The 261,895-nt window shown below is 31.9% G+C and overlaps 9 protein-coding genes and 1 long non-coding RNA gene across 12 annotated transcripts; 8 read left to right on the top strand and 2 right to left on the bottom strand.

Annotated features, from left to right (window-relative positions):
* The first annotated feature begins 5,636 nt into the window (after nucleotides 1-5,636).
* LOC134708406 (speckle targeted PIP5K1A-regulated poly(A) polymerase-like) lies at nucleotides 5,637-31,974 on the top strand. Its single transcript, XM_063568905.1, has 11 exons — nucleotides 5,637-5,817; nucleotides 17,365-17,564; nucleotides 17,864-18,299; nucleotides 20,946-21,346; nucleotides 21,832-21,946; nucleotides 23,915-24,024; nucleotides 24,287-24,525; nucleotides 25,310-25,539; nucleotides 26,874-26,957; nucleotides 27,592-27,713; nucleotides 30,668-31,974. Exons 1-11 carry the CDS (start codon nucleotides 5,745-5,747, stop codon nucleotides 31,610-31,612), a joined length of 2,955 nt encoding a protein of 984 aa, XP_063424975.1. The 5' UTR covers nucleotides 5,637-5,744; the 3' UTR covers nucleotides 31,613-31,974.
* A 7,597-nt stretch (nucleotides 31,975-39,571) lies between these two features.
* LOC134706106 (E3 ubiquitin-protein ligase TRIM39-like) lies at nucleotides 39,572-41,278 on the top strand. The gene has a single exon (XM_063564815.1). The coding sequence runs from the start codon at nucleotides 39,572-39,574 to the stop codon at nucleotides 41,276-41,278; it is 1,707 nt and encodes a 568-aa protein (XP_063420885.1).
* Nucleotides 41,279-45,680: 4,402 nt separating this feature from the next.
* LOC134706105 (uncharacterized) lies at nucleotides 45,681-78,374 on the top strand. Its single transcript, XM_063564814.1, has 14 exons — nucleotides 45,681-45,836; nucleotides 49,205-49,410; nucleotides 50,444-50,587; nucleotides 51,804-52,065; nucleotides 54,170-54,375; nucleotides 57,505-57,648; nucleotides 58,700-58,991; nucleotides 61,038-61,246; nucleotides 63,135-63,278; nucleotides 64,931-65,398; nucleotides 67,190-67,324; nucleotides 68,288-68,432; nucleotides 71,928-76,790; nucleotides 78,349-78,374. The coding sequence occupies exons 1-14, from the start codon at nucleotides 45,734-45,736 to the stop codon at nucleotides 78,372-78,374; spliced, it is 7,347 nt and encodes a 2,448-aa protein (XP_063420884.1). The 5' UTR covers nucleotides 45,681-45,733.
* Nucleotides 78,375-88,250: 9,876 nt separating this feature from the next.
* LOC134705540 (rhodopsin, G0-coupled-like) lies at nucleotides 88,251-105,924 on the top strand. 2 transcript variants are annotated; one of them, XM_063564256.1, is made up of 6 exons: nucleotides 88,251-88,312; nucleotides 101,925-102,015; nucleotides 102,881-103,046; nucleotides 103,898-104,025; nucleotides 104,801-105,174; nucleotides 105,636-105,924. In XM_063564256.1, exons 2-6 carry the CDS (start codon nucleotides 101,928-101,930, stop codon nucleotides 105,915-105,917), a joined length of 1,038 nt encoding a protein of 345 aa, XP_063420326.1. In that variant the 5' UTR covers nucleotides 88,251-88,312; nucleotides 101,925-101,927; the 3' UTR covers nucleotides 105,918-105,924. The 2 variants fall into 2 exon arrangements, with proteins under 2 accessions (XP_063420326.1, XP_063420325.1); XM_063564255.1 differs by having other exon boundaries at nucleotides 88,292-88,414.
* Nucleotides 105,925-124,143: 18,219 nt separating this feature from the next.
* LOC134706104 (sushi domain-containing protein 2-like) lies at nucleotides 124,144-143,423 on the top strand. The gene is made up of 12 exons (XM_063564812.1): nucleotides 124,144-124,338; nucleotides 128,070-128,345; nucleotides 130,847-130,984; nucleotides 132,609-132,771; nucleotides 135,498-135,735; nucleotides 138,029-138,292; nucleotides 138,748-139,034; nucleotides 139,493-139,630; nucleotides 140,590-140,739; nucleotides 140,983-141,120; nucleotides 142,294-142,419; nucleotides 143,170-143,423. The coding sequence occupies exons 1-12, from the start codon at nucleotides 124,144-124,146 to the stop codon at nucleotides 143,421-143,423; spliced, it is 2,367 nt and encodes a 788-aa protein (XP_063420882.1).
* Nucleotides 143,424-145,247: 1,824 nt separating this feature from the next.
* On the top strand, nucleotides 145,248-156,017 carry LOC134705539 (uncharacterized). The gene is made up of 4 exons (XR_010105590.1): nucleotides 145,248-145,368; nucleotides 146,093-146,272; nucleotides 154,577-154,747; nucleotides 155,949-156,017. It is a non-coding gene; the product is annotated as an uncharacterized LOC134705539 (long non-coding RNA).
* LOC134708632 (uncharacterized) lies at nucleotides 153,255-154,418 on the bottom strand. The gene has a single exon (XM_063569278.1). The coding sequence runs from the start codon at nucleotides 154,251-154,253 to the stop codon at nucleotides 153,255-153,257; it is 999 nt and encodes a 332-aa protein (XP_063425348.1). The 5' UTR covers nucleotides 154,254-154,418.
* Nucleotides 156,018-160,925: 4,908 nt separating the features above from the next.
* Nucleotides 160,926-187,832, bottom strand: LOC134708404 (annexin A6-like). 2 transcript variants are annotated; one of them, XM_063568901.1, is made up of 26 exons: nucleotides 187,708-187,832; nucleotides 186,747-186,884; nucleotides 183,980-184,133; nucleotides 183,287-183,485; nucleotides 182,530-182,641; nucleotides 181,812-182,011; nucleotides 180,947-181,124; nucleotides 180,183-180,286; nucleotides 179,549-179,624; nucleotides 177,372-177,517; nucleotides 176,393-176,474; nucleotides 175,058-175,152; nucleotides 174,254-174,367; nucleotides 173,827-173,917; nucleotides 172,458-172,784; nucleotides 171,916-172,097; nucleotides 171,169-171,247; nucleotides 169,641-169,726; nucleotides 168,726-168,807; nucleotides 168,452-168,546; nucleotides 167,534-167,647; nucleotides 165,708-165,798; nucleotides 164,747-165,073; nucleotides 164,057-164,238; nucleotides 162,887-162,971; nucleotides 160,927-162,476 (listed from the first exon to the last, which is right to left on the bottom strand). In XM_063568901.1, exons 2-26 carry the CDS (start codon nucleotides 186,856-186,858, stop codon nucleotides 162,463-162,465), a joined length of 3,327 nt encoding a protein of 1,108 aa, XP_063424971.1. In that variant the 5' UTR covers nucleotides 186,859-186,884; nucleotides 187,708-187,832; the 3' UTR covers nucleotides 160,927-162,462. The 2 variants fall into 2 exon arrangements, with proteins under 2 accessions (XP_063424972.1, XP_063424971.1); XM_063568902.1 differs by lacking the exons at nucleotides 186,747-186,884; nucleotides 187,708-187,832 and adding an exon at nucleotides 185,678-185,834 and having other exon boundaries at nucleotides 160,926-162,476.
* On the top strand, nucleotides 187,792-198,916 carry LOC134708405 (nascent polypeptide-associated complex subunit alpha-like). The gene is made up of 7 exons (XM_063568904.1): nucleotides 187,792-187,897; nucleotides 189,167-189,311; nucleotides 190,575-190,668; nucleotides 191,828-191,958; nucleotides 192,396-192,533; nucleotides 197,661-197,783; nucleotides 198,816-198,916. Exons 2-7 carry the CDS (start codon nucleotides 189,171-189,173, stop codon nucleotides 198,828-198,830), a joined length of 642 nt encoding a protein of 213 aa, XP_063424974.1. The 5' UTR covers nucleotides 187,792-187,897; nucleotides 189,167-189,170; the 3' UTR covers nucleotides 198,831-198,916.
* Nucleotides 198,917-206,887: 7,971 nt separating this feature from the next.
* Nucleotides 206,888-208,072, top strand: LOC134706103 (acetylcholine receptor subunit delta-like). Its single transcript, XM_063564811.1, has one exon. The coding sequence runs from the start codon at nucleotides 206,888-206,890 to the stop codon at nucleotides 208,070-208,072; it is 1,185 nt and encodes a 394-aa protein (XP_063420881.1).
* The last annotated feature ends 53,823 nt before the right edge of the window (nucleotides 208,073-261,895 follow it).

Below are 261,895 nucleotides of genomic sequence, written 5' to 3'. Positions count from 1 at the left end.
CTGAAGGGACCTGAAAATCTATGGTCGGAATAATTCTATCTTCAATAACTTTTTTAATATACTGTGGATATCTTTCAACTTTTGTTTTTGTGAAACAAAAAGTTCAATATAATGATAATATAAAAAAATACATGAAAAATATCGTTTGGGTGTCAAAACTCGGACCTGAACGTAAATTCAAAAATCTAAATGTGCCTAAAATTCTTTTTTTTAAAAAGAAAATAATAAACAGAAACGAAAAATATGGTTGTTATCATTTCATGTTCGGTGTCATTTGTTCTCTTTTGGAAAACTGTCTCATTGGGATCACACTTTCTTTCGGTCACCCTTCTTTCTAATTTTTATTGACGGAAGATACTAATATGATACGCAAAACTGATACAAAAAAGACGGGAGATACCAAAGAATAATCAAAACTCACATGTCAAAACTCATAAGTCAAAGAGACATGATATACCATAGAAATAAATAATTAAGAAAAAGATTTGGTGTCTTTAAACTATGATAACCCCATCACAATCGTTGTGTGTGTGTCCCAAGTCTGGAACCTGCACTTTGTGACAAATGTCGGACCTGCTGGATGAAAAATAAAGTCCTGAATGAACCTGTGCATATATAGTTAATTCAACGTAGCTTATAAAACATTTGCATTTTCATTCAACAAGAGTCAAAAGCAACTTAAATTGTGATAAAAATATTTAATTTTAACGATAATCCAATTAAAAGATTAAAGTGAAATGTTTATTTAGATTAATGATCCAATTATCACCTAATATCAATACAAGGTGTAAATTACAACTGGCACACGTGATGTAATTCAAAATTCCAATGGACGAACACACGTCTTTTAATTACATATTTGGTTCATGGGGTAGCAATACTAATATTTTTATTTTATAAATATCACAGTTTAAGATATATATATTAATGCAGTATAAGCAAGTTGAATTAGTTTGAATAATTTCACCGGGCAATCTTCTTTTTCTCTTTAGGTTTAGGATTCATCATCAACAAGGTATTTTGTATTCAAATATGTTCCTGTATAAATATAAAGTCATTCTTTCTCTTCAATGGACACTTGTCTAAAATTAAAACAAATAGAAAAGACAATGCTGTGCGAGTTTAAATACATCTACCCCTTTGATCCTGTTATTCATGTCTTTTATTTCCCCGACAAGGTCCGAATTTTGTAGCTCAACCATTATAGTTTCGATAAAATTCTTTATCATTTTAATGATAAATTATACCTTTCCTATAACAAAATTCATACTTCAAGGAGATTGATTGAAAACAGTTAAAGATTTTGAATAAATTTGACCACAGTCTTTTCAAGCAAATTTATGTTATTTAATTTTCCGTTCAGGTCCGAGTTTTCACACCCCAACGATATTTTTCATATCTTTTTTTTTAATTTTATCATTATACTGAATTTTTAGTTTCACAAAATCTAAAGTTGAAAGATAACCATTCAATATTTAAAAAGTTATTGAAGTTAGAATTAGTCCGAACATAGATTTTCAGGTCCCTTCAGGTCTTTTCATTTCTCCCTTCAGGTCCAACTTTTGGCATCAAAATTTTGTTTTTAATTTAAAAACTTTAAATTTTAATGAAATGTGGATATTGACAATTAATAAAATTCCAACTTGAAGAAATTCCATCCAATAACAAAAAAGTTGTTGCAATTTGAATAATTTTAGTCGTATACTTTCAGGTCTTTTCAGGTCCACTTTCAGGTCTTTAGTGTAACCCCTAGGCCGCACCATTGAAAGAATTTCAGAACCATAAATTGAAGTTTAAACAACAACGCACACACGTAATTCCAAAATAATTCCGAAATAAGATAGCACCACGCAGCAGAGAAGAACACTTTATTCCTTGGAATGAATTGAGTCTGTGCGCTCAACAGAGAGTTATATAGGAGGGTTTGGATGGGGTTAAATGAATAATTGGTGTCTGAACAAAAGGATGGTTATAAATCCCTCAAAAACTACTTCTATCCTAGATATGTTAATTGGAACAAATAAGAACCGGATTTTTGCTAGGAAATGATATGAATATATGTATACAAGATAGCCCAACCACACACGTTGAAATACAGAAACGTTTGGGTGTATATAATAATATTGACAAAATTTGGACTGGAAATTTCTAATTGACTATGTATATAAAAACTTGTTATCCAATTTCTCGTATCTCACTGCTATCTAGAATCAAGGAATTGTATATTTAATTAAATATACAATTCCTTGCTAGAATTAAGAATTTTTTTTTGATATAAGTAGCAGAAAGCTGTTTTATAATGCTTATGTTCTGCCCATATTTGATTTTTGTTGCTCAATATGGGGAAATTGCTATGAGGATTGATATAAAACAATATCTTTAAAAAATGCAGAAAAAAGCTGCAAGGATTATACTTGATGTGTAACGGTTTATTTCTTCCTCTGTGATATTTTATCCTGGGGATAATTTTTCACGGTAAATTTTTTCCAGACATGGTATTTCACAGGTAGATTTTCTCCAGAGGAGTGCAAATCTATCTGTGTTGTGCGGATATTATGTACCGGTATATATTTGCCGTACTATATTTCACAGAACCTTGTGAAAAAGAGTCCCATTACCTTCTACATGTATGTAAGTTACTCCTAATCAATATATATCTGACTATAATTATAAAATGTTTCACAAAGGTAGAACTCATTTGCATAATTTCTCAAAGGGAGGTAATTATGAGCAATTTATATTTAAAGAAATTTGAAACAACAAAATATTCCTGAATCTATTTCATAGTGAAAGGTTTCCTTGAATCTTACTTTTTTTATTCATTTATATAAAAAGATGACTTACAATATGATTTAATAAGACAGTTAACATTTCACAGATAAATACTCCAGCTGTTAAAATTGCTTTTAATCCAATATATTGTTATGCTATGATTTATCTGATTTCCATATAATCAACAACTACTGCTTGGTCCCCATACAAAACTATTTTTATAGTTAAAAATATCATAATAATCAAATTTTTCCATTATTGTTACAGTAGTAATGCAACTATATTTCTACCTTTACTTTTAAAGTTATATTTGTACTGAGATCTGAAAACAACTCACTTTTAATGTATTTCACTTACCTTATTCAAATAATCATGATATTATTTTGATAATAACGATTTTTGAACTTACATCTGGTTTTCTTTCTTATGTTTCATGATAATTTTCTTTTCAAAAGAATGATATTTACTTGAATATTTCACGAATTTTTTTAAATGATAATTTGTGAAATTATTTCCCATCATAATACATTTTTGTTTAACAATTTAACTTTAATTCAAACAAACTATTTTTATTTCAAATTATTTGTAAAGGATAAGTTTCTTTTAATAACTATTCAATAAGTTAACTACCCAGATAGAATTTCACGATGAAGGAAAAAATATCACCGGGAAATATTTTCCTCCGGATATAAAAATATCAACAACTACTGTGACATTTTTTTCCTCAGGATCAAATCTAACCCGGATATAATTTTGCTTTACATATGCACCTGAATACTAACATCTAGTATATATTCATTTAAAGAGCTAAAATGGTTGAATTTCAAATCTAGAATTTTATATCATGAACTTATTCTTTCTTGTTCATGAAATTCTAAATGATAAAGCACCTGATTACTTAAAGGAACTCTGTTGTCCAATTGTTAACTTTAACCCCGCCACATTACTTATGTATGTGTCTGTCCTAAGTCAGGAGCCTGTACATTCAGTGGTTGTCGTTTGTTTATGTGTAACATATTTGTGTTTCGTTCATTTTTTTTTTTTACATAAATAAGGCCGTTAGTTTTATCGTTTGAATTGTTTTACATTGTCTTATCGAGGCCTTTTATAGCTGTCTATAAGGTATGGGCTTTGCTCATTGTTGAAGGCCGTACGGTGACCTATAGTTGTTAATGTCTGTGTCATTTTGGTCTTTTGTTGATAGTTGTCTCATTGGCACATATTTAATGAAGAAATCTTTTGCATATAGCTCATTTATACTTTGGAATAAACTACCAAATGAAATAAAGTGTTCTGAGAAACTGGACACTTTTAAACAAAATGTGTTGAGTTCTTGACTCTAAATGATTTATAACAACTTACTCGAATATCTGATTTGTATTTTATGTATAATATATACATATATAACATTGTTGGGTTGATGTTTATACGAATTGTATATACATTATGTCGCAGCCATGTATCACCGTCATTGATGGCGATCCGATGGATACATCTGTTGTAGGGTTGTCACTGACTCAGACGTACTTATGAATATAATTATTTTCTGTGACTGTATCTTACATTAATTTGTAGGATCCTTTACTATAGATAATTTAGCTGATCTGTAACAATAACATCTTCATGCCTTATATATCATGTACTGTAGTACGCCGCTAAATTAAAACTGACGTGGAAAGGTAACACATGCCCACCGAGGGCTCTCTTTTTGAGAGCCCAGGTGGTCGTGTGGTCTAGCGGGACGGCTGCAGTGCAGGCGATTTGGTGTCATGATATCACAGTAGCATGGGTTCGAATCTCGGCGAGGGAAGAACCAAAAATTTGCGAAAGCAAATTTACAGATCTAACATTGTTGGGTTGATGTCTAACTTATCTGTATCCAACAATGTATACACGAAACTAGAAGATTTTTATGATATGTTATGTGATAATATAACTGTTTAGAAATCAATGTATTTATATTTTATTTTATATTTTGTATTAGTAATCATATTTTCAAAAAAAATCAAGATGTTAATAGTCTTCTCTTGTAATAAGATGGTATACTAAATTACTTGTATAAGCAATCAGATAAGGGCCAACAATTCTTCTGTTGTTGTTTGTTTCTTTTGTCGGGTTGTTGCCTCTTTGACACATTTCCATTCTCAATTTTATTGTTATTCAAATAAATAGAACAACTTTGCTGCAGTGTGTTTGTGAATTTGAATAAAAATATCACTTAAACGATCTACTGTCTTCTCCTACCAACACTTAGTAATGTGGTATAAAATTCCACACTACTTTCAGTTGATTTTGCAATGACTTTGTTCAAATAGTTTTCTTTTATATACAATGAAATATTTGAAGAAGTGAGAGGATTGCCCCCCCTAACTCACTTTAACAACGTATGATAGATTTATGAATTTATCAGAAATTATATATTTTCACATGTTATTCAATCCATCTTGTATGGGAAATGATTTGTATAGGCACTGTCTTTTGTCAAATCCCTTTGTGTAAATGTTCATTTTATAGGTCTATTTGTGAATTTAAAATCTGTCAGAGCTTTTAAGTATTTCCTTAACTACTATATATATATAAAAAAAATTCTTGTCATTTTGTATATATTTCAGTCATATCTAGGTCTTTCGGGTCTACGGTCATTGATGCGTATTTACAAAACGGTCTTTTGACATATCTAAAATGGTTTTGACGGGGTATAAACCATAGAAGTTTTGTACATTTACGACTAAAATATAGAGTTTTTTTTTAGTTCGAATGCAAATTTCTTTATATTATTACAAAATTTAATCAACTTTCATAAGAAAATTTAATGGTTTTTTTATTTAGAAAAAAATACTTTGGATTTGAGATTAAGAATTTATTTCCGGTCGAAAGCGAAAGCACGCCGGCAACAAACCAGTCTTCTCGATCGATAAAAGGGCCTCCAAGTCCGAAATTGTTGCACTTTTGTAGGTGCATAACACTTGAAAATGCCTGCACGAGGTAGAAGCCGTGGCAGTATGTTCGTCATCTGCGACGTGTGTACCTCAACAATATCATCAGGTATTAAAGGAAATTTATCGGTGACCCAAAAAAATGTAAACACTAAAACAGTCCACAGGCACTTGTCTCCAAAAACCAAAAAAAAATGTCCTATATACCTTAATATAACACAAGGTACTTAACTAAATTTTTGAATAATGACACCCAGTCCCAAATTCCCGTTATTTTTTTCATTTCTCGGTTGTCAAACCTACTTAAACTTAATATGCCGTAAATTTAAATTGATTTATCTACACAATGGTATATGACACGACTATCATTGGTGTCGGGATCATTAGTAGCAGGCCTCAGAAGTCGGTCAACGGGATGTTTTTTGCATTCGTCTCAATTTTTGGCAACACCCAGCCCGCAGTGATTGAATTATTATAAAAAAATATTAAAATAAAAACTGTCAGCTTCCCTCTGACTATGAATTATTACCTTTATTGTAAATTCTTTACAGATTATGTGGAACAAACCCAAATAAGTTTGTTATGAAACACACGTGTACACAAAACACTAATCATGCTAATGTAGAGTTATAAATTGACCAAAATTTCCCACATTTATTTTTAGCCAGACGAATGACCAATGAGAAACCAGTATAAAATTACATGCGTACTGGGTGTTGCCAAAAATTGAGACGAATGCAAAAAAAACATCCCGTTGACCAACTTCTGAGGCCTGCTACTAATGATCCCGACAACAATGATAGTCGTGTCATATACCATTGTGTAGATAAATCAATTTAGATTTACGGCATATTAAGTTTAAGTAGATTTGACAACCGAGAAATAAAAAAAATAACGGGAATTTGGGACTGGGTGTCATTATTCTAAAATTTAGTTAAGTACCTTGTGTTATATTAAGGTATATAGGAAAAAAAAATTTTGAGACAAGTGCCTGTGAAACAGTCCTACTAATAATGACGCCATGCATATCTATTTTGTTTATTTTGCTTTGACGACTTTATATAAGAAGGCTATTGCCTATTAAAAACATATCTACAGGCCAGCAGAATAACTAAAAAATTTCAAAAACTTAGCATCGGGCCTGTAGATTTAATAGTTCATCCTGAAGACTTCAATGGTAGTGAAGACGGTCTGACAGATAAACACTAGAAGGCATACCTGACAACTGACCCGTATTCTGCGGGTGTCACCCAAGATTTTCACAATTCTGAGGAATCACCCGGGACACCCGCAGCGCCGGGTCATTTCAAGGAATTCCGAAAATGACCCGATTTCACCCGTATTTCTTAGCCTTCAGATTGATTTCATAAGTAATATTTCTTTGAAATACCAGCAAATTCATAATTCTTCCATGAACAGGAAGATCATCTAGCTATTTAAACTGTCAAATTTAATGACCCATTAAGTGCATGGCTTCACTCGACAGCTTTGGTGTCAAACACACTGTTAATTAACACCAATTACCTTAGCTTTAGGTCGTAAATAAATTGCACTATTCAGTATCCATTTACAAACATATTTCTACTAGACAGTTACTTCCCCTTATTTGTCACCATTCAAAATTATTCCTTATATTTACGTTTTATGGGTAAAAAAGGTAAGGCCAAAAATAAATAATTGTTTGTTTCCCCAAACCCGACCTTATCAAGTCAGGTGAGGGTAGGTAGGTAGGTAAATTATTTTATTTTTTGGTAATTTTTTTTTGTACTTGTAAATAGGAAATTACAAACCATCATGTATAGGGCTGTATTTTAAATTCTAGGGTGTATTAAGCTATCAGTTTCCTCATGTCAGATTTATTAAATAAAACTCGATGTATAATTTGAAATATTTTATTTAAATGGGTTTCTTTTGGGTGGTAATTTTCCAATAATGACACAGTCAGGGTTTCCCCTGGGTCAATTATTTTTTTCGCCACCTCTTTCGCCAAAACAATATATTTTTCGCCACTTTAATATTTTTTCGCCAAGTAACACAAATATATTTTTCTTTTAAAATTTTCCTTTTTTTCCAGCCCCCCTCCTAAATAAGAAGTGGTTTTTACAACAAAACGAAGCATTTTATCACTTGGAATTGATCCCTCATGTAAGGTGTAGTCATTAAATATAAGGGTTACTCTCATGCCAACCTTTTGAATAGGTTTCTTCATAACGACAGTTTTCTTTTCTAGACCATCGTAAATAAGTAAAACTATATGCTTGAAACATGTGTGTCACTGAAACGATCTGAAGTACCCACTCAAATCAATGGTCTAAATGAAAGTTAAATGATAAAGTTTTAAATCAGAGACCTTTCTTGCTTTTGATCATATTTCGTCAAAACAACAATTTTCTTTTCTGGACTTTCATTATAAGAAGGAGAAAAAGCGTAAAAATTTTGCTTCAAACACGTGCGTCGCAAAGTGGTTCATAAATCCCTTTTGTGACATGTGAGAGAAGCCATTTAACCATATCATTTTGTCATATCATATAATCAACGCCTTTATTAATTAGTCCTTTGATGTCGATAGCTATGAATGCAATCAGCTGATTATTGATTATCTGTCAAAATCTTAACGAGTTCAAGGTGAATTCCGAGTATTGTCTGATCGGTAAAGTCAGAGAAACCCGAAAAAAAGTAAATAAACAAGATGGCTGAAAATAAATCGTTGTAGATATTGTTTCGCCAAATTCTTTCGCCAATGACGAATTTTAATCGCCACAATTATTATTTTTTCGCAAATTGCGAAAATGGCGACCGCCAGCGGAAACCCTGGACACAGTCTTTGTTGCCCCCACAGCTGCACAGAAGGCACATATATGGGGCTGTGCCACAGTAGAGTCATAATACGTGAATTTAACATGTGTTCGTCAGTCTATCTGTAGGTGCACATTCAACACGCCTTCAACAGCATCACCTGAAATAAAGAACAACAGAGATCTTTAATAAATAAAAACAATAATATCCTAGAGTACTTTGTATATACATATATTGGGAATTTTCAATGAAGAAAATGTCTAAAATACTGAGCCTTCTGTTTATAATATTAAGCAGTATAATCTGTCAGAAATCTGTCCAAGTTCAACGTCAGAGTGTACTAGTAGAATGAAGATTATACCGTTCATTGAAGTACAATGTATGCAATTTTCCACTGAAAAAGGATTTGAACATTGAACCCATATCAAACACTGAATAACTCAATGGAACATGCATTGTACTATCTTATGAAATTGTTCTCTGTTGTTTATTGTGTGTCACAATGTAAATATGTTTGTGTTGCTATAGCATGTAACTACTGCTTTGCAAATAAAGAATTCATTCATTCATTCATTCATGCATATAAAATATAATCAACTGAGAGTGAATGTTAGATGTGGAAATTTCATTCAATGTTGGGTAACAAAATCATGCTATGCAAGACCATGTTATTATATATTAAAAATGATAAGAAAATCTTTTGGGAATACTGAAAAAGCATTCCTTCAGGTGTGATAACAAATCAACAACTTGGTTAGCAGTCTGTCAAATGCTCTGGATTCTCGAACAGCTACCATTGTGGCAGCCTTCTATTTAGAGAAGTATGCATGGGCTGTCTGCTTTAACAAGACTAGTGTGGAGTGATCTGCTTTTATTAGGGACCAAATGATTAATTTAAATCAATTGCTTTCAGGCCTCGGGTTAAATTAGTAAGGGCATAAGGAAATCATAAGGGAATTTAGGTAAAGGGTTTGAAAATTTGCAAGAAAAAGAATGCAAACAAAGGTGGGGAGACTCTCCTTATCCTAAAAAAGTCTACCTTTGCTTGCAAGAAATAGATGTTGGGACGGTCACTTTAATATTATGCATACCTGTTAACTTGTTAAAAGCTTCTTCTTTTCCCTTAGAAAGTTTGTTGACAGCTTGACTGGCTCCCATCATTTTGTCAAAGGTGTTGACAACATTTGAGGAGGAGGCTTCTTTTTCTTTAGAAGTCCCATCAATATTAATGTTAATTCAAAATTTCAAAAACTTAAATATGTATAGGAAGATGTGGTATGAGTGTCAATGAGGCAACTCTCTATCCAAATAACAATTTATAAAGGTAAACAATTATAGGTCAAGGTACGGCCTTCAACACGGAACCTTGGCTCACACCTAGCAAGCTATATATATAAAGGCTTGTATAAAAAGTAAAAACACAAAAATACTGAACTCCGAGGATAAATTCAAAAAGGAAAATCCAAAAAACAAAAGTCCAAACACATCAAACGAATATTGAATTGTTGAATAAAGGGCCCCAAAATTACAAGTGTAAAACCATTCTAATCTATATAAAAAACGAGAAACATGTAAAAACTACATAAACAAAAAGTCTTTATTAAAGTCTATCTAGTGCCAGTGTCATGTCATCATCGTAGTGTGGACTATTAAATATTTCTGTAGAACCACTTTTTTAGATACACGGATTGTCGGATGTGTTTTTTGTCACGAGCATCCTCCTCCTCTTCAGTTAATTTTAAATCGACTATCACGTCCTCACATATGTCTCCGAACATTTCCAAAATCGAAAATTTGCGCAATACATTTGTAACCAAGTCTTTCTTAAAGTTTCCAGCCGAATAAACGGCGTCCATGTAAATGTATAAACAGTCTAGAGAATATTGTTCTGAATATCGTAAAGACCCGAGACCACGTGGAAGAAGAAAGCCAAATCGCGTCATCAAGGCGTTTTCAACAATGCCGATTTCAAAGGCGATTTGAAGAACAGCGTCTCCTTCTTATGTCTTATGTTTTGATTTTTCCATTGCATAGGAGCACCGCACCACCACATGAATTTGGATAAAAAAAGATTCTTCACAAAATCGGCAATAAAATTATTCCGGTCGCGGCGATTTTTCCGGGTCGGTCGGGATTGGGGAAACAAACAATATTTTATTTTAGGCCTAAAATCACAAAAATAAAATTCAAATACATATTGAAAAATAATTTTTCATTATTTTTATACCTTTATACAATTTAATCATCTGTAATGACTGAGACGTGACTGATGGCTGAAATGAATGAACAAAAAATAAAGAACAAGACTGTGTTTCACAAATTTATAAAAATCCTTAAAAGTGCAATGAAATAATAATTAATAGGATTTAAAATGACTTAACCAAGTGAACATGCATTGATGGTGTTTTTTGTATCGTTGATATACATTATAAGAAAATGTACCATAAATACTGAAATTCAGCTTAAAAAAGTTTGTACACATAATGACCTGAGATTTGATTCTTCAATGCAGGTCATGACCTGCATTTTCATCGTCACAGGTTGACAGGTATGCTAGAAGGTCCTTGTTCTTGGTAGTGAAGATACAGATTGATACCAGATCTTTATTTTAAATGGTATTGAAGAAATAGAATTACACAAGGTCTTCTTTACACTGTTGTGAAAATCCATGGATGGTACCAGGGGGATTCAAACCAGGTCTACAACACTTTTCCCCCTTTTCTTTTTTCGGGCTTTGTACCATCCATCCGAGCAACTAACAGGTCCACTACTGTACAACCCGAGACTTCTACTCGGAAACCCTCTGGCCAGTTCCCTAGATGCCACCAAGAATTTCCATGGTATCCTTTGACCGGCTGGTCAAACCTCATGACTAATGCTAACATCTCACTGCCAGGCAATATTCTATATACAATTTTTGTACCAGTAGCAGATGCTCACAGCGCCATTGTTGTGAAAATCTATGGATGGTACCAGCGGGATTCGAACCCTCAATCTCGGGATTTAATGGCAGCACTCTAACCAATTGAGCCAAAGAAGATCTTCCCTAACTCAACTAGTTAGACTACCTTTATATCTCCAGGTCTACAACAACACAATTCAATCTTTATCTTTCAAGCAAGCTTATTACATATACATGTACAAGTGAATTGTTCATTAGACATTTTAGCTTGTTCAGTTTTAATGTTTCTTGTTGTACATAATATATATGTACAGGTGACAAGCTCTGAATTGTTGCACCTATCAAGTTTCAACTTCAGAGAACACTGACCTAATATACACAACACAAATAGACAAAGAATTTTGAATAAGATTTTTAAAAAAGAGGAAAAAAGAAAATAAACTCATTAAATCATAAAATAATGAAAGTTTAATTAGTTTTTCAACAGTCATGGCAGAACATCATACATTGTATATAATACTTCCTACTCTTTTTTTCTCGTATATGGGCAGGAATTCACTAATGCTACTTTAGTGTGACATTGTAAGAAAAAAATAAAAATCATTATAAGCTTCTAAATTTTTTACAAATTATTGCTACAAATGGTGTCCTTCTATTTGTAACCAAAAAATCATTTTCAAACTTGCATCAGTTTGGATTACCAATGCAAATAATGAATTTGGAGCATGTAACATGGACACTTTTTCCAAATTGAGATTAATGATTCCTTAACTTATTCAACATTCAATATCATATATATTGATCACAAAACATTGTCTATCATCAAAACTCTAAAATGTATATTTTCATTTCTTTCAGAAATTTTGTGAAAACAAGTTTCCTCTACTTTTCTGTCAATGTTACATGCAATGTTTAAGAGATAAATACAGTAAGAATCATTTTCTTTCTGAACATGTAAAGGCTCTTTTTCATTGTGTTACCCTCACATTAAAAAATTGTATTAATATTTTTGCAATTATCTCATTTCTGTCATAAAATAGTGACTTAAATGTTGCATGTAACGTGGACACAAAATATATGAATAATGAACCATGCCAGAATTGACCTTAAAAGATATAAAAAGCCTCCAAACAACCATCTGAATGTAAATTATACAATTATACTGCCACATTTCTCATATATGATATTATTTAAATAGTGATTAATACCAAAACCATTCACCTAAATTTCAGACAGCAGACATATTTTTTAACTATACCAGTAGTTATGCTTGTTCATGGTGGTACACTATGGAAGGCTAAATTAAAAGATATTCAAATGTCAAAATAACCAGAAAAATCAAATTAAGACCAAAGATAGATCAATTGATGAAGGAGTCATCCAAAATTTCCACAACATGAAACATTTTTATATCAGTAAGTTTAAGCAACCCGTTTTTTTATGCACAGGGATGAGATTGATAAGAAGACAACCACACAACCATCAGCATCCACAAGTTTCTCACTCAATAACTAATACTGACAAAGTAAGGGTACAAAATGATTACATGTATCCCTCATTCATGTGACACAGTTACACTTAAAATTAATAGTATGAAAAACCAAGACAAAATATGGACAAATCTACGAGAGGTTGATACAGCTGCATTTATTGAGAATCTTATTTTCAATCATTTACATAACTTCTATAAAGAACAATTTGGGTTTCATCTTTGAGGTTGTTGTCTGATAGACATATTACCCAATATCTCGTTTTATTTCTGCTGGTAAATCTTACATTTATGATAACTTTTTAAGGTTTAAACAATAAATTTTATTTCAAACATTCAAAACAAGTTTCTTGTTTCTTGTTTTCTGTTTCCAACATTTTCAACTATCTATCTGAAAAAAACCCACAAAAGAAACCAATTAATCTACCCTTAATCAGAACCAAAATCCATGCATAGATTATAAAATTTACAATAATATAGAAACTCTCAAATATCTTGTTTCGATTTTTCAATGCCATTTCATCTTGAAAACTTGTTACCTAAACTACAGGAAGCCACAATTTAAAGGGCCCCATAATGACCAGTGTAAAACAATTCAGAAGAGAAAACCAACACCCACTAGACCATAGTCCTGTTTTCAACTTTATTTGGCCTTCTTTTACTTTGTTGTTTTATAATTAGTGTCACTGAACAGTCTTTTGTAAACGAAAAGCGTTTCTGGCCTACAAAATTTCAATTCTGGTATCCATGATGAGTTTATTATTATTATTTTGAAATCAGAAGGAGCCTGAACCTCTTATAATGCAAAAGATATTCTGGAATGTCAATTATTGGCATAACAATTAAAAAAAATATGTTACAAATGGAATTTCTCATGATTTATATAATGAGCATCAGTAAATACACATGATACATGTGTTGACTGGTGATTGAAAAGGGATAAATAAACAAGATTTTGAAATAACTATCTTCTACACTGCTGTAGAATGGTCAAATTGGAGATCACTAGTATGTCTGCATACACAGTCACCATCATCTGGTTTTCTGACACAGACAAACACTACTATCTGACTGGCTTAAAGGACCGTCACCACCTGACTCACTAATAGGGACCTTATCAGACTGGCTAACACAGACATCATAATCTGCCAGGCTGATAGCTAGGGTTATCACCATTTGACAGGCTGAAAGGGATATCACCATCTGACTGGCTGACAGGGACATCACCATCTGACTGGCTGACAGGGACATCACCATCTGACTGGCTGACAGGGACATCACCATCTGACTGGCTGACAGGAACATCACCAACTGACTGACTAATATGAACATCCCCATCTGCCAGGCTGACTAGGACATCACCATCTGTTGGCTGACAGGGACATTACCCTCTGACTGGATTACAAGAACATCACAGACTGACTGACTGACAGGAACATCACCAACTAACTGATTGACTGATATTTACATCACTATCTTCCAGGCTGACAGGGACATCACCATCTGTCTGGCTGCCAGGGACATCACCATCTGACTGGTTGACAGGGACAGTATCTTTTTGCAGCATCTTCCTGAGAGTTTTCTTCATCACATTTATTGCTGATCAACTTTTTCCTTTTTAGGTTTATATTGCCTGTATATTTTTTTTATTAAAAATTGCATGTAAATTTTCAAGACCGACACCAATTTTGTTGTCAATGAAGAAAATACACTTCTAAAAAGAATGTCTAAATTTAGAAATAAAGATGAAGTTTGATGGTGGTAAAACAAGTTAAATTATCAATAATCTCTTAATAGAGCAAAGGAGTTAGTAAATGTTATCAGTTCTGTTCATGCATGTAACATTGACAGAAAGTAAAAGGTTGTATGTCAATGTTACATACATGAAGACCAGAAGATGAAAGTGGTGTGCTTAATAGTCAACTTTGGAGAAATAATATAATTGCTGCCCAGTAATATCTAATTAATCATTTAGGTTATAAAATGTTATATAAATGTCTGACTTTAAGGAAGTAATACCTTTGCATGTAACATAAAAAAATCTGGACACAAAATATTGTTGTCAATGTTACTAACTAGTGTTAAAAGACAAATTAAACAGGAAAACATAAAAACGCTTTAATTTTGTAAAATAAAAAATAAGATAATAGCTCCATATGGCAGTAAGTTTTGTTTACGCATGTAACACTGGCCTGAACATGTGAAAGTCTAAATAATAGACTCTGTCAATGTTACATACACAATTTCTTAATGAAAAAAAGTTTAATTTGGGTTTACTTTATACATTATTTTTTAAAATAAGTATCATAATAATAACTTTGAATATTAAAAATTAGATTAACTGTTGATTTCAACACAGTAAAATCTTCTCATGTAACACAAAAAAGACCTGATACAAAAATCGTAGTCCATGTTACTCATAAAGTTATCATAGGAGCATCAAAGAAATTGTGTGATGACAATATTTCAGATGTTAGTCATTTATAAACTCAGATAAACTCATTTTAAAGCTCATAACAGAGGTTTGGAAATCAATGCTTTTAAAACATTATAATTCTGGGTTATGTATGTAACATTGACAGGAACACCAACAAATGATGAGGAAAAATTGCTAGTCAATCAGGAAAAAAATAAACACAAATAATTAAAACTCATTTATTTCTTTAATATCATTTTAATGAAGCAAATTTTAAATTTCAACAAGATTTTATTGATTGAATAATTGTATGCACATTTATTAGGTTGTAGCATGTAACCTGGACGCAGAAGATGTGTCAATGTTACATGCCTTTAAACGATAAGAATTACAAGTAAATATTGATAAGTCTAGAAATCAAGAAAGATCAACAACTTCTCTGTTAAAAATTCTGCATAAATTTACATTTGATTTAATATTATGCACTGGCCAGTTATGCTTTAAGTGTAATAAAGTAATATTGTTTTTATTCTGGTGTCAATGTTACATTTTATGTTTTCAAATTAAGTGGCCAGTTATCTTTATAATGCTGAGAATGAATACAAGTACTAGTTAATCAAATTGGCAATTAATCTGTGGTATTTCATGTAAAAAATTAGATTGATAAGGCAAACCTTACAAAAAAAAGCTTTTGCATGTATCATAGACACCTTTCCTTGGTAAATATTTTCGTGTCAATGTTATGTACAGAAATCTCTCCAGCAATAAAATGAATATCGTAAGGGTCAAACCTGTTTAAATACAAGATAAACTTATATTTTTTGACAAAATTGCAAAGCAAGTCACACATCATTATCAAAGAACCTAATTTACACAAAAAGTGCATGTAACACTTCATTGTGAGGTAAAAATTAACCTGGTCCCACTCTCTTATCATTTGCTTGATCACTGGTAGATGCCAAGTGTGAAAGATGACAAAGCCACATTTTAATGTAATTATCAGTGGGTTGAAATTTGAAAAAAATAGTTATGTTAATGCTTACTATAAAAAGTATACAACTGTTATAATAAGATGAGTATTATTGGGCAGTATTGACACGAAAATGAAATAAATTTTCTTACCTTCTATATTTTTCAAACTTTAGTTGATTGATAAAAATCATGAAATCCAAATTGTAACCATTGTTGACACCTTTCAAAATTTGCCATGCTGGACCAATAACTTGCTTCCAAAGCTAATCAGCTAATGAAAAGGTGCATGTAACATTTGTTGACCCGAAAAGTTACATGCACTTGTCCATTTTCAAACGTATTTTATTTGCAGCAATAATCGGATTCTGTACAAAATGGGGTTTCTAAATGATAGACCGATCATTTTGCAGTTGATTTTCAACTATTATAGTAGAACAATTCTTCAGGCATATTCTAAATATGACTAGGGGTTTTGCCACTGCAGAAATGTCACACTTTTTGTCTACAGTTTTCAACTGCCAGCACATAACAAGTGCTGATTTTTTTATTTTTTTTTAATTGGATCCATTTTTTTTGCATGTGGCAATAAAGACTAACCCACTTTGCTATTTAAACAATGTTTATTCTCCATATTTGCATGATTTCTTTATTTTTTAATTGGATAAACACTATTGACCCTAAAATTTCACTAGTGAATTCCTGCCCATATATATTTATTTTTTTGTCTTGGAATTGGGTTTTACTGTTATCACTGTATAGTTACATCTTAAAAAAAAAATAAGCACATAATATACATTTGTAGTGATATAATTATGTATATATTAAATATAAAATTATAAACTATTTATATAATAAATCAAAAATATTTGAAAAAGAGCCATCTGTAAAAGGTTTATTTTCTCAGATTGTGTCACATGCATGACTTTTAGCTTGTACCGGTAAATTGGCATTAAATTCGTCTTCTCATCTTAAGTATATACAAGTCATTGCAAGTGTACCTGTATATCATGTATATATGTTATATTTACTTTTTAAAGTAATATAAATGTACAATGCATATATATTTTTTTTCTTTTTTTAGCTGAAGAATATGATAGACACATGGCTGGTAAGAAGCATAATGAAAAGTTACAGGCGTATTTGGAGAAGAAAAGAGTGGCTGAATGCAGTATATTTGTAAAAGGTTTTCCTCCCCGGACAGAAGAAAATGAATTAGTTTTGTATTTTCAAAACTTTGGACCAATCAATAAAATTGTGATGGAGACACATGAGAAAAAGAAGGTACATGTATTTGTCATTTTTGCATCCATTATCAATCTTTGCCTTCATATCAATGAAGATAGAAGCTGCAACAAGAAAAAACACTTTCAGACAATAATAGAATAATGCTATTAGTTTTCATCATAAATAAACTAACAAGGCATAATAAAAAAGAACTGTTCAGCTGATTTTTATTATGGGATTAACACCTACATTTGTAAGAAAGTTCAGAGTTCTTTGAAACATAAGAAATATATATATATATCATTGTTGGTTTCTGTTTTGTTGCTGTTTTATAATCTATGCTTTCTTTTTATTAGTTGCCAGCCAGATTCTGCATAATAGAGTTTGGTTCTAAAGAAGGTGCTACAAAAGCTGTAGAATATGAACCACACATTTTGAACAGCTCTCGGCTGACCGTTCGTCCTAGAAGCTTTAGGGAGCTCAAACTTCAACCTTACTTCCCTTGGGAGAAGGAGAAAGAAGAGAAAGAAAGCAGATTGTTGCCCTGGAACAGAGGAGAGGAGGATGAAGATGTTAATGAGATGGGAGCTGGTCCTGGATTTGGAGGGCCACCACCGTTACCTAGTTTACTAGGGGCTGGGCCTGGTCCATTTAGAGGGGGCCATCCAGGGGATGAACAGTTCTACATGGATGACAATTTTGACCAGGGTGGAGGCTTTGGAGGAGGAGGAGGAGGAGGAGGAGGGCAATGGATTGAAGGAGGAGGAAGAGGAGGTGGATTTGGTGGACGAGGTTTGTTATAAAATTCCCCATTAGTCATGTTAGTTTGCCTTACAAGACCAATACTGTCAAGTGCGCTATTCTCATCACTGTTTTTTGTCTGTTAACTTTTACAAAAATCATTTCCTTTGAAACTATTGGGCCAATTGGAACCAAAATTATCATTGTGATGTCTAGTTTCAAAATTGTGTTCCCAGATCCTTCCTGCAAACCAACAGTAGTTATTAATGGCCATGTGCCCAACAGTATGAACAGTGATGAAAATTTAATTGTCTAATTTATTTAGTATGTCCAAACAGTACATTTCTGTTTGATTGAGCTCTGGAGATGGCATTTGTAACAATTTTATAGTTTCTTGATGTCTATCTTTTAATACAATTGAGAGCAGTCATTGCTTTAATAGTGACATATTGGATGATACATCAAGTATTTCATTATGGATTGTAAAATATTCATGCAGGTAAAAAAAAAACATTTGAAAAATGTTTGACCAGTATGTGCTCCATTGGTTTTATTAGCTCACCTGGCCCAAAGGGCCAAGTGAGCTTTTCTCATCACTTTGCGTCCGTTGTCCGTTGTCGTCTGGCGTTAGCTTTTACAAAAATCTTCTCCTCTGAAACTACTAGGCCAAATTGAACCAAACTTGGCCACAATCATCATTGGGGTATCTAGTTTAAAAAATGTGTGGCGTGACCCGGTCAACCAACCAAGATGGCCACCATGGCTAAAAATAGAACATAGGGGTAAAATGCAGTTTTTGGCTTATAACTAAAAAATTAAAGCATTCAGAGCAAATCTATCAATGGTGAAAAATGTTTATCAGGTCAAGATCTATCTGCCCTGAAATTTTCAGATGAATCGGTCAATCAGTTGTTGGGTTGCTGCCCCTGAATTGGTAATTTTGAGGAAATTTTGCTGCTTTTGGTTATTATCTTGAATATTATTATAGATAGGGATCAACTGTAAACAGCAATAATGTTCAGCAAAGTAAGATCTACAAATAAGTCAACATGACCAAAATGGTCAGTTGACCCGTTTGGGAGTTATTGCCCATTATAGTCAATTTTTAACCATTTTTCATAAATTAAAGTAATCTTTTACAAAAACCTTCTCCTCTGAAACGACTGGGCCAAATTAATCCAAACTTGGCCACAATCATCTTTGGGGTATCTTATTTAAAAAATGTGTGGCGTGACCTGGTCAACCAACTAAGATGGCCACCACGGCTAAAAATAGAACATAGGGGTAAAATCCAGTTTTTGGCTTATAACTCAAAAACCAAAGCATTTTGAGGAAATCTGACATGGGATAAAATTGTTTATCAGGTCAAGATCTATCTGCCCTGAAATTTTCAGTTGAATCAGTCATCCCGTTGTTGGGTTGCTGCCCCTGAATAAGTAATTTTGAGGAAATTTTACTGTTTTTGGTTATTATCTTGAATATTAATATAGATAGAGATAAACTGTAAACACCATAATGTTCAGCAAAGTTAGATTCACAAATAAGTCAACATGACTGAAATGGTCAGTTGACCCCTTTAGGAGTTATTGCCCGTTATAGTCAATTTTTAACCATTTTTGATAAATCTAAGTAATCTTTTACAAAATCTCCACTGAAACTACTAGGCCACAATCATCTTTGGGGTATCTAGTTTGAAAAATGTGTCTGATGACCTGGCCATTCAACCAAGATGGCCGCCACGGCTTAAAATAGAACATAGGGTTAAAATGTAGTTTTTGGCTTATAACTATGAAACCAAAGCATTTAGAGCAAATCTGACAAGAAGTTACATTGTTATTAATCAAGTCAATATCTATCTGCCCTGCATTTTTCTGATGAATTGGACAACTGGTTGTTGGGTTGCTACCCTCCAATTGGTAATTTTTAAAGAAATTTTGCAGTTTTTGGTTATCTTGAATACTATTATGGATAGCGATAAACTGTAAATAGCAATAATGTTCAGCAAAGTAAGATCTACAAATAAGTCAACATGACCTAAATGGTCAATTGACCCCTTAAGGAGTTATTGCCCTTTATAGTCAATTTTTAACAATTTTCATTAATTTGGTAAATTTATGTAAATTTTTACCAAATATAGTTCTCTGTTACTAATGGGCAAAGTTCATTTACATATAATTGTAAGAAGCAAAATCGATCAGTAAAGTAAGAACTTCAAACACATCACCATCACCAAAATACAATTTTGTCATGAATCCATTTGTGTCCTTTGTTTAATGTGCACATAGACCAAGGTGAGCGACACAGGCTCTTTAGAGCCTCTAGTTTAGAAGCTCTTAAAACTTGCTATCCTTGATCATAATATTTAATCTGCAAAATTGTGCTTCAATACACAACTTTTAATTTACATGCTTTTATCTGCCTTTTTTCAAAAGTTTTTGGTTGTTGTTTAGACAAGAACACCATTACAGTGTAAATTGGTCTAAATTCTGAGTACGTACCTTGTCACTGTTAGAAAGAGTATAGTGGTCATTTGTCGTAAATAACAAATTTAGTGTTCACAATATATAATGTGCACAGAAAAGTTATTTATTTACCATGCTGGGTCTGTTTGGTAATTTTTTTATGTTTTTGATATCTCTTTGACAGCAATTTCTTATGTTTAAATGTAACATCTTCATTGATCTTATTAATTCATAGGAAGATTTGGTGGAGGAAGAGGTGGACTGTTGGGAAATAGTCCAGGACCAGATTTTGGTGGAAGAGGGGGACCAGATTTTGGGGGAAGACGGGGACCAGATTTTGGTGGAAGAGGTGGTCCAGATTTTGGTGGAAGAGGAGGCCCCCCAGATGGCTATCCAGGACCTTCAGGTGGTAATTATGGAAATTTTGGACGAGACCCACCTACTCCTCTGGGACCACCAAAATCCATTTTTGATCTAAAAATTGGTGAGGGTACTAAAAGAATGAAAGGCATGCCATCTCTGCCAGGTATGGGGAAGAAAGCGAGGAAAGGAAAAGGAGCTGACGACCCACAGGATCCTCTGCCCGTAACAATTGTTGAATTAAAGAAGAAATGCAATGAAAATACTTGTATCACAGTGAGTAAACAAATAATAATCCTGATTAAATTAATCATATGCAGGTAGATGGAGGGACATTCTTTGGCAAACTTATTAACTTAAGCTTTGATCATCTATCTATTGATCATTTCTCATAATAACTAACAGACTTTCAACAAGTTTCTTTTTTATGGCATTTTCTATTCCCGATCTAGAGTTATTGGACTTGATAACATTTCTTTGATTTAAAAAGTTTACTCTGACATCAATCAATCAGTAAAAAGGTTATCAAGAACAAATTTAGATTTATTTAAATGCAAAGTGAAACAACCTCTGTGTACTATCATATTCAAATAATTGTTTGTTGTTGTTGAACACGGACTTAATAAGGGATACTGTAAATTTAGAATTTTTTTCTTGCATTTATTTTAGCAATTTTGTCATTTTAGACTTAAATGCGATTTATATTTTTGCAATATTGAGAAAAATCCTGTTTAATCAGACAGTTGATTTTGTTATTTTAGATTCAGTCACAGATGACATATTTAGTGGATCTGATACAAGCCAGCCCAGAAGAGTTACAACAGAGATACTACATATGTAAAGTCTTGGAACAAGCTCTTTCACCTTTCTTTCCTGGTTTGTATAAAATACTTCTAGAACTTATTGGGGTAAACTATTAGTTGTTGGACAGCTGAGAGGTATATATTCCTTTCAACTATTGATAAGTACAGTACATTCCGGTTATTTGCATAGCCTATTTGTCAGACGAAATTATGCAATAAAGCGGAGTATGCTTATATCCGAAATGACAAATTACGAGTCAAATAACATCGATAGTGCAGATCAGCAAAGAAGAAAGATGTACGTCCATAGTCCACTTACAACATAATGAATGCTTATTTATTCTAATAAAAGTTATTTGTCTACTGTCATACATTTTATTTCATTGTGTATTCTTTCAATAAAGTTTATAAACACATTTTGTTTTAGTTTATTTATGTACCGACTTTTCCTTTACCTGAGATACAAAAATAAAATTGTTCTAAAAATAGATTTGTTTCTATGACCCTGATGTACAAATTAAATTGTTACGCTTTGTTTAAAATAAACTGTTTAACAATACTACACAGTTTATAATCATTGTAAACAATAATTGTGCAATGAACTGCCTTTGATATGCAGTATTTACCAATTACACAGTGATGTTACACTGTTACTTTAACACCGATAGTTTCGTTTATGCAAAGCAGTTAACAGGTAATGGGGCCATGCACGGGTTATTTGCTGGACACGAGTGTTGAAAGTGAGAAAATATAATAATCAGAAGTTAATTTTCTTTTAGAAAAATATTAAAAAGGAAAGATTGATGTATAAAATTCTTCAACCATATATAAATGCCCTGTAATATTTAACATAAATGTAGATCACCCAAGCTGAATTACGAAATTACACATTGGATAATGATCGATAATTAGCAGGCGTTAATGTTTTAAAAATTCACCCAAAATATAATCTATGAACAATGTTTGAAATCCAATCAATAATTAACACCTTTTGAGATAGAAGATCATAGAATGGTTGTGTTTTTACAACAATCAGCTGATTGACATTTTTATGACCTCGATGCTTAAAATAGAATATATGGGAAACTTTACCTGTGTACACATCGAGGCCTTTTCTATAATCATATAAACACGAAAGATACTGTTTTAAAACTTTATTTGAATAACACACAAGTAAATGTGAAATAATAATGAAAATTATGATATGCATTCAACAAAAATATACTTACCAAATTGCCGTTTCCGGTCAAAAATCTCTTCAGTTTTAACTGAGCATATCTAGCTGACGATTATTTTCTATGCAATAAACCGAAATGCCACTTGTAAGGCTATGCATATAACCGGACAATTTAACATTAGGTGAATGGAAAATGGTTTTGTGCAGGAGAAAAGTATGCAATTAACCGAATTATGCTATTAAGCGGTATGCAATTAAGTGGAATCTACTGTATAGGTTATAACATGATCTTTTCCATATTGGCCCTGGTATCATCCCGAGACTCCCATATCGGCCTCTAGGCTTTAGCGGAGGCATGATACCCAGGTCAATATGGAAAAGACATATTATAATCTTTTGATCACATATTTAAGTTCTGCAAAAAAGAGAAAAAAGGTCAATTATAACAATTTTATGATTCATAAAAGGTAAAATCTTAAACAATTTATCACGAACCTGTCGTTAAGGATGTAATGAAGTCACGTCATTAGGAACAGGGCTCAATATCAATGTCTCTTTTTTGCCACGGTGAATTTTGAGGTTATTGCATATGCAAAACCTAAGGTATTCATAACAAATATGTGAAAAAGAAAAATAATACAAATTTTAAGAGAAACATAGTTCATTACACAGCAATATACCACAGGACACCATATATCAGATTGTTTTTCCAACAAAATTATATCCCTGGGTTAACCTTGAAAAAGAAGTAGAAAATTAGGAAGAAAACAGTCAATCCATACTGAATATTATTTTTTTCAAAATTATATACTGGACACATTCACATGACCAAAAGACAATGATTATATTGTATTTACTTTTTAGGGGTCACTGTGAACCAGTTTGGATCCTCTGTAAATGGATTTGGTTTAAAGGGATGTGACATGGATGTCTACTTAGGATTGGACAAAATAGGAATGTCTGTTCGAAGCACTGTAAGTATTGGATTGGAGTTCTGGTTAACATTGGTCTGATTGGAGTATTAGGGGAATTACTGGTTAAAAAGGGCCTGTTCGGAGTATTAGGGGGATTCCACATACATTTAACCTGACTGTTATTAAATTCTGATAACTGAAACATAGACCTTAAGTAGATTTTTTCATAGTCACAATAAATAACTCCTTTTTTGTCAGTTCATGAAAAATCACAATAATTTCTGAATTGACAGTACTTTAATATCATTTCTCTATTTATTAGAATATTGACTTGCCATACACCCGAGATGTACACTCTTTAAAAAAGACCAGCGGACCATTACAACAGGCAGATGTGGATGGTATGACAAATGGAGACAAGTGCAAATTAATTTCCCGTATACTTATTGAGCATGCTCCAGCCTGCAGTAACACACAGATAATTCCAAGTACACGCTGTCCAATCATCAGATTTAAACATGAATCATCTGGAATCAAATGTGACCTGTCCCTTGACAATCAGTGAGTAGTTTAATATGTTCAATGACAAAAGAAATCAGTCAAGCTTAATTTATTCAAAAACCAATTGAACAAAATGTGACAGAACTGTTAAAAACCAATATTCCAATACATACATTTTGGTTGCATAAATTTTCTTACTGGTTTATCAGAACAGAGGATGAGGTTATGATATATAGTTGCACCAAATGCCTGATTTGAATATCCAATTAAAGTATATTCTGTAGGATGCTGATTGCCTTAAAACTTCCAGTTGGTTCAGTGACTTTTAACAACAGAAATAGCTAATTAAAATAGAGCTCAAGTTATACTGAAATGTTAATAACTTACAAGTTTTTACTATTTAGATTTTTTTTAAGAGAGCTCCTGATATTAATCTGTCCAAAGTATTTTTCACCTGAAAATGTACAATGATTAGGTTTTTTTTTATAACCTAAAGCAGAGTCTTTATAATATTCACTTTCTCTCTCCACTATTCCCTGGGTGAAGAGTTGTACCGTCTAAGATCTTTTTAGATTCTAGAAATTTTCAATATATTGCATTGTTATCCATGCTCTTTTCAGGAAGAAAAATTAAAAGTATTCTGCTTACATTTTCCCTTAAAACTTATGAGTAGTCAGTACAAATTTTCTGAGGTATATTTGCCTGTTTATGAAAATAAACCAAATACATGTAATAAAATTGTTATGCAAAATCTATAGTTTAGAATTTTTTATTTATTATATTGCAGTTATTCTAGGCATATCTAATGGAATTGTTAAGTTTCTTATTTTATATTTCTTTCCAGGCTTGCCCTTCAAAACACCAGGCTTCTTCAGGCCCTTAGCCAGTATGATCCTCGCATAAAGCCCCTAGTTTATGCTATTCGCTACTGGGGAAGACTAAAACATCTGGCTGGTAATATCAAGACTGGACCCAGAATGAGTAACTATGCCTTGACTCTTATGATGGTCTACTATCTACAGAATACTAACCCAGTGACCTTACCTACCATCCAATCACTAGCTGATTTATCATGTAAGTAATTATGCTGATTTATCATGTAAGTAATTAAGGTACTTACACTATCATTCAGTCCCTTTTTGATTAACCATGTTAATTATGCAAATGATATAAGGACAGTATTTGCCCTTCCAACTCAGATTTTGTAAATTAACAGGGGTCAAATAAAATATATTATGTTTATAGTTTTCTTTAGATTGTATAAAAATAAAAAGTGAATCAAATTGAGGGGAAATGGTTTAATAGTAACTGGTGGACATTTACTTTACTTACATCTGTATAGTCTTTACCCTTAACTGATAATGCTACTTTCAATGACTTCATTCTTATATACCCATACATGTGAGATTGACAGTGTATAGTCATATCAGTTTATAGGAAATTCAATTTTTTTTTATTAAATGCTCAGTTGTTAGTATATTTTAATTATTACCTCCAATTTAATCGCTGTGTTTAACTTGCAGTTTGTTGGTTACAGAAGAAAAAAATATTCAACTCTTAATATTGTTGTTCTGACCAAAGGGAGATAAATCAGATTACAAATTTTAACAACATAATTATATATATATATTTAAAAAGTAATTGTCACAAATTCTTACTATCAAATTTCCTTAGTAAGTGACACAAATATCCTTGGTAGACTCTGTTATTTATAGTTTTAAATTTAACTTGCAAACAGACAAGAAAAGAAGACTAGAACTGGAAGGTAGAATTGAGTAGGCAAAGGAGTAGGTCCGGTAAGACACATTTTTGGCCCTGAAATATGGCAGTTTTACAAAATTGTTAAAATGTAAACTTCAATATATTTATTAGACAGTTGAATGCTTCTGCTACATAAATATGGGCTGTTTTTGACAATACAATGCACATATATCGGGTTGTAGCACCATTAAGTCATGCTAAATTACTGAAATCTTCAAAATTCTATCATTTTAGTTAAATTTTAGGCGGTTTCTGTGTAAAACGAAAGTGGCCACATTAGTGTTCATCCATAATATTGAAATGTAAGTTGTATTTTATAATAATACATAACATATATAAAGATTGTGGATGAACACGGATGCGGCCACTTTCATTTTTGACAAAAAACATCTGAAAAGTGACGTTTTCTGGCATATTTGAGAGATTTTTCATATTTGAGCTTGAATCAGATCGTTTTTATTGACTAAATTAGTTAAAATCTTTCACAAAAACTACTTGAATCAAGTGAAATAGACACTTAAGTGATTAAAAAGTGGACAAAATCTTTCGTCAGATGAAACTGAAATTTGAGGCCAAAATGAGTCCTTACCGGACCTACTCCTTTATGCAATGCATTAATAGTATGATTAAGTATTGATTTTTTTCAGCAACCAAGACTGTAATAGGACCATGGGATTGCTCTTTTGTTGGATCCAACTTTATCCCACCTACCCACAATGTACAGACATGTGGTAAATATCTTATATATGTTTAATTAGTTATTTTTTAATGCAGAGAAACAATTTTTTTAATAACATATAAGGATGTTTTTATCTCAGTTTCAAGCTGACTTGAAAAAAGCAATCACTTTAAATTATCAAAATTTATTCATTACTAATGATAAAATTATGATAGAATATTATTGAATTTAAAATGTATTTTAAATCGCAAATCCCATCAGTGCATCCTTGATAGTAATCCATTATTACTTACAGATTTAACAATGAGACAAAGAGACTATGATAACCATGATAACCATACCTGCCAACTGTCACTATTTGAAGGCTCCCAAATTGAAATTTTGAAAGAGCAATTTTGTCCACAATTTAAACAAAACAATTAATTAAACTGATTTTCGGTTTTGAAAGTATGAAGAAGCCAAAAAACAACTTTAAAATATAATTGCAGGCCCTCTTGAAGTTTTTTTAGGACTATGATGGCCATCTTGCATGCAAAACGCCCATGGGCTTTGCATGCAAAACCCCCATGGGCATTTTGAAAATTTGGCAGGTATGGATAACTTCATTGTAGTATTGAGAGGTTTACTATTGACGATGTACATAAGTAATTTGTATATACACCATACACTAACCATTTGTTTTACAGAGGAGCTGCTAGCCGGATTCTTCAAGTTCTTCTCACACTTTGATTTCAAGGCAAACGCATTATCAATCCGGACTGGTTCAGTTTTACCCGTAGCTAAGATTACTCTTGATAACACCATGAAGGTAAAAAAGGTCATGGCAAGTCCTTGAGAACATGTGCCATATGTGTACTATGGCACATGTTAAACATAACTAGGACTTTGATCAAAATGGCTTTTTTATTATTTTTGCTTGTTGTACACACCTCCTCTTTTTATCCTCTATATCCTGTCAGCATGGTGCAAAAGTGTACAGTTGCACATGCATTACAACAGGATTTTGGCATTAATAACTAAATTTGTACACAGATGGAATTTCCCTAATTTATTTTTGGCATATCTACCTGATGCATATGTAGAAAATGTGTGCTAACTACATATGCAAAATTAGGTATTTAGACTTTTTCAAAATTTGACTGCACACCTTCCCAAAGTCTTTTATTCACCTGACATGTGTAACATAGTGTACTTGTTACATATGTAAAAACAGGTATGCTTAATATGTAAACCTTATAGTACACTTCTAAAATACTTTTTTTGTGTGTCCTGAACATGTGTCTCTTAATTGTGTACAGAGATACATGTAAATCAGGCTATTGCTTTTTGTACACATATAAATATTGGGAATAAGGGAATGGGCTGCATATCATTGAACATGGTGTATGCTTATTGTATGCATATTGAGTCATACTTTGGTTTTATACTCAAATTGTAGCTCTGATTTTAAATGTTTAGATCTGGATATATAAAATGAAATAAACTATTAAAAATATTTGTTCAATAGAAATAATAAAAAGGGTTGTTTATTTGAGATTTTTTAACAGGTAAAATAGTTGGTTTTGTGTATTTAATATTTCGTATTAATTTCATCAACATTTTACCATAGTACAAACTTATAAAGTTATAATCATGATAAAAGAGTATTAGAATTGAGAATGGAAATGAGGAATGTGTCAAAGAGACAACAACCCGACCATATGAAAGACATAACAGCAGAAGGTCACCAAAAGATCTTCAATGCAGCGAGAAATTCCTGCACCCAGAGGTGTCCTTCAGCTTAACCTATTTATTTACTTGAGGACAATTTTCGAATTAAAGAAATTTTATTATTAAGATTGTATGATTGTCTTTTTAGCTCACCTAGCCCAAAGGGCCAAGTGAGCTTTTCCCATCACTTTGCGTCCGTCGTCGTTAACTTTTACAAAAATCTTTTCCTCTGAAACTACTGAACCAAATTTAACCAAACTTGGCCACAATCATCATTTGGGTACCTAGTTTAAAAATTGTGTCCGGTGACCGGCCCAATCAACCAAGATGGCCACCATGGCTAAAAATAGAACATAGGGGTAAAATGCAGTTTTTGGCTTACAACTCAAAAACCAAAGCATTTAGAGCAAATCTGACATGGGGGTAAAATTGATAATCAGGTCAAGATCATACTGCCCTGAAATTTTCAGATGAATCGGACAACCCATTGTTGGGTTGCTGCCCCTGAATTAGTAATTTTAAGGAAATTTTGCTGTTTTTTGGTTATTATCTTGAATATTATTATAGATAGAGATAAACTGTAAACAGCAATAATGTTCAGCAAAGTAAGATTTACAAATAAGTCAACATGACCGAAATGGTCAGTTGACCCGTTTAGGAGTTATTGCCCTTTATAGTCAATTTTTTACCATTTTTCGTAAATCTTAGTTATGTTTTACAAAAATCTTCTCCTCTGAAAGTGCTGGGCCAAATTAAACCAAACTTGGCCACAAACATCGTTGGGGTATCTAGTTTAAAAATTGTGTCCGGTGACCCCCCTAACCAACCAAGATGGCCGCCATGGCTAAAAATAGAACATAGGGGTAAAATGCAGTTTTTGGCTTATAACTCAAAAACAAAAGCATTTAGAGCAAATCTGACTCGGTGTTAAATTGTTCATCAGGTAAAGATCTATCTGCCCTGAAATTTTCAGATGAATTGGACAACCCATTGTTGGGTTGCTGCCCCTGAATTAGTAATTTTAAGGAAATTTTGCTGTTTTTGGTTATTATCTTGAATATTATTATAGATAGAGATAAACTGTAAACAGCAATAATGTTCAGCAAAGTAAGATTTACAAATAAGTCAACATGACCGAAATGGTCAGTTGACCCGATTAGGAGTTATTGCCCTTTATAGTCAATTTTTAACAATTTTTCGTAAATCTTAGTAATGTTTTACAAAAATCTTCTCCTCTGAAACTACTGGGCCAAGTTAATTATAGGTAGAGATAATTGTAAGCAGCTAGAATGTTCAGTAAATTAAGATGTACAAACACATCACCATCACCAAAACACAATTTTGTCATGAATCAATCTGCGTCCTTTGTTTAATATTCACATAGACCAAGGTGAGCGACACAGGCTCTTTAGAGCCTCTAGTTTATGTTCTCTGTATGTACATTTTGACTGCTGTAGCTTGAAAAACATTATACAAAACTAGACTTGAATGATATGCCAATATATAGTGTTGGCAAATCAGGGAGAAAAAGTGTAATTGATCTTTTAAATAGCTTGTGATGTATTAATTGCTTTGACTTCATTTTAAACTATTTGAAATATTATTTTAAAACATCTGGAAAAAAAAGAAGAAAAAATTTAGTTTTTATACACAAATTAATCATTTATGTTTATACTAGCATGACTAGTGTAAACATATGAGATGATGAAAACAAAAGAAAAATGTCCAAGGCACAAAAATATGAATTATTATTACTTCACGCTTACTCAATACATCAATTTTTGATTATTGAAAATATAATTTGTTATAAACATCCTTCTGCTTTTAAAGATAGAGAAAGTTAATTCTGATATTTTTGTGATCTTTTATCATTACCAAAACTATGATGGGTAGGTAACACAAAATTGAGAACTTGTATTTTTGATAAATGTTAATAAAATTATATGTACACAGAATTTCATGAAAACATGCATCAACTTTTGCTGTTTGAGGAAAGGTTATTGTTCTTCATTAACTTTCCTAAAAGCTGTGATGTTTTTTTATTTATTGCAGCTTGCACCAATCAACATCCAGGATCCCTTTGTTCTTGACCACAATGTCACACAGAACATGAACGAAACAATCCGTGAACTGATGATCAAAGAGTTCAACATTGCTGCATACAAGGCAGAAAGATGGCAGGCAATTGAGTTTGCCCAAACCAAGTCGCTTATTGACGTCCTAGATGACAGGGTACCAGAAGGGTTCGATGAAACTTTGGCGCTGTCAAGTATTCCTGGAATAAAGCTTGGAGAATACCAGTTCCTTGTAGAACTGAAAGCTCCTGCATTGTCTCCACAGCTCTTACGAACACTTGAGGCAGAAGGAAACATGTATCTGGCATGGTGTAAGAAAATGATGGGTTTCCTGTATACTGTTATAGAAAAGATTATGATGTTCAACTGTGAAACAGTGTCAACTAACATGCCAGATGTATGTATAAAGTCTAGGAAATATGATCACAGTGTCATGTCTGAGAAAAGCTTAAAGAGAGGTTTGAAGAGGCCTCATTCTGTTGTGGAGGAAGCTGGAGATGAGGAGTCATCCATGAAGGAAGAGGAAACCTCAGAAGAAGTACTGGTAGACCCAAGGACTGAGCTGTATAAGAATGCAGAATTTTACATTGATATAAATACTTACATCATGTGTAGAATCTGGGCAGAGCGCAAGAAGATTGGCAACATGCTGAAGGAACGTGGATTCACAGATAGTATGGAATTGGAACAGACCATTTCAGAAAGGCTATATTATGACAACCATTATGAGAACAAGTCCCCAATCATGGAGATGAGGATTATAATGAAATCCATTATCTTAAACAACCGAGCAGAGATTATGGTAGATGTATCAGGACCTCCAGGTCAAGGAGAGTTTCACTGTGTGTACCACTACCTCAAGAAGTTTACTCTCAAATTGGCGGAGAAATTTTTTGATGCACAGGAACTGCCACCTTTATAAAACCACAGACATTTTGTTTGTTTGTTTACTTACTGAACAGTTTACTAAAAAAGTAAGACTTTTGTTGTGGTACAAACAGATGGTTTTTGTTATGAATGTTTATTAGATATTTTTTGTTGTATTTACAGATATATAATTCATAAACAGTTGGACATATTGTTTTTGGATTTTGCATTGATTTCATTATACCATGTATTTTAAATGCATTTCACCTGAATTTTATAATATTTTTATATGGTCGTAAAAGAAAAAAACCTAGGTTCACATTTAAATTTTTTTTGTTGGGTATATTTTAGGAAAGTTTGTAGCTGAAAGAAAGAAGGCAGATTGTTTCCTATAAAAAAAAATATGGGGGGAAAAGGGGGGATTTAAGGAATTTATTTTATAATAGCCTATACAGAAACTACTGTTTCTTATATTTAAACATTATTGTTTTTTATATATCTGTTATAAACTTACTAGATGAAACTGATTTATTTACAAAGTTTGGTAGATAACTTTAAATTCTCATACTGAAGTACATGTTTATATGTAATTTCTGAATTTGATTAAATTTCCTTCTTTAATTTTTGGAATATAAATGATTAGAAATTTATTTATTTCTAAATGGATCAAACAAAGAAAGTGTATAAGTCATTTCAGATTTTGAAGGATTGTGGGTAGTTTTCATTGTTTATGACTTTGTTAGCCAATCACAACATTTTGTGAAATTGTTTTAAAATATTGTCCAGAAGTGCAGAAATCTTCAGAATCTGAAATGTTGTTTGAGTAACTTGGATAACTTTTTTGATAAACCCAAATAGATCATTTCATATTTTCACAGTTCATAAATCATGCAACATGTCCAGCCTCATCGCGATGATAGATATTAAAGTGTTTTTATTTGAAGACATAGCAAAGTAATCTGATGTTTAATGTCATCTATATTTGTTGATCATAATTATGATAAATATTGGCAATTCAAATCATGATACATTGTTATATACTTGGTTTTTTAAAATATTAAAAAATAAAATTCTTAAAGATTGGATTTTTTATTCTATGCAAAAAAAACACAGAAGTAACTTATTTGTGTATGTCTTAACCATCAAACAATACTATTGACTATCACTAAAATAAAATTGAGAATGGAAAAGGGGAATATGTCAAGAGAAAGAAAAGTTGTGACAATATCCTACAAGATCTAAAAATAGGTTTTTTCAGTCAGTTATTCCTTACAGGATTAATTGCCATCAAACAAAGAGTTTTCCCTTTTTTCATTGAATGCCAAAATTATAGACAATCGAGAGAAACTTTTTAAACAGAATAAAAAAAAATATCAGCAAGACACAATCACCAATAATGACATTTTAGTCATGAATAATATTTTCGTGTTCAATGTTGGGCCTCTGGGGTCAAGTGTTCTAAGTAGTACACAAGCTAGTCAACACTGAGGTTGTGAGTTCAAACCCACTTGACTTTAATCTTAATTGACTAGGATTGTCAGTTTTCCTATCGAAGGGGCACTTGACTTTAATCTTAATTGACTAGGATTGTCAGTTTTCCTATATAAGGGGCACTTGATTGTAATCTTATTGGACTAGGATTGTCAGTTTTTTTATCGAAGAGGCACTTGACTTTAATATTAATTGTCTAGGATTGTCAGTTTTCCTATCGAAGGGGTACTTGACTTTTATCTTAATTGTCCTTATTGACTAGGATTGTCAGTTTTCCTATCGAAGGTTGGTAGTCTAGTTTTCATAGGACATCGACTTCCTCCACCAATTAAAACTGGCCGTTGAAACATCCCAAAAGTGGCATTAAAAACGCAAACAATCAATTTTGGAGAGAAGCCATTGTTGAAGATGACCATATTTCCAGGTGATAGACACATGTCTTCTAGAGCCTCTAGTTACTATGTTCATGGATTATTGAAACAGAACCTATTTAACAATATTTATTAAACAAAAGTTTACAAGAAGTATTACACAAATATTACTGTCAACTTAACTGTCAAAATATCATAACACAAGCTATATATGGTTTTGTATTTTTAACCCCATTTATGGGCATAATGTTTTCTGGTCTATGCGTCCGTTCGTCTGTCCGTCTGTCCTGCTTCAGGTTAAAGTTTTTGGTCGAGGTAGGGTTTGATGAAGCTGAAGTCCAATCAACTTGAGACTTGGTACACATGTTCCCTATGCTATGATCTTTCTAATTTAATGCCAAATTAGAAATTTTACCCCATTTCTTGCAGTATAAAATATGGACAAATTGAGACAATTATCCACCAAAGTTCAAATTAAGTTGAAGTAAACAATTATAGGCAATCATACGTCCTTCAACAGTGTCCATTTTCAGACGATTATGACTATTTACCTAAGTACTCGATGAACATAATGATTAAATCGATTGATTGCTATTCAGGTTAAAGTTTTTGGTCGAGGTAGGGTTTGATGAAGCTGAAGTCCAATCAACTTGAGACTTGGTACACATGTTCCCTATGCTATGATCTTTCTAATTTAATGCCAAATTAGAAATTTTACCCATACTGTCCACTGAACATGGAAAATGGTAGTGCCGATGAGGCTTCTGTGTACTAGGGAAATATTCTTGTTTTTTATCAGTTGAATCAGAGCAACGGTGGAAAGTTTGAATTAAAATATTCCAACTTAGCTGAAATGAAAATTTTGTATTAAACCTTTTAATATATTGATCAAAGAAAAGTAATGGGGCCAATTAAACAACATAGTAGCATGGGTCAGATCACATGCATGAACTAACAACAATTAAATTTTGATATGCAAACTATAGGAAAACCAGGAAAAGATACTAAGCAATGATCTATAGCTAATTAATCCATGAATTTCATTTCAAATACATTCTAACCTCTGATATTTGACAAAAAGCGATCCTTTTCACTTAAAACTATCTTGCAGTATAAAATATGGACAAATTGAGACAATTATCCACCAAAGTTCAAATTAAGTTGAAGTAAACAATTATAGGCAATCATACGTCCTTCAACAGTGTCCATTTTCAGACGATTATGACTATTTACCTAAGTACTCGATGAACATAATGATTAAATCGATTGATTGCTATTTAAGAAAAAAACAAGTGAAACTGCGAGCTACTGTTCACTGATGATACCCCTGCCGCAAGTGGAAAAATTAATATTGTAAAAATATGCAAGTGTTTGGTAAACAGAAAGTTGTCCAGTGATGAATCTGTAAACGCATCACACGGTATAGCTGACTTATATAAATCCTGAAACCAGATTTCAGAAATCCTTGTATTGTAGTTCCTGAGAAAAATGTGACAAAAAATACTCATGGGACGGACGGACTGACAGGACAGAAAGAGGTAAAACAGTATACCCCCCCTTTTTAGCTCACCGGGCCCGAAGGGCCAAGTGAGCTTTTCTCATCACTTGGCGTCCGTCGTCTGTCGTCCGTTGTTAACCTTTTACAAAAATCTTCTCCTCTGAAACTACTCGTCCAAGGTAAACCAAACTTAGCCACAATCATCATTGATGTATCTAGTTTAAAAATTGTGTTTTTTGACCCGGCCAACCAACCAAGATGGCGGCCATGGCTAAAAATAGAACATAGGGGTAAAATGCAGTTTTTGGCTTATAACTCAAAAACCAAAGAATTTAGAGCAAATCTGAAGAGGGGTAAAAAAGTTTATCAGGTCAAGATCTATCTGCCCTGAAATTTTTAGATGAATCAGACAACCCATTCTTGGGTTGCTGCCCCCAAATTGGTAATTTTCAGGAAATTTTACTGTTTTTGGTTATTATCTTGAATATTATTATAGATGGAGATAAACTGTAAACAGCAATAATGCTCAGCAAAGTAAGATTTACAAATAAGTCAAAGGACCAAAATGGTCAGTTGACCCCTTTAGGAGTTATTGCCCTTTAAAGTCAATTTTTATCCATTTTTCGTAAATCTCCATGATCTTTTACAAAAATCTTCTCCTCTGAAACTACCTAGCCAAATTAATTCAAACTTGGCCACAATCATCATTGATGTATCTAGTTTAAAAATTGTGTTATTTGACCCGGCCAACCAATCAAGATGGCCGCAACATCTAAAAATAGAACATGGAGGTTAAATGTAGTTTTTGGTTATTACTCAAAAACCAAAGCATTTACAGCAAATCTGATAAGGTGTTAAATTGTTTATCTGGTCAAGATCTATCTGCCCTGAAATTTTAAGATGAATGGGACAACCCGTTGTTGGGTTGCTGCCCCTTAATTGGTAATTTTAAGGAAATTTTGCTATTTTTAGATATTATCTTGAATATTATTATGGATAGAGATAAACTGTAAACAGCAAAAATGTTCAGCAAAATAAGATTTACAATTGAGTCAACCGGACCAAAATTGTCAGTTGACCCCTTTAGGAGTTATTGCCCTTTATAGTCAATTTTTAACCATTTTTTGTAAATCTTAGTTAACTTTTACAAAAATCTTCTCCTCTGAAACTACTAGGCCAAATTTAACAAACATAGCCAGAATCATTATTAGGCTATCTAGTTTAAAAATTGAGTTTTGTGACCGGGCAAACCAACCAAGATGGCCGCTACGGCTAAAAATAGAACATAGGGGTAAAATGCAGTTTTTGGCTTATTACTCAAAAACCAAAGCATTTAGAGCAAATCTGACAAGGGGTAAATTTGTTTATCTGGTCAAGATCTTTCTGCCCTGAAATATTTAGATGCATCGGACAACTTGTTGTTAGGTTGCTGCCCCTAAATTGGTAATTTTAAGGAAATTTTGCTGTTTTGGTTATTATCTTGAATAATATTATAGATAGAGATAAACTGTAAACAGCAATAATGTACAGCAATTTTATACTAAAACATAAGTCAAAATGACCAAAATGGTCAATTGACCCCCTTAGAAGTTATTGTCCCTTATAATCATTTTTTATCAATTTTCATAAAATTTGTAAATTTTTACAAACATTTTCCACTGAAACTACACGGACAAGTTCATTATAGATAGAGATAATTGTAAGCAGCAAGAATGTTCAGTAAAGTAAGATGTACAAACACATCACAATCACCTAAACACAATTTTGTCATGAACTGTCTGCTTCCTTTGTTTAATGTAAATTATATGCCAAACTCCGCTATATAGTAATGCTGTATATGTATATGTTTATGTAAACTGTATAATTTGTGTATGTATTTAATCCTATGAGCTGTATATTTGCTTACGGAATAAAGAATTATTAAAAAGAATTATTATTATTAATTCACATATACCAAGGTGAGCGACACAGGCTCTTTTGAGCCTCTGGGTTTTTAAAGCGGGGGTATAATAAGAATATCCTGGACGAGAACAAATGTAATATTCTTTCTCTCTGCAAGTGTATGATGACTAGGATGAAGAATTGGTGGGTAATTTTTGCGGGCTGACATGTTGGATAGTGGCAGGCATTTAGTTTTCAACAGACCACCTATGGACACCCATCAAATATGTTATGAACTAGGTGGTCAAAGCCCAAATGATAAAGATAGCTGATGACACAATAATTGAACACATCTGTTCGTGTTGCCAATCGATATATTATAGTAACGTCTCTATTATATATAACATAGATAGACTGTGACATAAATTTAAAATGATATTTAGTTTCACTTTAAGTGTCTGTTATTTAGGTAACAGTCATTTTGATATCGCACACTACAATAGTATGTCGAGTCTTACTGTTAAGTGCACTACGACGACCTTGTTTTTTTAAAATTTAAAACCGAGTTGATCCAAGATAACAAATCAATAACAATATATCGTTAAAACTCGTAGACTACGGTATTCAAATAAGATTATCTTTGTCCTTTAGGTTTCGTTCCCACATGCTTAGGGCATGGACTTCTCTTTCTTTTTTTTATGGGCAAAATGTCTTCCCCTATCATTGTTTCATTTCGCAGTCGAAATTTATATATCTTAATTGCAGAACCTACCTGCTGCATTTATTGTCGAGCCTTCAACTTTATTCGAAAAAAGCGAGACTAAGCTATCCTACATTCCGTCGGCGTCGTCGGCGGCGGCGTCCACAACTATTCACTCTGGTTAAACATGTTAAATGTTTTGAAATTTTAATACCTTTCTTAACTATACTGGATTCCTAACAAATTTGGGCAGAAGCTTTTTATGATCATAAGATAGTATCCAGAAGTAAATTTTGTAAAAAAAAAAATCCCGTATTTTATTTATAAGGGACCTGTCAATATTAATTGGGGGGTTGGGACCGGTGCAATTCATATTTCTCCCTTGTAACAAATCAATGTCCCACCCTCTGAATAAACCAAAAAAAGTTTATGTCCTATATGAAATATCTATTAAATAAGTATATGTCCTATTTAATTTATGAATAAATCAAACAAACTTTAACTTCATTTTTATCAGATAAACAAAGATCATATTTTGTTTTAATAAAAAAAAAAAAAAAACTACATGCATATACTATACGTAAAATATTGCTGTCCTATCAGTGCTGAAAACTAAAAAACGTAGAAGTCCTACTAAAAATTAAGTGTGTCCTACTATGTTTTGCACCGGTCCCAACCCCCAATAAATATTGACCGGTACCTAAATGGACTTATTTTTTTTTTCTGCGGGGAAACATTTCTTCACTCTGTGGTTAAAGTTTTTCAAATTTAATAACTGTCTTATACTATTTTTTATTTTTACCAAACTTGGACATGCAGAAGCTTGTTAATGATCAAAAGCTAGTATTTAGAGGAAAATTTTGTTAATATTTTGTACCTGTGTATCTGTATTTTTTTATATTTTTTTTCAAATAATTTCTCGCCCTAAATAAACATGAAATAATTGCCGCTGGACGTTGAGTAAACAACAGTCAATTAAATTTTAAACATTATTTCTGTAATTATAAAATCGTTTTTTTTTCCCTTCAAATTTAAAACTTTTATATAAAATCTAAAAAAAATAATCCCAAACTAGTGTAGGAGACTGCGTGGACCTGTTGGTGTATTTATTGATATTACCTCGTTGGGTTGTTGTGTTATATTGAAGTTTTTCTTCTTTAAACCACAGATTGTTGATAAAATTTTGGCTCAGATGTTACAACTGAAGATAGTATTAAATCTCTTTCACAGTCTGAAGAAGCCGTAGTATAAGAGACGTCGAGTCAATGTTCTATTAAGAGATGACTAAAAACCAAGTTAAATCGATGTCAACGACCATGAAGACAACTTTAAATGTTATGACTTTGATCGTAATGTCTTTTGCCAGAGGAGCATATATATATATATATCTATATATATAGGTTTTTATATACAAAAGTGAGTGTTTGATCGAAGGCCTATAGTATCCTCACTCAATTTGTTGATTTTGTCCTTTGTGCTCTAGCAAGCGGACAAAGGAGTGACCTTTTATTGTTTGAAATGGTCAATAATGTTATTATAACATATGACGTTATGTATTTAAATTTGTTTTGGGTAACAACCTAAAGAAGCTTAACATGTGGCCATTAGAGGCGAATAAAGGGGTTTCTATTAGAAATTATTGAATAGTCATTGAGAAAAATAACCAAATATAATCAAATTAGTGTCACGATTAGTGATATGCTGTTTTCTGATAGAAACTAGTTATGATTTTTCTTAGGTTTCGATAAGACCGTATGATGCCACCTCTTCGTACCCAGTCGGTATAATGCCCGTCCAAGGGTAAACGACTCAAGGCTAACATTTCAGTATATATAAGGACTGTAGAAGAACTAAAATTAATCACTTGATCAACTAAATACGAATTGGATTAAGATTTAAAAATCGGAAAAACAAGATTAATTTATTTTCGTATAAAAGCATATAGTGCATGTTTTAAGAACATTGTTAAAAACTACAGCACAGAAGATCGGTATAATTTATATAAATCAGTTTGAATATACTGACGACAGTGATAAAAAAAAATTATACAAAAAGAAGGATATAATAATTAAAATGGCAGTTGCACATCCTAGCCGACTTGCCAAAAATATCACAGAAGACTATCTTACGTGCTCAATTTGTTTAAATCGTTTTCGGGAGCCAAAATCCTTGCCATGTGAACATTCGTTTTGTCTGCAATGTCTTGCCGAACACATTAAAGATACTCAAATAAATGGTACTTTCATGTGCCCAATGGATAGACTTGAAATTCAAATTCCAGAAAACACGCATGATTCATGGGAATGTGCATCTTCATTTGAAAGTGACACACTGCTTTCTGAACTGATACACGCTCTAAGCGAGAATGTACGCAAAAGCACAACTATCATACACAAGGAGACGGAAGAACAACTTGAATTTTTCTGTTTTGGATGCAATGAAATTGTGTCTGCGGAAAATGCAGTGGAAAAACACAGAAAATCGACTTGCGACTGTGTGAATCTTAAAAAAGCTTTTAAACGTGTCTTACCTAAAATAAGTGACTTAACAAAATCTATTGAGGGCATGATTGTGAAAACTAATAAATTGAAAGCTGAATCTCGCCAAAGATCAGAGTCTTCACCGAACAACGAGACACTAGAAGAAATTAAAAGTTTCGAGTCAAAACTTGACAGATTTTATTCTCGTTGCCAAGCTGATATTTTGTCACTTAAGAAGGAACTACTAAGTAACGACGAGCCAGAAGCAGACGACAAGTTGGAAGACCTCTCGCGCGTGGTACAAAGAAAGTATCAATCTTTTAACAATGCTATGGATGAAGAAAACACTGTGGTCGTTCTCGAACAGTATGTAGACATCAACAAAAGTCTCCCCGGTCTACAGAAACAAATCGACGAGATTCCTAAAACTTTTTTCCGCAGAAATAGTTCCAAATTTGTCCCGAATGAAAGTTTGTTGAGTGTTTTTGACAATCCCATTAACTGTGGACATATACACACGATCGAACTTTCAAATTTCAAGGCTAAATCTGAGCTACCTTTCAATTATTATGATGTTGCAATTACAGGAAAATATTTAATTGTCGTTGATGGCGAAAATGGGCTATTGAAACGGTATCTAAGTGACTGCACTTTTGTCGATAGTTTACGTCTTTCGAATGCCTGTAGGGTAACTGTTTTGTCAGATGATGACATTGCTGTTACTCGATTTGGAAAGAAGAAGATTACCCTGGTAACAGTTGGTCGAAAAATGTACGTTAAAGGTCACATACGTACAAAGAGGTCGTACATTGGTATAGCATGGCTGAATGATGGGGGTTATGCAGTTTCTTATTACGACGGCGAATCTCCTCCAGGCATTGAAATACTTGGTAAAGATGGAAAAGTACACAGAACAGTTCTTGGGCACCCTAGCCCCAACGGTAATACCCCTTTATTCGTGTGCCCCATGTTTATGACCACGACAACAAGTGGCGACATTGTTCTGTGTGATTATAGCGATACAAAAAACATTTTGTGTTTCACACAACACTTAGAACTTTTATGGTGTCATTCTCTATCCAGCATGCCTTGTAGTGTTTCCTGTGATCGTTATAGTCTTTACGTGACTTTACCGGAGGAAAACGAAGTTGTAGCTCTCTACCAAGAAAACGGAGAAAAGATGCGGACTATTATTAAACAAACTGATGGCTTAGAAAGGCCATATGCCATTAGTTGGTATGCCGGTGTTTTAGCTGTTACAGAGGACGAATCAGAAAACATTCATTTGATTCACTTATGAAAATGGCATAATTTCAGCATGATCTCATGATATTATCATTATTCATTGATATTGTTAAATATTTTTTAATATAAACTATTTGTTTTATTTATTTACATTGTAAATTGAAATGCATAAAAAACTTATATGTAAAAAATCTGTTCACACTTTTTACATTTTCATTATTTGCCTAGTGTCCAGCAGAAAATATTTCATACATACATGTATCTAAGACAAGAAAATATACTAAAACCTCTCTGCTATCAAAGATCAACGGACGCACGGACGTGAGAAGTTCATATGTCTCCATTAGTCAAACAAACATTAAACCGTAGTGGTCAACAAAAAAAAAGAAATGAAAACTGTAAATAGTTACTTTTATTTATGAATTTATTGTCATATATATGATAATAACATTTTTTTCTCCACCTAATTTACGAAATAAAGATAAGAAGATATGGTTTAATTGCCAAAGCCTGAGACAACTATAAACCAGCGACCAAATAAATAAAGTTCAACATACTGCCTTCTATAACCCCGCCACATTATTTATGTATGTGCCTGTCCCAAGTCAAGGGCCTGTAATTCAGTGGTTGTCGTTTGTTTATGCGTTACATATTTGTTTTTCGTTCATTTTATTACATAAATAAGGCCGTTAGTTTTCTCGCTTGAATTGTTTTACATTGTCTTATTAGGGCCTTTTATAGCTGACTATATGCGGTATGGGCTTTGCTCATTGTTGAAGGCCGTACGGTGACCTGTAATTGTTAATGTTTGTGTCATTTTGGTGTTTTTGTGGATAGTTGTCTCATTGGCAATCATACCACATCTTCTTTTTTATATAAACGTAAAATATATTGTCCAGATTGATCAAATGTAAAACAATTCCAACGGGAAAACCAACGAACTGACTGTATTCATTCATAAGCCAAAATATAACGAATAAAAAGCTATTATAGACAAAAAACTTAGATTACAAATTGGTGCAGGGACAAACAGAATGTGTCTGGATCAAGTATGATTGTATGAGCTCATTTTTTCCTTAACCGCGACAGTGGTGTAACAGCACAATATACGAACACACTGTAGAATCAGTTGAAATAGTCTCAACTCATCAGATTGATGCAAAGCAATACAAATAATGATCATGAGATAGCATTCCTCCGGTCGGTTATCAAATATTGGGTGCGGTTTATCTGTATTCCGTAAGCGTTTTGCTCATTGTTTACGACCATAAGGTGACAGTTGGTTGCTTATATTTACTTGGTCCCTAACACTGTGCTTAAACGGCCGTGGGTAACTTAAGTTACCCACAGCCCAAGATGGAGCCGCCTGTCATCGGTTAGGAAGTTTGCTCCTATATAATGACAATACCATGAATACAAAAGAAATGTTCAGTAATTAAAAAGTTATATAAATCTTTTAGGGAAACTCTGCAATGCCGGTAAAACGTGAGTTGTTACTACAAAATAAACGATTACAGCACGATTTTCCGAAACACTTATGATGTCCGTAACTTCAAAACAACTTGTCCGTAACTTTTTGCCTTATGTAAATAGGGATGTCCGTAACTTTAGCATGATGTCAGTAGCTTTCAACGAATTTTTATTCGTAGATGTAATTATAAAAAAAAGAAATGATAAATAACAGAAATACCGAAGTCATAGGAAAATTCAAACGGGAAGTCCTTTATGGAATGGCAAAGCCAAAAGCTCAATTTAACACACCAAACGAATGGAAAACAACAGTCATATTCCTGCCTTGCAAAAATACTGAACTCTGAAGAAAATTCAAAAAGGAAAGTCTCTTATTAAATGGAAAAATCCAAAGCTCAACCGAATGGATAACAACTGTCATTTTCCTGACATGGTACAGGCATTTTCTTATGTAGAAAATTGTACGGCAAAATTAACGTATCTTACCGGCATTCTACTGGCTTTATAGATTGTTAACTGCTTAAGTTTTAGATGACAAGTCATGACATGCAGGTTATAAATCTCACCATTTCCAACTCTAGAAATTACATTAATTGTGAACATATGAACATCACCTTAGGAGAACAAGATCGGAGGTCGATCCTTACTGCAGAAATACATAGATGAATCAGTCCAAACCTCTAACGAAGATATGTGATTTGATACCCGATCTTATTGAATCCCTGAGGTCAATGAAACTTTTAGAAGATTTTAAATCTACTTTTGTCGTTACATGTATGATAAACTGACACCTGTTCAACACTATAGCCTTTCATCTACTCCTAGATATTTGCATTTTTTTTTCTCACAATCAACAACACACCACACTAGATAAAGTGAAGAGACCATACATTTCAGTTTGGCTAACAATTCAGAAATTATTTAAAGGAAAGGATATCATTGTTTTCCAAGGCATCATCACAAGAATGTTAGATAATTTTTGCCATAACGTAAGATCCCGTTTTATCCCGGAAATAATTCTTAAAAATTAAACGGAAATTCGTGACACTCTGGCTTGCTTTTTTCTCTTGTTTAGTTTGAAGCATATCGTTATTGTATAAATCTATGTAATAGTTAAGGAGTTTGAAAGTGTTTATTGTCCTTTAAGTGTTGAAATTGTTAATCTTACAATTTTGAAAAAAAGTTACCCACATCCGAAAATAAAGATACGGACAGTCTGATTATTTTTGACTTATATGTTACGGACATCTTATGCATTTTTTAAAAGTTGGCCTTGCGCTAAAGTGAAGTCAAAATTAACAAATTTGTAGTGATGGTAAGTGTTTTCTTTATTCAAAACTCCTATCAATATTTACATTGATCATGAAAAACGTTGCAAAAAGTAGATTTCGTATCAATTATAATCTCAACGATTTTAGAGTCCGCCATCTTGGGCTGTGGGTAACTTAAGTTACCCACGGCCGTTTAAGCACAGTGCCTAATGGATAGTAATTAAGTCTTCTATGGACAGTTATCTCAAAGGCACTCATCATTAATTTCTTATTTTAATATTTGGTTGACATATTAAACATAGGTGATCATTTTTGAAAGCCGTATTGTGATCTATAGTTTTTTTTATTTTACGTCATTTAGTGGTTTGTGGTATTCAAAGTTCAAAGTTGTCGCATTGTCCTGATCAATCATACCACATCTTCTTATTTTTACATTCTCTCTGAAGAGGTTGAGTCAATTACCATTGAATTTATTTCGAACGAGCGTCATCTTCAAAAAATGATATTAATCTTAATTATAATTTATTGTGTAAATTTTGAGTGACCGATTGCTGTAAATATTGGCAAATATCGCCTGCAAATTAAGGACTAGTATATTGATGCGATATGAGAATCTTGTTTTGCACTAGAGCGATATTAAGTAGATTAACATCGTTCACGAGGAAAACACGTCAACATATATACCCTGCGATCCCGGTCTTTGGTCGTATTCCTTCATGTTCCTTGCTAATCAGAAAGGCAGAAAGTACTATACTGCATGGCATTGTGTCTTTGGTCGTATTCCTTCATGTTCCTTGCTAATCAGAAAGGCAGCAAGTACTATAATGCATGGCCTTGGGTTGGTCCAGCTTGGTTTCGGAACCACGACCCCGGTACACACCTGCGAACGAGCTATCACGAGACAACCTAGAAGTTTTTGTATAGCTTCAAGTCTAAAAATATGTAACTCAAATATGAATGTTTAAAATAAAGACGGGTGAACTGTGATCGATTTTGTTTAATTCCATCACCCAAGGAATCAATAAGAGGGTCACTGACTCAATATAAACTGGAAATTTGTAATATCTAATGATTTAGTGTAATTTTGTTTTAAAGCTATAAGTCTCAATATTACTATTTTTTTTAAAATTTCATTAACTTTCCTATTTTGATCCTTTACGTAGAACTATACAAAGTTTGTTTCTGTTTATATGTACCTCTTGGGTCGAATTTTTAATATGGATCTACTATTTCATTTGCATATGTATTACTGTGTATATGTGTTATAGGTTTACTGAGTTGTGGTATGGGTGCCAATGAGACAACTCTCATTCCAAGTCACAATTTGGAAATGTAAACCATCATAGATCAAAGTACGATATTCAACACGGAGCCTTGACTCACACCGAACAGAAGCTATAAGGGTCTCATAAATGACTAGTGTAAAATAAGTATGCATACATTGATTTCATGACGTTACATGTGCATATGCATGTACGTACAGAAAACAACAAATTAACCTTAAAATGTAAACTTCCATGTTTCGATTTACACAAGTGATACGAGTACATTTTTCATTTCGAAGTTCAAAAATCCATTAATCAAGTAAACTTATTAGCTTTTAAAACAAACAATGATGACAAGGCCTAAGATAAAAGCCATCTAAGGGTCCGTCAAGGAGTTAACCGGATATTTGAAATCCTAAAGATAATTTCTGATATTGGAGGAAGTATTACATTCAACTGAAAAAAAGATTAGTGCCATTTTTGTCACCATGTAGCATTCGGTTAATGCATAATAACTTGAAAGAAAAAACAAATATGTATTTTTTCAATAGGATTAAATTATTTTTCGTCTTTATTGAGTTTGTGTGCTATTCGATTGTATGTACAAGTGAGTATGGGAATTTATTTTCTATTTAAAAGCAATCTGAAACTTTTTAACATTGTTATAGGCCGCATTTCAAATGCAATTTTAAAACATATTACTTATGTTTAAAAAATAATAAACGCAGATGTCGAATTACATTTCTTTGAATAATGGAAATTGCCATAAACCACGAAAAAAGGACGGTTTTGCGTTTTCAAACAAGAGTTGGGATGCGAAAGAAGAAAATTATTTCAATATGTTTTTGGAACTTTTTCTATCGTAGATATTTTGAATATAATTATACAACATGTATATTTGATTTTTTCATTTTGATAAACAGTCAACAGTTACGTTGTTTTTTCTATTTTTGTTTGGTCCCTCTTTTCCTAGACAAAAAAAAACCAACCCAATTTTCTTAACTGCATGAAATTTTACAAAATTATGTTCATTAATCATGTTTTAAAATAGTGACATATAGTTGTTATTTCTATGTCTTTTTGTCTCTTGTGGAGAGTTGTCTTATAGACATTCATATCACATCTTCTTATTTTTTATAATTGATGTGCAAATGTAAAAAAAACAAAAAAAAAACACAAAAAACACAAATCTGTGCACGCACAACGCTACCACAACCCAATTGAACCATCGAAAAAACGAATTATTGTTTGAAATAATTTGTTAATAATTATAGCACTGTTCGACTTCTATGGAAGACTGGAAAGGTACACTAGGGTTTAGAAATATGATCAATTATATTAACCCCATCCGACACTAAGCATTTTATGAATTTAGGCGTTTATATTGCTCTGTATGGTATAAGTATAGACGCAGCCACGTTCAATCGGAATAGGTACGTCTAGAACATGAGAAGAGTATCAAGTTCTCCTAACGTTGAAGAACCGTGCTTCAACTCTGTTATGGGTCCCTGTAGATATCCTGTAGCATGAAGGCAAAATGTCTGCCTCTACCAAACAAACATACATTTTCCTGTATCAGTCAAAACTCTCGCCGTGGTCCACTTTATCTTCAAATTTCGACTCAAAGTTAAAATTATAACTTTTAACATGGATTTTTTTTTAATTTCATTTTTTGAAAAGTCAATATTTACCTGTTGTATCAAATGTTAGCAACGGAAAATGTACCTGTTTAAACCTATGACCATAGCAAACTCATATCTAGGTCTTCCAACTATATTTATGTCAAGGATGTCATAACAAATAACTAGAGCAAAAGATATAATTTTTATCAAACTATTGCACCGAGTGTGCAGAATAAGGTACTTCACGATAATCAAAACAAGTCAATTATACTTAAATTCAGAGTGATTTGTTTTCTCGGGAAAGGAAATCTAGTTACCCAAACTTTCCACCTATACTTAATAGTTAATTTGTGGTATCAACATACATGGATAGCCCATCCGCTGACACGAACCTTTGTCAAACAGTAATTGGTTTGAAGATGTTTGATTTGTTTTACTTATCAACGGCGAGTATATAGATGTTTATCTTAACACTTCCAGTAGAAATGTTTAGATTGTTTGGAGAAACATGCGATTTACAATTCCTTAGTTTCTACGCATTTATCGATGACCATTATGATTATATTGTCACCGGTATTGTCACTCAAATTATCAATATTTTTATAATATGTAACTACACTAGTATTTAAACAAAAATGTTTTTTTCTAAAACCCGTTTGATTTCAAATGTTTTCATTGATTAATTTAATATGTATGATAAATGTGACTAATATTCCAAGCATAATCCCGACCGTTACACATGCTTTAGTTAAGAACTCCAAATTACATTACCTATCTGGCTAAAGAGGAAATATTTCTCTAACTATTCGTGTCTTATTCACAGCATAAGACACATACTCACTACTTCTGCATACTCTCCCAATACTTTACAGCAAAGGAGACGATTAACCAGAATTAATAATTTTAAAGTCATAAGAAACCTCCAATCAAAAAAAATAATGCATAGGTTTTTTATAACTCAATGGATAGTTTTCATTATAAAACTTATGTACATATACTTTTTTTGAAGAAAATTCGTGAATTTATTCATATTTAAAAGAAGTTTACTTTATTGGAATTGCTGTCCAGGCTTCCAGGAAGCAATTCACTTGACATATTTTCTGTATTCAAAGTGACCTCAGTGAGACCCATCTCGTAAAAATTCGGTGATCACAATACGCATGAATGTCCTTAAAATAAACTATTATCCGAATTTACATGTTAAACACGTGCTCAATTTCCATGCTTTTTTGTTTTATTTTTCGTCAATTGTTGACAAACAGGTGACAATCGTTAAACTTTGGCTTCAAAAAACGAACTTTTATTACCTGCCATATTTTCACAACATAACTGACCGATTGAAAAAAAATGACGATTATACAGAATTTACACGAAAAAAATGATAATTTCGAGCACAGAAGACTAAGTTTATGATGTTTGTATGCATTGGTCCAAGAAGTGGAAGAACATTATTTTTCACCGGTAACTCGTTTCTTATGACTTTAACATTATTCGCAAAACAGATAGCCAAATAAAACCTTCTATTTTAAAACGAAATTATGGGAAAATGTCTATTTTGTCGTTTTCTCAGTGGTTTTGTCGTTTGATACACAATGATTTTTTATTCTATGATAAATATTACATTAACTTTTATGCTTAAATACATAAACTTTTCCGTCGAGTTAAATCCAGAATTGGTACCTTCGACGTAACGATACAATTACAGTAGCTAATGCAACAGCCACAACAACAAAAAATATCGAACACACAAAAATATTAATCAATGATTTACACAACACAGTGCTTGGTATACTATTCGTTTGTATCTTAAATGTTCTTTTTTTTTTGTAATTGAGCATAAGACTAAAACGAAATGATCACTGTTCGCGTCCATGCAAAATTATAAATCTAATTACACATCATTTTACATTATTTCATTAAAAAAAGAAAGAATTGTTATCATAGTTCACTACACATTCTTAAATAAAGTAATATACATGCATGTCCTGAAAATACGTGTATGTACACAGAAGAAAACATAGAAACTTATAAACCAGTTAAGTATGCCAAAAAGCTGGTAACTTTGTTGTTTATTTCCTTTTTAATATTCTACAGAAGCTACTTGTTTTATCTAGGCTGGGAGGATCGATGAGATTCAATGAAAAAATTTCAGGGCCGATTCAGCATTTTTTAAAAGGGGTTCTGAATCCAGCAGAAAAGGGGTTGTGGTGGTTTACCCTATGTCCTCATTCACATGCATAGATCGTCTAAAACAAAGGAAGAGTCCAACCCCTGGAACCCTTCCCTGGATCCGCCACTACATTTATTCTTTAGCATATGGCTAACAAATTGCACTTTGTATTTCATCTTTCAGATGCAGCATGTGATACCAAGATAATTTCAACATATACTGGTGACGTAGTTTTGTCAGCTTCGAGTGAATATGCTTCAAGAGTTTCTTCACAAGATCACAGTGCAAGTAGAGGAATACTGAATTTTACAGAGTACTCAGCACCAGATGGCAAGGTTTATCACGGAGCTTGGACAGCGGCAAAAAATGATAAACTACAGTATATTCAGGTTAAATATCGGTCAATTGATTTTATTTGTGACCATGGGGGAAATATAATCAGAAATTTAAAAATCATTTAAAGAAACACACCGTTGGTAGGTCATCAAGTTCAGTCGACAAAAATACTATAGATTGTACATGAAATGGGCCGTTATTTTCTTGTTTGAATTGTTTGACATTTGTCATTTCGAGGCCTTTTATGACTTTTATAGCTGACTATGCGGTATGGGCTTAGCTCATTTTTTTAAGGCTGTACAGTGACTTGTAGTTGGTAATTTCTGTGTCATTTGGTCTCTTGTGGAGAGTTGTCTCATAGGCAATCATACCACATCTTCTTTTTTATATAGATTTCATTGCTTTTGTACAACAGGTTGAGAGTTGTAGAATACATTGTCAAGAACGTGGTAACCTCGATTGTGAGAATCTTCCAATCAATAGCCGCGCTGGTCAAACAAAATCCTTTATAATATATGTTAACATTGTAGTGCTTTTTCTCCACTTAACACGGATAATTTGAGAGCTAGATCATCTCGGTGTCAGAAAAAAAGCAAGTAATATATGCTGACTTTGATGAAAGAAATTGGCAATACATACATCAATAAAAAAAAAAACACAACCGTAAAATAAGTGACGAAATGTACTAAGGCGGCATATAACTGCTTATCACCTTTTTCTTTTACCTTTGGTGGATATTTTTCTCACTGGCAACCATACCTCATCTCTTCATTTTTATATTTCCAAACACTGAGATCTATGTAATCTAATGGCATTATGCTTCGAAATGGTACATACTAAGTCTTTCTGATCCACGAGTGGTACTCGTTTTTGTGACAATTGGTAAAATCCGCACAGTTATAAGCTATGAAAAAGGAATCATATGTTACTCATCCACTTGCATAATTGCAACAACAAAAAATAGGAACATGCAGTACTGTCGTATTTGTTTCCATTTATATTTCTATATTATGAAGGTTTATTTGTTGTGTATTAATTCTAACATTTTTTTTTTTCAAATATGAATTAAATAATTGTCTATTACAGATTCAACTTAAAAGAGATTACAACATTACAGGAGTGATAACTCAGGGTAGGGATGGATGTTGTCCACAGTGGGTAACACAGTATAGGATATTGTATGGAAATGATTGTACACACTTAAAGGTTTTAGATAGTGGTAATGGCACTGTAAGTTCATGATTGTACACACTTAAAGGTTTTAGATAGTGGTAATGGCACTGTAAGTTCATCATTGTACACACTTAAAGGTTTTAGATAGTGGTAATGGCACTGTAAGTACATCATTGTACACACTTAAAGGTTTTAGATAGTGGTAATGGCACTGTAAGTTAATGATTGTACGCACTTAAAGGTTTTAGATAGTGGTAATGGCACTGTAAGTTCATGATTGTACACACTTAAAGGTTTTAGATAGTGGTAATGGCACTGTAAGTTAATGATTGTACGCACTTAAAGGTTTTAGATAGTGGTAATGGCACTGTAAGTTAATGATTGTACACACTTAAAGGTTTTAGATAGTGGTAATGGCACTGTAAGTTCATGATTGTACACACTTAAAGGTTTTAGATAGTGGTAATGGCACTGTAAGTTAATGATTGTACGCACTTAAAGGTTTTAGATAGTGGTAATGGCACTGTAAGTTAATGATTGTACACACTTAAAGGTTTTAGATAGTGGTAATGGCACTGTAAGTTAATGATTGTACGCACTTAAAGGTTTTAGATAGTGGTAATGGCACTGTAAGTTCATGATTGTACGCACTTAAAGGTTTTAGATAGTGGTAATGGCACTGTAAGTTCATCATTTTTAATATTGTTCAATCAAATGTAAATATGCAAATGATATCTCACATCTGGCTTGTCGATGTAACGGTCCGATATTATTGCCTAATAGTTGGTTAGGAAAATTTCTGTTCACAATCTATTTTTTTCATCTTCATTTATGCTGGGTTACTTAAAAAAATATATTACTGAATATTGGTATCTGTGCATCGAACAAGCAATAAGTTCAAATGTGAAATTCCCTATGCGAATTAATGGTGTCTCTAATTATGTTTTACAATAAGGTAAATAATTGATACTCGGCAAACATTTATTTTAACATATTAAACAAATTTGATTTATACCTATCTATATTTCCTAAATAATAATACATGTGTATGCACAAAGTTAAATTGTTGTTGAGTTGCCGAACTAAATAAAAATTCTGAAACATATCCATTCTTCCATAATTCCACGTATTAAAAACACTAAAACCTAAGGGCTATTATAATGATGTAGTATCTTGCAACAGTCACAATTTTTGTTAGTTTAAACAACAAATACATGTATGAATTTGTAACAGTATTTTACCGTTATCGTGATGAATGTCAACTTAATTTCAGGAATTCAGCGGTAATGCAGATCAAGATACCATGGTAACCAACATGTTTAAATTTCCTGTCGCAGCTAAATGCATTCATATTGCACCCACGGATTTCTATGGCCAGATTTCCATGCGAGTTGAAATCCTTGGTTGCCCCTTGATGACAACAGTGTCGCCATCTACTACTGCCAGCCTTAAAACAACAGCTTCTCCACCATCAACTTCAGGCAGCGTATACGTTGGCATGACAACTCCAGCACAACAAAAGAGTTTTTTGCCAGGTATGATTTTATTTATCTAAAATAGAGATATTAAGGTATTACAAGTGCGTACTATTTCGCGTTAAAAAAATGTGGGGTTTAATATTCTTTGAATCGTTAAAATTCAATGTTGCTAACCTGAGAAACCATGTCAGAAGGAGATGAATTTTTTTTTTAAATCATACAATATATATCATATTTCTGTAGCTTACCGCATTCAAACTTATCTTGCATTTTATATATTAAATTAAATACTGATTTTCCAACTCTCAGTAGGTCACGAACTGATTAAACAGACGAAAACCAGACAGCATCTATACTTTGAGAACTCTTGATCTGAACTCAATCAAATAGTATTAACAAAAACTTCGAACTTCAAGGTAAATTCGAAATGGGAAAATCCATAAAAACTTACAGAGATCAAACGATAGACTATAACAGCCAACGAAAAGAAAGGAAAAGAACTGTCAATTCACACGCAATTCCGCATGATTAAGCGTCTGGTGACAAATAAAAAATACATTATTTGGTCTTAATTATCTCTTTTACATTTTTTTATGATATGATTAGAAATAAAAAAAATCTTAATAAGGATACTGATAAATAATTTGTTTTCAATATTTTCCAATAGAACCTCTTTAACTATTTTCCTTTTATAATTTTGTTTTATCCGACATTGCTGTTGACATCTTCATCTCCGGCTTCATAAATGCTTATACAATATAACACGATATAATCTCAGGTCCACGAACAATGAATATTTTCCATTCCTGCACGAAAGGATATTACAGATAAAATTCACACTAATTAATTACCAAACATAACTGTAACATTATTGAAAGGATTTTTTTCTCTTATTTTTGGAATAAGCTCAACAGCGTTGCGTGTTTTTAGAAATGAAAAAAAGTAAACGGTTCTTGTCAATCAGTAATATCTGTAGAAGAGTGTTTGTAGCAATAATGTGCAACTGGTTAAAACGTGACTAGCCTCTTCATTACAATGACAAGGTTGTCTATGGTCTCTTTTAAACTTTGTTTGTTTTCTGAGGTATTAATTCTTGTCAAACCACTGGGTTTCGTATTTCATAATTTCTTCCTCTTCTCTTAACAAAATGAAATACTAAGCGATGCATATACCACAATTCTTCGAATTTCTAATCAGACTATTACGAAAAATATTCTGTGCTTTTAGTTCCCATAGTTACGTTTGTAGCAGTAAAGGACACCTACGGGTGTGCGAATTCTCGCTACATTGAAGACCCATTGGTGGCCTTCCTGCTCTATGGTCGGGTTGTTGTCGCTTTTGACACTTTCCCCATTTCCTTTCTCAATTTAATCTGGTAAACACGTGACTTAACTGAATGTTTTCTAGCTTCTTCATTCCAATGACAAGGTTGCTTAGCCTCCCTCTTTATCCATCTCTTTAAAATTTGTTTGTTTTCTGAGGTATTTGAGTAAAGCGCAAAGCGAAAACAACTTTCCCTGGCTGCTATATGTCCTAGATCTACTGTTTGTATTAAAGAATGCTTCTTGTTGTTTGAAAAGTGAATTTTGTATGTCATAATTTCTTGCCTTTCTCTTAACGAAAAACATCTCTAAAGCGATACATGTACCACAATGCGTTGAATTTCTAACCAGACTGGAAAATTGTCCGTGATATATCTAACAGACTGTTTCAATATCAACTACCTTTATTTGGTTGTAGCATAGAAGTATTATATTGAACCTATAAACTTCCAAATATAGACATCACAAAATAGGGCATTGGTGAACTATTTTTTAGTCATTTGTTTATTATAATTTAATTTTATCTCAAATTACTATATTTTTTAGAAAAAAAAAACCTTTTTTGTCGACTTTTATTTCAAAGTGTGACATAGCGATCAACGATAACGTCAACAAATTTATATGCAGTAATGTAAATTTGCAAGCCTATATATCGAAAAGATAGTATCCAGAATTGTTTTTTTGCATACAAAATATTGTTAAAAGATATTCCTACGCTTACCCGCTTAGACAAGAGACTTAATCCATGATTTTGTCTCGTGGCTGATCGCAATAACTGCTGATGGAGCCAATTTTTTTGAAACAATAGTATATGTATTAAACTAGTGATGCAATTACAGGTGCATGCAGCACAAATTTAATGACAACTAAAAGCAATTTGACCACAACGGTCACTTCGTCCAGTATAAAAGACAAAGGCAGTGTTCTGGTCAGTTATCAGCCAGACAGGGCAATTCTCAACTCGCAGGAAGAAACAAATAAAACAACTATAAGATATATGGGAGGATGGAGTCCAGCGATATCAGACACTAAGCAATATATTCAGGTAAGAATTTAGCGGGTGTTTTTATAATTTATTCTGCTTTATTACAGAATTACATACATCATGTACATTGTTATAAACATTTAAGTATATTGAAATACGTATTGTCGTCCTTAAAAAATATTCTTATGTTATTTTCACCATAGCCCAAAGACTGAAAAAGTATCAAATAAACTAATTGTAAATTTTTATAAAGAGCATCATTCTGTGCAATCTTACAGTGATTAAGTAAGAGACTAAAAAACCCACACCAAAGGGATAATGATTTTTTTTTTAAATGTATTGACTTCTGCAGAGCAATTCAAGATAGCGAATCGAAAAATGTATGTATAAAAAACGCGTTCCAAGAACATCAATGTCCTATGAATTATAACATTTTCACACTATTTCGTATTTCTGCATTTTCTGTGAAAATAAAAGAAGTATTTGGTAGAGCACATGGTTGTTAGATTAGGTAGATAGATATCAAATGTGAATTGATAAAGATCAAGTAAAAATTTAGACACACATCTATTGAATAAGTTTTACATAGGCAAACATCAAATCTTGCATGCTGTGTTGGAAATATTACATAAGTTTTACATCAAATCTAATAAAATCTCGCATGTTGTGTGAAATGGGAGATGTGGGCCTAAAATCAGTGTCAAGAGAGCGTGAGGAAAAACTTACATTTTTTAAAAACTTTTTATCATTTTGTACACTGATGATACTGTTTTGATTGCCAAATCAGAAACTAAACTCCAAAAACTTTTAGATTGTTTCCAAGATTACACAGATGTATGGAAGCTTAAAGTTAATGTTGATAAAACAAAAGTCGTGGTTTTTTTTTCACGGAGACGACCATCATGTAATTTTCAATATTTATTTAATGGCAAAAAACTGGATATTGTTGATGAATTTAACTACTTAGGAATAGTGAAGTATGGGGTATTGGCAATGGTTCCTCGAATGCCAACATTTTATATGGTTCCTATTCCTTGAATGCCAACAAAAATATTTCAATAGTTGTTTATATAATAACAATAGGTGTTTTTATAAGTATTTAACTATTAAAAATAATTAATGAACTTTATAGAAATGCAACATTTTAACACTTTCTCATAAGGAAAAATAGAAGATTTAAGGGGTAATATTATTATGAATTTTAAAGAAATATAGAAAATTAAAACGTTTTATTACTTTTTATCAAAATAATATGTGTTGAATGAATATATGTTAATAACATAAGAAATATTAAAAAGAGATTTGATTAGTTCCATATCAATTTAAATATTTCATTAGTTACAGCTGATTTCCTAATGCATGTAGAACAAAACTTTGGTTGGCTTACTTGCTCTGTTTGCATAACTGTTTATTCTAGCTTTGTAAATAAGATTGACATCTTTAAACAATTTATAAAGGCATAGTTTTACCCGTTTTTATCATATTTGAATTTAAATGGGTGTTATTCTAATGATTGTACAATATACAAACAAAGCAAGCAAGCTAACCAAAGTTTTGTTCTACATGCATTAGGAAATTAGCTGTAATATAAACTATATGAAGATTTCAGTTGTAAAAGTAATGAAATTAAAAAAAAATAATTAAGTTAATTTGCTAACTTCTAAGCGGACGGTCGTCTTCTTGCACCTATACCTTGGCAATAACGACATGATTGAAAGGGTACATCTAACATTTTGCAAATAGTTATTAAGTCTGAAAACATCTACAACTTTTATATGATTTATGGGGAGCTTGGGAGATATCCAATAGACTTGGACATAAAAAGTAGATTGATTTCATTTTGGGGGAAATCAAACTCTGGCAAAGAGACAAAACTATCATATGTTTTATATAAATTGTGTTATCACATGTCTAAGAATTTTTCATGGTTACACAGAATAAAGACTATTCTGAACGAATGTGGTATCCCAAATGTATTGCAAGTGGTTAGTTTCATTCTCAAACTAAGACTTAAAGATCAGTATGTACAATATATAAAAAGAAGATGTGGTATGAATGCCAATGAGACAACTATCCACAAAAGACCAAAATGACACAGACAGTAACAACTAAAGGTCACCGTAAGGCCTTCAACAATGAGCAAAGTCCGTACCGCATAGTCAGCCACACAAGGCCTCGATAAGACAATTTAAAACAATTCAAACGAGAGAACTGACGGCCTTATTTATGTAAAAAAAATAACGAAAAACAAATATGTAACACATCAACAAACGACAATCACTGAATTACAGGCTCCTGACTTGGTACAGGCACATACATCAATAATGTGGCGGGGTTAGACATGTTAGCGGAATCCCAAAAAGGCTTAACTCATCAGATGGACAAAAATACAAGTGGACGTGGCCGGGTACTTATACATCCCGACACATTAAAGACACAATGAACAGATCTGAGAGTACTCACAGTTATCTGACAGCTAGTTCAAAGCCCTTACAACTAATAAAAAAATTATGCATCTAAGACTAAACAAGTCTGGCATTCTTTACTTGAAAACTCGCAGAAAGCACTAAGTTACAAACGTTTTAAAGATTTTTTTGGAAAAGATGGTTATTTTGAAATTCTTTGGAACAAACTATCTATTGATTTGTGTAGATTTCGGACCACAAATCACAGGCTCCCTATTGAACAGGGTAGATGGAACATTATAGTTAGAAACAATAGCATTTGTCTTCTATGTAATAAAAATGATATTGGTGATGAATTGCATTATATATTAGAATGTAAATACTTTGAAGAAAACAGGAAACAAATGTCTGTCACATTATTATTTAAAAAATGCAAATATTGTCAAATACAATCAGATTATGTCTTCAACAAACAAATCATAATTGATTTAACTATGTAAATTCATAAAGATTATTAACACAGGTGTATGTGCTCCTGGCTAAAATGGACTTCATATATTGTCTTAGCAACTATTTTGTTTGTTCTGTCTTGTTGTAAATATTGTACATAGTTGTCTTCTCTTCTCTATACCTATGTATATGGTTTATTGAGAATAAAGATATATATATATACATATAATTTTTTATTAAGTTATTGAAAAGAATAGGACTGACAACATGACTGCCAGATAATAAATAACTTTCTTAAGGTCATCCTAGTAAACAAAAAGGCAATATTTTGTAGGTAGAATTTTCCGATCCGACCATTATTAGAGGATTAGTTACTCAAGGAAAAAATGGTTGCTGCAATAAATGGGTAACAAAGTACAAAATATCCTACAGTACAGACTGTAAAACGTGGAATGTTTCTGGTGGAAACTCTGGCCAGGTTTGTACTTGAAAAAAACACAACAACAAAAACTTATAACATTTCCCCCCAAAAAAAACAAAAAAAACCCACCTTTTTCATGTGCACAAGACACATGTTTCATTAAATCTTGTCAGCTACATCTACAAAACGATTTAAAAGTGTAAAACACTACTATTTGTAACATGTTAAAAGTATGAAATTACTTCATTGATTGATAGGTGATTGCTTTACACAGCATCAGAAAAAACGGCTTTATCGCGGTCATACAAAATTGAGGCTCAACAGATGAGCATCCAAACCAGACTTACATTAATTTATCTCAGGAGATTTGAAATTATGTCTCTCTAAATTACACTGGTATCTTTGATGAGTTTATTTACATGTATTTATTAATAAACTGAAAAATGCAGTCAAAATGTAAATATGCAATTTATTTCCTACCAGAAGCCATGAATAGCAACTGACAAAAATGTCGTAACGGAAATTCCGTCATTTAATTCTCATAGTGATAATAAATGTTGCAGAATTGCATATGATTGAATTTATCCGTGTGTGTCACAGGAAGGCAATTATATTTAACGACTTAATATAAATGTAGGAATTTTGTAGTAATAACCTCGACCAAGGCCAGGCCGTCTGGAAATTCCTATTTGTTATTAGTAATAGAAACACTATATGGACATACATAGTTTTTAGATATATTTTCATTAGAATTAACATGATAAAGATGCAAAACATCTGGAGTTATTGAATTTACATGCAGTTATAGTATATAAAACTGAAATGAAAATATTTAAGAAATTAAATCTGGTATATGAGTTCTACTTAAAAGTGATATAATAACCTTTAACAAGAATTAAATAACATTTAAAAAAAATCAGAGATATAAAACCTAATATGCTTGGAAAAAGACGAAATATGTACCACTCAGTACGATGCGAGGTATTATACTTCTCTTGATGATTGATGTTTATTTGTGAATTTCCGACTATCTTATTATGCCTCATACGTACATGTAGCCATCCCATATCTATTTATTTTGTATGCATTATTTACTTTGTTTTACTAGATTTTTAAAGCTAACACAGACAGAGATACACCTGTCACTAACATTTTACTATGTCCTACTGCTGTCAAATGTCTTAGAATACAACCAGAAGAATGGAATAATGCTATAGGGATGAGGTTTGAACTAATTGGATGTCAAATTCAAAATGGAGGCATTTCCGCCAGTAATGTTTCATCAGCTACAACGCTTGCCAATCAAGTGACAGTTCAATCCACTAGTCCATCAACTGTATCTTCACAGGCAACTAGTTTGGCAGTAAATAGTGTATCTGTGAATCAACAACCACTTTCAGGTTTACAAAACATATAAAATGTCTTTTGCAAATGTCATAAGAACATGTGGTAAAAATACAGATCATTTGTTGACGTTTTGCCTACAGAACAAAGCGAGGCACATTATCTGTCTGTATCATAATCATATAAAAAACAGAGTGAAAGACAATTGTCTGTTTTTCAAAGATTTTTTCTAGCGTCTCATCACACACTCAGTACTCAATACTGTATATTTTCCTGCTTTCTTTTACCTAAATCTTTTCTATACGATTGCAGGTCAAGAACCTTTCATAATGGGGGAACACTGACTGTCAATGTAGGGGGGGGGCTGCAATCATGTTTCAGTGATTCCCTATATCAACCAGATATTTTCCACAAAAAGGATGACGGTCGCATTAAATTCCAAACATTGTACATTATAGATGAAAATTTTTCGGATCAAAATAACGATAACAAATTAGGGATAATTTAGTTTTCTAAATGATATTGTAAGTTAATATTAGTGTGTATTTAGTCTTCGTGTTAAAGTTTGCTTAATTGATTGACGAACCACAAATTATTCTTTAGCTTTTCTGAATAATGAAACAATAGCATATAATAGTAATATAAAAAGTATTCTTATACAGAATAGGATCCCATTATGATTTACTAGTACTTAGTAGGAAGTACTAAATTTGTAGTTTAAAAATTTGTTTTAAAACTTTTTGTGATTATTGAATATTGATTTGGTGATTTTGCTTTTATCTATGGTGTGTTCATTTTAAAAGGCATTTTAGTTTATTGTTTCATGATATGATCATAGGTAGTTGGAAAATAAATGTTGACAAACTTGTAAGGGCAATTTTTGGATGTAAATAAAGGCAACAGTAGTATACCACTGTTCAAAACTCATAAATCCATGGACAAAAAACAAATCGGGGTAACAAACTAAGACCGAGGGAAACGCATTGTAAACAATCGCACACAAAGTTTGGCAAAGGATTTTCCCTTTCATACTCCAATTAACAACCCTTTAATTCACGTATATCAAATGAAAGTAGTCATTAGAAAATATAAAAATATCAATCTTTCCGTGGAGATTTAACTTACAAAAGACAGAAAGACACAAATCATATAATATTTATGTAGAGTTCATCCAAACTCCATAACAAATATATACAAAAAGTAAAATCACAAAAATACTGAACCTCGAGGAAAATTCTATACGAAACGAAAGTCCTCAATCAAATGGCAAAAACCAAAAGCTAAAATACATCAAACGAATAGATCATGATTTGGTACAAGCATTTTCTTCTGAAAATGGTGGATTGAACCTGGGTGTATTGCTAGCTAAACTTTTCAGTTGTATAAATTCGCATCAAATTTCAAACATTGCTTATTAAGATGAAAATTGAGCGGATCAAAATAACGATAACACATTAGAGATCATCTAGTTTATTACTCGTCGCGATATAGCATTTTTGTGCTATTCCACATAAAGCTACCAACATTCAATCAATGTAGTTTTCTGAATGATATTGTAAGCTTATATTAATGTGTAATTAGTCTTCGGGTTAAAATTTGCTTAATTGATAGACGAACCAAAAATTATTCTAAAGATATTCTGAATATAGAAACATATCGGTTATTCAAGCTCTACAGGCTAATGATAACATTTTTGTACTTTCAAAAGAAGTAAAGGAGATATACCAAAAGGTACATTCAAATTCATAAGTCGAAAAATAAAATGACAATATAAAAAAGAAGATGTGGTATGAATGCCAATGAGACAACTATCCACAAAAGACTAAAATGACACAAACATTAACAACTATAGGTCACCGTACGGCCTTCCACAATGAGCAAAAGCTTTTTATGGCAAAAACTAGACGAAAAAAAGACGAAAACACAAACAACACGAACCACAAAAATCAAAAGATTGATCCACACGTAGTCCACCATAGACCGAGTACCTTAATGAATACTGATTTCATTGTTCACCTAACACACGTGCAAATACAATTAACATAATTATAAGTTTTACACATTCATATAGATTAGCTGTAGCCATTAATCTTTTCTTACAGGACAGCACTGCAATTCATCCTTATTTTCAAATATGCCCTACAGAGGGAACATAACCATGACATCTAGTAGTGAATTGATGAAGGCCGATAAAACTAACGATTTTAGTGCAGATAGAGGACGTTTGCATGCTAAAGAAACTATGACAATTGGCGTTACACTACATGGCGGTTGGTCTGCAGCAGTCCAAGACACAAATCAGTTTATCAAAGTAAGGTTTGAATAAATGATCAAGGACAATTTATATTTATCCAATTAGGAAGAAGATATTTCCTCTGGATTGTTGCTGAATAAATAAATTAAAGATAATTCCATTCGTAATAATGTTAAGCCACCTGCTATTTTGTACGAAGTCTATAATTTGTCTTGACACACAGATGATACTACCACAAAAACATTATTTTTGTGTTTTATATTACATTGAACCTATTGATTTATGCATTTCGTATAAGAATAAAATACTAAGTACTCCTTTTCGTAATTTTATTGCGATTCAAAAGTGTTGACCGAAACACGTGTGCTGAAAATGTTAACAATCCAATAAAATTACAAAAGGAAACATAAAAATTTAAAATTGAGAATGGAAATAGGGAATGTGTCAAAAAGAATACAACCCAACCATAGAACAGACAATAGCAGAAGGTCACCAATAGGTCTTCAATACAGCGGAAAAAATCCCGCATCCGGAAGCGTCCTTCAGCTGGCCCCTAAAAAAATCAGTGATAATGATACAATTTTTATAAATACATTTATATATTTGTATGCTACAACCACGAAATACGAGTGAAATACGAGTTTAATCAAACTATTCATTTGTTTTTCTATTGCACTGATACAGTTTTAACGTTGTCACGGAAATCACGTGCAGTCTAAGATATTGAATTTGTTTTTATAAAAAAACAAATCAATTTTTCTCCTTTTAGTTTAGTGGTTTGTAAAAACGTTTTCTGTAGTAAAATTTGTATTTAGCGCGGAAGCATCTTAAACATTTGCGCACGTTCGACGCAACTCAAAAACTACGAAAAAAGATGTATTTCAATATTGAATTACATTTGTATACGATCCCCATAAATGTAAGAGTTTAATTCGTTTTTCTGTGCATCTATTAACGTTGTCACGGAGAGCATGTGTAGTCGTTGATGTTGAATTTTAAAAGGAAAATATAATTATACCGTTGCCAATCGAAATTTATGCATTTCGTATAAGAATAAAATACTAAGTACTCCTTTTCGTAATTTTATTGCGATTCAAAAGTGTTGACCGAAACACGTGTGCTGAAAATGTTAACAATCCAATAAAATAACAAAAAGAAACATAAAAATTTAAAATTGAGAATGGAAATAGGGAATGTGTCAAAAAGAGTACAACCCAACCATAGAACAGACGATAGCAGAAGGTCACCAATAGGTCTTCAATACAGCGGAAAAAATCCCGCATCGGGAAGCGCCCTTCAGCTGGCCCCTAAAAAATTCAGTGATAATGATACAATTTTTATAAATACATTTATATATTTGTATGCTACAACCACGAAATACGAGTGAAATACGAGTTTAATCAAACTATTCATTTGTTTTTCTATCGCACTAATACAGATTTAACGTTGTCACGGAAATCACGTGCAGTCTTAGAAATTGAATTTGTTTTTATAAAAAAACAAATAAATTTTTCTCCTTTTAGTTTAGTGGTTTGTAAAAACGTTTTCTGTAGTAAAATTTGTATTTAGCGCGGAAGCATCTTAAACATTTGCGCACGTTCGACGCAACTCAAAAACTACGAAAAAAGATGTATTTCAATATTGAATTACATTTGTATACGATCCCCATAAATGTAAGAGTTTAATTCGTTTTTCTGTGCATCTATTAACGTTGTCACGGAGAGAATGTGTAGTCATTGATGTTGAATTTTAAAAGGAAAATATAATTATACCGTTGCCAATCGAAATTTCGTAACGCATAAAAAATGTTCTATGTGATTATTAGAATTGAACCAATTACGGAAAAAGGTAGTTTTATGTTTACCCAATGTTTTTGTTTATTTTATGGTGTTATAACGTTATTTTTATGAATAAAACCTTAATATGAATGAACTTACATCTTTAGGTACAATTACCCAGCCTTTCAACAATCACTGGTGTTGTAACTCAAGGAAAAGACGGACCAGGTAAAGAATGGACAACAAAATACAGAGTATTATATAGCGCTGATTGCAAACGTTATAACGTCATTCATCCTGTAGGAGGAGGGGTAATTATTTTGTGATGTACTTTGTTTATATTTTATTTTTTCTCTTAAGAAAACATAAAACAATTACATTAGTAGATCGGCATTATTTATGAAGCCCAATGTGTTTTAAATAACTCTTATGTCAATAAAATTGAGAACGGAAATGGAGAATGTGTCAAAGAAACAACAACCCGACCAAATAAAAAAAACAACAGCAGTAGGTCACCAACAGGTCTTCAATGTAGCAAGAAATTCCCGCACCCGGAGGTGTCTTTCAGCTGGCCCCTAAACAAATATATACTAGTTCAGTGATAATGAACGCCATACTAATTTCCTAATTTTACACAAGAAACTAAAATTAAAATAATACAAGACTAACAAAGGCCAGAGGCTCCTGACTTGGGACAGGCGCAAAAATGCGGTGGGGTTAAACGTGTTTGTGAGATCTCAACCCTCCCCTATACCTCTAACCAATGTAGAAAAGTAAACGCATAACAATACGCACATTAAAATTCAGTTCAAGAGAAGTCCGAGTCTGATGTCAGAAGATGTAACCAAAGAAAATAAACAAAATGACAATAATACATAAATAACAACAGACTACTAGCAGTTAACTGACATGTCAGCTCCAGACTTCAATTAAACTGACTGAAAGATTATGATTTCATCATATGAACATCAGGCACAATCCTTCCCGTTAGGGGTTTAGTATCATACCATCATTACATATATGAGAAGAACATAACCCGTGTCATGCCAACAACTGTTTTTAGAATAAATGTGTTTAGTTCCGACGCAAAGACCTTATCAGTGACTCAATATTAACGCCAACATATGCAATCTTTAAATGCTTGACAACAGTATCGTAATTATATCCCTTCTTAATAAGTCTATTCAAAGGTTTTGTAAGACTGACAACTTTGTGCTTTATAAAGAATATTTCCATAAAAAATTGAATGTGAAATACCTGAACGTATAAGAAGTCTGCATGTTGAGCTATATTTACGAATGATACCGATGATAAAATTTAGTACATAATAAAGGAGCAAAGATAGGCGTCCAGAATATGAACCAGCATACAATAATTTAAGTTATGTAAAATTGATAAATTTGTTCGGCTGAAAATGTCAAACGCTTTCAGTATTAATTTCCCGAAAAAGATAGTGTATATCAGGGTAGGACTGATGGCTGACTAAATAGTAGAATTGGGCAGAATATTGAAATACTACTTTTTGATAAATATTCCTAAAGTAATGAACTAGAGCAGTTCTCGCTCGGACACACACTCCATAATCTAGTATATTGTAAGAGCATAATATGTAAAAGAATTTTAGGATTATCAAAATCTAACAAACCAAAATCTTCTTAGATTAGAATTGGCTTGTGTGTTAAAAACGTTTATCAATGACTCCCGGTTATTGGTGGGGTTGGTGTTGCTCAATTTTTTTTTTTTTATGTGGCGTTTTGTATATCTTGTTTATCTTTTCGACGGTTTTCATTTTTGATTTTGCTATCCTTTTGTCGGCTCACTTCGACTTATAAGTTTTGTTTCTTCCTCTGGTATCTCCCACCTTTGTTTTAACATCTGAATTGCGTTACTTATATAGTAAACCGTTACATTCAAATGCATTGGTTTTTAAACAGTATTAAAATGTCTTGTGATTCTTTTCCAGAATTTTGTTGGAAATACAGATGAAAATACCGAGGTTACGAATATGTTCAGTCGTCCAGTTGAAGCACTGTGTGTACAAATAAATCCAATAGCTAGTCACAATAGAATTTCAATGAGAATGGATTTGATTGGTTGTTATAGAGTTTCTATGCAACAATCGTCTGCTTCGACAGCACCAACAATACCAAAATTGCAACTTACTTCAACACAGACGCCGACAACTACACCGATTAAAACAACAATGCCACTAGTAAAACCAACACAAGGTCAACTATGTCACAATTCGTTGATTAACAACGCAACTCTCGGTAGTCATGTTAATTTGACAGCGTCTAGTACATTTCATAATCCAACTACTGGAACAACTCCTTCAAGGGCTGTACTGGACACGAAAACGGAAAATTTACAGCAATATGGCACAATGCTTGGAGGCTGGACACCGGCTCATGATGGTAAACAATATATACAGGTAAAATGAATGTCTGAATTGATATATTTTAGGTGAGAAAACTTGCAGATTATTACTTATAAACTTAATTAGGTAAAGTGATAAAGTGTTGATTGGTCATTTATAACACTATCTTCAGAAAAGCATACTGTTTTTTTAAGTAAGAAACAACTTTTCAGTTGTATTATAAATTTACTGAATAAAGTGCAATCGGGGGATTTTTACTTTACAAAGGAATTTATTTTTAATTAAAAGTTGCGGAACTTAAAGTTTGATTCACACAGCTGGAATTGTTTACAAACAATGGGGCCAAGAATATGTGTTACACATGTTACCATTTTGATAAGCATATCTTTTTCTGCATTTTATAAAAAAAAATATATATCTGTTGGTTACCCTGATTGAATTATATTCCAAGTAATTTGTTTTAGATTTTGAATGACAACTTGAAAAATATTTAACATCAGTAAATGCATTTATATCTACATTTATATGATGTCTTGTGTCTGATCGTATAACGCCAACTACTGTGAAAATGCCTTTTTAATTGATAAGAGCCATAAATAAGTTGGCATATAGATTCTGGCACGGACATTAACCACTCGAGACAGTTAAATTTAAAATTTTCAAATTTAGATCCCGAGACTTGCAAAGCTGAGATATCATATTCCACTAGATTCAATTAAATCTGTTTTTCTAATGATTTTTTCAAAAAGCGTCCGATGGCTACAAATTATCTTATTATTTCCTCCTTTCTGTACATGATTCCTGTCAGAAGTCGACACATGTTGTAGCCATACTGGCTAGCAAAGAAACTTGCACAGATGGTATTGTTTCATATACGTACTGCATTCATATGCTAAAAACCAGAAATCGAATTCTTAAACTAAATAATGCAGTTACTAAATAGAAAAAGGAGGTAGTGAAATGATAAAACATATATGTTTTCGCCTACTTCAACTCGAATTTAAACTGCTTAGATGACCCATTCACGAAAACGGATGGAAACAATAGTGTGTACATATATAAACAAAATAATATCAAAGTCACAAAATATGACGATGATACTAATATATATACAAGTGTCATTGTCATCCCATCCTTTACGATGTGTTGTAAATATATAAACTGAATTCTATCCTTCTAAGCATTATGTCACATGGTTAGCTTTATATAGAATTATAATAAGACATATTTTACAGTCACACTGACCAAATGGTCAAGACTGTTAGACGCCGCGCAGGTGGCGTTTCAGTTGACGTCTCATTAGCTTGAGTTCGAATTCTGCTGAACAAGATCCGTTTCCAATAAAAATGCTTACATTCTTATGCTGAATTTAAGACATACAAAAATATAAGTATATATACTTTAAAAAACCATACAGCTGTGGTCTATAGTAAGGAGAATATATATCATAGAATTGTTAAAAGTGAAGATACATGCATTAAAACTAAAACAATCCATGTAAAAAAAGATGAACCAGATGTAATTTTGGATGGCCTGTAAGCATTTGATTCCATCAAATACTTTTATTGTTGTATAACTCTTTTAATAGAACTTTGTTCATATATCACATTTTTATGTTATCTCGAATAGACAGAAAAAATATTACAGTCATTTCTTATAATTTAATTCTAAATTTCATTTTAAACCGTAGAAAACCATAAAAAAAAAACGTTGACGACGTCACGGTCACATGACTAAATTATGTCTATGGGCTGATAATAAAATAACGTCAGCCAATCAGAATACGCAATACATCCACAATTAAATTATTATAAATTAATATCAACCTTTACTTACTGTTTCCAGGCTACATTTTCCAAACCACAAATGATAGACAAAATAGTAACTCAAGGAGTAGACAACATGCAACAATGGGTTACCAAATTTTCAATACAGTATAGTCAGGATTGTGTAAACTGGCAACAACTTCAGAATCCTAAGGTAAAAATGTATATTGAGAAACAACACATTAATATAGAAATAGCATGTAAAATACTAAAACGAGATATTATTTAAGATGATTTCAGGAAATAAAGTTTGAAAATCTATATTCGAATATTCGAAACTATATTTTACAGCGTGCATAACTATTATGCTTAACAGTATCTATACTTGAGTAACTGTGACTCGAGTAAGTCGATGTTGAAATAGAATAACATGCATGATCTGTAATACGTATGTTTGATTTGAAGATATTTTTTCTTTCTCTCTGTTTAAGCAGTGTCTGTAATAAATGTATAAAATTTTCTTAGAATCCAATTTCAGAACATCAAGTCATATAATTAAAAGTCGCAATCACTTTACAATGGTATTTCACAGGTTGTTATAAAATAACAATTCCCAATATGGCATCTAATGACTTATGAGGTGATTGTTCGTAGCTAAAATTAGTAATTAACCTAATAAACTCATCATACAGATAAGATTTAGTGCATATGGGTAAGGCAGTGAATTCTTGCTAAAGACAGATTGTCAAAGGTGTGAGGTCATGCTTTTGAATTGTAGAATGACAGTATTATTGACGCCTTCATTATTTTCTTTTGTTCATATATGTGAAGTTATATTGAAAACGACATTCGTTAAATATAGGATATCTTCATGAAACAGAGTGTCATTTATACGACCTAAAACTAATTATTAGTCGGATTTATTTTCTACTACCAATAGTAGGCTCTTGACATGGTGATTAAAAATAGGAATAAGTAACGACGGGAGGCAATCAAGATACATTAGTCGAGGAAATTGCTTTAAATTATAGTAATCTGTATAAAAGGACATCAATTTTATTCTATTTTGTTATTTTTTTTAATTTTTTTTTCTTATTTCAGTTTTTGCCTTCTATGTTGTTTGTTTGAAATTCCAACAACATATTCAAAATTTATATATCTATTCTTTTTTTTATAGGAATTTATTGCTAATACAGATGACAAAACAAAAGTTACCAATAAGTTTGGTTGTCCAGTGTTTGCCAAATGTGTGAGAGTTTACCCATCAGATTGGCACAACCATTCCGGCCTCCGATTTGACCTGATAGGATGTGAAATCATAGGTATGATCATTTATTAACATTTTAAACTTTTTTGGATTCGAGCGTCACTGATGAGTCCTTAGCAGACGAAACGCGCGTCTGGCGTATATACTAAATTTATTCCTGGTATCTATGATGAGTTTATTTATTAACCTTATCTTACTCTTGGTATGTAGGGATCAAACACATAATTGTTTGAAATGGTCTACAGTCAACTTGAAAAACGACAAAACACTTTTTTATTCATACCTTCCCAGTGTACTTATTATGCTTAGGTAAACCATCAATCATGTATGCTAGATCTCAGATTGAAATAACCAGTGTCTAATAATTAATGAGTTTTCAAATTTGTCTGAGGACACATCAGTGACCTCTTACTGTTTTAGATGAAAATTTCAGGAACACAATTTTCGACTCTCCCTCGACACCATTTGCGAGTATGGTCTTGAGGAAACGATGATAGTCCGTCGGAAGGGGACGATAAATGGTTGACCCGTGTAAGAGAGAGCCATATCTCTTGCACGTTAAAGACACCCTTGTAGATTTCGAAAAAGAGTAGGCTAATGCCGCTACAAGGCAGAACTCGCACCCGCAAAGTGGAAAGGGATTAATATAAGTTGCAAAACTTGTTTCCCAATCCACTATAAATACATATGTTTAAACTAAACTAACTGGTGCGGAAACCAATGGAATATTATTAATATAAACCAAACAGCACAAACTTCTTAAATCCAACTGTAGATGTAAACTCATCAAAGATATCAGGCTCAAATTGTTTTCGATTCAATATAACCACACAAGAGCAGGTTAAGACAAACTGGAAAACAATTATAAATAAAGGCAACAGTAGTATACCGCTGTTCGAAATTCTTAAATCGATTAAGAAAAAAACCAAAACCGGGTTACAAACTTAAACTGAGGGAAACGCATCAAATGTAAGAGGAAACTACGACACAATAGAAACACAACGTAAAGATGTAACACACAGAGAAACAAACTTTAATATAACAATGGTCATTTTCCTGACTTGGAACAGGACACTTTAAGAAAAAAATGGTGGGTTTATAACAAGATAATAGGTAATTAATTAATTTTTTTACAATTTCTGGAATGCTGTAGCCATTGAGTTTGTGAATATGATGTCGATAATTTAGAGCATTAAGTAAACAAAAAAAAGGTGAAATTGCTAATAATTTTATGTTTTTATTCGTATGCACTTATATTCCTAGCATCTTTTACCATCTTTTATACATTGTATCGAATATATGTTATAATTTGTTTTTGCTATGTGTAAATTTCATAAAAAGCAAAAACAAGTAACAACATATATAAAATAAACGAAACATTTTAAGTTATATCTATTGAAATATAAAGTACATCAACACGTTGTGAATAGCTAACAATGTCATCAACAATGTAAATTAAACGTTTACCATGATATGTTATGTCCATTAGTCTATCAGCACCTAATTATTACTGGTTATGACTCTCATTATTAATAATCATTTGTATTAGTGTAAAATAATTATTTGTGAATGACAGTTCAGATAATTTACACTTGCTATTTCAAACATGAAATCGCTAACAGATTCGTATTATAAATGCTTAATAGATTGTACATGATATAAATAAATGCAATATTGAAGTATCATAGAAGAATATTACTGTAATAGTAAAACTAATTAGTAGTATCATGATTATGTCCTTTCCGATGTCTCCAACAACATACACATGTATGACAATGTGACAAAGCTAACAGATGAAAAAAGGTTCTGACCGGAATTATATTCCGAATATAGAAATATAATTGAGAACGTTCCATAATCGATAAATTAATGCTATACCTTTTTTTAAAATAACAACAACAAAGGTACCAGTATTATTGCACCAAATTCATAAGAACCACTTTAGACAAGACTTTCATACTGATTAACTGGTTTTTACTCAGCCGGATTAAAATAAAAATCCTGGACGTTAAAAAACAACCACAAATCAAACACAGTTTAACTGTCTTCAATTTGGTTTCAAGCAGTAGAAATAAGAAGTTATGAAATCCTTTATTTGTAATCATTTCTATTGGTTTCAGGATAAGTACCTGTGCATGACAGTTGCATTGGTCAAACTTATTTTGAAGTATCAGAGATGTAATACAAATTTATAATAGTAATTTTCAAATGTATCAAACAACATATATAAAGATTTTATGTATTATTAACATGGAAGTCACCTCATGCTGCATAAGTTAATAGTAATTTGATGGAAAGGATTTTTATTCACATAATGTTAATAAATGTATAATCGGCTTTTGACATTGATATTCAAAATTAGAAATTATAATTAAAAAATCTAAATGAATACACCGATTTGAGTTTTGGTGTTTGATAGAATTCAGGCAACATTACTTAAACGATGTTAAATTTCCGTAATCGATTAAAATCAAAAATCATGATAACAAGCAAAACCCGAAGGAATCTTATGAACTCTAAAAATGGGGGCGAGAGCGGGTGTGTAATCGTCTTATGATACGAATGCATCACCCGCAATCCAGATTCACACTCAGTCAAATATCACAATCAATAATAAGATACACTCTGCAAATTATATAGTGACGACTATTTGGTTATTTTAAAATCTAAGATTGTAAAATCATGTTGCTAGTGAGTTGAGACGCAGACGAATCAATTTGGTCAACACATTGTGATGATTACTGGAAAACTTATGCAGAGTCGTTTTAAAGTTTGTCTTTCTTCCTCATAACTTTTATAGTCTTACTAAATATGCAATTTGAATGAAAGATATACAGAGAAGATGTCAATGAGATATCAACTCAGCCATACAAATCACAAAAAAGCCCTACCTGCCATATGTAAAAATTTATATTATCGCAAAGATATTTTGCTGACGTGTCTTTTATAATTTGACAGTATACAAAAGTAGTTACTAATAACTTTAATCGATTTGAAGGCATGAATCACAACAAATAATGTTGCCAGTTATTTATCTTACACTCACTATGAAACAATTAAACTCATCATAGATACCAGGATTAAAATTTTATATTTACAACTTATCTGTGATTTAGCACAAAGCAAGACGCTACTATTTCGACGAATTCAAAATAAAGCTTATGAGTTTTAGAAAAAGTTGAAAGTAACATTGTAAAACAGTTTATATCAATGATAAAATAACAACAACCCATAAAAAGGTTTGTGCTAGTGGATATACAACATACTATTGTGCCAAAAAATGTAAACGGACAAAAAAGAAACAACACAAATACATTATACAAAGCACAGCATAAAAAACTAATTTAAACGACTGAGCAACATGAATTCTACCCAAACAGGGAGTAGTATAAGGACCGTTTTAGAGTATATGTGGTTCAAAGATATGGAATGAATGAATCTTTCGTTCGAATATCAATCCTTGTGAAATCATATATTAAATGACTTCATTCAGTTTTATTTACACTGACCTGTATTATTGCATACTTATCTATCATTTCTATAATTTCAGATGGTCCGCATCCAAATGTAACTTTACAAAAAACGACCCCAGGTTCAAGTGCATCTATGTCAACATCAAGCAGAAGTACACTAACTGCTACTTCAACATCAAAACGTCCAAATATTACCACAGCCGGTACAACGTTAACTTCAACAAAAACAACAATAAAAACAACAACTACTTCTCCATCAACAACACCTAACCCTAAATCTACACAGTCAACTACCACAAAACCAACCACATTACTACCTGTAACACATAAAATATTTCCGACGGGACAAGCATCAAATTATAATACTAGGGATCCATTAGATTGTAAACGAGCTTTACTTGTCGATCCATGCACTAACCCTATAGTAAAAAAGCACTGTTTTTATTCCTGCAATCCAAAACAAGGAAATAATGTGTTATCTTCCACCAATACAATTCCATTCAGACAAACAACTACTATAACAAGTAAACAAACTACAATAACACCAGTTGCAGTAAGCAATGTACAAACATCTCATACATCCTCTGTTTCCACGCATATGTCAGCAGCTCATATCAATGTTTCACCGAGTCAAAGCAATATGCGTTCATTACACTCAAATACAATGTATAATTCCCTCTCAACAATTCAAAGTACACCAACTTCAATGTTACCCTCTTCTATTTCAATGGGTGTAACATCTTTGACACATTCAAACATTCTACAAACTTCGATGACGACACAGAATACAATTAAATCATCCTCAATTTCACCAATACCAACTGCAATTGCATCAATGTCAGTAACTCCAACAAATGCAGTTTCCCTTTCTGCAACCCATAATGTCTTACCAACTGGTCAAGCATCTATTTATAACTCACTTGACCCTATAGATTGTAAACGATCATTGTTGATGTTCTCCTGCTCGATGCCGATAATTGCAAAACACTGTCATTATTCCTGTTCAAATCCTTCTTCTAAATTATTAAGTTCCAGTATGTTTCACAGTTCAGTTTCTGTTGTTGCTCATAGCCAAAATAGTGACAAAACGTCAATTATATCTCAAACTTCTTTTTTGAATGGAATTCAATCAACCCAGCTAAGCAAAACCCAAATTAACCCATCAAAACCAATCACAAATCTATTTACAACTATGAATCAAAATTCAAATCAACTACATCCTTCTAGCCTTACTTCTGCTATGTTCAGTGTCACTAGCATGGTAAATCCAAGTTCCAGAGTACATTCGAATTCGGCTATAATATCATCTTCTATTAACAGTAATCCGTCTTCAATTATCTTTAGATCAACAACACCACATACTAGCACTGCCCAGAGCTCTAACTCAAATATGGCTCAAATGTCTAGGTATTCACAGGCATCAGGAAGTGTGACCAAATCAATGGTTCAGAGCTCGATTCAGTCAAAGCCATTGTCCGTAACTGGTTTAACTGGTATTCAAACAACAATACTACAGAGCGCTTTGAAAGATTCATCGGTTACATCAGCAATGATGACCGCATCCATGCCCAAAGGTTCCTCTATTACTCAGTATTCTACAAGTTTATCTAGTTTACCATTGTCTGCAGTTCTTCAAAATGTTCAAAGTAGTGACAAACCATCAAGCACGGTAGTCTATCCGTCTTCAGTCTTTCATCAACATTATTTGAATTCTTTAAATAGTAATCCACCTTCCTCGATTATTAAAACAACTCTAATTAGTAGCCTGCCATCGAGTGGCGTTCCATCATCTGTCATGTATCAAAGTGCTTTCAAAACTGGTTCATATTCAAGTTTGCCCCAAAGTATATTAACATCATCAATGCATGCATCTAGTGTCACTAGCTTAACATCACCAATGCAGGCATCTAGGGTCACTAGCTTAACATCATCAATGCAGGCATCTCGTGTCAATAGCTTAACATCACCAGTGCAGGCATCTAGTGTCACTAGCTTAACATCATCAATGCAGGCATCTAGTGTCACTAGTTTAACATCACCAATGCAGGCATCTAGTGTTCATAGCTTAACACCATCAATGCAGGCATCTAGTGTCACAAACTTAACATTATCAATGCAGGCATCTAGTGTCACTAGCTTATCATCAGGTGTAACAGGCCTATTTACATCATCTGTCAGCAAAGGTTCTGGTAACTTTGTGAGTTCATTTTCTTCTGTAGGGATAACATCTAGTAACACAATTGGAAGCTCAAGTTTGCAAGGAAAAGGAAATCCAGCAATATCTACGTATGCAAGCTCTGGTCAGTATACAAGTGTTGTATCTGCAATAAATTCTTTACTGCCAGTTCAAAGTTCCAATATACTGAGAAGTCAGTTTGTCACAAACTCCTTTCTTCAGAGTTCTGTAAGTTCTCCTTCTATAACTGCTTCTGTTTCCCTATCACAGCTTACACCATCAATTGTGCAAAGCTCACCACCTTTGAGTTCAGTACGGCTATTATCTACTGTCCCATTATTACAATCGTCAATTTTTCATTCAGGATATCAGTCATCGCTTGGCCATTTAAGTTCTTTTCAATCCTTATCAGTCTTGAATCCTGGCATGACATCTATACTCTCAAGTCTAAATACCAACAAAATTCAAGTGACTTTGAGTCAAAATCAAGGTTTGACCAGTGTACCCTCAAGCTTAAATCAAGACTCATCCATATTTCAGATTCCAACTAAATCGTCAATCTTCGCAAGCCTAAATCCTAGTGCACCACCAGGACTTTCAAGTCAAATTTCTGACTCGTCAGTTCTATTTTCAAGTCCAAATCATGCGTTGTCATCTGCGATCTCAAGTGTTCACCCTATCATGCTATCAGTACCATCTAGTCTGAATACTGATATGGTATCTTCATCTTCAAATCTTATCATGTCATCAGCAATCTCAAATATAAATCCAAGTATGACATCTGCTCCCTCTAGTATTATTCAAAGTATGACTGCTGCATCCTCAACACTTAATCAAGGTAGAATATTTATACCTTCAAGTCTTAATCCTAGTATGTCATCCTCACTCTTAAATATAAATTCCGGGATGGCATCAGCATCTTTAAGTTTAAAATCAAGAGGTATATCGACACCGTTAAGTACTAGTCCAATTATATCCTTTGCACAATCAAGTCAAAGTCCTTTGATATCCTCTGCATTCTTAAATATCAATCCTAGCAAATTATCTACACAGTTCAGTATTAGTCCCAGCATGTCATATACAACCTCAATTAAAAACTCCGTTAAGTCACTATCAACCTCAATTATAAATACTGTATCTTTATCATCGAGTATCCCAACTGCATCTTTATCATCAAGTATCCCAACTGCATCTTTATCATCAAGTATCCCAACTGCATCTTTGTCATCAAGTATCCCAACTGCATCTTTATCATCAAGTATCCCAACTGCATCTTTATTGTCTTCCAATGGTCCACGAACAATGTCTATAATATCATCAAGTGCATATCAATCAGTTGCTATGCTTTCGATGAACACACCTGTAGGATCTTACAGTGCGTCTATGAGTACCTCCGCTAACAGTGTAATGATTTCGTTAAATGTACATGCGTTAGCATCCAGTAAGTCTTTGACAACATCTTTGTCGACATCTGTTCCATCTTTAATTGATTCTGTTTCATCTATAGATTCCAGTACACAACTACCATCAAGTTTACTTGTATCTTCTGAGATATCTACATCACCCTTTTGGTCTAGTATGCAATCGGTACAATCAAGCGTACCACTAACCTCCTTTGGTGATGTTTCATCTTCATATGAAACTTCTGTATCGTTTATAGGATACCAAGCAACAGCAATGCCATTCCTTAGTACTTCTATGTCATTAAACAGTAAGCAGATGTCGCTCACCTTTGTCCCTCTGTCCTCTGAATTATCTCTTACAATTTCCGATTCAAGTAATATTCCCCTTTTCTCTATGAGTTCTAGTATCATTGTTTCTTCTGGAGAGCATTCCAGTGACCTGATTTCCGCATCTGATATTTCTTTATCACATGGTTATTCACCCTTATCATCTGCATTTGTGTCAATGACGTGTTATAATATCCCCGTAATGTATTCTAATGCCATGTCCTCTGCTTTACAATCAGTAACTCCTACACTACCATCTGTGCAAACGTTACAAACAAAAAAAGCTTTTGGTTCGTCTGTTTTACCAACTAATTTGCCCATATCACATACCATTTCACATAGCATGCCCCAACCTTCGGTTAGCATCCTTCAAACATCGACACAAACTAGTAAAATAACAACCCCAGCTTCCAAGCAACTGCCGACAACTAAACACGTTACCAACGTCATTCTTCCAACTGGAGTTGCTTCAATATACAACAATTTGGACCCACTTGATTGTAAACGATCATTGAAAATGTTCTCTTGCAGTATGTCAATAGTTGCAAAACATTGCTTTTATTCGTGTAGAAATCAAAATAGCACTACGGTACATCCAATAAGTCCTGGAAAACTCTCTCTTCCAACAGGAAGTAGTACAATGGCAAAATCTAAAATAATCTTTCAGTCACTAACTGCAACATTTTCGAAGGCAATGTCAAATTTCTCGACATCAAAAAAGCCAAACCTGACGAAATTTACCATTTCAAAATCCAAACAAAAATTAACTTCAACAACAAAACCTTTAACATCTATGCAAACGACAAAACCTTCAACAATCTCGTCAACAACAAAACCTTCAACAATCTCGTCAACGACAAAACCTTTAATATTCATGTCAACACCAAGTTCGACTACAAAAACAACAACACAACATATAAATCATACCGTCAAATCTTTGTATGATAGTAGAGACCCACAGAATTGCAAGCAGTTAATAACATGGATACAATGTACTGATTTCTATTATGGAAACAAGTGTAAATTTTCTTGTGGTAAGTTTTTCAGTTAGTTAAAAATTGATCAACATTAATTGCAAAAACGATGATTGAAATAAATTACCACAAGTATTAGATGTCTTTACACTTCACAATACTGATTTCCCAATAATTGGGAAATTTGGGAAATTCTTAAATGGTAAAACCAAAATAATTGGATTAGGCTAAACAAAGAGTTAATGAAAGGCGTAAAATGCATAAAGGTAATCAAATCCATAAGTCGAAAGCCAAATGACATCAGGAAAATGTTCATTGTTGTACACAATTAAACTGCCTTACAGGAAATCTGTAAACTATAAATTTGATTATAGCATTTGACGGTCCATATAAATGAGAAATTAACTTTTCACTGCAAAATTCTTTATTAATTTTCAAACAGTTTAATGAGTTACCTATTCAAATAAGTTTTTATATATAATGATCAGCATTCATATTCCATAGGTAAGAGTAGTATTAAAATCATGTACAAACCTCAAGTTCCAATAAATAAAATACCCTTTTCCGTCTTTCGTTGGAGAAATCAATTTACAATTATTTTGCAGCCCAAGACACATTCAGACGGCTCATATTCTCATATTCTTTTTTCGTTCTTTTGTCCTTTGTTTATTTGAAGAAAACTTATCAAATATTTATATGGAAATATCAAATACGATAATACACTGGCATCTGATTGTCCTGAATGGTTTCTGTTTTGTTTCTTTCAAATATAAGGCGTAGAAAACAATATGTTTTATAAAGAACTGGTTTTCTTCCTGTTTTATTAAGTGTTCTTCACTTTCTTGTCTAATGAAGAAGAAACAACAGCTTAAACTAGCCAATCAAATCATGAAATGGGTAATTTGCTTTATCCTTACCCAAACCATTGGACGGATCACAATAGCTATTTCTATCAAATCATGGAACGAGTAATAGAACACTGTATATCCAATCGGATCATGGTAACAAAAGGATGACACGCATATTTGTTTGAGCAGCGTGTACTAGTATACCCCCGCTTTACTTTAAATATCGGTATATTCATCCATCCATTGTTATGCGTTTCATTTTCTACATTGGTTAGAGATATAAGGGGGAGGGTTGAGATCTCATAAACATGTGTAACCACGCCGCAATTGTAACGCCTGTCCCAAGTCATGAGCATCTGGCCTTTGTAAGTCTTGTATGATTTTTAACTTTAGTTTCTTGTGTATAATTCGGAGTTTAGGATGACTTCCATTATCACTTAACTAGTATACATATTTTTATGGGTCTAGCTGAAGGACTGCTCCGGGTGCGGGAATTTCTCGCTGCATTGAAGACCCATTTGTGACCTTCGGCTATTGTCTGATTGTTGTCGCTTTGACACATTCCTCATTTCCTTTCTCAATTTTATCTTGAAACAAATCTGGAAATGTAGGAGTAAATACATGAACATAGATAAAATTTGATACTTAATCATATTTAAATGCAGATATAATGATTGACCCTGTTATATTATCTATATAAAGCAATAAGATTTTGTTTAGACCATTTGTTCATTTGACATACTTATTAATACCTTTTCTTTATTTTACAGTTAACAAACATAATGCTGTTGGATAAACGGAGATGAAAAATATTTGGACTCGAAGTAATCAGCCTTATATTTTAACTGTTATTAATAAGAGAAAATGTAAAGGCTAAAATAAAAAAATAAAAAATTTTGTATTGTATTTTACTGTTTACATATTTGCAAGTAAGACCAGAGTGAAAAAGAGTTCAATGAATCTTGATATACTGTTATTCATAAAATAAAAAATCGGAGTTTAATCAAAATCTAACTTGATGTGACTGTGAATTTATAAAATGTACAGCCTGCACCGCCAAACAAACGCACAAGAGTTTTATTCCCGGGTAATAGAAGAACAAGGGTTTGATATATACTCAATCAACCCTAAGGAATAGGGAACACATACATGTTTCGACTTAAATCAAATTAAATTATAAACACTAAATTTTACCAATGATATTAAGGAATAAGAATTTGAGGTTTTGAATCTCAATGTAGAATCTATGAAATAATTTTAATGGATAAAAGTTTCTCTTTCTTTCTATTCGCAAATTAAAAGTAATAAAAGGCCAATTAAGGGTTTGACATTTACAGTTTGTCCACCCGAACAAAAGACGAATAACGTTTAACTGATATAGAGGTTCATAGGAAAATTTTCAATGCAAGTCTTTGAAGTATATGAACACTTACATTCCTCCTACATCATGTTGTTTATTGGTGTTAATTATCTGGCATGGACAGGTAATTGAGACGGGTGTAAAGGTGAGAATAAGAAATTGTTCCCACTGTGTACTTTGCATGAAAATTGAAAACATTACGCGACATTTAATGAAGACCCGGCCAAATATCATTATTTTTTTTTAAAATATGACGAATAAAGGATATTTTTACGGATTCACTAAAAACCAAACTTAATTCATTTCGACATTGAGTCTTTCGAACTTTGCACAAACAAATTTTTTTTGTAAACTTCTGTGTTGCTAAAGAGTATTTTTTCCATTTTTTTCGTTTATAAAATGTTCTTTGAAAAAATTAATGATTTCTACGACAGAAAATCTTAGCATTATTGGAGCATTCCAAAGGTTTCGATAACTTCTATTGAGACCATTAGCGTCAGTAAAACAAATACTCGTTTATTTTTGTGAGGAATATCATTCTGTGAAGAAATAATCAAATATATTATTCACAGTCCATTTCAAATTCTTACCTCGTCCTGTACATGCATGAAATATTTGCCTCTGAACGTTAAGCAACCAACAATCAATCAAATTCTTACCTCTTTAGAATTGTCAAAATACCCTGTTGCATAAATGTTCAAAACAGGTCTATAATCTTTTTATCAAAGTTTATATTGGCGTTAGGGCATGTGTTCTAGAACAAACTGTCAGAATATGTGTTTGAGTAGAATTGTCTGACATTTGTTAAGCAATTCAATGGGGTAGAGTTGTCATAATCTGTCCAGGGCGGAACTCTTTTAGAACTCAAATAAGTCATAGGTAAAACTTTCAGGATGTAAAAGTTTTAAATGACATAAATAATTGAAGCTCTCGGATTATGATCTAAAACAGTTCTAGTCGAGGAAGTCAGACTCAACAAATTGACTCATGTCATAGAATTCCAAAGTATTTACGACAACAAATTCTTATTCTTCTCTAAAGTAGAAATACGTATATGAAAATTGCTATGTTGAAAGCCGATTGTTAAGTAGAGGTCGTCGGAAATTATATAGACGCATCCGTGCAATGAGATGTGAGAGAAAAGCTTTAAGCGATAAGCACATAGTATTTATCTACGAAAAAAAATATCTTGACAGAGGGACATCAGCACGGAAGTAGAAAAAAATAGAATATAATACATTTTATGTAAACGCTAGTTAAGCAAAAATGAAATTTTTTCGTTAAAAATGGATGGACATTTTCCAATACTTCTACAAGGTATAACTATAAAATGTACAATTGTTTTCTTGTGTAGATCTTGAAGTGAAGAATGGGTAGAATAGCTTCTGCCAGAATGGTTCTAAGAGTGTCAAAATAAATTTTGAAAATACTTTTCTAAAATATTTCTTCCGACAATTTCTGGTAGATGGTAGAAAGGATAAAACTCTGTTGTAACTGCAAAGTGACATCGACAACAATTCTTTTCAAAAAAGAGTGAGGATACAGCGTTTAACAATGCAAAAGTAAAGAAGGACTATGAAGAAGGCGAATCATGCAATTTTTAAAAGAGGAAATTTGGTGTTATACCAATGAAATGGGTTGATGACAACCGTTTTTGCATGATTTAAAAGGTTAACGTATGAAATTGCAAGTTCGTTTTGATACCATTCTCCTTATATGGAACCTTTATGATAATAATCATGTTTCAATGTTTTCCTTTCATTTTCTCTGATTATGTGCAACAGCAGTGCTTCAGTTAAGATAAACACTTTTTCTTATTTTCTGAATGTCTGTTGGAAGAAATATTTCAAAGCTTACTAATATATAGTCGCACGGTATATCAAAGCACCTTTGGCGATAAATTATAATGCATAGAATCTTTACCGGAAGTTTTTGTCTAAGTTTGACATAAGTTCAATTAGTTCCGATAATCAAAGGAAACAAACACTGACTATTTCACTATTTCAATTAACAAGATTCTGAAGTCAATCTAAACGGATACAAGATGAATTTCAGAAGAGTGTTGTTATATAAGATTTAAAAAGCGACATTTACATTCTAGACATAGTAAATCCTACTTTTTAGCTCACCTGGCTAAAAGGGCCAAGTGAGCTTTTCTCAGCACTTTGCGTCCGTCGTCGTCGTCCGTCGTCGTTAACTTTTACAAAAATCTTCTCTGAAAATACTGGGCCAAATTAATCTAAACTTGGCCACAATCATCTTTTGGGTATCTTGTTTTAAAAATGTGTCCGGTGACCCGGCCAGTCAACCAAGATGGCCGCCATGGCTTAAAATAGAACATAAGGGTAAAATGCAGTTGTTGGCTTATAACTCAAAAACCAAAGCATTTAGAGAAAATCTGACATGAAGTAAAATTGATTATCAGGTCAAGAGCTATCTGCCCTGAAATTTTCAGATGAATTGGACAATCTGATGTTGGGTTGCTGCACCTGAATTGGGAATTTAAAAGAAATTTTGCTGTTTTGGGTTATTATCTTGAATATTATTATAGATAGAGATCAACTGTAAACAGCAATAATGTTCAGCAAAGTAAGATTTACAAATAAGTCAACATGACCGAAATTGTCAATTGACCCCTTAAAGAGTTATTTTCCTTTACAGTCAATTTTTAAAAATTTCAACTGAAACTACAGGGCCAAGTTCATTATAGATAAAGATAATTGTAAGCAGCAAGAATGTTCAGTAAAGTAAGATGTACAAACACATCACCATCATCAAAACACAATTTTGTGATGAATCTATCTGCGTTATATGTTTAATATTCACATAGCCCAAGGTGAGCGATACAGGCTCTTTAGAGCCTCTAGTTTTATTAGCTGTGTCACAATAGTGTAGAGGATAAACTATTAAAAAGGTCAAATATAACACATTCTAATGCAATTTGTATGTAACAATTATTTTCATTGGCTAGAAGTTGCCGTCAAATCCACAGTTGACCAGGCGTTACTAAGGAGGGACAACCATTTTGAAATGATTGAATCAACAAATGTTCGATTACTACTATATAAACATTAAAACAACACCTACCTCGAATTCGCCGTTTTAATGTAATTTTATCCGAATTTGAAGCGTACAGGTAACGTAATATCATCCAGTTTGTAAGTTTTCATTTGTATGACGTCACGTTTACCAATGACGGCTTTGCGCCAAAATCGTTCATGACGTTACGCGGATTTTTTTTTTATTTGTCAAATTTAGACATTTTTTCAAAGTTTTATCGTATTATTTCTTTTTGTAATGCATTAGAATCGGAATAACAGTACTGTAGTTGATTTGACGGTCGCAAATCTCGGTTTTACTGTCTCCGCTACGCGTCGCCAGTAAAACTGCATTTGCGACCGTCAAATCTACAATCGATTTCGTAGCAACTCTTCAACTACAGTACTGTTATTCATTAATTTCCATGTCCAAAAGGCAAACAAGGAAAAGACAAAAAAAATCAGTTCACAAGATAATACACAGAAAACTTGAAATTGAGCAAATAGGTACCAGGATTATAATTTGATACGCCAGACCCGCGATTTCGTCTACATTATACATATGACTCATCAGTGCCGCTCAGATAAAAAAAAGTTAACCAAACAAGTACTAAGTTATAAAGCCAAACAAGTACATAGTTAAAAAGCATTGAGGACTCAAAATTCCAAAAAGTTGTGCCAAATACGGCTAGGGTAATCTATTTCTGGAATAAGAACATCCTTAGTTTTTCGAAAAATTCAAAGTTTTGTAACAGGAAATTTATAAAAATGACCATATAAATGATATTCATTTCAACACCGAAGTGCTGACTACTGGGCTGGTGATAGGCTCGGGGACGAAAAGTAACACGAACTCTGACTTCATGAGCTCTAAAACAGTCAACAGTTTCTGCTTAACTAGTGTAAATCGGTGTTCTACTCCTGCTAAAGTACATAAATAACTCGTTTTATGCGATTATGAATAATATATAGCAATAGTCGATTTGTGAATTTGTCTAATCTTATCCTAAGATATCACTAAATTCATAAACAATCGAGACAAGTAATTATTCTAACCCTTTACCTAGTAAAACTATTAACGTTCCAAATGTTTTAGAGCACATGTAGTAGAACCAAAACATGTGTAGATGTGCACAGATTCAAACGAACGTTAGAAGGTATCTTTCAAAATTTAGGATTCAATATATTGTACCACAAAGTGTAGCAGCTTTTAGTTAAGTCGTCGTTTATGTACGTTCATATCTTCCGAATTCAATTAGAAATTGTGTGTGAGAAATTGGAGGAAATACGCTGTAGTTCAGTATAGTCGATGTTGTCATTTAATGTAACGCACCCAATACTTTGTTTAATTTTGTATGATAATAGAATCACTAGACTTTGTTTGTGTTTCCGGAGTAAAATAAGTAGAATAATTTATAATTTCTATCTTTTGTACATTTAAAAAATTATTATATGAAAATACAAAATAAGCAAGGTACAGATGGTTAACATTTCCCCTTTTCATTAGTTTTAACGTGTTTATTTATGCAATGTCATATAAATAGAAAAAAATCTTGATTTATCAATGTTCTTGATCAATATTTTGTTCAATACCATGCTATGTTAATTGATTAGAGGACAGTAAATACTGAATTTCTAAATTATAAAAAAATCATTCGCAGAAAAAAATTCAAAAAGAAGTGTCTAAGACAAAAAGAGAAGCGGAAGTAACCAAACCGACTTTCAAACTCGTAAGTCGAATAAAAACCAGTCAACTCTATGACTGAAAAAGACATAAGACAAACTTCAGTACATACAACCAAATAGAAAACTAAAGACTGAACAACACGAACCCCACCCAAAACTGGGGGTGATCTCATGTGCCCCGGAAGGGAAAGCAGATAAAGAAATATGTTTTAATTCAAATTCATATGACAGATGCTTTCGACTTATTTCTTTTACCAAAAAATTAATGTGTCGTGCCAAATATTTCATTTGAAATCAAATATACTCACTGCGTCAATTTAACAAGTAAGTCATGATAACAACTGCTTTGGCTTCTATTTCAGTAATCTATTTCAAAAATACAATCTGTTATGATTGAGCATTTCATTCCATGAATTAGATATACATTAATATAGAACTAATTGGAAGAACATTTTTTTAGATAAATTGTAGACTTGATAATAAGACCTCACCGCTGTTTCCGAGTTATCCGGATTCATAATCCAATACATCAATAATATCTTTAGCCTTAATTGTAATAAAAATATGTGTTTTATTGTCTTTGTTGGTTTTGCAAATGGCTTCATGTGTTCGTTTTATTCATATCCCTTAGTACGCATAACAAGCGCTTTTTTGAAATAAAGAAATATTTAAAATTTTAAACGTTAAAAAATACCAATGAAATAAGGTTTAGAGCTTCCACGAAGTAACTGTAAACAAATTGTGTCGATAATGATATATTGTTGAAATTAGTAATGAATTTATACAAGTTATAGTAGTTAATTCGTTTACAATAAATATGGTAAAGTATAGTGGAAACATGGGTTTGAACAAAACAAAAAAGAAAGTTAGAAGTTCCAAGGAGCAGAACCGCTCACCTTGACAAAAAACCATATTGATATTAATGTAAAAATTTGAATCATCCAAGCATTACAATAACAGTCTGGGTCTAAAAAAAGCGTTCAAGATAAATGAATGAGTATATTAGGGAAAAAAGACAGACATAATACATTTGCTATAACAATCGAACATATAAGTATCATAATTACAAATTATCATAAGGAGAAACATACAGTCACTAACTATTATCATATTCAGGTGTATATGCAAATTATCAAGCCGAATATATAAAAGTGTAAATGAATGAAAAGATTAGTCAGTATAACATAAGTTGACAAAAGAGTAAAAAAAGAAGTATAACTAAGATATTACATTTATTTAAAAAAAAAATACGTAAAAAAACACAAAATCATATAAGAAGTTATAATTAAACAATCAGACCCCCCGTCTAAAAAAAAAAGAGAAAAAGAATAAAAGGCTGAAAAAGACCAGATGGAAACCTTTTCCCCCATTTTTATTTATGTCAGAATCCAGTACTTCTAGTATCATCGGCATGATTTTATGCGTAGAGTTTGTCACTATCTTCATATATCTATGTAACAAGCAACTTTGAACGATAAACACTGTCAACATGGTCAAAGCAATGACACTACTCTAATCCTTTATTCGATAATTAAATCATTAAGAAATGGAGGGTTTCATATAAAAGAAGATCCTACTATCAGATAAAAACTCAGGATATTTTCTTTCACTTGTCTACTATGGGGTTTTTTTCACAACAAATTATATAAAAATGTTCGTGTATCTAAAACCTTCAATTACTAGTGATTCCGATACATAATCACATTAGGTACATATAAACGTAACACAAATAATGGAAAGATGGCTTATTGATTATTCATGCAAAAACGTAAAGAAAGAAACAAGAAAACAGAGAAAAATATAGAGATGCATTGGAATATTATCACAAAACGTACCAGTACTGTGGCATGTTCCTGTGCATTACGGGTGATAAATAGTTATCTTTTTAGAAATTCAAAAATAATTGTTTGAATTCTTTCAGCATTGTTAATGAATACGGGGGAACATGTAATTGCTTATATTTCATTTTCTTATTCTTGTTCATTGACAAAGGGATTTTTATTGCTTAAAGCCAAAGCAATTTCACCATAAAAAGATATCAAATTGTAAAAAAGATATTATAAAAATTGGAAGAAGACGCTGAATGTAAAAACAAAAGAAAAAAGGTAAACGATTTCCCGACTATATTTCTCAGAAAGATGATATAGTTTGATTTATTTATTCAGCCAGGATGCATACATTTGAATGTGAATCCGATAACAAAAAAACATTGCACCACCTGCTATTAAAGTTCAGATCATATTATATAAAAAAGACGTCATAGCATCTCCAATTTCAAGCCAGAAATTGCACGATACTTACAGCTCTTCATAAGTAGATCATTTTCTGGTTTTTTTAGTAGCGTCGAGGTTTTATTAAAAGTGAATATCAAAATTTAAAATGGTTAAATTGTTGTTTATAAGGACTTTTGTATATATTGGTGTATGTGTTTTCAAATCTGACTTATAGACACCGGTTTATATCTGGTTCGATAGACCAAATATGTCTGTGTAAATGTTAATACTGTACACATCATACAAGTTCAGTATGTGTTATTTGCAATGACAGTTGGAACCAAATGTCAAACGATGTCAATTACAAATAGTAAATCAAAGAAATGTGAATTATCATGTGATCATATCAATGTGGATTTTAAACAGTTAATTTTCTTGAAATGAACACTACTTTGATAATTCAATACTGATCATATTATACTTTTTTTTTATTGCAATGGATTTTTCTATATGTATTCCATTTAATTCATCATGTCATAATAGACAAGCAACAATAAGCGGTTATAAAACAAAGATTATAGTGGCAGATTTAAACTTTGAGTTTGGGAAGGGGGATGGGGCAAGGGATACTGGGCTTCTTTTGGTAGTAAATTGATGTTCATATTTCATTGTTCTGATTTGTACTGATGCCCCCTTAATTTACGAACCCCTTTTTTGAAACCCTCGGGTCCATCACTGTTACATAAAAAAAACAATACATTATTTAGTTTTAAAAATCGAGGTATCATAAAATGAAACTGAACTCTTTTTTTTTAGTCCACTGTACTCGGGAAAAATATTGACAGTTTTATAAAAGATTCAGTGATTTCTACTTTTTCTTAAATTCATAAGAAACGAGTGTCCGGTGAAAAATAATGTTCATCCAATTCTTGAACCAATGCATACACACATCATAAACTTAGTCTTCTGTGCATTATCAATTTTTTCGCATAGATTTCGTATAATCGTCAATTTTGTTTTCAATCGTTCAGTGTTGTGAAAATATGGCAGGTAATTAAAGTTCGTGTTTTGAGGCAGAAGTTTAACGATTGTCATCTGTTTGTCAACAATCAACAAAAAATCAACAAAAAGCATGGAAATTGAGCACGTGTTTAACGTTTGAATTCAAAAAATAGTTTATTTTAAGGACATCCATGCGTATTGCTATCACATGATTTTTACGAGATGGGTCACACTGAGGTCACTTTGCATACGGAAAATATGTCGGGGGAAATTGCTTCCTAGAGTAAACTTCTTCTAAATATGAATGAATTAAAGAATTTTCTTCAGAAAAAAGTGTATGTACATAAGTTTTATAATGAAATTATCTATTGAGTTATAAAAAACATATGCATTATTTTTTTAATTTGAGGTTTCTTCTGACTTTTATACTTCGAATTTATGGTAAAATTATCAGGACAGAATATTAGAGTTAAATTGGAAAAAAAGAGTTAAATTTGATTAACATAGTAATATTTTTTTATGCCACTTTTGGTGAATATTTGTTTACGCTATGAAAAAAAAACCAGTTATAATACCATGAGAGTCAGATTTAAGGACAAATAATGTTTTTTTACTTACATTTTAAATATTTTACTAAAAAAAACACTATGGAAAAAGTTAAATTTGAGTAAAAAAGGCATCGTTAGTGCTCAAAACATAAACGCTTGAAGTATTACTCGGAAACTTGACCGATTTTCTGAAGCCAAAACACAACCTCACATAGACACTTAACTAATCTGTTTAAGGACATTCATGTGAAATTATATCGGGTACTGTGAAACAAAAGTTGCATTTATGGAAACATTTGTAAATCTTCTTTATAGTATATTTGCCCGTTTGGTTGAGAGAACACACAGCCACATTGACACAGTCAGCTGACTTGGGAATTGAAATGTTAGACTGCGATAGAAGTGGGATGTTTTGTGTAATGTTGAATAAGTAGCAATCTACCACATTCATCTGAAGGTGTCATGACATTTAATTTAGAACAATGACCATCAGTCTATATTTGTTTACATTAGAATCGCTAGAAACGATACCTCCCAATTAAAACCAGCTAGTTATTCTAGTTATTTAGGGAATTGAATGGTTTACAGTGTGCTTTTAAGTCTGGAACATTTTTATTCCTTATTTTATAATCATCAGTGAAGTTTAGATCTTATGAAATTTGGATTAACGATGCTTTATGTATTCAGCTAAAATATTTTATTGGTATATTTCGGTTTCCCTACGAAGAAACATCTGATGCTATTGATCTCGTAAAATGCAATTTATTCATCTTTAACACATACGCCCATTTAAAGTTGTACGCAAAATCATTGGATAAGTAATGTCTGTATCAGACTGACATAAACAAAAGACAGGGAAAATCGTGCAGTTGACAATCAGACAATAGGTAGTGTAAGATATATCTCCAGGTGTTGGTGGAAAATTCAAAGGAAAACTTTGTATTTCAAATTGCTATTTCAAATCTGCTTTTACAGGCACAAAATTCCAAGTAAGTTTTCCATTTTTCCATTGTTTAAATTTTGATTTGTCTAAATTAATATATCTGCTGTTTTGGCGTCTTAATATTTTTAAGGAAACCTTTATTAACGTCGGGTTATGATTATGCATGCTTAAAGCGATTTTTTATGTTAAAGATTATTAAGTGATATCTTTTGCTCGTAATTTTGTTTTTGATTTTGATAAAACAATCTTCATTTACATTCAGCTAAGTCTTCAATGTCGAACGACTTACAAAAGGAATGTCGTTTTATGAATAGAATTTCACATAACATATTAATTATTCTGGTATCCTTGCTTTTTATGTTTTCTGTCTATATATGTATATACATTTCCCAAATAATTCGGCATTCAAGTGATTTTATAAAACGTGACCATTATCTGAGCAGATAGTTGACGAACCAGGGTTATGCCAAAAAATCTTCTTTTTTCTAAACAATTAATAGGAAAATACCAAGTATGTTGTGCAGTTTTTCATTATTCAAATTTTGATTTGACTTAATTAATATTTCTGCAGATTTGGCGATTTAATATTTTTCTTTAATTCTTTTTTTCAACGTCGGATGACGTCTTTGTAAATTATTAACCTTTATTGTTTAGTCAATTTATATAATGTCCTTCTGAATTTACTATGTAGTTAAATATATGCATCCCGCAAATTTGTTGTTGTGTTGTCGTAATTTTTTTGTTCTTGTCTTTATTTTTTCAAAAATATTGACTTCTGTACCCCTATTTTTACCTATTATGTTTGATTTGTTGACACATTGTTGGTTAATATAATGTAATTGTATGCGAATGTCACACATGTAAGAGGCTTAGTTAGCTTTGAAACTATGATTAATCCCCTATTTTTTTACATTCGGAAATGCCTGCCCCAGTCAGGATAGAAAACTTGTTTTCCTTTCATTTGATGTGTTTTGGCTTTCGATATTTGTATTATAATGCTTTAGACAAAGGACTTTCTGTTTTGAATTTTTCCTGAAGTTCAGTATTTGTTTGGTTATTTTACTTCTTATAACTATAATAAAACATTTGTTCGTGTCATTCAGATGGTTAAAATAAACATATATTCTGAATCCAAAGTTTGCCCATACATTATAGTGTCAAATATTGAATTGGTACCTTCGAAGAAAAAAATAATTGAAACTTTCGCGCGAGAAAAAAAATTGACTCAGAACCCCCTCCCCCCTTTTTTTTTTTAAAGTAAAGTGGTTGTGCCTTTGAGAAAGTTATTTTGGATGATGAACAGTAGTTTAAAGATGTCTCGATTACGCATTAAAAACGTAGGTTCACCATCAGCGTGCTTACAAACGAAGAAAAATAATTGCGATGTTAAGGATCTGATTCACTACATTTCTATTTTTTCTGTTTGTTCAAATGATTTTTCTCCAAGGAGTATTTGACAAAGGGAGGGGATACTGTTTTTTTTATTTCTAATTGTATAAATGTTGAAATAAAAATTTGATTACCAGCATCGAAAAAAACCGGAATATGACGTTTGCGCGGGAAAATGTCTGGCTCAAATAAGTAAACAAAATACCCCCACCCCTTTTAAGTTAAGTGGTTGCTTCTTTATGAAATCCATGTTGATGATTTGCAGTAGTTCAAAAATAATAAATATGTCTCGATTAAGCATTAGAAAACGTAGACTGCAGCAGCGTGTTTGCAGGCTAAGAAGAAGGATTGAGATATAAGGGATCACTTTATTTCTATCTTGTGTTTTTGTTTCAAACGGTATTTCTTCTCCAAAGAGTATTCGACAAAGGGATTGGCACATGTTTTCTTTTAGTTTTGAGTGTAAATTAACGGATCCGAGATACATGACAAACAATATATCCCCCCACACTTTTTAAGTAATGCATGTATGAGTGAATCGTTGTTTGAGTAAAGACCAGTGGCAAATATTTCTGTGCAAGTCAAGTCGATTCGGAAAGACCTTATTTTTCAAATGAATTATGTGTTCGGCAATGATGCTGGTTTGACTCTTGATAAAGGCGTAATAAAACTACGTTAAGTTTTTTTTCTAAAAAAAAATTTGTATATCAAGTTTTGACAAATATTTCTGAACTTTATTAATAATTGTTATAAATATTGATATTATTCCAAAAATGTTTCTTCCTAAAATATACCCGTTGAAACTAATGTTTTAAATACCTAGTTTTGTGTACACTTAATCTACACAAGGCCTACATCGAGTATCGACTGCATGTAGACAAAACATGATTTACACTACATGTAAACATTAAGTTTTATCAATGGGAACATAACTTTGTTTAGTTTACGTGTGAGTTACACTTACACAACACCGAGTTTAGGTCAATGTGAACACGGCCTTAGTTAGCTTTGATAATATGATTAATCCAATATTTTCTACATTAGGAAATGCCTGTACCCAGTCAGGATAGAAAACTTGTATTCCATTTATCTGATGTGTTTTGGCTTTGATATTTGTATTATAATGCATTAGGCAAAGGAATTTCTGTTTTGAATTTTTCCTGCAGTTTATTATTTTTGGGTTATTTTACTTCTTATAACTATAATAAAATATTTTTTCGTGTTCCATGCTGTGTACATCATTTGCAATCTCAATTAAATCATCTTTTCTTATAGTTTGAAACATTGCAGTTAAAAGGAAATAACCATTAACATTTGGAATATAGATTATAGTTGTATTAGACATGAAACTGAATAAATTCATTTCTAAGCTTCGTATATATTTACTCTAAAGATCATGACTTAATTTTAAAACAAAGATATGTGTAGATGATCACGAGGTCGCTCATTATCTCACCTGGTCTTAATGGCCAAGTGAGCTTTTGTCATCACTTGGCGTCCGTCGTCCGTCGTCCGTCGTCGTCGTCGTCGTCGTCGTCGTCCAGCGTCCGTCGTCGTTTACTTTTACAAAAATCTTCTCCTCTGAAACTACTGGGGCAAATTTAACCACACTTAGCCACAATCTTCATTGATGTATCTAGTTTAAAAAATTGTGTTTTTTGACCCGGCCAACCATCCAAGATGGCCGCCACGGCTAAAAATAGAACATAGAGGTTAAATGCAGTTTTTGGTTATTTCTCAAAAACCAAAGCATTTAGAGCAAATCTGCCAAGGGGTAAAATTGTTTATCTGGTCAAGATCTATCTGCCCTGTAATTTTAGGATGAATGGGACAACTCGTTGTTGGGTTGCTACCCCTGAATTGGTAATTTTAAGGAAATTTTGCTGTTTTGGATATTATATTGAATATTTTTATGGATAGAGATAAACTGTAAACAGCAAAAATGTTCAACAAAGTAAGATATACAAATAAGTCAACAGGACCAAAATGGTCAGTTGACCCCTTTAGGAGTTATTGCCCTTTATAGTCATTTTTTAACCATTTTTCGTAAATCTTAGGAAACTTTTACAAAAACTTCACCTCTTAAACTACTGGGCCAAATTTTACCAAACAGAGCCAGAATCATTATTAGGCTATCTAGTTTAAAAATTGAGTTTTGTGACCGGCCAAACCAACCAAGATGGTCGCTACGGCTAAAATAGAACATAGGGGTAAAATGCAGTTTTTGGCTTATAACTAAAAAATCAAAGCATTTAGAGCAAATCTGACAGGGGTAAAATTGTTCATCTGGTCAACATCTATCTCTCCTGAAATTTTTAGATGAATCGGACAACTCGTTGTTAGGTTGCTGCTCCTAAATTGGTAATTTTAAGGAAATTTTGCTGTTTTGGGTTATTATCTTGAATATTATTAAAAATAGAGATAAACTGTAAACAGCAATAATGTACAACAATTTCAGACTCAAAAATAAGTCAAAACTACCAAAATGGTCAATTGACCCCCTAAGAAGTTATTGTCCTTTATAATCAATTTTTAACAATTTTCATAAAATTTGTAAATTTTTACTTACATTTTCCACTGAAACTACACGGACAAGTTCATTTTAGATAGAGATAATTGTAAGCAGCAAGAATGTTCAGTAAAGGAAGATGTACAAATACATCACAATCACCTAAACAGAATTTTGTCATGAACTGTCGGCTTCCTTTGTTTCATTCACATATACCAAGGTGAGCGACACAGGCTCTTTAGGGCCTCTAGTTTTTCTTTTCAAAAAGTTTTGATTTAAGTGTGAACATTTCGTTCAAGTTATGAAAGTTCTCACATCAACATATGATTTGTACTACTATGCAGATGGTGACACTTTTGGGGTGATTGGTGCAAAGAGCGGATGTTGAAACTATTAGTGCTGCTAACAATAACCCAATAACAACCGTTTCAGAGAATTTATGAAAACTTACGATTTGATATCACAGGACACTTGTTTCTGATGCTATAAACCAAAATATCTAAAGAGAAAACAAATATTGGAAAAACAAAAGCAAAGGGAGATAAACCGTACAGATAAACCATACGAGGTCTGAGGTTGTTCTAACCGTATTTAAGTGTACTAACAGATTTATAATTTTTAATTCAAAACAAATATTGATAATTTAAATCATTCTATCAATATACTGAAACACTAGTCACTGGATAGATGATACTCAAGGCTACTCAGCGAAATATAGCAGTGGCACAGGCCCAATCAAATATACACTTTTCAATCGTTTTCATTAGAACGATTTCAAGAAACAAAATACAATAAATTTTAAGAAAATTAAGAACATTTAATGAAACCCTCAAAGCACCAAAAACTTTTGATGTATGGTTGTATGGTTACTGACAGTGCTAAATATAACATGCGTATGCAAGACAAAAACATAAAAGTGTGATATGAATATCAACTCAGCTTCGTGATAGAAGACAAACTACGCATGTTTAAACGCGTTCGAAGCAATGCACGCATGTCATCATACATAAACACATGGTTCTGACCCAAGCCGATCTTTCTTTGCCTATACTCCTTAATGTCGTGTGCTTAGCGGAAAAGCAGCCTGTACTATTGCCCTAAGATCGAAACCACGACCTCCAAATTTCTAGACAAATACATTACAAAAAGATAATCAGGGCTTTAAGTTTTATTACTTGTAATATGGCTTTAAGATTTACACAAGATGATATATTTTGGGAACAAGCCTAGAAATAAAAAAAGTTTTTTCATACAACTTTGAAAGTATATCTATGTATTTTTAGCGACAATACTTGAATTAAGCCAATTATGTTATCGAATATGTGTCAAAGAGACAACAACCATAACAAGCTTATCCATAGGTCTTCAACTTATCAAGAAAATCATGTACTAAATTTGGAATTAAACATGTTTTTGAGATCTGAACTCTCTCACCTCTAGCCGATGTGGAATAAACAGACATTGATTTATTCGCTTTGTGAACAGTTAAACTCAGAAAAAAAGAAATCAGAGTCCGATGTAAAGTAGATTATATCATAACAAAACTACTCAAATTGACCATGATGAACATACACTAACAGAAAACTACTAGCAGTTATTAAGCATTCGTCGCTTACCCAAATAGATGCAGTTAAACTAATGCATATAAATCTATCTTTAACAAGAACTATCTTTAAAAAAAGATATCCGACGTATTTAAATTTGAGTATATGTTTAAAACTATCATTTCGATTTACCATTTAAATAACGTTTTCTCTGTTTGTGTTCATTATTCTCGGTCCTCGTATTTTTCTGTTTACATTCACCAAAACCCCGCGGAAATCACACATGCGTAGGTGCGTTCTAAAAAGTCATGTACTTTCATACAACAAAGTATACATAGAAAATTATATGATTGTCCCGAATAAATAGCTGTTCTGGATGCAAAGAACTCTTGGAGAAACAATTATTTTAATAAAAATACAAATCTTTGTAAGATCTAGTTCAAATATTTATAGTTTTTCACTTGCTTCCTATCACGATATAATTTACGAGACGTTTTTTCAAACACAACCAAATCACGCACCATGACAGCATTTTGTCCAATCACAGAAATGATTTTCGAGCATGCATATTCTGTTGCCATAGTTAAGCTTCCTTAAGTTCAAAGGGCACAAACCGAAACTATACCGACTACGTCGGAAAAACAACAATACTAAGTCAGATTGCAATGCAAATAAAGTCAAAAAACTTGCCACTCTTATTTATATGTCCACCTAGTGAAGGTGTGATTGTAGGTTACAACTTGTTTCGAATGGGTCAATCGTTTATATTGGTTTTTTTTTTCATTTGCTTCGAATAATTGACAATTTCAAAATAAAAAGAATGACTATTCGAAAATAAAACAAATGTTTTCAAAACATTTCTACTAACTGTCATTTCCCACTTCTTTCTCACAATTCCTGAGGGTGCCAAGTGATCACATCAGGTGCATATGCGTATGAAATACATCTTTTTCTAGGATTTGAGAAATAGAGGATTTGTCCCGAAATTTTGTTTTGTCCATTGTTATGATTACATCATCAGATGTTACTTAGAAAGGAAAGGTAAACAGAGGAAATGTAGACAAACTTTTTAATTAAGGTAGATTTTTGTTATTTAGTCATGTGAACACAATTTGCTGCTTGGAATCTTCAAGTAGAATTACCGAAGATCAAAAGCCCATACATAAATGATGCAAAAACTGTAAGTTGAAAAAAATGTAGTTCAATTCTTGGCTGTTATTTCTCGGTATATAATTAATCCTATCATCAAATAAAAAAGTTGCTGATTAGAAATCTATTTGTGGTGAGAATATAATAGATCGTCCAACATTAACGTCCTTTTACACGACAATGATATATATTATATGTTTTGAAAAGCAAAATTCAAGACAGGATTATTTATCAAGGTCTGTTTTTATTTCAGCCAAGAGGATTTTGTTTAAACAAATCTCTTTTGGAATATATATATCATGTTGATTACACATGATTAATGAGTGAAAGCTGAGCCGACTCTGATCACATCGAAATCACACGTTCTTTCTAAAAACAATGAAAAGTATCACTTCTTCTATATTCAGTAGTGTTTCACATTTTTTCGATCGACTTCTGTAAATTCAGAAATAATGGCGATGTTTTTTTTATTGCGATGAATGCGACAGGGTAATAATCGCAATAATTTAAACTCGCATTTTAAAAAATTTTATATGAATTAATCATGATTTTTCTCAAGACCGCAAAAATTAAAATCAAATGTCTGTGCAGAATGATAAAAACGCAATAACAGATATCAATATTTATTTAGAACGCTACACATTTAACATGTGCACACTTAGAGTTTTTGAAGCATTCTAAAAAAAATAACATCAATTTAATGATAAGTGAAGACATATATGGAATAAAAAAAAACCAACGTGTTTCAGTATTGTGCGTAAAATCCTTTTTTACCTGAAAGTTTTAAAAATATAATTTCTAATCAGCGATCGTGACATGTTCATTCATATGAACAAATCAACTAACATAATCAATGAAATGTTTACAGAAAAAAGTAAAATCACAAAACTACTGATCTCCAAGAAAAATTTAAAAAGGAAAGTCCCTAATTAAATAGCAAAATCAAAAGTTAACACACATGAAACAAATGGATAACGACGAACACCAAGATAATGCAAATCTCAGTTTGTCCGTTTATGATAAATCTGACAACACAATTACCGTGTCAAATTTATAATAAAAGGAAGGCTGTCAGGATTTCCGACGATGACACCCACAAGAGAATAAAAATAATCAAATTCTAAAATTGTCCGGTCGTTTAATCGTGCAATACAGTTCCTTTATTCAAGCCGACTTAATTGATTGCTGTCTGTTTGATGTCCGGTTATCAATTGTCTTCATTTTCAATTTGGATTCTTTAAATGTATGGAACATAAAATAGAACAAGTAATTGGCACACTATATATAACCGGACATAAGTACTTGATCAATGAAAGATATCGTGACTGAATTTGGGGTCATCGGTTAAGCGAATTTTTAAGGAGTATTTAATCGATTATTTTTTGCAAAATTGATGACATTACTATTCTATTACTGTCAATTAAAAGCTACAAAGTATAATATAAAGACAAAGAGGATCGGTGGCTCTCTCCAGGGACTCAGGCTCCCTCCACCAATATCAAACACAATGATATACGAAAATTCAGCACACAAATTATGTTTCACAGACTTATGCTCTAGTGAAAAAAGAAATAAACATGAAAACGCGACAATGTGAACGCTCTTGCATCAACAGTCCTATCTTTTATCAATGTCTGTTAAAGACATAGCCGAAATATCAAGGTGCATTTGGAAAAAATCCGTATTTTTAACGAATGAGGTTGGGTTGGTAGATATAGGTTGAGCACCTGTTAAATGTAAATTAAAAAAAACATTGTCAGCAATCACACATCATACCTTCACATCGAAGTAAATCAAATGTATGTCAAAGGTTTATATCAGCAAAAGCTCGGACGAAAATAAAAGTTTATCAACTAAATATTACAGATTTATATCTCTTTTAAAGGTACATAATACGAAAAAAACCACATTGTAAATATTATCATAACTTCAGTTCGCCCTGAATTTAAATTAAATGTAAATCGAAGATCAAATTCAGTACCGACTAAAATGTTGGTAATGATTTATTTTCTTTTGCAATTAAAATAATACGACAAAACCACAGAGTAAGTGTATCAGCTTAACAGTAAACATCAAACACTATAAAAGGGGACATGCTCCTTGCCCTGAATGAGTTGAATAATAACAATACAAAAATTTAATCTTCGATCGACATTTTGATTCATAAATCAGTTTCAATTATTAAAATATATATGCAAACTTGGTTGTTGTTTGATTTGATGTTTGCTGAGATATATAATGTTATATTTCCATATTTTTCAATTTGTTTGTCTATCGTTGTTCTGTTAACAATACATAAGATGAAAGTTCTCAATGAAAAAACGATTCTTTTAGCGAAGGATATTATATATACATTTATATATATGCTAATTATAAATCTACTATCTAGTCCATTAGACAAATATGGCATTTCGGTATCGACAAACTCTTTTTGTATAATTGGGAGAAAAGAACCAGCGACAAATTATCAGCCTTTAATGTCTTTAAACAGGTGTTTGCAACATTTGAAATGAAATGTTATGAATGCTAAATAAGGAATCGTCCTATTCAATTCTGTTGCCATATCTCAGTGTTTTATATAAAAATCTGAAAATAAGCTTAAAAACGACACATTGACGTCTATATCGGCATGTGAAATAAAAAATATTGAACAAATAGTTTCAGTAATCCATTGCATTTCAGTGATGCCCAATCAATTTTTACGTAGTTATCAAAAACAATCCTCCATTGTAATTCTGTTTGATCGAAAATGCTCTTTAGTGCCAAACTATTTTTTGCAGTTTGACTATCGCAGTTCGCGGTACCATCGCTATTCAGAGTCCTAAATATATATATATAAAAATTGCGGTTTTTATCCAACGCAGTCATAGGTTTGAACGTAGTTTTCAATTTAGACTCGTTTATATTTTTTGTTTGGGCATGTATCATATTTTCCCTCCGGTTTATATGATCCGTTCATCCTATATATTGACTCTTAAAATTCAAGAGTTAATCTAAAAATGAGGGTACTTTCTCTAAAAAATGAGGGTACTTTTTATATGGCCTTCCAAATACCGTTTCGATCCCTAACATCACTGAAGAGACATTTATTGTCGAAATCCGGATATGGTGTACTTAAGAAATATTGACACCGAATGTTTGTGGCACAACATCCTGTCCACAAGTTAACAATTTTTTTTTTCTGTGACGTATTAAATTTATATTAACATCTTGTGATCAGTTTTATTTGGCAATCGTCAATGGCAGTCAGCAGGGTTAAAGAATATCAGTTGTTCGACCTGTTAGTCAAATGCGTTTTGTTTAAATATACTTTTTCACGCTTTTGGTCTTTTGGAAAATGTTGTTTGTGCTGTTTTTAGACCCTTCTACAACGAAATTTGTTTGACATGCACACGTATAAAAATTGCGGTTTTTATCCAACGCAGTCATAGGTTTGAACGTAGTTTTCAATTTAGACTCGTTTATATTTTTTGTTTGGGCATGTATCATATTTTCCCTCCGGTTTATATGATCCGTTCATCCTATATATTGACTCTTAAAATTCAAGAGTTAATCTAAAAATGAGGGTACTTTCTCTAAAAAATGAGGGTACTTTTTATATGGCCTTCCAAATACCGTTTCGATCCCTAACATCACTGAAGAGACATTTATTGTCGAAATCCGGATATGGTGTACTTAAGAAATATTGACACCGAATGTTTGTGGCACAACATCCTGTCCACAAGTTAACAATTTTTTTTTTCTGTGACGTATTAAATTTATATTAACATCTTGTGATCAGTTTTATTTGGCAATCGTCAATGGCAGTCAGCAGGGTTAAAGAATATCAGTTGTTCGACCTGTTAGTCAAATGCGTTTTGTTTAAATATACTTTTTCACGCTTTTGGTCTTTTGGAAAATGTTGTTTGTGCTGTTTTTAGACCCTTCTACAACGAAATTTGTTTGACATGCACACGTATAAAAATTGCGGTTTTTATCCAACGCAGTCATAGGTTTGAACGTAGTTTTCAATTTAGACTCGTTTATATTTTTTGTTTGGGCATGTATCATATTTTCCCTCCGGTTTATATGATCCGTTCATCCTATATATTGACTCTTAAAATTCAAGAGTTAATCTAAAAATGAGGGTACTTTCTCTAAAAAATGAGGGTACTTTTTATATGGCCTTCCAAATACCGTTTCGATCCCTAACATCACTGAAGAGACATTTATTGTCGAAATCCGGATATGGTGTACTTAAGAAATATTGACACCGAATGTTTGTGGCACAACATCCTGTCCACAAGTTAACAATTTTTTTTTCTGTGACGTATTAAATTTATATTAACATCTTGTGATCAGTTTTATTTGGCAATCGTCAATGGCAGTCAGCAGGGTTAAAGAATATCAGTTGTTCGACCTGTTAGTCAAATGCGTTTTGTTTAAATATACTTTTTCACGCTTTTGGTCTTTTGGAAAATGTTGTTTGTGCTGTTTTTAGACCCTTCTACAACGAAATTTGTTTGACATGCACACGTATAAAAATTGCGGTTTTTATCCAACGCAGTCATAGGTTTGAACGTAGTTTTCAATTTAGACTCGTTTATATTTTTTGTTTGGGCATGTATCATATTTTCCCTCCGGTTTATATGATCCGTTCATCCTATATATTGACTCTTAAAATTCAAGAGTTAATCTAAAAATGAGGGTACTTTCTCTAAAAAATGAGGGTACTTTTTATATGGCCTTCCAAATACCGTTTCGATCCCTAACATCACTGAAGAGACATTTATTGTCGAAATCCGGATATGGTGTACTTAAGAAATATTGACACCGAATGTTTGTGGCACAACATCCTGTCCACAAGTTAACAATAATTTTTTTTTTTCTGTGACGTATTAAATTTATATTAACATCTTGTGATCAGTTTTATTTGGCAATCGTCAATGGCAGTCAGCAGGGTTAAAGAATATCAGTTGTTCGACCTGTTAGTCAAATGCGTTTTGTTTAAATATACTTTTTCACGCTTTTGGTCTTTTGGAAAATGTTGTTTGTGCTGTTTTTAGACCCTTCTACAACGAAATTTGTTTGACATGCACACGTATAAAAATTGCGGTTTTTATCCAACGCAGTCATAGGTTTGAACGTAGTTTTCAATTTAGACTCGTATATATATATATATATATATATACAACTCGTCTAAACATCAACCCAACAATGTTAGATCTGTAAATTTGCTTTCGCAAATTTTTGGTTCTTCCCTCGCCGGGATTCGAACCCATGCTACTGTGATATCGTGACACCAAATCGCCTGCACTGCAGCCGTCCCGCTAGACCACACGACCACCTGGGCTCTCTAAAAAAGAGCTTTCGGTGGCCATATGTTACCTTTCCACGTCAGTTTTAATCTAGCGGCGTACTACAGTACATGATATATAAGGCATGAAGATGTTATTGTTACAGATCAGCTAAATTATCTATAGTAAAGGATCCTACAAATTAATGTAAGATACAGTCACAGAAAATAATTATATTCATAAGTACGTCTGAGTCAGTGACAACCCTACAACAGATGTATCCATCGGATCGCCATCAATGATAGTGATACATGGCTGTGTACATAATGTATATACAACTCGTCTAAACATCAACCCAACAATGTTAGATCTGTAAATTTGCTTTCGCAAATTTTTGGTTCTTCCCTGGCCGGGATTCGAACCCATGCTACTGTGATATCGTGACACCAAATCGCCTGTATATATATGACTGAATTAAACAGTGTTTGCTTCAATCGGGTTTTTTTCCATAACTCTTTATAATTAACAAGGTTCTGTGTTGCTATCTCTCAGTGTTTTACTTTAAAATCTATAAAAAAAGACTTCGCAGTTGAATCGTTTTACACGAGATATTTTGGGGCCCTTAACAGCTTGTTGGTTGTTGTGAGTCAAGGCTCCGTGTTGAAGGCCGTGCATTGACCTATAATGGTTTAATTTTATAAATTAGTATTTGGATGGAGAGTTGTCTCATTGGCACTCATAACATATTTTCCTATATATATTACAAAAGTCACATTGACGTCTATATCGACATGAGAAATAAAAAATATTGAACAAATAGTTTCAGTAATCCATCGCATTTCAGTGATACCCCAACCCACTTCTACGTAGTTATCAACAAGATAGCGCACAATCCTCCATTGCAATTCTGTTTGATCGAAAATGCTCTTTAGTGCCAAACCATTCCTTTGCAGTTTGACTATCTCGGTTCGAGGTACTATCACTATTCAGAGTCCTAAATATCTGTATATATATATGACTGAATTAAACAGTGTTTGCTACATTTGTTTTTTTTCGGTAACCCTTTAACTAGGTTCTGTAACAAGCTTTTCCAAGTGAACAGATATGAATCACAGACACAGTTGGTACTCACAAAAAAAACCGTGTTTGAATATAAATAAACAAAACTGGAATTATAAGGATTATACTAACATAATGTTTATATCAGTGTATTTTTTTCAAATCATTAGTATCTATACAAAGTAGGATTTATATGCAAAAAATAAAATAACAAAAGTACTGAATTCCGAGGAAAATAAAAAAAAAAGAAGTCAATAATCAAATGGCCAAATTCAAATCTCAAACGCTTCAAACGAATGGATAACAACAGTCATATATCTGACTTGGTACAAGCATTTTCTTTAGTAGAAAATGATGGATAAAACCTGGTTTGAAAGCTAGCTAAACCTCTTACTTGTATGGCAGTCGCATCAATTTCTATTATATTGACAATGATGTGTACGCAAAAACAAACAGACATAGCAAAAGATTAAATGGAGGAATGAAAAATGTAGGCATTACTTATAATGATTATAATCTAAATGTGTAACACATATCGACATTGTAAAACCACCCGAAGCGTTCCGTGGAAGTATACATCAAGGGTTATAATAGTTTATAAAATTATGTGCCTGTTAATGTCTATTTCAGATCATGTTCAACACTACGGAGGTAAACAGAACGATGCCGACTCTGTCCGATTTGGGATATGAGGCAACCACAGCGTACTTGATTATTATTGGTAAGACATTGTTTACATATCTGAAATCCAGAGCTCTTTTTAAAATATATATAAAAAAAAAATTACACATCCACATATTTTTGTATTATATTTCCAATGTTAAGGAAGTTTTTATGATATTAACCATATGAAAATGCAGGTTGTATTGTAAAACATATTAAATGTTGAATATAAATATCAAACATATGACACTACGTAAATAATCCTTCTTCTGAAGAAGTCCATAGGAACTCCTTTATCGTTAAGAAAAAGGTCGGTAAGGAATTGCAATCAATTCTTATGGTAAAGATCAGCTTTTGTGAAAACGCAAATTGAAAAAGATATGCTGTAATGACTTCATCGATAAATCAAGTAACTACGGAAAAGTACTCTCCATTGAAACCATAAGACAATAACTTGCCAGGAGCAAACTAGTCTTACCATAAGCATCTATGATTGTTATCGGTACCTTGAAGGCATACAGATCTTCACATATAAAGAGTAATAAAACATTTATTACATGTGCACGCATCGAATTTCTAAAATAACCTTTATACGCTTAAATTCAAATATCAGCTAATGTGGGCACGAAAAATTGAGAAGACAACGGATTAGATTATTGGTATATTAAAAAAAGCTGAATTAAATTTTGTTTTTCTTTTAATAATCAAGAACAATTACTTGGTGCTATTTGCTTCGATGAAAATTGTTTTTATATATTTGATGAATACTTCCTTATTTCTTACAAAATTGAACTCATGATGAGTACAATGAGAAACAGAGTTATGTAAATTGACTTGAGCAAAATAAGCATAAATACTCTTGATTATTTAATCTTATAGCATTATCTAACAGATAAAAGCCTTAAATTTATGATTTATTGCAGGTATTTTGGGATTCTTTGCCAACTCTTTCGTCATTTTAGTTTTACTTAAAGCCAAAATAAATTTTCGAGGGATACACAATAAGCTATTGCTGAACATAGCAATATCGGATCTTGTGGTATCTGTAACAGCTGTTCCATTATCTGCATCATCAAGCTTTGCCAAACAGTAAGTTTGTTTAAGCAATGCCTTTATAATTCATAATTCATATAATGTAGTATCATACAGACAGGTAAAACGTAAGTGTGTTAATTGTACTGAAGATGCAAAAGGTACATAAATTGTTATCTGAAATACACTAACAAAATACTAATGCAATTCGTTTCTAACGATAATTTTCATTGGACGTTCACAAAGATATTCAAGGGGTAAATTACACCGTCTACAAGTCCGTTACATAGAAAGCCACCATTTTGAATTCCGATTTTATTTGTTTATTTAATTTCTCACAAAATAAACATTTTTATTTATTTTGATATGCTAATCAGAATGGGGATAACTGTATTGTATTTTAAGCTTGACTCTCGTATAACTTTATTTCACTATCGCAAATATCCGTTTACTTAATCCGCTATGCGTCGCTAGGTAAACTCAATTTGCGACAGTAAAATGTTAAAATACAATACAGTTATTTCCTAATTTACTGGAACGTATGAGCGGATACACGATTTACACATAATTAGCCGTGTAATTGCAGTACAATAATTAGTAGGTCTAAATTTAACGTAAATTAAAGTGGGTAAACATTGACATCACATTCTTGTTGCGTCCTCCAATTGAATTTCCCTAATGCTTTCCTACAACCACATAATGCAATTATTGAACCAACGGGCACATTATTTTTTTGGTTTTTAGGTTATATTTGTGCTTTTTAACGAACTAATGTACACCAACACAACAGCAATAAACTCATCACAAAAATGCATTAATGTATAGAAATTGTTAAAACTTAAATTTAAAAAAAGTTTTAACCGTCAGAGCTGCAAAAAAAAAAAAGCAGAGACATTTTCTTTTTGCAGCTGGCTGTTTTCTAACGTTGGGTGTACTATTGCCGGATTTGTCATGTTTACCTGTTGTTTGAACGACATCAATACCCATGCAGCGATTGCAATATATCGATTTATTGTTATTTGCAAGCCACAATATGGTAAATATGATTAAGATTAATAAAATCTCATTTCTTTATTTGTTTGGCTAGGTATTGAAAAAAGAAAGAAATAATAGAAATCATGATCGAAAAGAAACATATTATTGAACGAAGATCTGTTATAAATGTTTATTTGGGAAAATCACTGAAAAAAATGATGCCATGAGTGTACTTAAAGTTTAATTAAGGATTCCAGGGGAAATGCTGAGTTTGTTTTATTTTTAACAAAGGATACTAAATGTTTGTTTGTATCTGGTTTATATTCATAGATTCTCTAATCCTTTTTGGTTATATCTTTATGAACCTATTCTCGAGATTGTCAGTGTACATTTACAACAAAAAGACGTCATTTTATCTATGCAAATAGAAACATAAATTGTTGATATACTTTTGAAGCATCATGTTTTGAAAACCGAGTAAAAGTCAGATTTGCTTATGATGATTATGAATTACGAATAAATTTTTAATTTGCAATTTGGGAAGGATATTGAAAAAATTATGTTAGGCAGATATTTCATTTTGCAACAAATTGTAAAAAAATAAATAAATATATTTTCTGGTTTGGATTATATAATTTTTTTTATTTTTTTTTATAAATTGCTGACCTAAGCATTCATCATTTTGATCTTATTTATTGAAAAGGAAAGATAAACCATAATTGATCATTTCCTTTTTCCCTCTCGACTTTAGATTTTTTAACTGCTGTACTTGGTTGGCTTTTTCTCTTTTTAGCAAAAAAGGTGTATTTATATCTGTTTTTATCTTTATTTTTAAGATTACTATTTGAAAAGAAACACGTCAATAAGATACATCTTGGCAATTATATGGTGTCACACGTTACTTTTTACGATTGTACCAATCTTCGGATGGAGTCGATACACTCCAGAAAGCTTTGGAGTATCCTGTTCTATTGCATGGTTCGATAACTCTGCAGCTGTTCTTGCTAACAACATAGCAATAGTCATAGGATGTTATTGTATACATGTGATTATCTTCACATTTTGCTATTCCAACATCATAAGGACATTTTCTAAAACGACTTCTACAGTTGCACGACTCAGAGAAGAGATCATTACTGACGCACATACCCTTAAGCTGGAGTCGATGTTGAAATACCATAAAATCTTAACCTATAGGAAGGTTACATTGGTGAGTATGATACAAAAACATATGCTGAAACTATTGGGCAAACTGCAAATTTCGCAGTACACATGTTTGCAACTAAATTAGTATAGAAAAAGATTAAGATACCAAAATATATGAAAAAAATCACAATTGACTGATTGTCCTTTACAAACGCATAACTGTTTAAATTGACTTAGTTATGGTTGATAGTATAAACTACCACTGTTTAAATAACGAACTAGAAAGATCCAGAAGAAAGGTATTCAGCTGTTGAAAAATATTGAATGTAAAATACTGCTATAAATCAAACTGCTACACGTTTAATCAGATATTCATTACAGACATCCCTGTACCATGTCAATTAACAGGGATGAATTTAAATCTTAAATTTGACCATTTTATGATATCGACGGTTTTGTATATAATAAAGTCTATGAATAAGGAAAAGATAATAAATAATCAATTGTTTTCCTGTTTTAATTCAGGCGTCTCTTGCAATGGTTTCCGCCTTTTTGATCGCATGGAGTCCTTATGCAATCATATGTTTATACTTTATGATCAGTGAAGCTCGACCAAATTCTACATGGCCGTACATTGTTCCAACAATGTTTGCGAAGAGTAGCATAGTTCTAAGTCCGCTGTCTTGTGCCTTGTTCAGCTCTAGTTTTAGAAAGTCTGTAAAACAACTGTTCAGTAAGAGCGGTGAGGATTATAATGACATGGAAGATGGTACAGAACTCCAAGCCATAGCTCCTTTGAAAAGCTGAATTTCTCATCAGGTATACATATGTTTAATGTAACCATTATAGCAATTTCGTTGCATTAAGCATTTTAAGTTGCTCAAATTATATCATAGATACTCGGTTGATAATTTTGTACGAGAAAGCGCGTGATCGTATTCACAAAACTGCATACTATATCAATACATTTTGTGGATCAGATCTTAGCATTTTACTTTGATTAAATTTGAAATGACGTGTCCATGTTGCTAAACAAAATAAGGTTTTGTTTCTCCTCATGTAATTCGTTGTATTTATTTTATTTACAACAGTTATTTAAGTATACAGTGATAAAAAACAGACGGATACCTATATAAAAGTAAAAATAACAAAAAATCAAGGTACTGTAATATATTTCTAAATTTCTTTTACATGGACGACTTTGTAGAAATAAACCAATTAATTATGCTATTAACACATTCTAATATGTACTAAAAGCTAACTTTCTAATTTATAGGAGCAGACAATACAAGAAGCCGAATGGATAACTTATCGGTCTCATTTACCTAGTTTGAACGATAGGAGTAAACTTCAGCTGCAACTATTTACAATTACTGATTTCTGTCGTATATGTTGATTCAATGTTTATGTTGTCTGATTTTAACGACTATGCTTACCAGGATCTTTTAAGATTGTGATATTGTAATGCCGCCCCAATGTCTTTTTGATGTCCTGTCATATCATAATTGTACTCACAAACAATAATATGTATGGAGCAGATGTCTCAGTTAAATGACACGAGGAGCGAATCGTGAGTTGATTATACAATCATTGATTATAATCTTGTGAAAGTGATGTTTATTTGGTGTAAAATCAGTTCCTGACAGTTAAAGGCTGCGAAGCTAATAGATTTTGCCTGAATTTAAATACTGGCATAAATCAGTTAATTGATGAATTGACGCCTAGATAAACGTGATATTTAAAATTATTATACAAACAAGGTATTTAATATATAGTGTTGTCTCATATTGTATAATTATTGTAGCTCATATAGTCTATTTCTTGAAATCTAATATTGTTTATCATTGTAGTGGCATACAGAGATGATAATTTATGTTGTTTAAATCTTATGAATGTCTTCAAATGCACATTTTGTTTGTCTCTTGTTTCAGGGAGAAAAATTGTCCATGTCACTAATGGCTGGCTTTCTAAACACCAAAAGACATATTTATATTTTATCTTAAAGATCAAATATTTATTATGAAAGTCTTCCGTTGGTGAATCGAAACGTTTGATGATAACATTAACATGTATTCTAACAGGTAAATACCAGATGCTAAATTTAATATTATATAAGCTAGTTAAACTGATATGAATCGTGAGACTGATTATATAAATAAATGTTTAAAACAAATGATTTGGTACAACACTCGTCCAGTAGGATGAGATTGTCCTAACTCACAATAAGATAGAAAAATAATTGTTGTGTAACAAATTGCTGTAAGATCTGGTATCATATCCTGCTTTTCCTTACCAACAGTGATTGTTTTGAAATTTATTTTATCTAGAAAGACCAATATGCCTCTTGGTGGAAATCAAAGTGTCAAAAGCCATAGCTTATAACCTCAAGTTATAAAAAGTGGTCTCGGAATTACCGGTACTTCTGCTGGTTGACTGTTAGTCCCCTAAGGGTGTGGATAGCCAAGAAGTCAATATTTCGCTAATGGCATTAAAATACAGCGGTTGTGTTATAAAAAGTTGGTGGTTCAAAATTTGCCCGTTTTTTTTCTGCTACACGTTTTCGTCTTTGGTTTTCACACTCTTCTTATTTTTTTATACGCAATGGATTTTGTAATGTATTTTGCCTCAAACAACAATGAAAATGCGCTTCTGGTGTTGGAAATTTGGTATCGATAATGTTATAACTACCTTTCCTGGTTGATTTTTAATTCCTGATGATATCCCCAGCCAATAAGCCAGGACTTTGGAACTGGCCTTTTTGTTTTATTAATATTTGTTATTACAACATATTTTATATGCATTGTATAACATTTTAGATTTGAGAAAAATCTCCCTCATGCAAAGCCCTTATTGCATGCCAAGCTTTGGATATGAGTTTTGATTTCTTTTGTTTATATGCTCTTTATTTATAAAATAGTTTTTGATTTTCAAAAAGGTTTGCCTCAACAAAAATCACTGAAGAGAAATGTATTGTCGAAATGTGCATCTGGTACAGAAATATTAATAAAAAGTATGTAGAATGTGAGCATCTTTGTAATAACTTTAAAAAAAAAATTGTATGCTGGGTTGGCTATTTGTATAAAGCTTCGGTTTATTTATAGATGTGGTGACCTTTGACCTTGGCTTAGCCTTATTGGTTTCAATTCCAATTTCTACCTTCTTCTACATTCAAGTCGTTATCCCATCAAGTTTGGTAAAGGTCTAATTTCTGAAAAAGATTATAACCACGCTTTTCTCCTACCAAGGGATATTTTTTTTTTATTATCAACGTCGATTTAAATTTATTGTATAACTGCTCAAAATGTAGTTTATGCGATAAGCATATTCATATCGTTTGTTTTCTGTTGATAATGTCCTCAATTAATAATATCAATAAGAGCTGTTTTAGCGCAATTCATCTCTAATATAAGTAGTACATGTGGTGCAGATCTGTGGGTTCGTGTTGTTTATTCTTTAGTTTTCTATGTTGTTTCGTCTGTTCTATTATTTGTCTGTTTGTCTTTTTTTGTTAATTTTAGCCATGGCGTTGTCAGTTTATTTTCGATTTATAAGTTTGTCTGTCCCACTGGTATCGTTCGTCCCTCTTTTGGTAAATGTCTGATAACGCCGGAAAGTTTTATTTTCCAACTTCATCATGTGTCTTAAACCTTTGACTTCAAAATCAGTAGGAAGTTTTTTCCGACGGGCATTTTAAGTTTTGTAAAAATAACGTGTTCACTCCAATTATGACCAACAATCTAAATACAGTCATATAATTTCACGGTTTCATCTCTTTGTAAACCTCTTCAACATCTTCAACCCTCATTACACATATCTATCTTGTGTCATTTTAGTTAAATTTAAGATTTATTACGAGCATCAATTTTACTGAAACAGATTATATATATAAATTTCCTGTTTACAAAATTTATATAAATGACTAAGCACTGGCTTGCTGTGCATATTATTTATGTATGTGCCTGTCCCAAGTCAGCAGCCTGTAATTCAGTGGTTGTCGTTTGTTTATGTGTTACATAATTGTTTTTCGTTCATTTTATTACATAAATAAGGCCGTGAGTTTTCTCGTTTGAATTGTTTTACATTGTCTTATCGGAGCCTTTTATAGCTGACTATGCGGTATGGGCTTTGCTCATTATTGAAGGCCGTACGGTGACCTATAGTTGTTAATGTTTGTGTCATTTTGGTCTTTTTGTGGGAAGTTGTCTCATTGGCAATCATACCACATCTTCTTTTCATATTATGTTTAGTATTTGCTCCCTGATTGTTACAGTATAAATTTTGAGCTTGGTGGTGCTTCCCTTAACTTAAAAGATTTATAACCGCCCTGAATTAAATGTGCGTTTTGCGATATGCTTTAAAAGAGGGGCGAAAAATACAAGAGGGACATTCAAACACTCATACCAAATCTTCTTATTATCTGCATAGATCAAACATAAACTGAGAACCCCATAGATCATGTAGATAAAAAGAAAAAGACAAAGAGAAAACGAAATACAATAATACACAAGACACAATATAGAAAACAAAAGACTAAGCAACACGAATAGTAACTGTATCTCACTATGCTTCATTACAACGAACATAGTTACGGATAGGACCACTCTTTAAGTCGGAAAGGTAACGACCGCTATTAAAACAGTGGCCAGTTGAAAAAGGAACCAACGCTCTTGAAACAGTGGCCAGTTTGAAAGGTAACAACCGATCTTGAACAAGTGGCCAGTTGGAAAGGAAAATCATCATCTTTTATTTTAAAACAATATTCTTAAGACATCAAATATAAATGTGACAAAGAAGTAGTAAAAATCTTTTTTTATGTTTTATTTTGTTAATTTGTATTTCATATTCTACTCCTTCAGCACCATTGAATACTGTTGAAATACTGAAAATATAAAAGTCCCGACGTGTATACTTGTGTACCAATGATTGTAGACAAATTTAAGAACCAACAAACAGACTGTGACCGTAAGCAGTAGTAGTATTACTATTTCATTTCTGTTTAAAACAAAAATACGATAGAAGAAGGATGCATTGCAACGACAGATAAATATCACAATGTTTTGTACTAGCAATTCCGGTTTCAAGTTCAATGTTTTGTAATGCCTTATAGCAGATAAGACTTGAGATAGAATTTCGTAAGTTGACAAGTGTAAAAAAGTGCAAGATGAACAAGACTAAAAATATATTTGATAGACAAGAGTATCAATATTTGTAAACAACAAAAGAGCACCAAATATAGAACTAATCTGTCTAAATATTCGAAAGCGTTTTATTATGAAATGTCGCGGGCATCGTTATCAGATGGTCGAATATGACCTATCTATTTGTAGATTTACTTCACGGATATAAATGTGTATTAGAAGAATACACTGTGACGGTAGTGAATATATAACCGACAATCTAAATTTCATTATGAAAAAAAAAAAAAAAATTTAAATGATATTCTAAGTTTTAATCAAAGTACTGGTAATACAATGTAAGAAGAAAAACTAACATCAGTATACACAACACAACATATAAAACAACGGACATAGAAACACGAACACCATACAAAATCAGGGATGATACCATTGCAAAAAGAAAACGACTAACAGATTGACAAATTAAAATGCATATTCGGATTGCAAACAAGGTAATGTAATATAAATATGTATGCTGCTTTTTACAAGAATTACTCGCTGAGTTGGGTTTTAACGTGCTAGTTCTCAAGGTAACAGTCAGAAAAAAAACACAGGTCACCTTACAATAAGACATAATACGGACTTATAGCCGACAGTCTGTTCTATTACTAATACCTAGTGTTTAGTGGAGAAACAGCAAATACCAATGTTAAGTCTTAAGTTTGAAACGGCCTTGGTTTGGAACCACTAGCTCATGGACTCAGGACGATGACAATCTTACGAACTTATACAAGTAAGTGAGTTACCTATTGAAAACATCACTAGATATAAGAAGATGTGGCATGCGTGCCAATGAGAAAACTCTACATACAAGTCACAAGTTGTAAAAGTACAGCCTTCAACACGAAGTCTTGACACGTATAATGCATTGGTAATGGTTGATTCAACATATTTTTTTTACATTAAGGGTGAATTCGTAAACGATGAAAATAAGTATTACAATACTTTGGGATATGTTTGTTAATATACTTCTCATGGAAACTCTGTTATGATATCATAATGATTACTTACATCATCATCAGTGAAGAAAAATTTGATTGCTGGTATTGAATAAAGTTCTTTCATGACATAAAACGACACAAAATGTCCTATAAAGGGAAACAAATATAATAATTTATTGAAAATTAAATAAATAATATGTATAGTCTTCATAAACTATGCAGCGTGATTGCTTCAAATCGAACTTTTCAGTTCTGTTGATTTCGGAAATTGTCAAGATGTTTATTCTAGGTAAGTGTTTTTATTGATAAAAGATATTGGTATTGACCTCCGAGAAACTAGCTTGACGTCGTGCAAAACCTTGTTCTTTTGTTAATATGGTTCGTTCTAAGTAATATGGAGTCGGAGTCTTTTCTCGTATTACTTATACCGTATCTGTCTTTTCTAGCACTTATAAAGACTTTATTTTTATATTTCATACGGAAAGATAAAAACCCTGAAAAGCTCCTTTCATTTAAGTAATGGACTACAAAATTGAGAGTGGAAATGGGGAATGTGTCAAAGAGTCAACAACCCGACCAAATAAAAAAACCAACAGCAGAAGGTCACCAACAGGTCTTCAATGTAGCGAGAAATTCCCGCACCCGGATGAGTCCTTCAGCTGGCCCCTAAACAAATATATACTAGTTCAGTGATAATGAACGCAATACTATACAGAATTGTCAGTGATAATGAACGCCATACATTACAGAATTGTACCAAAATTGCTGGTTCAACGGCTATGAACGTTTCGGTTATACATTTAATAGACAGGTTGTCGGTAATTTAATGACTCCAATTGCGACCTTTAAAAGCAAACGTTTTCTTGTATTCATGTGATTCACATATCCTCAACAAAACTAAATAAAGTTCCGTTTAATAAAATACTTTTTAACTATAATTACCGTTACCTTTAAGTTGATACTTATTTTGCGTTAAAAAACGAATGATTTGCTAAATTTCTAACATTAGAGGAAATAAGTTGATATGAATAGCAGTTGATAGAAACGTTAATTGGGGCAGTCGATCGATTGGAAAATAAGTGCATTAATATTAATTTTCTAACTTACCTTTTTTTGTTCCGACACCTGGTATTGAAATCTCAATATCATCTGCAACTGTCATTAATGTGTATTTGTCTGGATCAATATAACTTTTGCTCTGTGCTTTTATGAATGGCGTGTTAGGGACTAGCGATACATAAACAGAATCGTTGTTGTTTTCTATTTTGACAGGCTGAGAACTTACTAAAAAATGGAAAATAAAACTTTTCATGAAAAGTAATTGATACTTAATCTATGTCCTCTGGCTAGGTATTTAAAATGTTATTAGGAAGGAAGTTTGATGAGAGTACTTATCTGAATTAAAATTAAAAATATAGTTATATTCCTAAGTTGGTAAATGAATAATATGAATGCTGTAAGGTTACATTCTCTTGACAACTTTGTTTTGTTATGTCTCTGTGACTTCATAAAACGAAAAGAATATATATTCAATACATTTGGTTCATCCGAATAGCAAGCATGACTCCATATTCTTACTCTATAATCAATACTTCAAACTTAGGTGATGTAATAATAAATAACGACAAAAGAACGTTGTGGGTGTGCGTTACCTCCAGCAATACCACCATTGGTTAAAAAAAAAGTTGTGTCTATGAGATGTCATCCTGATTTGCTGACTTTTACTTGCAGGTGTTTGGTTGTTTTATTAACTATCAACTTGGGGGAACTATGCAAAAATATGTACAAAAGATGTACAATTTTGTGAAAATATCCTATTGATTTACCAAGAAACTGCAATGAATTTGACAAACATGCAACTTGTGCCCATCTCTAAAGAAACTTTTGACCTGGATAAAAGATTATTTCGAGCCCCTTTTGGACGTGCAGCTTCTCATACTTCTACGCATCAATAAATCCTTTACTTTTAAATTTTTAGTTTTGAGTGTTCGTACTGAGGGTATATCAAGGCAGCTGGTTCGTACACACGAAATGTACCAATTTTTATTGTTTTAGCAAACTATGTTTTAGGTACGACTATTCATATCTAAAAAATAAAGCTGACATATCAAATGAAGCCATTTTGGTCAGTTTAATGTTTCTTGAAACATTTTAAATATGTAAGACAAATTTCAAACTCATCTAATAGATAGCAAAAAAGTGATAACTAATAGATATTTACAATACTTTTTTTCAATTACAAAAGTATTTATCATAACTTCTCATTTATTTGTATCGTGCACCTAGTGTGACCAAAGCAATATGAATTATAGTTGTAACCTTTAATAGGAATTCAACTTTCAATAAAGGGATTTTGACAACAACTAAACAGCCTCTTACAGAAAGGGTTTTCTTGTTTACGGTGAGAAGTTTTGCTAGATTGATGAAAGACTGAACTAAAATGAAATTTCTACTGAAAATCTCCCAATCTTAAATCGTGCCCCAACATTTGAACCCAACGTTTTTATTCCCAATAATTATTAATTAAATTTTAAATGAACTTTTTCCGAGGGAGTAATAGTTTTATCTATAAAATAGAAGGGATCTAAGATTTTTGCTATTTTTAGCACGAATTTTAGTGCTCATAGATCAAATAACACGCAGTAAATGGGCACCATATACAAGGAGTTCCGCGTAATTGCCTCTCGGACATAACACAAACTGATAATAAGAAATTATGTACTTACCATAAACAAGAAGGAAAGCAAAAAAGGGTACAAACTTTACCATCTTCGACGGTTGAACAAGTTAAAGTTGATGTTCGTGTAATTTAAAATGACATTCAAAATTTATTTAATAGATATTAATCAAAGGATATTAAAACAGTGATGTCAAGGTTAATACAATAAAGAGCACGATTATTTAAATGTCACTGGTGAATTTTAAATATGATATTCCATGTACAAAACTGATAGCAATTAAGGATAAATTTATCATATTTATGTTCATAACTGTCCTTTTTGGGAATGTTATTCTAGACTCTTTTGTCAGAGCGAAATGAAACCGTACCACTACATCAAGGTGATTTGTAAATTCAAAATTAATGTAACAATAAGTCGTATAACTTGATTGGTGACTTCAAGAGACCAATCGCGACAAGACATTTATAAAGTTTAAATTGTCGTTATCTTCCTTAGTCCTCTTTAACAAGAGATAGTAAATACATATCGAGAGATTTTTTTTCAGAGTGCCCTCAACTTGAATGCTAGATCAATTCCGATCATTTCACTGTATCATAATTAATGAAAAGTCATTTGTTTTAATTTTCCAAAAAAAATCAACTGGAAAATTCATAGAGGAATAACCCTTTTTTCGAGTTTATAATTATACACCTCCCCAGCGGACCATGATTGGATATTGTAATTTCGTTTAACAAATTTCTTGAATTTTCCAAATAGATGTGAAACTGGATATAAATAATGTTATAAAAAAGGCAAATTGTTTTGTGTTCTATCAATGACCTTATCTTCAGGTGTGTGGACGAAAGAATAGGAAACGCTTGAAAATTCAAATTTAGGGTAAATTTGTTGTCAGGCAAATACAAATTATAAATATAAAGTCCTTCAAAATTGAAAGGTAATCTATATATAATTCAAAATGTAAGCAAGAAAATAAAAACAATTAAAAAGTCAAAAGAACTACAATTATCTCGAAAATCATTTGTCAGGTCATCTTGTAATGTTATACTACTGTTTCAGAAAAGGGCGAACGTTTCGTACCATTAAAACGTTTAATAACAAATAACATCGTTTTTATCTGTAAAAGTCATTACATTAATTGCTTGATAAACGAATTAGGTATAGACAATTCACTTGGAAACCCAACATATACCCTCACGACACTTACCAAAGAGGAAATCCTGGATAATCATAGGTCTGTTCTTTGTTCCTTTGGTATTTCAACCAAAGATGAAGAACTGGATCTTCCATCACTGTATTGGATACCTAAACTACATAAGTGTCCTTACAAACAACGGTATATTGCTGGGTCTTCCAAGTGCTCCACGAAACCCCTTTCTAAATTATTAACATCCATTTTATCAGCAATCAAAGACGGGCTTCAAAGTTATTGTGAAACTGCCTATTCTAGAGGTGGCGTGAATCAGATGTGGATACTTAAAAATTCCAAAGATCTTTTAGAGTACATACAATCTAACTCTCTTTCATCTTGTAACAGTATTAAAACATTTGACTTTTCTACTCTTTACACAAGTATTCCACATTCCAAACTAAAAGACAAATTAAAAGAGTTGGTATTACTTTGCTTCATAAAAAAGAATGGCCAACGTAGATACAAGTATCTTGTCTTAGGGAGGGATAAATCATACTTTGTAAAGAACCATTCTGATTCAAACAAAAAATTCTCTGAAACCGATATTATCAAGATGCTTGATTTCTTGATTGACAACATATTTGTTACGTTCGGAGGACGTGTTTTTCAACAGACTGTCGGCATCCCAATGGGAACAAACTGTGCCCCTCTACTTGCTGACTTGTTTCTTTATTATTATGAGGCTGACTTCATGCAGGAACTTCTTAGGAAGAAAGATAAGAAGTTAGCAATATCCTTTAACTCTACTTTCCGCTATATAGATGACGTTCTTTCACTAAACAATTCAAAATTTGGTGACTATGTGGATCGCATCTATCCCATCGAATTGGAGATAAAGGATACTACAGATACAGTTAAGTCGGCTTCATATCTTGACTTACATCTAAGAAATTGACAATGAGGGTCGGTTGAAGACAACACTTTACGACAAAAGAGATGATTTCAGCTTTCCAATTGTAAACTTTCCATTTCTAAGTAGCAACATTCCAGCAGCACCTGCATACGGGGTATATATCTCCCAATTGATACGATATTCCCGTGCTTGCATTTCCTTTCATGATTTTCTTGATAGAGGGTTACTGCTCACAAGGAAGCTATTAAACCAAGAGTTCCAAATGGTGAAGTTGAAATCATCCCTTCGTAAATTTTACGGACGCCATCACGAGTTGGTTGACCGTTATGGAATAACCGTTTCACAAATGATATTGGATATGTTCCTTACGTCGTAACTACAATCCCCTTCCCTTTCATGAATTTGACCTACCGAATTAGACTATTTACCGGATTTGTAATCACATAAGCAACACGACGGGTGCCGCATGTGGAGCAGGATCTGCTTACCCTTCCGGAGCACCTGAGATCACCCCTAGTTTTTGGTGGGGTTCGTGTTGTTTATTCTTTAGTTTTCTATGTTGTGTCATGTGTGCTATTGTTTTTCTGTTTGTCTTTTTCATTTTTAGCCTTGGCGTTGTCAGTTTGTTTTAGATTTACGAGTTTGACTGTCCCTTTGGTGTCTTTCGTCCCTCTTTTAATCCCTCTGCAATTGTTTGAATCTGTCCTGAGTCAGGAATCTGACTTTCATTGGTTGTCGTTTGTTTATGTGGTTGATACGTTACTCGTTTCTCGTTTTATATATATATAGACTAGACCGTTGGTTTTCCTGTTTTGGTGGTTTTAAACAGGTAATTTGTGGTGCCCTTTATAGCTTCCTGTACGGTGCGAGCATAGGCTCCGTGTTGAAGACCGTACCTTGAACCATAATGGTTTACTTTTTATAAGTTGTGACTTGAATGAAAAGTTGTCTCTTTGACACTCATACCACATCTTTCTACAGTTGTAAAATTATAATAAAACATTTACTATCTTGAAAAATTCAAGCTAACCTCCATATATGTCAGAGTAAATTTCATTTTTTAAAGTAAAAGTTCACAAGATTTATCAGAATATTGATTTTAAACTTTAAAACAGTTATACTCTTATTAAATATTGACTGCCTTCATACTCTATGCCTTAAAAGAAAAACATGAAATATAGAGTAATTGGTCTTTAATTTAAAAAAAATACAGATCCTCTTATATTTTAATCAGTTTTGGAAATTAGCTAAATTTTATGAGATAATGCTTCCTGAATTGAAGAAATATTCTGAATTGAGATGATACTGTTAACATGACAGGTTTTATTTTGCGTCTTCTTATCATAATGTATGAAAAAAACTAAGCCTTTAGAAATAAATATTGGTGAGACCATCGTCTATGTATTTTTTTTATTATTATCAAATAACTAACTTTCTATTTCTATATAACAAGATGTGGTATGAGTGCCAATGAGACAACGGTCCATCCAAATAACAATTTATAAAAGTAGACCATTAAATGTCAATATACGGCCTTCAACACGGAGCCTTGGCTCACACCGATGTTTGTTTATTTACTTAAAGTAGTTATAACACATGTACATAACATAATTGAAGCGTAATACAATTATATATGAGATTTTATAATGTTGTAAAAGACAATACCTTTATGATATCCCTGTTTTTTTTGTATCCAAAATGTAAAGCTTAGACTGTAAGACGGTCCACTTCCTGTTCTATGATCACCGCTTCCTTGGCCTCATTTTTAGACCCATCATTATTGTCTTTCGTTTTTGTAGTTTGTCTTTATGCCATTTTTTTGTTTCTTTATTAAAACAGTTATTTGTTTTATTATGAGGCAAAGTAGTATACCGGTGTCAAAAATAATAATTGAGGTTAGATTATAATGTGGACTGCTGCGACCAAATTTTTGACGCTTTTATCGATAATGTGTTTTTTTAGTTTTGCTCAGACAATTTTGTCAATTTAATGGAATTTAATGTGACTGTCAAAAAATGAGAGATGTAGCTAGCTATAAAACCACGTTTCGTTCACCATTTTATACAGAAGTACATACCTGTACCAAGTCAGGAATATGACAGTTTTTATCCATTTTTTAACCGCCTTTCCTTTTTTTATAATTTTTTATAAACGTTGATAAAAATTGACATATCAGATGGTCTTAATTATATTTTGTCAAATTTTAATAATAAAACGAAAATCAGTTTTAACGCTTTATTCTGAAACAATTAAGTTCTAGTGATATCAGTTATTTTATACAATAGTGTGTCCGGTGTAAAGTAAGAGAATAATATGCAAAAGGACCTAGTTGAGGATATTGGCTTTAGAATGTTTACTATAACTATGTGGTTTAGTAAAATGTGTTCGATTTTTAACACTATATTTCACTCGGATGATATGAGTTGGAATTTTATTTTTGAAAATTAAATATGAGACCAATCTTCAGTCGTAATTTAAACGATTTTACATCTGTGTTCTTTTTGATAATTTTTGAAGATTGTTCAAATTTTGAAATATGGATGTATAATTCCTAACATCAATGATGTATATTTCATTATTAATTATTTGAATAATAAATCTGTATTTTGTTTAGGAAAACATGCAACTATAAGATCTAAAACAAAATGTCATAACTAATTTATTTGCTTATAATAAATTATCTTAACGAGGTCGATTGGGTAACTGTCACAAGTAATTTATTTAATTTGCAAATGTAAAGATTTCAATAAAACGTGATATACGTGTTTAAAAAAATATATTACAAGAGAAAAATGTGTGAGTCAAGTTGTTATAGCAAAGTTGGTAGACATAAACAATGATTTGAAACTTCATTTGATTATACATTTATCCGAACTAGGAAGCACAAATAGTAGTGTGCCGCTCAAAATGAAATAAAAAAGAATAATTTAAATAAACCCATGACAGGTATCGATTTAGATCACTGAAATTTCAAGTTGATTTTGATAAGGTATGTATTTTATATCTAGTTACGTGTACCTCCTGGTGTTTAAACAAATTTTGTCGCTTCCTGATTGCAAATTCATTGCATAATTCGAAATATAGATATAAATTTAAGAGAACATATCTAACGATTAATGCTTTCCACGTCTAATCTTAAAAATAGTTATATATAACGCATGCACAGTCAGAGATGATTTTGAAACAACGTTTTGAAATAATCCATTATGTATCTGTAATAAAGCTGAAAATGCAGCTCTTAAAACTTACTCTGAGGTGAATGAGATGACTGATTACACTGTTCTAATTATGCATTGGTTGTTTTATGTTTTGAAGTCATTGTTGATATACATGTTTTGTAACATTTGTTAAGCCATGGTGTTGTCAGTTTGTTTTCCATCTATGAGTTTCACTGACCCCTCATATCTTTCGTCTCTCATTCGAAAGTGTATATTCCGATCTTTTTGTATTCATTATTGCTTATTGTCCATGCTATGCTATCTTTGCAAAATAACACAAAAACACAATATAAATTAAAAAATTAAAAAATATCTTAACACAATTTGAATTAAGCCTTTTGTATCGAAATCACATTATTTTGATTGCGTTTTTGTAATTTTACAATAAGAATTGTAAAATAAAAAAAGCACCTCGGCCGCTGGAAGGTTATAAATAAACTGAATAAAACAATTTTACGAACCCTGGTGTCACGCGAATGTGTCAACGCCACAAAAAGTGATGTCACAGGAAAATTTAGATAAAAATTAAATCGAGCTCAGCTTATGTATTAGTATTTATGTTATTTAATGTATTTTATAACCATTACAAGAATATTTATACAGAATTTTGTTAGTTATCGTGCAACTATCTGAACTATCGAACTTTGTTTGCATTAAACATAAATCATAAAAATGAGCTGTATGAATATTTATTGAAATCATTAGATCTATTTGGGGGAGAAAACCAGTTTAAAAAGAAAAATCAATATGTGAAAAGGACAAGTTGCACAATGACTGTCCTTGTTTCATCAAAACCAAATTTCTATGTTTGGTCTATGACGACCCAACAAAACCGTTTTGATATAAAGCCATGATCAGAAAACCCGAAAAAGTTCTAAATTTGTAATTGAAATGCACTGACTGCAAGACATCTGTTTCCTCAATTAAAACTTGGTTATGAAAAAAAAGTTATATCCTTTAAATGAAAGTTGACACGGCGTCAAAAGACAAGCATCCGAATTCATTATTTTTCTCTTTTAAATTGTTTACTTTTTTTATGTTTTGATAAGCTGCCTTCTCACTGTTTGAAGGATATTCGATCACCAATATTTTCTCATTCACTTAATAACTGTTGGATAATTTTCGCAATCACCTCCGTATATCGAAAAAAGGTTCCCTGAAGTAACAGAAAAAAAATCATCTATAAAAGCTCTGTAGTAGTTTAATATTTTATTGAACACAAAAAATATCAATAGAAATGATTTGAATGAAGTTTTGTTATAACGATTAAAATTTTTGACAAACGTCGAGATGATATTTTTTGTATTGAGGTATTGGATTTTTTTTCGTGTGAAAATTAAAGAAAATATTAAGAGAAATCAAAAAATGCTTCCTCCTAGATCCCCCAAATGAAAGGAAATTATCAGTCCTTTCATGTTAGGACATTTTACTGTAGTGTAATTTTCTAAATAAAAATGAATAAGTAAACAAAAGATACAAAGACTTCTTCCTCTTTGACATGTAACACCTGCAGCATATTAAAATCCATTCGCCAGACATTTTATTGTTATTGGAAATAATTTCGAAAACATACATGTTTGGGTCAGACATGTGTAAAGTTAACTTGTATTTTACAATTTATTGTTTACTCTCGTTTCTTTATTGTCGTGGCGCAACATTATAGTAGTCATCTATATCATTCTTCCGTCCATTGCAATTAAAAAAAATACAGCACGGCGAGAAATAAAGGCAACAGTAGCATACCGCTGTTCATAAATCATAAATCCATGGCCATAAAACAAAATCAGGGTAGAACACTAAAACTGAGAGAAACGTGAACCGGTTCTGCTATCAGACGTCGTGTTAAATTAAAAAATGCCGCTTCTAAAATAAAAAGGGGAGATAGATGAAATTAATCAAACCCACTTATACAAGGGAAAATTAATATGTTATTAATAGGCCTTGGTATCTCTTGGAACGTTCTCGTTGGAAAAAGGTGACAAGACACTACGTGCTATATCATCTCTTTATGTGTATCATCAGTAACTGCTATGGAAAGTAAGGTGGAATGTTACTTAGAATATTTAACACAGTTGTTTCAGGTATATGCAAGTAAGTCAGGGAAAGCAAAAAACACGAAAAATTTTGAAATTAAAGGAAAAAATAGATTCATGAAAAAAAAGTGGGAAAGAAATATATATAAATAAGTATCTTCGTATTTTTTACTGTCCTACTTTTGTTTGAATTTATTTAGGTTTATCTATCCTTCACAAATCTGGTACTAGTATTGTATTTCTAAATATGTTGTGTGTGAGCTGACAAATTTGGTCCTACCAATGTCCTACAGTCTCTGGAGGTTACTTTTCTATTTTTGTTTTAGAGCTACATGCACTCAATAAGGAATTATCTTTAACAGGTGCTTATTATACATAAATATAAGTATTTTGGTAAACAATTAACTCTGTGAGTATCATGAAATACAACATAAGATTCAAGATTTCAAGATTTATTGATAACGCTCAGACACAGTATAAGACATAAACAATAAGAGGAACTGTCATTAGTACAAGGATAATAATTTTGTAAACCAGACGCAAGTTTCGACTATATAAGAATAATCACACATGCAACATAAGACAAACTGATTAACAGACAAACTAGCAGTAATTATAGAAAATTTCAATTGAATATCTTTTGACTATGAACATTTGGCAGAGTTTAATTGTCAAGAAATAAACGGAAATTGATTTCTATAATTTATCATTTTACAATTAACTGTGGATTCATTATCATTCGTTGGATACCAATTTTCGTGGGGTTCGTTGGAACAAGTCAACCACAAATTCTGGTGTTCAACGAATCACAAACTCTATAAAGGCTTGCATACAGAGACTGCTAAACCACGCAATCAAGTACCTCGGAAATGCAAGTTTTCCAAAATCCACGAAAATTGATACGCATGAAAAAAAATTAGTCAACAGTATTCAGTTGTCAGTTACAACTATTCATTAAAATACAAATTATTACCATTCGACAAAATAAATATTCCATTGATTTCAATCAACATATTGTTTATCTGTTAGTCTGTACAAATATATATCAACTATACCAGATAACGTTAAAATGTTAACTTCCTTGTTTGGGTTATTGATAGAAGCTTTTACCAATACGATGGCGGTTGTTTAATTAATGTGAAGATGTTAAATAAAGCTACGTTTCTAACATATTTTTTTAAAACAAAGTTCAACGTAGTTATCTTTGAATTTGTAAAAAAAAAATGCCTGTTCGGGAGTTATAACTTGATAATTTTTTTTATATAAAATAATCTCTATTAACACCATTTCTTATAAATTAATGAGGTAGATGTAATAGTACAACCACATGGTATTATTAGAGAAAAATGCTCACATAATCATACCACTTCCGTCGCAAATTCCATGCTTTGGAAAAGGAAATCAACAAAAGAATTGTGATTATAAACAAATAATAAGGTGCATTATGCCTTTATAATCCTATGCTTCTAAGAAAATGTAATCTCATTATGATTCTGTATTAAGGAGAAAGGAATATAAAAGTGTATTCAATTTGCACATGATTTGGTGAAGTAATCCTTGAAATTTATAGTTATAAAAAGAATAGGAGATGCACAACAACATTATATGCACCAGAATCTGAGACACTTTTAATATTTATTGAAATATAAATATGTTTAGGGTGGAATGGCAGCTCCAAAATTTACACCCAAAAAAGGCATTACCAAGTGTATTCCTTTGTAAGGCAACAGGTAGTTTGTCAAGAAACAAAGAATTTGCGCGATGGCATCATAAGGTGAAGAGTCCATAGCAATTTCTCTATGTTATGATAATGGTTTATGCCGAAATGTTAATAGAAATGTGTACTACAATGTGCAGACCGAATGAATTTATGTCCCCCCTCCCCAAAAAAGCTTAAAAACCCCATTGAGATGAAAAAGAAAATGAGGGGTGCCAATTACATCATGTCAGTATTATTCTTCAAAATTCTATCAATAAACTCATCATAGATACCAGGACTAAATTTTGTATATTTTGGAGAAGAAGAAGAAGAAGTGTATATACACTAGACGCGCGTTTTGTCTACAAAAGACTCATCAGTGACGCTCGAATCTAAGAAAGTAAAAAAAAAAAAAAAAGGCCAAATAAAGTACGATGTTGAAGAGCATTGAGGACCAGAATTCCTTAAAGTATTGCCAAATACAGCTAAGGTAATCTAGGCCTGAGGTAGAAAAACCATAGAATTTCAAAAAATCAAGCGATACAGGAAATTCCAACATAATGAGAAACGAAAAAACGGACAATAGTCAAATGAACCAACCATCCGCATTAGAAATTGGTGGTTTAATAATAGAATCTCAACTATTTATAATAACAGAAAAAAAACATCTACCAAGTAGTTACATATACATAGTATGAAATGATAGAAACACAACATTAAACTTAATACCAGAAAAAAAAAATAGAACTACAGCATAAAATTGAAATCCACTACAGAAAGTAATAAAAACCAGCATCCATTACTAGACCTTGAGTATATAGCGTAACTTTGACAAACACATTATAAAAAGCAATTTTGTCTTTCCATAGAAAAGGAATATGGTATTTTTAAAAACGATATATAGAATATATTTGGATTCTCTTTTATGTATACACGTTACACTTTTCGTCCAAAAGGAAAACCATAAGAGTAGACAAAGACATAAATTTGGATAAAGTCACTCAGTCTTGTCATCGAATGTCAACCAAAGGGATCGTAAATATTAGATAAATAAATAGTTTCATAATCATAACATTGCGTATGTATTATTGCAACTTTAAAATACATCTTATACATATGAATAATATTAACCAATGAGAATAAAGCTTGACAAAAAGTGTCCAATATATTTTTAACATATGATTTCACTGTTTACTATAAATATTCAGCCCAGAAAAGACATTATATTATTAAATAGTAAAAATGAAAACGATTTTCTTATTTTGCCTTTTGTTTGATTTAACTGAAAAAATATATGGAGTATCATTGTCCGACTTTTATCCATTTGGAAATAGAACTGGTGACAAAAGGGCTCCAACAAACGATGATGGATCAACTCAACCAATACCGATCAGCAGCTACTTTCCGATTTTTAATCATCAACATGACTCCTTAATTGTAAGTACTATTTTGATACTTTTACTTTGATAATCCTTTCTATTGTGATTGAATTATACTTTTCGCAAATATGTATACGGAAGATCGTCCATTACCAGTTGACGTTTTACTGGAATAAGCAAACTTGTATTAAATATGCATCTGATTTCTAAGACAAATCTTATTTTAATACAAAGATAATTTTTGATTGAAAATGTTAAAGTAGACTTTTGTCCACATCAACTCAGATGATTTCAGTATTTTAAGTATTTGATAAAAAATAAAATGTGCTGTTTATGTATTCATTTTTTTATATAGCAAGAAAACGAGATTTTTTCTGAAAAGATTTCATATGAGCTGTCAGATCATTAAAGTGTTGTCTTCGAGGATAACCATTATAAAGTATGAATATTTGCACATCCTGAAGCACGATAAAAATACGGGCTTGAATTCTTTATTATGTTTTTTTTTTAAATAATATCTTAATATTATGATCCAGTATTAGCAAACCTTTATTTTCTTTTTTGTTATACACCTATACTGGCGTTGTCAGCGAAATACCAGTTTGAATATTTTATCGTTTCTTTGGGTCTCTTTCAAACTTATAAATGTAAATTGTGAAATAAAATACAAAAATCCTTGTTATATTTATCTCAGAGAAAACAGAAAAGCAGTGAAAAAACTAAACGAAGTGTATTCAAAGGCGTTAACTCGTGTTGATGAAAACAAAAATGTTACCTGGTTCCAGCTGAAACTGTTGATATAGATAAAGGAGGTCCAATAATAATATAGGCAAAATATGCACAATTGGCTCTGAACTCGATTGGTTTCTTAACTTATATCCCAGCGCAATTTCAATATTTAGTCTAAGAATATCTAGACATTTATACAAGTCGAAAAATTCGCAAGAGTTGCATCTACATGTAAAGAGATTAAACGTCTTATAGTTGAATATATATGATATAAATCAAAAGGTTCTCATAAACTGATTAGGAAGACAGTTAAACTAGAATATTGTATAATTTGGACGTAAAATTTTGATTGCGCATCCTTTCAATTACAAGACAATATCGGGGTGTTTATCTTTCAAATACTTTGTACATGCATGCTCATCAAAATTGTTGTAATATTTTATCAATATAAACGAAAAGAAAAGAAAAAGAAAATGTAAGTATCAGCAGTCTAAAGCACATACCATAGCCATCATTTTAATCTAAATCAAATAATCTTCAATAATTAGGTCTTTCCACTTTTCTGTGGAAAGACCTATTGTTTTTCTTCTGATTATTTTTTTTTTTTTCTTCCGCCTAATTTTGTTCTTGCGATAAACATTTGTTTCGCAATATGTCGCTTAGATATTTGGTATATGATATCGAACAATTGATGCGCTTTTGAAATTTATCCTGCGTAACCGAAAACTTTTCTTTGTAGGAGTTATCTCCCCAAACACTGTTTTCCTTGTGAGCGCAACTCCTTCGCAACCGTAAAATATTATGACAAATTTATTTTACAAAATTGCTCGTTATATCCTTCGCATGATTTGTCCTATTTTGACCGAAGTGATATGAACGCTCCATATGAGAGTTATTTCCCCTTATTTATTTGATATAAGTGAATTGCATTTATAACTGGTAAACCATAATTGATAGAGACCTAGGATCTTTTGATTTGAGGTCCTTGGTCCAAAAAAATGAAAATTAGGTCAAGGTCAAAGGTCAAGGTCATATTCTAATTTTTGAATATGGCTCATTTCCACTAATTTCCAGAAAATGTATAAGATATCGACAAATTATTTTTTCTAAATTGTTTGTTGCGACATGTCGTAACACGTAAATTTTGATTACAAGGGTACGTTGAATGTAAAAGGGAGTTTTTTCCCCTTTGGTATTTAAAAATACGCGTATGGTGATATAACTCATTAACTTAACATAATTCAGACCTATGGTCTTTTGATTTGAGGTTCTTGGTTAATGACCTTGAAATTGATCACAAGGTCATAGCTTAATTTGACGTTCTTGATTTTGACCTTTGCTTTTACCTCATGTGTATACATAATAAAGTCATGAGACTTTTGACAAACGGTATTAAACCATTACACCTTGAAAAAACAACCGGAAGTGACCTTGTGTAAACCGGAAGTAGCTATTTATTGTACTTTATTATATAAAAGTATATAGAACAAGATATTTTTGGAATCAGTGTCCAGTAAATAGTCAAATATTATCGGAAATAGAGTTTTTCAAACCAGAAGTAAGAAATTATCTCCCTTATCTAAAAAAATATTGTTTAGAAACCATATATTTTTGGAATCAGCGTACAATAAGCTAGCATTTGACGATTGAAATGACATTTTAAACCTATTTTTACACCTTTCATATTAAAATACATTGTTTTGGTGGAAAGACCTTCAATTGTTCTCTGAACAATTGGTTTTTAATTATATTATAATATATTGTTTTAATCTGAGTGTACTTTTATTATCCTTTTGTTAGACTCAAATTGGTCATAAATTGATACATCGAATTTTCTACAACTAAGTGACTCGAGGGTCTTCCTCCATCTTGGATTTTGTAATAGCAGATAACAGTTGGTCAAGATCTTTAATAAAATGTGCAAATTTTGAGAGCAGTGTGTAATTCATGCGTAAGACTTTTATGTAAATATAGTAAATATGTAAATATAGAAAATTATATGTTATATCATATATACAGCTGTAATTACTAATAAAACCACCACATTTGTGTTTGGTTATATTATTTTTCAACTTTGCCAAATAAGGAAAGATAACTCAGATAGTATTTGAAGTAACTCAGATAGAGTAATCTTATAATAGAAAGTGTTTTGAATTTATCTATTTTAATATGTAGCAAGAAAACAAATTCGGTGCTTCATTTTTCTTTTTCTTATCTAAAAGCATGTTATTAGAGTTATATTCTCACATTTTATCTTAAAATTATATCATATCGTTTTCTTTCAATCACACAAAATTAGATTTGCCATGAACAATCTATACAAAATCTGACAATTTTGTACAACCTGTATCGTGACCCATACTTTTTATTATAATTGTGAAACAAAAATGATAAAAACTTCATTTTGACAAATCATTGAAATGATCTAGGGATTTAATTAAGACGCTCCAGCCACCTTTAAACAGCTTTTACAATATGAGTGTTTATCCCCATTACAAGAAATCACCGAGTTGTTCGTGTGGTATCGTGCTAGTTGAGTCATTTGCTCGATTCCTATTAGATCAAACCAAGATTTTAAGAAAATGCTGTATGCTGCATCTTTGCTTAGTATGAAACATTTTGAAAAAAATAACATGGGCAGGCCGAAAAGATCCATAATAATGTGTCCTGAAACGGTAACATGTCTTTAACGTATTGTATCTGTTCTTCAAATAAGCATGTTAAAAAAAGCTACTTAGTGTGCTAGAATATAACGAAGCAGAGTAATTATTTATATCATAGTAAAATAGTATTCTATATGTAATGAAAGTTTATAAACATTTAACATCAGTCTTATCCATATATTCGTTCCAAAAAACAACACACGGGATGTTAATGAGCTACAAGAATAGACCACCGATAGTTAACGTATCTACAATACAGCATACTAGTAAACTATAATTTGTATAGCTCTGACAAATTCTTTGTCAAATTGTATCATTTTGCTGGTTGTTTTTTTTTTGTTTTGTTTTTTTGATGTTAAAAAATAGTTATTTAAATTGACGTCTGTTTTGTAAACAGGTTAACACAAATGGAGTCATTTCCTTTCTGGGAACAATGCGCACGTTTACTCCTAGCGCATTTCCACTAGCTAGTGAACGTAGAATAATAGCACCGTACTGGGCTGACATAGACACAAACAATGGTGGCGATGTTTGGTATCGCGAATCAACAAATCTTACATTGTTGGGAGAGGCGTCGGAAGAAATACATGAGATTTTTCCAGAACAATTTAATTTTCATGCATCGTGGATGTTCATCGCAACATGGGACAATGTAGCATTTTTTGGAGCTGATGCTAATGGCACACAAAAGGTAATGGATAATTCATTTAGATATGTAGTTTTGAAAAAATAAAAATGTACATTTCAATGTATAACTTTCTAGATCCCTCATAGAAAATAAGAATGTGAGTGGGGCATCCGTGTACTATGGACACATTCTTGTTTTATTTTTAAACAAATATTCTTATTAGACCTTTTCCACAAACCTTGACACCGACTTAAGACATCTACAGTTTACAGTTAAAATGACAGGGTCATCTCAAAATGACCAATAAATCATTAACAGCTGTTACTTTATCGATTATAAATTATTTTTATGAAAGAACGTGTTTGAAAAAAATGTATGAATATTTTATGTGTCATTTGTCTTAGATGTACTTTTATGACATTCACGTTAATATTTTTTCACCTTTAAGTAAATAATTACGGCACTCATGTTCCATCGTAATCTGTTGTTTTCTTCTTTTTAAATCTAGATTTTGATTATGAGTATTTTGATAAATGAGTCTGTCAACTCAGATTGTCTCTCGTACAAACCAATAGCGATTACTTTTAGTTAGTTTTGTAAGTTACCTACGAAATTTGAGTTGGGAACATTCTAACAGGACTGTCCTTCGGTACATTACAGTTTGTGTTTCTCAACTTTTGTCGACACCACTTGTTGTACAATCTTAATTTTCTGAGAGATAAAAACTATTGATTTTAAAGGTCAAAGCAGAAGAGCACCACAATAATAATAAGTGTCACATGGACAATCAAAATAATCATCGTGTGATCAATAATATTCTTTTCCTATTTTAATTTTGAGACAGACCCTCATATTTCACTTGTCGTAGTCGTTCTCAACTGTAGGTGTAGACAACTGTTGAATTTTTTTATGCGATATATAGTTTAAACACTTGTCCGAGGAATCCGCCTCCCAACCAACATGACCGACTTAAACAAATAAGGCTGAAATGCATTTTTTGTTTATCATTTTTATCTTATATAGAAACGAATGAATCATTAAGAACAAACATGTTCAAAATATTGAGATCTTTCTTTCATAATGTTTTTTATACGCCAGTCAAAATTTTGACGGGACGTATTATGGTATACAAATGTCCGGTGTCCGTCCGTCCGTCTGTCCGACGTAAACATGTCGCACCGTAACTTGAGAACGACTTATCTAAATTTCTTGAAACTTAATATCGTTGTTTCTTATGACGGCACTTTGTAACTAAAACAGGGGTGTGGTTTTTTTTTCACATGTCGCACCGTATCTCAAAAACGATTTTTGATTATTGCTTAAAACTTTACACACTTCTTAGTTATATTAATCTTAATATCTGTATACTTTTTGGTGATGATTCAAAATTTCATTTTTGAGTTATTGAGTATTTTGTAAAAAAAGGGGGAGGTTTTTTTTACATGTCGCGCCGTATCTCAAAAACGATTTATGATTATTGCTTAAAACTTTACACACTTCTTTGTTATATTAATCTAAAGATCTGTATACTTTTTGGTGATGATTCAAAATTTCATTTTTAAGTTATTGAGTATTTTGTCAAAAAGGGGGAGAGGGTTTTTACATGTCGTGCGGTATCTCAAAAACGATTTATGATTATTGCTTAAAACTTTACACACTTCTTTGTTATATTAATCTAAAGATCTGTATATTTTTTGGTGATGATTCAAAATTTTATTATTAAGTTATTGAGTATTTTGTAAAAAAGGGGGAGAGGGTTTTTACATGTCGTGCCTTATCTCAAAAACGATTTATGATTATTGCTTAAAACTTTACACACTTCTTTGTTATATTAATCTGAAGATCTGTATACTTTTTGGTGATGACTCAAAATTTTCACATGTCCCACCATGTCTCAAAAACAATAAATGGTTATTGCTTTAAAATTTATAAGAAACTATTTATGATTATTGCATAAAAGCTCATGGCGCAGCTGTTTATTACGAATTTGTTTCATTTTTACGTATTATTTTGAAAACTATCACCCTTAACTTGTATAAAATGTAACATTTTAATCTATTTTTTAATTCAATCGTCACTGATTTGTCTTGCTTTGTCGAAACCCACGTCTGGCGTACAAAATGTTCAAGTGTGGTATCTGTGTATCTGGTATTTGCCTATTATTTTGAAAACTGTAATAGATAAAAAGATACTTCAAAAACAAATTTTATCACCAAGACAAGATCTGCAATTTTGCTATTTGTCTTCTTATATGAATTTTCACTTCTTAATAAAGGCAACAGTGTTATATCTATGTTCAAAAGTTATAAATCGATTGAGAGAAAACAAATCCGGGTTACAAACTAAAACCGAAGGAACACATCAACTATACCAGGAAAACAAAAACAACAGGGACACCAAAGTGCACTAAAAACAAACGCCAGCTTGATCAATATAAACGATCTATATAATAACAACAGCCATATTCCTCACTTTTTACAGGACATTTTAACTCAGGAGTTAACTCATACAAAGATAGCGTCCCACTGTTCAATTTAATTTTTTAGAGATGTACATTTCAATGTGTGTTGGTTACAAATGGACGGCATTCTTTCACCATATTTCTGTATAACAAGATTGAATGGACAACAGGTACTGCCAGTAATGGTGACAGTACAAGTGGATTAGGTGGAATTCCGGCACAGGTTAGTATACCTTAAATACCTTGCAAACAGTGCTGACCATAAAATCAATTATAAAAGTGCAACCAGTCTTACTTCTTTTGAACACTTTAATACGGAAGAACTGTATGCATAGGTTACAAGGCACGAAACGCCTCATTTTTTAAGCTGACAAAGCTCATCAAGCTTGTGATTTATCATTTCTTTATGACAGTGAATCGGTGAGGTTTTTTTAATTACATTTAATATTGAAAATAAGTCATATAGTTGTTGATCATAAAAAATGTTGTCATTTGTAAATTAATGGAATCAAAGGTATGTAAAAGTAATACGTAAATGAAAATAAGAAGCAACACAAAGCCCACATTTCACAGTGCTATATTTAGTAATATCTTTAAAAAAAAACAACCTTAACGATCCAGTTCATTTGTCAGATTTTAAGTCAGATCAACGAAAGGACAATGTAAGATAAGCGGTTGTCGTTTGTTTATGTGTTACATATTTGTTTTTCGTTAAAAATTTTTACATAAATAAGGCCGTTAGTTTTCTCGTTTGAATTGTTTTACATTGTCTTATCGGGGCCTTTTATAGCTGACTATGCTGTATGGGCTTTGCTCATTGTTGAAGGCCGAACGGTGACCTATAGTTGTTAATGTCTGTGTCATTTTGGTCTTTTGTGGATAGTTGTCTCATTGGCAATCATACCACATCTTCTTTTTAATATTGCAACTGGCCACCTATTTTTCCCAAAAATTAAAATGAGTATGACCTGTTTAACATCACAATATTTTAAAAGCGCATTATCAAATCTTTCAAAAAATCAACAGAACTGTCATGATTATGTGTGTTTAACCGATTAAATACCTCGCCTTTTACCTCTTAATTCGTGAATTCAATCGAAATCGTAATTTTGAGACCCTTCCAGCACAATTTTAACTATGAATGGACGCGAGTACCAGGACGATATTTGTGTGTGTTATAACCCGCAGACCATACAGCAGTGTCCGGTAGCTAGCCCCATAGCTAAAATCGCAGTTCTAGGTGAGGTTAATTGTATTTCTTGAACCTAGTCGAATTCTTAACAAACTGTATATTGTCCTCCGTCTACTCTGTTTCCGGTCACCTCTACGTTGCCATCAAGTAGCTAGGCCAAAGCCCTGACATTTTGTACCATATTAATATCCTATTCCTGCAAATTGTCGTGGACAGTAATGTCCCGTATCTCGTCGTGACTTATCCCTAGCTATCCGTATTGCAACGTAATGAAATCTTGCCGTCCCGTGACAAACTCGTACCAAGCCGTTGTGTAACCGTACTAGAAAGTAGTAATCATTCGGGCCTACGAATAAGTACGGTTTTGACTGAAACTTAAACGGATTGTACGTTCTAATACGGTTTAGTAAGGTTTGATACGGTCAATTGATCCGTGGTCAAATTAACCTAGGCATAACCTAGCTGTGTAGATGAAGCGCACTTCTGGCAAACTAAATTATAAACCTGGCATCTTTGGTCAGTTTAATATTATTATATACGCAAATTTTTCATGAAGATAGATAAATGAAATGTAAAATGCTTAACCAGCCCAGAAGTAGAACGAGTGAAACTTTTTTAATATCATTTATTTTTATTTTACGCGAATAAATTTCAGGTTGGATTTGATGCGGGTGATGGTTTAAACTACTATGCAATAGATGCATCAAGGACATCAAATATAATAAACGTAACACAGATGTCTAACATCGATTTTCCAGGGAAATTAATTTTTCGTGTAGACAGTACTTCAATTAAAAAAGGTGGATGTAATGTAGAAGGTAAGATAGCTGATAATTTTCTTTAATACACAATAGAAGTCAACTTTGGGAGACTTCGTTTGTATTCATTTCCTATTCAATTTATTCTAATAGACTATTTTCATTTTACCGACTTTTGTGGAGTTTATATTTTTTATGTGGTAGGACAGTATAGTACTCAAATGTAAAAGCAACTTCAAGAATACAAATCAAGCTTACAATAGGTATAATTTTGAGGATAAATTTACTGTATTGTGTTTTCTGTACATGAAAAATCATCGTAAAACAGAAAACATTCACGCCAAATTACACCTTTTATGTGTTTGTTTTTACACCTTTTGGTTGCTCTTATCTTAGTATGAGCCTGTCTTCCCACATATTATGCACCCTTTCGAAAAACTATATAATCCACAATCAAAAGTCGGTTATGTGAAAAAAAGTCTATTGATAAGTCAAAGTATTTTCTGCAAGGTATTGGAAACACAATCTTTCATTGTTCTAACCAAGTTAAAAATGGCAAACACATCGAAGTGATCACAGAGCTGTTGTTTTTTTATCTTTATATACAGACTGTCAAATCACCATAAATATAGCAAACAACAAACAAGGGGATTTGTGAGACGTGTTAATCTACAATAAACAAACAATTTTGGACGAAATACGTTAAGCTTTAAATGGACCCGAATAAAAAAAATGCCAATACATTTTTCAATATAAGCTTATAACGATCAACAATAGAATTCACATTTCCGGATCAACAGCAATATAAAGACTTGAGTTAAAACAACCATTAAAATAGAGTGTATATGTCCCTTGTATAGAAACATGTCTAGGGGGAATATCGTGCGGGCATTCAACACTTCACATGATAACTTCAATCTATGAATTTTCTATTAATAAATAGAAATCAGAACAATAAAAATCAAATCTGAAAAGCTAAATCGTCAATACCGATGTTATACATGGCAACTGCTACAAGTACGGATACAAAATGGTCGTAAAAGTTCGTATATGCAATAGAAAATTAAAATTAAAGTACATAAAATGTTTATATACATGTGCACATTCAAGGCTGTACAAACTGTCGATACCTGTATCTTGGTATTACACAAGGTCATCTTTTTCTCTGCCTGTTTTTATGTCTTTACACTAAGCTCATTTAAGAATTGAAAGCTCCTTTTTGTAACTTTATTGAGGTGTAAAAGCGTTGACAGAAGTACATTTTGTATGAAGCGTGGAAGCTGTTTATTCTAAAAATGTGCACCCGGTCAACGCTTTAACAGCCCTATAAAGTTACAAAAAGAAGCTTTCAATACTTATAATTCCTTCTTTTTTTTTTTTTTTTTTTAGATAGGATCATGATAACACGATTTCTATCAAGTTTTTATTTATTAACCGGTGCACTTTATTGTGGGACCTCGTGTCATCATGAATGATAAATTTTATTGTGTAATGCAATCGATTAAGTAATAACGCGAGATATTTAGTTAGCCAATCAGAATAACGTATTATAATGAAACATATATCTAATGTAATGATTGAATTTTGAATGTGTACTGATATATTTGTTTGTCTGATATGCATGATTTTTTTTATAGTTGTTAATGGCTTTGCACTTAAATGTCAGTAACTGCTAGTTCTCTCAGTCCTGTATTTGGTGTCTCTTAGTTATTGGATGTATAACTATCCGTCAGTTGTTGTTGCTTGTTGCTGTGTAACATATTTGCTTTGTTTGTTATTTTGTACAAAAATTATGCCGTGAGTTTTCGCGTTTGAAATGTTTTACTTTTGTCATTTCGGGGCCTTTTATAGCTGACTATGTTGTAATGGCTTCAATTATTGATGAAGGCCGTACGGTGACATACGGTTGTACATTTCCGTGTCATTTTTCTATTGTGGAATGTTGTGTCATTAGCAATCATACCATATCTTTTCATTTTTCTAAATTGTTTTTTAAGGTTGTAGATTTTGAAATAGTTTGAACTCACTGAAAAGACATGGTTGACTATCAAATTAATTACCTGACGCAGTAAAATGGTACCGTTATTTTCAATGGTTTTCATTTATTGTAACACTTATTACTGTTTCTGTTGTTAAATTTCATTATATGCAAGTAATCTACAAAATTGAGAATGGAAATGGGAAATGTGTCAATGAGACAACAACCCGACCATAGAAAAACTACGACAGAAGGTCACCAATAGGTCTTCAATGTAGCGTGAAATTCCAGCACCCGGAGGCGTCCTTCAGCTGGCCCAACACAAATATATACTAGTTTCGTGATAATGAACGCCATACTTATTTCCAAATTGTACACAAGAAACAAAAATTAAAATAATACAAGAACAAAGGCTCCTGACTTGGTACAGGCGAAAAAATGCAGCAGGGTTAAACATGTTTATGAAATCTCGACCCTCCCCAAATACTTGTAGCCAATGAAGAAAGGTAAACCCATAACAATATGCACATTAAAAATTCAGTTCAAGAGAAGTCCGAATCTGATGTCAGAAGATGTAACAAAAGAAAATAAACAAAATGACAATAATACATAAATAAAAACAGACTACTAGCAGTTAACTGACATGCCAGCTCCAGACTTCAATTAAACTGATTGAAAGATTATGATTTCATCATACGAATATCAGGAACAATCCTTTCTGTTAGGGGTTAAGTATCATACCATCATAACATAAAAGAGAAGAACATAACCCGTGTCATACTAAATATATATATATATATATACAAAGGTACACTCACAATAACGCCAAGAGAAGCAACCATGCTTGGAGGAACAAAGCTTATTATATCTGGGCCCTGTCTCAACCTTACCAAAGCAATAAGTCTATTGATGTCAGATGGAACGGATGTACCTTGTCAAAAGTTCAATCAGTTCAGTGTGTCCTGTATTTCTCCACCAGTATACAGGACAGGCAAGGAAATTGTTGTATTGCGTCTTACACAGGCTAGTAGCAATCAGACATTGCAGTTTGCTGGAGTTTTAAAAATTGGTAACTTGCAATTTCATTTTATATTTTATGTGCATCTTACATTCAGTTTAATTACTAAAGGGATGTTTAACGACCTTAACGTGCTGTTAAGCCCTCGCATGGTCGAATTTAGATATGATTTGTTCAAGCACTAATGACAATTATCTTATTAATAATAAAAAAAGAGACAACTTGACCAAAACAACAATTAAAAAATTGAAATATGCGACAAAAAGGCGGTTAGTGAGTGTAAACCGACGATTTTATGATTAATGCTTTTCAACTTCGTACTTTATTTGACCTTTCTAACTTTTTGGGATTCGAGCGTCACTGATGAGTCTTTTGTTTACGCGCATCTGGCGTATATACAAAATTTAGTCCTGGTATTTATTATGAGTTTATTTAAATAAAAAGCGACGAACAGAAAAAATCCTTACAACTAAAAATAAATACAAAATTTGTAAAACAAAACAACGAATGTGAGAGGAAGAGTTGATCGACAAAATATAATAGTAGTAAGAATAGCGACAAGCAGACACATTCGGTCAACAGAATGATAAACAACGCAAAATAAATAAAATTTAATAAGCAGCTGAGTGTTCAACTTCTTCTCACGGACAGCAAATAAGTTGTAAGTCAAGACGTAATGAAAATTGAATTTAGGTAACACGAGCAGGTTTTACACAGCGTATTGTTAAGATGAAATCTTTAGAACCCCATGTCGGAAATTTGATATAATGAATTATGCAACAAATCGGCAAGAAGATGCCAGATGATTCTGAAACCATCAGTTAAAAAAAAACAGAAAATACTATTACATATCAAACAGCTAGGGAAAGATATCAAATCATTAAGAATTATGATGGTTCGAAGATAATTATACAACTAAACGTCAAATAACTTGTCCTTACTGGTGTAACTCAAATTTTCATATTTGGTTACATCCAAGCCAAACTGTTTCTAATTTCATAAATTTGCTGCAGGGAAGATAATGTCATGGGGGCAAATTGTTCGCAGGGGACAAATTGTTGATAAAAAAAAGTTATCAAAGGTACTAGGATTATAATTTAGTACGCCAGACGCAGGCGACGATTGGGGATCCCAAATTCAAAAAGTTGTGCCAAATAGGCTAATAATAAGATAATCTATGCCTGGGATACAAAAATTCTTAGTTTAAAGAGAGAAACGATACCAACGAGTTATATAGACCATACATCGATCTAAAACAAAGAACACCATCATGATGGCAATAAAAAAGACGTTTCGTAAACCGTAATATATAAATATGAGTGTCATTAGCACACAAAAGATAAAATGTATTTCACCACCTCAAAAAGAAAATATAGTTCCATGTTACATTGCAATATAAACTATATATTATAGTTAATCCTGCATTGGTGAGACATGTGTTAACACGTGGTCAGTTATCATGGAGGCACGAAACACCTGTAGGCATAAAATGGAAGCAATCCGAACTAAGGTTCTCGTTGAATAATTCAATAAGGGTGGATCTTTATTACCTACAGGTTCGTAGAAAAATATATTTAATTTATTTTATATATCTTTGGTTTGTTTTTCTTTTTACATTCTAGGACAACAACTGAATAAAGAGTAGTTACTTGAAAAAAACACACAATCATAACAGAATTGAAATTATTAATCAAATCGTGTACCATTTCGTATGCACACAGTACTGTACATTTGATATTTCTGTAATTCAAGAAATTTTACGTGAACTTGTGTATTATTTTTTTTTCCTTAGAAAAAACACAGCCAAATAAAACTGAGTCACCATTCCTTGATTTCCATATTGAGCCCAGCGGATATGACAAGGGGGTTATATAACTTTCAACTAAACTTCACTGAAGAGGCTGGCATAGTCAAATTATCAACAAACGATATAAACAGGTAAATGAAATACCAATAGCCCACTCACTAGATGTTATAATGCATACCTTTTTTTCTTTAACACATACAAAATTAAAAAGAGTATACACTTTTGCTCCGTGGATAAGATATTAAAGTATTTTGTACAAATTCTTTTACATTGTTATAAATATTTTCTTTTTGTATCTCTAATTTAAAAAAAAACTGGTTATGTTTAAGGATTAGAAAGTCAAGTTTTGTACTTTAAAGGACACATCGGATGTATGTGAAGACATTTCGCCATAATTTACCAGTTTAATATATACTTTTCTTGAAATGTTACTAGGTTTTGGGAAATATTCTATTACATCATTAAGTTGGGTTTTTTTTTTGTCATTTTGGTAATTTTTATCGTTTTATTTCAGTCCATATTATTGGTCTGATATGTTTACAGTAAATGTAGACTTTGACCATAGCCAGGCAATATGTGACAAAATGTTAAACGAGGATGAAAACCTTCCACCTATAGATACAGATGATGTACAACCATGCCCATGTACTCTAAATGTTGCCAGTTTAGATACAACTCGGTTTAGTGTAGATCACTTCTGCCACAAACAAGAAGGATCTGCATACCAATGTGCAAACCAACCATTTGCTCAAATCTGCTTTAGGCAAAACGTTGCATCGTAAGTGTGCTAAATGAATAAATAATACTTAGCAGATTTTAATGAAAAACCTAATCATAAAAAGACCGAACTTTATTGATAAGAAAGAATGAAGTGCATTCTCTTTTAAATATAAAATTGAGAATGGAATATAGTATATTTTACTGGACAAATATGTAAATATAAAACCAGATGTTTTCTAACAATATGATAAATATTTTGTAAAATTATCCATATTTGTTGCAAATTGAACTACAAAAAATATTTAAAAGTACTTTAAATTGCACGAGTGCCATTAAAGCTAGATATTCAGATTATATGACGACTGAAGTTGCCATCTTGTGCTAAAAATGTTGAAATCAGTTAATTAAAAAATGATTTTAAAATAAAGTGAGATATGCACCAATGAGATAGTAATCTAACGTTCGTAATCACCATGGTAAAAAAATATTTAATCATACGTTTTTGTAAAACAGATCACGTGGATACGACCATCAATGTTGTTATGACGAAATAGGCGTTTTAATGAATCCAAATGGATATTATGGAAGTGGATATGTAAACAGATACCATTACCATGGTGACGGGACAGAAAATATTCCATACTTTTCCAACTTCATGTATGACACAATACCATACAAACACTGTTGCATCTATACATCTGAGGACTCGGAGGAGGTTGATTCAAACTTTGGTAACTGTGCTTCATTTTATACCAGACGGCCACCTAACTCATGCTTAAACTATGTTCCACCAAGACCAGGTAATAAGCAAAAAATCTTACTAAGTTTTAGAAAGTCTCTTAAGTGTCAATATGAAGGGAGATTACATACTTTTCATATGGAGAATAAAACGTTGCTTTTGCAATTTCACAGACAACTTTTATTTTCAATTTGAGATTAAAGTCAAGAAACCAAGAAAAAGGACGGAGCAATAACATCATTCCAACATGAATATGGTCTATATTTCTCAGCATTTCAAAAACAACTTTATCTATTGTTACATCGAACATCAGAAATGACCAACTCGTTAACTCTGGCATCGTTTGTCCCTTTTCCGTGAATCTATTATAAGTGCATTATAAACAACACGCAAAAACACACACACACATTAAAATATTTAATGTAATACTTAGCAAATGTGAGTATCTGGTCGATTCCGAAAAGAAAGAAATGAAAATTTCTACAATTAATAATTCAACATATCTAATATTTGTTTAAGCTCGAGTGTCAGGTGATCCACATTTTGTGACATTTGATGGTCATGCTTATACATTCAATCCTGCTGGAGAATTTGGAGCGCTTTCTAATGGTAACTTGTCATTACAATTACGAATGGAACAGATTGGAAGTTCTCAAGGTATCCTCATTTTATAGTTCCATTAATGAAGTAAGGCTAAAATTATACAACGACAATGTTTCTTTCTTTAGCTTTAAGTTTAATCATATTTATGCTTTCTCTGTTACAATCAGAAAACATTCATAATTTTACAAATAGATTTAACAGTATCGTTGTGTATTAAACAAGTATTCAACTGGGGTTATTCTGTACAAGAAAATATTTCACATCCTTATTCAGAATCAATTTAATATATAATTATAATGCAAAGTTGTGTATACCAAGAATGTGAATAAACATGATAAATGCATTCAAATATGGTAGTTGAAAGAAACATTATCAAACACTTATTTTCAAAGTGGCTGTTAGAAACATATATTTTGCTATCAAAAGTAAAAACAGTTTGAAAACTTGGAAAATTACTTCGAGCTGTATTAATTTATTCATACGAAAAGACATCGTGCAAATATTAGTTTAATACGACTAGAATTATCAGCAGCATAACTGGTAGTATTGGTAGAACATTTATTTATCAAATACTATTCGTTTATGTATACTATTGATAAGTTAAGAAATTGTCTATAACTATTTTTTCAAACAGATTTTATTACCTTAAACTATTATTTTCGTACATTACCATCTTAATTTTAATCATTAGTGTCATTATAGGGATCTGTGTAGTATCGCCCGTTCTTGACAAACCAGTACTTAATCAAATATTTGGGGGTTTTCTATTTCTAGTTTTGTATGCAACTAATAAGTGTACAGAACAACAATCATGTCAAAAATGAAAAAAAACCATTAATTATGAGTATCTATAATTATTTGGATAACAGAAATCATTCAGCAGTATGATCATGTTAATGTAAAATGAATCATATTAGGATTATACTGCTATTAATATATATATTTATAAATTCATAATTATCAAGCTATTATCATTGACGATTAAAAACTGACAAAAAATTCTATATTGATAGCTAGTTCTGTCACATCATTCGTTGCACGACCATATCCAGGAGCAGACACAATTGAGGTTCAAACTAATCAAATACGTGGTATTGATGTTCTTGTGAACGGTACAGTATTGGATCTGGATTCGTCTATCAGCAAGGTCAATTCGGTTGAAGGTGATTTATTTAAGATTTGAAAAGCTATTGAGAGTCTTAATTGGAATGTTGTCATTTTTACAAACTTCAGAATTATGAACACAAATTAAAAAGGAAAAGTTTTGCAGTTAAAAATAATTTTAACTCAATTTTGATGATTGTTTTCATTTTTATTACATCTTCCTTTTTTGTATATTGTTTTAGTTTAATATATAAGTATATTCATTTCAAGCATATGCATATATTCTAAAAAATATATTTCAGGAACAAATATTGAGAAGATTTCTGATGACCCACCTACAGTAGTAACAACTTTTTACACAGAAGGGCTCTCCATTAGATCTTCCAGTCAACACAATGTTTTAAATTTAGTGATTTTAACATCCCCTGAGAGGCAAACAGGTATTTCCCCGTGATATATTAGAACTTAGGTGAATAAATGTAAAACAAACACGACTTTTTTTTTAGGATTCATTTTTTTTAGATACATACTCGATTTTGACATAAGCGGTCGTCACAATATTAGAATCTATGACAGATGAGACGATTTCAATTTTAAAATTATCAATTACTCCCACCTCAGCAGCAATATACCAACTTAATCAGCATAAAGTATATACATTTTTCCAGCTCATTCGGTACTCAAGTGATGGCAGCTACTAATCTGACTATAAAAATCAGTTTATATTCTGAAGCTTAATGAACCAGTGTTATGTCAAAAGATTTTTCGTCTTTTTTCTAAAACGACAGTACATCAGAAGGTACAAAGACTTTTGTTGATAAATATTCAGTATCAATTTCACAAATAATGATATTGTCGTGAAGTATAGATACTAGGTTATTACGTTGTTTGTCGTCTTATTAACGTATTATAGCCTTCTTTTTTATTTTTGTGTGTACTCTTTAACTCTTGTTGTCATATCCTTTTGGTGTGGATCGATATTTATACATCCCGCGATTGTATTTGTGTGTTATGGTCAGTTTTTATATTGTTGTCTTTCTTTTTGGATTATGTGCTTTGTCTGTAGATTGCCTACAAGTCATTTCATTTTTTCTTTGTTGACATGATTGTTTGCTTAGCATAGCGATTAAGATTATAATAGAATGTTGACGGCTGTTCTTTTACTTTATATGACGTTGTGTATTGCTTACACGTTGTTTTCAATATAATGGAATTAAATGCGAATGTCATACACGTTTTAGATTAAGATAGTTAAAAATACAAGTTTAAACCAACATTTTCTAAACCAGGAAATTCCTGTACCAAGTAAGAAATATAACAGTTGTTTTTAATGGGTTTATGTGTTTTAGCTTTTGATTTTGATATTTGATAATGTACTTTCCGTTTTCAATTATCCTTGGAGTTCTGTTTTTTTTTATTGTTCTTTTACTTTTACAACTCCTCATTTAGAAGTACATTATATACTGTTATTACGTAAAATTCTTATGACCAATAGTGAAACACGCCATTAAAGCCGTTCACTCAAAAGAGCAACATTAGATATAGGCACACTTTGCTGCTTAAAATTTCATTCTACAATATGAATATTCATTGTTTGTGTGCATGCTTTAAAGGTAATCTTACTGGTTTGTTTGGAGATAATGATGGTATCAAGGACAATGACCTTGTTTCTAAACAAAATGTTGTGATTGAAGGAAATGCATCAGCATCTGATATCCACCATACATTTGGATCATCATGTAAGTATCCTTTGCTTCCAAAGAAACAACGACTCTACATACTAGACTTGCATTCTAACACACGAATACAAGATATACAACATAAGGCTAATCTTCTTAAATTACAAACATAGTATGATTTGTTTAGTTGTTGGATTTGAAGTTTGACCATCTCAATCACATTTCGATTAAAACAACAACAACACACACACACCAACACACACACACACAGTTAAGCATCGTCAAAACAAAATTTACCCAAAAAATAAAAAAAACGCGTTTTTCTTTACAAGCTCTGCAAAATGGCACCAGACGAATTTTGTTTTAAGCAAGTCTAGAAATTAACAATTTTCTGTTTTGTACTTTTAAAGAATTGCACTATGTAAAAATACAATGAAATATTTTTTTGAAACTAAGCATTTTTTATAAACTGTAAAATTGAAAATCCTGATTTTTATGACAAATTTGATGTGACCAAACTTACTCTTTTACATCTGTGGACTTGGTATGCATGGACTTGTTCTTTAATTTTCCGTGAGGGAATTATATTTAAATCATTGGGAAACATAATATTCAGTAAACAAAATTGTACCTTCAACGATCGTAAGTGAAATTTCATTACTGTCGATGTTATCATAGCGTAACACAATGGACACTCTTTTAATTCTCTTCTAACAAGACTAACACTTTTTATAATGCACCAATTTCTTTACATCCTCTACTATTTCTTGATAAATATTTTTTAACTTGTGTGTTTAATTTTAAAATAAGGGAGAATAGAGGAAAGTGAATCTCTATTCACGTACGAAGGAGGGAAGACCTTTTCTTCATATCAAAATGAAAACTTCACCCCACTCTTTGTTATACCTGAGGATGTTCCGACATACGTAACAGATTTGTGTGGATCCAAGACTGAATGTATCTACGATACTTTGGTAACAAACAATACAGACTTTGGTCAGATGTCAGCAGATTCGACAGATCAGTTTGACTATGTGAAAGATATCACTGTTCAAAGTGAGTAAAATAACTATACCAATCTTAATGAATGAAGTTTTGTTTTTCATTGTCAGCTATACCGAAAGTAGTTAGACAAATATTGTTTTTAAGTGATTTTCAACAATGAGAAAACCCATATTGCAAAGTCGGCTATAAAAGTCCCCGACATGAGAAATATGAAACACTTCAATTAAGAAAACTAACGGCCCCTAATTTATATCAAGACAATTTACGAAGATAGTATGTGACAGACGTGAACCAAAGACAACCAGTTCGTGACTTGGGACGGCCAGCTAAATGGTATAGAGCGTTTAACATGATCGAATTTGCCAACCGTCCTCTAACCGAGGACAGTTGTAAAAGAATCAGTTTAAAAGGGCTGAATTCATCAGATCGATTCAAAGCAGAAGAAATCTAACAAAAACACAGACTGGAAGAAGCAGCGTATTTTATATCCTTCGCAACAAAATTTACACATCCTTCACAGTAAAATGACACAAATACCAAATCTGAGAGTGCTCGCATATACTGACAGTGTTGTGTATCGTGTGGATATAACATTTTTTAGTTGTGTTTAGAAGTTGATAAGATCTAGTATGTTATGCATGACAATCTAAGAAATGGTTTAATGATAAGTTGTTTTCATAATAGGGATGTCAACTCGGTGACGTTTTTACTAGTCGAGTTATCGTTAGATTTACAAAGCGATACTCGAGTACTCTTTTGAAAAAAAATACAAAATGGAAAAACGAAATTATACCCCTTTATACCCATATACCCGTACTGTTGGTCGTTGTCTCATGAACGTAAACCCCTTAACATTATTATGTAGGACTTGAAAATAGTAACAGGAATTTTATACTATTATAAACAACTACATGACAAAAAACTTATCAAATAATCTTGAAAAAAAACCATTGAATTATCATTAAAGGTGGGATGATAAGAAATAAATGAAGTCTTAAACAATTACTTAGAAACATTAATTTATCAACTTTTTCTTGGACGAAACGATTTTCCAACTTTATAACCAATAAGTCGAGTATCATTTGGGTATTCGATGCTCGGTACTACCAAGCAATACTTGCGTAATCAAGTACTCTTTGACATACCTAGTTCATAACGAACATTCATATTATGTCGACGGTCACCCCAGTCCCGCTACTTGTAGACAGCATGTAACTCTCTAAGAATATCATTGACATGTTTTATATGAATTCAATATTTTCAGGAATTTTAACGTAACGATAAGTTCATTATACTAGAACCAATGCTCATTTCCTCCAAGCGAACTTTGCCTTTACAAACTGTAGTTTTTTTTCATACGCTCGTCTATATATAATGCTAAAAAGTTGGGTTTTTTTCTTGATTCTATCGTTAACCTCAAGAACTAATGTGTTCAAGAAGGCCGTTGAAAGATAAATTTGTTATTTCTAAGAATAAAACTGTACCTAGAAACAATCATTTAAATGTTTATCGTTATTGTTTCATAAAATAAGCGACGACATGGAACGTTTTAAAGTATAGAACCTAAAATTGACCTTTGAAGTCAATGTACTGCTAATACACCAAGTATATCATAGCAAAGGACAGTTCGTGAATTACACTGACAACAAACTTACGCTTAACTTTATTAATCTTGTTCACAACTATTTTAAAGGGCACATGTTTTACTTTTAGAAATAAAATATATTGCATTTTGTGCTGTTAATTGAAATCAAAACCTTGTAAAATGTGTGCATAAAATAATCATATACATACAACAAATAGTAAACAAAATCGTTTTATATTTTCAAGCTGTGACATGTGGATTTCCTTCGAACACCAGTAATGCAATATGGACTGCTGACGGATTAACGAAGGGGTCGATTGCATTGTTAAATTGTAAGAAAGGCTATTATCCACTCGATGTCAACCGGAAATGTTTATCCTCTGGAAATTGGTCAAGTGTCAACATATCCTGTATCCCTTGTAAGCCAGAACATAATGTTTATTAGATTCTTACTAAATGTATAAAGGCATACAATTTGTATCTGCGTAATCTTTAAATGTAAACATTAGTCATTACAAGACATTATGTCGAGAGATATGATAACGTAATAGAAAAGGCAAATGTTGCAATCGATATTTAGAAAAATTCGGAAATGTTCATGAAAAGTACGATCATTAGTCATCTCTATTTATCATTCTAATGATAAATCCTGTATATCCTTCTAGAGCACTTGCAATCACTTCCGGTTTATAATAAGGTTCGTGTTGCTCAGACTTTGGTTTTCTATGTAGTGTTTTGTGTACTCATGTGTGTCTTTTGTCGTTTTTCCGTGTTTGGCAATGGTATTGTCGTTTTTTTCCGATTTTGCATATTCCATTTACATCTTTCGCCTCTCTTTTAAAGTAACTATGTTGGAGTGATCAGCACTAAAAGAACTGATTTTAAATATACTCATACTTAATAATCAATAGATACTGATGATGAAAAGAACGCTTATTTTGATTAAATCACTGAGGAAAATACTGAATTATTACTAACGGCTGACAGGGAGAAAAAAAATATGTTGAAGCTGACGGATTTCTTATTATGATTTTGTCCAATGGTCAATTATTTGTTTCGATTTACACCATTTTGTTTTCTATAGATGTTTTTTAATAAACTTTGAAACTTTCAATTCCAAATAAAAGATAACATAATGCTTAGTTCCAGTTTGTGGAGCACCACCGTCGGTTGCAAATGCAGTATGGTTACCAGACGTAGACAACAATGGAAAAAGAGCAACTCTCAGATGTAAACATGGGTTTTATGGCAAAGATATTGAAATATCATGTACAGATAACGGAACATGGGCAGAATTTGACGATCACGAGCCTTGTTATCCAGGTAAATTAAAATCATATGTATTTAAAGCTTTGGGTAAATATTATATGATACGAGACAAGTATTAAATATAAAAAAAAATGTGTAAGTCATACAAAACGACCAACAAGAAAGGCAAAATCAACACTTAATTTGAATTCAGCTTCCCAATTGTGAACTTTCCATTTGTATGTAGCAACAATCCAACAGCGCCTGCATGCGATTATATATCTCCCAATTGATACGATATGCCCGGGCTTGTATTTCCTATCCTAATTACCTTGATAGAGGATTGCTACTCACAAGGAAGCTATTAAACCAAGAGTTCCAAATGATAAAGTTGAAATAATTCCTTCTTAAATTTTACGAACGCCATCACGACTTGGTTGACCTTATGGATTGACCGTTTCACAGATGATATCGGATATGTTCCTTATGTCGTAACTACAATACCCTTCCCTTTTCCTGAATGTGACCTACCGAATTAAACTATTTACCGGATTTGTATTAACATAAGCAACACGACTGGTGCCATATGTGGAGCAGGATCTGCTTACCCTTCCGGAGCACCTGAGATACCCCTAGTTTTTGCAGGGGTTTGTGTTGCTTAGTCTTTAGGTTTCTATTTTGTGTCTTCTGTACTATTTTTAGTCTGTTTGTCTTTTTATTTTTAGCCATGGCCTTGTCAGTTTATTTTCTATCTATGAGTTTGACTCTCCCTCTGGTATTTTTCGTCTCTCTTTTTTAATAGCTATATCATTTAGCGCAACCTCATCCTATTCGCTCCCTGGCTTCCCTTAAAACCCCAGTTAGATATAAACTTTGAAAACTTCAGTAAATTTCCTATTGAATAGTTTAATTTTTTTTACACAGGTAGTTAGCAATACCTTATATGATTATGTGATAAAAAATTGAGGAACCACTATAAATACAAGAATCTGAGTTACCAAACTAAACATTTTAGCGTGGCGAATGAGTAGATTGTCTCTGTAGTTGAAGTTCAGTAATGATAGGAATATTTGTCGATGTATAATTTTTAATTTTTTTTATAAGTTTTGATTATGCTTATTTTCACTTCAACGTCATTCCGAGATTTAAATATAACACATAAGATATTTCGAGAACCAGTTGATGCACAATCATACTGGGGCGTTTTCATGACATTTTTTCTGATTTAAAATCTTTTGATTTTGATTTACACCTATCCGATTCTTTCATGTGCGCCTGTCAGAATTATCACCGTCGTCGTCCTTTAACTTTTACAAAAATCTTCTCCTCTGAAACTTCTGGTCCAAATTATAACTTGGCCTGAATCATCTTTAGGGTATCTAGTTCGTATGAATGTATCCGATGACACCACTCATCAACCAATATAGCCGCCATGGCTAAAATTAGAGCAAAAAGTATTGAGAGCAAAAAGGTTCATCATTTAATTATCAGAATACTGTGTCGTATTTTTGTATTTTGTATATATAAAGATTTGTAGTCATGGAATAAAAAAATAAAGTGTGAATCAATGCTTTTTATAACAAAATCCATACTATAAATAATTGTACATGTTATACGTAAATTTTAGTTGATACTTGTACACATCATATACATGACATATGAATGTTATATATAATAATCTATATATATATATATCATAATAATTAATCTAAATATAATACTAGTATACATACTAGTATCTATAAATAGATACTCTAAATATCAGCACAACAATTTCAAAATATATGCAAATTTGTTGAAGCAATCTTTTGTTCTTCCCTTTGATTGATTCAAACTAATGGTAGTTGGATATCGAGAAAACACAGTCTGCACTGTGTATAGTGCACTGGACCACTTGATCATCTAGACTGAACTAAAAATTCAGCGCAAAGTAGTCTAGTGTTACCTTTCCTCGTCAGTAGAATCTAGAGTTGTAATACAGTCCATGATATATAAGCCGACAATTTAATTGTCAGGAATAGTTTATATTACAACTCACTACAATAAAACCTTATTTTGTTCTAATTGATTATTAGTATACATTCATATATGTATACCCTATACGCTCATATCTATTATAAGGCATGAATGAATACAATATATATAGTATTGCCGATAGCCCAGCAAGCATAGTGGACAACGGAATTTATTAATTTATTTACATACATGTATCTCAATAAATATATATATATATATAAACATTGGAAAACAACAATAACCACAATGACTCCTAATAGCAAAAACCTTAAAATATCCTGTTAGGTACAACTTAGCTAGAAAAAGTAAACCTTGTACCAACGAGAGCTAAAATATAGCCGACATGAATGTAAACATGTAACTAAATACATACATAAATAACTCGATCATCAACGACCTCGCCAGCCAGGAACAACCAAACAAAACCCATTAATGGGGTAAACTGGAAACCTGGGTCCGACCTCATGCGACAAGTCATCTAACGAGACATACTCAGACGAATATATTGTTTTGAAAAATATATATAAATGCATGTATCAAATTATATACATAATTTTACTGGAACTTGAATGTTGCCCTGTCTGCGGCGGGCTAGAAAGTGATAATATCAGGGGAAAAATTTCCCGCTATAAAATTAGTCACGTGTCTTATACCTAGTGACTTAAACTTATAAAATTACTACGCTAGTACCGTATATACAATAATTTCTCCCTATACTACGAAACGTGAGAAATTATACGTATACCCTATACGCTCCTATCTATTATAAGGCATGAATGAATACAATATATATAGTATTGCCGATAGCCCAGCAAGCATAGAAATACCAAAGAAAGGGTGGAGTGAAGTAAAAATAATAGATATATATATCAAAGACCCAATTTTTGTGAGACTAAAATTCTCTTTTCTAAAGTATCTTCGATATAACCATCTTTGGAAAAATCTGTCTTCCACCTCCCATGTCGCTTTATGCATCTTTCATTTACATTAGACTTAGCAGCTGCAGTTGCACCACCCGATCATAAAGAATGAAGACCAAGATTTAGACTTGGGGCTACCAGCTTAAGTCTCTTTACAATGTTTTCTTTAGCTGCAGTGTAGCTAATAGGTTTATTCTTATATATAAGTTTGGCTACGCCTTTGGATCTAAATATAGGTTTAAATATGAATTGTTCAGATTGTGCGTCCAAACCAGCTAAAGACAAATATCTTAAATACATGTTAAATGGACAAGCGATAGAAATACCTTTAGAAATAAGAATTTCATTCCCTTGTCTGTATTGATCCGTTTTGCTATGAGAAATAACAAGTTTTAAATGATCTTCGAAAATACTAACATCTTTGCATCTTAATTTACTAATCTCATCGAACCTAAGAAAACCCGAATAAGACAACAAAATCATAGTGAGATCCCTAACTATAAGTAAATCTGAACTATCTGTGTACATAGAGCATAAATCAATCAACATGTCATTGTTAACTGGATCCTTTTTGTTTACAGGCCTTCCATTACGTCTTTTGGCGGATTCTAAAAGATATTTTACAAAATGAATTTTCTGTCGGATCATTAAAACCGTTAATATCATGGGCCCATTTGATTGAATATACAGCTGAATTTACAACACTTGGAGAACATTGTTCATCTATCAATTTTGTAATGTAAAGAGCTATATGAACAGGCTCGGCAGGCAATTCATTTAAACTGTTTTCGATTGCGAATTTCTTCCATCTATTAAAACTTGAATAGTACTTTTTACAGGTATTCTCACTTCTCGAATCAACAAGGAATGTAGTCATCTTTCCAGCTAAGTTGTAAATGTTACAGTTCTCTGAAACGCCACTCTCTGCTAAAGCAGCTTCAACGTTTCGTCTAAGGTTCACGCCTGCAAATAACAATTGTATTATTAAAAAACTATTCTCAAAGCTAGCATTTTAAATTTCATTGGCAACTTTGCGAAAACTCCGTTTTTGCCTGCTCCGTTTACTATCACCCTTTTTCCCGACAAATATTCTATGTCTTGTATATAATGTGCTATACCTTTTGATGTGAAAATCAATGGCCAAAAAGGAGCCGATTTCCATTCAGGAATAACTAAGGTACATGCAGCCTTGTCACGCTGAATTTTTTGTAAAACCATAGGAACAAGAGATGGTGGTGGAATTTGTGTCTTTACCCCAATTTTGAGAGAATGCGTCTATGCCTTCTGAACCTGGACACCAATGCTTTGAGTTGAAACGTGTGCATTGTGTATTATAATGTGTAGCGAACCTGTCAATGTTATATGGTCCCCATGTACCATTGAAATAATTAAACAATTCGCCATGAATACCCCAATCATCGTTATCAGTGTTTCTGCTCAATTTGTCTGCATATTGATTGTCTGCCCTTGGTAGCCATTTAGAGTTTAAAGTAATGTTCTTTTCTGAACAAATATTGTGAATATCTACTGCTATGTTTTGCAGTATGCTTTTCTTACTGCCGACCTTTAGTATGTGTGGAACGTTTTTATTGTCCGAATTAATGCTAACCGACTTGTTATCTAAACTAAATTTACTTTCATAAGTACATAATACTCGTCTTGCGCATTCTAATTCGCGCCACGTTGAACTTTCCAACTTTTCATCACTTGTCCAATTACCTGACATTTCACTGTTGTCAACACAAGTAACAACGCTAAACTGAGTGGATAAATAACCACCGAAGCCTACATCTGAGGCGTCACAAAAAATGTCAAAATCTGACACAAAATCATGATCAACTCTGCAAATGTCAACACCCTGCTCATTTAATTTTCTGAGCGAGCTTTCCCAGAATAAAATTTCTGTAAGAGCATCTGGGTTCATCTTTACAGGAGCATCCCAACTTGCTCGTCCCATGATACAATCATACAAGTATCTGGTGTGCAATCTCACCTTGTCACCAATAACAATCATCATGGAAATGATTTGACCCAAAATACTGGCTAAAAATCTAGCACTGAATAACAATCTACCGTTTGTAGCTTCTCTGCATAGTAGAGGTTTCTCAACATCTTACGAACGAACGAAAATCGCCCTAACTTGACGTAACTTGCCGTAACGAAAAAAGAGGGAGCGCTTATTTATTCATTAATTTTGCACTATCGGCTGTTAACTTCCGTTAGAAATGTCTTCCGTATAATCAAAACAAAACAAAACAAAACATGTTTTTGAACCATTTTGAGTTTTAGAAATATTCTATTGACTGCAAATAGTCTCAGATCTGTATGTTAGTGTACTTTTGTTGGGATGGGAGAGGCAATAGATATTTTTTGAAAACTTATTTGAGCTCAAATTAAAGGCGAAATTCCAGGGCTAAAAAAGGGTAAAATAGATCTTTGATTGAACGCCTCTATGAATAAGCTGGTTTTAAATTTGAAGAAACATCCTCGCATCCGAGATAACTTTGTTGCCCCAAACCTCATAAATCCAAATGTGCACTTCTTCGCCTTAAATATTTATTTTCAAGCTAAAATTGCAAGTAGATAAATATAGGAAAATGTTGAAATAAATGTTTAAATAAACCAAGCCAGTTGACTTGTAAATGATGTTTAGTAATGTATATTGTTTGGCCTTTGGCTTGTGTTGATTTCATGGCCATTCTTATTTCTCTTTTTGTGTGATTTTATTATAATAAAGGCGTTGTCCACATTAGTATTAAAATGTAATATATTTCTACTTGTTTTTTATATATCTTTTCCATTGAGCTTTTATGACATGTTTTTCAAACATATTTCCGTTTTTATGTTCTACTTGTTTATATATATATATATTTTGACAGGTATTTTGTTTTTGAATGTAATTGAGTTTTAATAACTATAGTTATTATTACTTTTAGTTTTGTTGGTGCTGTATTACTCATATTTTCAATTCGAATACGCCAAACAGTGAATTTTAATACGATATATCGAGTGCAACTTTATATGTCAATTGCTGACACACACCCCGAAAAAAATCCTTACATTGAGTTCCTGTCACTGAGCGTTTAACATCCAACAATTAATAAATCAAATGCACAGCGGCACACGATGTAAGGTTTTTTAACAACGACATCAGAAAAACAATGTTTTTTTTAATGGATAAGGGAGATAAATCAAACGCATATATTCGACATGTAATCAAACGAACCTCAACGTATGAATACGTAACATTCAACGACAGAAAATCAATTAAAACACTTATCTTTAACCACAACAATAAAATGCAAGGTTGTAAAAAGAGTATATAATTGTTTATTGTTGTCTTTAAACATGCTACAATATCGTTAAAAATATTAAACTGCACACAATGACTGCTCCATAACGATACGTTCGTCGAGTTTCGTCCGTTCGTAAGATGTTGAGAAACCTCTAATATGCGAATACTATTTTCGGCTTTCTCAATCCTTTCTTCCTTAATAAAAACTCTACCTATTATGGTATCCCATGTGTAACCTAACCAATCCATACTCTGACTAGGTAATCAATGACATTTTTCATGAGCTATTAAAAATCCTAATCTTTCGAGTGTATTTTTAACTTCAAAACTACTATTCATACAATTTTCAAAATCATCGTCCCCTCCGAGACCGTCATCTAAAAACATGATGACACGTTTACCTTCTGCCCTCATGTGTTTGACAACTTCTCTTAGCACTTTGGTAAATATATACCCGGCTGTTGCAATACCAAATGGCAATACATTAAACACAAAATAACGCATAATGCCGTCGAAAACAAATGCAAAACCAAGAAAAGACCTGTGTATTTCTGTGATCTCAATATGGTGATATGCCGATTTCAAATCATAGCTAAATAGAAAATCACCCTTTTTAAAAAGGTCTCGTGCGTTTTCTGTATCTTCGTACTTAAATCTAAATTTAAATAGATGTGGGTTCAAATGCCGACAATCTAAAACCAGCCTAGGTTTGTTCTTATTGTAAGCAACTGTAAGAGGGTTTACAACAAAAGGTCTTTCTTTTACTTCTGAAATACATTTTTTTTCTATTAATTTTCTTATTTCATCTTTAACAAAATTTGGATTATCAAGTGAAGGAAGATCTGTTATTCTTCAACAATTCTGATTTTGGTTCTGTCTTGAAAGGTATCTTATATCCGTTTTCGATAACATCCAAAATATGTGTATTGCTTGTAATTGATTTCCATTCAGGTAATTTAGATTTTAACTGACCAACAGGTGAGAAAATACCTGAAGGCTGACCAACCGTGACATTTAACGGCGATTTAAAACTGACCTTATTATTGCAATAAACTGTCATGTGACCATCAGTTTCTATTGAACTATGTTCAGTATCATTTAAATTTGAACAAATACTATTAGTCAAGATTGGCAAATTAAATAAAGTTTTAAAAGTACTTATCTTCTTCTTATCCGGACAATTGTCCGTCCAATGGCCTCTCAATCCACAGTTGAAGCATCTGCCAGGTTTCCAAGAAGGGTTGGTATTCTCTGCCTTCTCTCTTGTGTATGGTGCTTTTCTTGGGACAATTTTCTTAGATTTCTCTGCTTCCTGTTTTCTTTCTGCTCTGTTTTGTGCCCTGATTATTTTCTTCTCATCTTCCGAATCGTCGGCGATAGGATTTGTCACATATTCACTCACAACCTTCCAACCCAGTTCCGAGGAATCTGCCATTTTAATCAGTTTTTGTCTTTCTTTAACTAATTCCATACCTTCTACTATCTTTGCTTTAGCTGTTTGTACGGAATCGACGCTCAAATCTGGCCCTTCTAAGTTCACGTCTGCTTCTTTCAGCTTGGAAAGTACCCTGGATTCATGTTTAAACTGGTTCTCATTGCCTTTTCTCTTGAATGAGTAATTGTCAGTAACGGTCTGCTCGATTTTGTACATTTGAGACTGTGAAATATCCTGTTGAGATTGTCTTATGTTGGATTGGAAAGACGATAATCTGGAATCCATGATAGTAGAAATGCTATTCAATATGTCTTGTTGAAGGTTAGAAACGGCATTCTTCACTTCATGCGAAATGGCGTCTTTAATTGAACTAGATATTCCGGTGTCCATACTTGAATGTTGCCCTGTCTGCGGCGGGCTAGAAAGTGATAATATCAGGGAAAAAATTTCCCGCTATAAAATTAGTCACGTGTCTTATACCTAGTGACTTAAACTTATAAAATTACTACGCTAGTACCGTATATACAATAATTTCTCCCTATACTACGAAACGTGAGAAATTATACGTAAATATACATGGAAAATATTCGGATCTCTACAATTGAAGAAGTTCAAATATGTTTATAATGCGATAAGCCCTAACTTAAAGATATTCATTATTTTATGAAAAAGGATCATTGATAATAATTTAATTATGTCAATATGCATTATAGAGTGTAAAACCCCAAATGATGTACAGAATGGTAGTTGGAATGTTAGTGGTTTGCAAAATGGCTCTACAGCAATTCTGACGTGTAATGAGAACTATTTGTCTAGGTCAGCGGTTGAAATAAAATGCCGTTCCAATGGACAATGGGATCAAACTAATGCGACGTGTATTTTTGGTAAGTACTTATTTTGAGAATTGTCATACAATGTATTAAGCAGTATTGATTTCTTTCAACATACAAGCACATTGTATACGGTTTTAGCGAAACTAGTTCTTTTGTTTCATACAATAAGCGATGATCAAGATACATCCATAACAAAAGTGTAAAACGAAACAACCCGAGGTGTGCTATTTGAGTTTCTAATATAATATACTTATTGAATTGGATGCTGAAACATTTTTATGAACAAACAAATCAGTCACTAAGAGAACAGAGCATTTAAGATGCTACCACAAAAGAGAATAAAAATTAGATACATTCCGATTGTGCATTTTGACAACTAATTGTCTCTTATGTGATCATAGGACAAGGAATTTTCTATGCATGAGGGAAATGTATTCCTTATTTTCAACAGTATCAGTATTGTCAGTACAAAAAAAAGAGCTACTAACTTTGGCTAGTGATACACTTGCTGTGAAAAAGTGCACCAGCAGAAGTATCGACTTAATAGTAGTAAAAGTACAAGGCACACATGTAAGTGTTCAGGATGCCTCTGCAATGATGTAATTAAAGGGGCAAAATATAGGAACAAACAAAACCAAATAGAATCTTCGAACAGTTAATATATATCAAAACAAATATAGCAAGACCCCGACGTAAAAACCAAGGCTTTGCATGAGGAAGTCTATACATCAAACCCGTTCGTCGTATCATTACATTCACAGTAATTGTGTACTAGAGTAATTGGCCTAGTGATAATAGTTATCAAATGTTCCAGGCTTATAATTTGATACATTAGTCGCGCGTTTAGTCTACATAAGACTCACCAGTGACGCTCAGATTAAAAAAGTTAGAAAGTCCAACAACTATAAAGTTGAAGAGCATTGAGGACCCAAAAATTAAAAAAAAGTGTGGTAATCTATGGCCGCGATAAGTATTTCGAATTATTCATACTTTAACAAACAGTTAGTAAAATTATCATTTAATTGATATTCATGTCAACACGGAAATGCTGACTCCTCGGCTGTTGATATACTCGGGGACGACAGTTGAGCACTACCAGCTTACCTGCAGAGTTATTGGTTTTAATTCTGGCGAATTTAATTTCATACACACGATATGAGTGTCTTGTGAATCTAATAATAATATGTATAAGCCTGGTGAAAAATACATCGCACTAATATTTAACCTAATATTTTGATTTTGTCATTGACAGTAACTACAACTCAGACAGTTGGTCAAACTGTAGAAACAAGTTCCGATGTGCAATCATCAGCAATCATGCCTTCAACACATATATCTGCAAAACAAACCCTAACGATAATTACTCCAGCAACTACAAGTCCGGTAACGACAATTCAAAGATCTTCAGAACAAACCATGTCCATTTCGAAAACAATGTCGACTCCATTATCACAAACTCAGACCCTAAGTTCAAGGCAAACCACACTAAGATCTTCAACACGAGACATTTCGGTTTCTCAATCAATTTCATCACCACAGCAAAGTCCTCAAATGACAACACAAGTACCTGCAGCACCAACCACAACAATTGTAGACCTGATACAGACCCATCAACCTTCAACAACACTTTCATCAGGAACAACAGAATCAACAGCAAAACGAACAACAGAATCCACAGAAAAACAAACAACTGAATCAACAACTAAACAAACAACCGAATCAACAGCAAAACAAACAACAGAATCAACAGCAAAACGAACAACAGAATCAACAGAAAAACAAACAACAGAAACAACTGCAAAACGAATATTCGAATCAACAGCAAAACAAACAACAGCGTCAACAGCAAAACAAACAACGGAATCAACAGCGAAACTGACAACAGAATCAACAAAACATCAAACAACCCAAACCAGTCAAAAAGAATCGTCAAAGTCATCAGGGTCAGCTGTAATTACAAATTCTGCACCGTCAAGAATAAATGTAACAAGAACTTCTGCACAACAATTCTCAACGACAACCATACCAAAAACCAAGCCTGTTTCAGAGAAATTAACGCAATCAAACATTGATATCAAATCAACACTGGTAAAAATATCTAAAACTGAGCCAACATCTGTAACAAAGACTCTATCTTTGGCGGGAAAATCAACGTCAGCAACAAAATCTTTAAATTCAGCCGAGTCAAATAAGGCAGACAAGACAACTAATTTTACGATTGCAGCTTCTGCAACAGTTTTAGCCGTTGGATTGATAATATTCATCACTGTGGTGGTAGTTTCGATTGTTAGACTATCAAAGACGAGAAATGGTGGTACAAAGCGTGCTCAAAGACGGAAAACGCATGAAGAAGACAGGTCTTCTGTCTCTAGTGACCCTTCAAGCTGGTACAACTTCCATATCAAACGACCTTTATTTAAAACCAAATGGACGAATCCGCAACAGAACGACATGCATTTGAGGTGGTAGATCTCGGGGATATGCATGGAAAAATATTAAAATAACATAATGGGTCCCCGAAGAGAGAACAATTTTTTTTATAATTTTAATGCCTTTTGAAATAAATGTGTAAATATTTGTTTTAAAATAAGAATTGAAAATGAACAATAACAGCAAATAATTTTTCCGTGTAATGTATAAAATAAGACTGACACAATTTTTATTATGATAATCAATGTTCACAGAAAAATAATTGTTTATTTAATGGCCACTTGTTTTTTGTTTTGTTTTTTTATATAAAAGTTTTGTTTAGACTGTACTGTTTTAGAGACAATACAGAGAGAAAAACAAATAAATCGTGCAAACAGTTTTTTTTCAGAAACGTTTTATATTTAATGCGTTTCCCTCGGTTTAAGTTTCTAACCCCGATTTTGTTTTTTGTCCATGGATTTATGAGTTTTTAACAGCGATATACTACTGTTGCCTTCATTACTCAGGTTTCATTATATCATGTTTAGACTAAACATCCGTTATAAACAGTTGGAGCAACGATATTGATTTTTTTTAGGAAATCTGTTCTTGATGGTGTCAATTCTGATTTTTTTTCTATTGGACCATTTTTAACCAAACGTTGATCTAGTGAATAATCCATATGATATTTAGTATAAAGTTTGTGTTTTCTTTAATCTGTAAACAAACATAGCTCTCATAGCCAAAAATAGTATAAAAAAAACCCATCAAAGCTAATTAAAAAAGGAAGTTTAAACTCTGACAAAAACAACGAAACAAGTGAAACAAAACTGTCACATTCCTGACTTGGTACAGGCAGAACCCCTAGAACTTGGTGGCTTAAACTGGATTTTATAGCTTACTAAAGCTGTCAGACAACCGATACACAATCTCTATCTATTCAACCAAATTTCGCAAATTTCGCAGCTTTCTTAATATTTCACCTTAAGTTAAACTTTATAGGAATCAGGTAATTCATGAATTGAACGTGTATCATCTTTATACATGCCAATTTTTAACCTATGTGTGAAGTCTTGTAAGGAAATACTAACGTTTGAAAAACAAATACTGCTAAAAAAAAATTAATAAGTATAGCATGGAGTGTATTATCTTCAAATGTTAATGCAAACTCAAGGACAAGTAAATTTTGACTCGTCACATATGTATGTGTCTCTTTCAACAAAAGTTAAAATTCTGCAAATGTGTTGGTTAGTGAAAGTAAAAATTACATCAAAACAACTATGTTTTGACAGGGAAGGGCTACTTTTTCATATGTTATAAACACGAGTTGCTGCATTGGTTGTCTGACATCTAATCCTCAAACTTGTACGAGTTCTTTCTTTTGATGGGTATGAATCGCCGTTCTATATTTCCATACTCCTACATAGTACGGGATAATGTGCTATATACAAATATACACCATTTAAAAACTCATATCAACACACAAAAGAACGTGTCACAAATCCACAAATTAATGCACAAATGTACAACGGTAACAGGGAAAAGTAAAATAACAAAAGTATAGCACTTGTTTGTCATTTGACATCTTTATACATCGTGCAGTACAGTGCACTCGATTAAGAAGGATGATCGCGTAATGTTCATCATTTATCCATGCCTAAAACACTAGTTGCCATTATATGCTAGTTGTTTGGACATTAGCTCTTTTTACAGTTGCCTTGTATTGCCAAAGCTGGGTGAGCAACCCAAACAGACATAATAGATCAATGTGACAATAATTGGATCCAGCAGTCATAACTGCATCAACATACATCACAGATTTACAACACAACGGACTAAAAACTTTAACATTCATACAAACAAATAAATCAAACAAGGACAACATTCAGCTTCTTTACTGTTAGCTTGGTCAGTCTTCTAATACTCTAGATAACTTTTAGAATATTACTCCAAATTCGTTGTATAGCGCCTAACTGGTGGCATTCAAGTTTAAATTTTCCCAATGAAAAGAAATCCAGTGGAATGGAAGAAATTGTCGAAAATCTTCAACAATGAGAAAACTCAACACTTCAGTGTTATGTTGTTTTTCTCTTATAATTGATGTTTCCCTCAGTTTTAATTTGCAACCCCGATTTTTATTTTTCTTAATCGATTTATGACTTTTGAACAGCGGTATACTACTATTGCCTTTATCCATATCGAATAGTTAGATATAAAAATGTGTCTAATTTAGAACAAAACAATTTACAAAAAAACAAATATGATAAATATGAACCAATGACAACCACTAGCTCCTAATTTGGGACAGGTAAAAAAGAAATAGGATAGGGTTAAAAACATTTTTGAAAGTGCTTACCCTCACCTAACCTGGAACAGTAGTGTAACAGCACTGCACAACAACTAACTATACAAAACATAGGGGAAAAATAAATATGAGAAACAGCAGTAGATGGCAATCACTCAATAACAATAATGCCTACAAAACATTGGGTCTAATATCCATTATAAGGTCAGTAATATGTGATCAGTAATTATTCATTACACAATTAAACACCAAATGTAATGGACATAAACACAAGGAAAAAACTAGAGGCTCTTTATTGTGTCATTCATCTTGGTCTATGTGAATATTAAACAAAAGAAGCAGATGGATTCATGACAAAATTTTGTTTTGGTGATGGTGATGTGTTTGTACATCTTACTTTACTGAACATTCTTGCTGCTTATAATTATCTCTTTCTTTAATGAACTTGGCCCAGTAGTTTCAGTGGAAAATGTTTGTAAAATTACAAATTTTATGAAAATTGATAAAAATTGACTATAAAGGACAATAAACTCCTTAGGGGGTCAATTGACAATTTTGGTCATGTAACCTTATTTGTAAATCTTACTTTGCTGAACATTATTGCTGTTTACAGTTTATCTCTATCTATAATAATATTCAAGATAATAACCAAAAACAGCAAAATTACCTTAAAATTACTAATTCAGGTGCAGCAACCTAACAAAGGGTTATCCAATTCATCTGAAAATTTCAGGGCAGTTAGATGTAGACCTGATTATCAATTAAACCCCCATGTCAGATTTGCTGTAAATGCTTTGGTTTTTGAGTTATAAGCCAAAAAACTGCATTTTACCCCTATGTTCTATTTTTAGCCATGGTGGACATCTTGGTTGGTTCACCGGATCACTGGACACATTTTTTAAACTAGATACCCCAAAGATGATTGTGGCCAAGTTTGGACTAATTTGGCCCAGCAGTTTCAGAGAAGATTTTTGTAAAAGATAACTAAGATTTACGAAAAATGTTTAAAAATTGACTATAAAGGGCAATAAACTCCTCAAGGGGTCAACTGACCATTTCGGTTATGTTGACTTATTTGTAAATCTTACTTTGCTGAACATTATTGCTGTTTACAGTTTATCTCTATCTATTTTGTCATGAATCCATCCTCTTCCTTTGTTTAATATTCACAAAGACCAAGGTGAGCGACACAGTCTCTTTAGAGCCTCTAGTTTGAGAATACATGATTGCATCAGATATACATGTCAGATAGACAGTCCTAGAAAAAATTTGGTTACAGTTCATTCATGGGGAAGAATTATAAGAAATAAACAGATGATACCAAGGTAATTTCTAAAATAAGACTTTAGTCACATAACAGAAAACATAAAACATGAATACGTGAACAAGGGAACTGATCTTTAAATGGCCAGTCAACTAAATATTTTATTTCATTTATTTATTTTTATTTAATATGTTATTTAAGACTAACAATAAGACATGCATTTACAAAATATAGTAAAACATTATCACAGATAGTAACAAATAAAACTGGAGACAAGATTTCATTAGAAAAAACAACCTGAATAATAAAAAGCTAAACAATTTCAATGTTATGATGACAGTGAATGGAATTTTGTATAAAAATATTGTCAATTTTTCAACTTGATCTGAATAACAGTATAAGATTGGGCAAAATTTCATTTAATTTTTTCTTGATTTGATGTGTGTGGAAGGAAGACAAGAAAGAAAATCATATTTCATGGTACATGTCTTGACAGTCATATAACAATGGAATTAAAATTATAAACATATAGTCCCTGATTTCAAAAGGTAATCAACGCGCAAAAATACAAACATCCTTAATTTATAAATTCTTTCTTTTTTTAGTTTTTCTAACATATAAATGCAAAATGTATTTTTCCTTACTTTTTTTTATTTATTTAAATACAACATTTGACAATTCAAAACACAAGATAGGAACCTTTAAAATGAAGACATTTAACCATTTACAATTGCAAATAAGCTTTTATCTATTCTTTTAAAAAAAATAAAGCTGGACGGAATGTTATATTAACAAAAATTGTATGCTAAAATTTTAAAATCTCAAGTCCTTGAATAACTATCAATACAAACCCTCTATTTAATAAACATTAAATATTTTTTAAGGTATGAAATGGAATAAAAATAAATACAATTAAAACATGATCGAGTAAACAAAATTAACAAATAGAGGTCCAACAAAAATATGTACTAGGCATGAAAAAAAAATTGATGAACTACAACAGCATCAGAAGACATTTGGCAGGTCATGGCTACAGTTGTAAAATGATTATAAAACATATTTACTACTCGAAGAACATTACATAAATATCCTCAATATTCTTTAAAATTACAAAGTAAAATTTCAATTTTCAAAGTAAAAATATTATAATTAGTATCTTTTACCACCATGGCCAGCCTAGTACATGTATAGAGAAAAACATATACTCCTGTAATATGATATTGGCCCACTCTCTATTTCCCAAAATGAGAGAAATTAAAATAAAGAGTCCTTTAATTTGTCATCATTTAAAATTAAAACAAATCCCTGATACTCTGTACCTATGTTGTTCTTCTAAATCAAAATATCTTTTATTAAAAAAAATAATATTTATGAATTGAGAAAATTATCTGGATGGATTTCATACCAAACACATGACAAGATTTAGTTTTGTTTCTTCAGATCTAAGTATATCAAATAACTTAGCCTTAAAAAACAAATATTGGATAGACAATTATAAGCCTTGAATCATTTTTCATCAAAAACTCTCTATTTGTTTCTTTAAACAAGTATTTATAACACATAACAGAATTTAGCTGTAGTACATATATATATATTCTATATCATATAAATGTTTTAAAATGCAAAAAATGCAAATAGCTTTCTACTATCCCTGTTTCTATATCTAACACTTAAAGCTTGGTCCCTATGACAGTATATTTACTATTCTAAGATCTAATATATTAATAGTTCAATGGGCCTCTTTATTACAGTTCTGGGAATCTGTTTCACATCATACTTCACCATTCTTTATGAGAAGAATCCTGTAAAAAACAAATATAAAATCAAGCATTAATGACAACGTTTTTTTCTTCTTATTGGGGGAAAAGATTAGATTAATGATATCATGGCAAGGTTCCTTACCACAAAGCAAATACTTGATGCTAAGGAAAGAGGTGTCACCTAATGTATCAAAATTTGTAATGTCTCTCCAATTTATAAGAAGTGAGAGGGGATAGGATCTTTATCGGGACTCTGAGATCGGGTGTTTTTTAGCTCGAGATTTCGGGAATTACGCTTTCGGGATCCGGGGAATATTTTTATCGAATTTCGGGACCTCAGGATTTTGTATTTTTAAGCCTGGGATTTCGGGATCTGGTGTTTTTAAGCCCTGGATTTCGGGATCAGGACCCCTCCTATCCCCCCTCAGTAGTCAATCAATACTATCAATTACCTTTTTTCTTCTTCTCTGCAGGTGCTGGTTGTTGTTCTCCTAACAAAGCTAAACATAAATCTTTGTAGTCACCACTCACATCATCCTAAAATGTAAAATTGTTTTCTTCAAATGTCATCTACTTTAGAACATTATTTGGAACAAAATGATTTGTTTTATAAATTCTGAATGGAAGATAGATGTACCAGATTAATGAAATACAATATTGAATTCAAATTGTGTAGCAGAATCTAAAAACTAACATAATTTAAAATCATATTTATTTTCAATCATATATTTTAATATAAAACAGAACATCAATCATTGGAATGGAATGTTTATAATATTTTTATAGCATTGCATCGGGCTCATTATAACAAAAATCTTTTTTTTCAAGTAAATTAACTTGAAAAAATCTATATAATTAAATTCATCTTGTTCTGAAACCAAATGGATTTGATTTTTTTTTTATTTCCTTTTAAGTTTTAGTACGGACTACCTTCATTTATATATCTGCATTATGTCTCATTGGCGTTTGCCCTGTATCTATTTTGGTGCCATTGTAACGGAATAATTGCTTCTGGAGTAAGATTCCAAGTAATGTCAAATCAAAGACTTTTAGAGTTTTTTTTCAATGCTATGCATTTGAAGTAAGAGCAAACACTTGTTGCTTTTTATTGATCTGTCCTGATTGGATGACAAATCTTCTTCTGGTTTATTGCTTTGTGAATTATTAATGTAAATCTCAATTCTGTGGATATGTATTACCAATGTTATTTCAACTGATAAGGCAGAGCCTATGTTTTAATTTGCAGAAGGAAAGTCTATTTGAAGATGTGTGAAATAAGGTTGATTGCCATTATATTTATTATTGATTTCTAATCACCAATCAGTGTCACCAAAGGGATATACAAAAGAAATAAGTGAATGATATGGGACGAATAACTGGACACTTCAATTATGATTTTATCCTGAAACTCCTGTCTATAGATGGACTGGTCTTTAATAAGCAAACCGTTAAACCCCACCCAGTCAAATGAAATAATTTAAGTAATATAGTACAAAAAAAGTCAATTGATATTATATCATAACATGTCTTGTAAATGGTTTTAAGATCGAATTGCATACAGTTAAAAGGTTGATACGGAGTAATTAACATCCATCCATCAATATTTTTATTCCTATACTTACACTGATAAACATAGCCAGTGTTTGTTTGTATTTTTTCTGGAATTCTTCTTTGATTTGAACCATGTCTACTTCACATCTAGACACTAGTACTCTACATAGTGTATCATCATCAGTACCCAAGCCCTTCATAGATTTGTATAACTCATCACAGAAATGAGAACTCTTGTTTCTGATGCATCTCACTGAATAAAACAAAACAGTACTCAACATTAAAATATAGGGTAAACAAAATCAAATTTAAAATTTTACAGCATAACAAAAATATTCTTTCACTACTCAAATGCAATGCGACTCTAAAAAAAGGTTCATGCCTCCTTTCCGTTTCATAACAAGTCCTGAATGGGTTTGACAAATAACAAAATCTTTGGTTTAATACTTATTGCCGCATTCATTTATTCTATTATTTAATAAATAATATCTGTTCAAATACAAAATCGGATAAACTAATGTTTTAAATAAGTTTGGGTCTAAGTTGAAATGATAATTCAAATTATCATTCTTTTGGCTAACACAACGTTTCTCACATATTTCATATTTTTTTGTTTTGTATCATGAAAATGTTTGCTAAAAAAAAAAGGGTAAGTACAATTTAGAAATTATATAAAACAAACTTTCATTTTAAGAAGTTTGTAACTCTTTTTATATCTGAATATTTACTCTGAATGAAAAAAACAAAAAATCAGAACATACCAACAGCTAAGAATCCTTTGAGTAAGTCCCCAGACATTTCACTCTTGAGAGTATCTTCTATATCTTTATTGGCTGCCTTAGCATACTCCTGGAATGTGGCTCGTAACTGAGCAAAACTCCTCGATACCAAAATAACATTAAATCGGGACTCGTCTGTGCCCCATTTCTTTTCTCCAGCATCAACAAGGGCTTGAGCATCTTGTTTAGCCTTGTTTCTATCAAATTCTTTACTTTCATCTCGGTTTGCTTGTAATAAACCAACTAGCAGTCGTTTGAAGCTACCAGAGGTATCGCCAGCCACATCAGCTTCTAACTCTTTGTTATATACTGAAGAAGTAAAAAAAATGTTTTATTCTACATTAATTTTCGTATCATCATTATCGAAATATCAATATAGCAAACAGTTAAGAAGCATATAACTGCAGTTTATACACCATAGATATCAACAAAAACCAAAAAAGTGCAACTAACCATAACAGCCAACATTTATCTTTTCATATATCCTGTATATTGTATGAGATCTGCACATTACATCCTCAGTTGCTTTATTAAGGAAATATTGTCTGATATGTCAAAAGCTTCAACGAAACACATACAAGGTGTTCTAAAAAACTGTTTACACAAAGTTCTGCAAACTTTCATTGACATAAGCATCTTAGACAGCTAAGAAGAATTGCACATCGCAGTTTCTCATGGTTTCTTATCAATATCTCTGGTGAAATAAAGATAAAAAGTAACCTTCAATATGCTGTTCTCTCGAATTTCTTTGCTAACGATTTGTTGTAATTTCATTTACAACCACCTTCAGTTGGCTTTTGTTTAACACTTACGAAATTATATAAATGAGCTTGAAAACTTCAAATCTATATGAATTAATGACTAAATAATAGAACTGAAGTTTTCACGATAAAATCATCCTTTACATGTACAGTTTAAAACTGATACTATTTCCTATACTTACATCTTTTATATGCCTCTTTAAATGCTTTTATCTGTTCATTACTTCTGGTACATATAACTTCTACTAAAACTTGTTCATCTGTACCCAAACCCTAAATACAAGTCAAAACATTAATATAACTTCTACTAGAACCTGTTCGTCTGTACCCAAACCCTAAATACAAGTCAAAACATTAATATAACTTCTACTAGGACCTGTTCATCTGTACCCAAACCCTAAATACAAGTCAAAACATTAATATAACTTCTACTAGAACCTGTTCGTCTGTACCCAAACCCTAAATACAAGTCAAAACATTAATATAACTTCTACTAGAACCTGTTCGTCTGTACCCAAACCCTAAATACAAGTCAAAACATTAATATAACTTCTACTAGAACCTGTTCGTCTGTACCCAAACCCTAAATACAAGTCAAAACATTAATATAACTTCTACTAGGACCTGTTCATCTGTACCCAAACCCTAAATACAAGTCAAAACATTAATATAACTTCTACTAGAACCTGTTCGTCTGTACCCAAACCCTAAATACAAGTCAAAACATTAATATAACTTCTACTAGGACCTGTTCATCTGTACCCAAACCCTAAATACAAGTCAAAACATTAATATAACTTCTACTAGAACCTGTTCGTCTGTACCGAAACCCTAAATACAAGTCAAAACATTAATATAACTTCTACTAGAACCTGTTCGTCTGTACCCAAACCCTAAATACAAGTCAAAACATCAATATAACTTCTACTAGAACCTGTTCATCTGTACCCAAACCCTAAATACAAGTAAAAACATTAATATAACTTCTACTAGAACCTGTTCGTCTGTACCCAAACCCTACATACAAGTCAAAACATTTATAACAGCATTCCATGCTTTCTGTATAAAATAAATTGAGTATATGGCTTTATGTCATGTAAAAAACATATTCTTGAGGTATATAATAAAGTGTATACAATATAAACATATATAAACCAATTTTTATGAATTTAAGAAAAGGTTAGCTTTTACAGTCCATTTAAAAAAAAGTGTTTAGTAACATTTTGTAAAATATAGATATTTTTGAGAATATCAATAAGGATCAGAAATGGGCATACTAAAATTATTTTGAAGTGTAAGCTTTGTCTGCTTAGGTGAAATATATGACCTCTTACAATTCTTTTTTTGTATGGTCTGTTTTTTTCATTTATGGATACATTTCGATACATTTCATTTTGCAATGCAAGGTTTTATTACTTTCAATTTTTTGGAAATATCTTGTTCCTCTTTGTTTTGATTCACAGTTATATTACATTTTGTAATGCATCAATATATCTTAAACCTAATTTTTATTAAGAGGGTGTATTCCTTTTTTGAACTCATGTAGTGAATTTATTTTGTAAATACTGGATAAATGTCAGTACTTGTTTTAGGCTTCAATAAATGAATCAATGAAAATAATGAATTGAATTATGAGTGTAATTACCTGGGTTTTTTCTCAAGTTCAATTTAAAACAATTGTACACCAGAAAATATTTACAACCTCCCTCTGATCAGCCAGATAAATAATACTAGAATTATTTTCATTCATTAGGATAAATTTTGTTAATTAATAATTTTGCTGGGGTTGTTACTGTTTTTTTATGTATATGATTCTCTCCACATATTGTAGTCCATTAAAAATCTGACCTTTAACTTTTGGTATTATGAAATTCAATTTATCCATTGTTTGGAAATACTACCAAATTAATACATAGTAAAGAAACCACACTCAAGTCTTATATATTTCATATTTTTAAACCAGTTGACTTATTTCAGACTATTACATTAATTTTAGTTGTATGCTAACCTTGATGGCTTTGTTGAGATTCATGGCATCAAAATCTGGAGAGCTCATACACAGACCAACACATAGTTTCTTCAATCCTCCACTTAATTCTCCCTTCAACTCATCTATCAAGTCCTGGTAAAACAAATCATTCATAACATTTTATTGTTTTCAAACATGACTTTTTTTTTAAATTTTTAGTTACAACTGATTTGTTGTAATCAGTGATGATTTAATACAACAATTTAAAATTTGGGCTGTTACTTCTATAGACCCTAATTTTGCACACAAGTCAAATTAACGGCTTACTGAATGAAGTTTGCAAAATAAGAATGTTTTCTCAACAACATTAAATGTTTTCTAATGTGACAAAAGGAACTCTATGTCAGATTGCTTTATTTACAGCAATGGCAGAAACTTGATGTTCTAAGAGACGACATTGAAAGTTCAATGTAGGATACAAAACTTCATTCATATATTTTTTTCACTGACCCCCCTACCCCCCTCTTAACTTAATTTGGGGATAATTGATTGATCAATAAGGATATATATAAGTATCGATTTAATTTAACCAAAACGTGCAGCTATTTTGACCCCCACCCACAAACTATTTGAATTAAGTTTTTTATCCTTCATTGATTTTTTGATGTCGTTTCTAACTGCCTTGAAATGTAATTGCCATCTTCAAGTAATTATCAAATGTACCGAAGATTTTTTAAAGTTAAAACTAAATGTGTAATTCATATCAAGTGCAACCTTTTGAAATTTTTAAAATCAATATTCTGTAATGTTAAAATGCCCAATTAATTTACATTTGTGTTAAGGTCATTTGTTAACATGTATATTCATATGCTAAGGACAAACTCATATATTGAAATCACTAAAGGAATTTAATGAAATTAGAAAAAAAAACTATTTACAATTAAGAATTTTCCTTACCTTTCCAACCATAGTTTTAAAAGATTTGGCTATTTCTAATCTCTGAGCATTGTCTCTAAATCCTAGTACATTAATGATAGCTTTTTCATCAGTACCTGAAAAAAGCAAAATGAAGTAACTATTTACAATGCCGCTTTGAATAAAAAATTGCATGTATTAAAATAAATTACTAGTTCAACATAAAACTATTTTAGTTATAAAAAATTCTTTTATGACAAGATATTAATCATTTTTTTTTTACAGTACAAAAAGGTTTAATATTTTGTAATCTTACCAAATCCTTTCATAGCTTTCCTTAAAACTTCTACATCATTTTCTGCATTAAAGTTTTCTGCTGCTTTTACAGTAGGGTCTTCCTATTAAACCAAGTAAAAATAAATCCATGTGTGATATATATTTAAAATTAAATTGTATAGCGATCTATAAATCACCTATCAATCAATTGCAACCAACAACAACAAAAAAAAATATTTCTTTTTTAAAAGCCTACTCATTTTTTTTTAATTTTTAGACACTTTTTGCTAACACTTAATCAAATACAGCCATCACAAGAACTTCCCACATTGACTCTCATTTTCTGGCTTAGAACATAAATCTTTCAGCTATGTGTAGTCGTGAATTAATCAAAATAAGCAAAGACTTTGTTATAACTTGTTTCTAATTCAAATTATAAAAAAAATCTAGTCAAGCAGCCAAGAATCCTTTTCATACCTGAACTGAGAGTACCTTAATTTATGGTGTAAGCCTTTGTTTTATATTAAAGGCCTCATAATGATTTTAAGGTGGTACCCAACACTTTCACTAAAATTTATTTTACTTGTTTAATTTTCATAAACTTTTAACAATGTATTTACTTTGACCCTTTAACAAAAATATAAAAATTTTGAACCTACCGTTTAGTCAGAAAAATTACACTAGTTATATAGCAGTTTGACAAACACCAATTTTGATCATTGAGAAGCTTCATATTTCCTTTACAACACAACATAATTAAAATGTTTAGCTGACTTTACAGAGTTATCTCCCTGTAGTGTTAGGTACCATCTTCAGATGAAGATGAAGATCAGCAACAAAAATGTTGCTCTTTCTCTTCCCATTTATCAAGGATGTGTACAAACTTTATGTTTATTGCAATCTTAACCAAATAAGCTAACATTTAATTAATGCAATTACAGTAAAACCAATTTACCTGTACATCTTCTGATTCCATTTTGACTTCTTCATCAAGTTCTTCTTCTGTTTTATTTTTGACAGCTTCTACGAATGCTTTGCCAGCTAGAAAATTAAAACAGACATTAAGATAATAAAGTTTTCATAATACCAATAAATTGTCAATGTTTCAAAAGAGATCGAGATTCAAACCACTGGAATGTCATAGTTGAATACAGATATATCTGTCATAATATGGGGACGAAGTCCCCAATTACGGTAGAAAATTCAAAAAAAAAAAAAAAAAAAAAAAAAATCGGGAAAATTTCCCGAATTTTTCATTGTACTAATGAACTCAAAATCGTTAACTTTTTTTTTCAGATCTAGTTCCTGTTCCGGTTTTCCCGCATTTGCGCAGAAATCTGTCTTGTTTGCATGAGACTTTGATTTTTTTTTAAATATTTACCAGTCTAGTAAAACATAAGATTGGATCTCAATACAAATTCAATTTTAATAATTGTTTGATATGAAAAAAACGTTACGTTTCCTGATGAAAGCGTTTCTTTTGTTTACATCGAATATGACGTCATAACTTAAAGAACGTCACAACTAATTCCCTAACAACAGAACCAAAAACGGGAACGTTACGCACGGTATTTCCCTCTCCTTTATCAACATTTTGAATTAAAAATATAATACATACAGACTTCGTCCCCATTCACAGGTTATGCCTGCCTCATATTACAATATCCAGATTATGATAAGCTGTGCAGATCATTATAATTCTGATATTTTTCATGATTTTATAAAATTATAAAAAAGTGTATATAATATGTGTATAATATTGGTGTTCTGTAGTATTCTTCATCACATGAGAATCTGCTGTGGATTCATTATTATTCGGTGAATACAATTTTCCTGGATTTTGTGTGAACTAGTGAAACATGAAGGCTTGTACACAGATTTCGACAAAACCACTAAATTAAATAGCTATGACCATGTAAGTTTTTCTCAATTCATGAAATCAATGAATCCTCAGTATATGTGGGTATCACCATCCCAGTAGTCAACACTTCAGTGTTGACATGAATATCAATAATGTGGTCATTTTTATAAATTTCCTGTTTACAAAACTTTGAATTTTTTGAAAAAGTAAGATTTTTCTTTTCCCAGGCATAGATTTCCTTAGCCGCATTAGGCACAACTTTTGGGAATTTTAGATCCTCAATGCGCTTCAACTTTGTACTTGTTTGGCTTTATAAATATATATACTTCGATATGAGCGTCACTGATGAGTCTAATGTAGATGAAACACACGTCTGGCGTACTAAATTATAATCCTGGTACCTTTAATAACTAATTATAAATAAAAAGCACAAAAAAGGTTTTCCCAAATATCTTTTTAATACCCTGAAACTGAAACATTTTTGACGACCAAATATCGTACAACATAATATCATATACAAATATAAATTTATGATATGATAGCACAAATAGCAATCTTACAAAAACAATCACAAATTCACAAAGAAGAAAGTTTTTAAATATGACCATGAACTGGTACTTACATTTAGCTGCTGTTTCAGGTGGTGGACCTCCATTTATTATGGATAATATTATATTTCTGTAGTCTCCACTTAAATCATCCTATGAAATATAAGGCATAATTCCAATACTTTAAATGTGAGAAAGAGATTTATCTAAAACTTTAAAGAATATTAATAAAATTCAGACTAAGAAAAAAACGTGATCCCAAAGGTTGACCAAATTTTGATTACTTTTGTCATTGTAAAATAAAAATTATTCACACAAATACCCCCAAAAAATATATAATCATAAAAATGATACCAAAAGATTAGTTGAAAATCAATTAAGTAGATAATAATAAAACTCTGTGTAGTGAATTAATGCTGTTGTGTTTTTTATCGAGACTCCTATAGTGGATACTTTGGTGTTGTTTTAATTAACACTGTCAAACAACAACATTCCATGAGACTGCAGTAGCATTATTTAAATTATATTTGCCATGTTTTGTCATCTGGACTATTTATGTAAAGAAATTATTTTTTTTAGCTGCCTGGAAATAATGTTACTACATTTTTTGTTCTGGTTTTTAAGTTATAAAAATACTTTATCTACTGTAGAACTTTCATTCAATTAAACCAAGTATTTTTGACACATGTTTATCTGTTTATTAGATTTAAAGGTCTTGAAGTCAATGTTGATAATAAGGAATAACTGCTTGATTCCTGTCATTCTAACTTATATATTTGTATATTGTAACTGAAATGGGTAACATTTTTTGGTTAACTTACAGCCACAAATTGTTCCAGAGTTTGTCCAGTAAGTTTCTGGAATTCTTCTTTAATCTGTACCATGTCTATCTCACATCTAGACACAACAATTCTGACAAGTGTATCATCATCAGTACCCAATCCTTTCATAGTCTTCTGTAATTGTCTGGCAAAATGGCCAGCTTTGTTCTTTACACATCGTACTGAAAAAAATCATATTCAATGTCAATTGACTTTTCATTGGACTATGGAAATAATTTTGTTTTGGACTTTTTAACTGGTTCATATAGGTGTGAATCACCATTACAGAGTACATATAAATATCTGATATCAAGTTTGAATTCTTTATCTAATTATACCTTCAGTTAATAACAAAAATAAAATGTTAATTGTTATACTGTTTGGTGTCCATCCAAGAAAATAACCAGATTTCACCTTTTTTAAATTATGTGTTGTACAGGCTAGATCTTTCAAAAAGATATGGGTAAAAACTCTAATAATAAGAAAATCACAAAATGTTTGATACCCAACCAAAAACCATTTGAAACATTTAAAAAACTAACCTATTGTTAAGAATCCTCTCAATAAGTCTCCTGACATTTCACTCTTCAAAGCATCCTCAATATCCTTCTTTGAAATTTTCTTATATTCTTCAAAAGTTGCCCTGAGTTGTGGATAACTCCTTGATACAAGAATGACATTAAATCTAGATTCATCAGTTCCCCACTTCTTTTCCCCTGCTTCATACATAGCTTTTGCGTCTTGGTGAGCTTTGTTTCTGTCAACCTCATTACTGTCACTACGATTAGACTGACATAGTCCAACTAAGAGACGCTTCAAATGTCCTGATGTGTCTCCTATAATGTCTTTTTCTAATTCTTTGTTAAATTCTAAAAGGTATGAAGTATTATCATTAGGGAAATACTAGATCACAAATAAGAAGTACTGTCAAGTCAGAAATTATTGCAAAGTTTTTATTTTTGCGAAAAATGTAAGAGGGATATAATTGAAATAATCAAAACTCACATTTTGAAATTTTGAATATGAATTAAAAAGGATTTTTCTCAATTTTGTACATATAAAAATTGCATTTTAGTCTTAAATTACAAAATCGCAATAATAAATGCACACAATAATTTCTGAATTTACAGTAATTACTGAATAGGGTAAATTTTACTTAATAAGGGGGCTAACGGGTCTAAATCATTTTTTTTCCTTAATATTAGATTTCGCTATATTTTTCATAAATGAACTTTATCTTATAATTAATAGAAAAATAAAATTAAAAAATGGGGTCACCGTTCATTTATGCTCTCAATCTGCCTTCGAAAAAGCATACATTTTTGTAAAGGTGCTTTTTTTTCTGTTGAACTAATAGGAGATACAGAGGTAATATTTAAATAAAAAAAAAGAACTATATTACAGAAATTGCTCAAATTTTACAATAGTTTAATTCAAAAACACCTTATTTGAAAATAATAATAAAAGATATAGGTCACCGATGAGTTAAAAAAGATATTTCAAATTTAATGCAAACAAATTGCATTTTGCACCAAAGGGAGATAATTTGGATTTTTTACAATGATATATAAATTGTTGGGGCCAAAATGAATTGATTTTTTTGAATTATTTTGTACCATATGATATTGTAACAATAAGTAAAGTCATGAATAAAATTTGAAATGTATTTTTTTCTGAAATTTGTTACCCTCAACCCTCAATAAGCCATTTTTGTTTGAATAATGCAAATTATCTCCCTTTGAAATTTTTATTTTGTTGTGTTGTTTGTTGTAAAGTCAAATGGTTTGTTCTGTTTGAAGCCTTTTGACCATTTTTTTTAAAATTATTTAGGAAGAAAATCAGACCATATTGAATTTCTTATGCATATGCTTGTATTTTAATTTCAAAATGATTTCCTAAAAATAATCTTACTTTCTTTGTACACTCTTTTGATTTCTGTTATTTGAGCATTTGATCTTGTACATAAAATTTCTATCAACACATCTTCATCAGTTCCAAGGCCCTGAAAACATAATTACAGTATGGTCAATAAAAGATTTTAAATTAAATGAAAATTAACTAAAATAAACTTAACAATATCAAGAAAAGAAATTTGTTTAAATTGGCTGAAAGTATACAATGCAAAGACAAATGTAGAAAACAAAAGATTTTCATCATAAGAAACTTTTCCTAGATATCAGATTAAACCAAAAACATATATTTGACTCACCTGATTTGTATGTAAAAATTGCCCAAAGCATTCTTTATAAATTTCATATTCCAGGGTATTTAATTGAAAAGAGAAACAGCATTACTTTACAAATTCGAGACCTTTTCATAAAATATATATATTTAATACCTTAATTGCTTTGCGTAGCAAGTAAGCATCATATTGAGCTGGCTGCATCAACAATGCTTTACATGTATCCAGAAATCCTCCACTTAATTCACCCTTCAAATCTTCTATCAAATCCTGCAATGAAAATCAATTGTTAAAACAAAACCATGAGCTTTTTCACAAAACATAATCCTTTTATTCAAATTTGTCTACATGTCATGTTTTATTTTTTTTTAACTATTCATAAATGAGGCTTATACATGTATAAACAAACAAACAGACATAGCAATCCTAACAGAAGAATGAAAAGAACACTATTTTTTTCATATGATGGATTGATACAATTGGTAAGAAATCTAACCGCATGGTTTTTTTTATACTTTTTTGAAATCGTAAATTTCACTTTTCTGCAATGCCAAAGCATTTTGAGACCTCACCAGCTTTGCATATCAAGTAAGAGTTATATTCTGTTGACTGCATCAAAATACTGAATTCCCAGGAAAAATCCAAAACAGAAAGACCCTAATCAAATGGCAAAATCTAGAATTCAAACACATCAAACATATGGATAACAACTGTCATATTCCTCACTTGGTACAGACATTTTCTCATGTAGAAAATGGTGGTTTAAACCTGGTTTTATAGTTTTATAGTTTTCTGGCTAACACACACCAACCATAGTTCAGTGCACAACAAACATTTATGTTCTGTGAACATTGGACTTGTTTGATCCTTAATATGTCATGTATCCTATTTTGATCATATCATATCCACTCTTTCCACATAAAAAATTCAAGGCCAGTACCACAAAAGCTAGACTATTACCTTTCCAAACATTGTTTTGTACGTAGTATATATTTCATGTCTTTGAGGATTAGATCTGTATGCTAACACATTGATGATGGAATCTTCATCAGTCCCTGTAAAATAAATAACATGCTGTGAATTAAGGAAATTATTGCGAAGTTTATTTTAAATAAATGCTAATAATGCAACTGAGTGAGTATAGCAATGATAAAAACTTGCATTCTTATATATGATTCTATATCTGTATGCAGATTTTTTCTGACATCGCAATAATAAATCCTGCATTTTGTCCATTTTTCTAAAATTTGCAATTACAAATACATGCATTATTTTTTAAATTTACAATAATGTCTTGAGGATGAACTTAGGTGAGGTTTTGGAATTTGTGTCAAATGTTTGGACTCCTTGGTGTTTTTCCATACAATACAATGAAAATATTTTGCCCCATAACACCCATTTATCCTTTCATACAAGACTTTTAAAATAGCTCATGAAAGGTCATTTACTAAAATTTTAGAAGATTCTTAATTTTCTTTCTTTTGTTTTGAGACCTAATAATACCAATGCAAATATAAGGTAAAAGTCTGAGTCTGCCTTTTCACGCCATATTCTAAATCTCAAATATCTCGTAAAGGATGTCCATGACCTGTCAATATTTTTAGCTTATTTTTATCCTTAATTGATGCTCTACCAGTTTATAGTATTAATTTTAACTTCTTAATCTATTAATTTTCACCTAAGTACACCCTTAAGGATGTTGTTTTTGATAATTTGTCAAGATATTCGGAATTGTTTGATCTATATATATTGGCATTAAAAATTTTTCTCCTAACTTCTACTTTTCTTTTCATGCATATAGTTCAGAAAGCCATTTCCAAGATCTTTCAAAATCCTTGATACATTTACATAGTATATAATTCTATGCTAAATGTTTAAAATTAAAAGTAAACATAAGAGAGAGTCACTTCCAGACAAATTTGATGGCTTATATCTCAAAAACAAGAAACGTATATATTTCCCCTCCTTTTTAGTAATTCAAATAACATCAATCATATTTTCTTTTTTTTTATGAAAGTTTGCATACCATTTGTTTTCAATAAAATAAGAATTTTATGTGCACCAAAACTTATGTAAAATGATTAACTGCCATGCATGCAGATAAACTCCTAACAGTTATCTCCTAAGATAAACTAGCGGAAGAAAAATACACTATGAAATTGATGTCTAGAACACTAACACTAATGATGTTACTTTCAAATTTCTTTTTAATTTAGTTCAACCCATTTATCAGCTTGTCATTTGAAAGTAAATTAAATAAATCCAATTTAACACTATGTAGTAACTTTTACTTACCAAGCCCTTTCATAGCATTTCTTAAGACTTCAGCATCTTGTTCAGCATTGAATTTATCATAAGGTCTCACTGTACCTTCAGTCTGCAAATATATCAATCCCTAACATGACTGCTACCATGCCTTTATACTTTAAAGTGTTTTGTTTTGGTTGTTTGTTTGTATGTATGATTCAAGTCTAGTGTGTGGCAATTGGAAGTCTTCAAATAACATGAAAACTTGAGGTAGAATTCACAATTCCATAACCTATGCTCTATAATTGTGTAGATATTGCAGTCTATATTTACTCTGGAAAATTCCAACAATCAAATAGATAGGAAACACAAAATTGAGATATACATGCCAATATGTACTCATCAGCTGTTGGTGGTAGGTACAATCTGTTGTACTGTCCAAAACATTATTGTGATTTTTTGTGTATCATTGTATTTATCACTACCTATTGTAAGTTTTCTGTAAATCTTGTGATTTTTTTCAGAACTGAAAGTATCCAATACTGTATACAAATAGTATACAGAGGTTTTATTTTCAAATGTTAAAAAATGCGGTTTTGGATAATTTAATGTATATGAAAAAACAATTCTACTGTTGATTGCAGATCCGCTAAATTGATTTTCAGAGCTTAAATATAACATGTAAATTTTAATCTACATTAAAAAGAATCCTGAACATGACATATTGTCCACAATATGCATGAAATGTTTGCAATTAGACATTTAACAAACAACAATTAATCAATATAGAAGACATATATTTGTTATCCTATGAGAAAAATTTCATTATATGGTTATACAAATATGGATGCTCCACAATCAGAACACCCGTGATGTGTTTTTTTGTATTAATAAGAATGTTCTTGTAAAGTGAAGTTGTTTCTTTTAAATCATATCTTGAACTTATGTTGTTTTTTGGTGTTTGATTAATATTCTTTCCAACGCTGCTTCACAACAAAGTCTCAAATTCCCTCTAATATTTGTATACCTCTAAGTTTTCTGTTTCCATGGCAAAATATGGATCAGACTTTTTAGGTGGGGGTGTTTCTTTCGGTTTTGGTTTCCCGTTTCCATTTGTCTTTTTCTTTGGTTCTACTTTAGGCTCAACTTTGGGTGGTTTTCTAACAGATCCCCCTGGCAAATACAAAGAAGACACTAGTGAGGATAGAGTTCAATACTTTTATTATCTAATTCATATTTCATTTGCATGAAATCATCAAATATTCATGATGGTGAAATATTGAAATATAAAATGCATAAATGAATTCACTTGTCATTTTAAATTAAAAAAATACATAAAAATACATCAATGAAATATTGATATACTAAAATATCACAGGTATTGCTTTTTATCTTAAGACTGTAAATAAATTTATTATAAAAAAAGAATATGTATTCATAAAACGGACCTCAGTGTAAATCAACTTTTTTACAATACACAAGGTAAATTCTTACAGAGATATATTAGACAAGCTAAAAATGCTAAAAGAAGTAGGAAGCATTACACAAAACAACGAACGAAAGGACGCACAGACCAGAAAACATAATGCCCCTCTACTATCGTAGGTGGGGCATAAAAAGAAGTCCTGTGTCCAGTAATTACTAGCAATTGTTTTACCTGTAACATGTACTATGGTTGCAGATATAATATATTAGAAACATGTATTATAATCAGAATGGTATAAAACATTGAACATGGAAAATGATAGTGCAAGGGCATTCGTGTACTATGGACACATTTTTGTTTTCATAGACATATTTTTTTCTTTTTATACCTACTATTGTAGGTGGGGCATAAAAATGTATTAAAAGATCTTTAATGAGACTTTAAACAATCTATTGATTACAAAGTCAGTGATGTCAGTGTGGAAAGAACCGAATCTTGGTATTTGAAACCTGAACATGTACATAAACCCAAAGATAAATCAGTGAAGCATTAAATCTAGGTCAAAATGAACCTCTTTTTTGTGGAAAACTACCTATTTTCCCTAATGAACCTTTACATCTCAACTTAAAAGTGGCTGCAGACAATATCAAAAACACACATGGACATATGAATGCCAATACCACTTCATCAATTTCATTGAAGTCCACTGAATATACAATGTATAGTCATTTTCTTTGAGTTTTGTTGAAGGCAGAATGATTATATGACAGTCAAATAATTACAAACAGATTGTCTTTTATATTTTTGCTTCATGTACTGTTGGACAAGAATTTGTTAAAAATAACAAAAAGTAAACATTTATAAATGCGCAAGCCAAATATTTTTAACAAATAAATTAATATTGTTCCTACAATGAATACATGGGTATCTAATATAGAAGAAAGTATGATTTGGGACTAAGACATTCCTTATAAAAACATGTATCTGATCATGAAATTGATTTAAAAATTTTCTTGTATTAGCAAAACTAAACTTTGCAACAATTTTCTTCAACAAATATTGCTGAATTTGTAAAAAGGAAATTTCCTTTCAAATCTTGATCATTTGACACTTGCAGATAAATAGCATAGAGCACATATTGTTCTTGAAGCCTTTATTTCAGAAGTATAAAAGGTTATTAAATAAAGGTTTCACACATATTTTTTATTCTTTCTGTAAATTTACAAGGCTACTAGCATAAGACCCAAAACATACCTTCACCTTTACAGTATACATTCTAAAGCTAAATAATATACACCTATATAAGTACAACAATGTCATCTAAACTAACAGTTACAGAAATCTGTTGCATATGTATTACCCCTTCAGTTTTTTGTTATAAATTTGTAAGAAAATAGTTATACTATGGATTGATACGATTGATCTATTTTCGTGGATAGAGGAAACTTTGCATTTTCATTGGTATTCGATTTTGTGGTTTTGACAATCTATGAACATAATGTCTATATTAAATATGTAATTCATTGAACATTTGAATTCATGATTCACCTGTATTCAGGAAACTCACGAAAATATGTATATCCAATGAATAATTATGAATTCACACTATAGCGTGAACAGTTCTGCTTATTGCACCTAAAATAACATTTGATTAACATGCACTTTTGACAGAAATGTAGAAACAAGGTGAATATCAAAGCAACAGATTTCAAAATATCACAGAATATGTTATATAAAATGCTAGAATGTTATACACAGGCATGCTGTTGTTCACTTACTGGGCACACCTGGCCTCGCCATGACAACTGAGATTCTATAGCCATCACCTTCATCTTCAAACTTGGCTTCTAACATCTGGAAATGGAAATTCATATATCAATAATTGTATAATAGATGTATGTTTCATTAAAGTACATTATTCAGGTAAATAAACGATAAAATTGATAGTAATTGTGTTTTCATGAACATAGCAAAAAAAACAACATTATAATGAAATTGAAAATGGCAATAGGTACTCAATGGAGCCGATAACAGCCGAGGCCACCAATGGGTCTTCAATGTAGCGAGAAACTCTTGCATCGGGAGGCATCCTTCAATATTGAATGCTTTTTTTGGTAACTTCATAGGGTTGTACACATGTTGACTGTGCCAACAATTTTTAGAATAAAACGCTCTGCATACAAAATGTACTTTAATCAATGCTTTTATATCTCAATGAATTTTCAAAAAGAAGAATTTAATTCTTAATAAATTTTTTAAAGTCATATTTCATTAATTCTTCACACTCTTACAAAAACATTGATAATGTTTAATAGAATGTAAATAGATGGTAACTTTCTACCTTAAAAGTATTGGTTAACCTAAAGAGATCCAATGAAAAGTGAATATAATATAATTCAAACTAGAGTTTACCTTTCCCATTTTAGGTTCTGCTACCTTTAATCTGAAGTCTTTATTTCCTTTTGCATATTCAAGCATATGTGCATATACATGACGTATATTTTCTTTAAAATCACCTAAAATAAATAATTCCAATAAATTCCCAAAGAAAAAACAAAGAAAGAACATTTCATAAATAACAGAATGGTTAAAAAGTAGAAAGCTGTGGGGGTCATGAGTGGAGCAGGGACTACTGATCATTCTGAAGCATTGAAGTTACCTTCTCCATTTTTTGTGTATCTTGATCTTTGAGTTTCTTTGTTAGTGGTTGTCTTTTCAAATTTTCTTTTGATAATGTAATGTTCTTGGTTGAAGCTACACATGACATGACATGCTTATATCATGAATTATATATATTATGTTTAAAGTAATACTATAAAGTCACTTGGAAAATATCTCTTTAGACAGTATCTAAGTTTAGATCATAAAACTAAGATTTATTTGCAGAAAAAGCACATTAATATTTTTTGTTTGATAGCATGTACTTTTTTCATAACAACATATCTTTACTGTGGATTCATCATTCTACGTTGGATAACAAATTTTGTGGGTTCCTAGGGTATACATGAACCACGAATTATAATGTTCAACAAAAAACATGATGTAGTTAGGCTTTGTATACAAAGATTGGCACGAAATCAAATATCAAGAATATGCAAGTTTTCAGCAATCAACGAAAATTGATACCCAAGAAAATAAAAGAATCCAGAGAATATCATAAATGTCAATTTATTTACCATTTCCAGGACTAATAGTATTGGGTACAGGATCTTTTGGTGGATATTCTATAGCAGGAGCTCGAGGGGGTGGACTTGGAGGTGGAGATGGAGGTTTTTCTTTTATTTGAGGTCTTCTTCCTTCCATTGATTTTCTAAGTTCTCCAACTGTCACATGTCTGTTTTCTGGATTACAACCCTAAAAAATATCATTTCATAAGATACATCTATCATGTCTATTGCTTCATGTATATATAAATTAATTAATTTTAGTTAATCAAAAAAAGAATTCTTAGAAATGATCTGTGACACTTTATTCAATTAGGACATTGATCATTTCACATATTTGAAACTTAAAATTGGAACAAGTACACTTTAGGACATAAAAATTTACAAGGATTTGTGAATTTGTTCAAAAGCATAATAGATCAAGCCAAGATTAAAGTTACTCTTTTGGACTGTTGGATTTCAAGGAGTGCTCAAATCATGTTCTTTAAATAAGATTACCTAATGACAAGTCATTTACACTTGCCTGAAATCAGTCTTTAACAGATGCTGTTAAAAAATAATCATCAAAGGACCACACTACATATAGTACAAAATACTTCAAAATAAAAAATAAAAAAGTAAAGTAAAATGAAGTAGTTTCAAGGAGGGTCAGTATTGCACTATAAAAATATCTATGAAAGTAATTTTCATAAACCTCTGATTAAAAATTTGTGCAAAACATAACAAACCATCACAGACAACATTGTGTGTGAAAATCTTAGTTTTGGTCTATCCAACATGTCCAATTTAAGAGTTTTCAGGGTCAAATCTATGGTTTCTAGACCCTTTTCCTGTAGTGAATTGTCAACACATTTATTGTAAACCAAAATTAAAGTACCTGAATCATATTTTCTGTAAGGTAACCAAATTGTGTAGAGCAAGGTATCGTCCCCTGATTAGGCTGACCAAATGTAACTGCGCCACTATTAGCATTCATGCCTGGCCATGCATTAGGATGACCTCCCCATACATTGATCTGTGTGCCTGAATAATTCACAGGATTAAATGGTCCATCTGGCATCTCAGGGGTAGGGTATTCTGAAACATTCGAATGTAAAAAGATTAAAAAAAAAAACACAACGTTTTTCATAAATAATACTGTATACTTGTATACATAAGTGGGGCTTCAAAATAAATTTGAAAAATCATTTTCAAAACAGTTGCTCATTTGGAGAAAAAAGAAATTCCCATTTTTTCTTCACTTGTACAACTTCCAACCCAAGATCTACTTTATACTACTAAAAAAAATGTATACATGTACGACCTATTTAATATAGGTTTTACTGTCTTGGTCTTTCAATCAGCGTTTATACAGGGGTATTGTTTAAACAATTGGTATAACGATCTCTTATTGGAAGAATTATGGGTTAATTACAGCATGGTGAGAAAGAAAATGTTAATGTAATTTGTAGTTAATGAGAAAAAGTGACAGAAATTCAATTGGACAGACAAACAAGGGTAAAACAGCATACACCCTCCTACATAATATAAACTATCATAATTATTCAACAGAATGTTTTCAAAACAAAATGTTTCTTTGTAATAATTTTTCATACCTGGTCCATCATAAGCTCCCACATCTAACACAGGTGAACTACTACTGGCCCATGCTTCTTTTGGTGTCTTGGTCTTTCTCATAGGAGATTTACTTCTGATAGGGGTTGTACTCTGAAATATATATATAAAAACCATAATTAATTTAATCAAATATAAAATTAATTCAATTTAGTTTCCATTACAATTGCTATATGTTTTTTATAAATCTGCCAACTGAAAAAAAATTTTGGATAATTGATAAGGCGTGGTATAATTATTCATGAATGACCCTTATATCCATTCAAACATTCAACTTTTTCATCTAAGGTATATCTATTATGCATTTATTCATGTTCTGAACATCTAAAACTTGTTAAAACAGTTATCATACTATGGAAGCAAGATGGATTCACTATATTTCCTGGGATACAAATTTGGTGGAATTTTATTGAATAAGATAAACAAAGTGTTTTTATGTTCAATAAAATTCTTATTTTTCTATAAGATATCTCTCCTTATTTTTACATTAATTGCATAAGATTTTGGCAAAACCAGGAAATTAAATATCCATGAAAATTGAAAATACAAATTTCCCTCAATCCATGAAAGCATATGAATCAAATGATCAACAACTCTAGGGCATTGATTTTTCTCATTGTTGAAGGCATAATGGTTGCCTTTAATTGCTTACATCCACTTCTTTTTGAACTTTGGTGTATAGTTGTCTCATTGGCAATCATACCACATCTAATTTTTATAATAAGTTGATAGATTTACCCTCTGAGGTTTCTTCTTTAGATTTGATTTTTTGTGTGATGACTTTAATGTTGATCCTGATGTTAATGTACAGTCTGTGTCAAGGTCGGATGTCTCAAAGAAACTGTTGTAGTCGTCGGTGGTATAATCTGTAGATGGAACACCAATATCTTCCACATTAAACTGTTTAGTGACAACATCACTCTCTCGCATGCCATCTCTGAAAAATTATATTTACATTAATATTCATAATGTGTGCATTGAATGGGAAACTGCATAATACATTTATTCAAAATGAAGTTTCGTAGCTGGTACTTTATATGTACAAGGTATATGTATTAGACATTCACAACATTATTATTAATCAGTTATATTTACATCAGTGTAAAGAGTTCAGTTGATTTTTTGTTAAGTGTTAACAAATTTATTCAGTTGTAGGTTCTAAATGTCCTTCTTAGTGATTTTACCATTAGGATGGCAAATTTACCACTATTCTGAATTTTGTAATATTCATAGTTTTGTAATCTAGTAAAACTTTTCAATTATTTTCATTAAAGAGTAGTACCTAGAATTTTGCTTTCACAATCAGTAACAATTTTTTTTAATTTTTTTTTTATGTAAGACATTTGTATGCATAAATTTTAACACATGTTCCAATCATCTTAAAACAAATGCTGTGGATTAATTATATTAATAAATATTCATTATACATACCTGCTAACAGCAATGGCTTTGAGAGTTCTCTTGCCAGATCTAAGTGTAAATGGGCCTACATATTTAAATGTGACTTCCTTCCCACCTATCTTCCTCTGGAAGGCTGATGGTTTGCTGCCATCAGAGGTGAAGTATAATTTACAATCAGGAGTATCTATAAAACAAAAATATAAATTTTCTTTTAAAGAAATATCTAATTTCATTATTTTAAAACTCTTTGTCAGTACCTAGTGGTCTTGTTATTCATTTTTTAGAGGATTGAGTGTTACTGACATATCTATGATTGTTTCTGTGTAATTATTTTAATACATACTAGCTCTTAATTACACATGCTTAGTGTTTAATTTCAGTTTTAATATATTTAAAGTGAACTTTTCACTGGCAATGCAACAAAAAATCATTGATTTTTATGACCATTTTAGTCTATACCAATTCAATGTATGTTTTTGTTGGGTTTTTTTAAATTGCAAAGTTAATATACATACATGAATATACCATGTTCATATGAAGATACAATTTTATATATCATTTTTAATTGTTGATTATAATTAAGCAAAAATATTAGCTTAATTCAAAGCAAGTTTTCATTTGTGACCCTTATACTAAACAACCAGATAAAACTTAAATAACTATAACTAAACATAAATGTGGTTGCATATCATGCAAACACTCATTGCTAAAATACTGGCACTGTCATCAAAAGCTGTCACTTAAAGCATATATTTCATTTCATCCTACAGAAAACAAAGCATGTTTTATTTAATCCTATTTAATAAAGCATATTTAATTCTATACTATATAATATAAAACATAGCATATTTCATTCTATCCTTCATTTAAATAATCAGATAAATAATCATAAATTAAAAAAATGGCCGTCAAATCTTAATTCCAAAAAATTTAAATAATAAATTATAATTTAAACCATACATGTATGTTACAATTTTGTTTTTTTTAATAGACGGTCAGGGGTGATGGATATACGAGTAACTAGAAACAAGCAATAAATACTTGTATAAATGTATTTTTGGAAAAAACATTTATAAGAGGAGATTATTCAAGCCTTGATAGGAAAATCTAAAATATGGTAAGTAAATATTACTTAAATCAAATTACTTGTATAACTATATCAAATACTCTGACTGTTAGCATATTCAGTAAGTAGGAGCACTGTATAAGCATGTTTGAATTCACAAAGAAATTTACAAGATGAAAAATGTTTCATATTAAAGATTTCTGATATCTTCCAAAGTCATAATGTTCCACTGGATCAGGTTTTTTAAATAATCAATTATGGTAAAAACTAGAAAAGTGTATAATTAGTTGCATACCATTAATATTTCACAATGTATACACCAATATTAATCAAATGTAATTTTTATATCATTATAATCAGCGTTATCAAAAATGTGGACCCACTTGCCATGCTATATTATGAGTTATAATGTAGTGTGTCAGGATAAGCCTTTTGAGTTATAATGTAGTTTGTCAGGATAAGTGGCCTTTTGAGCCATTAGTACAAACAGTATTCATTTGAATTAATTCATTACATAGAACATTCATAAAACATAAAATAAATAGGATTCAGAAACAAGCAAAGATACAATGTATTAATCTGTCTCCTAGCCATTATCATCATGACATGCTTTTTAGCTGTTTTAGCTTCTATTCAAACCTATTGTTTCCATGCAAACTTGCCTGACTGAAGGGCCATGAATGTCTTGGTATCAATATTTGACCCAAGAACACCAATTTTTGGGCGGCGTAATGGAACAATAATGGGACCAGCTATACCTCCACTAAATGGCATGATGTAAATAATGGATAGTTTCAATGACCTCTGGTGAAATTTAACTCAGGATTTCTGGGTTACTGTAAATATTGTAAATTGAATATGAACAAGAAAGATTCAAAATGTTATAACTTACATTGTAACTGGATACAAACACAATTTTGTCATTGTTCCCGCCTGCCCTAAATAGAAGGGCACCCCACCCTTTGTGCCCTTACCCCCGCCCTTCTGCCCTCCAAAGCCAAAGAATGCCCCAAATGCCTTTTCAAAAGATACATTTTATAAACAGCATGCCTTCTGGCGTTTCCGGTAAGATTGTTACCTGAATATCGTGTAACACTAATAAACTGACAATAGGATTAAGTTAAATTGTTATATCAATTTAAGGATAAATCTCCTAAAGACAACATATTATACTGAAAGTTACAACCTCCACTCCAGTTTCTGCTTTTTTTTGGCAATAATAATCATGCAATTCCCTTACAAGAAATATACCTATACCTGACTAAAACCACATAATATGTTACATCTTAGTCTTACATGAACTTTATGATCTATCTATGACACCCCTGCTACACATATATAAACTAGCTTTGATTGTCCAGGACAATCATAATGATATTTCTATTACTTTTTCACATGTAATTCTGAATTTATGCCATACATCATGAGTCGATATTTATTCATTATACATGCATAATGAATAAACATTGACTCATGATGTATGGCATAAATTCAGAATTTATTAATTGCATATATTTATTTTTTGAAGAAATAACAAAAATGTGAGACTTATTATTATGGCGATTTCAGGAATATCTGTAAACATGTCAATGAGATATCAGAATGCTAGTTCTTACTTTTGCCATTATCATCCTATTATTCATAATAAAGAGTACATCACAATGATTTTCTGAATTTGCCATATCTTTGTGAATTGGTGTTTCATTTTAAAAGTTTTTTGTTTATTATTACCTGAAACTAATTCAATGAGAGTTGTCGTATCAACTTTTGACTTTACGATGCCAGGTATGTGTTTACGCAAAGGAGTAATTTGAGGGGGACAAACAGCACCAGCACTTGGCATTCTAAATCTTCAAAGATCAATTTTATCTGAAAGTAAAGAAAATATATTATTATATATAATTAGACATCTTTTGTAGATTATATAATAAGATTGTTGGTTTTCCTGTTTGAATTATTTTACAATAGGAATTTCGGTGCCCTTTATAGCCTTAAGAAAGGTGTAAGCCAAGACACTGCGTTAAATAGTCCTAGATTACTCTGATGTCCCACTGCTGTTGTGCCGTCAGAGTAATATCACACTATGTGTTGAAGGCCATACTTAAACCTAAATTGTTACCTTTTTACGCATTGTAACTTGAATGGATAGTTGTCTCATTAGCAAACATTCCACATCTTATTCATAATAGGGATCTTCACGGTTAGTTCACCCATAATGGGTAGGGGGCAGATTTTCATAATGGAAGTAAAAATGGTGTGAAAAATATAGGAAAAACATCATTAAAACCGAGCAGTTGCTTGGAACAAACACATAGGATTTCCCATACTTTCATACTTTTTCCACCTCTTTTTAAAAAAATCTGCCACCTATGGCCGAACTAACGGTGAAGAGCCTTATTATATTGACAAATCATCAAAATTATGTATGGTTTGATAGGTTCATTGTTTATTTTAAGAAATGGCTATGGCAATTGATACTAGAAATAAAATCCTTTACATTGTACAAATAACCTAACAGAGGTCACAAAGTAGAATCTGGATCATTTTCTATTATACGACTGTTTTAGAATATAAAATATCTTAAAAATAAGAATGGACATGTTATGTTTGTTTATTTTTGTTGACACTTTGCGTGATACGCGAGAATTTGTTTTAAAAATTTACCTTAATGTGTGTATCTTATTATATTTACCTATAAACTGGTAGTACACATGTACATGATTTCTAAAAGGTTGTAAAAATTCGATGTTTTGGAAATATTTATGTGTTGTCAGGCCGCCAATCAACCGAATCTGCCTTCTTTTTTGAAGAGCGCGCACCTGCCGGAAGTTCAACAACCGGAAATTCCCTTTATCACCATATTCGACCCAGTACAGAAAACTGTAAGCATGACTGTCAGAAATCCATCCTAATCGTCTTCTTAAACAATGTGAAATTCTTAAAAGATAGTTTAATGTTGATTTATTATTTCAATAATTCTGATCACGCACATATTTCTTATTACTGAAGTATGATGAGCAGAATATAAGGTTTCTAATGTGCGAAAGTTCTAGTGCAGTAAAGTATCTTATTTCAAACTAAATATCTATCTCAACCAATAATGTCAGAATCTGTCTCTAAGTTATTTTTTTGTTGTTTTAAGTCTATTTTCGTCTTAAAACAATTAAAATAGGATGGGATTGAAATAACTGTCAGTCGGGATGACGAACAAAATTTTGATTCATCAGAACTTCAGTCTTCGCTTCGTAACTTTTCAGTGGCAGATCCAGGATTTTTCATAAGTGGGGGCTCGCTTCAGTGATTCCCTATACAAGCAACCATTTTTTCCCAAATAGGGGAGGGGGGCCCTTAATCCACCTCTGCCTTTATCATGTTTATATAGATCCCTCCAGCTTTGGAGCACACACAGCTAGATGTGTACCTTTCGCAGATAATTTCAAAAAAATATTAACGTATTCACAAGTTATTCCAAATTTAAAATGTGATTTGTCCCTTCACCGATAAGTTTTTAAAAAAAGTATAACATATTGACAAGTTATTCCAAATTTTAATTGTTGAAAAAAATCCTCCACCGCAACATTGTCTGTCTTCATCATGAACTGTTAAATCCACAGTGCCAGGAGCTTAATTTTTGTTTTTTTTTAAGTTTGATTCTGTTGGCCTGTAGATATGATTTCTACAGGCCATAGAACAATTTTATACGCCTGGATAGTCTGAGATTACTCTGACGTCCAACAGCTGTTTTGCCAGACAAGCTGGGGCCGTGGGACGTCAGAGTTCGTCCCATATCAAAAAGTGGATATTTGCCCACCCAAAATAGATGCACTGCTTCGTTGCTTCTGGTGCTGACTGACATCCTTGTCAGTTATATCTTTTTATAATATTTACAAAAAAACGGTGTGGAAAATACCCGAAATGGACATGATTATATTTACGAAAGCTGGAATATAAAAAAACTGTTGAAAAAAATAGGTGGGGACGGGTCCATCAAACAAGGTCTTGCTATGAAAACAGCTGATGTTTCGAGAATACAATGTATATTATGTGGGAAATACAAATAACAATTTTTGTACAGACTTCATCCTCTTGCATAGGTTACATATGCCTCACAAATGCAATGATTAACCTGGTTTTTTTTTTTATATTTACAGTAAAATGCCAACAGAAGCAGTAGAGAAACCTGTGGAAGAGACCAAGGTTGAAGATGGATCTGGTTCAGGGACAGACTCTGATAGTGACGACTCTACTGGAATTCCAGATTTGGAAGAAGGAGATGTCTCTAATCAGACAAGTCAGGTACTGTAGGTAATAGCAGGAGAATTAAGGTCCATTACAACCTATCCACTAAATCACTGTTTATTATAAAAATGAAAAAAACAAAAATGATTGTAAAGTTGATTACAATTAACTAAAAAGTGTGCTAGCCAATCAATGATTGAATTGAATCATGTTTACCATGATGATACTTATCCCCGACCTATCGATAAATGACTTATCCCCGACCTATCGATAAATGACGATAGTGATGCTGTTTTATAGCCAGTACAAATCTGATGTAAACATGATTCAATAACAACACAACAAACTAGCATTTATACCAGCTGCATTTTGTAATGAATAATATAAGGTCACTTTTTCTTAAGAGAGAAGGCGTGACACTATGTATTTCAGACTGTATTCTTAGGTAAACATTGAAAATTAAATCATGGAACAATTTGTATCAGATGCATGGAATGTGTCTTTTATTGTTTTGACATGTTTCTTGTTTGAATATTGGAGAAAGCACTTTTGATTGATCACGTTGTCTTATTTTATGAAAGATAGTTTTCCAAGACATTATTTACAATGTAAGCTAAGTTTTGAAGAAAATGTCCATAATTATGCATGTTTACCATGATGATACTTATCCCCGACCTATCGATAAATGACGATAGTGATGCTGTTATATAGCCAGTACAAATCTGATGTAAACATGTCTATTGGGTTAACTTAAAAAAAAGTTTGTTTCTTTCTTTTTTTTGACAATAAAATGTTGATGCCAGGATATTTTAGTTAACGCCACTACTTTTTTTTATAATACAAAAAAAACAACTTTGAATTATTGTGCAAATGGATTTTTTTTTTTAATTGTATATAAATGGATGTCTATAATGACAGAGTAATGTTACAAGAACTAATATATGCTTTACATTAATTGGTAGGATTTTAGAAAGTGGATTAACTAAGGCGAATAGTGATGATGATTTTAACTAATACTCTTGTCAAAGAAATAATGGAAAATAATTAATTCATAAACAGGAGGAAGTGTCAATAATCACAAATTTTGTTGATGAATTGGAAAAAGTTTGCTATGATGATACTTATCCCCGACCTATCGACAAATGACGATAGTGATGCTGTTATATAGCCAGTACAAATCTGATGCAAACTCGTTAACTTATACATCAACATTATTGTCAATTACATATAGGTTAGATAACCCCTTTATCCAGGCTGGAACATTCCTGTTGCCCTTGAGATTTACAGAGACATTGCATGATATCAATTTTGTTTTAACAGGTAGCTCAGGCTGCAGGTATTCAGGAAGAACTTGTCAGTAGAGCTAAACAGAGTAGAAGTGAAAAAAAAGCAAGAAAGGCAATGTCAAAACTGGGTATGTAATGTGCCACCTGAACAAGAAAACACATTTTACTATGAAATACATCTGTACTGTCAGTATAGGTATTACAGATGTCATGCACACACATTTTCATGTGCATACTGCCAGTTGTTATATCTTGACTAAAGTAATTGTTGAGAATGATTACACATGTACTTGAAGCCATGAATAAATATGCTGTAAGAAATGAACACGATATATGTGAATGCACTTAAAGAGCTTTAAATTGCTTTAAAAAGGAACAACACATTCCAACCTCCTGTCATTGTTATGCTTTTCTAATATTTGCCAGAAAGTAAAAAAGATAATAGATGGATATACATGTAACAATATACGGGCAACACAAACAGCTTATACATAACCAAGCACTTCAATTGTAAGAGACATGCTCAAAATGAGTTCTAGAGTGAGATACCAGAAACACTTTTGACTGTTTTCACTTGATAATGCTCCTATGACAGTCGGGGGTACTACTTGTACAAGTGTATTTTATTTACTTGAAGAAGTAAAAAAAAAATATACGCATATAAGTAAATTTGTAGGATACTTAAACAAGTGAATTTTATTTACTTGTATAGGTAAAAAAAAAAATGGCTTAGTTATGTCCCTTAAGCATTTAGAATTTTTTACTTGTACAAGTAAAAAAAATCATCCTTTCTTCTTTTCTTGAATTCTTAAGATTTCTTTGCTCTAATAGAATTTTAAATTGTGTACCCTTGGCAGATGTCTTTACTAATCATTTAAGTGTAATTTCATGGACAATGAAAGTCCCATTTGTTTGTTATCTTCTTAACACTAGTCATTTACAAGCCCCAAAGGAGCAATTTTTGAAGGCCTTGCGCAAATATACAAGATCTTTGCTCAATCAGTTTCTTTGATGAATTAATGAGATGAAACATTGAACTTTAATGAAAAAATTTGAGCAAACCTGGGAAAAAATTTTAAAGGCATGATTTTACATCTTGAAACTTGAGGATTTTTGTTGATTTGTAAGAAAAATTTACTTATACAAGTAAATTTTTTAGAAAATTAAGGGGAGATTATTCAAACATTATTTATTTACTTATATGTGTATATTTTCTTTCACTTCTTTAAGTAAATAAAATACACTTGTACAAGTAGTACCCCTGACTGTATGAATTATATTTTCCAGGTTTAAAACAGGTAACCGGAGTAACACGAGTTACAATCAGGAAGTCCAAAAACATTTTATTTGTAATTAACAGACCAGATGTATATAAATGTCCAGCATCTGACACCTATATAGTATTTGGTGAAGCAAAGGTAAGTCAAACTGTGTCTTGATACACTTTCCAAAATATTGGTATGGGTATTGAATCCACCAGTGAAACTTTCTCTCTTAGAGAATTTCTTACTTAAGTCTAATAATCTTAACAGCCTTGTTACTCCTAAAAAGGTACCAATATTACTGTATCAGATGCTAAATTGGATATTAAAAATCTTAAAACCTAGTACATGTATAAGTATCGAACAGCTCTTTTCAATTTATAATTGACATCTTTCCATGCAAACTTTTCTCATTGTTAAGATTTAAGATGCTCAGTGGTTTTAAACCTTCATAAAATTCTAAAAATCATACCTGAACCCTCATATGCATAATTTGCTCAACTGTAAATTATAACATCAGGTCTTTACTTATATTCCTCATTTTGATAATAATGTTAATAGAAATAAGCTATCTAGTTTTCCTAATTCTGCAGATTGAAGATTTGAGTCAGCAAGCACAGATGGCAGCAGCTGAAAAGTTCAAGACCCCCACCAACCCTGCTGGTCTTGGAGAAGATATCACCAACCCTGTTCAACAACCCATCCAAGAAGAATCTGAGGAAGAGGGAGAGGTAAACAAATTTAGAAGCCAAATTAAAACCAGTAGATCATACTAAACAATTTAAAGGCTATTACCATCATTTTAAGAGATAGTTTTAAACATCCATTATAAACATGTTTTCGGGGGTTCAAGAGAAAGGTGATATATATTAATGCAAGAACATGAAATAAAGTGGTAGATTTTAGAAAATTTAATCTTGCTGCATGCTTGAAGCAATATCTTAAAAATGGCAGTCTGAGACATGTCAAAAAGTTGACAAACAATAAAAGTATGTAAAAAAAATAAGTTGAAAACAAATAACACGACGTACATTATTTCAATTTCAATCAAAATAATGTGAACATATGCCCACAAAAATTTGCCATTAAACCATGTTTACATTTGTACATTCCAAATATAAATCTTTCAAATGTTATATTCCTGGAATCTTGGTAATGGATGATAAGAAATCATAATATCTGTTGAAACTAATTCTATTATTTGGAAAAAGAATGTCTCATTTATAAGTGCTGAATAAGATGCATAAATAGATTCATGTTTGCTATGATGATATTTATCCCCGACCTATCGATAAATGACGATAGTGATGCTGTTTTTTAGCCAGTACAAATCTGATGTAAACATGATTCAATAGATGTAAAACAATTATTTGTGTGTGTATAATGGAATAAATAAATAAGTTGATTCAGACACTCTACAGAACTTGTGAAAAATATCTATTTGTTTAAGTATTTAAGGCGAAAATAGTAAAATGGATTTTTTTTTCTCACTTGACTACCTTGTATACAAAAAAAATCTACTAGTGTATGCATAATTATTTTTTAAATTTTTAAACATAGTTATATTGAAATAATGAAATCGCATTTCATGCAGTGAGATTAAGTGTTTTTTTCAGGCAAAACATGATTTATTTAATGAAACTTGATAAAAACTTTATTTTTGGAATTAATTAATTGTTGGTTGCTTAACGTCCTTCTGGAAATTGACTAGCATTATTTAAGTATGGTAAATTTGATAATATAAAAGTTTCTATGATTAACTATCTTTTAAGTATTTGCCTTTGCTTTTCGTCATATTTATGGTCATCCTGATGAAAAATATTAATTTAGTCCTGCAATAAAGAATTTAAGCTTAAATTGAAGCAAATGTCTGTAAATATGCATGTTTGCTATGATGATACTTCCCCGACCTATCGATAAATGACGATAGTGATGCTGTTATATAGCCAGTACAAATCTGATGTAAACATGAACATTACATGACTTTTTACTTGAAACTGAATAAAAACTCCTAGTTTGTAAATTGACTAGTGTAATCTTTAATAGAAGAAAGTTAATTTTTAAAAGAAAAGAAGTTGCATTACAATTTTTTTTTGGAACTATTAAAAAAAACCCAGAATGATGACACGCTTGATAACAAAACTTGCAGAAAAAATAGCTGTATGAGGTCATAAAAACTTTTTTGTGGGTGCACCTTTTTTACTGACATTTTTCTTTTTGGATAATCTTTTTTGTTTTTGATTCTCATGAATGGTCTATAATAAATTTATAAATTTATTTGATACCTGAAAAAAGCATTTAAACTTAAATTGAAACAAATGTCCATAATATGCATGTTTGCTATGATGATACTTATCCCCGACCTATCGATAAATGACGATAGTGATGCTGTTTTTTAGCCAGTACAAATCTGATGTAAACATGAACAATACAGGACTTCTTTTTCAATCTGAATACTCCTATTTTGTAAATTGACTAGTGTAATCTTTAAAAGAAGAAAGTTAATTTTTTAAAAAAAGAAATTCTTTCACAAGAAGTTGCATTACATTTTTTTTTATAAAATAAAAATTTTGGAACTATTAATAAAAAACAGAATGAGGGAAACGTTTGTTAACAAAACTTTCAGAAAAAATAGCTTCATGAGGTCATAAAAACTATTTTGTGGGTGCATCTGGAAGCTAGGGATGGGTTTTCCTTGTTTAATGACATTTTTCTTCTGGAGTAATCTTTTTTGTTTTTGATGCTCATGAATGGTGTATAATAAATTTGTTTGATTCCTGAAAAAAAGTATTAAAACTTAAATTGAAGCAAATGTCCATAATATGCATGTTTGCTATGATGATACTTCCCCGACCTATCGATAAATGACGATAGTGATGCTGTTACATAGCCAGTACAAATCTGATGTAAACATGAACAATACAGGACTTTTTTCGTGAAACTGAAGCAAAACTCCTATTTTTGTAAATTGACTAGTGTAATCTTTTAAAGAACGTTAAAAAAAAAAAAAAAAATGGGAAATTTTGCAAAAAAAAAGGCAGACATTATATTTTTTATATAAAATTGAAATGTTGCGACTATCCATAAAAAATAGAATGATGACATACATTTGTTAACAAAACTTGCAGAAAACTAGCTTTATGAGGTCATACAAAAAATATTATGGAAGCTAGGGAGGGGTTTTCCTTTTTTTAATGCCATTTCTTCTGAAAAAATCAGAAAATTTGCTGGCGATTCTAATTTAATCTTTGGTAATCCTTTTGAAGAATTATTTTAAAAAAAAGTATTGAAGCAAATGTCTGTAAATATGCATGTTTGCTATGATGATACTTATCCCCGACCTATCGATAAATGACGATAGTGATGCTGTTATATAGCCAGTACAAATCTGATGTAAACATGTTCTTTTACTACTTCCATACAAACAAATGGTGTTTAAAAAACTTTGTGCCAAAGACTTTTCAAGAAATAATACCCTTCAATTGTATAGAAAAAAAAAATTGCAGCATTTCACAGCTTATACCCCTTTCATTAATGGTGATTTGTCAAGAGGCTATGCAAACACTTTATTAACAAAGTCATCTCATGAAAACATCAAAAACTTTATAAAGGTGTGAAATGAAGTCATTTGATTCATAGAACAAAAACTAATAAACAGGAGGAAAATTAGAAGGGAGTAAGTTGTTCAATATGCTTTGTGAAAAGCCACAATCATGACACTGCAGAAGCCATCAAATTTAATTCAAAATATAAAATTACCAATATCTTGATAATTTACTTTTATTCATGTTTGCTATGATGATATTTATCCCCGACCTATCGACAAATGACGATAGTGATGCTGTTATATAGCCAGTACAAATCTGATGTAAACATGATTAATACTTATTTCAAATGAGCAGATAATTTCTCTAATTAAAAGCTGTACATTTCGTGTTGAGGATATATATTTATTAAGGCATAACACAGGAATAAGAAAAAGTTTGTTAAAATGCAAGTTATGTCCTTCATCTCATTCCCATTTGGATTAGCTGTGTAAAAATTAATGGGAAGTTTGAAATATCAGAATAAATAGTATATGATCTAGTTTCTTATAGACTTAATGAGTTGACCACCTTTGTCTCCTAAGCGAATATGTTTCACGCAAATTTAAAAATCGGTTTATCCAGAAGTGATGCTTGCTAAGAAATAATGCTTCTTGCATTCACCAGGATATGATTAAAGTTAGTCTTTCTCTATTATTTTACTATTGGTGATGTCACACTGCAATCATAAAAGTGAATGCTTAAATGGCTGAATTTTTTATCAGGATTGCATGTTTGCTATGATGATACTTATCCCCAACCTATCGATAAATGACGATAGTGATGCTGTTATATAGCCAGTACAAATCTGATGTAAACATGTTCAATTACTTAGTACTTCCTTAAACAAAAATGGTGTTTAAAAAAAAAATTGGGCCTCAACACTTTTCTATAAATAATATTCTTCAATTGTAAAGAAAAATTGATTTACAGCAGTATATTAATAAAGATTCGAACTGCTCAAACAGCAAACAGAGTAAAAATTTGTAGTGTACCTTTATACACTTAGTTAAAGTTGTAATTACAATCCTCTTAATGAGTTCATAGAAATAATTACTTCTGCACAAATACAACACCACCTCTGTTATATTGTTGCTTCAATATTTTTATGGTTATTTCTTCTTAAGAGTTTCATGTAGATTTGATGTTCCTAAAGTAAAATTAAATGCAACTTAACAAATATATAATGATTTCAAAATCACTTTTGAGCTAGTTGGACAACATGTAGAGTAATACTTAACAATTGTAATAATATGTACAAAAGAATGATCCAGATACATGTAGTCATATATATAAAAAAAATAGTATTTGCATTAATTTGCTTAAAATTTACAATCTCTGTAAAGTGTAAAACAAAATGTATTAATGTACAAAAAAGTCAAATTTTGACATCTTCAAAAAAATTTAATTAGGGAGTTGTAAGCTTGTTATGATGATACTTATCCCCAACCTATCGATAAATGACGATATTGTTGCTGTTTTTTAGCCAGTACAAATCTGATGCAAGCTTTCAATTTTGCCTAATAGAGAATTATCAGGGTTTTTTTATCATCAAAAATTTAAAGCTGTACATTGTATGTCTGCCTTCATAACAGTCTTGTTAAGTTCTTACTATTCAGGAAATTTGTCACTAAATAATTTTGAGAGAGCAAGTTTACAAGATAACATTAAAATCAAAGTCTTATCTTCCATATAAACTTCAATATATACATGTAAACTAGTAGTTTCCAAAGTCTGATCTTGCAGGATACATTGAGTTTTGTTTAAGTAACACATGAGCATGCTCAAGAGGCAGACCAAAATTCCATAGATATTTGAATGGAAATATTTCTATATTGTCACAAATACAAGGCGTGACCAATATAAGTGTTATGTCTATGCAACTGATAAAACCATCATGCAAAGTCAATTGCTATGATTACAACATAAATGAACACTTTCCTTTGCCTTTCTATTGGATTTTGCTTTTATTTCATAAACTCGTAAACTTGGAAGAGATGTGTTCTAAAACACCATTAGCTTGCTATGATGATACTTATCCCCGACCTATCGATAAATGACGATAGTGTTGCTGTTATATAGCCAGTACAAATCTGATGCAAGCTTCTTTTCCCTGTAAAAAGAAACATTGGGGAAAAAATGTGGAATTAATTGTATTTTAAGCTTTCAAGTTTCAACCAGTGATTTATGACTTAAAATATTACAAAAAAGCATTTGTATAACTGGTACTCACTTATATGCAACATTGATAACAATTCAACTTTTAAATTTCAGGTGGATGAATCTGGAGTAGAAGCTAAAGACATTGAACTTGTTATGTCCCAAGCTAATGTATCTCGAACAAAAGCTGTGAAGGCACTTAAAAATAATAATAATGACATTGTGAATGCAATTATGGTAAGTCAAATTCTTAGATAGTTGTTTTGGATTGAAATGGAATGAGTATCTCACACAACTCCTAAATTATAAAATCCTTGTCCAAGAAAAGTTAAAAAAAAAAATGAAAAATGCCAAATGTTGTTAGTGTTTAATTTATAAATTTCAAGACCTGCCTGAAAAAAATTGAAGTTCGACTATAAAAACACACTTTCAGTCTTGTATAGCAATGTACAGGACACACATTTTGTCACAACAACCTAAACATAATAAAGATTTGTCAGTGAAAATAAAAAAAAAAAATATATATCATTTCACAAGAATGAAAGATTAGAGGAAGAAAATTCAAATATATGATTTTGAGGTATATTGTCATGGTTATATATTAGAGATTAGGATTTTTTGCGACAACTTGCTATGATGATACTTATCCCCGACCTATCGATAAATGACGATAGTGATGCTGTTATATAGCCAGTACAAATCTGATGCAAGTGTTCATATCTTGAAGAATGGTGTTTCTTTGACAATATATAAATTTGAAATTCAATGTGAAGATTTAATTCCAAATCATTATGACAGTCTCTGTTGTAACATAAATCTACAAAACCAAAGATCAGTGCATTTACTGTAACAAATCAATATGTGTTGTACACACAAGGTTATTCATGGGTAAATAGCACTCTTGCCTTCCAGTGAATCATTGATAGTCTAGGTGATAACATTCTTGACAAAAGACCTGTCTAAGTTACCATGGAGACACTGATTTTTATTGAATCGCTTGGTGTACAGTATTTTTAAGAATATTCTTGACCTAATAGTAAAAATAAAGATATAAATATAAATTTATGTAAAAAACATCTCCATGATGTATCTTTTTGTCAGTGACAGAAAGTGGTTTAATGGCTCATTGAAGCAAACTTTTATTTGACAAATGTACTGAAAATTAGATGAATTATTTAATTAGTATTGAGTGATTTGATTCTTTATCTGTATATAACCATTGTTTTCATTGATTCGTGTAGAAATAACTTTCATCATTTTATTTTTCAGGAGCTGACGATGTGATGACTTTCTCTACTTGTGTTTCTTTGTGTTGCCATGTTTTGTCATATTTATGTAAAATAATTCTTAAAAAAAGCATCAAAAATCAATATATTGTTTTTTTATGACTTTGAACATGTTTATAATGATGGTCCTGTGAAAAAAATATTTTAGAATCCTATACTGCTTTATTGAGTTGTGCCTTTGTTTGAAAAGTATCTTACATCTGCTCTTGGTATGTTTAAATGCATAAGTTTTGGAATTAATCACTGTGATCATTGTTGATAGAAAAAAGTCGTCCAGCAAATTGGAAGATTTAGGAAATGTATTGTCATCAGCTTTTGACTTCTCAGTCCACACTTCCCTTTCAAGGAGCTGACAAGATTTTGTTGAACTCTCTTTTGGAAATCGCATCAGCCAATAAAAGTGCTTCTACAAACCCAGAGGCTGTATATCATTTGACAGAACCAGAGGATCCAAAAAATTTAAAACAAAGTAAAACACAGCATTGTGAAGCATGAACTTAGGATCGGTGCTTTAATAAGATGAATCCATTATATGTTTAGATCCATTTTTGGAAGGTCAATGTCGAATGATACTTTATTTGGCAGTGTATTCGCACTAGCATTTCTCGTTTAGATTATTTTACCCTGCACCTTCAGTTAAGGTGCATTGACTGAACGTTTTGACTTTTTAAAATTTTAATGTTGGCTTTTTTACTTGTTTCTTAAAGGTGAGATATATCTCTGTGGTTCAATAGGATATCTTTTAATGTTTGAATATAAAGTTTTTAATGGAGACAATTTGTTTGATTGGCATGTATAGTCAATTGATGACAATGATATATAGATGGCAGGTTGTAATAGTCTGTTCCAGTTCAGCAACTGAGAGAAAATGGAAATCAAAGATCAGATTAAAATTAATTTATGCACAATTTTGACCTGTGTAGCTTGTAAATAAAAGCAACAGCAGTATAACAGTGTTGAAAAAAACAAATCTTGGTTACAACCTAAAACTGAGGAAAACAGGATCAACCAAAACACTTAAGTGCAACAAAAACAAAGACACTTAGAAAATTGCCATATTCTTGACTACAGGACATTTTTAGAAGAAAAAATGGGTTGTACTGGTTTCATGGCTAGCTAAACCTGCTTAATGACTCATTAAAAATTATCCCATAAACAAGCTGGAGAATACTCATAACAGAAACACACAAACAATAATACAACAGTCAACAGAACAATAACAAACATATTCCATCAATGACAAACACCACAGGATAACAGAAACTGAAATACTTGTGTAACTAACCTGCATGTCCAAACTTATCATTAGATTGTATAAACACTGACACATTGATTGAACAACCAATTCTAGATGAGTCCATTAAATTTACAGACATTTTTAAGCTTTCCTCCTGGTAACTATTTGAGCAGATTCTACATATAAAGGAGTGAGCTACCGTATATGAAGTCAATATAGTGTAAACATGCAAGAGTTCAGGGATGTAGCGTAATGGAGGCAAATGCCTCACTTTTGAATCGACGACCAAACTTTCGAAGTGTCTTTTTTTTTTACTTATGTATTTTACATCAATTTATCAATATGCGAGTTTCGAGTTTCAAATTATCTACCGGCACACTCCATACAGTGTGTCCACTCTGCAGCAGCAATTGCAGCTTTTATCATAGTGGTGACGGTAAAATAGTAAGTGTTCCGAATACAAATCAAAATAAAAAAAAATTGAAACAAATCTTAATGTTGCAAAACTGGTTCAAGACGAGTATTTACACCCCTATACTTGCTACATGTCCCTTCCTAATTATGTTTTTTCTGTGCTTTTTTTTCAATTTTGCCCCTTTAATAATTTTACTGCTTTAACTAATGGAGACTACAATTATACTGACATCTGCAGGAGGAAGGTTCTCCAAGGGCAATCCGTAGGCTGGCACTTATCAGTAAACATATAAATTAGTCAGAGAAAAATAATAGAAAGAGAATTGTAGCAAGTCTAGCTATAACACCCCTATTCTGGCTTATTACTTTCCTTGGTTTATTTGAATCGATAACGCTATAGCTTCCAATGTTTACACTATCAACTCACTGAACAACAAATTATAATTGATAAAATAATTCATTGACCAAAACTAATAATTATTCATAATTAATTTAGACAAAATCATGAAGCGTCTTTTCTATGGAAGTCTTTGATGTATAAGGCAATTCATGATTTTTATTTCAATCTTTAATAAATATATTTTTGGTATCGTTTGAAAATATTTCTTTCGTGTTTCTTTTTCTGATTATGGTCAGCGTTGTCTGGTTGTATGCTAGCGTGTGCCGTTGATTCTAGTGCGGTAGGTAGTGGGTTTGAACCCTGGTAGGTCAAACCAAGGACTTGAAAATTGGTAGAATAATGTGTCCAGGTAGGTTGACATGTCTTCCAGCGGATTGTTTACAGAGAATGCTTATAACATGTTCTCGACTTCTAGAAGCTTATAACTTGCTACTGGACATAAATATTTACATGCATGTACATAAGAACGTAGTGTTGAAGCTTTTCGATAGTATAGGTCACAGGAGAATCGGAAAGTTGGTTGACCAACAGAGATTATTTTTTTTATATTTACTTATAGGCTAGCTAATAAAAATAACGTATTTCAGTTATATATATTTTTTGTTTTTTATTATAAATAGTAATGCTGAAATGAGCTAACTTCTCCCGTTTCAGGCACCCGAAAACCCCCTAAAAAAAGGCTTAAAATTTTTTCGACTCGCTCCGCTCGGCGATTTGCCTCACTTTAAAGAAACATGCGCTACGGCTTTGGAGTTTTTAAACATATCAATTATGAGACAACCGAGCAGAGGATATGTTAGTTACTGATGAGAAATTGATAATTATCATTCCGCTTGTCATAGATTTTAGTGTCGGGTTGTCCACATTGAGAAAAGTTCTATGTATGAAGCAGTCCTTTCATCCATAGTATCCTTAATTTCAACTTCACTAGCATATATTGTATGCAATTACTGACTGAATTATGGGACATCAGTTACTGTGTTGAAATATCAATTTCACAGAAAGTAAAAAAATGGCATTTATCTAAAAGGAAAACTTGTTTGCACAGTACATTATACTAACTTAGATTTTCTTAAGTATTGCAATAAATGTGGGACTTGCAAATTTAACTTTTTTTTAACATATTGACAGATTCTATGATAAATGGCTTACAAACCTGTTGGAGATTGTTGGTCGATAATTGTTCTTATACACGAATTTTGGTAAGATTGCAATAGAATTGACAGTTTAAAAAAGTTAGTGGCTATTTTGATGGCTCTAATAGAAATTGTTGATGCATAACATCTAGACTTATAAATGGCTGAGGGGAAAATTCATATATAAGTAGTGTGAAATGGAGAATGATGAATTTAATTGCCCAATTAGTTTCTACAAATTTCATACTCCATGTTATAAAGGTATAATCTACATTATGACAATGTTCATGGCCTATTATTAAATAAGGTAATGACACATTTGCTAACTGGACCTTGCAAGTTGATTGGGCTTCTCTTTTGTTATTCGGCTGGCTTATGTAAAATGTCAAATAGTATTGTCCCCCGCTGCACAGAATCTACCATTTGTATTTTATATGATTTTTTCTTGTCCTGAATTATCTAGCTAAGGGTTACGAGCCACTCTCCTCTCCATCTTTGCTGATTGAGGAGCGATTGAGCTATAATTTCTGAGACACAAGGTCGCAGCTGTAAATGGCTGCACCCAATCAAAAAGCGCAAATCACATGTAAATGTGGATTGTAACCCTTGGCTAGCAAAGATTGACCTGAATATACATGATAAATTGTCCACTGGAATCAAAACAAACAAATCACTTAATCCTTCTTTTCACTGCTGATTCAAGTAAAATTCATAAAGAGGAAAATATATAGGATAAAAAGTAAGGAGATTATATAGGATAAAGAGAGAAGAGATTTCAGATGATAAAAAGTAAGAGGATGATATATGGGATAAAAAGTCAAAAAATAGGAAATATAGGATAAGTGAAAGGAAAATATATAGGATAAAAAAATCCTGAGTAGGATATATATGACAAAAAGTGAGCGGAGGATATATAGATAAAAAGTAAGAATGGGATAAATATGAGAAGGATATATTGGATAAAAAGGAAGTGTAGCATACAGAGGATAACAAGTGAAAGGAGGAAATATAGGATAAAAAATGAGTGGAGGTTATATAAGTTTTTAAAAAGTGAGAGGAGGATATATGAAATTAAAAGTTAGTAGAAAATATTGAGGAGGATAGAAATGGCAAAGGAAGATATATATAATAAAAAAGAAAGAGGAGGATATATTTGTTAAAGAAAAGAGAGGAGGTTATATAGGATAAAATGTTGGGGAAGGATATACTGGATTAAATGTTGGGGAAGGATATACTGGATAAAAAGTGTGATGAGGATATATAAGATAAAACAGTGAGAGGCGGATAAATAGAATAAAAAAGTTAGGGGATAAAAAGTGAGAGAAGGATAAAAAGTAAAAGAAGGATATAGAGGATAAATAGAATAAAACAGTGAGAGGAGGATAAGTAGAACCAAAAAAAGAAAAAGGAGTATATAGAGCATAAAAAGTGAGAGGAGGATATATAGGATAAAAAGTGAGAGGAGGACATAGAGGATAAAAAAGTGAGAGAAAGATATAGATTATAAAAATTGAGAGAAAGATATAGAGGTATAAAGTGAGAGAAGGATATAGAGGATTAAAAGTGAGAGAAGGATTTAGAGGACAAAAAGTGAGAGAAAGATATAGATTTTAAAAAGTGAGAGAAGGATATACACGATAAAAAAATGAGAGAAGGATATAAACGAAAAAAGAGAGAGAAGGATTTAGAGGATAAAAAGTAAGAGTAGGATATAGAGGATAAAAAGTGAGGATGTAAAGGGGAAAAAAAGTGATGGAAGAATTTAGAGGATAAAAAATGAGAGAATGATATAGAGTATAAAAAGTGACAAGGATATAGAGGATAAAAAGTAGAAGTAGGATATAGAGGATAAAAAGTGAGAGAAAGATATGGACGATTAAAAGTGAGAATATAGAGTATAAAAAGTGAGAGAAGGATATAGACGATTAAAAATGAGGATAAAGAGGATAAAAAGTGAGAGAAGGATTTAGAGGATAAAATGTAAAAGTAGGATATTGAGGATAAAAAGTGAGGGAAGGATATGAAGTATGAAAAAAGTGAGAGAATGATATCGACGATAAAAAGTGAGGATATAGAGTATAGGATAATGGGGATAAAAAGTAAAAGTAGGATAAAAATAAGAGTAGGATATAGACGAAAAAGTAAAAGTAGGATGTAGAGTATAAAAAGTGAAAGAAGGATATATAGGATTAATAGTAAGAGTAGGATATAGAGGATAAGAAGTGAGGATGTAGAGGATAAAAAGTGATTGAAGGACATAGAGTATAAAAAGTGAAAGAAGGATAGATGGAATAAAAAGTGAGAGGAGGACATAGAGGATAAAAAGTAAGAGAAAGATATAGATAATGAAAATTGAGAGAAAGATATAGAGGTATAAAGTGAGAGAAGGATATAGAGGATAACAAGTGAGAGAAGGATTTAGAGGATAAAAAGTGAGAGAATGATATAGATTATAAAAATTGAGAGAAAGATATAGAGGATAAAAAGTGAGAGAAGGATATAAATTATAAAAAAGTGAGAGAAGGATATAGACGATAAAAAAGTGAGAGAAGGATAAAGAGGATAAAAAGTGAGAGAATGATATAGAGGATAAAAAGTAAAATGGATATAAAGGATGAAAAATAAGAGAAGGATATAGACGAAAAAAAGAGAGAGAAGGATTTAGAGGATAAAGAGTAAGAGTAGGATATAGAGGATAAAAAGTAAGAGTAGGATATAGAGGATAAAAAATGAGGATGTAAAGGGGAAAAAAGTGATAGAAGAATTTAGAGGATAAAAAATGAAAGAAGGATATAGAGTATAAAAAGTGAGAAGGATATAGAGGATAAAAAGTGAGAGAAGGGTATGGACGATTAAAAGTGAGAATATAGACTATAACAAGTGAGAGAAGGATATAGACGATTAAAAATGAGGATAAAGAGGATAAAAAGTGAGAGAAAGATATAGACGATTAAAAATGACCATAAAGAGGATAAAAAGTGAGAGAAGGATTAAGAGGATAAAAAGTAAAAGTAGGATATAGAGGATAAAAAGTGAGAGAAGGATATAAAGTATGAAAAAAGTGAGAGAATGATATCGACGATAAAAAGTGAGGATATAGAGTATAAAAAGTTAGAAGGATATAGGGAATAAAAAGTAAAAGTAGGATAAAAATAAGAGTAGAATATAAACGAAAAAAAGTAAAAGTAGGATATATAGTATAAAAAGTGAAAGAAGGATATATCGGATTAAAAGAGTAGGATATAGAGGATAAAAAGTGAGGATGTAGAGGATAAAAAGTGATAGAAGGATATATAGGATAAAAAAGTGAGAGAAGGATAAAGACGATAAAAAGTGAGAGAAGGATATAGACGAAAAAAAAGTAAAAGTAGGATATAGAGTATAAAAAGTGAAAGAAGGATAAATAGAATAAAAAAGCGAGAGAAGGATTTAGAGGATAAAAAGTAAGAGGAGGATATATAGGATAAAAAGTGAGAGAATGATATAGAGGATAAAAAGTAAAAGTAGGATAACAAATGAGAGAATGATATAAGGATAAAAAGTAGGAGTAGGATATAGAGGATAAAAAGTGAGAGGAGGATGACTTTTTTGTATAGGATTAAAATTGAGAAGAAGATAAATGTATAATAAACAGTTTGAGCCTGCTGTGTATAGAATAAAAAAGACAAAATACGAAATGATATTTATGAAATTCCGTTTGTATATTGTCGAAACGTAAAACAGCCAGTTGTTTTACTAGAATTTGGTTAAGCTAAAGAATCGATAAGATTCCATAAGAGGATATGGATATACGGAAACGACAATTAATCAACAGTTTTTTTTACTTGCGACTAAATTTAAGTTGCTCATTGATTAACATGCAGTCGCTAATATGGAAAAGTCCCTTTGGATATCGCAATCCGACAAAGCACTATATATTATATTTATAAGTTCACATTTTTACTTTTCAAAACGGACATTGAACGATTCTACCTTATTTATATATATTTATATATTAGACGAGTTATATATATATAAAGTGCCTAGAAAATCAACCTAACGATGTTAGAGTAGATTTGATTCGTAACTTCTATACAACTCGTCTAAACATCAACCCAACAATGTTAGATCTGTAAATTTGCTTTTGCAAATTTTTGGTTCTTCCCTCGCCGGGATTCGAACCCATGCTACTGTGATATCGTGACACCAAATCGCCTGCACTGCAGCCGCCCGCTAGACCACACGACCACCTGGGCTCTCTCTCTCTCTATATATATATATATGTAAATGTGATAGAAGGCAAACTAGTCAAGTATTGCTGTCACGGAATAGAAGTTCCTTAATAATATAAGTTCCAAAGGGAAAAACTATTCTGGAATATTATTTGCACAGGAATAAATATAACAGTAGATGTTCCTAACGGAATAAATAGTATAGAATATTTGTTCCGACAGGTACAGGTTTTATGACATTGTTTATAATAAAGTTTCCACTGGTGGAACAAATATACGTTGACATTGCCAGTTCTTATATCATGGATGTGATATTCATTCATGATCGTTAAGCACATAGCAATTAATTAATCAATCAATTTACCACACACATTGTTAATATTGTCAAAGTATAACTCATCTGCCTATTTGTAAAAATCTATTGAATAGGATTGACAGTTGGATATTTTTTAAACCGAATGTGTTAAGCTCGTTAAAGTTTTTATAGTAAATGTAGTTTAAATTTTCAATCAAGCGGATCAAATACAAAGAAAAACTCACTTTGTACATATTGTGGTAACTTAAGATAAGTGTTATTGTATGTCATCCATTTACGTGTGTGTAGTAGTGTAATATTAATACACGAGATTGATCAGGGATTGCAAAAGTATTATAAACATGGAGCTGCTTGCATTACTTTGTACCGCCGTTATCTTCGTTCTGGAAATTGTTGTAGCTTCAGGCTCGAACAATATATACAAGGATGTATTTCAAAATTATGCCAAAGAATTAGTTCCAACGTGGAATGCACCAACACCTCTGAAACTTAGCTTCAGTGCTGCACCATCAACCATAGTGTCGTTTACGGAACTGGAAGAGAAACTAACACTGACAATGAGTGTAACAGTAAATTGGACTGACCATAGGCTAGGGTGGAATCCAACCTTATATAACAATACATATACACTAACAATTCCGCCACATGATATTTGGCTCCCGTATCTGTACCTTGCTAATAGTGTGAACGATGTGAAACCAATCGGACAGGAGGCAGACTTCTATGTGATACTGGTAGCAGATGGGTCGGTTTACTGGACCCCTGGTGGTGTTTTTGAGGCACAGTGTACGCCTGATGTATCTAAATTTCCATTCGATACACAATTATGTTTATTTTTTTTCACTATGTGGGGTATCCTTCCTGCAGATGTGGAATTTAATGTTTATTCTAAAGTTCCAAATCTAAGTTACTTTGCTGCGAATTCTGACTGGACTGTTGTCGATACATTTCAGAATGCTTCTCTAATTGGAACAGGTTCCTCTGCATTTGTTATGGGGATTTCTATCAAACGTAAACCGATTTATTATGTAGTAACCGTCATACTACCTACATTATTGTTTTGTCTGATGAATCCACTTATGTTCTGTCTCCCTGTAGAATCAGGAGAACGAATTTCATTGGGTATGACAATTCTACTGGCTTACGCTATATTTCTCACGATAGTATCGGCTTCTATCCCAGCAAAGTCGGACCCGTTGTGTACTATTCTTTTAGTTCTGGTTTGTATCATGATGGTTAGTGGTGTTATAGTAATTTTGACTATAATTAGCGCATACTATTACTATATGGAAGATGTCAGCCATGCGAATCCATGTTTAAGACGTTTGACATTACGATTTAACCGAAAACAGAAGGACAAAAAGAATTTGGAAGAAGACAAAGACACAAATTCTAATTCTCTTTCTGGTAGTAATTTAACTGGAAAAGACTTGTCTAAAACACTGGACATTATTTTTTGTGTTATTTCTTTTGTTACGTTTATTGGAATATTATCTGCGTATTTTCTATTTATTTTCATATCATAGCAAAGTATTTTAATCATCATATTTCTGTATAAATTGTCTTCAAATTTGTAAGCATCCATGTAAATGTATCGCTAAAATGTTTGGTGACAACATTATGCAGCCTGAAAAATAATAAATTGTACAAGCCAAATTTCAAATTGTCAATACAACTGAATTCTTTTATTTTGACGTTTCGTTGAGGTATATAAAAATATATAAACAAACATACGAAGAGTAAAATAAAAGCAAAGGGTTTATTTCTAACATAATTACGTAAATCTCGTTGACATATCTGACATATATACTGTTGCTTTTTATTTCGTTTCTGTTATTTTTTTGTCTGTATTTTGATCATTGGTTGCAGCTTACCCCATGTTCAGAAAGTTAATCATTCGCTGAAGCTCCACGACAAGTAGTTCGAGATTGACGAAATAGAAACATGCATACTTTTTTCGTTTGTTTTTGTTCGTTAACAATTATGTCATGTTTCATTGAAGAAGTAAAGAGAGATCAAATCATTAATTTCCAATAAAAGAAACACATCCCATGTTTGTTTGTTCTGTAACTTTTAGTAGATTCAATTCAATACTTAAAAATAATACATTTGTTTGCTAAGTATAATGAGTTTGATAGATTATTTGATTGGATGTTGTACTGTTATGATCAGCTGTGAAATCATATTTCATTTAAATTCAACATAACATTAAAGTAGGAATTAACGGGGTTTTAATTATTGAATAAAAGCAAGTTGTTCTATAATCGACCATTAGTCTGCTTTTAACGCAAGATCGTAGTCAATGTTTACAAATTTTATTCCCACAAGATTACAACTTGAAAGCCAGGGACAGACTTCATAAGCATCAGTTTACGAAACAATTCGGATATTAATTATTATCCTCCGACTAACATTTAAAAATAAGCAAATGGGTTATGTGGAGAGAACGAACAAAATCGATGCTATAAATATTCACCACCACTCGACAATTAAAAAAAAGCGTGTCTCAATTAAACATATATAGTCATATAAAACAGGACTGCTTTTGTCACAATCAAAATACAAGAATTAAGTATTCAATGATCGGAGCGGACAATGTTGATCATTGGACCGTTCATGATACTAACTATCGCACGTTGACCTATAATGATTTACTTTAAAAAAAAAATAATATTATTATTGACCTTATTTCCTCTTATACAGAGATTATGTCATAACATATATACACATTAGAACAAAATACAAAAAAACAAACATATTTAGACAGTTCAAAGTATCAAAGGCACATATTTAAGCAATTTTAAGAAGGAAATAGAGAATTAAAAGTGAGAGAAGGGTATATAGGATAAAAAGTGAGAGAAGGATATAGACGATAAAAAGTGAGAGAAGGAAAAAGAGGATAAAAAAGTGAGAGAAAGATTAGAGGATAAAAGTGAGAGTAGGATATAAAGGATAAAAAGTAAATGGAGGAGGATATAAAGGATTAAAATTTAAAAGAGGTTATATAATAAAAAGTTTGAGCCTTCTGGGTATAGAATTAAAAAGACGAAATATGAAATGATCTTTATGAAATTCCGTTTATATGTTGTCGAAACGTAAAACAGCCAGTTGTTTTACTAGAAATTGGTTAAGCTTAATAAAAATCAATAAGATGATATGGATACGGAAACGACAATCAACTTGCGACTAAATGTAAGTTGCTCATTGATTAACATGCAGTCGCTAACATGGAAAATACTTTATGTGGCACTATGTCAACGACACAGTCCCTTTGGCTATCGCAACCCGACAACGCGCTATATATTATTTTTATATTAAGTTCACATTTTTTCTTTTCAAAACGGACATAGAACGAATATACCTTATTTGTATATATATATAAATGTGATAGAAGGCAAACTAGTTAAGTATTGCCAGTTCTTATATGATCATGGATGTTATATTTATTCATGATCGTTAAGTCCTGGTTAAGTACATAGCAATTAATTAATCAATCAATTTGCCACAAACATTAAAAAGAGAAGCTTGTGAATACTGTCAAAGTATAATAAACTCATCTGCCTATTTGTAAAAATCTATTGAATAGGATTCACAGTTGATTTTTTTTAAACCCGAAGGGATTGAGCTCGTTTAAGTTTTTATAGTAAATGTAGTTTAAATTGTCAATCAAGCGGATCAAATACAAAGAAAAACACACTGTGTACATATTTTGGTAACTTAAGATAAGTGTTATTGTATGTTAGTGTGTGTAATATTAGCACACGAGATTGAACAGGGCTTGCAAAAGTATTATAAACATGGAGCTGCTTTCATTACTTTGTACCGCCGTAACTTTCGTTCTGGAAATTGTTGTAGCTTCAGGCTCGAATAATATATACAAGGATGTATTTCAAAATTATGCAAAGGAATTAGTTCCAACGTGGAATGTACCAACACCTCTTAAACTTAGCTTCAGTGCAGCACCATCAACCATAGTGTCGTTTACAGAACTGGAAGAGAAACTAACATTGACAATGAGTGTAACAGTAAATTGGACTGACCATCGGCTAGGGTGGAATCCAGCCTTATATAACAATACATATACACTAACAATTCCGCCACATGATATTTGGCTCCCGTATCTGTACCTTGCTAATAGTGTGAACGATGTGAAACCAATCGGACAGGAGGCAGACTTCTATGTGATACTGGCAGCAGATGGGTCGGTTTACTGGACCCCTGGTGGTGTTTTTGAGGCACAGTGTACGCCTGATGTATCTAAATTTCCATTCGATACACAATTATGTTTATTTCCTTTCACTATGTGGGGTATCCTTCCTGAAGATGTGGAATTTAATGTTTATTCTAAAGTTCCAAATCTAAGTTACTTTGCTGCGAATTCTGACTGGACTGTTATCGATACATTTCAGAATGCTTCTCTTATTGGACACTCCTCTGTATTTGTTATGGGGATTTCCATCAAACGTAAACCGATTTATTATGTAGTAACCGTCATACTACCTACATTATTGTTTTGTCTGATGAATCCACTTATCTTCTGTCTCCCTGTAGAATCAGGAGAACGAATTTCATTGGGTATGACAATTCTACTGGCTTACGCTATATTTCTCACGATAGTATCGGCTTCTATCCCAGCGAAGTCGGACCCGTTGTGCACTATTCTTTTAGTTCTGGTTTGTATCATGATGGTAAGTGGTGTTATAGTAATTTTGACTATAATTAGCGCATACTATTACTATATGGAAGATGTCAGCCATGCGAATCCATGTTTAAGAAGGTTGACATTGCGATTTAACCGAAAACAGAAGGACAACATGAATTTTGAAGAAGACAAAGACACAAATTCTAATTCTCTTTCTGTTAGTTATTTAACTGGAAAAGACTTATCTAAAACACTAGATATTATATTTTTCATTATTTCGTTTGTTACATTTATTGGAATATTATCTGCGTATTTTCTATATATTTTGATATCATAGCAAAGTATTTTAATCATTATATTCTAGAGACGGATTTTCTATATAAATTGTCTTCAAGTTTGTAAGCATCCACGTAAATTTATCGCTCAAATGTTTGGCAACATTATGCAGCCTGAAAAATAATAAATTGTACAAGCCAAATTTCAAATTGTCAATACAACTGAATTCTTTTATTTTGACGTTTCGTTGAGGTATATAGAAATATATAAACAAACATACGAAGAGAAAAATAAAAGCAAAGGGTTGATTTCTAACATAATAACGTAAATCTCGTTCACATATCTGACATATAAACTATAGCTTTTTATTTCGTTTCTGTTTTTTTTCTTCTGTATTTTGATCATTGGTTGCAGCTTACCCAATGTTCAGAAAGTTAACCATTCGCTGAAGCTCCACGACAAGTAGTTCGAGATTGACGAAATAGGAACATGCATACTTTTTGCGTTTGTTTTTGTTCGTTAACAATTATGTCATCACGGCCGACACTCGGCTAACCGAGAGATAGGTCGGTTAATCTATATTGAGTATGCGGCTATATCGGCGGTGGAACTGTTAATCGGGTTGGCTTAAGTCTGTTAATCAGGTGTTATCGTGAAAATCAGTGCAAGGTCAGCATGTTTCATTGTATAACTAGATAATTATATTTATTCTACTGGCTTACGCTATATTTCTCACGATAGTATCGGCTTCTATCCCAGCAAAGTCGGACCCGTTATGTACTATTCTTTTAGTTCTGGTTTGTATCATGATGGTTAGTGGTGTTATAGTAATTTTGACTATAATTAGCGCATACTATTACTATATGGAAGATGTCAGCCATGCGAATTCATGTTTAAGAAGGTTGGCATTGCGATTTAATCGAAAACAGAAGGACAAAATGAATTTGGAAAAAGACAAAGACACAAATTCTAATTCTCTTTCTGGTAGTTATTTAACTGGAAAAGACTTGTCTATAACATTGGACATTATATTTTGCGTTATTTCTTTTGTTACATTTATTGGAATATTATCTGCGTATTTTCTATATATCTTGGTATCATAGGAAAGTATTTTAATCAATATATTCTAGAGAAAGATTTTGTTATTTCTGTATTATTTGTCTTTGAATATGTAAGCATCCATGTAAATTTATCGCTGGTAGGAGTAAAATGTTTGGTGGAAACATTATGAAGCCTGAAAAATAATAAATTGTACAAAATAAATTAGCAAATTGTTAATATAACTGAATTCTTTTATTTTGACGTTTCGTTGAGGTATATAAAAATATATAAACAAACATACGAAGAGGATAAAATAAAAGCAAAGGGTTGATTTCTAATAGAAATACATAAAACCTCGTTGAAATATCTCACCCTGGCATATATACTATTGGAATTACTTTTTATTTCGTTTCTGTTTTGTTTGTCAGTTTTTTTTTTTATCATTGGTTGAAGCCCATGTTCAGAAATTTAACTGTAGCTCCACGACAAGTCTATTGAGATTGACGAAATAGAAAGATGCATTTTTTTTTTAATTTGTTTATTAGCAATCATGTCATGTTCCAATGAAGAAGTTATAACAGATTGATATTCTGACTATTAATTGCCAATAAAAGAAACACATCCCATGTGTGTTTGCTCTGTGATTAAGTACTTTCAATTCAATACTATTAGGTTTGTTTGCAAAGTTATTTGTTTTATAGATTATTTGATTGGATGTTGTTCTGTGATGATCCACTGTTAAGTCATATTTCATTTGATCGTTTATTGGTATCACGTCGTCGGCGTCGTCCGGAAAACAGATGGTTTCCGGATAATTAACTAGAAATCATTAACATTTTAACACAATGTTTATAGCCACAAAAGGAAGGTTGGGATTGATTTTAGGGGTTATGGTCACAAATGTATAGGAATTAAGGGTAAAAAAAGGGCCCAAAGACGCATTTATGTTTTGTTTTGTTTTTTTTTGGGGGGGGGGGGGTATGGTTGAAATCATTTAAGCAATTAGGGGCAGAAAAAATATGTATAAAGAAATGATTAGCTGTAAAGTTATTGTATGAAGCTACTATTAATGAAAATTAATCTTTTAAAATTTTGTAATGTATTTTAATGAGTATTTATTGTTGCAAACTCCATGAGAAATTTGAATTGAGATTATTTTTTTGAATAAGGGAAAGGAGGAGATGAAAAAGTGGGGGTTGGGGAGGGGGGGAGTTAATAAGAATTTTTAGGGGAGGGTACATTTTTCTCATTCAGATTTGAAAAATTAAAAAGATTTTTTTTTAGAATTTATTTTTGAACAGCATAGTGCATTGCTCAAGAGCAAAAACAATTGTTTGAATTTCATTAGACCACATTCATTCTGTGTCAGAAACCTATGCTGTTTAACTATTGAATCACAAGACAAATTCAGCACTGTATGCAAGCTTGAATGTTGTGTCCATACTTGCCCCAACTGTTCAGGGTTCGACCTCTGCGGTCGTATAAAGCTGTTCCCTGTGGATCATATGGTTTCTAATGGAAAAATATACATTTGTAAAGTTTGTGATCCGCCCATAAAGATAAGAGTACATTTGAACTGTGTCGTATATCAGAGGTAGTTAATGCACACAAAGGCTGTCCGGACTATAGCAAGAAAGAAGAGATTTTCCCTGTTTCGTGTGTTCATAATTAAAAATACAATCCACCCAATGCCAAGAGAAGCGGGCTAACACTATATTCTTCAGTGGAAGATTAAAAGGAAACATCAACAACATCCAGGCCACGTCCAATTGTATTTGTAGCATTTGTATTTTATCCATCTGATGAATTAAGCCTTTTTCAGTTGCTTTTTATATTTCGTTCTTATTTTTTGTACTGTTACACCACTGTCCCATCTCAAGGGGGGGGATCATGCTAACATGCTTGACCCCGCCACCACATGTTCTATGTATGTGCTAGTCCCAAGTCAGGAACATGTTACTCAGTGGTTGCCGTTTGTTCATGTGTTACATATTTGTTTTTCGTTCATTTTTAGCTCACCTGGCCCAAAGGGCCAAGTGAGCTTTTCTCATCACTTAGCGTCCGTCGTCCGACGTCCGGCGTTAACTTTTACAAAAATCTTCTCCTCTGAAACTACTGGGCCAAATTTAACCAACTTGGCCACAATCATCATTGGGGTATCTAGTTTAAAAAATATGTGCGGTGTCCCGTCCAACCAACAAAGATGGCCACCATGGCTTAAAAGTAAAATATAGGGGTAAAATGCAGTTTTAGGCTTATAACTCAAAAACCAAAGCATTTAGAGCAAATCTGACATGGAATAAAAAAAAATTATGAGGTCAAGATCTATCTGCCTTGAAATTTTCAGATGAATCGGACAACCAATTGTTAGGTTGCTGCCCCTGAATTGGTAATTTTAAGGAAGTTTTGCTGTTTTTGGTTATTATCTTGAAAATTATTATAGATAGAGATAAACTCTAAACAGCAATAATGTTCAGCAAAGTAAGATTTACAAATAAGTCAAAATGATCAAAATGATCAATTGGCCCCTTTTGGATTTATTGCCCTTTATAGTCAATTTTTAACCATTTTTCGTAAATCTTAGTTATCTTTTAGAAAATCTTCTCCTCTGAAACTACTGGGTCAATTTAAAGCAAAATTGGCCACAATAATCATTTGGGTATCTCAGTTTAAGAAATGTGTCTGGTCACCCGGCCAACCAACCAAGATGGCCGTCATGGCTAAAAATGGAACATAGGGGTAAACTGCAGTTTTTGTCTTATAACTCTGAAACCAAAGCATTTAAAGCAAATATGTTAAAGGGTTAATTTATCTATTAGATCAAGATCTATCTGCCCTAGAATTATCAAGCAAATCAGACAACCCGTTGTTGGGTTTCTGCCACCAAATTAGTAATTTTAAGGAAAATTTTGCAGTTTTTGGTTCATGTGGTTATTATCTTGAATATTATTATAGATAAAGATAAACTGTAAACAGCAATAATGTACAGCAAAGTAAGACCTAAAAATAAGTCAACATGATCAAATAGGTCAATTGACCCCCTAAGAAGTTAGTGCCCTGTATAGTCAATTTTTTTTCAATTTTCATAAATTTCGTAAATTTTCACTTACATTTTTCACTGAAACTACTGGGCCAAGGTCATTATAGATAGAGATAACTGTAAGCAGCAAGAACCTTTAGTAAAGTTAGATCTACAAACACAACACCAAAACATAATTTAGTCATGGATCCATCGGTGTCCTTTGTTTAATATTCACATAGACCAAGGTGAGCGACACAGGCTCTTAAGAGCCTCTAGTTTGTACATAAATTAGGCCATTAGTTTTCTCGTTTGAATTATTTTTACATTGTCATTTCGGGGCCCTTTATAGCTTACTATTCGGTATGCATGGGCTTTGCTCATTGATGAAGGACGTACGGTGACCTATCGTTGTTAATTTCTGTGTCATTTTGGTCTGTTGTAGAGAGTTGTCTCATTGGCAATCATACCACATCTTCTTTTTCATGTCATAACCAAAAGAAAAAAGTGAATCAAGTTCACAAAATATCATAAAATAAAAATAACGATATTAACAAATATTGAGGTAAATGTAATTTTGTTTGATCCTGAAGATTTAATAATTGTTGATATAAAATCAATATACATGTATACAATATGAAAATCACTGACAAGTTTTGAATGAAGGAACAATTCGAAACTGTTTACATATATTCCATATTAATTTCCCTTTTAAATTTGCCATTTACATAATTCACTTCAAATTTACCCTGTAAACGCTCTTCATATTTTAAAGCCTTTGACCAAACAGTTTCATTGACTCTTTTCGATCATGTATATAAGAGTTTCACATGTGTAATGCGTTCATTTTTGTGTAGAGAGAATATGTGCAAATTATACATGTAGCCGTCTAACCAAAAACGAATAAATATATACTGGACTTTGTTTTGAAAATGCAGTAGCTCGAGAATTGGTCTCTTGTTTAAAATCCTATTACATGCAATCGCACCAACTTATCGTGATTTCTGGCACAATAAGGCCTAACCCACTGCTTTTATGTTTTCACAATCAGTTAGTTATCTTCTTTATCTGCTCCATGAAGTACTTGTCGAGATGAAGAAATAACATTACTTGAGCAAAGTATCATATATAAGTTCGGTGTATATATGCATTCATTCCATATCACCTATCGCACATAAACAAGCCCCACATTCAACACCAGCTCAGATTGGACAACCGACACCTTCGATGCCAATTTCTATGCACTCTATATCAACCCCGCCTCATCCTGATTCATCATAATTTATGAATGAAGTCAAAGAAAAATTACAAAAACTTGAAGTTTTGGAAGATATTTAAGAATCGAATGCTTCTTTTTGTAACTTTATTGGGGTGTAAAAGCGTTGACCGAAGTACATTTTGTATGAAGCGCGGAAGCGCTTGATTCTAAAAATGTGCGCACGGTCAACGCTTTTACAACTATATGATGTTACAAAAGGAAGCATTCAATACTTATAATTACATTTTCTAGATATGATCACGAAAACACGAATTTTATAAAAAAAAATATATTTAAATAAGTTGGATCAATAAAACATATAATATGAAAGTCCACAAGAAGAAGAAACAAATATGTCATCAACTTATGCAAATTATAAAACTACAGGACAAAAATCATTGATCAGCATCAGATGTCTATGGGGAATATTTTTTTATATCTAAAGTTATTTCGGATGAGCACAACCCAACAGGAATCACGCTTTTTAAAATTCGATAGTCGCATATATTTTTACAATTTTTCCTCAAAGATAATTTCTCATTTTAACAAACATACCACTTGTTTCATTGGATAGCATACCATAGTTCCTTGTCTATTGTAAATCAAAATTAACATTTATTGAGTAAAAGACCAGGAAAGGGAAGTGTTTCCTGCATTATATCAATCATTCTCAATTGTTTGAAACGTTGTTTCTAGAAACTTATATGAATGGTAATTGCCTTTCAATCTAAACAACGTCCAAACTAATTTTTAATACTCTCAAAAATAAGCAGAGTTTTCCGGCTCGTTCTTACAGAAATAAATGTAAGATTAATCCTCAAACTACTTAATAGTCAAAATTACAATGCTAATGTTGATTTTAAAGCTATTTAAATGAAATGTTTATAAAGTTCAATTTTTACAATTAACAGTTCGCAGATGCATGTTCAAAGGTAAGTTGCGATAAAAAAAAAACGAAATGACGGATATGTGAATCAAATCAGTTCTGGATACTCGGTAATATCTTTATTATTTTTCGTTAAAATACAAAATTATATGATTTTATAATTTATCTCTTTTTATCCTTTCTTTAATATTTTTTTATCAAAATAATATTTTGTCTGAAAAAAAATCCATTCGCAGCAATGAAGTTAGGGTGGCAACATCTCAAACATTTACATACCCCAGATGGGAGTACTATTGTTTGTTTAGTTAACACTTGAATTGTTTTACATTGTCTTATCGGGGCCTTTTATAGCTGACTATATGCGGTATGGGCTTTGCTCATTGTTGAAGGCTGTACGATGACCTATAATTGTTCAAGTTTGTGTCATTTTGGTCTTTTTTTGGATAGTTGTCTCATTGGCAATCATACCACATCTTCTTTTTTTTATACTATATGACTTACTGCTACACTTCATTATGTATCAGTATGTCGTTTGTATCTTTGTTCCACTTAGTGCCAAATTAAAATTTCGTCGCTTAAAACCAGTTACTTATTTTTGTGTCAAATAAAAATAGAAACCTAATCATTTAATGAAAAATTCCTCCACATTTACTTTAATTATTGTTGTGGCTTTGAGAGCCCATTTTTCACTTTAAACATTTAATCATACTTCACGGCTATAAAAATGTATCCAAGTTTTAACTTCTGCATGTTTGCCAGAACCAACAATGGTGAATTTTCATTTACTTTGTTTTCAAGGGTCAACAATTATTTATTTATTTAATTGATTGTTGTTTTCTAAAACATCCAGTGGCGAATATTTCATACATAATCAGGACGAGAATATAATTGAATTCAGAACCACTGTATATTGTTATAAATTCAAAGCATATCACGGTAGGTAAAGTGTCCGGCTGAGATCGTTTATTCGAGGAAATCGCTCCTTTTATTCGAGTGCAGGTCCAGTTTTTCGAGTGATATTACATGCGATCATATCGATTTACTAATATTTCGGGAATATAGTAGTTGTATTCGTGACAGTTTATCTTATTCTGAATGCTAAAAATGTTTTGAGCACAAGCTACAAACAATTTCCGTGTAGTTCACTCAGAATTCAGTGTTTTATATTGTCCGTGTTTTTACGAGAGCAACATCTAAAACGTCCGGGTTTTTCAACGAATGGTCCGGTATTTTTTTAAGAACATATAATTCTTACTTAGTCACAAAAACATATTACTATGTCTATAAAATTTAACACTTTTCAAGATAATTATAATTTTCTGTTTAAAAAACATATTACCATAACCTTGCAGTATTATGATATATAAGAAATCACTGGGTCCTTTTTAAAATAGACTTTAGAACCGACAACAGGGACTCATAATCTTTTCCTTCAATTTCATTCCATGCTACCCTTTGTCTTAACCATCAATATTATTTATGATTGATATTTAAAATTAGGAATGAACATATGTATATATTACAGTAATGAAAAGACATTGGAGAAAGAAAACTAAGGAAAAGCAGTAAAAAAATCAGAAAATAACTTAGGCAGCAACCATTTGATTTTCTGGGGTAGGGGCTATGGTTTTTTTCTGTGCAAACTTTTTTTTTCGCCTTCGACGAAAAACAATTTATTTTTTTAGCGACAAACCGAAAAAAATTTTTTTCTTTCAATTTTAGCATTACATATAGTGGCAGCTGAGGGTGAAACAAACAATTTTTTTTTCTCAGGGTCCGAAACAAATTATTTTATTCACCAAAACCTGGAAACAAACTTTTTTTCCAAGAAAAACCATAGCCCCTCCCAGAAAATCAAATGGTTGCTGCCTTATAAAAATAAAACAACACTTTAAAAGTTTCTTGCGTCCGAAACCCTTTTATGGATTTACTTTTATCCAGAACACTCAAACTCGAATATTTGACAGTCAAAGATGTATAAGATGGGGGGGGCAAGGGGGGTCCCCATAACAGCAATACAGTGAATTGATTTGGTGAAAAACAGATAACAAGGAATTGAAAAGGGACAATAACAGATAACAGTAAATGAAATAAGAAAATAAATCTGTCCAGGACCAATCCAGTAGATGACTCGTAGATCTTAGTATATAACTTGTGGTATGCTAGATAATTGTAAATTGTGTAAACAAGACGTTTCGGCTGTTGAGGCAGTTCTGCCTTGGTTGATTTTTTCTGTAACTTGTACAATAAGTTATAGTATGGATGTTGAATTTGTATGAACGAAATTACTAGTTTCTGTTTTTGATATAGGGATAATTTTAATCTAGGGCATTTGAGACATCATTAATGATTTAGGGTTTTTTATTTAATTTTTGAAAATAGTGCAGCCAGTGACACTTTATTATCAATTTGATTTTTGATGTTTTTATTTCTGAAAAGCAATATAAATACTTTACAAGTAATTTAAGAACACACACAATATTTTTTTTTTATTTAATAACCTCATGATAAAAATTACTTCTGATAGTATAATAGACATTTGACCTAGTGAAAATTTGGATGACACTAAGTCAGTGAAACACCAATCATGCATCTTCTGTGAAATTATAGAATATGGAAAATTAGGGTACAGCATTGGAGAAGCTGTAGGATTTTTAAAAGGGTATTTGTCGAAAAAGAAATAAACGTGTCATGCTTTACCAAAAATCGGCAATCCCGTGTCACACTTAGACCCCAATGAGACCCACTGAAAATATGGTGGTCAGGGTTCTCTTTCATGTAAATGAAAAGAGAGGGAGTATCACTTATAATATAAATGCTAAAAGAAAAAGATGTTGTATAATTCCCAAAGCCATAATTCAAACCAATACCACTTAGTAATGTAAAACAATTCAAAAGAAACCAGATGCTCCGCAGGGCGTAGCTTTATACGACCGCAGAGGTTGAACCCTGAACAGTTGGGGCAAGTATGGACACAACATTCAAGCTGGATTCAGCTCTAAATTTGGATTGTGATTTAAAAGTTGACACAGCATAGGTTTCTGACACAGAATGAATGTGTTCTAATGAACTTAAACTTTTGTTTTCTCTTAGAGCAATTCACTATGCTGTTGAATATTAATCCTCTCAAAAAAATGTTTGAAAAAAAATTTCTTTTTATTTTTGAAATTTCAAATGAGAAAAATTGAACCCAATTTTTAATCACATCACCCTTTCCCTTATTCCAAAACTAATCTCAATTAAAATATTCTAATGGAGTTTGCAACAATAACTACTCATTTAAATACATCATAAAATATTAAGATGTAAAAAAACTGCTTGTTATCACTGAATGGTAAAGATAATTTAAATTTATCAGTTGGTAGTAAAAAGTGAATATACATTGTATATTGTATATAACAAAGATTTAAGTTGATTCTGGACAAAGAAAGATAACTCTAATTAAAAAAAATTCTTGCAATAAGATATTTCTTGCTTCCTATTCTGGACAAAGAAAGATAACTCTAATTAAAAAAAAATTGCTATTTCACAATACTGTGCAATTGAAAAGACTTGCTATTGCACAATACTTAATATAATAATTTTAGATCCTGATTTGGACCAACTTGAAAACTGGGCCCATAATCAAAAATCTAAGTACATGTTTAGATTCAGCATATCAAAGAGGCCCAAGAATTTGATTTTTGTTAAAATCAAACTTAGTTTAATTTTGGACCCTTTGGACCCTTTGGACCTTAATGTAGGCCAATTTGAAAACGGGACCAAAAATGAAGAATCTACATACACAGTTAGATTTGGCATTTCAAAGAACCCCATTTATTCAATTTTTGATGAAATCAAATAAAGTTTAATTTTGGACCCAGATTTGGACCAACTTGAAAACTGGGCCAATAATCAAGAATCTAAGTACATTTTTAGATTCAACATATCAAAGAACCCAACCAATTCATTTTTTGTCAAAATCAAACTAAGTTTAATTTTGGACCCTTTGGACCTTAATGTAGACCAATTTGAAAACATGACCAAAAGTTAAGAATCTACATACACAGTTAGATTCGGCATATCAAAGAACCCCAATTATTCAATTTTGATGAAATCAAACAAAGTTTAATTTTGGACCCTTTGGGCCCCTTTTTCCTAAACTGTTGGGACCAAAACTCCCAAAATCAATACCAACCTTCCTTTAATGGTCATAAACCTTGTGTTTAAATTTCATAGATTTCTATTTACTTATACTAACGTTATGGTGCGAAAACCAAGAAAAATGCTTATTTGGGTCCCTTTTTGGCCCCTAATTCCTAAACTGTTGGGACCTAAACTCCCAAAATCAATACCAATCTTCCTTTTGTGGTCATAAACATTGTGTTTAAATTTCATTGATTTCTATTTACTTAACCTAAAGTTATTGTGCAAAAACCAAGAATAATGCTTATTTGGGCCCTTTTTTGGCCCCTCATTCCTAAACTGTTGAAACCAAAACTCCCAAAATCAATCCCAACCTTTCTATTGTGGTCATAAACCTTGTGTCAAAATTTCATAGATTTCTATTAACTTAAACTAAAGTTATAGTGCGAAAACCAAGAAAATGCTTATTTGGGCCCTTTTTGGCCCCTAATTCCTAAAATGTTGGGACCAAAACTCCCAAAATCAATACCAGCCTTCCTTTTATGGTCATAAACCTTGTGTTAAAAATTCATAGATTTCTGTTCACTTTTACTAAAGTTAGAGTGCGAAAACTAAAAGTATTCGGACGACGACGACGACGACGCAGACGACGACGCCAACGTGATAGCAATATACGACGAAATTTTTTTCAAAATTTGCGGTCGTATTAAAAACTAACTGCCTAATTTATCCACAAAATAGTGAACGAGAAACTTAGTAACACAGTAACAAACTACACCACCGAATCCGTCTCCTGACTTGGAAATGGGTACATACAGAATGTGCCGCACTGCGTCAACTTACGCATGCTAGTTGGTGTCCAATTCTCCCCTAATCATGGACAGTGGTGTAATAGTACAACATAAAGACTATTATGTGGTCATTGAATAAAAATAATCTATAGGGTGAACCAATGCTTTTTTTAGCTCACCGGGCCCGAAGGTCTAAGTGAGCTTTTCTCATCACTTGGCGTCCGTCGTCCGTCGTCGTCCGTCGTCTGGCGTCCGGCGTCCGGCGTTAACTTTTACAAAAATCTTCTCCTCTGAAACTGCTTTGCCAAATTAAACCAAACTTGGCCACAATCATCATTGATGTATCTAGTTTAAAGTTTGTGTTTTTTGACCCGGCCAACCACCCAAGATGGCCGCCATGGCTAAAAATAGAACATAGGGGTAAAATGCAGTTTTTGGCTTATATCTGAAAAAGCAAAGCATTTAGAGCAAATCTGACATGGGGGTATAATTGTTTATCAGGTCAAGATCTATCTGCCCTGAAATTTTCAGATGAATGAGACCACCCATTGTTGGGTTGCTGCCCCTAAATTGGTAATTTTAAGGAAATTTTACTGTTTTTGGTTATTATCTTGAATATTATTATAGATGGAGATAAACTGTAAACAGCAATAATGTTCAACAAAGTAAGATTTACAAATAAGTCATCATGACCAAAATGATCAGTTGACCCCTTTAGGAGTTATTGCCCATTATAGTCAATTTTTAACCATTTTTCGTAAATATCCATGATCTTTTACAAAAATCTTTTCCTCTGAAACTATCGGGCCAAATTAATCCAAACTTGGCCACAATCATTATTGATGTATCTAGTCTAAGGTTTGTGTTTTTTGACCCGGCTTACCATCCAAGATGGCCGCCATGGCTAAAAATAGAACATAGGGGTGAAATGCAGTTTTTGGCTTATAACTCAAAAACCAAAGCATTTAGAGCAAATAAGACAAGGGGTAAAATTGTTGATCTGGTCAAGATCTATCTGCCCTAAAATTTTAAGATGAATTGGACAACTCGTTGTTAGAGTGCTGCCCCTAAATTGGTAATTTTAAGGAAATTTTGCTGTTTTGGGTTATTATCTTGAATATTATTATAGATAGAGATAAACTGTAAACAGCAATAATGTACAGCAATTTAAGACTCAAAAATAAGTAAAAATGACCAAAATGTTCAATTGACCCCCTAAGAAGTTATTGTCCTTTATAATCAATTTTTAACAATTTTCATAAAATTTGTAAATTTTTACTAATATTTTCCACTGAAACTACACGGACAAGTTCATTATAGATAGAGATAATTGTAAGCAGCAAGAATTTTCAGTAAAGTATGATGTACAAACACATCACAATCAACTAAACACAATTTTGTCATGAACTGCCTGCTTCCTTTGTTTAATTCACATATACCTAGGTGAGCGACACAGGCTCTTTAGAGCCTCTAGTTTTATAACAAAATCCATACTATAGTTATTGTACAAGTAATAAGTAAATTATAATTTGTACAAAATGCTACATGTTTACATGCAGACAACAGAATTTATTACAAAGGATAATAATAATATATACTGGAATGGTCCTGGGTCCAATTGATTTTAACATGCTTATGTGATGTATGTTACTGAAATTCTTCTGCAAATACAGGGCCATCCGATATTACCAGTAGAAAGACCTCAATAGATATACATTGTAAGAGGATGTGATAAGCGTCCCAATGAGACTATTATCCATTCAAATCACTATTTTCAATTATTTTCAATTTCTACGAAAGATTGGCTGTCAAAATGCTAACATTCCAATTTTCAATAACAGTTAACAGCAAATAGATTCTCACAATAACAGATAACAAAATAGATAAAAGTCCTATAACAGCTAACAAAGAATAAGACAATAACAGCTAACAGTAAATATATTTTCAGAATAACAGATAACAAAGAATTAAAATGCCCCATAACAGCATAACAGTTAAACCCCTTGCCCCCCCTCGTATAACAATCAAAACATTTGAAGAGAGAACATACAAATAGCCAAAGCAATCCAAGGTAAACTTTTCCTGACAGAGTTTTTTATGTTTTAAATTGTTAAATGGCAAATGAATGATTGTTGATCTTAACGTACAGGGGCAAATGTTTCATTTATGTTCAAGACTAGAGCAAATAAACAATAAATCTAATATTTAGGTTCTGTAACAAAAGACGTTCGGTATGAAGGTCGGTAAATTTAGGTTGCCACTCAAATTTAGGGTATATTGATATGGACAAATATTTTGCCTTGCAACATGCAATCTATGGACTTATCGGAGAGCTGTTGCAATGGTTCTTAATGTTTAATGAGCGTGGCACTGTCTACACACCCATACTGACCGGGCGTGGATGTGTATTTAAACATCCGACACGGCAAAATGGACACCCACGATGACAAGGGTTTTACTGCTGGTCGAATGTAGACCCAAATAGAAATAAGACGATGTGGTATAAGTGCCAATGAGACAACTCGACATCCAAGTCACAATGTGTTCAAAGTAAACAATTATACGTATTACTTGCATCATCAAGACAAACAGTAAATGAAACATTTCGGATATATTTTTATGATAATAAAAAATATACATTTACCCGCTTTATAAACTATATGTGTACGTACGTCTCAGTACAACATGTCTGAAGATTGTTTACATAAAGATTGTTTACATCAAAAAATATTAAGCGTATGAATAGATATATTTAGGAAGATATGGTATGAGTGCAAGGAAATCCATATCGGTACATTTATATGAAAGTATCTGAATACATTTGTTAGAACGATGCCTTTTTAAGACAAAACATTATGCATATAACCAGTTTTGTAGCAACGGTCTATTAGTATAGATACGGCACAATTAGTTTGATATTTAAAGCGGCATGAGCTTCTAAATTCATGCACACCAAATTGACTCACTTATAAAAATGACGATTAACAAGTATATCAGAGTTACGAAAGTTCCATGGAAAACATACAAAATGCATGTATTCGTTTTAAAGTATAAACCATTCGTCCGTGTTTTGGGACCAGATGCTATGTAATAAAACATCAATATGTTGACCTCCGAAGATTGCTTTTGGGTATGTCACCCCGGAATAGATAAAAATAAACAGGCATTTATTCGGAAGAAAGCATGTGCAATAGTACATTATGAAGATTTTCTAGTTCTTTTTTATTTGATATCATAGGCTAAAAAAATCGTGTAAATCACAATGATGGGTTTTTATGCGGACCGAATCAGTCAACGAAATCAGTCGTTCTAACGGCTACCCTAGTTTTTACTTTAACAGCTGACATTCTTTTTAAAGAATCGTGCAATTGATCACCAAATGAGGTCGTACATGGTGTCGCGCATGCATACGAATCCAGTGCAGACAATGCAAATGTATCGAAGAACTAGCTAATGTTGACGAACTTGAACAAAACTGATTTCTTAAAGCGAATTTTTACCAATAGTCTGTTCAAACCAAAAAAAAAAACAAAAAAAAAAACACCCCAAAATTATAATTACTACTTTACTTTTTTGAATAAGCCACTTAAACTGTCAAAATCGTGGCTATTTCCCATAAATTTTTAACATATAAAAAATTTCAAGGAAATTCTTCAATTATTTTTTTTCTGAATGTACACTGTGATTGTAACTTGCTCAATTATTTCAGTTTATGCACTGGCGCTGGTAATTTATCTTTTTCGGGGATGGGGGATGCTATGCTTCTAGTAACAAACATTTTGTTTCTCGACTTTATACAAACACGAACTTTTTTATTCAGTAACATAACGCAGAACTGATTCAATGTCGTATTAATTTTTCCCTAAAATTTTCAATGAAAAGAAACTATTCCCTCCCCCCCCCCCCCCCAAATTCCCTTCTGTACAATTACAAATACAAATCTCTTTTATGACAAGGTTATACGAGTTTGTTTTCTATTTCTACTGATATGCAGATAAGGGACGATATGTTTTGTTTAATTTGACTATATAAGGTCAAGTGGCCATGATTTAAGCGTTGCTCGTGACAACATATATAGTACGAAGCGCTTTCGCGCTCCACGATTAATACGAAATTGCTTATGTTAAAGATTTTACATCCAAATAATATTAAAAAAAAGAACCTTTCAATTTTCAAATGCTAACTTTCAACGACATTTTTAAACACGCTTGATCTGTTTCTTTGCAGGATATGTTTAATGGCTTATCATATATGTTTACATTTTGATTTGCTTTTAGATTTACTCGTCTCGCCTATAATGTATATCCGACCAGTGGTTTTGTTAATATACATGATGCTGGTTCGTTCAAGTATATGTTATTGTATAGGTAGGTATTCATTTAAAATAATAGCACATCCCTTAAACTAGTGTATAAGTGTGAATTAAGATGTGAGGTAATTGTCATTAAGACAAACCTTTAAAAACCAATAGAGAAATTTATTTGTAAAAAACTAGTCAACAAAAGAAACGATACAAGGCAATATATTTTCCACAAATAATGAAATTGAATACGCTGTACCAAGTTAAATAATTGCCCAATTGGTGTAATATTTAGAGTGTTATTTTCTAATTAAAATTATTGATTTAAGGCAAAAACGCGATTTTTTTTCAATTTTTGTTATTTCAAATAAAAAATAAAAATCGATATTAGAACATACAACTTTAATTTCAACATGATCGGCTTAATTTTTTTAATGTCTTTGCAGATCCTTGTTACTTAATTCTCATCTTCGAAATGAAGTGCCGACATTTGTTTTCATTTTCCGCAAAATTTATTTGACGTTACAACGTCGGTATTTTTTCACTTTCCAATTTGGTCAGATTCTTTTAATCATATGCACTTCCTAAGCAAATTAACTCTATTCAATGGATAGATTTAACTGATTAAAAAAACAAACTTAATAATAAAATAATGATAATAATAATAAATTCTTTATTTAAAGAAGGTAACTCAATTAGAACTAGTATCATTTAGGCCCTCAAATAAAAAAAACATGCATACAGTTAACATAAATACATTCATACATGTAAATTAAAATACAATATATATTACTGTATATACACAATTCAATTTTTCAAATATAGAGGTTGCATTTCTGTAAATATCGACAATGCCCCTCCATCCCTCCATCCCTCCCTCAATCCATATATCCCTCCATCCATCCATCCATATCCCTCCCTCCCTCCCTCCATCCATTCCTCCATCCCTCCCTCCCTCCCTCCCTCTCTCCATCCATCCATCCATCCATCCATCCATCCATCCATCCAGGAAGAGTTGTTATTTAGGAGATATTATTTTTAAGGTAGTGCGTGGATGGATGGATCGATCCATCTATCCATCCATCCATCCATCCATCCAGGAAGAGTTGTAATTTAGGAGATATTATTTTTAAGGTAGTGCGTGGACTAATTCAGGGACGACGTGTGGAGACGGAAAGCAAATTCAGACCAGACGCAGACATTTCTTTACTTGTGGATTAGAATTCAAAGTTACTCAAATAAGTTATCCAGCTGGTAAGAAAACATATGTTTAAGCGATATTGGTGTTTCTATATTGTTAAAAACAAAACAAATTGAAAAGTCTTGGTGAAAGTACGCTCAATTGATAATAAGGTTGTTTCTGAAATCGTTTCTTATCATATGCTATACATGTTTGAGAAATCCAAACCACGCATTAACAGGGATGTACCATTGCAATATTCGTGGAAACAACAAAACTCAGTTGGACATTACTTGCCTCATATAATAAGATCCGTTCTAAGAACAAAACAACTAACGAAAAAGACACAAAGTATCGAATAAAGAAAATCGGCATTGACTTTATCTATTCCGTTCTACTTATAAATTCAGTTAATTTTCGAACTTTTTTAACAAAATTATTTATGCTTGTTAATTCTATAATTTATATGTTCAGTATCAGCAAAATTTGAAGAAGAAAATGTGAGGATCTGATACATGCTCTAGGAGGGTGTTCAGTGACTTGTGGAGAAGGAAAGCAGTATCAGATGAAAACTCGTTTCTTACATAGGGCCAATATAAATGAAACAATCATCGAAAAACATGTCTGTAATCAAACCAAATGTGCAGGTATTTCAAAATCATTTAAGTATCGAGAAAACTCTTTCGTATAGAATAAAATTTGATGTTCAAAACATATATGATACGCAACAAATTTCGACCATGTTTATATATAAAAATCTAAGGTACCAGACTTATGATTTGGCACAACGCGCTTTCCGTCTCCAAATATTTTTAAAAATTATCAGTGACACTTGAATCAAAATGTTTGGAAAGTTACAAAAGTGTTACAGAAGGAAAAACAAACTAACGGATAGACTCTTATCACTATAATGCCTCAGGATTAATAAAACGGGGGTATAATGAATGATTTAGTTCTGAGTTGATAATTGACCAATTCATGCGTTCTTCATGAAATAATATTAAGATAATATAGTTAACAACTAAGGAATTTAAAACATTTTAAAAGAGTTATGTGAGATATTGGAAAACTGAATTACTGATTACTGCTGTACGTCTTCTTCTGTTGATAGTTTTTGATTGCACATTGGTACCTTATTTGTTATCAAATCAGCCATAAAAATTGTGGATAACGAAAAGTGTTTATTGCAATGAAAGTGTAAAGATCTCTTACAAGTGAACATCTCGTTTATCAATGTTATTTAAGTTTCAATGTTATGTTCGAAAATTGAATATTAAAAAATCATTCGAAGTTTGGTTGATTAAAAATTTCCTTTTTGTGAAAACACCTTATAAAGCATGCAATATGTATACGAAGATATGGAACATCATTTTGTTTGTTTGAAGAATATACATCGCTATAGTCTAAAAATATAAATTCCTGTTTTAAGAAGCTAGCTCCTATCAAACTTGCTGCATAAAGATGTAATAATATATGTAATACAGCTGTATAAGATTTTTTAAAATGAGAAATTTTGCAAAAGATGAGATAAATACAAGGAAATGTGAAGTAGGGAAAATTGAGTAATCAACTCTACAACAGAAAAAAACGAAAACATAGTATATACGCCAGACGCATAAAAGATACAACACAGAAAGTACTGTAAAGTTGCTTAACTCTAAAATAACGCTATATCAGAAACAAAAGCAAACACAAAAGTATACAATAATGTATAATAAACATTATATTGTAGTGTATCAAATAATGCCCGAGTCAAATGAAAACCAGCTAAAAGTAACTAACCTGATGATACGAAATCTTACTGTGTTACACTCTAATGTCGGTCGCTGTCCTTCACAAATTACCAACAAGAGTACACGAAGATCTTGTACAAAAACTCAGAATTTTGTTTCCAGTCTATGGAAGAAGCGTATCGATAAAAACTTTTATTATATCAATGAGCGATATTGTCTAATATCAAACTGTAAACATGCAGACATTCCATGCGGAAAATGTTGTTTTCGGCAACGAAAAATTAAGAAAATACTAACTTTATAACTTATTGTTCAAATATAAACAACAATTGAGTCTAAATATACATTCAACAATTAGTTAGAAGCTAAGGTTTATGTCCGTGTAAAATTTGAGGTGCTGTGTTTTTCTTATATACATAAATAAACAATGCGATGCTTTTAAAATACCAATGCGATACTTTTAAAATATCATAGCGGTGTTTTTGTTATATCAATATTAGTACTGATTAGTATAAATATTAGACTGTTGTATCCATATTTTGACAATTTTACCTACTATGCCTGTTTTGTTCACGAATAGTTGTAAGTATGACAGAATTTGATGGGACTGTCATACACACGAGAGGTAAAGCGCTATAAAATCAGGTTCAATCCACCATTTTCAAAACTTGAAAATGCCAGTACTGAGTCAGAAATATGACAGTTGTTATCTATTTGTTTGGTGTGTTTTATCATTTGATTTTACCATTTATAAAGGGATTTTCTGTTTTGAATTTTCCTCGGATTGGTGTTCAGTATTTTTGTGATTTTAATTCTTAGTAGTATTGTATGTAAATTAGCAGTTTTAAGAGCATTGCTTAAATTCAAATTGATTTTGGTAACGTCTTACAAATTGCTCAATAAGTTTTGGAAGCAAAACTAATCAAATAAGGGTTTAATAAACAATGCCGTAACCAAATAGCTAAGTATCAAAATGATTGTTCACATAGATAACATTTAGCAAATTTCATAATGAACGCACCTAAATAATATATATCCGATATGCTCGCAACGCACGTATGGAAGACTTTCATTGGATAACAATGAAACCAACTTGTGATAAAGATGAATCATACTGTCCTCGTTCAGATTGATTCGACAAAATCTGACCTGTACTTTTGAATCTCCTTTTTTTCCGATTTTGTTTTTTGTCCATGGATTTATGAGTTTTGAACAGCGGTATACTACTGTCGCCTTTTTTTTATTTTTTACAAATTAGACCGTTGGTTTTCCTGTTTGATTGGTTTAACACTAGTAATATTTTGTTCCTATATAGCGTGGTGTTTGCTGTGGGCCAAGTCTCCGTGTTTAAGGACCTACTTTGATTTATAATGGTTTACTCTAAGCAAATGATTACTTTGATGGAAAGTTGTCTCACTCGAACTCATGTGTTCTAAACATTTGTTTTAGTACTCCTTGAAGAAATGAATTTATAACAAGCGAAACGGATTTTTATTTTGCACTAAGCAATGTTCGCGTATATATACGATCGGTTACTAGACAAAAGCGAAAGTCAAATCTCTGTGGCAACAATACATCAGAATACCCTCACGGTCATCGCTATTTAAAAGAGCGTCCTCGCGGCGAGCTGATTATGTTCATAGATATATCGATTTATCAACGGGAAAAGTCTTTGATATCCAAAAAGAACTTCTCAATATCTTTTTCTATGTTAATAATAAATACATTTTCTGTTTGACAAGATTTTTTTTTTTTTTTTTTAACAACATACTAATATTTATTCATCTAATCTTGCTTGTTACAAGTTTCACCAAGAGTCCAAGCTTCTCTTGATTTACCCTGTTACACTCCACTGATTATCCAGGGAAATAAACAGCTGACCCAACTTATTAACTTATAAAAAATAATATAATGCTTTTCTTCTCAATATCTTTTTCTATGTTAATAATAAATACATTTTCTGTTTGACAAGATTTTTGATTTTCGTTGTCCAACTAGTAGTCTGGGGCTACTCAGCTGGTATCTTCAAAAATCGGGACATCAGCATTTGTACACTTTAATTTGTTTGGATAATTGATTTTACCATTTGACTATTTATTGTAATTTGGAGCTGTATTGGATTGGATTGTTTGAAAGAATGTTTCTTTTAAGTAATGATATTTTTTGTCTATTTCGATATTACCAAGGTGGATAGGCTATAGCAGTGTGACCAGTATATTATAATCTAATAGGTCGGTAAACGTATTTGCAACCGCATTTAAATTCCGCCATTGTATCATAACTTCAAATAGAATAATAAAAAATAAGATGTGGTATGATTGCCAATAAGACAACTGTCCACAAGTGACCAAAATAACACAGACATTAATAACTATAGGTCACCGTACGGCCTTCAACAATGAGCAAAGCCCATACCGCATGGTCAGCTATAAAAGGCCCGATAAGACAATGTAAAACAATTCAAACGAGAAAAACTAACGGCCTTATTTATATAAAAAAAAAAATGAACGAAAAACAAATATTTAACGCATAAACAAACGACAACAACTTACAGGCTCCTGACTTCGGACAGGCACATACATAAATAATGTTGCGGGGTTAAACATGTTAGTTAGTCGGTTAAACAATATAATTGAAACCAATAGACTGAACAGATTATTAACACTTTCAACTATCAATAGGGTCAAGAAACATTTTTGAAATGATAAGTTCATGTAAGCGTTAATTTTGTTACAGTTACGAAATTTTAGTGATATTGATCCTAAAACATAAAACCGGTCATGATCAAATATAAAAAAAGAAGATGTGGTATGATTGCCAATGAGACAACTTTCCACAAAAAACCAAAATGACACAAACATTAACAATTATAGGTCACCGTACGGCCTTCAACAATGAGCAATGCCCATACCGCATATAGTCAGCTCTAAAAGGCAATGTAAAACAATTCAAGCGAGAAAACTAACGGCCTTATTTATGTAAAAAAATGAACGAAAAACAAACATGTAACACATAAACAAACGACAACCACTGAATTACAGGCTCCTGACTTGGGACAGGCACATACATAAATAATGTGGCGGGGTTAAACATGTTAGCGGGATCACAAACCCTCCCCCTAACCTGGGACAGTGGTATAACAGTACAACATTAGAACGAACTATAAAAATCAGTTGAAAAAAATCATCAGATAGACAAAAAATAAAAGTGGACGTGGCCGGGTACTTATACATCCCGACACAAAAAGACACAATGAACAGATCTGAGAGTACTCGCAGTTATCTGACAGCTAGTTCAAAGTCATTAACAACTAATAAAAAAATCATGCCTCGACTAAGCAAGCAATCCGTACACATCCAACATACAATGGATTAAGTGTAAAGACGTCATAAACAGCCAGAGAAAAACATGACCTTGTGCAATGCCAAGTTACAGGTATCGACAGATTGTTGATCCATGAAAATGTATATGTATATACCATACTAGTAATATTTAGTTAGCTTTTAATCTACTTATAACAAAGTCAATATTTATACCAATAAAAACAATATTCAATGATCTTATCACAGTGTTGAATAGGTAACCTTTGAGAATAAGTTTATTTAAAGGAATAACAAGTTTACATGGATCATTTATAAATATCCGGGCACGGTTAACAACATGACTTATGTTTGCAATTTTCTTGACATGCATTGTGACGTGTCATCGTATTTATTTTATATTAGAAAACTTTAGCAGTTATATTAGAAAAGTATCGCATTCATAAATTTTTGATATTAAAAAATCATCGCTATGATCTAAGACAAATATCGCATTGATATTTTGAAGTATAGCAGTATCGTTGACTTATAGGTGATTTTGGCGTAGCAAACAATTGAATTCATCTCAATTGCATTCCACTTAATTTGCTACATGATATTAATTGAATGTGTACATTTACAAATGATAAATCGTGCATTTATGTTTCATTTGATCAATAATTCAATTTTCTCGTTTAATACACCTTGATTGTTATTACATAAAATAACTCATGAAAATTATACACCAGACGTATGTCGTGTTTATGTTACCCTGTTTTAAGAAAAGAGTCTATAGTTTATACCGAGAAATCTGCCTTTCTTCGTACAAATGCTAAAATTCGTCTGAGATTTCCCACAATGCAACTCGTTGATATAAGACAATATCGCTCATTGATATAAGAAAAGTTTTTATCGTATCGCACCTTCCATAGACTGGTTTCGAAAACATTTGATTTACATATTTTAACAGGTTGAATATCTTGACATATTTTTTTTTCTAGTCTAAATAAAAAATAGAAGTCCGTAGAAAATTTGGCAATGAAAAATAATCTATCTTTATGAATATTTGCATATATATTCTATACGGTGATCATGTAAACTGCTGCTTCGTTGTAGAAGTTTCATTTCACTTTTGACATATTTTCTAGAAAATTCCGGTGTACAGTTCTCCCCCGAACGGAAAAACGGTAAATATTCAGATATTGTTTTTTTTAAGAAATGTCGGTCATTTTTCAAATCTTGTTCTGACGCCATCTCAGAACGATATCAAATAAATAGGAAAGGTCCATGTTTTGTAATTAGCATATGTTAACGAACAAGTAAGACCCAAAGGTAATAAACAAACAATATTGAAATAAAAAAGTAAATACACAACACTTTAAATAGATGTCGTATCCGAGTGTTCCATATACTTGAGCAGTTTCTTTCCAAGTCGTGGCGACTGCGTTGTAACTCATTAAAATGTTATTAAATAAATTCACTCAGCTTGTGCCCTTTGAAAATAAAATAGAATATATAGGATATTAATATATTTTGTTAACGAAGTCAATTAGGATCTGCTGTCTATGTTCAGCTGTAACTTACATGTACAAAGCAACAACATACTGAATTATCTGAAAAGGATCTGATCAGAACTTGAATGACTGCAATCAAAATGTATGGATAGTACTGAATTCATTCAAGGAAATATCTACCACCAATGAATACAACCCATACTGTTGAGCCAGGTTTACAAAGTATGGTATTTACTTTCTTAGAACTATACACGTTTGTTTTGTTTTGTTTTTATTTTGAAGAACCTTGGAGTGAGTGGACTGCTTTAGGAGGATGTTCAGCGACTTGTGGAGAAGGACAGCAGTATCAGATGAAAACTCGTTTCTTACATTTGGCCAATATAAATGATACAGTCATCAAAGGACATGACTGTAATCAAACCAAATGTACAGGTATTTCAAAATCATTTAAGCATTGAGAAAACTCTTTCGTATAGAATGAAATTTGATGTTTAAATCATACTATCACATGATACGCAACTAATTTTGACCATGTTTATATATAAAAATCTAAGGTTCCAGATTTACATAATAATTTTTGAATATCAGTGACACTCAAATCTAAATGTTTGGATAGTTAAATCAAGTATAAAGTTGAAAAAACTCAAAAACCGAAATTTTTTGTCAAATACAACCGAGTCAGTCCACGCCAGGGGACGAAAACATTTCGTGCAAGTTTTGTATTATTCACCATTTAGCTTAATTATCTACAGAAAAGGATATCAATGATATGTTATGTCAGCAATAGGGCTGATTAGGATTTAATTGTTGACTTTATTTGAACTAAATATTTTTGGCCGGTAAAGACACTGTAATAGACATGCCACAAAGGGACACAACTTCAGGCGTTTCTGAAACTCTCAAATCAAACCATGTTGTGTTTATGATCATATAACAGTATCAAATGTATAGTATATTTACCACTGGACCATTAAGGGCATACGATACAGTTACAGGGGAGGTAATGACGTTGCTAACGTAATTTGTTATTTTCGCGACGTCAAACAGTGACATATCGGGAAAAGATGCATTTTTCGACTGATTTTTATCATTCAAACTGATTTAATATGAAAACGAGTTCATGGACCCCTATTTTTCAAAACGGCATTTGGTTTCATTTTGCAGGGAGATTATTCGACCTAAATTTTATAAAACTGTAAATAGAGGATTTTTTTTAATTGTGATAAACATGCAGTAAAAAATTACGTTTTTTCCTCAATTCATGAACATTTGATAAATATGAGTTATTTCTGAATAAAAAATTGCATATTTTTTAAAGATATTTATAAAATACAGAAATTACCGATTGTTTATCAAAAAACAATTTGTTTTTATCTTTTATAACAAAAAAGTTATGTCTTTCTTTCGAAAAAGAAATTACGGCCACGAATCTGAATTTCGAGCAAATATACAAAATTTCGACCTCATTTTACTCAAAAAGTAGCACATGAAGGTATATTTTTTATTACATATTTGATTTAATTAGGTAAAAAATAGCCTATATGCAAATTTTCATGAACTTGTAAATACAGGATCAAAACTGTATCGTATGCCCTTAAAAAGTACTAGTCTACTCTTTCTGTATGATATCATAATATCCTGTTGCTTTGTTCGATTTTGCTGATTTTAGAGCATTGTTTAGTTTCTCCATTTTTATTTCTGTATTCAAAGTAAAATAAGGTTGTTCGTCAAAAGCATTTTGTGGACTGGCAACTCATTATCAGTAGGAGTTAGTATATTGTCTAGTTGGTTTCCCAAGTCTTTTATGAGCTTACGTGTATTTTCAAGGAAAAAGTCATTGACTTGATTTGGCTGTATATAGTCTTTAAAAAACCTAGAAAAGTCATCTTTTCATTTTCGTAGTATCTTTTCAGTGTCATGTGATATAACTCCATTATCTAATTTTACACAATCTATGTCTTGTTTCTGTGCAGTTGTGCCAAGTTTGTCTATTTGTATAAAGAATAACTTGCTTCAGTCTAAAAATAAAAACGTCTAATTAAAGAAGTTCGCCCATATTATCAAACAGAGACTTGCTGTATAAAGATGTAATATATGATTTTTATAAATGAGACATTTTGCAAAAAATGAGATAAAAACAAGGAAATGTGAAGTAAGGGAAATTGAGTAATAAACTCTTCAGCAGAAAATACGAAAGACACATAAAAGGGGGTCAACATACGTCGAATTTAACTGATTCATTAAGGACAAATATCATGAATAAACTCATCATAAATACCAGGAATAAATTTAGTATATACGCCAGACGCATAAAAGATACAACAAAGAAAGTACTGTAAAGTTGCTTAACTCTAAAATAACGCTATATCAGAAACAAAAGCAAACACAAAAGTATACAATAATGTATAATAAACATTATACTGTAGTGTATCAAATAATGCCCGAGTCAAATGAAAACCAGCTAAAAGTAACTAACCTGGTGATACTAAACCTTACTGTGTTACACTCTAATATCGGTCGCTGTCCTTCACAAATCACTAACAAGAGTACACGAAGATCTTGTACAAAAACTCAGAATTTTATTTCGAAAAGATTTGATTAACATATTTTAACAGGTTGAATATCTTGACATATATTTTTTTCTAGTCTAAATAAAAAATAGTAGTCCTTAGAAAATTTGGCAATGAAAATTAATCTATCTTTATGAATATTTGCATCTATATTCTATACGGTGATCATTTAAACTGCTGCTTCATTGTAGAAGTTTCATTTCACTTTTTATATATTTTCTAGAAAATTCCGGTGTACAGTTCTCCCCCGAACGGAAAAACGGTAAATATTCAGATATTGTTTTTTTTAAGAAATGTCAGTCATTGTTCAAATCTTGTTCTGACGCCATCTCAGAACGATATCAAATAAATAGGAAAGGTCCATGTTTTGTAATAATCATATGTTAAAGAACAAGTAAGACCCAAAGGTAATAGACAAACGCTATTGAAATACAAAATAAGACTGAGCAACATAACACTTTAAATAGATGTCGTATCCGAGTGTTCCATATGGTTGAGCAGTTTCTTTCCCAGTCATAGCGACTCCGTCGTAACTCATCAAAATTTTAATAGACACATTCACTCAACTTGTGCCCTTTTAAAATAATCATATAGAATATATAGGATACTAATATATTTCGTTAAAAGTCAATGATGATTTGCTGTCTATGTTCAGCTGTTACTTACATGAACATAGCAATAACATACTGAATTATCTGAAAAAAGTCTCTGATCAGAAATGGAATGACTGCAAACAAAATGTATAAATAGTACTTAATTCATTCAAGGAAATATCTAACAGCAATGAATAAAACCCATAATGTTGAGCCAGGTATGTCATTTTGGTATTTTATTGATAGTTGTCTCATTGGCTATCATACCACATCTTCTTTTTTATATACAAAGTATGGTATTTACTTTCTTAGAACTATATACGTTTGTTTTGTTTAGTTTTTATATAAAAGAATCTTGGAGCGAGTGGACTGCTTAAGGAGGGTGTTCAGTGACTTGTGGAGAAGGAACGCAGTATCAGATGAAATCTCGTTTCTTACATAGGGCCAACATAAATGAAACAGTCATCGAAGAAAATGGCTGTAATCAAACCAAATGCGCAGGTATTTAAAAATTATTTATGCATTGAGAAAAATAAAGGCAACAATAGTATACGGCTGTTCAAAATTCATAAATCCATGGACAAAAAAACAAAAAAACTATATCTCAAAAGTTAGATAGAAGTAGGATTGATTAAAGATTATAATAGAACTTAATACTGATATTACATTTAAACACAATGCATATTGCAATACTTATTAATAGCAATTAACTATAATATATATTTGTCCAGTTTGTTATGAATCCAACTTCAAACGTAAATTATCGTACAGATTACGTTGAACAAAATCAAATCTAATAAATGAAAGCGGTGATTAATTTTTCTTTCCATAACACATACATATAACCAAAAAAAAACGTCGACACATTTGACAAAATCCGATGAGAATTACAAATATAACATTAAACATTTAAACTAAATACATGAATTTGGGATAGGCAAGTACCGTAAAACGTCTTATAGTAATGCGAATTCACACTCAACAAAACAGTCACATCGGGAATAAGTCACGTTTTGTAATTAAAAGATTAGACTACATAATGACAAACCACAATCTACCATGTGGTAAAAATGTCCTTATCTAGTTTGGTCAAAGACACATCGTATGGATCTACCAATTCGTTATGGTGTTTATAAAATTTACGGAGTGTCCATTTTAATTTTTCCTCCTCATAACTTTGTTGGAGCAGTTTCTGCGTAAGGAGCACACTCCTGTATAAGAATTCCGTATAGTGTAAACAAGCCCGTGAATAACGTATCAATTGAGATATGTAAACACCATACGACGGGGCAGAGGGTAGTCAATGCTGATAAATGGGAAATTGATAATTGGAAAGTTGAAATCGTCCCGTTTATCATAGATTTTCGTGTGAAGTCGTCCATCTATGTCAATATTGATGAAAAGATCAAGGTATGAAGCAGTCCTTCTAGTATCAGTAGTATCCTTAATTTCAAGTCCACTGGGATATATGAGATGTAAGTATTGGCTGAAGTATAGGTTATTCAATGATAGAACATCATCAATATATCGGAAAGTGAAATTAAAGAATTTCGCAAGGTGCTTTTTCTTTTTGTCTTTTAGAATGAATGAATTCTGCTTCATACGAGTACAAAAACAAATCAGCCAGCACGGATGCACAATTAGTACCCATTGGAATACCGACTGTCTGTTGAAATATAAATCCTCCAAACTCAACAAATATATTGTCGATCAAAAAGTCCAGCATTTTGATGATATCATCTTCAGTATATTTTCTGGAAGATTCAGTGTGATTCTTCACAAAATATGAATTATTGTAACCCTAAACAAGAAATTTGGATCTACGATTCACATTTTTATAAAAAAAGCTCTGTTTTATGAGATGGTGAAGTCGATCTTTCAACTTAGCATGGGGAATAGTAGTATATAGCGTAGAAAATTCAAAAGTTTGTATGTTGCTTCAAAATTGCAAAGATTGTGATCGAAGGTTAAGCAGTAGATCTTTCGAATTTTTGAGAATTTACATCTGGTTACACCACTGATAGACTATATCTCCTCACAAAATTTTTGAAGCCCATCTTTAACTGTAGGAAGAATAGTAGTCAGTACTTTAGAAAGATGTTTAGTCGAATATTTTGAAGACCCAGTTATGTATCGTTCTTTATATAGAGTTTTGTGTAATATAGGTATCCAGTATAATGTGGTCAAGTTTTCTTCGTTTTCTTTGATGTTGATACCAAAAGAAAGAAGGACAGATTTTATGATTTTGCAAAATTTCTTCCCTGGTAAATGATGTTAAAGAATATGTAGGATTACCAGTAGTTTTATCAATTATCATATGTCACTTTTAAATTTATAGTATTTGCCACAGGACGTTACATTTCAACTAATCGTATATCTGTTTTTAATATTTTATATCTACCTGACAATCTAATTGACCTTTCTTAGAATTATACAAGATAAAGTCAATAGGGAGGTTTATTGTCCAATGTATTCTTTTGTTATGCTGTTATATAATTGTCTCAGGTTACTGAGGTTAGTGAAGTGAAGGGTTGAGCGTTCACAAATGTGTGTCTCCTGCAGTTGCTGAATATGCATGTCCCAAGTTTGGAACCTTTCATTAATTGTTGTCGTTTGTTTTTTTGTTTTTTTGTGGTGCTTTCTCTATTTGTTTTGTTTTTATTTCTTTAGCTTAATGTGCCTGGTAAATGTTCTCGTTTAAATTGTTAATTTTTTCATGATGTGTTTTTTTTATAGCTCACTATACGGTGTACATTTTTCTTATTGTTGAAGTCTGTATGCTACATATAGTTGCTGACTATCACGTCTTGTGGTCTTCAGTTGATAGTAAATTCGTTGACAATAATCCCATATCATTAATTAACTTGTGTAAATATATCATATTAGATGCATGAGTCTTTTATTGTTTGTGAATTGTTTTGGATTAGCTGACAGTAACTGCAAGTAATCTCAGATCTGTACTTGGTGTCTTTTTGTTGTGGGGATGTATAAATACCCGTCAACGTCTGCGTTTTCATTAAATATATTTCATTTTTGTATCGATCTGATGAGTTAAGTCCTTTTCAACTGATTTCTATAGTTTTTTCTTATGTTGAACTGTGTTATAACACTGTCCTAGGTAAGGGGTGATGTAAAGGGTTGGGGGTTGGGGTTTGGGTTGAGCGTCTTCAAACTAGTTTAGTTCTGGCACATTCTGTATGTCCTGACTCAACTCAGGAGCCGGTAATTCAGTGGTTGTACGCTTTATTAATTAGTTTTCGTGTTTGAATTGTTTATGAGTTGTGTCATTTGCAATCATACTACATTTTCTGTTTTTTACACTTAACATAAAAAAAACATGTACATGTAGTATCAATATTTAATAAATGCTTCTCTACATTTAAGGATCCAAATGGGATCACTTAAGAAACAGAAACCTCACATTTGAAGAAAAGAAAGAAATGATGAAAGAAGAACTGATTGAACTCAAATCTAATCTGACAGTTGATAGAAAGAATACATCAGCTGCAATAAGGCGTAGAACATCGGCTCGTGACGACAGGACGTCTTCTTCTTCTTTGGGCTATTTTGCAATTACACTTCTAGTTATACCATTAGTTCTAATTGTTTGTTTAGATTGTACCAGATGTTGTCAGACAAACAAGAATTATAAGTAAAATGGAAACTGCTGTTGAACTAGCAGATGAAATTTGATGAAGGTTGAGTAAATGAAAAGTTGATCAAACAAGTACATGTAGTTGAAATTATTATGTGAAGCAAAGACATATAAAATAACGTTTTATTTCACTACAAATTCAAATATTAAATACTTTTACTTTTCAATTTTTGTTAGTTGTTTTTATCATTCAATTATTGTAACTCGATTCAACGACATTTAATTTTCGATATACATGTATGTAAATATTTTACTTATACCATTAAATTCAATGCGTAGATAAAGCCTGTAATATACCACCGTATGAAACGTTCGGTGTAAAACTAACAAATCATTATAAAAAAAATGGATCTAGTAGACTATTGTTTTTTTTAGCTCACCTGACCTGAAAGATCAAGTAGGCTTTTCTCATCACTTGGCGTCCGTCGTCCGTTGTAGTCCGTCGTTAAATTTTACAAACATCTTCTCTTTTGAAACTACTGGGCCAAATATTACCAAACTTTGCCACAATCATCATTGGGGTATCTTGTTTAAAATGTGTCCTATGACCCGACTAACCAACCCAGATGACCATCATGATTTTAAATAGAACACAGCGGAAAAATGTAGGTTTTGGCTTATATCTCTGAAACCAAAGATTTATCTGTCCTGAAATTTGTTAGATTGCTGGCCTTGAATTGCTAGTTTTAGGGAGACTTTGCAGTTTTTGTTTATTATCTTGAATATTATTATGGATAGAGATAAACTGTAAACAACAATAATGTTCAGCAAAGTCAGATTTACAAATAAGTCATCATGACCAAAATAGTGAAGTGACCCCTTCAGCATTAATTGTCCTTTATAGTAAATTTTTAACAAATTTTTGTAAATTTTTGTCATTTTACAAAAATCCTCTCCTCTGAAACTACAAAGACAAATTTAACCAAACTTAGTCAAAATCATCATAAGGGTATTTAGTTTAAAAAAATGTGTCCGTTGATCCAGTTAGCCAACCAACATGGCCGCCATTGCTAAAAAATAAGAAGGTAAAATGCAGTTTTTAGCTTATATCTCTGAAAATAAAGCATTTAGAGCAAAATATACATGAAGTAAAAATGTTCGTCAGGAAAAAATCTATCTGTCCTGAAATTTATGGACAAATCTGACAAGCCTTGTTGGGTTGCTGCCCCTGAAAAAGTAATTTTAAGGGAATTTTGCAGTTTTTCGTTATTATCTTGAATACAATTATAGATAGAGATAAACTGTTAAAGTAAAATCTACAAGATGGCCAATTGACCCCTTAAGGTTGCATTTTTTAAATACAGCTGTTTCTCAAACCACGTCTCTTTTGAGGCGATTTAGAATATTCATAGAAAATTAATTTTGTTGACATACTGGTTCCCAGTTATGCTCTCTGTGTTCCATCTCAGATAGACATCATTTGGTAATGTTACCAGTAAATATACACGTGCATATTGTTTACATTAAAATCTGTGGTAACCCTTCATTCGAGGTAGGGGTAGTTAAGAAAATAAGTGTTAGTTTAAACTCTGAAAAGTTCAGGGCATATAAACGTTGAAAATATGCCGCACAGCCCTATATTTTAAAAAATTGTAGTGCATATGAACTTTCAATTCTAGGATAAACTGCATAGTAAAAGTGGTACAGTTTTAGCCGTAAAAGGAGTTTCTATAAGAAATTGAATTGTCAATATTTACAGAAACAGCGACACAGGATCCTTGGAGCCTCTAGTTTCAACTTTTTGTATCGCAGTAGTGTTTGCCTCATGATATAACTCATTCTTATAATCGTTTCTCTTGCTTATATTTTTAACTGTACATTTGCCAAATATCCATTTTTCCAAAAATAAAAATTATGAAAAGGAAAACAACAGCGCTGTAAGTCAAAATGCATATAAACACACCACATAACATTATTTGCAATGTTATCTTTTATGTAAAATTATTAAAATTAGAATTATTAGAATAACTTACACATTACTCGTTTTAAAAAGTGAGTCTACTGGTGAAACTTTCAGTTTTAAGTATGACAGATTTAATTTGGATGTCGTTTTGAGTGACATGTGCACTAAGTTAATATTTTGAAAATATAAGATGTTGAAGTAATTACACTTCATTTGTAAAAAATGAATAAACACATCATGGTCAAAAGAACATCAAATATAAATAAATTACACAGAAAACTTGATAGCGTGCAACAGAAACCTCCTAATTATTTGATAGAAGGTGTAACTGTTGCCTAATTTACCAAAGGTAAATAAGATAAATACATCGATTGATTGATTGTTCGTGATTCCAAAACGAATTCGAATTCAAATCGTCGGCCAATAAAGATTCACTTTTGTGTGTCCTATGTATAGACATTTACGGCTGCAGTTTTTACCAAATTATTACTGTTCGTGGCCAAATGTGACAAAACTTATGTATTTGTATCAAACAAAATCTAGATCTTTAGTTGGAAAATTATGTTATTATTTGAAATCTGCCTGGCAGATTAGATCACATCTAATAAGTTAATCATTTTCTATTGTAATATCTTATTAAATTGTTCTCTGTTGTTTATTGTGTGTCACAATGTAAATATGTTTGTGTTGCTATTGCCTGTAACTACTGCTTTGCATATAAAGAATTCATTCAACCTAATGTTGTGATTATTAATATATATATACTAGAACACACCCGTGACATCGCGGGTCTCTGACTGAATTCAAGAATATAACTATGCGTAAGCCTTATTTTAGCATTGGTATTGTCATCTGATAAAGTCATGCCGATTATAAGATGCACAGTCAGTTTCTCTGCTTTCAATATCTTTCTGTTTGAACCCGTCGACCTGGAACTTATCAATTATTGGTATCATTAATTTTATTTGGAAAACAAAAGTCCCTGGAAAGGAGTATTTTTTAATCAACAGCATTGTCCTTTATGAGTAATAAATAAGTTGAATTCTTTGATTCGCTGTTTTACGTCATTCCGGCTAACACATTGAAAACTGTACATACTGTACCTATACGCCTTCTTTTAAGTCCAGCTTTTTATTATTCGTATTGTCATCTTAGAAAGTCAAATACTGATTAAAATACTACAATCGGGAACAATGTGACAATGATTGAATTTAATAGTGTCAACCTTTTGATTACGACCCGTGTATATAGCAAAATCGTAAATACAGTGTTTGGTGGTGCGCCTGTCAGATGCGGAACGTACAGATAAGGTAATAGGTTACAGGTGAATATACTATTGGTATCGGTATCGGATTCCACCCGGAACTTCTTTATTATTGGCAATATTAATTATGTGGAAAACAAAAGGGTCTGGAGTGGTGTAATTTTTAATCACCAGCATTGTACTATATTAGTTATATATAAAGTTGAATTCTTTGATTCATCGTTTTCACGTGATGACGGCTGACAAATTGGACCTCGTAATTTTAGTATTATAGATATATATATAAATATAACAAGTCAAAAAGGGTACAACATCACCATAAAATAACTATAAAATACACAAATATCAGATATTTCGGATAACAAATATCCTTCTTCAATAATAGCACGATGTCAAATGAATCATGTCAATTCAAATTGAGACTCTATCAAAATCTTGATTTATACAATTTAAGCGAACGCTGGAACAATTTTAGAATTTCCAAACACACCGCAAAGACTACAGAAATATGCCAAAAATAAAAATAGTTATTTACAATGTGAAATGGCACAACTCTAGATTTCCAAAGGATGTGACAGTTGAGATGTAATAACTGCATTGAGGGCAGTCCTCAAACAAAAAAATCAAATATGTCCTAACCGATCCAGGATGGTATAAATTACCAACGGCAGGGCAATTACAACAGAACTTACACATTAAAGCCTTCCAAACGAATAGCAGTCTAATAGTGATTGAAAAAAAAAAAAGTTTTGTATAATGAGGTAAAATAATTGAACGTGGCAACGTACTTATACATCATCCCGAATCAATGAAAACCTGTAATTTAAACTGTTATTTTAAAAAATAATTTGGAACTGTAAAGCCAGTACTAAATCCGGCGTTGTTTGAAACAGGTGGTCACAGGAAAATGTGGGACTCGTTCTATGTTTTTTTCATTTATGCCCTCTGGGGAGACTGTCCGTAACTTTCTTATCCAAAATCTTTCCCGAGCGACTCTGTCGACCTTCGACCAACACTCGTTGTGGTCTATGATCGTGATGGTAAGGTTTTTGAGATCAGCTTGTGTGTGTCCAGGTGATCTCAAATGACGACTTACGGGTAGGTCGGGCTTGCAAGTGTAGTCACTTCGATGACCATTCATGCGTTTGTTAAAAGGCTGCTCTGTCTCGCCAACATACTGCATGCCACATCGACACTGAAGGAGGTATACAACATTCTGGGTTTTGCAAGTTACATTGCAATATATAGTGTACACAGACCCAGTCGAGTGGCAAGTGAATGTTTGAGTATTCAGTATTTGTTGACAAGTCAGGCAACGTCTGTTACCACATGACTTGCACCATCCTGCAATTGAACAGCTTTTATTTGAGGAGACGTCAGCTCTAACAAATAAGTCTTTCAGACTTGCTGGTCTCCGAAAAGCTAAGACAGGAGGATTGGGAAAGATCTTGGATAATTTAGGGTGTTTGGCAATAGTTTGCCTCCTTGTCACTTTAGATGTCACCTCATTGTATACCAACATACCTCATGATGACGGCATACAATCCTGTAGGGAAATATGGGACTCGCGCAACATTTTAGAACCACCTACTGAATGTTTAGTCCAGCTGCTTACTCTGGTCCTGAAATGCAACAATTTCACCTTTAATGGTGAGCATTACCTTCAAATTAACGGGACAGCGATGGGGACGAAAATGGCACCGTCTTACGCCAATATTTTCATGGGAAAATTAGAAAATCAAATTATTGCAACATCTTTATCCAAACCTTTGTCTTGGTTCCGTTTCATTGATGATGTTGACATGAAATGGATTGAATCTCAACAAAAACTGGATGATTTCATCAGACATGCAAACAACGCCCACCATTCAATTAAATTTACGTATGAAATTTCCGACTCTAAGATATCTTTCTTAGACACAACCACATCTATAAAGGACGGTGTCATATCAACAGACCTCTACTGTAAACCCACAGATAAACATCAACACCTTTCTCCCCAAAGCTGTCACCCCAAACACTGTACAAAAAGTATCCCGTACAGTCAAGCTCTCAGAGTCAAGCGGATTTGCTCCTCTGAGGAGGCTGTCACGAAACGGTTACAGGAACTTCGCGGATTTTTGACAAATCTAGGTTATAGAAAATTGGACATAGATAAGGGGTTTGCCCTCGCTAACAATAACAGCCGCAATGACCTCTTACAGTACAAACGGAAGAGGCGCAGCAAAATAGTCCCGTTTGTTCTTACATACAATCCAGCCTTTAATAATCTTTCACGTTTGATCCGTGCCAATTGGCAAACTATTGCCAAACACCCTAAATTATCCAAGATCTTTCCCAATCCTCCTGTCTTAGCTTTTCGGAGACCAGCAAGTCTGAAAGAATTATTTGTTAGAGCTGACGTCTCCTCAAATAAAAGCTGTTCAATTGCAGGATAGTGCAAGTCATGTGGTAACAGACGTTGCCTGACTTGTCAACAAATACTGAATACTCAAACATTCACTTGCCACTCGACGGGGTCTGTGTACACTATACATTGCAATGTAACTTGCAAAACCCAGAATGTTGTATACCTCCTTCAGTGTCGATGTGGCATGCAGTATGTTGGCGAGACAGAGAAGCCATTTAACAAACGCATGAATGGTCATCGAAGTGACTACACTTGCAAGCCCGACCTACCCGTAAGTCGTCATTTGAGATCACCTGGACACACACAAGCTGATCTCAAAAACCTTACCATCTCGATCATAGACCACAACGAGTGTTGGTCGAAGGTCGACAGAGTCGCTCGGGAAAGATTTTAGATAAGAAAGTTACGGACAGTCTCCCCAGAGGGCATAAATGAAAAAACATAGAACGAGTCCCTCATTTTCCTGTGACCACCTGTTTCAAACAACGCCGGATTTAGTACTGGCTTTACAGTTCCAAATTATTTTTTTAAATAACAGTTTAAACTACAGGTTTTCATTGATTCGGGATGATGTATAAGTACGTTGCCACGTTCAATTATTTTACCTCATTATACAAAACTTTTTTTTTTCAATCACTATTAGACTGCCCTTCGTTTGGAAGGCTTTCATATGTAAGTTCTGTTGTAATTGCCCTGCCGTTGTCTAATTTATACCATCCTGGATCGGTTAGGACATATTTGATTTTTTTTGGTTTTTTTTTCTGCCCTCAATGCAGTTATTACATCTCAACTGTCACATCCTTTGGAAATCTAGAGTTGTGCCATTTCACATTGTAAATAACTATTTTTATTTTTGGCATATTTCTGTAGTCTTTGCGGTGTGTTTGGAAATTCTAAAATTGTTCCAGCGTTCGCTTAAATTGTATAAATCAAGATTTTGATAGAGTCTCAATTTGAATTGACATGATTCATTTGACATCGTGCTATTATTGAAGAAGGATATCTGTTATCCGAAATATCTAATATTTGTGTATTTTATAGTTATTTGATGGTGATGTTGTACCCTTTTTGACTTGTTATATATTATATTTTGTAGTGTACAGAATCATATTACATGATCCATCGCCCTGTAAGATTGATCGTTGACTATTTATTCAGTCATTTTATATATATATATATATATACAAATAAATTAAGAAATAATAATAATAATCCTTATTGTCAATTAAACAAATTTAAACATGTTTGTGACAAACTACAAAAACCCAAACCCGAAGATTCACTCATACATTTAATATACATATATATCAATAGTTGCAAATGTGACGCTCATATCAAAATAGTTATAAAGCCAAACAAGTACAAAGTTGAAGAGCATTTAGGATCTAAAATTCAAAAAGTTGTGCCAAATACGGCTAAGAAGCAATTTCAGAGAAGTTATTTCGCAAGGAAAGAAGAAAAGAAATTCATTTATATATCTTTAATAGAGCAAAAATTACATGCTACTTTTTTCCTAATTCAAGTTCCAGATTATGATCACATTTTCAAAATTTAGTAAAAAGTTTACAAAATTCAAAATTTGAATGTGAAAAATACAATTCTGTCTTGGTATCTGTTTTGAGATTTATGTAGAGAAAACGTTTATTATGTTCGCATAAGTTTTCAATATTCGTTTTATAGAGGTTTTTATAATGATTGTAGTTTAATCGTTTCGATGTGAATTTTTATGAGTAATACCATGCCTAATTTAGACGTTACAGATACAAATACATTGGTAGTTACTACCTTTTTTCAATTATAGCATAATAACACGTTTAGATGATTATCGAGAAGGCTTCCGGTAGAAAATAATTATCAAAGGTACCAGGCTTATAATTAGATACGCCATATGCACGTTTTATCAACGTAAGACTCATCAGTGGCGCCCAGAGCAAAGTAGTTATTAGGCCATACCAGTAAAAAGTTAAAGGGCATTGTGGATCTTGAAGTTATTTATTTAATAGCGGCAATCTTATGTGCTCTGGAAGGATGAGCTCAAAGTTAAAATTATATTTGTTTTCACTTAGCGTTTATTTGTAAATTGAATAATTCGATCTTTTTGTATTTTTTTTATCCGATAGCAAATTTTTTGCAGTACCTTTTTCAGCAATAAACCAAAAAAATATTAATGTGCAATGCCAAATTATGACAAAAGTATACAATGTATGTGTGGTAGAGGTTACAAGTGGGGGAATTAGGCACTTCAGATAGCATGCGACCATTGGATTAATATAGATATAACAATTTCGTACTGTGACTTGTACCTGAATATCTTTGTCCAAAGCATTACACGGCATGATCCGAAAACTAATTTTACCACGACAGTGTTTCAAGAGAAGAAAAGGAAATCGTTTCTTTTCGAAATTTTACGAATGCAAACACCAGTTGGATGTTCGCCGTGGAATATCTGGTTCATAGACAACGACAGATACGTTCCAATCGTCGTAACCTTAATCACATAATTTATCCTCGAGTAAGACCAAACGAATAAGACTTCTTATCCTTTGTTTACTTGCATGACCAAAACAATGTGTGTCACTTGTGGAGCAGAATTAGTTCACCCTTCCATAGTACATAAGGTCACTTGAGTTTTGGATGTTGTTCGTGTTGCTATATTTAGTCTTTTATATTGTGTTTTTGTACTGTTGTTTGTCTCTTCGTCTGTTTTCGTATTTTGCCTGACATTGTTATTTTCTTTTCGACTTGTGAGTTTAAATATCGTTTCGTTCTTATGTATGTTGCATTATCGTTTTTTTCTGTTGTTTCGTTGTTTTCTTCTTATAGTTGATGTGTTCCTATAGTTCCTTTACTTATAGTTTGTAACCCGGATGCGTTTTCTCCCAATCGATTTGTGACTTTTAAAGAGCTAAATACCACTGTTGCCTTTATTTGATCTTTCGCTTCTCTCTTCTACTCCTACTTTTTGTCATTGGATTGGTATTTTATCTTCGACTTATGAGTTTCAATATCCCTTTGGTATCTTCTGTCTTTCTCTTCTTTTACTTTTCCTTTTTCACCATTAATTTGTCATTTTCTTTTTGACTAATGAGTTTGGATATCTTTTTATTATCATTCGCCTCTCTCTTCTTTTCTAATTTTAGGTTCTCGCCTTGGGATTATCATTTTGTTTTTGGCTTATGTATTTGCATATCCCTTTGGTGTCTTTCGACTCTCTTTTCTCCTCATCAAATTATTCTACTGATGCTGCTAGTTTCGAACTTTATATTTTATCTTTTCGAGATCATATCATTGACAGTTTATTGCGATCCCGAAAAATCTATTATTATATTGATACAACTTGCAATATTAAAGTCCGTTTAACTGTCTCAATAATAAATAATGAAAATGAAAGCTTTTTTTACGGTCGTTAAGTAATGATTAAAATTATACTTATTCCTATTTGAAAATGTTTGCTGTTAAATATTTTGGTTGCATTATTATTTTTACATACTAAAAAGAATCGATTGGGAAATTAAAAAAAATCATCTTGCATTGACATGAGAAACAGTTTAGGCAAAAAACTATTTGAACATAGTCAGTTTTATTTCTATGTTTATTAGTTATTTCATTCAATTAAAACCGAAGTTATAAATAAGGAAAACCTTAAACATCTTGGACCAACTATTATCTTTTTTTTGTTAAAGAGTATAGATTATATATAAAGATCAGAAACTAAATTTAATTGTAAACGATTTGTTTACTCAGATTCTTTTCTATTTTCATGATCCAGGAATTCATAAATAATATAAGACTTGTTGTATGATGCTTTTTAACACTGTCTAATGTACACATTTTCAAGCAACTATACAAGGAAATGAAATTCAAAAAAATACACACGGAAATAACAAAGCATGCTATTAAAAATGATTTTTCAATTTAAATATGATACACAGAATTCTTTTCAGATGATTAGAAATGTCAGTTTCATTTTTCATCATTTAATTTGAAAATTAAAATAACTTCCTATGAAAACTAAATGGCAATAAAAAAAACCAAATTCAGCCTTTTTTAAACTGTTATAACATTGATTTTTTTTATATCTAAAATTAAAAAAAAATTGAATGATAACATCGTTTGTTTATTTGGGCATAGGACATTTGAGCGAAAAAGAAAAAAGCACATAGGGTCATTTGAGCGCCGACTTCATAGGACATTTGAGCGCCGGGATATTAACCTTACCTGAGTTTTCAGACAGGACATTTGAGCGAAATTTTCCCTGATAATTTTACACGAATTAAGATTTTTTTTTAAAAGTAAGAAAAAAAAGTAAGATTTAGTTATAAATATTTTTTATTTTATTTCACACCCGAGTAATTCGACCGGTTCTGGCTGGTTTATGTAAGTGAAATCCTAAGTTGATCTCTATTTACCAATCAATTCTACTATAATTCATTGGCTATGCAAATTTTCTTTGTTTAAGGATAGCCTTTTTAGCTCCAGACGAAGTAGCCGACTGTTTCGTAGAAGATTTTATGGCCGTTGTACCTAACGACAAGCCTTGTATAGAATTTGCAGATTACCTGACTGATACTTATATAACAGATGAATCGTTATTTCCCCCTCATCTCTGGGCCGAAGTTCCATCCTCGTTAAAACGTACTAACAATGGGCCCGAATCATTTCATGCCCATTATAACGAGCAGTTCTATCACAGTCATCCATCAATTTATACTTTCCTTGACACTATTATCAAATTGCAATCTGTGACTTACATAAAAATTCGGAGTTTGAACATTGATGCACCGCAGAGCCGAACAGAAAAGGAGAAGGAACGGAATCTCCGGGATTTGCATTCGAAATACTGCCAGCAGGAAATTACGAGGGATTTTTATGTCAGAAGCCTGGGATATAAGTTCCAAGCCCGAACAGACTTGTAAATAATGCCGTTGCCGAGTTTTATGTTTTATGACAGTGCTTTGTTTTTAGTGCTTTGTTTACAATTAAAAGATGTTTTAATCTTTTTGTTGGTAAACTCCTGTTTTATGACTGTGCTTTGTTTTTAGTGCTTTGTTTTTTACAATTAAAATATGTTTTAATCTTTTTGTTGGTAAACTCCTCATTTAATGAACTATATTCGTAAGAAAATGTGGTATGATTGCCAATAAGACAATTCTCTATCCAAGACTTGTTTTCGCTCAAATGTCCTACGCTTATTCTTATTTTCGCTCAAATGTCCTAAAATTTAGGCGCTCAAATGTCCTATACTTTGGCGCTCAAACGTCCTTTTTTTTTTCGCTCAAATGTCCTGTCAATGCGCTCAAATGTCCATTGCCGGTTTATTTGAAGCATTTTGGTTATAGGCAGCCGCCAAAACAAGGATTCGGAGGGTTTTAATGCACCTACCAAACACACGGCTGTATGATGTATCATTTGAAAGGTCTTTTATCGTACATTAGGAATTGCCTGGTTGTCAAATTTGGAAATGGTTAAATTTTTCTAAAGGAGGCAAAAAAGGGGGAAAATATAAGTCATAATTTGACGATATTGTTCGAAAAATGCATTTTTTAAACAAACTCATCTGCAACATAATATGAAATATATCATTTGATAAACTATAATCTTTCTTATTTTTGTTTTTGAGATAAAACTCTAAAAAAATGTTCAAAATGTAAAAAATCTCGTATTTTTGTAAAAATCATAATTTTTACGGGGTTTGACGCAAAAAGCTCGGTAATATTTAATTTTGTATCGAAAACACACAAAAAAATCTATTGTTTTTACATTTATAACATATATAACTAGTTTTTTTACTTCTAATATCTTGATGTCTTGCCTAGCATGTTTTTCATACCGAAAAATATTGAAAAACTATATTAAAACATCTTGTAAAAAAAATGCTTTAAAGCGCATATATACCATGTTAACAGCACAGTTAAAATGGTCTCTTGTCATTGCAACAGTTATAAATACATTATCATTTAATTATCTTCAGCTTGCCAACCACGTCAAGGTCAAAGATCACTAGCAAGTTATTATTTTTTTACTCTATCATCTCATACGGATCTCAAGTATACAGAGTTATTACAAAACAACTCAAAATTAATAATAATATACATATTTACATTTACATTAAATAACAGTGAGGCAAATGAAACTTTATGTTGCCCCTTTGCTCAAATGCTCTTTCATGTCTTAGCATGTAGCAAGTTAAACACGTAACTTATTTAAGGCTGTGCACCTCTGAGGATTCAAAAATTTCTAGAATTCAACTTTTTTTCTTAACCTGATTTTTGAGTTTATAAGACTGTAACAAAATAATTCGTGAAGAAAAAACGATATGGTGGTGCACTTTTTTTTTGCTCCGGCCCTTTGAAAATGCCCAATTTTGATGATTTCTCATTTTTCATCCATTTTTACCTATTTTTGGGGTATTATCGTGAAAAGAAATCACAGTTCCACGATTAAACTTTTTTTCATACTTTCTATAAAAATAAAGTGAACCAGTCTGAATAAATTTAACTGAAGAAAAACTAAAGGTAGGTGTTAATATAGAAAGTTTAATCATATGTTGACGCTTTTTGTGTAAAATTTACCATGATGTCAATTTGTAAATTCGATTCGTGATTTTTCCTAGTTTTAAGAATCAAATGCATATTATTTCATCTTGTTTTGGTTATACATGAATAAAAAAATACATTTCTAAGAAATTTGAAAAAACCACAATGATATGGGATGTAAAATCATTTTTGTATCCCTCACCTATTTTCTCAAAATTTTGGCTAAAAATACTAATTTAAAACTTGATTACTCAAAAACTTTTGATTGTAAATACACATTTTTTTCACAGAATTATGTTTGATTATAATATTTTTTAAATTCATTAATATTTTCCACTTGTATCACATGTTTTGGAAATAATTCAAGAACGATATTTCAACGAGACTGAAACGTCAGAAGAATACATCCTTAAGTGGGGGTCTTAAGTCAATATGTGATGAAGCGAATTTGTCTTTTGAGTCATACAAGTTTGAAATATGCTCTGGCTGCTGACAACGATGCGGAAAAATCAATCTTGTCAAAGTTTTGGAAATTTGTAAACTTACTCGGAGATTTTCTTATTTACTTGAATAAAGTCTTTATGCTATACCCAAATTTAGCGGAAGGGGTATCATAACCAGTTAAAGCATGAACTACAGGGAGAATGTTAGCTAGTAAAGGTGAAAGAGATTACTGAACTCATGGATTGGTATATACCTTCTACGGTCCCTAAGAGAATTAAAACCACATTTGTTCTGTCGACACAAGAAACTTGAAATGATGAATACAGAGCACAAGAACGTCTGTATCGGTACATTTGACTATGATTCGTCCCCTTATATTGAACTGCTGAAAGATTTTATCAGAGTGTATAACATGATTCTTGTGTCTGCTTCTTCGTGCGATCAGAAAAGGTCTGGGAGATCGATAACATGCTCATTAGAGAGTTGTCGCACTATTTCTGGATTAGAAAATGCACCGGCAAGAACTTTACATTTATTTTCCTATAATGCAGATTTTAGAGAAGTCGTCAAACATTTAATATCGATCATTGAGCTTTGATGTGTGTCGCAATCTTTTCAAGGTCTATGGAAATTATACAAACAAAACATATTAGAGATGTACATGTAATAAGTCATTGAAACTGACAATCTTAAAAAAAATTTTTACATTCGAGGGTTGGTCTGACAGATGCTTATGAATTAACCAACTTTTTCATTCAAAATCTTGGCTTTTTTTGTATTCGATGTCTTTTTAGAGTGTATCCAAAGCTATCTTTTTTTTATCTGTTTTAGCCCTGTTATATATTCTCAATCAGCTGTATTGGCCTTCGACTCTTCGAGTCTCTGGTCCAATACATCTAACCTCGAATATATAATAAAACCAAGACAGAAACAGCCAGTTAATAACACTATACTATATTAATGAGCCAATATGTTCTATATGAGCAAGTCATTTCAGGTAGGCGGTATTTTTAAATTCATCTGTCGTAAACTGATATGTATGATAGTTCGTCTTGAGACTGAGACATAAATCTATAATGACAATTCCTGAGAAACTAACTTCGTGTCACTTTGTGTTTTTATTCGATCTAATTGTGTTTGTAAGATACCCTGACGAGTGCGGATACAGACTATAAGGTAAACTGAAAATCAAGTAAAATGTTCTTATTTTGTGTACGCCAGAACAGAAGTGGGTAATTTATGCATATGTTTATTGAACATGTTATTTTTTATGTTTTTAAACAAGATTTTTTTTTTTTTTCATTTCTAAACAAGTATTCTTTTTATACATATTTTTCATTTCTTTTTTAAGATGAATAAGAAGAGCGAGTTTGCCTCCAAATATCGGTAACGTGTTTTTTACGGTAAATCTCTTCATTTGTTTGAGAGCACAAACTTAAAATACTTACGTTACGGCCTTCAACTTTGATAGAACTACATTCTAAAAAGAACTCTTATGAACAGGAATCTTGTAATCTTGTTTGTTAATCACCGGGTGGATACAAAACTCCACCGTGGCTAAACAATTTATACTTGGTGCAACAAGCCCCCCTCCCCCCCCCCAAAAAAGCTACAAGTTATATGAAATAAAACAGCAACATCTGTGTTGATAATGTGTAGGGGTATTTCTTTTAACATATGTCATATGGTTTCGTCAAACGGGCGTATGACATTTTCGCCGGTTTAAAAAAAAATCTTCTTTCATTTGTGCCGATTTTATTTTTTTATTTGATTTTACATTCTCTAAATTGCATTTACAGTTTGACATATACAGGTGAGTAAATACTGTCCATACATATCGAAAGGTAAGTGCAAAGGATCGTGAGAAAGAAAGGTATATTTATTTTTTCTACAAACCTCAATCTTCAATAATTTTGTAATGAAATGTCTGCAATATTTAATGATTGAACTGTTAAGTGCTGTTTATTAGTTAGATACTTTACACAAATGTAAAAATGGAGAGAACGCACCAGTGAAAGATGAACAGTGTTATGAAGTGATGTGGTAAATAATTTGCAATCTCTGTCGTCAAAAACAACTTTCCTTTTTGGCCGAGGTTATGCATATTGACTTCTAACAAGCAATGCATAATGCAAATATAGTGCATTTCTACAAAGAGGTACGAAAGATACCAGACGGACAGTAGAATAGATTGTTGTTGTTTCACAATTGGTGGAGGACAATCCAGTCTGTTGGGCTGAGTATATACATAGTATTAATACAAATTAAGTGACATTGGCGAAAATGAATGAAAAAATCGGCGTAAATGCAAAACGCCACGTCAATCGAAAATTAAGATTGGTGATTTATTCATGTTTTCATATTTATATTCATCAAAGTTGAAATCGATTGCGGTTTTTGTAATACTTGATTCTAATTTGATTTTGCAAAGCAAACAACAATTAAATTCTTTATTTTAGAACTTTAAACATAAAAAAATCAGAACCTTTTGATAATATGGAGAGAAAAAACAACTGTCTACTGATATCTGTTATACATGTGTCGAGAGTTGTACCTTGCAAGTTTGTTATCGCTCCAGAATAGTCATATTTTTTTACTGATTGAATAACTGAGAGTCTTTTCGACAGAAAAATATATAACATGATACATGATTCAAATAGTAACGATAACTTACCTCTAAAATAACATTATGATAGATATCAAAAACACAGTATAATAGAAATGTATTAAACTGAATCAAGTAATGCTTGCAGTATTTGAAAGCAATCCAGTTCAAAGTACTTAACCGTCTTGCACTTTATATTCGTGGTCATAATTCACAAAACTTCAAAAAAGATCGAAGCAAGATCTAAAGACTAGAACCATTAGTAGCAAAACATAGATAAGGTATTCTAAAAGAGATTGCAAATCCCCCACCAAAAAACAAAACAAAAACAAACAAAATAACAAACGCTCATAAAAAGTTATATTTTACAACATGAAGCCTCTGTTGGCATCGGCGGTCGTGTTAAGTGCTGTTTAGTTGCCTTGTTTTGTTTTTATTCCATCGTATAATAAACGCAAATAAAAACTAATATATATAATGATATAACAAGAGCTGTCATTATCAACTAGTTCGTGCAAAAAGGTGTCAATGTCTTTTACTTTGCCATTAAGAAGTATTTCAAGTAAAATGTTAAAATCAGTCATGTTAGCACAAACACCAATATGCGCACTTTATTTCAGGTAGCGATATTTTTTTTACTAATTTCTCTGTCAATATTGTACACTGATATGTATAAAACTGTCACACATCTTCAATCGAGATGTTGTGATTTTTTAAAACAGATTGATTGATTCTTTGTTGTTTAACGTCAGGTGGCACCTCTTTGAAACAGACAGTTTTTTATTGCCTGATTAGCGCTTTCTAATTAATTACACGAAATGGAAAAAACGAAAAGCATAGGAACAATTAATCAGTTTCTATTATCCGCACCTTACTGAACAAAAATTGTTCTGCCCATCATTTTTAGGAATTTTTGGTCCTCAATGCTCTTCCGCTTTGTACTTGTTTGACTTTATAACTATTTTGATCTGAGCATCACTGATGAGTCTTATGTAGACGAAACGCGCGTCTGGCGTATTAAATCATAATCCTTGTACCTTAGATAACTACTAGAACTGGATATGACATTCGAAAGAATCTTATCAAGTTTATACATTTTGATATATCAATTGATATTTTTTTCCAGATATAATCTAAGCCAAACATGCATACCTTATATATAGTTTGGTTCATATTCATGATACTAGTATGTTTCTACAGATGTATCGATAAATTCAGTGAGTATTAATTTGAAAATCACAACGAAAAATGGATATCGTTAAAGGTAGTCGGGATTAACGTCAGGGGGGAAGCAAACCATCACCTCCTTAAAACAGCAAAATAAATTAATAAAAATTTCTCGAAGTTTGAACAAGGTCTTAACTATAAACATACTTAGAACCTAATTTTACAATATATGAAGGTTTAGATAACATTAGCATGATACAAATGTTGATACATTATAGTTTATTATGGATCTGCCACACACGGAAACTTTCAAGAGACACAAAAAGTTTGAGATATAGTAGAAAACAACACTTCGGTTTTTTTCTATGGAATGTAGAGAAAAGGCCTAATGTCTTCTACGCTTGTTAAACCCTCCATTTTCAAATGTACCTGTCGAATATCAGAAGGGACTTCGTTAGTGTCATCAGTTTTATTCTTTCGACAATTTTTCAACAATTTACATTTCGGATGAGAAAAAGTTACTGTAAGTTGTTGAGGAAGATGTGATGACCATTAACTAATTTTTATGGCTCTTGTTTTGTAAATATGCTATCAGGTTTTGATGTATCAAACATCTGCGTTTTAATGTGCGTAAATCTTTTCCCGACTATGGCAACAGAATACGCATGCTCGAAAATCCTTTCTGTGATTGGACAAAATTCTGTCATGGGGGGTGATTTTGTTGTGTTTGAAAAAACGTCTCGAAAGGTATATCGTGATGGAAAGCAAGTGAAAAACTATAAATATTTGAACTAGATGTTACAAAGACTTAAATCTTTATTAAAATAATGGTTTCTCCAATAGCTCTTTGGATCCATGACAGCTGTTTATTCGGGACAATTATATAATTTTTCCATGACTTTGAGAACGCACCTACGCATGTGAGATTTTCGCGGGGTTTTGGTGAATGTAAACAGAAAGATACTACTTATACTACCAATAGTTAATAGCTTTGTTTACCATGAATTAAGTTTAATGTAAACAGTAGTAAATGTATCTTTGTTTCTTGTTATTTGCACTGGATTTTTTTTTCAAATAATTTTTTTGGTGTCATCACATTATTCTTATATATTATTGTCCTAATATAACCAGACTTAGTAAAGAATTTCTTGTAGTTTCATTCAGATGGAGGTTGTATTAAATAGGTCCTGCATCATTAAGTCTTTGTGCTTCTAAAGGTTATCGAAATGATAGATTTAAACATATACTCAAATTTAAATACGTCGGATATCTTTTTCAAAGATATTTCTTGTTTACCTTCGTACTTGATGTACCTTTTTATTCGAGCCTAACTGATGGGTCTTTTCTAAACGAAATGCAACCAATGCGTTCAAAATCTTAAGCCTGATATAATTTCTGTGGTTTTTGTTTGTATGCCCCACGTACAATAGTACAGGGGTATTATGTTTTCTGGTCTGTGTGTCCGTTCGTTTGTCCGTCCGTTCGTTTGTCCGTCTGTCCCGCTTCTGGTTTAAGTTTTTGGTCAAGGTATTTATTGATGCAGTTGAAGTCCAATCAAGAGATATAATCTTTTTAATTTAAATGGCAAATCAGAGTTTTTATCCCAATTTTACGGTCTACTAAACATAGAAAATGATAGTGCAAATGGGGCATGTGTGTACTATGGACACCTCAATGAGATGATTCAAAACGAATTAGTTTGTATATTTTTGAATTAAGAAAGCATTAAAAACTTTACACTCATCATATTCTAGTAACTTCGTTTTTGAACTGGACAAATGCTGCAATAACGACTCATTGCTTTTCAGGTTCCTGCAGTGACTTATACTTAATAAAGAAACCACCAAGTGGACCATATACACTTTATCATAACGGGAATCCCATTAAAGTGTTTTGTTCCTTTGAAAGTAATGTGGGATATACGTATATATCAAAGGCATCGCCCTTAGAATCATTCAATTTATCAAAGTTATACACAAGAACAGATTTTGTTAATATTCGTACTTTGTTGAGTAATGGTACACAGATGGAACTTATCGTAAAAAATACGCACAGTTGGGTTCTGTACTTCGGACAGAAAAACGAAGAACCAAAATCTGAAAATCCGAAGTCCAGATCAGGGAACCCTCAAAATGGACCTAAGAATGTCAATACCATGTCACCATATCTTTTTTTAAGTTTTAACAAAACAAATCAGGATATGAAAGAAATTAAACGAAAAAGATACATTTCGCTTTATTATAATCCAAATAACAACGCTCCAGATATGGTTGGTAGGTTAAACAGCTTCATGACCGATGTGATGGATAAATCGTCTGCATTAGGTCTAAGTAGATACATGAATCCGGATTTCTATTTTGATTTTGAGATGCACATGGGGGAATCGTATGATAAATTAATTACTTCATATTCATCCAATGCCACAGCAGCTTTAGGATTACCGTTCGGTATGTTTTCACTTTATTGGTATTATAAAATTTTATAATTCTTAAAAAGCTTACAACACCAAAACAATGATAGAAATATATGAAAAATCATAATTTGTATGTCTCATATGTGTGTTTTATGTATCTTAATATGTGTGTTGTTATTGTTATTAATGTCGGCAAAAAGCTCTACAGAGCTTATGTTTGTATTTAATGAAACCCGACTTAAAATAAAATTTCTTATCTTATCTTATCTTATCTTATCATATTCAAAGTTCAATAAATATTTGCAATGGATAACAATCCTCCATAAAATATAAGAGGGATATGCAAACTCATACATCGAAAATAGACTAACAATGCTATGATTTAAAATTAAATAAACTAACAATGCCATGATTTAAAATTGAATAAACTAACAATGCCATGATTTCAAATTAAATAAACTAACAATGCCATGATTTAAAATTAAATAGACTAACAGACGAATAAATATACACAAGACACAACATTAGAGAAAAGACTTAGCATCACTAACCCCACCAAAAACTGGTGGTGATCTCAGGTGCTGAGAATGGGTAGACAGATCCTGCTCCAAATGTGGAACTCGTGAAGAAGATAACGAACGGGAGGTCGACAAAGGCTACTACAAAATTGTTTAAATCGGTGTGTGGATGGGCATATTACATTATTTATAAATCATAGGAATGAATGTTTATTTAGCCAGTTCCATCAGCTCTTTGATATTAAATAAGTTAAACAAGTACATAGGATGTAAACAATTGTTTGCTTTTGTATTATATAAATTCAAAACGTTATTTTTGTATGTAAACATTTACATGACATAATATTTCTTTTTATTATTTCAAAACGTGATAGACAAATGTGAGCCTCTTGAGTGTTGTAATGAAGATGACACAGGTTGTTGTACGACTGAAGATACCAACTGTACATCAATAGCAGTCTACGCATGTGCAAAGGATAACGGAATGTACAAAAAGAGGTCAGAACGCTGTAACATTGACGGCCGCACATGTCCAAGTGAGTATTTTGCACCTACTAGTATGCTAGAGAACATCAACATAATAGGAATTAATAATGCTTGGTACATACGTCAATAAAACAGCAATTCAATAGCAAAAAGACATACAAGGTCACTATAACTTGGCATAATGCACATCGTTAATGTATTTCAAATGTTTAATATTGATACAATTTAGGTGTCAGATCACCTAAATCAAATTCCGATCTATCTAACTATATTTTTTCAATTTTCGCAGCATTCTAAATATTTAACCTTCAGTTTAACTTCATGGAAACCTTGTATAGTCTTATTTGTACATGTATGACTTTCTACATGCCACTGTATAAATTCACGTAGTAAAAGACTAGCACGAGGAAGGTTAATTACTACTACTAAAATAACCCTTGGTTTTCTAGAAATCTTGCAAAAAGTATACTTCTCAACTCAAAGTCTCATAGATTCGTATATAACATAGATCTCATGACTCTATGATAAACATAAGATTGACTACACTATTTCAGTACTGCCCCCTCCCCCTCCCCCAACAAATTATACGAGTAAATATGAACAAAGGGAGAAATTCACAACTTCACAGATATTTAACAACAGATACTTAAGTTTGCAATCAATAGTGCCCAAAGAGAATTTGAGGTACAAATTAAGTATCATGAAATATATTCTAAATGAA

The sequence above is a fragment of the Mytilus trossulus genome, chromosome 2, assembly GCF_036588685.1.
Source record: "Mytilus trossulus isolate FHL-02 chromosome 2, PNRI_Mtr1.1.1.hap1, whole genome shotgun sequence".
Classification (NCBI taxonomy): Eukaryota; Metazoa; Mollusca; class Bivalvia; order Mytilida; family Mytilidae; genus Mytilus; species Mytilus trossulus.
Note: the sequence above shows the minus strand (reverse complement) of the source record. Positions and strands in the feature narration are given on the sequence as shown.

Excerpts from the sequence above, each read along its gene's own strand:
- LOC134708404 (XM_063568901.1), bottom strand. The coding sequence starts at position 186,858 with ATGCCAAGTGCTGGTGCTGTTTGTCCCCCTCAAATTACTCCTTTGCGT. Across the intron at positions 176,475-177,371 it reads TGGAAACAGAAAACTTAGAG|ACTGAAGGTACAGTGAGACC; the intron begins GTATACAAATAT and ends ATATATTTGCAG. Across the intron at positions 171,248-171,915 it reads CTCTGGAACAATTTGTGGCT|GATGATTTAAGTGGAGACTA; the intron begins GTAAGTTAACCA and ends TATATTTCATAG.
- LOC134705540 (XM_063564256.1), top strand. The coding sequence starts at position 101,928 with ATGTTCAACACTACGGAGGTAAACAGAACGATGCCGACTCTGTCCGAT. Across the intron at positions 102,016-102,880 it reads AGCGTACTTGATTATTATTG|GTATTTTGGGATTCTTTGCC; the intron begins GTAAGACATTGT and ends GATTTATTGCAG. Across the intron at positions 104,026-104,800 it reads TATTTGCAAGCCACAATATG|ATTACTATTTGAAAAGAAAC; the intron begins GTAAATATGATT and ends TTTATTTTTAAG.
- LOC134708405 (XM_063568904.1), top strand. The coding sequence starts at position 189,171 with ATGCCAACAGAAGCAGTAGAGAAACCTGTGGAAGAGACCAAGGTTGAA. Across the intron at positions 191,959-192,395 it reads TAGTATTTGGTGAAGCAAAG|ATTGAAGATTTGAGTCAGCA; the intron begins GTAAGTCAAACT and ends CTAATTCTGCAG. Across the intron at positions 192,534-197,660 it reads AATCTGAGGAAGAGGGAGAG|GTGGATGAATCTGGAGTAGA; the intron begins GTAAACAAATTT and ends TTTAAATTTCAG.
- LOC134706104 (XM_063564812.1), top strand. The coding sequence starts at position 124,144 with ATGAAAACGATTTTCTTATTTTGCCTTTTGTTTGATTTAACTGAAAAA. Across the intron at positions 132,772-135,497 it reads AGGTGGATGTAATGTAGAAG|GTACACTCACAATAACGCCA; the intron begins GTAAGATAGCTG and ends ATATATACAAAG. Across the intron at positions 141,121-142,293 it reads ATCCCCTGAGAGGCAAACAG|GTAATCTTACTGGTTTGTTT; the intron begins GTATTTCCCCGT and ends CATGCTTTAAAG.
- LOC134708632 (XM_063569278.1), bottom strand. The coding sequence starts at position 154,253 with ATGGACACCGGAATATCTAGTTCAATTAAAGACGCCATTTCGCATGAA.
- LOC134706105 (XM_063564814.1), top strand. The coding sequence starts at position 45,734 with ATGCATAATAACTTGAAAGAAAAAACAAATATGTATTTTTTCAATAGG. Across the intron at positions 49,411-50,443 it reads ATAAACTACAGTATATTCAG|ATTCAACTTAAAAGAGATTA; the intron begins GTTAAATATCGG and ends TGTCTATTACAG. Across the intron at positions 50,588-51,803 it reads TAGATAGTGGTAATGGCACT|GAATTCAGCGGTAATGCAGA; the intron begins GTAAGTTCATGA and ends ACTTAATTTCAG.
- LOC134706106 (XM_063564815.1), top strand. The coding sequence starts at position 39,572 with ATGGCAGTTGCACATCCTAGCCGACTTGCCAAAAATATCACAGAAGAC.
- LOC134708406 (XM_063568905.1), top strand. The coding sequence starts at position 5,745 with ATGCCTGCACGAGGTAGAAGCCGTGGCAGTATGTTCGTCATCTGCGAC. Across the intron at positions 18,300-20,945 it reads AGGTGGATTTGGTGGACGAG|GAAGATTTGGTGGAGGAAGA; the intron begins GTTTGTTATAAA and ends ATTAATTCATAG. Across the intron at positions 25,540-26,873 it reads ATCACTAGCTGATTTATCAT|CAACCAAGACTGTAATAGGA; the intron begins GTAAGTAATTAT and ends GATTTTTTTCAG.
- LOC134706103 (XM_063564811.1), top strand. The coding sequence starts at position 206,888 with ATGGAGCTGCTTGCATTACTTTGTACCGCCGTTATCTTCGTTCTGGAA.